General features: G+C 46.2%; 4 protein-coding genes and 1 pseudogene across 29 annotated transcripts; 2 read left to right on the top strand and 3 right to left on the bottom strand.

Annotated features, from left to right (window-relative positions):
- Nucleotides 1–293: 293 nt before the first annotated feature.
- Nucleotides 294–47,027, bottom strand: LOC149357376 (uncharacterized; annotated as a pseudogene).
- Nucleotides 47,028–60,237: 13,210 nt separating this feature from the next.
- On the top strand, nucleotides 60,238–67,837 carry LOC149357377 (uncharacterized). 2 transcript variants are annotated; one of them, XM_089584552.1, is made up of 5 exons: nucleotides 60,238–60,372; nucleotides 63,059–63,412; nucleotides 63,891–64,120; nucleotides 64,558–64,717; nucleotides 67,426–67,837. In XM_089584552.1, exons 1-5 carry the CDS (start codon nucleotides 60,336–60,338, stop codon nucleotides 67,605–67,607), a joined length of 963 nt encoding a protein of 320 aa, XP_089440678.1. In that variant the 5' UTR covers nucleotides 60,238–60,335; the 3' UTR covers nucleotides 67,608–67,837. The 2 variants fall into 2 exon arrangements, with proteins under 2 accessions (XP_089440678.1, XP_089440677.1); XM_089584551.1 differs by lacking the exon at nucleotides 60,238–60,372 and adding an exon at nucleotides 60,486–60,641.
- Nucleotides 67,838–72,397: 4,560 nt separating this feature from the next.
- LOC149357378 (uncharacterized) lies at nucleotides 72,398–74,361 on the top strand. Its single transcript, XM_089577917.1, has one exon. It carries the CDS (start codon nucleotides 72,421–72,423, stop codon nucleotides 74,359–74,361), a length of 1,941 nt encoding a protein of 646 aa, XP_089434043.1. The 5' UTR covers nucleotides 72,398–72,420.
- A 2,129-nt stretch (nucleotides 74,362–76,490) lies between these two features.
- Nucleotides 76,491–89,835, bottom strand: LOC149357379 (uncharacterized). 3 transcript variants are annotated; one of them, XM_089584578.1, is made up of 7 exons: nucleotides 89,742–89,835; nucleotides 87,862–87,931; nucleotides 82,840–82,923; nucleotides 81,767–81,904; nucleotides 78,615–78,688; nucleotides 77,814–77,891; nucleotides 76,491–76,708 (listed from the first exon to the last, which is right to left on the bottom strand). In XM_089584578.1, exons 1-7 carry the CDS (start codon nucleotides 89,818–89,820, stop codon nucleotides 76,680–76,682), a joined length of 552 nt encoding a protein of 183 aa, XP_089440704.1. In that variant the 5' UTR covers nucleotides 89,821–89,835; the 3' UTR covers nucleotides 76,491–76,679. The 3 variants fall into 3 exon arrangements, with proteins under 3 accessions (XP_089440704.1, XP_089440706.1, XP_089440705.1); XM_089584579.1 differs by lacking the exon at nucleotides 89,742–89,835 and adding an exon at nucleotides 85,779–85,903 and having other exon boundaries at nucleotides 76,500–76,708; nucleotides 87,862–87,934; XM_089584580.1 differs by lacking the exons at nucleotides 82,840–82,923; nucleotides 89,742–89,835 and adding an exon at nucleotides 85,779–85,903 and having other exon boundaries at nucleotides 76,495–76,708; nucleotides 87,862–87,934.
- Nucleotides 89,836–89,968: 133 nt separating this feature from the next.
- LOC149357380 (uncharacterized) lies at nucleotides 89,969–206,364 on the bottom strand. 23 transcript variants are annotated; one of them, XM_089584572.1, is made up of 22 exons: nucleotides 192,800–192,945; nucleotides 190,624–190,791; nucleotides 186,101–186,163; nucleotides 183,998–184,058; nucleotides 180,272–180,401; nucleotides 175,284–175,407; nucleotides 169,328–169,475; nucleotides 159,146–159,269; nucleotides 158,176–158,283; nucleotides 149,520–149,578; nucleotides 148,245–148,303; nucleotides 146,970–147,028; nucleotides 131,920–131,978; nucleotides 130,645–130,703; nucleotides 129,998–130,428; nucleotides 127,151–127,209; nucleotides 113,327–113,385; nucleotides 112,052–112,110; nucleotides 110,080–110,224; nucleotides 108,781–108,894; nucleotides 102,580–102,641; nucleotides 96,395–99,299 (listed from the first exon to the last, which is right to left on the bottom strand). In XM_089584572.1, exons 3-6 carry the CDS (start codon nucleotides 186,161–186,163, stop codon nucleotides 175,386–175,388), a joined length of 276 nt encoding a protein of 91 aa, XP_089440698.1. In that variant the 5' UTR covers nucleotides 190,624–190,791; nucleotides 192,800–192,945; the 3' UTR covers nucleotides 96,395–99,299; nucleotides 102,580–102,641; nucleotides 108,781–108,894; nucleotides 110,080–110,224; nucleotides 112,052–112,110; nucleotides 113,327–113,385; nucleotides 127,151–127,209; nucleotides 129,998–130,428; nucleotides 130,645–130,703; nucleotides 131,920–131,978; nucleotides 146,970–147,028; nucleotides 148,245–148,303; nucleotides 149,520–149,578; nucleotides 158,176–158,283; nucleotides 159,146–159,269; nucleotides 169,328–169,475; nucleotides 175,284–175,385. The 23 variants fall into 23 exon arrangements, with proteins under 23 accessions (XP_089440695.1, XP_089440703.1, XP_089440696.1 ...); XM_089584571.1 differs by lacking the exon at nucleotides 175,284–175,407 and having other exon boundaries at nucleotides 96,394–99,299; XM_089584566.1 differs by lacking the exons at nucleotides 96,395–99,299; nucleotides 102,580–102,641; nucleotides 108,781–108,894; ... (5 more) ...; nucleotides 130,645–130,703; nucleotides 131,920–131,978 and adding exons at nucleotides 143,531–143,597; nucleotides 144,999–145,143; nucleotides 197,150–197,224; ... (4 more) ...; nucleotides 204,956–205,294; nucleotides 206,213–206,364 and having other exon boundaries at nucleotides 192,800–192,950.
- Nucleotides 206,365–285,729: the final 79,365 nt, after the last annotated feature.

Below are 285,729 nucleotides of genomic sequence, written 5' to 3' on the forward strand. Positions count from 1 at the left end.
TGCATGTGCTGGATATGCTTGGTCACCATCCAGACATGCCTGCAAGGAAAAATTTATTATGGCAAACAATGCTGACCACTTCAAAGGTAACATATACTCCCTTGACAAAGGCAGATAATACACATCATGCAGCACTGGGCCACATTTTCCTCATTTGGGGCATGTGCAGCACAGGGAGCCTTGTATATATGCATATCAGAGTGGAGATGAGTGAGTGCATATGAGGCTACAGTTTTGGCATAACAGAGCAAATTTATTAAAAACACCAAAAAACACTTCACACAATGCCACTACATACTGAAGAAAAATACACATCACCTCGACTACACTTAATTACTAGGGCCCGGAACTTTAGGTATTTGCCTAAACATGCCTATAAATGCCTAAATGGGGGATTTTTGCACTTGCCTGCCTTTTTGGCATTTTTTAAGAAATCGTACCTATTTGACCGTACTTGTTGCCTATAAATGCCTAAATCCGGCATTTCAGTCCTAGGTGCCGTTCTCCAATTTTTTAGACATCTTTCTAAGTACAGTGAAAGGCACGCGCCGATGCACGCACAAAAGGCGCGGGTCTAGCCAAACCTTTTTCTCGAAGTGTAACTGGCGCAACTAAGCAGGTTGTATATCTGCTTGAGTGTAACCCGACACCCGAACCGGCGCCGTCCAGCCGGCAACCGTAGCCTCAGCGCGCGCAAGACTAGCACACTCGCACGCTCACTGCTTGCTCGTCACTCGGTCGACTCTCGACCGCCTACTCCTCCACAAGGAAGGGCCACTTCTCTGCCTACCACTTCCAAAACATGTGACATTGACTTGAGTGGCCTCACAAACTTTGCTTTGTCAGCGCTCTCCATTTCATTTCATATTGACATGCCGAAAGAAAAGGTATCGAGAGGCCCTCGTTGCAGGCACTGGGTTTCGCAGTTTGGAAATGCTTTTTCAACTGATGGAACTCTGCCATTCTGCAAAGGGTGAGAAGCTTCAGTACCAAGAGGGAAGCGATGCCATGTAGCGCAACACGTCGCTACCAACAAGCATATTGCAAACCTGAAGAGAACGACGGAGGGGACATCGCAGCTCCTACTGGCAGAGGCTTTCAGCAGTAGTTCGGCAGCAAAGGAATCGTCATTTGCCACAGAGTTGTGTCAAGCATTTTTGGAGGCAGATATCCTGTAATGGAAACTAACTAACAGTGGTTTTCGGATTTTTGTGGAAAAGTACACGAAGCAGCATGTTGCAGATGAATCAACACTTCGTAAGAGATACGTGAAAGAGTGCTACGAGGATACTCCCGCCAAAATCAGAGATGAAATTGGGTGTCAGTCGACGAAAACGCGGACGCTAGCGGACGGTATGTGGCCACCTTCATCGTCAGAACACTGAGCCCAGAGAAATCCAGACGAGCAATCCTGCTCAACTCAGATGTTCTTGAAAATTTCAGCCATTCGACGACAGCGCGTTTTTTCACTTCATGTCTGGAGCCTCTATGGCCAGGAAATATTCAGTATGAGATGATACTTTTGTTCGTTACGGATGGTGCATACTACATGTGCAAGGCAGGAATGGGACTGATGCTTTCATGCTGCAAGATGGTTCACCTGACCTGCGATGTCTATGAAATGCATCGTGTGGCCAAATGTGTCCGACTCTCTTTTCCCCAAGTAGACGAGTTAGTATCTAGCACAAAACAATTGCTGTTTTTAGCGCCACAGCACCTGACATTCCTCTGCCACCAAAGCCTGTTTTGACTCAATGGGGAACATGGACAGACGCAGCAGTATAATAGACACTGCACTCTTAAGTGGTCTGATCTGTCCTTTAGGAAATCAAGGATGACGCTGCGCGTGTGATTAAAACAACAGCTATGTTCCAGGAGGCGAGCATGGAACATGACCTCACATACAGCACTGCAAACTTCTAAACACTTACAGAAAGGATGACAACGTTGGAAAAGGCCGGATTCTCAGTAGATGAATCATTGAAGGCAGTCGAAGAAGTACAGGCAGCACTTCGAAAACTGGAAGGAAAAGGCGCTACTATTCTACGAAGATGCAACAACTGGTAGAAAAAAACAGAGACCTGGAAACAATTTCGCAAATCAGAGACCTTCTAGGTGGAGACGATACGGCCACATCACCTGAACGCCTGAGCCCCTGTGAACTCTTTATGTTTTAGGTTCACCCCACTAACTTCATGTCACGTCGAAAGTAGTTTTTTAAACAACAAAGCTATGCTTAGCGAAAACCGAAGGAGCTCCAAGTTGAAAATCTGAGAATGTGCTTTATTGTCGCGTGATTCAATTGAGGACAGCGTACGCTCCGTGCTTGACTGACAAATCCTGTACTAATAAATAAAAAAGTATTATTCAAAGCGCCTATTTTTGCTTTATAGCACCTATTGCAATATTTTTTAGAGCCTAGATGCCTGCCTATTTCGAGGATCTTTAATGCCTAAATTTCCAGGCCCTATTAATTAAACACTTTTTGCGACTTTATTGCGGAATTTCGTTGCCACCACCCTTGGTGTGCTCAGTGTGAGGCCAAGAAAAAGGCGCTCTAACACTACAAGCGTGTTGAACAACTTCCGGTCGTATTGAACATTAAAGAGCCAGTAGGCCGACAGAACAGCTGCCAGCCCCTCCTCTGCGTTTTTTAACCATAAACAGTTTTTCCCTATCCACCTTGATATGAAGAAATTCCGCCTCTTCAATATGCCGTCCGGTGAAAACTATGCAAGGCGTTGCAGGAACACTCAAGTCCTGTGATGGCAAGAAATATTTCATTGTTAGAAACAGGCCACAAGAGATTAATTCAATCCCATCTCTCCATGCTTAAGTCACCCCCTTCGTAAAGTTATCTGTACGTTATACATTTTTTCAGTACAATACAAAGAATGTTAAGCTTCTCTTACATTTACACATGCAATTTTGGTTTATGTGCAACATTAATTTTTGGACCCCAACCAGCAGCACTCACAATTATTAGATGACAACTTCATTACCTTTATTTATTTATAATACATTTGCTAACCAAAATTACACCATTTCACTGAAGTAACTACATTGATATTAAGCTTCCTCTGTTCATTGCATCACAGTAAAGCTCAGCAACGTCTTAAACCAATGCTTTCAGTAAAGCCCATTAGTTCTACACATGCATTATAGCAGCACAAAATCAAGAAACTTACCTCCTCTCGCACAAACAAAGCTGAGAGCCCGTTCACTTCTTTCACATTTGCAGACAGTATCCGCAAAACCGCAACTGTTAGGATGTCTATAAAAGCAAAACATTTATAGGGAACGCTTCAATGCATTTTTTTAGTATCTTCCTAAAGTTTCCTAATTATGTGACAACGGCTGTTTAGAAAGTGATTTGCTCTGTAACCTGTGCCCACAAGTAACGGAACATTGTTGCTGGGTTAACAGTATATTATTTATGTCTGCTGCATCATGAAGGCCATTCCAACGGGTCTTCAGATATTGTCTAGTACTTGACACAGTGCAAAACGTTCCTTATTTACACATGTAACTCTGCTATACTATTACAACAGTTTATTTCTGTTCCGTACACCAAGCAACATGCCATCAAATTCTTTCCATTCAGGACCAGACACGAGTTGCAAACATCGAAAGAACCAAACCTTTAAACATGGATGAACTCTACTGCTATGCCTATAAGATGAAACCCTGCAAAAATAATTTGCTAGAGAGTGTACGTATTAAATATACCAATAAAGCCTTTGTAACAATACTCACGTCGCGTTCGCAGCCTCTCTGGTGCCATTTCTCCAGCACTTCGGAGAGATTCCATGATGCTTGCTTCACAGGCAATCAGCTGCATATGTGCTAATTTTACAATTTTGTCGATCCCTTCTGCTATGGTTGCTGAAGGGTTGACCTTTGTCAGTTTGTGAAAGTCGCTGCAAAACTGAAAAAAAAAATATAAAAGTGCTTTACAACAAGATCCCAACACATACAAAGCAGTGATTTTACTTTATAATGGCATCAACTGAATATAAGGCAAGGAACTGACAAATGTGCAGTTAAAACAAGCACTCTGACCACAGAAAATACGAACACAACCTTATTTCTGGAGGTGCACTTGGGCCTGAAAACGTTGATTCACACACGAAAGAAAACCAAAAGTTATGGTGATGACAGTTTAATCTTGGCACAAGCACAGCCTTCGTGACACAGCAAATGAGTCTTCTGCCCAAATGCATTTGAGCACTAGCTTTTTCTCTACATCAATTTTTTGGAAGCAGTAGCTGACCGTTTTTTTGTACTACAAAAAACATGAGTTCGTAGAAGAGATGTCAAATCTCAAGAAATGTTGAAAGCTAGGAAAAAGGCAATTCTTTATTTTCTTCCCCAGAAGAATGCAACATTTGGAAAAAAAAGCGATAAAGCACATTTTCATTCAACAAACTTATCTTGCAAATCAGAAATAAGTAAAGAATTTTGTTGGCACCAGAGCAAAGCTACTGCAAATCCTTTTGAGGAAAACTTAGTGGCAATGCATAGAAACCAGTTAATGCAAAGCGCAGCATCAGTCTACCCAGCATGACATTTCAGTGACTAACGTTCGGCCGCCGATTCCAAGGTCGGCAGTTCGACCCCGGCCACTGTGATTGTATTTCAATGGAAGCGAAATGTAAAAACGTCCGTCTGCTATGGGATGTGAATGATGTTAAAGAATCCCAGATGACCTAAATTAATTCGGAGCCCTCCAATACCGTGTACTTCAAAGCCCTGACTTGCTTGAGAACATTCAATCTCATAATCAAAAGAGTATACCGGGGCCACTGAAGTCTGCTTTAGTGGAGAAATGCAAAAGCAATGTGCACTACTGCTGTTTCTGTTGGTGCGTTTGTGCAATTTAGTTCGCAGTGGCCACCAAACCGCCCACCATTCAGAGCTCCTCCATGGGCCAATCCCCATACTATATGCAGAATTAGACATTCTCTACTGAACGTTCACAGACACCAGTGAGAGCTCATGCCACTGCCAGTGCAGTGGTGCAGCAGTTAAGCGAAGCTCCAATGCATTGGCAAGTAGCTCTGCCTGCCACAAGCACCCATACGGATCATGCGACCCATGTTGCTCTCCTACTAGGAGTGCGCACTTTCTGTTCACACACTTGACGCACAGAACACCGCGTCATGAGCCAAGAAATGCTTTCGCATTAAAAATGGCAGTCATTTCCTCGGCTAGGCAAAGTCAAAGCAGCGTGGTAGTTCGAGCTGCTTTTACTGATATGCTTCGTTTTTTTCACTTGGTTTTGCATCTTAAAACGTTGCCACGCTGAGGAGTGTAGGGTGTGTCTTCCTTCATGGGCTACACCCCCCACCCCACCTGATACTGTCCAAGCTTACAACCTGATTACCACCTGCGTGGTGGTTCTTGCTTACTATGTTGTTAGTACCTGCCCGGTGATTACTACTTAGTCGCCTGAATGTGTGACATCAGCATAAATTACCCATAGTGCGTCCCCCACTGGAGGTAACGCAGTGAGCCCTGGCTTACGAAACACACAACAGCTAAATGCAGGAACTGCTAGTAGAAGTGTAGTAGAAGTGCTAGCAGAAGAGTAGCAGTAACAAAATTATTGCATCACTATGACGTCATCACTAGGGAAAAAAAATGTATGCTCATGCGCCTTTTCTTGCATTAAGGTTCGAGAGCATGTAGGTACACAACGCTTTGTATGCATTCCCCCCGTAGAGCAGCTCAGTGTGCACATTACCGAACTGTGACCAGTTTTTTTTTTTTCACAGCCCGCAATCTTGGGATCAGCAGCCAAGTGTCAAAGCCACTGAGCCACTGTGGCAGCACCACAACCAACCGCTGTACTCAACGACATTATACCACAAAACACACTGATCATGTTACTCCACCGCAACTTCATAGCCCCAAATCCACAGGTGCAACGTATGCACTCAATTACTCATGACTTTTTGTTTCCCTTATGTCTGTTGGCAAGTCTGCCTACTCATTTTTTTTTACTCTCCGTGATTACACGTGGACACACCTGCTCACATCGCAAGCCTGCCACGGCTGCAACTACAGTACCGTAGAAACGCGTGTAAGGGCCACACACTGTTTTCACGAAGGAAATATTGAAAAAAAAAAAAGACCCGTGTAAGGACCGCACCCAAACTTTCCATGACCCACACAATGCACGTGCCGTGGCCTCCGTGATCAGCTCCGGCTACGAGCAATGGTGGACTTGATCGCGGAGGCCACACACATGCACAGGAGCTGGCCAACCATGGATGGCACCCAAGGCCACGTCTCATCATCATCATCATCAACTTTTTCTTCCGCCGCGAGTCCTGCTATCCATATTGGCATCAGTATCACGAGCTCCAGCTTTCTGTGGCTGTCAAAGGCACGGGAGTTGTGGTAGTGTGTTAGTTCACTGCAGTTGTGGCTTTCGTGTGCTGCTGCCAAACATTGCAATTTTAGCATGATGGGCAAGCACCTTAATATCTACATGGCTGAGGGTTTGCTCTTGGCCACGACAAGTACGCGGCAGGCAGGGAATTTGACGTGGCTGAGAAGTGCGTCCGATGATAATGCAACCAAAAGGACGCATTGAAGAACACAAGCTGCAAAAAGTGCGCTTTCAGAGGCAAGCCGTGCAAGTTTCCTGAACTGGAAGAAGAGTTGCTCTGCTATGTGATGGAAGTGTGGAACAGTGGCTATGCATTGACAGCGGACATGATGCGCAACTTCTTGTGGGATGAGCATGCGCACAGCACCAGCTCGGAGTCTGAAGACTACGCGAGTGATGATTGAATGTATAATAAGTGCTGTTCATTCCCTGAATGGTGTGTTTTTACATACAATTTTTTTCTCGCACATTGTGTGTATGGGCCGCACCCCAAAAATTGGCCCATCTGAAAAAAAGCCTTTATATGGTATTATAAAGGCATTACCAAAGGCCCCGGCCAAGAGTTAAGGCACCAACCTGAGTCCACTGCACCTGCTGGCTGTCGTCCTCAGGCAGCAGCCGTGCCAAGGCAATGCACGACAGACAGGCCGCATCAGGTGTCAGCCCTTCCACTGCTGCCAGCAGGGTGTCCTCCAGGGCAGTGATGTTCCAGCTCTGGCCCTGGGCAAGGGAGGCAATGTGGCGCCAATGTCAGAGCACAGATCAATGGCTGAACCACTTTTTCCCACAACAGCATAGCTGCTGCTGCAAGTAAAGGTGGTGTCAACCTTTCACACACCGGCTGTCAGTAAACATGTCCTAGCTTTCAAAGTGCCAATGTCCATTCACATTTTCCCACTGCAGCTGTGAGACAGATGATGCACAGCAGGCAATGGTGCCTCCAAACACTAGAGAGAGAAACAAGCCTCATGAAAGTTTACCTTCCATACTGAAGGCCAGGCCCAGTATGAAGACATGGGAGATCTGGCAGGTGCAGTATGGAGACACAGGAAGGTAAACTTTGTACATTGTGTACCAACCCCCTGAAGTGCAGGACCGATTTCAACATGGTCTTTCCAGCCAGCAATTTGCTTCCTGTGAAGTTGTGCATAACAAACCATTGCCTTAAGTCTGGGGCCACTGTCAGTGTCTCCTTGTGTATTAGACCCATGTCAACCTGGCCAAAAGGGGAGAGGCACGAAGCAGCTCAGAGGTACAAGAAGGAAATCAAAAATCACTACGTCACCGGGCCAAGATATACAGGTGTCCACAAATGGTTTCGGAACATGACAAAAAACAAAAAAATGCTCAACTGCTTGGCTCTCTAGGCACGCAGCCTAGAACTAAAGGATGTGCTCTTCACTTTCCTGTGGTAGCTGCAGATTGTAACCCTATATAGTATCAGGCCATCCCTCCAGGCAGTGATTAAATTGAGCTTCTGTTATGGCATCCGTGTTCCAAAAACTTCTTTGGGCACCTGAACTTATAGGTCAGGAAGGCGTTCCCTGCCGGCAACATCAAAGAGCTATTAAGAAAGCATCTGCCAGATCAAGAAGTGGCATACTGTGGCAATCTAATACTTTCACTTGCAATCTAATCTAACGCAGCCAATCCAGAGAAAGCCCTTCCAAAAAGATGATCTGAAAGCACATAATACTTTAAGCTACAATAGTGTTCATCTTTTTTCCTTTTCCTCCTCCAGTTGTGTGTCCGGCAGAGCACACAGTGACATATGGCCCACCATGGCCACATCACTCTGCATACTTGTGTGTAGGAGTGTACAAATATTCGACAATTTTGAAGATTCAATCGAATAGCACAGTATTCGATATTCGCTTCAAACCAAATTTTCAGTATTCGAAGTATTCGTCTCGTGCGAATAGTGTTTCCGGGACGCTTGCCCACTTGCTTTATGTGGTTTTGGTTTTGAGTATTGCCGCATAGATGGCTTTTTTTTTATCATGCTTTCAATGCTCAGGGGTCAGTCAATATGCAAATCACAGCCAGGTCGGACTGCAAACCCAGCTACAAACTAAAGAAAAAAAGAGGTCCACGCGCTATTGCAGAAGATCCTGCGTGGCCGTCTTCGAGCCTCCGAACTAAGTTAGTTGCTGCCATAAGTCACGTCGCTGCCACCATGTCGAGGCAGACACACTGAAGGAAGAACACAGCAGACAATCGTCTAAGCTTCAAACCAAGAAACCACAATTTACTGCCAGCGAAGCCTTTATATACTCTGGCTGGTGGTGCCATTATCGACGAGCTAGGACACCATAGGTATTCGAACGCGGGCATCACTTGGCCACCTTCATCGGATCGCTAGTTCAGTCCGACGGAACTCCACAGCATATTTACTGCAGAGGCACGTGGCAAGTCAGTGCACCAAATGTGACTGCCTGGCTCAGTGTTCGACATTTGACCCATTCGACCACTGGTTCAATCGTTGGCACCATGGTCAATGCGTCTATGAAAGGCAATTCAATATGGAGCTACTTCATGAAAGCTGCCCCCGGCAATGAGGCTCGCTGCTTGAAATGCAAGGCCGTTTTGAAGACACCAACAGGGACGACGACAACATTCTAAACGCATTTGAAAAGGCACCCGAATTTCTTTAGGGCCTACTAGGACGACTGTCAAGCATGCAAATGCACTGCCACCTTGACAAAGGCGAGCTGGCCGAGTGTTCAACAACCATCAGTAGCTGAAAAATGAAGGCGGCTGTACCGAAAGCGCAACAGATGACAAAGACGGTCGGCTGATTCACTACACACGGTATGCACCTGCACTCCATCACTGAGGAGCCTGGCTTTCTTGACATGATGAAACTCGCCATGCCCAATTACACAGTGCCGTCACAAACAACTTTCTCGGGGGTCATCACCAAAAAAAGAAGAGGTGCGAACGAAGCTTACAGAGGTCTTTGGAAGCGGAGTGGAGTCCTTCTCGATCACTATGCATAGTTGGACATTGCAAGTGAATGACCGCTATGCAAGTTTCACTTGCCATGTGATGAATAAGGCGTTTGTGCAACATGTACATATACTGGCCTGCACTAAAATGGTGGACGCTTACAGCGCTGAGAGCTTGGCAAAGTTCATCGGAACTGTAATAGAGGAGTATGAACTTTTGTCTGAAGGAATGGTGTCAACCTTTGTAGTCACTGACAACGAGAGAAATTTTGTTTTGGCGGTTGCGCGATAGTCATGGCAGGGTGTGCTGTGCTTTGGCCACACGCTTCAGTTGTGCATCAGTGATGTCCAAAAAAATGTGGCAGGGCTTGCACAGCTTTGTGCAAAAGCAAGGGCAACAGTAGGTCGGTATAAGCGAAGTGCCATGGCTCAAGCACGCCTTAATGAAATTCAGAAAAGCATGCTTTTGGATTGTCTTGAAGTAGTGCAGGACGTGCAGACATGTTGGAACAGCGAACATGCCATGATGGCCAGACTTCGCACCCCTATTACTGTGGAACTCTCAGAATTTGATGAGGTTGGAAATCTCACCACACAAGAGTGGAAGCCACTAACAGCATCAGTAAAGGTCTTGCAACTGCTTGATCAGGCCACAAGTGAACTGTCTGGGGACAGCTACCAAACTAGAGTCTCAAGTTATCCTGCTGCCTGAATGCTCAAGCATCGTTCTTGCACAGCATTTGAATGATTATGATGCAGCATGAATTGCATCCAGCCTACTAAAGAGCACCAAGTCTAGATTTCCGGACAACAAGATGTCTCAGCTTCCAGCATTGGCCATGCTGGCTGACCCTAGGTACAAAGATGCACGCTACACTGTCGAAGCTGAAAAGAAATGGGCGCTTGGTCTCCTTGTGGAGGCAGCAGAAGAGACGGTGCTAGTGCATCAGCATGCTGAACTGCCAGGCAGAGGCTGCGCATCTCCAAGACCTTTGGGTGACTTTGTGTGGTGTGCCTTCAGCAAATTTAGTTCCGATGAGAGCTGCCGACCACGCCATACAGTGAAGAATGAAGTCGCAGAGTACTGGAAAAACCCCCTTCTTCCGCAGTGTGAAGACCCTTTGGCATGGTGGAGGACCAACGGCAGCCACCTGTACCCACCCATAGCACCACTTGCACGCAAATGCCTCTCAAGCCCAGCAACGCAGACTACCAGCGAAAGGCTGTTTTCAGCTGCAGGAAACATCGTGCGCTGTCAGAGAGAGAGCCTGCTCACCCGTCACGTAGACCAGCTTGTGTCCTTGAACAAGAACATTAAGATTGGAGCATGCTGGGCTGTTAATGGCAGCTGTCACCCGGAAGTGCAGAATGTTTTTTTTTTATAATTGTTCTTAGTGCTCTTGCTGCAGTGTAGTGCAGTTACTCCTGTGGTTTCAACTACTGGCTGTACTAATGGCACCGTTCTGTTATACTCTCATTTTTCGTATTTTATCTCTAATTTCTCATTAGAAAGCAGGTGGTATTTTTATGTGTTTAACTTTTGATTAACTAAGCAACTAAAAATTGTTCTTCACTCACTTTAGGTGCTTCCTTAAAATTTTGAAGAGCGGCTTTAAATAAAGCCTCAGTGCAATATGTACTAGCTTTGTGTGTTGGAAAAATAAATGGGTTTAGAAATGCGCGCTGTCATTCAGCCTCTTTTTAGTGCCAGAAGTACTATTCGAACTATTCGCTTCGAAATTATTCAAAGAAAATCCTATTCACTTTGAATTCGCTTCGAACCAAAAAACCACTCTTCGCACACCCCTACTTGTGTGTGTACTTGTGTTATTCCTCACGCTGGCATTTCCACATCAGCCCTGTCCTTCCTTCCACCTCTCTTGACTCACATGTTTGTTTTTGCCTGCTCTTTATTTTGCAAGGTTACAATGAAAGGGTGCCAATCACAGATAAAACTAGACAAATCTCAGATAGAAGACTACAAAAGGTGCAGATTTCAATGAAGAACGCGAACACTGCACGCACACAAATTCACATGCCCCTCACTTGACAGCTATACCACCAACAGTAGCCATTTTCTGCCCCATGGCAGCAGGTGGCACAGCTTCTGTGCCCAGCTAACTTGTGCTATTCTTATACGGATGAACAAGTGCAAGGGGCAGCCAGTGATGCCCGCACCTTTCCGAGGTCGAGGAAGCCCTTGCTCTGAAGCACCTGGTCAAACTCCCGAGACATGAGGCCAACGCAGTCCTGCAGCAGGCGGTTGGCCAGAGAGAGTGCCGACTCTGCCCATCGCACCCGGGGCAGGGTCACAGAGAGGCGCTCACAATTCAGAGCCATGTCAATGGCCGTCTCTGCTGTCTGCACATGGAGAAACAACGGCCAGCCCAAGTCATCACAGGGTCCACAACAACAGTAAGTGCACGCCTATTCTGTCCAATGCAGCAAGTAGGCATTTTTTCTCTTATCTAAACAAAAAAAAAATTCAACAACTGGTACAAGAAAGAATGCAACAAGCCAACAAGATAAAGAAAATCTGGCAACAATATGAAGCAACAACTTTGAAAAAGAAAAAAAAAAGTGAAGAATAAACAAGCAATGGCATGAAATTTCATGACAGTCACAACAGAAGCAAATGCTTTCTGAGAAATTAATTGTTTAAAGGAACTGACTCTGCAGCATGTATTACTAACCACATGGGCTGGCTATGTCAAACAAATACTACCTACAAGTCTTCATGAAGCTGTCAGCTCTCACTTGAAAAGGAGGAGAAAAAAATAAAATTTAAGCTTTCTACTTCACTGTTGGCTTATCAATTAGCAGAAATGAACCAGAGCAAGACTTGAGTTAGTCTGCCAAACTCAGCGTTTAAAAGCAAAGCAGAGGGCTAAAAAGAACGCCCAAATTAAACAATTGATTGGTGGTATTTAGGGTTTAATGTCCCAAAGCTGCACGTGGGCTAGGAGAAAGAGTAATGAAGAGGTCCAGGGGAGTTTTAACCACCTAAAGTTCTTTAACATGCAATGACATTGCACAATACACGGGCGCCTTGCATTCCACCTCCATCGAAAAGCCACCACCGAAGCTGTTGTTGTACCAGCATCCTCAGGCTCAGCAGCCAAGTGCATTAACCATTGAGACAGCATCTGGTCGGTCGACTGCTATCATCAGTATGTACTGGTGACGCACCGCCGGACACGACACCTTCAGCACGTGAATTATGCCTTTGTCAAGTGGCTGGTATTGCTCGTCGCTTTTGGCGGCAGAAGAGCGTGGTGTGCCACATAGTTGTCGAGCACGAGAAGGACCATTCTTTTTTTCGAAATGTCATCATAAAACTCAACAAGCCACTTGCACGCAAGTTGCCTGTCATCCTCATGCCTCCTCTAAACTTATGCCTAGTGACACTATTCAAAAAAAAAAAAGTCATGCACCATTCAGATTTTTCTGCTATGCATGTAGCGTATGAGAATGTAGCTTCCAAAGCACTGCGCCTTGCAAGTTTACCCAATGACAAATGGCGAGCACCGGTCGCTGCCTTGCATGCTCCTTCACAGAAAGCCGCTAATGCGAAGCTTGCTCCACTTTCCACCGGCGCTAAGTGTCTCCTTTCAAGGCGTGAGATTTTGCCGGCCGCATCCGATAAAATGTTTTGTCGGCATTTCATATGTTCTGTATTTCTCATCTGCTGATGATTTTACTGTTCACGCTTTTTTGTGTTGGTGCATTATTTTCATAGGCAGAGGAGCGCTGCCGGAGCTGATTGCGGAGGTCACGGTGGCAGGGAGAGAGTGACGTAGCGATTAGAATGCTCGTCACTCTCCGCTCCTGCAAGAAGTGCTGTTTTTCGACTGCCGGCAGAGTTTACACCGCCTAATCATTCGCTGTAACCGAGCTGTGCAGCCACAGGTGTTCATTGTATCTGAGATGCAATGCCATTGCTCTAATGCATATTTTGACGGTAGCACTGCCCTTGTTCGTAATAAGCGAGTGTTCGTTACAACTGTGTCCATTATAAGTGTTATAAATGGGCTGGAGTGTATTTAATTATTAACACAATATAAATTGTCTAAAGGATTAAGGGGGGACACTGGTCTTGAAAAAAAAAATTTTATTAATGAAGTCACAGTTACGAAATCTTCAGGGAATATGTATTTTTGTGTGCTGATTCTAAATGTGTCATTTAATTTCATGTAAAACATTTCCTTGAGCAATTATGCACTTTTTATGCTAGTATTTTGTGGAGAGTTTTGAAGAAAATTTGCTGCGGGAAACTCGCTGAAATGTCTGCCATTGGGTTCTCTTGACACCAAGGAATACAATAAGGGTGAAATTGTCTTCCTGCCTATCATAGAACTTGAGTTAGAGTTTTGAAGTTGTCGCTTCAGAAATGAGAAGGAAAGTGTGTACAGTAAAAGCTCGTTAATTCGACACTGACGGGACCGCGAAAAATTGTCGAATTATCCGAATGTCGAATTATCGAACGAACAACAAAAAACAATGTTTGCCGCAAGAGGACGTATACCTTTATTTGGCAAGGAAATCTGTAATCACCGTCCGCTTTTTCGAGCGAATTTGAGCGACTACGATAGCTCTAACAGCTGCCAGGTGCTCCGCGGCGCGTGTGGCACACGCGCAGTCAGGGATTTGTTCACAGAAGTCCTCCCGCACGCACCGACAAGGCTTCTGCGGCTTCTTTCACCGTGTACTTTGGCATTTGGGGCAACTGCTCACAATCGTAAATCGTCGTTGTTGTCAGCGCCTGTGTCAGCTGACAGGACACGAAGGCGAGGCGCCCAGGCCCTGCGCGGCGCTACCCACCGGAAAGCAGCGCGGGGAGGAGGTGAAGGGAGCGCCGCTCCCCGCTTATCTGTTTTTTCAACCAGCGTCCGGGGCGGGGGGGGGGGGGGGGGGGGGGGGGCGGTCTTATCTTTCCTCTCATCTTTTAACTCTCCTCTTATCTGCACGGGGACTGTGCACGGGTGTCTTATCTTTTCTCTATCTTTTTCTCTGATCTTTTAACTCTCCTCTATCTGCACATGGCAGCGGTGGTGGCTGAGCCAGTAGGCAATCCCTTGCGATTTCCTTTCACCCTTCTCTCAGTCGCAACAAAACAGCAACAACAAGTAGCGCAGTAAACACGCTGACAAAGCGCGCATTTACCAAAAAAGGCGCCGTAAATAACCGCGATAGCGACTGCTGCGACACAACAAAGCACAAAAAAAAAAGACGCCAGCCGCTTGGGCCGCCGCTAACTCGCTTCCTCGGATGGATGGACAGATGGATGGATGATATGACCATAGGGATGGCCTATCAGCTGTACAGTAGCGCCGCTCATGGCAGTGTTTTTTTCTTTTTGCTCTCGGCACACCGGCTTGGCGGGCTGCGGAGTGAAGTCGAATTAACCGACGCACGGCAGAATTTGTTCGAATTAACGAGAGTTTCGCCCCATAGACTCCTATGTATAATTGTAGGGACCTCGCGCGCGCGTCGAATTATCCGATTTGCCGAATTAACGGGGGTCGAATTAACGAGCTTTCACTGTATTCCTGTTTATGAAGTGGCAGCTTCAGTACCCTATTACTCAAGTTCTATGAGAGCCAGGATGATAATTTTACCCTTATTGTATTCCTTGGTGTCAAGAGAACCCAATGGCATATATTTCAGCGAATTTCCTGCAGCAAATTTTCTTCAAAACTCTCTGCAAAATACTTGCACAAAAAGTGCATAAGTGCTCAAGGAATTGTTTTACATGAAATTAAATGTCATATCTAGAATCAGTGCACAAAAATACATGTGCCCTGAAAATTTCATAACTATGACTAAATTAATAGAATTTTCTTTTCAAGACCAGTGTCCCCCCTTAATTGCCATCAAGGTGTACTCTTCTGGAATGGAACAAATTAAATCCACAAACATAATCACAAGTGCACAAACAATAACTTAAAAATACCTGAAGCTCTCTTCCATTTAGGTCTAACAATATCAGACAAACTGCTTTCACTGAATGGGAGCTCAACGCTCGAGTCGTCATGCATGTGTTTTATGTTCACGCTGTTCCAGTATCTTGCACTTGGTATCCAGACAAGCTGCATTCTACAGTGGACTCCTGAAGGAAAGGAAGAATCTGCTCTGCCAAAGCAGAAACACCCAAATCTGCCGCTACCGTGCACTGGGGCCCAAGCAGCAGCAACCCACCAGTGCCTGGAGGGTGGCTGCGTAGCACTGCTGCTGCCAGTGCTCGGGAACGGTGGCAAAGGCCCGGTGAGGCCACACCCGAACGTAGTGGCGTCCCGCCCACTGAACCGCCCGGGCTTGCAGCTCCCGCAGCCCACTGCAGCAAGGTGCCATCTGCAGGCACTCGGCCACACCAGCTATGCACTGGCTGCATGGCTGCCACAGGGAGAGCAAGGGACACAGGCACGGGAGTTAATTGAGGCTCTCAACGAGAGAGATAGAGAGAGAAAAACAAAACAGCACACAGTCTGACTGTCATTACTAGAGACTGCACCTTTAGGCACTAAATTTCAGGGTGGCAGAAGCAAGCGCGTGAATCCACGTTTTAGACACCAAATGGGTAAAAAATGCAGAAACTGAAAATTCCGCTGAAAATGCAACAGATTTTGAGAAAAGCGAGCATAAACTACCTCTGTGCCAAGAAAACTGACGATGCGCCTTTTTTGATGTGAAAAAAAAAAAAAAGTGAGCTGCTGGAGGCAACCATTCATGTGCTGTCCATCAGCATGATTGGGACATGAGGAATTGCAGCAAAGCCTGTGCATAGATTTCAGCTAGCCCACTGCTTGCATTACAATACTATCTTGAAAGTTGAAAGGAGCATGAGCAAAGAGACAACGTTTAATAACCACACTTTCTGGCTCACAATGTGACATGCAGTCAAAAAGGCATGAAAACTGTGGGTTTCTACGTGGACACAGGCCACCACCCACCGCGGGTTCGAGCTTCGCGCGAGCCAAGGGCCCCGATCAGCCGTCACCACACACACACTGGGACACCGTTGCAGCGCACTCAACCTCCGCTGGGAGGAGAGCGATTCGCCGCAAAGAAATAAGCCTCCAAGTTCACAAAGGAGACGTTTATTCACGTCGTCCTTCAGCAGGTACACACGCACTCAATAGTCACCCCGTCCCGGGGGGCGCGCGAGGAGCAAGGCTCCGCTGCGCGCACGAAGCGACTCGAGCAATGTGCGCCGCTAGCACGCCGCTGCAGGAGAATGTCCCCGCGGCAGTGCTGTGATCTCTCTCTCGTGTCGACCGTTGGGCCGGTTGCGAGAGAGAGTGGGCATTCAACGCAAGGTACGCCTGTCAGAGGTCGCTGGACCCCGCTGGACAGGCTCGAGCCGCTGCAGGTCAGAGGACACGTGCGGGCGAGCTCGAGTAAGCACTGGTCCGAGCGGCAAAGCCGGCACGGACAAACAGTAACGTACGCACCTTACGCTGTCTCGGAGGGATCCCTCTCTCTCGGCCCCGCTCGGACGGTCGCGGGATGCGTGGCCGCCCAAAACGGGTCCCGGATTCCCGCCAAAAGGCGCCAATGGCAAAGGCCCTTGGGGAGCCGGGGCGGAGCTGTGGCTAAATGACAGTGATTAGTCACCCAGCCGCCTCTCCACCGCCTGAGGCACAGGCCACCACCCACCGCGGGTTCGAGCTTCGCGCGAGCCAAGGGCCCCGATCAGCCGTCACCACACACACACTGGGACACCGTTGCAGCGCACTCAACCTCCGCTGGGAGGAGAGCGATTCGCCGCAAAGAAATAAGCCTCCAAGTTCACAAAGGAGACGTTTATTCACGTCGTCCTTCAGCAGGTACACACGCACTCAATAGTCACCCCGTCCCGGGGGGCGCGCGAGGAGCAAGGCTCCGCTGCGCGCACGAAGCGACTCGAGCAATGTGCGCCGCTAGCACGCCGCTGCAGGAGAATGTCCCCGCGGCAGTGCTGTGATCTCTCTCTCGTGTCGACCGTTGGGCCGGTTGCGAGAGAGAGTGGGCATTCAACGCAAGGTACGCCTGTCAGAGGTCGCTGGACCCCGCTGGACAGGCTCGAGCCGCTGCAGGTCAGAGGACACGTGCGGGCGAGCTCGAGTAAGCACTGGTCCGAGCGGCAAAGCCGGCACGGACAAACAGTAACGTACGCACCTTACGCTGTCTCGGAGGGATCCCTCTCTCTCGGCCCCGCTCGGACGGTCGCGGGATGCGCGGCCGCCCAAAACGGGTCCCGGATTCCCGCCAAAAGGCGCCAATGGCAAAGGCCCTTGGGGAGCCGGGGCGGAGCTGTGGCTAAATGACAGTGATTAGTCACCCAGCCGCCTCTCCACCGCCTGAGGCGGGAGCAAGGGAAAGAGGAGAAACAACGCGGGCGGCCGGCACAGCCGCGCAAAGGCGACGGCGGAAAGCCAGATTCCCACATCCCCCTCTCCTTAAATGCCCTCCTACCCATCGGCGAAGCACGCGGCCAAAAATAAAGAAATCAATACACAAAAAAAACTACACTTCAGTTCCAAAATAAAGAAATGAATACACAAAAAAAAACTAGCTACACTTCAGTTCCAGCCAGAACAATGTAAAAAAACAAAGGAAAAACAAGGCAAACAACACTTGCATACGCTTCAGTAAATCAAAACAGCTTGCAGATTATATACACGGTACACAAGAAGATGTGAATAAAACTGTACAGCTATGTGACAGGTGGATGTCAGCCTCAAAGTTCGATGGCGCGGCAAATTGGGCGGTCGGCGACTCACCGCTCGCAGACTTCAAGTTGAACGCGTTGGGAGGGCCGACGACTGATGGCGGTCTTCTTTCCGTTGATGTAGGGTGTGTTGATGACGACGGGGCCGCGGCAGAGCACTGACCTCGCGCCCTTGGACACGACATCACGTTCGGGCACAAGAGAGTTAGTGCACCCCTTTCACGCCGGCTGAAACGGGCGAGGACGTTCGGCGGCATCCAGATGTGTAACCTTGTCCACAGCGAGGGGTCCTTCTCCTCCTCGCGCTCACGCAGAAGGACACAACGGCACAACTCACAGGCGTCGCCTTGGCTCATGGTTACGCGCGCACACAGCCACAGCCGCAAACACGCATACACCGGCACGTGCGCGGACGCTGGTCGGCGACAACGATCCCCTCATCAGAAGCGTCCAGAGGCGCCGCGGCGAGGGTCAAAGGGTGCACTTTCCGCCCCCCCATCGCCCCAAACGCCCCGCCAACTTCCCCTCCATACGGGCCGCACAAAACTCGCACCGCGACACACGGCTCCTTAACGAGCCAACCACCCACAGTCCGGCCGGAAATGAGAAAAGGCGCCGTACAAACGACAGGCAAACTCTGCGCTTCAAAAGATAAGCGCAAGAGAGAGCGGCTGAAGTATACATATGTACAAGTCTGGTCAAAAAAACTGAACGCCAACGCAGACGCATGTTACCTATGTACATCTCGGTACGTTAGAACGAAAACCGACGAACAAGCTGGAAACGAAAGTGGCTAAAAACTGACTAAACAAAACAAATAAATAAACTGATAAACACACAAGGCTGGAACTGAGCATGCTGCAAAAACAACAACAAAAATAACACACCGTGCTTCACCTGGGTAGGGCCTGACGAGAAAGCTCGCCAGCTAGCTGAGGCTGCGTGCCTTCGGTTGCGGAAAAGTCCGCCGTCCGGCATAAATCACACTGGTGACCGTCGCCTCAGATTGTACCGGTGCTGCGTACGCTTGCGTTCCGCAGCACCAGTTGTGCCTTTGCGCTTGCCTTTGATACCAATGGGTACCGGCGCAAGCTCGTCAGACCGTGACGCGTAGGCCTTCAAGTCTATGAACCCCTGCTTGCTCCTGGGGAAAAGGCCCCATCAAATCGCAGGTGGCCATCTGCCACGGACGCACACTGTCAATCGGTTTCATCATTCCAGGCGGCTTGCCGCCCCGTGACTTCACCGCTTGACAGACATGGCAGGAACGGCAATAGCGGAAAATGTCACGCTTCATGCCGGGCCACGTCACCGAATGGCTCAGTTTTGCAAAAACTTTGGAGCCACTCAAATGACCGGCCAGTGGTTCGTCATGAGAGAATCTCAACAGTGCGCCTCTCAGACTTTTGGGGATAACCACCTAGAACGGGTCGATGGACTCGTCATCGGTGGCTATGTACTTCAGCACGAGCCCGTCATGGTCCAGCAAATATGAATCCCCGGGGTTCGCCGCGACACACGCTGGCTTCTGCCCCCCTGCGCCCGCTACAATACAAGTAGCGTCACGGCGCTCCGTCTCCCTGAGACCGTCGCTCACCTCGCGACAAAAGGGGTCATTTTGCTGGGCTTTCAGTAGCTCTTACGGCTGAAAACGATTCCAGTCATCCCAGAGGGGAGCATGGTCTCGTCCCCACTCAGGTTTGCAGCCAAAATTTCCGTTCGCGTCGGCAATTCCGAGGCGCTCACGAAGAGCTTTGCCTCTCGTCCGCTTTGCGAAGCGCTGCTTGCCTGGTTAGCGGAATGGGTTAACCCGTTTGCGGGTTCCCCCTCCTTGCCGCCCGGCGGCTCGTCCGCTGTTTCGCCCCCTCCGCCTACAGGCATCAAGGCGCCGCTGGCGAGTGGGGCACGGGATAGCGCGTCAGCTACCACGTTTGTGCTCCCCTTTCGACACTGCACGGAAAAGTCGTAATGCTGTATCAGGAGAGCCCAGCGCGCCAGCCGACCCGCAGGCTCGCGGAGCCGCATCAGCCAACTGAGCGCACTGCACCCCTGCCTCAGTGGAGGCTTGGGCGGGCTACACGAACGAGGGAGGCAAGGCTCCTAGTTCGATGAGCGGCGTGGTTTCCACAGGGAACCGGGCCAGCGCCTCGCCGTTCCTAGAGCAGAATTGACTGCTCGCGGGGCACGGCTGCTGCTGTTCGAAACTGCCGGTTGCGGCAGCGTGACACGAACTGCTTTCGCACTGGACGGAAAGCTTGCACAGCTGAGGCATGTGACCAGCGGATGCACCGCAGGGTGCTCCCGGTACAGCTCCAATGGGAGCCGCGTGGTCGACATTTTGGGTTGTGCCGCAGTAAACCCCGATGGGGGCCGCGGCCAACCACGGTGTCTAGCTATTCGAAGGAACAGCAGCCAGCGGATCAAACGACGCTACAACTCCGTAGGGAGCCGACATGTAGCTGCCGAGTGCCCCGCTGGGGGTAGACATGGTGCGCAAGCGTGATCGGCTAGGCGACCTGCTCGGCTAATGTGCCATCAAAGGCGTAAGCGCCAATGACTTAGCACGTTGGGCGCCAGTTGTGGGTTTCTACGTGGACACAGGCCACCACCCACCGCGGGTTCGAGCTTCGCGCGAGCCAAGGGCCCCGATCAGCCGTCACCACACACACACTGGGACACCGTTGCAGCGCACTCAACCTCCGCTGGGAGGAGAGCGATTCGCCGCAAAGAAATAAGCCTCCAAGTTCACAAAGGAGACGTTTATTCACGTCGTCCTTCAGCAGGTACACACGCACTCAATAGTCACCCCGTCCCGGGGGGCGCGCGAGGAGCAAGGCTCCGCTGCGCGCACGAAGCGACTCGAGCAATGTGCGCCGCTAGCACGCCGCTGCAGGAGAATGTCCCCGCGGCAGTGCTGTGATCTCTCTCTCGTGTCGACCGTTGGGCCGGTTGCGAGAGAGAGTGGGCATTCAACGCAAGGTACGCCTGTCAGAGGTCGCTGGACCCCGCTGGACAGGCTCGAGCCGCTGCAGGTCAGAGGACACGTGCGGGCGAGCTCGAGTAAGCACTGGTCCGAGCGGCAAAGCCGGCACGGACAAACAGTAACGTACGCACCTTACGCTGTCTCGGAGGGATCCCTCTCTCTCGGCCCCGCTCGGACGGTCGCGGGATGCGCGGCCGCCCAAAACGGGTCCCGGATTCCCGCCAAAAGGCGCCAATGGCAAAGGCCCTTGGGGAGCCGGGGCGGAGCTGTGGCTAAATGACAGTGATTAGTCACCCAGCCGCCTCTCCACCGCCTGAGGCGGGAGCAAGGGAAAGAGGAGAAACAACGCGGGCGGCCGGCACAGCCGCGCAAAGGCGACGGCGGAAAGCCAGATTCCCACAAAACACAAAATAAAACACATTCAGGGTTGAGCATTATGAAGTGTTTCGGGTGCACGGGCCCCGTCAGGCAGAGCACATCTGCCTTTTGCCCTCGTATCCTAGACCTTGTTGCCTGAATAGCATATCTATCTAAAAAAATATTAACCGAAGGCACTAACATCAGCAACAAGTGCACTCCATGAGAAACAGATTTAATTGGATGCTCAGACAGCAGCATCACAAAAAACTGGCAGTACCCACGAAGAACGTGTAACGGCGAGCTAAAATGCCCTCTATGTGGTGTGACAGCAAACTTTCAGGTTCCAATTTTAAGGACAGAACTCACAGTGGGAAAAAAAACAAGAAACTCGAAATTATCCAACTAGAAAAAATGTTCCACAAACACAGCTGCAATCAAACAAGAATTGAAAACCAGTTGATTCCTATCATATTTGTAAAACTTCCGATTTCGTGCGTTTCGGAAGCCTCAGCCTTTAAATTTTTTTTCCATACTGAAAGTAAGTAATAAAAGTGTACAAATATTTCCAACCTAAACAAAATGCTAAATTCATATTTTGCAAGCATTCAGCACTGTATCCAAGGAACAAACAAGTTATGAATGCCATAAAATTTTTACCATTAGCTGGCTAATTGAGAGAAAAAAGGATTAAAGACCACTTCTCCCCTAAACTTCCAACTGATGAGTTGTTCAGCGACAGTAATGACAATATGCAAGCAAAGATCATGCAAGCGTGCCCTATGGACTTCAACAGATATGTTTTGTCGAGAGCTACACTGTGGTATGGCAGAAGACAGATGTGCCGACAAATTAGCCCAGGTGATCACCGAAATAGACATGGGCTGCGCTTGAGAAGTGTCAGCCAGACAGCACAGAAAATCCCGCTTCACATACCGTCAGACAGCACTCTTACCCCCAGTAAGAATGTCATAGGACGGTACGGTCAGATTGGAACGCGAACACTCATATGCCGCACTTTTCTAGTTTGCAGCGAGATGTTGCTTTATACAACCAGTTTTAATATGTACTTCGGTAGATCCTATACCCAGAAACGTGAATAAGGCAAGTTGTACGCTGCAGCTTAAAGTACTCAATATATCCTTTTGTTTCGTTCAAAGGCGCTGTTCATGTTTCATTCTGGCCAGACTGTACATGCTCCATAAACACTGCTCTCTCCTTGGCACCCCCCCATCAAACCCCATCAACCCCCCCCCCCCCCCCCCCCCCCCCCCCCCCCCCCCACCAAAAAAAAAAAACCTTTCATTATGCATGCAGAAAGTACCCGAGACTCTGCATCTGCACAAATAAAGTTGTATGTGGCAGCCATGAAAAAAGTTGGGCCACATTTTGGCCACAAACAGTGCACAATCACTATGTCAAAACACATGGGCATGCACACTTATGTGGTTTCTATGGTCTATACCATTGAGCAAGTGGTACGATTTATGTTTCAGAAACAAATCGTACAAGCTGCCACACTAAACATCATGCCTAATACATGCTAGCAACTGCTTAAGATTTCACTGCCACAACACAGGCTTGAGTAATGGCGCATTAAGTGTGTGCCCGCTACATTATGTCAAATTATGCGTCGGTGCAGTGTGAAATGCTGTTATTTATACCATGCAATCAGTACACAGCTAGAGTGATCCGCAAGTGCACAGATAACTTGAGTTACAAATTATTACAGGTGGCAGTGAAGACTGGTATGTAAGCTACAAAAACTCATGACTGCTTATCTGCGACAGCAAACTGGTGACAGTCAGACCTAGCTTTTTAATCTTGTCCTGCCTTGCTCCTTGCACAAAGCTCACAAGAAACTATCTAAAGACAGTACAGGATGGCGTCAGTCCTGTCTTTTGTGTGCCTTCCGTGTCCTCATTTCTTGCACCATTACCAGTTTTTTCTTTCGAACTATCTCCGTAGACAGAATATTATTACAAGGAAAATAAGCATTTCATTTGATTTGAACTACTCCCACAGCTATCTGCAACAAGGGAGCGGAAAACACAGGCTGGGCAGCCAGGTCCCATGCACGCACACACCTTGTGGAAGAAGTGGCAGTAGTAAGTGCGCACATGGGAGAGCACCACTCGGCGCAAGCTGTCCACCCCGAGCACTTCAGCCAGGAGGGCCAGCTCCGAGACATGCACCTCCCGGGGAGGGCTGGCCGTGCCTCCGTACAGGTGGTGCAGAGCAAAGACCACTGCACCATGCGTGAACCTGCAGCACACAGAGAGCATTAACACTCAGCCAAGGGCTGTCCACCCATGAAGTGCTGTATTCCCCAAGTTAGAGCACACTGTTTAGAGTTGTTCTCATCACAAGAATAAGCACCATCATCACCACCCCCACAGTCCAAGTATGGTGGCCAGATGAGTAGGAGTGCCAACTGGCAAAGCAGAAAGTGCAACTCCCCATGTCTCCACTTCGTGACGGCAAAAATGGCACTGCTTCTCTCAGTACATTAAAGCCCCAGTGCTCATGTAAGGGTCATCTGCTACGTGTCACGATTACATCTGACCTTTTGCTAACCTTGATCTTGGCTCACAATGTTACTTATTGTGTTTACTATTACTAGACATTATGACTAAAATATATACGGACTGTCTGGCAATAAAACAGTAAAGGTACAAGTTGCATTATTTTTGTCTGTTTCAGACAGTTCTCGCACAGCGCTATTTGCAACAAGCCCCGGGCTTTATACTAAAAATGAAGACCAGAATCTGTAAGGCCAGCCTGAAATTGGCAAGAAAGATACCCAAATTTCTATTGCTTTGGTGCCACTGCATTAAGAATTGTTTAGAAGATGCAAATTTGCTCTCCATTGGCTGAGAAGGTACTGCACTCCGTGTGAATGCCACTTCGAGGAACAGCTCATCAAATGGTACAACACATTTGTCATTGAGGGTAATGCTTTTCACATGTCGAAACTATTTTTAAGTAGTTGGCTATGTAGAGCAACCAATATGGGCCGAGTGCTAGTGTTTAATTTTTTTTTGGTGGCAGCCAAAGCTCATTCCCCTGTGGACATGGGCACTGCCAGCCTGTGTGAACATGGGATACCTCCTACTCCCACCCGATTCTTTGGACAGCTTGGAGATACATTGCTCTAAGACCCCACCACTTGCTTGTTTACTATGGGGAGGCATAGGTAAGACAACTAACTTTCTGTGAAGAAAACTTAAATTCCCAGAACTGGTGATGATGAATGATAAATCATTTGCTGAAAACCAAAAAGGCTAGGGCTACGGGAAGACTGATCGAGAACAAAGAATCTGCAGTAGTCCGTGACAGATCAAATAACGGTTCAGAATGCACATCACGTTATATTCGGATCCAAGAGATGAGTATGGTGCAAATTTTTTTAATGCAATAGCATTTAGGCTACCGTCGTGCAGTTTCTAGTTTCTCCATATCAAAATTCCCTGATTGGTCAACTGGGGTCAAGTGCATCAGCTTCATATGGGCACAGCAGAGGAAGTGAACAGTCTTTTCACTCGCGGCGCCACCGCCATGCCGTGGAAAAAATGCTTGCACTCCCCCTGCCAGTTGGCACAGGCACTCAACCTGTACACCATAGTCCAAGTGAAATCGACTTCTGGACACAGCCCTCTTCAGTTGACCTCCAAAAACTCCTGTCTTGTCCGAGCACCAGCCACACTACCTAAGTAAATTTCCTAACCTCACCGCTCTACCCAATTTTCTGAGCCAGTTTTCTACCTGTCGTGTGGAATACATGCCCTGACATGTAATGACATTACAAGAAGTTCATTTTGTCATCATAATTTCAGCTAAACCATTTTCAACTTGCATTTCTTCTCTGCAAAAATAATTTCCTGCCCATTGCTGTATAACATTTTCTTTTCCATTGTTTGCTGGACTGTTTTCAGCTTCAAGCATTTTTGTCAGTCTCCACAACTGACCCTTACAGGTGAGTAATCATGAGATGCAACAGTTATATACCGTATTTGCTCACATGATGGGTAATGTTGGTTCGGGGAAGAAAACTTTGGGAACAACCCAAAAATTAAGAAAAATTTGGAGGATGCTTAAGCTACACCTTCAAGAGTGGAACGCGACAACGTCTTGCAGCGCTGCCAGGGAGTCCACGGAATGCTGTCGCCCGTTAGACAAATCGAAAACTGATTTTTTGAGGAAAGGAAATGATGCAATAACAGACTCACTTATCATGGTGGACACCTGAACTGTGCATGATACGCAGTCCCCAATTAAAGGTCACCGGTTCCCCCAATTATAGGTCGACGGTTCGAATCCCTGCCGCAAGCTAGGCTCTAACTTAACTAGTATGCTTATGTGGCATGAAACACTGAATCGTATTACACCATCTGGAACATTCTGTGGCAAACGGTTGGCATGATACGATTTTTTCCGAAGCGCGGTGCTGACACTACTATGACACCGAAGGCTTTTCGACCAAACGAGCTGTATACGCTGTCGCGTAAAATTGTAGATGCTGCAGAGGTTGAAAAACACAGGCTCCAATCCATCAGCATGTGGTTAAGGTGACTGGTACAGCACATCACATAGAATAGCAGCGGTGCTGTGAGAAACTCGTCGCTAGAGACAGCACCTCTGAGTGCCAAGTGCGATGATTCTTAGTGCTGAGGAGCGCACAAAAGAAGATGCAAGGAATAAGTGACTTCATTTCATTTACTCGCATAATGCACTCGCACTCGCTTAATGATCGCACCCTCGAATTTTGTTGGCTGCTAAACAGAGACTGTTGCAAGGGTTGTGCTGTCACTGGTTCTCAAACCAACACTGCACAGTCAAAGGCTTGTTACATGCTATTGCATGTCCTCAGGTATGTGAAGGGCAGAACTTCTTTTTCATGATTCCGGCGCCAAACATTATAATGAGTCAGTGCAATAATCCTATGCCTGATAGTAACACCAGCAACGTACTCTTCCTCCTTTCATCATCTTCTCTTACACTTAAAAGTTCAGAAAACATTCGAATATCAAACTTCATGTCAATTTTCCACTCTTTAAAACCTAGCCCAACTCGCTTGAAACATTTCAACATTATGATTTGCAAGAATGTGAAACTACTGTGTCATAATATGTACACAACAACACCTGTTTGTGCTATTCTCAACTCTGGTGAGATGTACCCTGCCATGCCTGACGCATTACATATGACATAGAAAGAAAATGAATGGTATTCTGCTGCCTATCGCACATATCTCATAGCCTTGGCATTCAATGGCTTGGATTCAGGCCCCTTGGTAGTTAAAGTACCACAGAAACCTAATATTAATTACATTTCTTCTTTCAAGTGATGCGTTAGACACTAGAATACATTGTTCCCCACGTGGTATTTGCCTACGACAACTAAAAAATTTATAATTGAATTTCTTCTCTTATGCTGTTTCGGTTTCATCAACCGAACAAAGACAGTGACATGGTTGCAGTTTAGGTCACGCGAGTCACTACGTAGTTTTAATTCACTACAACCCTTAAGCCAGCCTGCTTCAAGATTTGGAACGACAAAAACAACACATTGGCAACTACACAGCCGCTTTTCCATGGCTCACGTGTCCTAAACACCAACTATACGTCACTGCCATTGTTCGGCTGATGAAACCGAAAGCATCAAGAAGAAATTAAAATATAAATTATATAGCGGTTGTAGGCAATTACCACAGGATGATATATGTGTACTAACGTCTAACACATCATTTGAACGAAAACACACAAGCAAAAATATGGTGTCTATACTCCTTTAAATACCACAAGAGCAGTCTACACAATAAGCTAGTGCAGCATGTCAACTACGCATATTTGGTTCATATGTGCAATTTATCATCCCAAAGTGGCATACAGGCCCCGAGAGATGTCATAATGAAGGGTCATGGATTTACTTCAACCACCAAGGGGCTTCTAAAGTGATTGCACAGCACAGAAATTTTTCAATTTTGCTCCCATCAAAATGTGGCCAGAATTTATCTTACAACCTCATGTTTGCTCAGTAGCAGAATGCCTTAACCACTGCGCCACCACAGCGCATCAACTTATGTGGAAATGCTAATGGTCAACGAAACTGAACAGATCAAATGGACACTCGACAAAAATTTGACTACCAGAAGTTGTTAGACATGTGCCAGAGCTTCAGCAACAAGATAACAGGCCAATTTTACAAAGCCTACTGTGCATGCACGTGTTTAGTGGAAGCAGTCAAGTGCCATCTTGGTAGTAGTCCTTCGTGGCGGCGTCTGCATGACAGCACACCTTATTTGGTGCCTTGACTGGCATTAGACCCAGTCACAGCAGCTTTTCGCCATGCATTTATTTCGGTCGGTTAAAGGAAACAGAGGCGCCATGACAGAGTTTTCAGGGGCGCAGTCCTAATCGCAGCTGATGCAGTGCTGAGAGGGTGTGTAGTTGCTGCATACAGTGGGGTGAAAGCGACAGCGATGCTGCGCTTGTTACTCGAACCTTCATGCTTAAAACGTTGCAGGCGATGATGAAAACATGCTTGACAGTCACTTTTGCTCATTTTGCCAGCAGAACATTTCTATGCATAGCGATGCACGTGTTTGAGCGCCTTCATACAGTGCTTACACTTCCTGCCATCTCCTTTTGCCGTGTTAATTTTCGCACATCCATCTAGGCATCCACTAGCCATGCCATAGAATGTTTGTTGTCTATTTCTTTTTCATGCTTCTACCCTAAAAATGACCATCATCATCATCATTATCAGCCTGACTACGCCCACTGCAGGGCAAAGGCCCCTCCCATGTCTCTCCAATTAACCCTGTCCTTCACCAGTTGTGGCCACCGTATTCCCGCAAATTTCTTAATCTCATCTACCCACCTAACTTTCTGCCACCCCCTGCTACGCTTGCCTTCTCTTGGAATCCACACCGTTACTCTTAAGGACCAGCGGTTATCTTGCCTTCGCATTACATGCCCTGCCCAAGCCCACTTCTTCCTCTTGATTTCAACTAGGATGTCATTAACCCGCGTTTGTTTCCTCACCCACTCCGCCCGCCTCCGATCTCTCAACGTTACACCTATCATTTTTCTTTCCATAGCTCGCTGCGTTGTCCTTACCTTAAGCTGAACCCTCTTTGTTAGCTTCCACGTTTCTGCCCCATAGGTGAGTACCGGTAAGATACAGGTGTTGTATACTTTTCTCTTGAGGGATATTGGTCAACTGTCCATCATGATTTGAGAAAACCTGCCATATGTGCACCACCTCATTCTTATTCTTCTAGTTATTTCCTTCTCATGATCCGGATCAGCTGTCACTACCTGCCCGAAATAAACATATTCTCTTACTACTTCCAGCACCTCGCCACCAATTGCAAACTGCTGTTCTCTTGCTAGACTGCTGAATATTACTTGCTATGCATGCATATGCATGCTAATTTTTAGCCCCGCAGTTCTGCTCTATTCTGATATTTTCTAATTCCCTCAGGACCGAACACGCTAATTCACGGGTAAACACTAGATGGCCGTTTTTTATTTTTTAAAATACTGATTAAGCCAAGAGTGATGCTTCAGCATAAATGAAATGTTGCTAAGGTGTAATGGTCAAAGACCATTCTACAACAAAAAATAACGAATTATTTTACATTTCCAGTTTCATAGCCATGCTTTCTAATTCAACAAAATAGAGAAAGCACCATCGCTACTAGGGCAACTTGAGGGATTGGGAGAGAATACATGCATCAAGAACACACGCACTGTGGACTCCTGAATATAAGAACAAAACTTCACACAGTTCTTCACCCGCAACCTTACACTGGGCAGAAATTGCTGTAAAGATGGCTCGACGAAGCAGCTCAAAGGCGAATCTAACCACCTCCTTTTGTTGGCAGTTTAAGAGCCTCCCTCAAAGCTGAATGGCACATAGAAGGCTTTTCGGAGCTTCAGACCTTAAAAATTCACCATTTGCCAACGTACACTGATTACAAGGACATGACGGCTAAATATGCTGAATAAGGCTTCTTCAGCTGCCTCTCGTGACCAGCCCCTGCACTCTCTATTGGGGACCTTTTCATCTTTCCAAGATACAAAAAATCCAGCGCCCTCTGCTTTGCGCAGCTGTCGGAACACCTGGCACACCTCAGGTGAACCCACCTGTCCCAAAAATTCAGCATTCAGGCAGATAAACATCGCCTGGAGATGCAAACATGACTGCTTCTCGCACGTACGCCACACACCACGGCGACGCGGCCACTGGCTGGAGTACCAAATCTCTCAGAGTGCACAGTAGCAGCCAGCCTATCAGAGATGATAGGCTCACTTGTTGAAAGCCCAAGTTTCTCAAGTAAGAGAAACTTGCGCTAAAAGCTGCGTGAAAAAAGGATAAGAACACAAGCCTTTCTCACCCATCCATGCTGATGACCTCGGTCTCCTCGGCAGCAAAATCTTCCCTCAGAATGAGCAAGAAATAGTCAGACCGCAAGGCCAAAATGAACCTGCAAGGAAAAAAAACAATGCAATAGACTAATTAAACTGGTGGGCTTAATGAAGCCACATCAGCTTCACCTCTCTATTGCCAGAGGCACCTGCTACAGGAAAATGCCAGCACTATAAATCTATCTGTAGTGTATGCCTTCAAAGGCCACCCAATTGCTAGGACTCCATCTAATGGCTCAGGGCAGTGCAAAATGTACCAGCAAAATACTACATGAAAAGATCAATTTCCGTGGGCCACTTCAACATCCGCCGGATGAGTCTCCCCTGGTACACAGACTTGACACTCTTAATAACCCTTTGGTCGAGAGGCTGGATAACGGATGTGCATTTGGGGGGGAAAAAAAATCAAGTGGACAGTCATCAGGAAGTCTTCGATGTGGTGGGCACTGCAGTTATCCAAAAAAAGGCAGATGGATCTGCCCTGCTTTGGCATATCTGCATCAAAGGCTTCCAGCCAGCTGGAGAATACTGTGCGTGTCATCCAAGCTTTCTGATTAGCAGTGTACTCAACCAGAAGCCTTCGGTTACCTTTAAAGCACTGTGGCGTCGTGCTCTGGCTGATCACGAGGAGAAGACGCTTGTCGGATCCGTCCATGTTTGAATGCAAAAGAATGGTCACCCGCTTTTTGCTCAGCTTACCGCCATGACATTTTTGTCCCCTCAGGTCAAGCGTTTTTGATGGCAACATTTTGTAGAAAAAGCCAGTTTCATCCACATTATAAATTTCGGAGGACTTGCATTTGTCCATTATGCTTTCGCAACTTTCTTGCATCCAGGGTGATGCTGCTTCACCGTGACGCTCACAGGCTCCCCCGACAACACCTTGGTGAACGATGCAGTGCCATGCTTTGAATTGGCTTAGCCATCCAGTGCTCGCTTTAAAGTTGTTGTGCCCCAGAATGCACGCGATGTGAATAGCCTTCTGCTGCAGATGGCTTCCATACAAAGGCAGCGTGTTCTCTTTCGTGTCGAGGAACCACTGGAATACGGCCTTATCGACGTCTTCGCAGACCGGCGTTGCCACAGTCTTGTGCTGCACGCACACGCCGGCCTAAGTGCCTCTATGATGCTGCTTTTGGATTTCAGAATAGTAAAAAGTGAGCTGCACTGGATACTGAACTCCTCTGCAATATCAGACTTCTTTCTCCCTTTTGCAGCTTCGGTGATGACTGCAGACTTTTCCTGCAGCACCAAGAACTTGTGCTTTTTAACAGGAGGCAGAATCTTTCTGACACGCCGAACAAAACATTGGACGAAAGCAAGACACAGGCGATTTCAGCGTTTCAGCGTACACGCGGCACACGGCAAGATAGCGTGGTAGTGGGCAGTGTCAACGGCCAGCAAGGAGGAAAAAAACTGCCAGATGACCAGCGGTGTCGTCACATGAAGCGTCACGTGCCTGCATAGTTGCCATCAGACAGCCTAGCAAAAAGCTGCTTTAAGCTAAAAAAAAATAAGTAACCTAGTGTAAACAGCAATGACCGCGCTGATGCTTGCTGGCAGAAACGTATGTGCCTGACTTGTCGGATGAGTGTGCTGCTGCAGTTTTGGTACTTCTCCGTTCCCAACTGGCTGATGAGCCGAAAAAAATGTTGCAGATCACTACCTCAATCTTTTGTTATTGCGGGACTGCTTTTTAAAAACCCTTTGCTGCTGAGAGGGTGGAAATGCATTGAACTCTATGGAAGTTTGCTGGCGGCACAAAATTTTTTCGTTGCCGCGAGAATTTCGCTCTTGAGGGCTTTCGTTAATGAGCAGTTCAACTGTATCAAATTTCCTGCATACATCTTGAAGCTTTAAATTCTATACTCTACACTGTACTTATTCGTAAACTCTCTACTATTTCTGCCTGGTCTTCTGTGCTCACCACTCAGGCTATAAGCATTACGGTCTGAATGTGCATTATGAAGAAAACACTGCCTGGCACTTGCAGAAGTCCAAGAAGCTTAGGAATGACCTAAGCTCTTCATCTTCAGCTCTCAACAAAACAGCAAGGAAAGCAAGATGGAAAACAACAACAATAGCATCACTGATCCTGCTGAAAAAGCTTTCAGCTTAGACCACTTTCCACAAGCTCAGCCCTCAAGTTCATCTTGAAGAATTTAAGCAAGTCCCATTGCCATATGGGGATCCCATTTAACGAAAGCTGGCAGGTCCTATTGGGAAAGCCTGCTCGTTCTACAGGAAAGGCAAAATACAAGACAGTGCATGGTGCAATATGCCAGGCAGTGCATGATGCGAGACAATTTACCTCTCACCCCATTCATATTTTTATTACAATTTTTAAGCCTATGATAAGTGGTAAACTAGTGAGGCAAGCACACCTCCAGCCAAAGCTTGTCCAACAAATGCTGTGGCTAGGAGATCATGAGAACATACAATGCGAGTCACCCTTACAGCCCTTTCAACAGTCTTCACAGCATGTTTCAGATAATTTTAAGTACCCACTGAGGTCCACGTCGGCAAGGCACATGACCGTTCAAATTCCATCACTTCTGTAAATGAGAGCCAGTACATCCTTTTTTTAACCTCAAAAACTACTCCAACTTCTCACATTAAGCAGTGCATTGCCTGTGCAGTAGGTGACAGTTTGTCGATGAGTGTTCATACCTGTGTGCCCCGATGTCCTTGCCCTCTACGCGAATTGTGATGTCCGTCTCCACCTGGCCAATGAACATCCTGAGCAGGTCGTCCCCCAACTTGGAGCAGGCACCCAGCCTCTCTGGGCTGCAGCCTGACTCCTGCATCCTCTTGTCGATGCTTGACAGGCAGCTCACTTCAGAGACCTCCGAGTACACAGTCTCTGAATCATCATCCCCATCTCCAGGAGAGAAGGGAGGCTGCGGTAGGCATAGGCAGCACATAAGGAAAGAAGCAAGGATACCAGGGCACCCACAAAACACTCCGCAAATGGTTACACTAATTACATTACACTAAGATATGGATCAATTTTCTGTTAACCTATCACTGCAAGGATATCTGCAACTATTTAATAAATGCTAGCCCTTGATGTCACCCTTGGAAACACTCATAAAGCATATTTTACACCAGGACTTGATATCACGTAAAAGTGTCACCAGCATAGTGTTCACCACCTTGTGAGCTGCTCTCCGATGCCAATCCATCAATTAGAATGTCCCTGCTTCACTTCCCATCAAACACTGAAGAGCAGGAGGAGGTCAGAAGTATACCACACTGAAAATGCAGACAAGGTTAGGCATCCCCAGAATCAGCATCCCAGAAGTGGTATCAAACAAAATTTGAACTCTGTGTTCATTCTTTTAAACCTGACACTTTATGCAGTAATTTACAGAGAAAGAAGTGCTTTAGTTGGATTAGTCAGGTCTGAGCTCCTGTGCTTGGATAAGGTGGTGGACCCTTTGGTCACCAGCATCATGCCTCAGTCACCAGCATCATGCTAATGGCCTGTGTTGCAAAATGCACATTGTGCACCCATATAAGCTCCAAAGATTTTTTTTTTATTTATTTATTTATTCATACTGTTCACCCTCTGCATGAGGGTCATTACAGGGAGGGAAACATATACAGACACAAGTGCAATTCTCTTCGCTAAAAAAAGAAACACTCAAATGCACAGAATTACAGATTTGCACAGCAATCTTCCAGGAACGCGTTCACACCTATCACAAATTTGTCTACATCTGTTTGGTCCACAACGTCACTTGGTAGTTGATTCCAAATTTCTACAGCATCGGGAAAAAAGGAGTAGCGATAGACTTAGTACGTGTAATAATAGGTTGTAATACCTTACTGTGATTTTTCCGAGGGCAACGCTTCAGGGGAGGTGTAACATAGTGATGTTTATTAACTTTGACTTTATCATTCATTATCAGAAAAAAAAGTTTCAATTTCTGCTTTAGTCTTCTTTCTTCTAGTGATTCTAACTGACACTCTTTTAGCATTGCTGTGACTGAATCAGTGCGGCGGTATTTAGAGCATATAAAACGTGCTGACATCCTTTGCAATCTTTCCAGTTTCCGTTTTAAACCCTTTTGATGAGGACTCCACACTGCACTTGCGTACTCTATGATTGGCCGCACGAACGTCTTGTACGCAATCAATTTAATTTCTCTAGTCGCATTCGGCAACTTCCTCCTCAGGAAACAGACCTTCTGGTAGGCTTTTAAATAGACATTTTCAATATGGGTGCGCCAGTCAAGATTATTTGTTAATGTCACTCCCAAGTACTTGAGACACTTTACTTGATCTAAGGAATTTTCACCGATATTGTATCGAAACATCATAACATTCTGCTTCCTTGTTACTTGCATGTAATTAGATTTTTGGTAGTTTATTTCCATACCCCATTTCAGGCACCATGAGTTTAACGACTGAAGACATCTATTTATGTTCATCTGATCTGCCGGGGAAGCCACAGGAGAGTAAATTAAACAATCATCGGCAAAAAGTTTCATTCTGACAGGCGATTCGACGATAGCAGAAATATCATTTATATACAATAAAAACAAAAGCGGACCTAAAACGGAGCCCTGTGGCACCCCCGACAGAACTTCATGCCTATTCGATACTGCACTTTCTATTTTGACGACTTGACAGCGGTTACTTAGATAGGCCTGAATCCATAGTACTATATTTTCAGCGATTCCTAATCTGCGTAGTTTAAAAAGAAGCTTATGATGCGGAACTTTATCGAAAGCCTTCGAGAAGTCTACACAGACCACATCTACCTGCTGACGTTCATCTATAGCCTTGCAAAAGTCGTTCACTGTTTCAATTAAAACAATGAACAAAATAAAATGTGCACTCATCAAATCCAAACCAGAGCTATTAAAAAACGTGGGGGGTGGTTACCTTAAACACAACTTTTTAGTTAATGTTGCATGCCTGTCTTGAAATGGTTATACAGTAGAACCCCGTTCATACGTTTTTCACCGGACCGGGAAAAAAAAACGTAACAGCCGGGAAAACGCAACAGTGAGGAAAGCACCGAAAATTAATGAAAACAGTGCAGCTTTGACTTGAAACAATTAATTTCCGCAATTTGACCCTAGGACTTTAAAAAATCGAGAATGGTGGATTGCAGTTTCTTTCGCTCGCTGGAAAGAACAACGCGTTTCTCAATAGCAAAGGCCGCATTGCTGTCAGCGTCGCTTTGCGGTGCGGCCACACCGCACGCACGCAGCAGTGCTGTGCAGTTCACGCGCTCACTGCAGTCCACGCTGAAGCGATGTTGTGCACAGCGTCAAGCACTGAAATGTTTGTAGGCTGCTCGCTGCGCTGCTCCGCGTAAGCCGCCCTGGCTGCCTGTCAACTGCGTTTAGTACGTCCAGCTTTTCCTCAAGGGAAAGCCCCTTCCGCTTACTCAACGCTATCACGCCATCAAAGCACAATAAAGATGTTGCGACTGAGAAGGATGAAAAGGAAATTGCACGGGCCCTGCCGACTGGCTCCAGCCGAGCCACCACCGCTGTCACTTGCAGATAGAGGAGAGTTAAAAGATAAAAAGAGAGTGAAAGAAAAGACGCGCTGATAAGCGACCGCAGCCGCGCGCCTCCTCCTCACCACCTCCCACGATAAAGATCGCGGCGTTCGGCGTGCGAGGCAGATAGCCATCTAGTGGCGGCCTCTCCAACTCGCGTGCGGCTTCTTGCAGCCAGTTCGGTAGCCAAGCCGGGCCAAGACTCGTCAAAAATCAAAATGGCGGTTGGCGCGCATTGCCCGGGCGGGTTCGGGAAGCCCGGTTGCGACGTATCATGCGGGATCGTTTCCTCGGCTACGACGTAACAGCGGGGTTCCCAATACATTGGATACTATGGAAGCTGTGCCGGGACCCGAAGAAAACGACGTAACAGCCGGGAAAACGCAGCAGTGAGGAACGTAACAGCGGGGTTCTACTGTACTAAACATTTTACACATACAGTCTCAGCACTTTCTTTCAATGCACACACCAGCGGAGATTATGCCTTGTAGAGGAGGATCTGACAGTGCTCAGGTCACTTGTACAAATGCAAACACAGTGCATGAAGGGGCTATACTATCTGAGGCATGTACGCACCCTTGGTATACTTTCCCTGGGCACGACTGCAGGAGACTCTTGAACCACACTGGTATCAGCCTTAGTCACAAGGACTTCCAATTCTGGTTTCTTGGGCAGTACTGTTGATGACACTGGTCCTGCTGATGGCAACACCTCAGCTTTTGAAGACGCGTCCTTTTTAGGCACATCACCTTCCCGGTCACTCTCATGCTCTAGGGAATCACTGTCCTCGCCATCGCACACCTCAGACCTGTGGAATGTCATGGCATCCACATCCTGGGGCCGTGTTGACGACTTCACGGGCAATGCCCTGGGTGCTGGTTTCACAGGCTCTGGCTTTGCCTTGCGCCTGAGAATCGGGCTCATTGGCAGCAAGCAGACTTCAGGAGGCTGGAACCTTGATTGGCATGTCGACACCCTCTTTGGTGAGGAGACGTCCCCTTCAGCAGTGGGACAGGGTGCAATTCTAGTAGTAGGCTGTTCCGTAGCTGGGATCTCCTCCGACACAACCAATATCTCTTCACGCTCAAAGTGTTCCCACATGCGGTGTTCAACAATGCTTCACTGCCTCTCTACACTGTTTGCACCATCCTTTGCAGGCTTTCCCTGGTAGTTACTATACGCTTCGTGGGCACAGACAACACTTTCACTGTGGTCATCATTGATGTCAATGAACATCGACAGTGACAAGGTGCATGGCATTGTGCGAGAGGATGGCTTCTCATCAGGATGAGAGTCATCGTGGTGAACTGTATTGAAGTCAACGTACATGTAGCATGACTGAGGTCGTTTGGACGAATCACTATCTCCTTTGGGCTTGCTTGCTGGTGACCTTTTCTGGGCCTGGCCTGCACTAGCATCTCCACCAGCACCTATGTACATGTACAGAGACGAACCTTGGTTTGACGGCTCCTTGTGCTGCTGTGCCTGGGTTTCCTCTGGTTTTGTCTTGTTTATGTCGATGTAGAAGGGGAACAGCGCACCCGATGCGCGACGCTCCTGGTTTGACCCCAGTTCAGCTTGGTCAGCAGCACCCTGCGAGGGCACTTCCCCCACATCATTAAGGCTGTCGTACGCCACTGCCTCAGTAACAGATGTGTTCTGGGACATGAAGCCAGAATCATTCATCCCAAAAGCAACACAAGAGCCTCTCTTCTTCTCGCCAAGTTGCCCACCGACCTTAGGTGATCTCGGAAGGCATTGGTATGACACTGGCATGGGAGCAGGAGATTTCTCGTGCAGGAAGAATGCAGACATTGGTGCCAGAGACTTTCCATCCTGCTCTGTGGAGACTTTCAAGCCTGCTTTATTGCACTCCTCTACAATTGTGGATTTGTTGCTATGCTGTTGCTCCTCATGCTCCTGCACACCCATTATCGCTGCTGTCTCTTCCCCATTCCACTTTTCAATGGCTGCCTCGAGCGGCATCTGGCTCTGCAGATCAAATGTTCCACTCCGCACCATGCTGTTGCTCATGCTCACGGAGCACTCGTCCCGGTTGTCTGAGACGTCATCGCAGGCTTGGCTTTCCTCGTACACTTGGGTGCTATCGCATAGGCTGTCTAGAGGTTCTTCTACATTTCCAGCTGTTGCATCACGGTTCTCACTACAGTTGGCGTCATTGTCATTCACAAAGCATGAGCGGAAATTCTCTAGAGAGTCCTCAGCCCCCGTCTGCTCAAGTGACCCAGTAAACACGCCGCCATTGTCCCCACCTGGTTCATTGGCTGAGCCGCTCTCGATTACTTCCTGAGTTCCCTCCCTGGTGTCAGTCTCGCCAGTCATGTCCTGAAAATCATCATCGCCACCATCTTCATCATCTGTCGAGGCAGGATCATCCTGGGAGCGGAGGGCTCGAAGAATATCATGCTCCTTCTTTCGAATGTCATCATCGGAGTACACGCTCCTGGATGAAATGCCAGACAAGAGAAAAAATCAATCAATCACTGCACCAGCCCCCAACATGAACGGGATGTTAAGTGGTTGCTTCAGTAATCAGACATATTTGCACAAATAAGAACATCGGTAGACATTTCAGAAGAGATGAGGCTTGGGCATGTTGGTCAGACATACTTAAGGGAAAAAATAGCGCACACGAGAAGACGGGACAAGCGCTTGTCTGTGTCTCCTCGCTTGTCCCGTCTTCTCGTGTGCACTATTTTTTCCCCTTTAAATCGGTAGACAGGTCCTTAAGAACCAATTTTTTACTCCCTTCGTCACTTTGTGTCAGTTCAGTGGAAATGGAACAGCACACAAAGGGAACAGCATAATGGGACAAGCACAAGTACGGACAGACACTAGGACAAGCCCTTCCCTTTGTGTGCTTGTCTGTTAGAGCTGAATTCACATATAACCAACTATAAAAAAAAACAGTTTTCTTCCTTCCTTCTTCCTCATCCCAAAGGTGACACTACGTAGTCCTGGTATCTGTATTCTAAGCTCAACGCTCTTAAGGAATATTAGCCTGCAATGCACACCACACGAGTGAAGTAGCAAAAGCAGCTGTAGCAGATCTAGTGTGACAGAACACACAGGCAACCAGTGGTACCCACTCCCCCTGCTGCTTTGTACTGCATTTGCACAGATCACACGGTGTTAATTTTCACTGAGAACCAAAGTGCTACAATATCAGAAAGCATGTCATAAAGATTCTGTTCATGCCCACAACTTTAAGGGGAGACGCAGGTCTTGAAATGATAAAAAAATGTGAAAATTTCGATGTTGCAAAAATGGCAAAGCACCCGCACAAAAAGGTTTAAGGCAATTGCATATTCTCCGCCTACGAAGAGTGGAAATTGTGATTTCGGAGCGAAATGTGACAGAACTTCGCGCCTGTAGCTTCTCATGACCACGTTCCCGATGGCCACCATCTTAGTTTTGTTTAAAAACTGGGCCCCTCCCCCACATCCTGGTATTTCTCACTACTGCGAAATATTACTGGAGTGTCCCCATTCTGCTGTTTTTTCAGGCCTCTACAACGACCTCCAAATAGCTGGCACACGCACTTCAAATGAGATTTTCTCAGCTTCATGATTTTTGCCATCGTGACTAGCCTTACGGAAGTTTTTATGTTTTTAAGGCGCAATTTCAAATATTCTTATATCGTTGAAAGCAGAAAGAAGTAAACTGTGGAGCTATGCTTTTTTTTTTTGGCTGAGTCGAACATTATTATTTTGTGAACCATGTCACCTAACTATATTTCATAATTATGGTGCTTGGACATAACTGAACATTTTTATATGATGATGCACCTCAAAAACAGTATAATTAGCATAGCTCCAGATGGCAGGTCTTTGCCTACGGCTTCATTTCAATTGAAAGTGTCTTAATGACCCGTAAGAATTCAGGTAATTATGCTTCAATTATTTTCATATACTATGGGAACTACTGAGATACACTGAAACTAATTATATTTTTGAAAACAGGAAGAAACACATAAGCACACCCAATTTCATTATGATATCTTTTATAATTAAAATTTTCATTTCCAGTCCGTGTCTCTGGTTAACATAGTTACAATAGCCTTTATTGTTCCCACACTGCCCGCTTTTAGGCACTGCATTGAGAGTATGACTGCAAGGTATTGGCCTCACAAAGAATGAACTCAAAGTACAGGCAAAATATGTAACCTGGCAGCACACAACCAGGCAGCACACAACCTTGGATTTTGCAGCTGACATGATTCAGGAAAGCAAAGCCCATGAAATAAATCCCCACAAAGACTCACAGCACAGACAACACAGCAGCCACCATCATGCCCCTGAACTCAGTTTTCTTCACATCTCTTCTCCCATATAACATTTAAATGACTCTTAATCAATATAGCATGCCTCTCACATTCTGATATGGCCACACTGAATATGGAAATGAACAAAAATGGGCATTTGTCCGAATCCATGTAATTTAGCAATTAGTACACAAATTGCAGCCAAATAAAGCTGCATTATTTCTGCAGAACTTGCAACGAGATGTCACCCATGAACTGCCCAAGGAGACAAAGACGCAGTTCGTTTTGATTGCAAACTTTTGCCACAGGTTAACATTACAAGTAATGAGCTACTAGAAATAAAAATTACTACATCATGCATAGTTCCGTATGCACGAAAAGCATGCAGAACTAAGCGTTCACAAATAAAAAAATTCACCTCTCTCAAGAAAGCAAAAATGCCTCTGTGTACACACTCAGTACTCTCTTTTTTAGCCCGTGCCATCATACAGACAACTTGGCACAACCATTTCTTCTACTTTAAATTGAAAAGCTCATCCTGACCAAATCATGGAAAATGGCAGTGCGAAAGAAACGGGGATGAAGATGTAGAAACACAGGCGACAGGACAAGCGCTGAACTACCCGCTTAATTTTATTGAAAAACAATCCAGATCTTAAACGTTCGAGTGCATCACAAGTCAGGTTATTGATAAAACTATGAATGCGCATCTAGCAGCAACACAACATTCATTCTCATTATCACTGGAGGCTAGATACAGGCAACCACGTGAGGGCATACCTCTAAAAGCGGAAGAAACGACCAAAGCACGGGCAGAACGAGTCTTTACATCAGAGCAAAAGCAGAGACAGATTAACCACAAAAACAAACAAAAAAATCAACAACAAAAGAGCCAACAAGCAAAGGTCTAGTCATTTAGTTGCACAAAAGCAGTGTCAGGTGGAAAAGGAACTAAGTAAAACCACGAAAGAAATGTAATCATTGGATGGCGCCATCCTGAAAGGAGATTTGTCTTGGTGCTGGATGCACTTTCATGGTTGCATCGATAACCTGACTTGTGATGCACTCGAATGTTTAAAATGTGGCCCATTTTTTCAATAAAATTAAGCTGGTAGTTCAGCACTTGTCCTGTCGCCCATGTTTCTACATCTTCATCCCCATTTCTTTCGCACTGCCACTTTCACTGATTTGGTCAGGATGAGCTTTCAAATTTAAAGTAGAAGAAATGGTTGTGCCAAGTTGTCTGCATGATGACATGGGCTGAAACAGAGTTTATTGAGTGTGTACACATAGGCGTTCTCGCTTTGTTGAGGGAGGTGCATCATTTTACATTTGTTAACGTTTAGTTCTGCATTCTTTTTGTGCATACAAAACTATGCATGATAGAGATACTTACGAGTTTAGAGCTCGGCAATAAATGTATTTTGTTGACGTGGCCACATTTACATGCTGCAGTGTACACTCAAGCTCTCAAGTAACACACCCTTTCCACTCCTCTCAATCCCAAGAGTACCGGCTTCCAGGATCCTGGATCACATTAAAGGCCTACTTGACCAAAATTTTGCAAACCATAAAAACGTTTTTTTCGTAGTACATCCCCGGATTATGTTAACCACAAAACATTACGTTACAGTTTCAAGCAGTTAAGTTGCCAACGGTACACAAAATTCGGAGTTTTCAATAACGAAACAGGAAAAATGGGCGTCATTACCACCCGCTGGAAGCGATGCATGTTTAAGACAGGAGTCCATATAGGTTCAGAGCGTCTGCTCGATACAGCTCGTGCAAAGCACTGGTAGTGGTAGCGTGTACAGCACTTTGCTCAATAAATGGTAGTTATATATGGAAAAACATATATTAAATTACATAACTTGCATCATACATGGAATGAAACGCCCCAGAAAAAACTGGCAGTGGCTTAGCTCAGCTAGGCCAGGATATACACAGCAAAAGCAATTTCGTCTCCTGACATTTCAGTAGCAACACGCCACCGTCGTTAAGCAGCTTGGCGGCGTCTCTTAGCGAGACGTTCCTCTCGTTTTTTGGACGTCTCGGCCGATCGCTTAGCTTTTCTCGTTTCATTATCATGCTGTCGGCCTGCCTTGCACCATGCGATGACTTCTGGATCGGAAGACTCAATGTCACGCAGCCTGTACTGCTGCCGTGACGAGCACGGCCGCTCTCCTTCTTCTATGGTGCGTGTCTAAAGGTGGATTCACACGACGGACCGCTTCACGGACCAATCGGTCACGTGATGTCTGACGCGCGGTCCCCCCGTCCGCGGCGAGCATTCACACGACGGGAGGAAGCAGCAGACGACAGCGCGGACGAGCCAGTCGGATTATCGCATTGTCGGCGTAATCGTCTCTGTGCGTATCCCACAGAGCGGGAAAACTTTCCACAAGGGCAAGAAAAAAAAAGGTTGCGTCATCTGTGAACCTAGAACCGTACGAACAAGACGCGCTTTGGCTGTTAGAAAGTTCGCCAAGTGGTTCCATCTTCGCAGCTGTCAACAGGACTATGTAGTTTTTCGCGCTCGCATGTACTTTGGTTCGACCAGAGGCTTGTATTGGATTTTGTAAGCTTGCTCGTTGCCAGACTAAACAGTTTAACCGCTACTGCTTTGAGAGTCACGGCCAAGGATCTCAAGCAATCCGAAGTGTGAAAAGGTCTCTCGGCCATATCACGAATCGCTGCTCGCGAGTGAAGCGGAGCAGCAGGAATCAGTGACGTAGGGTCACGTGATGCCCATCCGCGAGGGCACTTCGCGATTTGGTCCGTCGTGTGAATCCAGCTTAAGGAGCGAGCGCATCGCTTCCAGCTTATATCCCAGCTGCGCGGCGCAACTCTGCGCATGTGCAGTGCGGCGCAGCGGCTGCGGCGCCATGGTTGCCATGGTACTGGTTGCCTTGGCAACAGCGCATGCGCAATAGCAGCCTTTGGCAGGCACCGCGAAATGCACTTCTGCTAGCCTAGCGTAGCTTTTGCTGCAAAAGTTTTAAATGTGTTCTATTTGCTGTGGTAGACTAGAAAACTCCTCGTTCAACCTCAGTGAAGATGATCGCGCCGCTATGCTAGTGAGCGTTGTTTGCCTGGTAGTATTCGATTACAGCTTGTGCAAAGTTTGGACACCGCGAAGGAAGGAGGCATGTTCAAATGGAGGCCAAGTAGAAAAAGTGCTTGTACTAATCAAGTCACTATTTTTGAGCGGGCCCGCATGCCAAAAGCACACATGCGCTATGCTATGTGTGCAATATGGTTATTGTCTTGATAAAAAAAAATGACCTGCCTTCTCCTTTCCCTTCTCATTTTTTATCCCCCGTAGAAAGGTATTTCTGCCTGTGCAAAAAAATTTGGAGCAGGTACAAGGTAAATCAATAAAAAACAGCTGGATATCCAAAAAGGGAGCTCTAGAGAATTAAGCATAGTGTAAAGTGAAAGAATCTACCAGAAGCAAAATTTGTGTTAACGAAATAAATATATATTTTTCTCTACGAGGACTGTGGTGTCAATGCGGTGCTGATGGTGGGCTTGTTCATCTTTGTGCGCCTCGGCCAGGCAAGCTGCTGCGCGTTGCAAAATGCATACCGGTTACAAATGAGCATAGACTTATGCGCTGTGTTCATTAATGTATTTACAGAGAGCCATTTAAAGCCTGTGTACTGCAGGGATGAAAAAGTTATAATCTTTTCAACCACACAGCTAGGCAGAACGACATGGTTGCCGGACCCCAGCTGACCATACGGCCACCACGCAAATTGCTGGTAGGCAGTGTATCTGCATCGACTGAGTAATAATGCAGAACATATAATCAAAATTATTTGTTGCTCTCGGTTGAAAATAATGTCATTTAAATAAATTATGCGCTTCAGGTCGCTGAGGTTTTGGAAACGTGCCAGATGATAACACTAAAGCTTCTTGTATTTGACCTCAAGTATGAATGGCGTGAGGCAGTCAGTAAGAAAATTGGGTGTTTTCAGTAACGCACGTGTAGCCTTCCAGGATTCTGAGCTCGGCCTGCGAGTCTTCGCGGAAGCAGATACACTCGATGCCCGACTGCATTATTACGTTTCAGGTACAGCTGCACCTGAATTAAATGTGTGAATGTTTATTCCTTTTCAGATGAAGCAGACCTCTACTTAGACATCTGCCTGGTGTAAATAACGTGACATCAAAAAGACACTGCTCGATGAGCAAAGCCGTCTACTTTAGCTTCTGAACCAGCTAAGCTAGCTTGTGACTCTGATTAGAGACTCCTCGCAGCCTTCCTTCTCCCAATTATAGCCCTCTTGGTACGTGGCATGCTTTGCCAATTGGACCAGAAACACGTATGTGCTTTGATGATGTAGACCAGGAGAGGTCTACTGACAAAGCCCTGCCCATAAATGGGGTTAGCGTGAGAGAGAAGAGTCAGTCGCCTACTGTTAAATTTTTTTTTTAAAAAGAAGGGAATACACGTTAAAACTGGAGCTCCAGACAGTTGACACCATCTTTCGAGATCGGGTGTGAAGGACAGTGGCCGAGAGGTATACATGGTGCTTTCTGCATTCCTCGTATTCCTTTCCGCGGCCACGCACTTCGTCGACATGATGCCAGAGGTTAATTTTTCCCGGAGACCATCGAGATTCGCGGTGAAAACCGCCAGAAATGCGCCAGAAGAAGGACTTACAAGGGGCACTCACTCACTTCGGAACGCCTGAAACTGGAGAGCCGACGATGCCCGTGTCTCAATTGTACGTCATTTCTGGTCAGATTTGTTAATTGTCCAACACACCGCTAGGGGACTGCGTCGTCTGCTACAGAAGTATCTGAACGCTTATGACTGAAATACTAGACGCTTCACAGCCCTAATATTAAACATAAATATTGTTCATAACATGCACACTATATCGAGCGCAAAATTAGACATAGTCAACTTTCGGTCAAGTAGGCCTTTAACACACATGGCAACCTCATCAGACAGCATCTTCACTGGTCAGACCAAAGACTTGGGTTACATTCTTTAGAGAGGTGTGACCAACACTGTGTTCTCGGTAGCAAAACACTTTCCCAACAGGAGGATTACAATAAAATACACCTATACTGACAACGTAATGCCTGAAGAATAGCCCTCACAAAACTACCCACGTCAAACCCATTTCAGGATCTCTGTAGTGCACACAACATACAAAAGTGTGAACAACGCTCCTTTTCTTAACTATGGCGGCTCACCTGAGGAAGTCCCGGAGCAAATCCTTGTCAAGAGGCACAGCAAACACATTTGCACCTTCCCCTGAAACAGCACACCTCTCAGTGAGAAGCTTCCAGAAGGCAGGCACCCTCACTAGAAGCACTGCCTTGTGGGCCTTCAGCACCAGGCCACCGGGAGAGTTGTCTGACAATGACTTGATGGTCACATCTGAGAAGAGGCCGTCTTCAAACAAGCTGCACAATAAGGCATCAACTATGTACTCAAAACCTCATAGGTAGCATTATTACAGCACTGAAAACAATGATAAAGATTAGTGGTTGGCAACTGAGACACAATGATGCCACAGTTGATGTAAGGAGCCATAGTAAACACTTCATAACACTAGATGTTTTCTAGCTTCCACAGAGAACTAACTGGATGGCCTAAATCAAACCTGACCACCACACTGACTGAGAAATGTTCTTATGTACTCAATATAAACAGACAACCAAAAGTTTACAGGTGTTCACACCCACTGCACATAATTAAGGTACCGTATTTTCCGGTGCACAAGACCCGGCTTTTTTTTCGAAAACCTTGCTGGTGCGTCCTATACAAGGGTGCGTCTTATATGCGAATTTTTCATTGTTTTTTGCGAGTTCAGAAATTACTCAGGTTCATTTTCAAGCTTTTCTTACCGAAAAAATATCACTAGCAATGATGCGGTTGTGGTTAATACTTCAATACGGGTACCACCGTGCGCAACTTTTTTTAGGTGAACTTTATCATGAAACGGCGGGGATGACAACTTCCGGGATCACAAACACACGACCGTTTCGGAGGCCCCAAGCAAAAGTAATGTGAAATGCCAAAAGATGACGACAATCACGCTTCTCGCCATTGTCAAGACAAGCCAAGACAAGCCGGCGTTCTTTTTTTAGCCACCCTTTGCAACTTTGTTTGCTCCGTGTACGTAGAGCGAAGAGAATGTTTCAGCCGCGTTGACTCCAGAAATGGGCGAACTTTTTGATAGCGCATCCGAAGGTGATGACTTCCAAGGTTTTAAGTAGAAATAAAATGTTCTTATGGACATATGGGAGAGTTTTTTAATTTTTCTTCCTTTTTTTTTCTAAAACATGGGCAGGAATGGCGTGAGTGTTGCCTTTTTTCACCACTTAGCGTTGCTTAAGAATTTCTCACAGGTACGGTGAATTTCGTGATGGTCGCGCAAGCGTGTTTAATTGATCCTCACTAGCCTAACTGGGTAAACTGGGGTGCGTCTTATATACGGGTGCGTCTTATATACCAACTTTTTCAATGACAGCCTGCATATATGGCGGGTGCGTCTTACACAAGGGTGCGTCTCATACGCCGGAAAATACGGTATGCCAAACAGCCTGCATTTGGGCTATTCAGTTTGAAAGGGACACTGATGGCAAATCGAAGTTGGTCTGTATCGATAGCTTATCATGTTTTAGTAATAATGATGCTGCTTTCACTGAAAACAGAGCTTTTATAAAACAGAAAAGGCCAATAAATGGTAAAGAAAGTGTGCTGCCGCCACAGGCTGCTTTCACAAACAAACTGTGATCAAACCAAGTGCTTTTCTTTTTCTGTTTGTGGATCTCCGAAGCTAGACCACATTGACATCAACTTTCAGCTGGCGATCACAGAGTTCCAAATGCACTCAACGACATCATCAACTTTGGGAGTGTGAATTAAGTGGTGGGAAAAAATGTTCCATTTTATAGCCCAAATTTCTCAGCAGTCAATACATCTTTTGCCACTTAATGAATGTCAATACAGCCACAAAGAGCCAAACCATCAAATTTTACAAATAAAAAATTGGACGGTGTTGGCCTCAGGGTCCCTTTTAGTAGGAGGCCACAGAGGAAGGAATGCAAAGGCTGACAACTGTGCAAATCTCGCCATTTCTGTACTCTCACTGGCCAATGCTGCCTGACAGAGACCAGCCATACATGTAATGCATACAAACCAAGCTGCCACTCAAACCATGACACAGTTAGCTGCAACATGCAGCAGCAAAGACTGCGCTACCTCAGCATGTGGCTCTGTAGCTGCGCACGGATGCGGAGCTTGAGTTTCTCGTGCTCCTTGCCTCACTTGAGCAGGAAGCCTGGGCTCGGATGCAACGGGCTCCAAGCTGGGCTTCCCGCCGCCATGGGCGCATCGCAGCAGGTGCTTCACCCACTGCAATGCTCAGCCATTGGCCTGCACACAGAAAGCGCACCCCTTAGCAGACTGCAGTCTCATACGAATGGTGTTGAAACAAAATGAGACTTCTGACAAATTTGTCCACAAATTTCAGACTGTTCCGCAATTAAATGTGCGCCGCAGAATGCTTCTCTCAGCTAAATTGGTGAATTATTCGAGCTCAAATTTCAAACAGAAATGGCTTTTGGTCAGCAGAATTGCTTTATGCCGGAGTTGTTTGGGGTACATGCCTGACTGAATTGATAACAAAAAGTCAAATAATCACATCGTCTGCAGCGACAACGAAACAAAACAAGCCGTTATCTGAGCGACTGCACCAGTGGCACCATCTTATTTGTTAGCCGTAGAGATTTGGCAAAAGTGGGGTGCGTTTTGCGAGAGATTTGAAGACGCTCTTTCAACTGCTTTATAAATGATCACAAACAACTTACTTAGGCCAAAACCACTAAATTCAGTCTTTCATAAAGAAGAGTCTTCAAACCTCCCGCAAGCCCCCCACCCCCCTTGCCGAATCTCCACAGCCAACAAAGGAGACTGCACCACCAGTGCAATTGCCCAGATATCGGCTTGTTTTATTTCGTCACCGCCACACACGGTACAAATATCCAAATTTTTTTATTGATTCAGGCAAGTACCTCGAACAGATGTAGCATAAAACAATTCTTCTGACCAAAATGCTCTTTCTGTACGCAGATTTGAGCTCAAACAATTCACCAGTTTAGCTGAGAAGAGCATTCTACAAGGCGCGTTTAATTGTAAAATGCAGGGACTGAATTACAGCCTTGGTGCCTGAACTAGCCATTTTCTGTTCATCTAAAACGCAATAAGAAAAAGAGAATCTCCAATGGGCAAGTGATAAGGTACGCATGTTAACAAATAGTACAGACTGGTTGGTTGGTTTATGGGGTTTAACGTCCCAAAGCAACTAAGGCTATGAGAGACGCCGTAGTGGAGGGCTCCGGAAATTTCGACCACCTGGGGTTCTTTAATGTGCACTGACATCGCACAGTACACGGTCCTTTAGAATTTCTCCCCCAAAGAAATTCAACCGCCACGGCCGGGATCGAACCCGAGTCTTTCTGGTTAGCAGCCGAGCACCATAACCACTGAGCCACCGCGGCGGCAAATAGTACAGACTATATTGGCTGTAGCAGCTAAGGCACATCAATACCTAAACAAACAAAAGGTGTTCTGTAGAAATGACAGCAGGTGAATATTTTCGGACAGTATGTGTGGTACTGTTCTCAAGAACAGAAAAGTGCACAAAGACTAAGGTGGAGACAGAACAGGTACTATGAACACATTTCTGTGTGCTTTCATGTTCTCAGAAATGCAACTCCAACTTGCCCAATCAATAAGGCAATGCCAGTTAACATGCAGAAAGCCTTCTCACTCGTAATCACACTGAAAACTAAAGGGCAAGGATGGTGGCGAGGGGGGAGACAAAGAATAAGTAAAGGCAAAAAAAAAATTATTTTTGCCTTAACTTATTCCTTGTCTCCCCTCTCGCCACCACTCCTGCCCTTTATTTTTCAGCGCAGTTGCGAAGGCTTTGCGTACACGTGAGTGCTCACTTAAGAAATGCGAGCTTCAATATAGTTGTTGAAAGTTAGAGCTCGTCCCGTCCACTTCTCTGCTGTGTCCTTGTGTTTTTGCACTTCCATACCTCGTAGTGAAAGCTGGCGTTGTGGCCCCTGAGAATACATGTAAACAAAAGTTTTTCAAAGCAGTTTTTCTGATTTCACAGGATGCCTATGATGTCATCCATTCATGAAGAAAAGCTGAGTACATCCTAGAACTTAATGCACAAGTATGAAATGTGATTTCAAAAGCAATATACCATTTCAAAACACTGCGATACGTGCATGTGGAAGTCATTCCCAGCTGGGGGTAGAGGGCAGCCCACAGACACACATGCAAATACTTCATGGAGTATTTTTCTCATTTCAGAGTACCCATGGAGACGGCTGTTCGTTAACAGTTGGCGAGTACTTTGAAGAAGAGAGTGACAAAGTATGCAATGTTAAGTCATTTCAAAGTAGTAATCTTTTTAAAACTCCACAATGAACATGAGCTGTAAAGCCATACACACCCACAAATGGCACTCTATCTGCTGGGTGTTTCTCCGAATGGCACAAGCTTCTCGTGGAGTCTGACATGCTGTCAACTGCGCTACATTGGCTCACAAATACAGTCGTTCAAACTAGCCAGCCTAGACAGCCCAGCACGAAGTTTTGCTATAGACAGCTCTACATGAAAAGTAGTTCTCAAACAGCAAGATAAGCGAACGCAAGCGATCCATGCACTGTAGCATGCGACAGCACAGATGACACCCCCAGCCACCTCCGCTAAACTCTAGCCTCCGCAGTTCATGAGCACCACTTACCTATAAGTTAGAAATTTATCATGATGTTAGTCTATAGAATTCTTTTGTTAACTCCACTTTCTCAGAAAATTGCTGCTTTCAAGCTTCCTTCATGCTTCAGCATTTATTCAAACTTCTCCATGGATGTCGTTCACCTGCTGCTTATTCATCAGTTTTGACAGTTTTGCTATAGCTCCATATCATCTTTAGGGTTCCGATGTACCATTGGCAGGAAAAGCAAGTGGACCAGACAAATGTCACTAAGGTTTTATTATAAGTCAGCTTAACACTGCACTCGACAAATTCTGAGCACAGTAAGCGTGGCCTGCTACACTTAGCATCTAATGACAGAGAGAACTCATACCATGATGACCAGTTTCGAGAAATAAAACTAACTCTGTGTCAATGGTCTATCCACTTTTTCTGTCTATTGTACAGTCAGGCCGGAATGAAATGCGAACAGAGCATGTCAAGAAAACAAAATATTTTACCTGCCTACTTTCAGCTGAAGTGTACAACTAGCCTGATTCATGTGTCTGGGTAAAGGGCCTACTGAAATGCATAATCGAAAATAGGTTGTAAAGGAATATCTCGCTGCAAAGCAGGAATGTATGTCATATGCGTGTTCGCGTTTCATTCCGGCCTGACTGTACATGCTATCACATTCCCCAATACGATCCTACATGTTCTGTGACAGTTTGCTTGTGCCCAGCCTACTTACCTTACCTTCTACTTTACTAAACAAACTGAAATTTGGCAAGGTTGGTTTTCAGGCTAGAACTTTATCAAGCAGTTATATAACCAGAAAATTTATCTGGGAAGGGAGGGGGGACCATTGCTAATGAAGGGGAAGGGGGGCCTTATTTAACTGATGGCACCTTTCATGGCAGCAGAGGGCTGCTTGTTTGAGACGGTGATACCTGCTCGCATCTAAGTAAGGATGAAAAATGAACTTCTAGGCTCGAAGACTCTGTTCACAGCCTTGCTAGCGTGAAATTTAATCCGAAAAACTACACAGATCCAAAGTATCTGCCGTGAATATGTACACATTCCTCTAAAGTGTCTGACAGTGCCTCAGTAAAGTCCAAAAAATCGTGCAAGTCCGAATTATTGGTCCGAAATATCGGTTGGCTACTATAATCAAATTAGATGAAAATGACATTTTCAAATACTAGCTCAAATATGAATAGGAGCACCCACCGTTGCAAGCTGGCAGTTCTGTGCGGGGAAGAACAGGCACTCAGTTTTTCGTGGCTTCAGGAATTGCCGCAATCACCTTCGAAAAGGCGCTGAAACTTGGGAAGAGGTCTCCCCTTTTCTCTAGTCACGGCCACCTGAGTTGCCGTCCCTTCAATTATTAAGCTGCGCTGCTCTTGCGTGCAGTTTTCGACAAAATTTTATGTCACGAATTTTGGCTATATTGAAACCATTTCACAATTTTTTAACCTGTTTGTGATGTTTATAAGCCAATGAAAAGATGAAGTCAGGATAGCGAGACAATAAGGAGGTTCTGTGAGGACATTAAAGCAGCAATTAAGTAAAAAAGCATCACACTATAATTTTGGGTGCTTGACTGCAGAAGCAGGGAAGAAGCATGGGTGACCAGGGATTTTGAAAATGTGGCATGGATTTCAGAAGTGAATAGTTAAGAAAAGGAAATGGGTACACATAAACAAAACCAACTTCACACTGTACACCAAATAGCATCGTTCAAAGAGCAGAGCTGTCAGGGAAATGAGTGACTGGACGACCGTGTGACAACGAAACTGAACTCATGTGAGTTGTACAACATGAACTAGTGGGCGAGTTGGTCTGACATATCTAGTGAAGCAGCGCAACGGCACAGGGCCAAAGGGGAGAAACACAGCGCTGTGTTTGTCCCTTTCTTCCCTTTGGCCTTGTGCCGTTGCGCTGCTTCACTAGACTAGTCATGTGAGTTACTAATCCTGCACAAAGTTTGCACCAAAATAATCAAAACTGTCCCCAAAAGCCTTCGCTAGTAGCAGAAAGGCATTCAGAAAAACGTTTGCAACACCACACAACAGCTCGCAGCAGATCCTAACCTGATGAAAAGGTGTGCACATGCTACTACACATGAATTTTTCAATACAGTCGTGGGATAAAATGACAATTGATGCACTTGCAATGAGTAAAAGCACGAAAAAGCAAAGAATAAGCCACACAGAAGTGAAGGCAACGCTAAGTGCTTTTTTTTTTATCAATGGTATGGTCACAGTAGAACAGGTACAGCTGGATCGGAAAAATGAACAGCAGTACAACCTCGAAAACTGCAGTGAAATTAAGTGTACAGGATAACCTGGAGGTTCTCATGAAGCTGACAGCACAAAAAGGAACTGCAGAGCTTGGATTCATCAGGACCATGCCTCAGGTCACAGTGTTCGGCCTGTAAAGCACTCTCTGGCTAACAAGGGAACCCCGGTAATAGGCACCCATTTTACTAACCAGATTTAGCTCCATAGAATTTTTGTCTACTTTGTAGGCCAAAATCTGTACTTACAAAAAAATTCTAAAACTCCAGATGAGGTAAAAAAAAAAAAAATAGTGCTCTCAAATGAGCCAACACATGATGACCTCAACCACTACTTCCAAAAGCAAAAAATTCGTACTCAACAGCGTACCAAAAAAAGAGCTGAGTATACTGCAGGTGAGAACAATTAAGTTACAAGACTGCAAAAAGGGGGGAAAGTTTTTATGCATAGCAAATTTTATAGTAATAGCTCCCTCTAAGGTAAACACACTTTGAATTGTAATCAATTTGAGCAAACTGTTGCGATTTTTATGTTGTATATGTCACGCAAATACACATCTGATTCCTGTTTTGCATTGTATATGTATTGAATTCATGCTACGCCATATTTTAATCCTCTGAAATTTTTCTAAGAATTTGGGTGACAAAATTCAGGCGATATTTTTTTAAATTCTGATATTCAAGTAGAAATAAGGTTATTCAGCAAAAAGTCACATAATAACAGTTTTTTGGGGTTTTGGGTAACTTTTCAGAGTAAAAGACAAATACTATACTTTTTGCTCTTACTTTCCTAAACATGGAAGGTGCATAAAGGAGTAAAGACACCTAATTTTGGCGGCATGTTTTATTCTCTACAATGATGGGGAAGACGCCACTATGCATGGATCAACTTGTGGTGTTCACCTATGACTACTAAATAATTTATAATCAAATTTTTCTGTGATGTTGTTTCAGTTTCAACAACTGAAAGATAGCTATGATGTCAAAGTGTGGTTATATGTGATGTCAGGCATGGAAAAACTGTGATATAATCACTGTGTCATTGTTTTAATTCACTACAGTACTGAAGCCAGCCTTCTTCAAGAACTGGAGTGGCAATGAATGTAGAAGCAGTGATTATATTGCAGTTTATTCATGCCTTACTTGACCTATAACCACATTTTGACGTCACAGTCATCGTTCAGGTGTTGAAACCTAAACCGAAAACAGCGTGAGAAATTTATTTGTACTCTAGGAGAATACCACATGGTAATTGATGTATAATAATGCCTTACATAATATTACAAAGAAGAAAACACGCACACAAAAGTAAGGTGTCTATACTGCTTTAAAATACAAGCCACTATAAGTGATAATTATTGCGTGGGACATAAAATGGTACATTTTTTGCTCATTACTTATATAAACGTGAAAGGTGCACTAAAACTGGTTGCCACATCAAATATTCCTTTTTATTTCCCCCATTTTTTACAATTTCCACTTCATTATGATGCCCTGAACAGCACTCTCGTGTCGGCACAAGACCTGCCTGCCTTTGTCGGTATACTGTGACAACATTCATTCAAGGTCACTTGAAGCACACAAGAGCCTTGCAATAGGATGTTGTTAGTGTGGGTATTGCTTGACGCAGTGACGACAACTGGACGTCTGGTCAGTGCCCGTGTCTTGGCCTCTCTTGCCAGTGTTCTATGAAGCAATTACTTTGGTGTTTTCTTTTATGAATTATTTTCAAAACTGCTACCCATTAGGCAAGGAAAATAAATTTGGAAAAGTATGCATTAAAGGCTCTCTAACACTGCATATGCCACATGAAGGAAAGTACAATTAGAGTAGCAGGAAAGAAACTGCTCATTAGTTTATGGTGTAGTAACCTCTGTCCTGTATTATTTCATGTGCACAAAGCAAATTACCCATATATGCTTAAGTTCACAATAATCAGTATCCTGGCAAATGCAAAAGACAGCACAATGACCAGGCCTAGTGAAAGGAAACTAACGTCAGTGATCACTAATAGCCTAATATTTGTCATTTCAGGCAGCAATGGCCTCACAGCCAGTAAAAAGAAAAAAAGAAATGAACACAATGAATACAGGAAAGTACTTAATTAAGAAGTACCTATGGTAAAAAAAAAAGATATTTTTTCACATATCAATGAAGACACATATGCAAAATTCCATATCTGTCCTCACTCATTATTGTAGAAAGCTTACAAATTAGTCATGCACACTCAGTTGAATGCCCCGGTACAACAGCATAGTATCTGAAGTGTAGCTTGCACCTGCACTGATGGCAATGCTGTCAAGTGACTATATTCTTGTCTATATATTACCTCACAACAAAACGAGATCCCCAAAGGTAAACGGAACATATCTTAGCACTCTTTTTCACGATGCCACTATGCACTTTTGCTCCTCCAATATTTGGCTACATGCTGTTATTACAGCCTCAAAACTGCAGCAAGGGCCACTCAGACAATGGACTACACCTGCACTTCGGGCAGTGACACGCTAAAATTTCCAATAGTATTGTGGTCGTGGACGCAATAGCAGTACATGCAGCGCAGCAATGAGAACTGAAGGAAACAACTTTCATTTCAACATTCATTTCAGCAATTGCTGAGCATTTAAACTGGAAAAAATTGCAGGATAATCACTGAGAATCGAATCATAGTCTTGTGCATGGCATCTATTGCAGTTCAAGGTAATATACGCAAGAAATCATTAGAGTAACTGAAGCCCATTACACCCAGCTTACCACGTTTGACTCAGAACCCAAAAATGCCAATAACTTTTGTTGTCTACACTGGCAAAAAAACTAGAATCAAATTTCGTCATTATTATGAAAACCACTTTTCAAAATATTTTTCTTAAAGCGAAGTGTCAGCTGCCAGAAATGGCAGAAGACATGCTATAAAGGGCAGTCCGTGTAAAGAATTAATATATTAGGTTAATTTTCTCTTATAAACTGGACATCAAAACAGCTGCTGTACATCGGGTGTGCATGGGCCAATGCCAAGCAGTAGTTAACACCTTTTTCGCCAGGCACCCATTCTAGAACCATCAAAAATATCTGGAAAAATGAAGTTCAAGTGAAAAAGTTAGCCCTCAGAGCGAAGCAACCTAAAAATTTAAAACCTAAATACTACTACATTAGCAGATGACAGAAAGGACTTGAATTTCTGTACTGATTTATAAGTGGTTTGGTTAGATGTGTGCAGCTTTTTCACTTTTAGAAATTTAGAAATTGAATTAATTCTAAATATATACGATAATATTCATAAATCTAGCATATTTTTACATTCTAGCACTGTAGGGGCCAGTAATGACGAAAGGCTGATAGTTTAACTATTCCATTTTATAACTGTGGTTTATGTGGTTGTGGTTTATGGGGTTTAACGTCCCAAAGCAACTGAGGCTATGAGAGACGCCGTAGTGAAGGGCTCCGGAAATTTCGACCACCAGGGGTTCTTTAACGTGCACTGACATCGCACAGTACACGGGCCTCTAGAATTTCTCCTCCAAAGAAATTCCAGCCGCCGCGGCCGGGATCGAACCCGCGTCTTTCGGGTCAGCAGCCGAGCACCATAGCCACTGAGCCACCGCGGCGGCCCATTTTATAACTATTCCATATTTCCATACGTAATACAGCCTTAATAAAGCCAGAGCACACATAAAGCAGCCATAACATATAAGTCTAGCACATTTCTTTGAATGTACGTTACTTCTACACAGAACATTCAACGTTCAGGCATTATTTTCCTGCTCCAGGGTCTAACTGAAAATTGGTTTTGGGGAAAGAAAAGGGTGCAATAACTGTCTAACTTCTCAGTGTATGCCTCCAATGCACCGTGAAGGCTAGAAGCTGAAAATGCCAGTATTATAAGGAAAGGCAAGTACAATTGCTGCGTCTTTCCAAACCATGCCACCCATCAAAAATAATAAAGGAAGGCCATTCAAAAAACAAAACAAATAGAGGCACCACAGGTGCAATGCAATAACTTTATTTCCCGCACAAGAAGTCATGCAATATGCCTCACTAAACTGCACTGCTTTACAAAAAAAAAATAAACAAGTGTTCGTGCTATGACAAAATATGATAAAATTTTGCAATATACTCAAACAAGTAAAACTATGCAGATATAAGATTTCATCACTGCTCAAGCAAGGTGAAAATCCTAATTGATCCATCTGGTTTAAGGAACAAGGTTTGGTTTGGTTTATGGGGTTTAATGTCCCAAAGCGACTAAGGCTATGAGAGACGCCGTAGTGAAGGGCTCCGGAAATTTCGACCACCTGGGGTTCTTTAACGTGCACTGACATCGCACAGTACACGGGCCTCTAGAATTTCTTCTCCAAAGAAATTCTAGCCGCCGCGGCCGGGATCGAACCCGCGTCTTTTGGGTCAGCAGCCGAGCACCATAACCGCTGAGCCACCGCGGCGGCTTAAGGAACAAGTTCACACTTTATATACTAACTGGAACCATTTAACAGGAATAAACTGGGAACTTCTTCCCTAGAACAGTTTTACCAGTCAGAATTCTCACCTAAGCAGGAGATTTTCAAAGCAACATCTTCTAGCAGCAGCAAAGAAAACAGCAGCGGAAAAAACACCAAACACAAAATCCACGCATAACTCCAAGAAAAGCGTGTTACGTGTTTATACACACCGCGCATACACGCCGCGGCAGGCAAAAGAGAGGGGCTTTGCTTTTCTTCTTTGGCTATTTGCTTACGTGTAATGAACCGCATTGAATAAATACATCCCTTTAAAAGGCGTACGAATTGCAAACTTGAAGCCCAAGGCTGCAAGTTTGCAAAGAAACCAGTAGCCTTCAACATAGTCAAGACGGACAGGCAAGGGAGCTTTTATCTACTCACGATAGGAAACGCAACCGAAACCGACATACATCACGACGTCGTATTAACTATTTCATAGATCGGAGCGTAATTATCGTGGTCGACGATCAGTGTACAAGATTTTCTTCTTTTTTAGCACACCTCTGTCTTCCAGAGTATTGGAGCGTATTCTACGCTGGCAGAACGCGCTCCAACAGATAACGCGCGCAAGAAATGCCACAACAAACCTAAGGGCCCAGCTGCAGTCGCGCGCCGGGCACTGCGCCGATTTTTGCTCTTTCCTTCACGCGGAGAGGGCGAAGCGGAACCGCACTGCCAAATCTGGCACCCTAGCGCCATGGCCTTGTTTGGAAATAGCTGCGAAAAAGGATGCGGAGGAGATTTCCTTCCTTGCCGGGGTGTGAGGGGCAAGGCGCGCCCGCCGGAGCACTGCAGCGAAGCCTACCCCATCTCGGGACAGCCACCCAACACATGCGGAGGAACCAACATGCCGCTAGTACGCGAGCGGACGTGTTAGCTCACACAAACGCTCGTGTACTAGTGCGCAGCGAGACTTTGGTCGCTCGCGTGTCAAACGCTCGACAAGCAACAGCTTTCACACCAGACGCGAACCCATGAGAGAAAGCCAGCGCTTAGCTCAATTGGAGGATGATGGTTTATCTCAGAGCCGTCAAAAGCTGGCACCAGCGCAACAGCAGCAGCAAGCGCGGCACAAACGGCGCGGCATTTTGAGTAGCGTCTCTCTACGCGCTGGCGTGCGCGCATTTTCACCAGCAGCGGGCCGTAATCAGTGGTACACAGTTAATGTAGCGGTACTTTACCTTTCTGGCGACTGCTGATGACAAACTCCACCACGGCTTACGACCGCCGAATTCACCCATTGTGAGCCCAGCGAGGCCCGAAGGGAGAGACTGAGAAGCAGAGAGCGAGAGAAGCGACGCGCGTTCTCTAGCGCCCTCTTTCGCATGTGGTAAAAAAATGCATGTAGTTTTTGTTTCGGTTTCGGGCCTCAAATGCTTCCTTAGTGTATGTGCGCGTTTGTCCTTCGTTCACGGTTTTAGGTTGAAATACACTCTTGCACAAAGCAGACGCATGCCAGGAAGAGACGAAGCTGGTAATTACCAAATGAGTACTGTGGCTCTTAGAGAGTAAATGAGTGAGTCTGTACTGCCGTAAGATTGCCCGAAGCCCAGAGGTCGCCGCAGGAATTGAAATTAAGGGGGAGTGTTGAGGATAGAGGAGAAGCGCATGTTAGTTTTAATTTTTAATCGTGGCGTTCCTGTGTCGTGTAGGAATAGCAACGTTTATTGCTCCAACACTCATATCAAATATGACAAAGGGAAATCACTGCTGCGGCCTATAAATGAGGATCGTTTCCAGTTCCCTTCCCTAACTCTTCCAGAAGAGTTACAGTACCCCGACCGGGAACAGAACAAAACGATGGGTTGACAAAATGAAAAATTTGTTTACAAAGGATGACATAAATCTCAAAAGAAAGTTTTCGATTATATGGGAAAGTATAGGCGAGATAGAGATAGGTCGATAGTTCTTCATATCATCTTTTTAGCTCATCTGGGAAAAGTGCAGTGTGTGGAAAACCATTTCACATGAAAATCAGAACATCAGACAGTGCCTCGAAGTTCCTTTAGAGCAAATTTGCTCACAAGAAGTCAATACCAGGAGGTTTATTTCGCTTAAAGCTAATGATTATATCATGCAGTTCTTGTTTTGTAATTATGGCTAAAAAGGCGGACACAGAGTTTGATTCTTTAAAGTGTATTGGTATCTCTGACTGGAAGATACTTTCTCGGAGGCCAGGGCAAAAAAAAAATCTACTAAACGTAACACCGACTTCGATGGAATCTCCCGGAAAGAAAGAAAGCGGGGAGGTGTTTCCATAAGTTTTGCCACGAAGAAGAAATTTATTCAATTCTCGCCGTGCGAAACCCGACATGGTTTATGGGGACATAACCTCCCAAAGTGGCTCAGGCTATGAGGAACACCGCAGTGAATGTCTCCTGAAATTTCGACCTCCTGGGGATCTTTAACGTACACAGACATCGTACAGTACACGGGCCTCTAGAACTTCGCCTCTATCGAAATTCGACCTCCGCGGCTGGGATTCAACCCGCGTCTTTCGGGTCAGCAGCCAAGCACCATAACCACTGAGCCATCGCGGCGGCGCGAAACACGCCAGTAAACTGCAAAACCTTGCCATAAAATTGGACTGCTTTAGAGGGAGAAAAAAAATTGAAATGAGCAATTCAACGTTCCAATAGAAAAATGAAAGGCGCAACAAATGGCCACAATGAACATTTTGCAGTGACACCAAAGGCAGCCCTTAATTAGTCGACATATAACTGCTTTAGGCTTTTACAAATACGCTTTAACGATACTATCGCGATCAAAAGTTTACGGGACGCGTGTTCACGGAAAAAAATCATTGTAGCTCTGCTTCGCGACGCAGTCGTGCGTTATTGTTACCAGCGGATAGAGCATCCAGTTCCCTTATACTTTACATATTTCAGGATACCGGATTACGTGACTGCGCCGCAATAATTTTGGAACGAAAAGCGCCCCTTCTAGCATGCAAAGCTGAAGGTCAAATTACGCTTGGATTTGACCTCTAGCTGGAGGCTCGCCGCAGATATGGCTGTAACGTCACACCACGTGGCTAGTCGCCACTCGTTCCGCCGCTGCGCCGACCGCCACTCAGACCGCTCGCTCTCGATAGTTGTGTCGCGTGTCTAACCACGTGATTCACTCTTGCTGAATTAAAGTCAACGCTCGCCGGTCACCGGGACGAGTTCCTCGAGGAGCCGGGTAGGTTCTAGTGATCCCTACGACAGAGAGCGTCACGAAACCGCGTTGGCTAGAGAAGTTGCGAAAGCGGGCTCGTGGATTTGATGAAACCGATGAAGAACGGGAGGTACGTTTGGAGAAGCAGCGGCACAGGCAACGCAACGGTCTCCCTGAGGCGCGCCAAGTACAGAAGCCGCGCTGGTCAGTAAGGAGAGCCGAACCTCGTTTATTGCCAAAGCTGGGTGCCTTTTTATAGGCATGCTTAACGTGAGGGAAGGGGGGAAGAGAGGGAGAGAGAGCGGCGATAACGGCTACCGCAAAGGAACGAAAGGGTGCGCGCCGGTGACGCGCGCGCAGCTAAATTCACTGAAGCATATGCCACAAATCGACACTTTTAATTGGGCTTGCAGCGAGTTGCGGGCGTACGCATGCTACAAACCGTAGCGTGCGCGCGCTACGGACACGTTGCGGGATGCGTTGACAAGATGGCGGCGCCCTGCTTGCCCGCTTCGGAATAAATGCATGTCGCCTGAGGATTCTTCGACACGATAGCTCGCTCAAATGGTAGCAGTTCGCGTTTGTTTCACACACTCTCGCCTTCGCTTAGTATATGCGATAACTAGCCCCTGTTTTTCAGATAATTTGGCGATTTTCAAGCTCTTAGGCCTAACATTGAAGGACTATGGCCTAACTAAATGCAGTGTTTATTCCTCGCAGGAACGACACCTGGCGCAGCAGTTCTCTAGCTTATAGTCACTTGTCACATTTTTTTCGATTTGCATAGTTTTTCACCTTGGAATAAAAAAGGCTCGCAACGCACCCACCCTCGTTATCAGTAATTACGGATGAAAATTTCTTCAACCCAGCGTTGATGTGCTTTGACTTCTTGTCACTAGATGGCAATACTGTTTACACGCGCCCCCTCTGCGCACCCCTGAGGGACGCTAGGGCACGGCCAACTAAAAGTGTCGTGAAGGCTGCCACTACACAGAAGGGCAGCGGATGTTGCCATCTCCGCGGGCGTCGACATCGGCCACTGGTTCGGTTACTTTTCGCTCCGGCTTAGCTCAGCCGAGTTGAGCCAAAGCCATATTTTTTTTTCGCACAGTCGCGTCCCGTAAGCGTTTGATCTAGAGCAGGGGTTCTCAAACTGGGTTCCGCGGAACACAGGGGTTCCGCGGGCTGTCTTCTTGTGTTCCGCGAGAACCGTCACCGGCTCTGACCCGGCAGCTGATATGAGACTGGCTCTGAGTGCTACTGAGCCACGCTTTGACTTGCTCTTAAAAGGGAAGCCTGAAATATTCTCAGGTAGGCTTCACAGAAATATACAATTTTAGTAATTCTGTGTGTACAGCTGCTGATCAGTGCAAATCTGTGTAGCATAGGCTGTAGTGTCACAATTCTGTAGCTTTTACATAGCTATGTGTGTCAATGTGTGTAGAATGAAAGAACCCCGCAGTCGGTGAGGCCAAGGAAAGCGCAGGTTTTTAAAAAAATTTTGGTTCTTGCTATAGATCAGAATTAGTGCTTTAATCATTTTGGAAAGAAAGGTATTAACTACAAAGTAGAAGGAAAAACAACACTCCTATAGGAGGTATTCACATGACGTCATCCGCAAGGGGCGCTAGCGGCCGGCGCGGCATTCGCCATGTTGGTGGTCGCGCGCGCGGCCGCCGCAGCCAGCGGCAGCGTTTGAATAGCTGGTGATGGGTGAAATGTGAGTGTATTTCGCGTCTCGCCGCACGTAATTTCTGTCCGACCCGTGCCGCCGCGTGACTGAGTGAATATTCCGTGAACTGTGCGAAGCAGAAAAGAGCGGGCACGCTCAGAAGGTTCTACTTTGTGAAAAGGTCGACCCCCCGTAGGAATGCGGAGGCACCGGCATGGTGTGCGACGTATACAAGACTGCTGCCGCGCGTTGAATTCACCGGTATCGAGGCCCACCTTGTGCACGGCTTAAGTTTGCTGGCAGGCCAAGGAATTAAAGGATATAAACCTATGAGAGGGTGCAATTACTTGACAAGCGGGTGAGTCCAAGAGTCGTGCTGTGGGTGCCGACGTCCGCGGTGCCGACGGCCGAAGTGCCGTTTTTGAAGAGGTGAGTAATTCGAAGGGTCTGTTCACTTAGCTGTAGCTTAACTTGTCATCTCTACCTGCTGAAAGTGGCGTGTTACAACTGAATCTAGCGGAATGGCTGCACACTGCGTAGCTGCGAAAACGGTCTTGTGCATACGAAGCAGCGCTATGTAGCTATACAATCAAAACTGCAAAACATTCTCGCTGTGTCTGCCGTTCGTGCTGCGAGCGCATGGCAGTATTTGTTTGGCCGTTCTGTCGGGTAAATAAGGCAGCTATGACGCTTTGCCTTTCTGCTGAAAGACCGTACGTCTGAGAAGCGTCAGCAGTTCGCGGACTACAGCTAGGCGCTTGAATTATCAATTTCTGCGGTGGCAGTTCTGGAATTTCGGTAATTAATCATGCTGTTTATCCACGATGTGCCCTGCATGACTAGCTGACAGTTATCAACTGATATTAAAAGCTGCAAGTCGTGTACGTTCTTGCGTGCAGCGCAGCCAGCCAGTTTTGCTGCCGAGTTGAGGCAGCTCGGTTATATTACGGCGCAGAAGAATTCTGCTGCAAACTTCATGCACAATACGCGCTCCACAAAGATAAGTGGTCGCTGACGTATTCAACAACGTACAAATATGTTACGGATCATTAACAGTTCAGGCCGGGTACCTCACGGCGCACCGTGACACTGCGCGAGCTGGCCTGAAACGACCGCAAACATGGCGCGCCTGCCGCGACGACGCTCGCGCCGTCTGGTAGCGCGGCCTCAGTGAATACCTCCTATAGTGGGAACCGAACCCACGACCTGTGAATATCGTGTCCGTTGCTTTTCCGAGAGCTACATCAACGACTGTCCAACCTGCTACTTGTTTGGGTATTAATGCTGCCTGTAAACAAACCTTAAGAGTGTTACCAGTGCCACCCTTCTCCTTAGCAGTGGACATGGAACGTCTTGTGTTACTGCCAGCTTCATGTAGAGCGTGATCGACAGAGAGGGCGGAAACTGCGAGAACCCTCTTATGCTGCCTATGGCTTCAAGACTGCCAGAATTGAGACCCTCGTTAGCTATTAGCAGGGAACTGAAAGAAGGGTGGTGCTGGTGAACACTCTCGAGGTTTGTTTACAGGCAACATTAATACCCTAAAGAGTAGCAAGAGCCGTTGATGTGGCTCAGTTGGAAGAGCACTCAACGTGATATTCGGAGGTCGTGGGTTTGGTTCCCACCACTGGCGTGTTGTTTTTCCTTCTACTTTGTGGTTAATTACCTTTGTTTCCAAAATGATTACAGCACTAATTCTGGTCAATAGCAAAAACCAAAATTTAAAAAGAAATCCCCTACGCTTTCCTTGGCCTTGCCAACTGTTGGTTTGTTTCATTCATGTTTCATAACGAGCCCCTCATTTCCCTTTCACTTCCCCGCTAAAAGCGTGTGTAGAACTGATTCTAGGTTACCTGCTTTTTTTTTCTATATTATGAGTTTTGGTATTTAGTCATTTAGCTTTCAGTTTATATTACTCTGAAAGTTGACAAGTAAAGGCTACTTACTGTACTGTCATTTAAGCCAGTATTTTTTAGTATCTAGGTTTTTTGTATTCCTTGCAAGATGACAAAGCATTTGGTGATATTTTGATTTTGCACTGTTTAATGTTTATTAGATAACTACGATCTGGCAAGAAAGAAGGAACTACAAGCTACGCTGACATCTGACCTGGGTTCTGAACCTGAAAATGTGCGGCAGAAAAGGAAGAGGAGGCCAGTGCAACGCCTGATTTCTTCAGATGAAAGTGACAGTGAAGGAAACACTTATGATGTGCCTTTTGCAGACTTGCCACATCCAAGCCCTATTTTTGTTCCGCAGCCACTGCCGCCGAAAATAGCCAAATCCAAGGAGCATGCCTTATCTCCACTAGCGACTACAGCTTCTTCAATCAGACGGTCTCCTGCGACCACCTTGCAGCAACCTACCGAAGACAGTCAAGCACCCCAGCAAGGCAAATCACATAGAAACTGTGAGTGCTGCAGTCATTATTCATAAATTATGTGATAATGTGCACATCATATGATCATAATACCATTGCAAATCTGATAACTTGCTTGCCTTAGCAGCAGGAGTGTTTATCACAATTGCATATATGCAGAATGATAGCATCATGGAGGTTCATTTCAAGGCAGTCTTGAGAGCACAGTAGATAAACAGATGTAACTTAATACATAATAAACTTACATCTGCAGTGGCATATTTTTGACGTAGTATGTGTCAGGGCATTGCTTTAAAGTTACAATGTGCTTCTCAACAAAGAATGTTTGCTTAATGATAATGATCAGGCAGCCCCTAATTTTCATGATTTGTCACTGCAGTGTTTGTGTTCCTTAACTCTTTACAGGCATTCTGAGCACTTTAGAAATTCGCTTAGCAAATATTAATGAGCTTCCAGTGATGGTAATGTTCTGTTTTTCTAATGGAGATTTGGTGTTCACATCTTTTAGCATTGCAGCTGAAGACCATCAGAATGCTGAAGGAAATGACAGTCTTGATGAATGAGCAGCTGAAAATACTTAAGAACCTACAGAACACCATCGTGCTGCATTTGCAGCCATCGACAGCAGCAGCAGAACCCGTGGATAGCACTGTTCTCGACTTGCTTCCTCTTTCAACGCACTCAAGACTTGAACAACTTGAGCAGCACCTCTGTGTTGCAAAAAAGAGATCTGACCTAGTGAGTGCAGCATTGAAATTATTGTAAATGATGTTCCTAACCATTTATAACTCAGATGAACAACTGTTAAGTATTGCAAAGTCACAGTGGCATTTGAACTTGAATGTGTAGTCAGTAGTTCTATACTGCAATAGTTTATTACAAGCTTCCTTGGTTTTAGAAGCATGGTCCATGATGAAAAAGGGGGGGCCGCAAACAAAACGGAGACAAGGAAAGGAGACAACAGGGCGCTCGTCCTCTTGTCTTCTTTCCTTGTCTCCGTTTTGTTTGCGGCCCCCGCCCCCCTTTTTCATCATAAGCAGCTTCCAACTCATCCAACCTTCCATTCCGTAGAAGCATAGTGCTAGAGTCATTAGCCTTTAGGTTTTTTTGCAATTATTAAGTACCCTTTCTTTTTGTTGTCACTATTTCACCATTGTGCACGTTTCTATTTTAAGGTGGCACACCTCTCACTCATAGGGGGATCATCACTTAAAGATGCCTTACGTCAGGTTATGAAAAAGTGCATTTGTGACAGCTTGGCACGAGACTTCTCGCTGACCGGAAGAAAAGGGAAGCGGTCATTTATTGGCCTTCAGCTGCTTCTTGTCATAACAGGTACTCTTTGCTCTACTTTTATTTATGTGCTCTGGGCAAATGTTTAATATTTCCCAGTCTGTCGGCTCAGAATTTTAACAACCACAGTCTACTCATGCATCTGTACACAAAACTATTTGGCATGTCAGTTATTACTGGCACAAAACCTTGTGAGTTGTTTACATAGCTCTGTTATCTAATCTGTGGCATCTTGTTGTGAAGAATGAGTCTGTACATTGCAGCTTGCTAGTATAAAAAGAGAAAACAAATGAAGTTAGAATGTGTTCTCATAGGGCTTACCTGCATTTAATGATAGCAGCCTTGGGGTCTAGGTCGTCTGGTCTTTCATGTATCCAAAAAAAATATAAGGAATCTTTTTTCGTGTGAAACAAACGTGCCTAGAGCATGTCTACATGCTGTTTATGTTGCTTTATTGCATCTGCCAAAAATCATGCTAGAAATGTGCAGGGCACTTCACATGAGGCATGCAAATTAGTTCTGTATGTAGGGATGTCACACTGCACACTGTCTTCCTTTTAGCAAATGCACTCGCCTCATGTTGGCTGCCACTGCTTTACCAGAATGATCACAAACTTTCTACCTAAGTGCATGTACAGTCATGGGCGTCCGGAGGGGGGGGGGCAAGGGGGGGCGGCTGCACCCCCCTGGAAAATCACTCACTCGAACCGTGAGTGATGTCCGCACGCCAGGGGCGGTGGTGCGCTCAGCCAAAAGGGTAAAAGCAGCCCCGCTTCCACGCTTTGGGTCACATCTGCGAAATGCCGCGTCCGGGCGGGCGTCGTTCCGCCGTTTTCAAACCACGCCATCGTTAGCTCTACTAAAAGACGACCTGTTGCAGACATACAGCGGCATCGGCGAGCATGTGTTTGAGCCTTCTTACGATCGGTGTCTGTTTCTTTGATCTCTAGAGAGATAGCGGCACGGAGGCAGACAGTGCACAGAGCATCTTGTTTTCGCCTTCGTCGCTCGCTATAATCAGGATACGTTCGTACGCCGGCCACCGATGAATTCTTCAAGGACAAATCAGCCGTATCCACCCCCGCTTTGTCGGGCTGCTCAGGGTCAAGCGGGCGGTGGGTTGGCGCCGCAGCCGCCGCTCGCTGTCTCCTCCGATCCACGGGAGAGCGCAGTTCGGTAGAAGCGCCGCTTTCAGAATCTTCGGCAAAGGGGATTAGCTGCTTTTGTTCACGGCGACGCAGTCTCCAGAGGCGCCCCCACACCAGCGTTTCTTGCGTCTTCTCCGAAAACCAGCGCCTTTGGTCAACGCAGACCGATGGCGCCTGCCTGGCTCGCCTGTAACCTCTGGCTGGGTCTCAAATCACAACAGCGCCCATGTACTGTGCGTGTCAGTGCACGGTAAAGAGACCCAGACCCAGGTGGTCGACATTATCCGGAACTCTGTACTACTCCGTCCCTCATAGCCTGATGCGTTTTGGGGCTCTGAACCCCATAAAAACACAACAACAAATTTTCCGACCGGAGTGGCGAGTGTTCCTTCCCCTCGGAAGTCGCGCGGCGTTCCTTTCACCCCCCAAAGTGCGCATTCGGGGATATTGCGGCAAGTAAGCCCTTGCACGTGTGCGCGCCTCTGTGTTTGTGCTTCAGTGTTTTTAGTGGCCGGTTGTCAACGAAGGTCAGAACAACCAAGACAGCGGACGAGAAAACGACGAGCGGCGAGCAGTGTGTGTGCGGTTGCTCGACTGTGCGGACGCGCGAGCAAAATGGAGCGAGGTGTATGAAGCGGCGAGCGTGCATTTATCTTGTAAAGAAGTTTTTGTTGTATATATAGTTGTCTTTTGTTTTCAACGTACGCGTTCAACCGTTTTTCCATTCAATGTGTATGATGAGTATGCACCGAGAGCGTGTAGTGAAGCACAGAAATGAATTTATCGCCCGTGTAATTACACAATTCGCCCAGAAAAATCCGAGGCGCCTACAGTTGCTGTTCAAGGAAGACTGACTGAGTGACTGTAGTTGCGTGTTTGTGAACATATTGTGCTGTGTGCTGGTCATCAATCCGGGTGAGTCGAGAACCCGTATGCAGCAAGACTGAGCACTTCTCCACGAAGTGATAGTATCTTTTTGTATTTTTTATTAATTTTAATTGTTTTTTCGTTGATAAACTTTAATGTATCTCTCCTAGCCGCGCTTTAATTTGCTGTTTGTAATTTTTCTTTCATGTGCGTATTTTACTTATTTTTTTATTCATATATAAATAAATAAAATTACTCCGCAAATAGTGCCTTTTTGCTACGAATATACGCCCCCCCCCCTCCGGCGCCAACAACCAATGGGGCCCCTCCCTGCAAAAAATTCTGCGGACGCCCTTGTGTACAGTTGCTGTTATATTTGCTACAAGCATGCAAAACCAGGTTCACCTTATAGTGTTCCAAAATAGGCGCGTTATTGATGAAAAATTTTCATGAAAAAAAATTGTACACAGTATGTTTTGCTGCCATTGAGCAGTATAGGCATATTGTGGACAGAAAACACCATTCTGAGCACTCAGTAAGTAGCTTTGATATTAGAGTAAAATAAATTGTTTGTTTCTGACTGTTTCTTAACGCTTAACATTTATGAATAGTATGTTTTCTTTTGAAAGTGGCCAAAATTGGACCATTGTAATACTCAACTGTGCAAGTATTTGTAATGGAGTGCAAGTACTCCAGAGGTCTCTGGAAGCAATTAAATTGTGCTATTTCTTGCAGAGACACTTCGAAGCTCATTTCCGAAAGCAACGGACTGCCAGATTCAAATGTGCGTAGCAGACTGGCTGCGGTATGCTCCTTCTAGATGCAAAAAGCGGTATGAAATTTTTTTCAGTTTTTTTCTTTTTCATAGCTCCTTACAGCAAATTAAGATAAATGCTGGCGTTTGCACATTTCTTTAGTGTTCTACCACACTGTATGGTTTCACAAATTCTGCCTCTCTGTCGTTGCTTTTTCTTAAGAATAGTTCTAGGGCTTATTGCCTTCACCTTATAATCATTTGTATGCAGTAAAGTTTAATAATTTAAACTTCAGAGGCTGGAAAAAAATATCTGAATTATTTGAAGTTTTAATTATCCAATAAGCTAAAAAAATTTACAAGAACTGCTTGCATCAAAATATATTTATTTGGTAAAAGACTTGGAATGGTCACCTGCTGGAGAACAGCATGACAATAGCAATTTTTTGCATTTGCATTTATGCTGTGTCGTGCGCACACTATGGAGAGCATGAGTGCAAAACTGCTCTAAAATGGTGCAAGTCTCCTTGGCATTGTTCCTATAGTGCAAGACGGTAGTGGTGGTTCCCTCTCACAAGGAGCTTCACCTAGTTTGAGGAGGCTTGACTGCACAGCATCTGGCTGGCACTTAAACACACAGTGTCGGTGTAATGAAAGAACCATGCGGGTGGAAGCAAGGGAAATAATCAATGCCACCAACACGGCTGTCGGTGAGCATCCAAAATGGCATGCAGCTAGGCTTGGTTGGCTTGCTGATGCGCAGCCAGCAGCCGAAGCTATTAAAAGTGAAGCCGAAATTAAGTGTTTGGCATACTTTGGGTCAGAATTAAGGCCATCCATTTGTCACTCTTGCTGTTGTGCATATGTCAGAGATGCATAGTCATCTCTGCAGAATGCAGTTCATGATTGAAAAAAGCCATTTTCACAAACAGTTCTGTGTGAATAATACCTAAATGCGCCCTGCTTTTGAAATCCCATTGGGATTAATCATTGCGAGACCTGTAATGCCTGAATTGGCAAGCATTCGAGACATAGTAGATGGGTGTTGGCTGTGGGGCAGTGCTGACAATTTGAATTACTCGGATATTTGAATTAATGGGGGTTGAAATAATGAGCTTTTACTGTAGTTGCATGTCTTGAAGGTCATGCGGAGCAGAGAGGAGGCAGCCGCCGCATTGCTTGTCATGGCACTGGCTAATTAATGAGCTTCCACTATATGCTGCTTACCCACTTGCCACACAGCATGAAGAAGTAATTGCTTGTGAATGGTCTGCATAAGTAAAAGAGAAGTCGAGAAGTCATGCTGTTTTATATTAAGACAAACTTTTCGCGAAGCAGACGTTTCATGACAGGCTGTTTAAAAGAATGACAGAGTGTATGTTGTTCTCGTTCAAACAACAAATAGAGGCTATTCGTGTTTTCTTTTCTCTTGCTGTCACCTCTTTGCGGCATTCATGTTGGACCAAAAGAACCCAAGCTGCAAGCTCATTTAAGCCATGCACCAGACTGAAGGGTGTGTGCATACTTCCTAAAGGCCGCAAATACACTGAGCATTTCTTGTATTTCTTTCTGTGGCATTACCAACAGTACATTCTGTCAATGGTATTTAACAGGGCATATTTAGTTGTAAAGAAAATGTAAACATGCTCTTGCTGTTTACACTTGAGTCCACGTTTTGCAGCATGGTCCGAAAAGTAAATTTATGGTGACTTTCAAAGGCTACGATATATATTGTGGTATATGTTGCACCTCAAGTGCTTAATGATAAAGCTATTTTTCTCTGGTTACCTTTCAGAGCTTAAAATGAGGTATACGTGTTAATTCTTGGTGTCACAGAAAGCATCATTTCTTTCAAGAAGCAGCTTGTTTCCTTTATGTTTCAGGGAGATCGCCAGATTGGTAAGGGCTGAAGCTGACATGGAACCAGTGGAATGAAGAGCAGTACATCAATGTTAAGGTTTATGCAGGCAATGTTGCTACCTCTATTCCTTAGCAGCACTATATAACTGGTGTGGTGAAACTGTTATTGCTGATAAGATTTGTCATTACTGTTCATGTACCGTTTATTGTTTCTGCTTCACTGTGCTTTCTGGAAGCAGGCTTGCATCTTTTTATTCATGAAACATTGATCACAAGTTTTCTAAGTGTGCTCACTGCCTCGAGTCCCTGGCAGCAATATTTACCTGGTGTGGTCAACTGGTATCATTACAGCATTTATTTGTTATTACCACTTCATGCTGTGCTGTCTGTATGCTGTTCATTGTTTAAGCCAGCTTTGTTTAGATTTTTTATCAATGTGCCTACTTGCTATCACTACCTTTAGTTCCTGCCAGCAATATTTCATTGTTGTGGTGAATCAGTGTTGTTGCAGCAAATGTTTACTGTTTTTATTCGCATACTAATCTGTTGCTTCTTTCTGCTGTGCCATGTGCAGGCAAGCTTGTATTCTTTTCATAAAAGAAGAATCTTAATTGTTCTCTGTGTATGTGCTGCTAGTCGCTGCCTCTAGTCTTTAGAAGCAATATTTAACCGGTGTAGTGAACTGGTATCATTGCAATATTTATTTATTATTACCCCTTTATACTATGCTGTTTGTGTGCTTTTTATTGCTTTTCTTTTAAACCAAGCTTGTATCTTTCTTTTTTTTTCACTTTTTTAGTAACCTGGGCAGTTAAAATAGTAATATTTTGTCTGATGACTTTGCACATTGAACATTTTAACATACTGTCAAGAACAAAAGTGGTGTATGCCACTCAGTGGCCGATAGAGCCTTACAAAGCTGCATTGCCAAGCCATCTGCCAGTAGCATCTGGAATGAGATAACTGTTGGGGAGCTCTTTGTGTAGGAAAGTGACATGCTGGCTGGCAGGTAAAAAAAGGGTCCTCATCATTTTTATTGGTCCGAAACACCGCCCGAGGACGGTGCGGTGATGTAGTTGTCTGGCTCTACTGGCCCCGTCCCCTGCACTCGTGCTTCCTACACTACATCACCATCAAACTCACTGTAGTAAAGCAGTCAGAATTTCATGCTTCAGCAATTTCATTGCTTTCTGTTTGAATTGATCATTGCTTATACTGTTCTTATCAGTATTTTGAAATGCCAGTAGCTTCTCGGACTCACACTTGGTGTTGAGAAATTTTGCCGTGCTTTGTTTCCTAGTGAATGTAGCATTGTGATTGGAGCTGTATTAGGCATATGTCTACAACATGGCAAATTGCTACCAAGCTTTATTTTGCCAGCTTCAATGCATGGTTTGTTTACCGTAACCTGTATTTGTAATGGTTCTGTCAGCCAGTGTCACCTTGAATTTTGTATTTCATTACTTGGTGTATGCATTGTTTTACCAGCACTTCTCATGCAACTAAATGAGAGCTTTAGTTTTACTGTGACGTCATCTTTTTCCTTGTGTTCTTCACCAGCTTTTAACTTTCATTGACACAGTTTGTTGGTATTGTTCTGATCTTTGTATTTGTTAAGTGCCAAACATTTTTTTTTTAGTAATAAATATTTTTGTTTGTATGTCAGTCTTTCTCTGCTACAGCCCCGCCGGGGTGATGCAGTGGTTAGGCGCTTGACTACTGTGCCCAAGGATGCGGGATCGAATCCTGGCTGCGGCGGCCGCTTTTCGATGGAGGCGAAATTCCAGAGGCCTGTGTGCTGTGCGGTGTCAGTGCGCGTTAAAGAACCCCAGGTGGTTGAAATTTCCGAAGCCCTTCACTACGGCCTCTCTCATAGCTCGAGATGCTTTGGGATGTTAAACCCCCACAAACCAAACCTTTCTCTGCTACAATTACACCTTGCTTGTCCCACTTTGTATGAAAGTGTGGTTGAGATCAGAAAAGCATTATTCATTCGTTTTATATTTCATAACTGACAGGAAAAACTTGTTCATGATAAATATATTTTTTTCCAGCAAAGTGTACTTTACATACCACCCTGCAGCTGTGGTTAGGGCACTTGGATGCTGATCCCGAAGATGTGGGCTTAATCCGAACTACAAGAGCCACATTCCGATGGAGGCAAAATGCAATATCCTATGTACTGCGCAATGTCAGTGCACATTAAAGAACTTCAGGTGGTTGAAATTATGCAGGGAACTCAACTATGGCGTCTCTTATAGCCCAAGCACCTTTTTAAACTAGCTATCATTTTACTGCTTCCTGCCATGTGTTCCGAGAACACTGCATTATGTAAAAAGAACTGCCCTAAATAAGAATACTAAACTGCAGCTACAATGTTTACATGCCCTCCTTTAGTCTTGTCTTTTAGTGCAGCATATTTTCATGGAACTTCGTCTAGTATGAACTGCATGTGTGCTGCACAAGCATGTCCCCTGAATGTTATGGCGACGTGACTAATGTTTGATTTTAATGTTTTGTGAATGTGGATGAAACTTTGCTGCAATGTTGTTGTACATATGCTAAATATGGATGCAATGTTGTAGACAACATCGCAGCAATGTTTCTGTATGTATGTTGTCTTGACATGGCCAAAGGAGGACGCTAGCCACGTTGGTGCAACCTAAAAAGGCAATATTGGTACAATGTTTCAGCAACAATTTGTGCTACTAGGGTGTGCGTACGCTTAGATACTTGTATATCTCACGTCTAAATACCTTCCAATTCTGATATTCTGATATATAATCATTGGTTTGGTTTGGTTTATTGGGGTTTAACGTCCCAAAGCGACTGAGGCTATGAGAGACGCCGTAGTGAAGGGCTCCGGAAATTTAGACCACCTGGGGTTCTTTAATGTGCAGTGACATCGCACAGCACACGGGTCTCTAGAATTTCGCCTTCATCGAAATTCAGCCGCCGCGGCCGGGATCGAACCCGCGTCTGCCGGGTCAGCAGCCGAGCGCCGGAACCACTGAGCCACCACTCCAGGTGGTCGAAATTATTCTGTGGATCTCCAGGTGGTCGAAATTATTCCGGAGACCTCCACTACAGCACCACTTTCTCTCTTTCTTCTTTCTATGAATGCCGTCCGCATGGCGAAGTTGGCAAAGCGCGTTGCCGGCGATTGCGGAGACGCTTCCTGCAGTGCTGCCTCTGCTACACCGCTAGAAGAAGTCTGCGTTGCCACTTCCAGCGCCGTACCTTCCGAGTCAGCAATGCAAGGAGACGGCGTTTCAAGTGTGCCTGCTGTCCCGACCGCATCAACCTCGGCGATCGCGGCACCCTCTCTCGCGTCTGTCGCCGTGAGCAATGACGCATCGTCGACCGTGCACGTGAAAACGCACTTTCTGACGCCGGAGGAGATAGAGGCGGCGGAGGCACAACGTAATGCTGTGAAAAACAAACTCGGTGCCACGCCCGCGACGCTACGAAAATTTCAAGCGATGTCGCCCGATGCCGCACCTGCCACTGCTACTACCGAAGATGAGGTTTTTTGCCTTGTGCAAATGTGTGTGTTCGGCCACCTGCTCTCCAAAACCTTGTGCGAGCGCTGCCTTTCAACTGGACTGGCAATTCAACAAGGTACCCAGTTCGGACTGGCTACAAAGCTTGAGTTGGTGTGCCCACATTGTGGGATTATTGCTAATTCTTGGAGTTCACCACGCCAGAACGCAGGAAACGCTTTTGAGGTGAACATCCGAGCCATTATGGCTATGAAGCAAATTGGAAAGGGGCAGACAGCTGTAAATGACTTTTGGGCTGCTATGAATGTATCTCACAGAGGACTTCATCACAAGACATACCAGGAACATCTGAAGAAGACATTCAGGGGCCCAGAGACTCAACGCATGGAGAGTTTCTATTCAGAATCAGCAGCTGCTGTGAAAAAGGTTTACCAGGGAATGGACCCAGGATTTACCAGAGACATTACTGTGGTCTATGATGGCACCTGGCACAAGCGCGGACACACATCCCACATTGGAGTTGGGGCAGTGATAGAGTATCACACTGGCCTCATCTTGGATGCAGTTGTCCTCTCAAACCAGTGCCTCGGGTGTCAAACAGGACCCAAACCTGAAGACTCCGAGTACTCAAGCTGGCGTGAGCAGCACATCTGCCAAAAAAACACCGATGCGAAGTCTGGAAGGATGGAGGTCGAGGCAGCCTCGATTCTTTTCGCCCGTTCACTGACAAAGCACAACCTCCGTTATACAACGATTGTGTCCGATGGAGACAGTGCCACCTACTCTGCCCTTGTGAAGGAGAATGTTTATGGGCTGGTCCCAGTTGTCAAAGAAGAATGCCTCAATCATGTGCAGAAAAGGATGGGGGCTGCACTGCGCAACCTAGTGCAAAAGAGTGATAAGGCGTTGGGAGGGAAAGGAAGGCTGACAAAGGCTCTTATCGACAAGCTGACGGATTACTATGGCTGGGCTTTGCGAAACAACTCGAATGACGCGGCAGCAATGCAGCGTGCAGTGATGGCGTCCTACCATCACATCACATCCACCGATGCGGAGCCTCACCACGACCTATGCCCAGAGGGCGCTGGCTCATGGTGCCGCCACAAGGCTGCTGAGGCAAATGGCTTACCACAACCAAGGCACAGGTACAATCTGCCAGGCTATGTCGCTGAGGCTATGCTGCCTGTTTATCAGCGCCTCTCCGAGCCTTCCCTTCTTCAGCGGTGCCTGGGAGCGAAGACTCAAAATGCATCGGAATCATTTCATTCTGTTCTGTGGTCACTGATGCCCAAGGAGCAGCATGCATCCCTGATTGCAGTGGAGACAGCACTGAATGATGCAGTGATGCGGTACAATGCTGGAAACCAAAGGGCCACCAAAGAAATTTCTCTGTCTGCGGGGCTCACACCTGGCCACCTAGCCATCCATCGAGCCGTGGAAAAAGATGCCCTGCGCATGGGAAAGGCTGAGAAGCGAGGTCAAGCGAAGACTGAGAGGCGGCAGAGAAAGAAAGCCTGCAAAGACACCGCTAACTATTCTGCGGGGACATTTTAGACCCAGATATGTTGTGTCAAAACTTCAAGGGCCGTTTTCTCAAAATGAATATTTTTCCTGGTGTGGCTGCTTATGCAAGCAGTATCTCTGGAACCGCTAATCAGATTCCCACCAGGTTTTTTTTATTGTGTGCCTGAATAAATTTCTGAGGGCAAGACAGGCCCACTTTTTCAAGTTCATGAGTCTGGAATTTATTATAAGCAATCAAAATTAGGCTAATGCAAGTCTAATTAGTAACACTAAATTCAATGATGTGCTAAAACTTTTCAGCAAGGAAATTAAAAAAAGGGCTCTGTCTTGCCCTGTGGTACCTATTCAGGAACCTTCATAATGAATTTGACAGTGCTAACACATTTTGCAAGTTCTCCAGGCATATCATAAGGAACCTATGTGAACCATTCTGATATACTCCTGTAACTTGAGTACCAGTGTATGTAGCTCCATGAAACTTTGTAGTTATTCATATGTCTATGCCATGAGTGTACCCTGAAAATTTCATTCAGTTATCTCAAGAAACAAAAACGTTGGTGTTCGAAGGTAGCCCCCCCCTTAACATGAGTTTAAACGTCAAGTGCTAGTCATATATTCAGTTTCCCACATCAATCAGTTCACTGGATTGCAGATTGCACCCAAAACATGATCTCTATCACACCTTCAGTTTCCCACATCAATCAGTTCACTGGATTGCAGATTGCACCCAAAACATGATCTCTATTACACCCAAAGAGAATAATCCGGCCTACCAGGCCTCCTCCTTGATGGCTTCCCTCACGGTCGGATGGCGGCCGGGCGTCAAAGAGCCACCTGCTACCACACTACGGCTGGTGGACTCAGCTGCATCCCAAATGGAGCTCTGAGAATCGATCGGCAGTGACCAAGGGAACGCAAGTCTCTGCTCCAAGGAAGAGGCAACTTCTGCAGCAACAAGACTCCTTGTATGGCAAAGGTGCCAAAGAGTGGCCAGATGTATTTTGTGCCACCTATGAATGCATGCAATACAAGGCAAAGCACGTCACCCGGACATCGCTGTTTTGCATGAGAGCAACGTGTGCAATGCAGGCCGCTTGTCTCAAGAGCCCACGCAAAAAATCGGGTGCTATTTTGCAAACAATGGATACCTGTTCAAGCGGCTCACTTTACGCAGCAGAAGTACTATCGCACTCAGTACGACTTACAACACGCATCAGGTGGTACAAGCTGATGTCACGAAGCAATGCGAGTGGGGCGCTCCTGCAAAGTTCTGTGTATAGCTGCCGAGCAGCGCACTCAATACAGTACTAAATGTCCAAACTGGCTCCACGCAACCACTTGCATATGATATAGTGAGCACAGGCTATGTACTATCGGGGACAAAAGCGGTATACTCCATGCGGCGGGAGCCGTAGCAACGAAAAACTGCATTGCAACACCATCTACAGGTGGCATCTGGGATCGAGACAGCCAATGCGTGACCTTTATTATCAGCAGGCATGTCGCTTGGCTCGTTTCAATGTTTCGGGCTTTAGCTCGCCAAAATGCCGCAGTTTTCCACTGTTCCGGCTCCCGCCGCCTGGAGCATACCACTTTTGTCCCCGATAGTACATTGTGAGCAATGCAGTAAAGAATTTTTATCTTTTGCGCGTAGCACTTCTAGCCGAAAACATGGATTTCGCCGATGGCAGTCCGAAGCCTGGGCCGGCCTGCACCTCTCAGTTTTGAGAAAAGGAAAGGTGCATGGCTAGTTCATTTTGTCAGTGCCGACTTCGAGCTCTTGAGGCGTCCACCGACAAAGTGAACTAGCTATGCGCCTGTCCTTTTCTCATAACTGAAAGAGGGTTTACACCGAAGATAAGACTGGAAATAAGACTGTCTTATTTGCTTCATGCAAGCCACGCCTTCACGCTCACTCTTTCGCAAGCTCTTTCTCCGTGAGCTTGAAGTGCAAAGGAGACTGGCGATGCCATGCCGCACATCTTAGCCGATGAGAAAGCGGAGTGGCCACATAGAACGCTGGTACACTTTGCGCCACTTATAAAAGTATAGCAGGGGTAAGCAAAGAAGGGAACGGGGATGAGGGGCTCGTTATAAATATGAGTGAAGCCAACTGCCACAGAAACCAAGGGACACAGGTTTTTTTTTTAATTAATTTATTTATTTAGTGCTGTTGTTTTCGATTTAGAATATTACTGAATATGTTATCACTTAAAGCCAATTGATTAGAAAAGCAGAAGAAAAAAAAACGGCCTTTGACCGACTCCAGATGCCTGGGACCGCAGGTTTTTGAAGTTGACGCATGGGTGGATCCAGCTTCATATTCTCCCCTAGAAGCCATGCCGCTTTCACCATTCCGTCCCGAAGACTCCTGTGGCTGCGGAGGAACAAAAAAATTACCGACGATTACGTTACTTCCTAATGCGAAATTTGAGCGCAGCAAATAAGCTGTTTCACCTTTTCGATAGATTGAGGCAAAGAAATCGAGCAACACATGTATGCGCTATCACAGAATTTTTTTTTTAGCAGACGGAGGACTTCCATCGGTCGTCTCGCTCATGGCTCAGAAAGAACTGGCAGATAATTTCGCAGTGGCGAACGGCAACGGCAATTTCGGCTCGGGCGGTGCACATATACAGATCCGCCGCCACCGATCTGGCTCTCTGATTGCCACCGCACAGGGGTTGCATTGGAGGAGGAGCGAAGAAAGGAATTAAGTTCGAGCCGGCGCTTTGACAACCGGAGACTCGCAGGAAGAGGGGGGAGGGGGGCGGCGTGTACACCCAGCGGCAAACGATGGGGGCAGAAGCGCGTGCAGCAAGCGGACAACACGATAAAGGGAGGAGGGAAGAGATAGCAGCGACTGACTGATGCCGCTGACGCCGATAGTGAGTCAACCCCAGCTGCGGATGAAAGGGGGGCGGAGCTGGTTACGAGGCCGACGACAACGCCGACGACGACGCCGACGCGAAACCCAGGAACGGACGCCAAAGAGCTGCGCTCTAAAAACAACCACGTGCCGCCGGTGGGATCCGAACCCACGTCCTCCGAATTACGTGTCCGGTGCTCATCACATCAGCGGTAAGTCAGGACGTGCTACGTCCGCCGCTTAAGAACGTCTGCACATGCCATCTGTTAAGTACGATCGTCGGCTAGACTTGGCACATAAATTGCAGCGGCAAGTTCGGGGTGCGATCATTGTGGGGAATAAAAAATTTAATTTTGCGAACAAAATTCAGGAGCGTGATCATTACGCGAGTAAACACAGTAGATATCTTGTTCTAACTGTAAGTTTCTTAATGCTTGTGCAAAAAAGTTTGTTTTCATTCCTGATTGGTGACCCCTTAGATTTGACTAAAAAAGAATCTGCAAACCAGCTCCACACTGAAGCTTGGTTACACATACTGCAGTAGTTCACAGTCCCAAATATAGATGCTACACAGTTGCAAAGTGAACGAAGGCATAAAAGCAAGAATACCTACCTGTCGTCAAAGTAGCCATGAAAGCCAGCGATGTGTTTGTGGCTGGGGCTTCAATGCGCTTCAGTCTCGGCCGTTGACCTGAAAGACGTAAAAATAATGTATGAGAACAGAACTGGACGATACACAATAGATTCAGCAAAGCAATGAACGGTGTAGCAAGCACACTACGTTTATCACGAAAGCAGTGCACCGCAATTTCATTGTGTTGTGTTAGGTATTAGAGTGTATAAGCAATTGAGGCCATCAAGCACCAACCAGAGCTAAGGTTCAGTGGTTTGTTTTTGTGTTGCAAACTAACACATCCTAATTAGATGATCCAGGGTGGCCGTGAGCTGTGGTGTAGGTCACAGATGCGCCTCGGATCTGTGTGGCTATGGCTGTGGGGTAGGCCAGAAGCTGCAGCTCCTGTTAGACCCCTATCCTGGGAACCTCCACATGCCACGGGTGTGGCCATAAAAATTTTAAAAACTATGAGGTAGAGTCAGGTCGCATGCCATATGTCTAATCCTTGCTCTCTCTCTCTGCTCTGCTGTGAAACGAAAAACCCAAGAGATGAAATCTGCAACCGACGGAGTTACATGTTCGGGAGGAATCACTCAAACTGCATACCACCTAGGTAAACTAAAATTCAACCCGCCTAGGACTTCCCACAGATATGTGCACAGAAGAGTATTCAAAAGTTCTATATCTAGAACACTGGTATCGCATCGTGTTCCAAGAAGTAAGATCAAGGTGATATGCGAAATTCGCGGTAATTCTCGCCAAGTCCGCCCCGGCATCGGTGGGGCCCGCTGGACTCACCTGCCACCAGAGCCACCGGAACCACCGGGCTGAAAGTGGCGTTGATTTTTACACCGTCTTGAGCTGGTCTGGAGCTGCATGGTGCATCCGTAATTATTGTCGATGTTCCTCATTAAGGGATCGCGCCACAAGCAAAGCGTGTCACACAGTACATGCAATGTCATCGAAACTGACTGCAACATCTTTCAGCAAATACACAGGTTGTTTTGTATTCAGTTGATTTTTTCGCACCATAAGATGCTTACACTTCCGCGCTCTAAACGCAGAGTTAAGAGCCTTTTGTACTAGAGCACTTCAAAGTTTGCAGCAGTTCCAATTCATGCAAAACGCTACGTTCTAACAACCTGTGACACAGGATGTGTGTCCTATTGCTTCATATTCGCTTTGAAGCAAGCCATTTGGTCTGCCGGTATCATCTACATGATTTTGGAGATAAGAACTACGCTATTAATTTCACTTTTATGTCCAACTTTTCTCTAATCCTATTTTTTCTCTGCTGTCATGCCTTTATCACCGCAGTGGAGGGGAGGATTTATCGTGTTCCTCTAGACTTCTGGCGCCCTCCTTGAAGCATGGTGCATTAGAAATGCAGTGACTGCAATGCCGCAGAGGATGATAACTTGTTTTTATCTACAAGCGTGCTACATGAAACTCTTAAACAGTGCCACCGCAACAGATGGCAAGTTTCACTTTTAGGTGACCTGCAGTTCGTCCTTTGTTGTCGACAGCTCACCGACTGCCTATCTTTACATCGCGAGCCCACCAACAGGCAAGGATCTATGAAGAAGGCGAATATAACCGTTTGCTGGCGAGGAAAAACAGCGATTCGATGCTGTCCTGTAGTCAATTCTTCTTTAAATAAGCTGTATTTACACGCAGCAAATACAGCCTCTAAACCTTCAACTAATAAAGGCCGTCCCTCTGTGACCGCGCACCGCTCATGTGTCCAGCCACAAGCACAAGATATTGGTGTTTTGCCATATTAATATGTTCTTGAGCTAAGAAGAGTAATTTTATGATAGTGGAATGGTATCCACTTCCTGCAGAAAGACAAGCCAGTTGTCACGTTTAGGAGCTTTATTTCACTCTTTTAAAAGACTGATATGAGAATCTGTTTAAAATAACTAACACGAATCCAGCCTCTTGTCAACCTGATATGATAAACACAATTTCACGAACGCGGAAACGCTGGTCAGAGAATTTCATGCCTCTGTCGTGCTAATATAAACGACTACAATATCGCTTCGAAACTCGAACATAATGTGATCATTTACAGACCAACTAAATATTTCCACACTATGATTGAAAATCCACTCAGAGATTCCGCAGATCTCCATCTGAAGATAGAGTTAGCATTGAATGGTCCTAAATGAAATAAAAACGACTATGACTTACCGGGCGCTCCAATGCCCGTCGATGGCCCTCTCTTGATCTAGTGAGTGTCGCATCGATAAGACAAAACCGAACAGTCTTCTTTTGGCTAAACAGCTCGTTTATTCGGGCTCAAATTTCGCACTGAGGTTAAATTTGGCTCCAAATTTTGTTTACAATGCGTTTAGTGTGGGTACTTGCTTGATTAATTATGAATTAATCTGAAATCTCTAATCAAAATAGCAATCTTTCGCAGCATTAGTACCGACAGCGCCACTTCACGCCCACGGGTCAGCGAGAACTGTATTGGGCACGGTGCTAGAATTTCTTGGGATGGCACGATGGCACCTCCGGAGGCAAGAGGCATGGGTAGGGACTTTCTTTGTCCACCTGGATGTGGCGTTACCTAGAGTTACGCCGTCTGCGCCTGTGATCAGCCCCATTACGCGTTGTCTCCTATGGGTGACGCTGTAAACTCTGAAGATGCGGCGAGCAGTAGCACGAGAAGGTACTCGTACAGCTTCCACCCTCACCTTTGATCACGTTCCACGAGACGGTCGCGGTAATGCCGGGCGTACAGTCGTCTACACACCTGTGTACACTGCTCGAATAGCGCGCCAGAGCCTACAAGTATGTCATTTACGAGTGGCTTAGAGCTCAAAACAAAACCTCATCGCACATGTAGATTCATATAGGTCATGCTTAAGTTTTCAACTCTTCAAAAATTGTAGGGCAGATTTCAGCTACGCGACGTGACAAACCGGATGCGTGTTCGCTCTGCGGGGATGCGAGTGGCTAACCCACTGGGCACTGCCGGGGGATGAGCGAAATTTCTCGGAAGGGCAGAACCGGGCAATGAGGCAAGCAACACTTGGAGCGCCGCCAGTGCTCGCCACTTGAAGCTGTCACTTGGTCCCTCGCGCAAAATTTCGCAATACACAGAACTAAGCCTTATATAAAATCCTGCGCGTCATAAGGTGGATAAGTCTGAGTGCCAATCTATGATGGTTAAGAAGACTGGTGTGGGGAAGAAATGCAGACTAAGCTTGCGACAGTAAAACCGGGTGTAACATCAAGGCATTGGAAAGCAAGCCAGATCCGAACATGCGCCTTCTCAATGCATGTGACAGTCTGCTCCCCGAAAATCGTTAAGAGATTCTTAGCCAAAGGATTCTTTGTTGGTTTATGGGGCTGAACGTCCCAAAGCAGCTCAGGTTGTGAGGGGTGCCGTAGTGAAGGGACTGGAAATTTCGACCACCTGGAGGTTTAACGTGCACTGACATCGCACTGAAATATTAACCAAGTTGAGGCAGAGGGATCCAATTAAATACCTCAAACGGGTACGGAAGACGCATTACAAGGCTAGATTAGTGTTGAGTTCATTTTATGGCTCATAAGCGACTAAGGTCTGTTTTGGTAAACTACTAAAAAGTTTCGTAAACTACTAAAAATTTTCGAGCTAAAGAAATCAACTCGCCAAGTATCAACTTCCATTTCACCTCCAGCAAAGCTGCAGCTATCGGCTAAAACAACACCACGCTTGCTTATCAGTTGTTTTTTGCAACATTACCGAACTCCAAGAGGGCCATAATTTGTTCACAGTTTGAATGTTTTGATGAAGCCCATGCATTTGTTCGCGTAAACCGGCAGTTCAAAATAAGCGAGTTTGCATTAACGAGATTCAGCTGCATTAATGTAAGTAGTGATTGCAGTTTAGGGGCGGTTTAGCACTATAGTGGGAACTAAGTCTATGGACCAATTACTACTGGACTAAGGCCTACCTGGACGAGTGACGGCGACACGGACAACGTGACCTGCTTGCATGTTGGGGCTTCCAGGGGTTCTGACGTAGCCGTGCGCCCCCCAGGCTGTTCTTTCTTTTCCGGCAGGAAACGCAAGTCTTTTCCCAAGCAAGGAGGCTGAAAAGGAATAAAAAGGATGCTAGCAGTAATAGTAAAAAGAAATCTCACAGGATGGTTACAACAGCATAACTCGAGCAACAGCTATTTGCGATGAATGCAATACTGGCTTTCCTTACTGGCATTTCTCGGAGTGTACGTGCCTTAGTCTCGTCAACGTGTTCTCACTCGCAATGCCACTGGGTTCCCACCCACAGTGCGGCGCGTTGCCCTGGCAAGTTGCAGAGACATTGTGCGTGACAACACGGCATGCTGACCAATCATTGTGACGCGCTATTGCACCCAAGTCACCACCGCATAACCGGGAAATGTGCCCTTAGTAAAGTTGTGGTTGGTTGATGGGGTTTAACGTCGCAAAATGACTCAGGCTATGAGAGACGCCGTAGTGAAGGGCTCCGGAAATTTCGACCACCTGGGGTTCTTTAACGTGCACTGACATCGCACAGTACATGGGCCTCTAGTAAAGTTGTAGTGGAGTTCATTTAGGGTTTAGCGCCTAATCATTGTTTGTAAATGTTGCTTCTAATGTAATCATTGTAAACACACCGTGAAGAAGGGTGCGGCTTGTTTTATTTAGAAGGTTAGTCACAACGCAGCAAGTAATTATTCGTCCAGACTACGTTATCTCCTGTTTTTACTATACGCAGATATTCCTGAACATTTCACTGAGCGCAAAAATGTTTTAAAACTAAAACAGAAATCGAAGACAGGCATGGAAAAGTGCCTGTCATCTCAAACACCTACCAAACAGCTATGATTTTCCAAAAGTGCTCTGGTGCAATCTTGCCTACCAAACACAGTGATAACCCTTATGCTACCGGCGATACACAAAGCGCCAAAGTCGAGGTCCGAAACGATAAGAACACTTCGCGAGAGTTTTCGATTCTGCCGCGAGTGCCTTAACACGAGCTTCAACGTGATCTGTGCGGACATACCATGAGTCGGGATCCTTCCTGATGTTCGGGGTGGTCAGAGGGTGCTCGCTCTCTTTGGTGGGCATGAATCGGGACCCTACAAGACTGAGAGGGAAACTCAACTGTGATGAAATATTGAAGCAATTTTTGGCAGTGGATATGAGGTGGCAACCAAATTGGCCGCACCCTTTTTGATTAGTCGGACGTACAGTTCGAACTTAATTTTTATGTACTCGGGAAAGGGATATAAAATAGAATGTCTCTGAGCATTGTCACCGTTTCACTCGAGAAAGAAACAACAAAAGAAAAGGAGTAGATGCGACTGATAGTTAATACGAATCAAGCTAAGGCAACAGTTTTCGTTTTGCTTAAAATTATCGTGAAAGCGAGTGCTGCTGTTCAAATTGCCAATACCGAGAAGGCACCGAAGAACAAAACGTCCGGCGCCACAGCCAAAAATGTGACCAGAAGAGAACAGAAAACTGAGGGCGGTGGGCGGACGGGCGGCCAGGAGCTTTTCATAAACAGGTCGAAGGGTGCCGGCACGTTCGACACTAGACTGTGCTCGTAGAACAGGAAAGAATTGAAAAGTAAGCTCCAGCACGCTTTACCCGGAGTCCAAAAAAAAATCGTCTTTTTTTTTTTGTGGTCATGAAAGGGCTCCTGTAATCGTCATGTAAGCAGAACTCCGTCACCGGCAATCTGAGTGGCTGGGGCTGCCTTGGCAAGTCAACACTGCGTGCAAGCTTGTGCTGCATGTGTGCAGCGCATGGTTCGCATTTGTGGCACCTAATCTTTGGCACTGGGCGAGTGAAATCGAAATGGGCTTGTGAAATGCGATTTTGTTTATTTTTCGTGTTTTCTGTACAGTAAGGAGATTAACTGCTGTTTGCACGCACCGATTTCAGCAAATCTACCCTCACTGATGTCTGGCTCATTCTCATGAAGAACCCTGCGCACGCCTATGGATGCTATTCAAAAACTTGTCTAAGCATCTTAGCTGCCGACGCTATACAGGCACTCATGATCTCGGCAGCAAGTGCGGGAGCACACGTGTGTAGAATTCGGTGCATGGAATATGCGTGATGAGTGACTACTTTCCTCGAGCATCAAAACTGTGAAAATTGGCCAAATAGCCCGACAAAGCCTGGGCGGCTCACTACCATATCTATGCGTCTCAGGCTATGCTAGGGGAGCCACGAGGCCAGTCGGCCACGACAATAAATCTCTCATCCGCTCCGTCGTCAGCAAACAAACAAACAGTTATTGAACGTGAATGAGAGTGAGCGAACGTGAATGAGAGTGAGAGTGAGTGGACATGAGGGTGGTTGAATGGTTGTGAGCACCAGTGAGTCATTGTGAGAGCAAGTGGTCATGACTATGAGTGAGTGGTTGTGAGTGTGAGTGGACATGAGTATAAGTGAGTGTGAGTGGTCATGAGTGTGAGTGAGTGGTTGTATGAGTAGAGAAGCGTGCAAGTGTGAGTGAGTGGTTGCGAGTGTGAGAGGACATGAGTGCATGTGTGAGTGAGTGGTTGTGAGTGTGAGCGGACTTGAGTGCGAGTGTGAGTGAGTGGTTGTGAGTGCGAGTGGTCATGAGTGTGAGTATGTGTGAGTGGTTGTGAGTGTGAGTGGTCATGAATGTGAGTGAGCCACCTCTCATGGTGCCGCGGTATGTATTCCAGACATGTCAGCATAACCAACATATAGAACCACAATGAACTGGAACCACAACAGATAAGGCTCCAGAAGCAAAGGCTCAAAGTTTTGCACTCAATATACACCGCCAGGATAGGCACTGATAAGGGAAAGTACCTCTAAGCACCCCACTATATTTCTAACAAGGCAGACCGCAGTTTTAAAATATGGGAAATTACTGCAAAACGAACTACAAAAAGTACTAATTTTTTCCCAATCGTTCCCCATGCCGCCGTGCTTTCAGCGTCCCACGCTGCCAAAACATAAGAACACAAAAACCAAGACGGTATTAAAGACGAGAAAAAGCAGTAAGAGAATAAAAAAGCAATTAGAACACTATTCGAACACACGTGCATGTGCACGTGTGCATTCAAACACACGTGCAAATTGGTTACCCAGCACACTACCCAAGACAATACATCAGCTTTCCGGTGCCCGCCAACAATGGTGACACTAGGCCGCAAAAGCCATACTTTACCCCTAAAAACAACTTTTGAGCCACCGCAGTGGCTCAGTGGTTACGGCGCTCAGCTGCTGACATGAAACATGCGGGTTCGATCCCGGCCGCGACGGTCGAATTTCGATAGAGGCGAAAATCTGCAGGGCCATGTCCTGTGCGATGTCAGTGCACATTAAGTGGGGACATGGGTCTTGAAACATTTCTTTTAATTACAGGTAGAATGCAATGAAACTGCACAGACTTATTCAGTTTTTCCTGCTGATTTCAAATATGCAATGTGTTTATTTCTAGGCCAATTATTTCCTGCGATATTAATATATATCATGCCATTGTCTGCTCAAACAATAGAAAAAAATGGGCCACCAGAAATTTAATTTTAATATGTGGGTAGGTACTACAATGTGTGAGGAATGCAATGCTGGAAGCAGTTTTCAGTTTTTTTCCGTGTGGACAAATGGGTTTAATAGTTAGTTTCATGTGTGTCATGTGTTTTCTGACACTGTATGTCTGGTTAACTCACTTGAAAACTAACTATTAAGCCCATTTGTGCTGAGGTTGTCCACGCGACTTCGCACCTGCTACTAACCACAAAAGGCCATCATGCAAATTTAGCTTGTCCAGTTATAGCCTTTATTCGTAGAGTGTCGGTCTGTGAGTGGGAGCTCAATACTTCACTTTAGCAGCGGTCAAGGAGCACTGAATTCGTCCTCCCTTACCCTTGAGACAAGCGGATTCAGTATATGCCGATGCGATGTGTCATCCCTTGACATGCACAAAAAAACTACATTTTATACTTTACTTACTGCATTTTCAGCCTTTCCCACTCGAGGAGCCGGCTGTAATAACGCTGCCGTTCTTTTGGTCGCGACGAGACTTTGAAAATACGGCGTCACAGAAGGGACATAACCAGGGCAGCCAGGGGTGATTTCTGCATAGAAACCACAAAAAGTGCTCTTTGCAGCGCCAAAAAGCGAAACCTTACGCACATTTAAAAGGTGCCATTCTGACTTAAGCGGTGATTTTTTTGCACCAAAAATTAAGTGCTTATGTGCAAAGTGTTGGAAATTCAAATTTTCTTTGGATTAACTTATGGAGTTCTGACGACATTCTGGCTGCCTTTTTTTTTTCGCGGCAGTGAATATTTTTGAAGTGTGCTCTATACTTTCCCAAGTCCTAATGAATTCTGGTCGAGAGGACAGCGACATGTTGGATCAAGATTGTTGCCCAGGTCTGGGTTTTCTTGACATTCCCAAACTGTGTGAAATAGTGTGCCAGGTGCTCCACAGAAGGGGCAGAATGAATTGCGTATGTCTTGATACCATTAGCTCATAAAGTAGGGATTGGACAGTTTGCAGCCGCCGGATGATGTGTTCTTCAAATTTGCTACGGCTTTTGTGAGCTAGAAAATATTTCCTTGTAACAATCTTATCGTAATCTTTAGTTTCAGCGTAGCTTAGTAAGGGTGAGGCATCGTTAATGGTGTCAGAGAGAGGCTGCGTGCCAGATGCTTGGAGGAGGGCAGCTCGAGCAGCTGTGTTGGCCACCCCATTGGCCGTCGTTGAGAGGTACCCTAGTGTCCAGACCATCTGGACATTCTGGGGATTGGACGTTTCGAAAATGTTCCAACATGGAACGCCCACGCGGCCCCTAATATAACTAAGTACCGCTACGTGTGAGTCGGACATAATCGTTTCCTTGCTATTCTTGGATATTGTTAGTGCGATAGCTGCTTCTTCAGCCGATGTGGTATCCTATACAAACTATTTCTCACCGGAACAAGCTGCCAATTGGAGCTGCGAGTGCTCATCGTGATGTATTTTTATGGCTAATCAATGATTGGTGATTTAACTGTTCTTTCAAATATTAGTTGAACAAATGCACTGCTGCTTCTTCGGTTGTATATTATTTGTTTAATTTATCTGTATACATTGCTTCTTTGTCAACCCTCACTCCCCCTTTGCTCTTTCTCTCATGTGGTTTTATTCAACTGCTCATCACTTTAACGTTGTACCCACTCCCCTGCTATAAAGCTTCGGAGCTGCAGGGTGTACTGAAAATAAATAATAAAATAAACTGCATGCTTGCTATGCAAAAGCTCAAAGGATAAACTTCCGAGTAACAGACTAAAAGGTGCACGAACCCCAGCATAGCAGCACATGAAATAAATGCGCTCACTGAGTGCCCTTTCAATCGTCCGCAGAAAACATGGCAGAGATAGGCAAGTTGTCTACTAGCGCTGCTTCATGGAACCCCTGAGAGAGAGCCCATGTAGCTGTCGCTCCTTTTAAAAAGCAGAAGAGCCTTAGTCATGCCGCCAAACTTCAGTTTGGTTGCCTGATCCTCCCAGCAGTGCAGCCTGTATAGAGATCCAGCAGCCTATAAGCTAGAATGTCTAATAAGTTGCCGTAATTGTCGAGCAGTCATGTCTGAATACGTTGCTGAGTAAAGACTAAGATGAAAAAGAATGCCAATTTCATTGAAGTGGAAAGTTTCCATACGTTTACTATTCACTGGCTTGTAACCGTACACAGGAAATGTACCAGGTGTTTCAGGGAACACATTAAAAATTAAAAAAGGCTTTTTGGAGAAAAAAAATGGCATTTGAGGCACAGTATTACTAGTGTTGGCAAACCAAGAAAACTGGTCAACTGTCTTCAGTAGTAAGCTGGTTAACGCATTTTTAACTTTTTACTTGTAGAGTTAGGCACCTAGCTGCAAATAGAGATTTGTACCCGGTCGCTAGTAATAGCCATATCAGTTCTTAGCATTTCGAAAGCTACCCTTGGCGCTCTGGCTTGACAAAGTTTGGCTTTTTTCACTAGCCACATGGACTGGAGGGGTTACTTGACATGCACAAAAAAACTAGTTATTTTATACTTTACTTACTGCAATTTCAGCCTTTCACGCTCGAGCTGCTGTCTGTAATAACGCTGCCTTTCTTGTGGTCCCGACGAGACTGAAAATACGGCATCACAGAAGGGACATAATCAGGGCAGCCAGGGGTAATTTCTGCATAGAAACCACTAAAAGTGCTTATTGCAGCGCCAAAAACCGAAACCATAAGCACATTTAAAAGGTGTCATTCTGACTTTAAGCGGCAATTTTTTGCGCCCCAAATGAAGTGCTTATCTGCAAAGTGTTGGAACTTCAAAATTTATTTGGATTAACTTATGGAGTTCCGACGTCATTTTGGCTGCCTTTTTTTTGTGGCAGTGAATATTTCTGATGTGTGCTCTAAACTGTCCCAAGTCCACTCTCCCCGAGTTTCCTAACTTTTGTCTTTTTAAAATTTAGCGAGGGGCTAGATTCTTCTCCCCCAAGTAGTGAAGCTACAACAAGGTTTAGACACCTGAAATGAATTGTACCTCACTGTTGTCCCCACTCTGGCTCAGATGCTTTCCACACCAAGTGATCCTGGTCACTTTGCATGCTTCCGAAAATCCACCCCCTCCCCCCCCCATTCTTATCCAACCCTTATTCCTTTCCCTACTCGTACTGCAACTGGCGCCTGGAGCAAACTTGCACTTCCCTCTGCTAAATAACAAGCACAGGATGTCTGCCGGATCTTAGCTACTAACATCTGCCAACGATGTGCCCAGAACCACTCCATGTTTTAAGAATGCTCGAATCAATTACCGTGTATTGTACCCGGGAGCACCCTTTCATTCTTGAGAGGGCATTTCTCATAATATTTTCATTAATTTTTCTGGCCGGCGTCACAGTCAGTTACCCCACGATTTGTGCGTATGCTTAGATACTTGTATATCTCACGTCTAAATACCTTCCAATCCCGATGTATAATCATTGGGGCCACCACTAAAAACTGTATGAAATGATGTCTGCAAGCATGGTTAGAGTCCTAAAACCTCCGCCTTCATTGAACGCATCTTCGCCAGTCACCTCTTTTCCCCCTTATGCTTCCTGCCACCCTTAGAGAGTGTGGAGATAGCGGTCTCAGTCTCAATGGAGATGTCCTCAACTGACCGTCCAAGCTCCCATTCCATGGGTTTCATAGCTTAAGCCCTAAGCTGGCACTAGCAGGCTATGGCTTCAAAGCTGAAAGCATTTTCATCTTCCTGTATTAAAATCATTTGCTTCTCTCTCTTCCATTCTCATATCACATACCATTGCAAACCATGGCCTTGCACATTTAAAACCTATTTGGACACAACTGTTTCACTCGAAAAATTAGCGGTGTGAATAATGCCCTCTTCAGGTCTATTGTATTCGAGCAGTGATTTAGTTTTCAGGATGAAAATACTTCTCTTCACAAAATCCTCTTAACTGATTGTCTCCATTTCAAACGATAAGGCAATATGTAATAATCACTCATTATGGTTAGCCGTCGTTAATTCACCAGTTAACGAAAACACGTATGGCCAATCACTGTTTCAGTATCATGGTTCAAAATAAGGAAAACTTTGCCAATAGAAGCCTGCTTTCAACGTGGTGTCCTCCATAAAGAGGTTCCATCTTTCAAAGGTCAGTTAAATAACTTGAGATGCCTACATGGAGCCAATGCTTTGTAATAAAATTATATCATTCCTGCATTGACGTGGTGTGTTTTCTGTCATTCCAACTGATTACACTATTGTTCAATCCTCTTTTGTAAGCTGCTGCACTTATGCATGCATACTGTATGTGCCAATGCATGCTTTCGCTATTGACCCAACAGTTGTTTGCTGGTGTTTCCTGTGCAGTTTCATGATGAAATAAATTGAATGGGCATTTCTGGTGCTTCTCTGGAAATGAGCTTGCGACCTCACCTGGCGTACTTCCTGTGTTGTCGACAGGAAGATGACCAACAAGACACCCACGCGACGACAGCACTCTAGATGGAAACATGGAGAAAGAAATATATATATGGAATACGAAAAGATGGAAGTTCTCAAATATAAATTCATACAAATGATTTTCAACCATGCTACACACGTACTGCATACGCACTTGAAATTCCGAATATTAGTTCACCCCACACCAAAGTTCTGTCATTAAAAAATGTAGTGAAAATGGAGGGCCACATCTAGCTGCAATCCATTTCGATATGTCAAAAGATTATCATATTATGCACGAAAGTAGTGCTTACCTTGAATATTTATTAAAGGATGCTGTAACAGGGCATTTATGCAGCCAAAAAAAACTTTTACTCACGTATATTGAGCTCTGGACACACCTACCCAAAATTAAGTACACCATTAAATGTTTTCGGGTTACACTAGACAGATAATTTGACTCCAAGCCACACGGTGATAACTTAAGCCCTGAGCTGGCACTAGCAGGCTATGGTCTCAAAGCTAAAAACATTTTTATCTTCCTGTATTAAAATCATTTGCTTCTCTCTCTTTCATTCTCATATCGCATACCATTGCAAACCATGGCTTTGCACATTTAAAACCTATTTGGACCCAACTGTTCGACTGGAAAAATTACCATTGTGAATAATGCCCTCTTCAGGTCTACTGCATTCGAGCAGTGATTTATTTTTCAGGGTGAAAATATTTCTCTTCACGTAATCCTCTTAACTGATTGTCTCCATTTCAAACGATAAGGCAATATGTAATTTATCACTTATTATGGTTAGGCATGCTTGTGATTTTAATATGACAAGAAAAAAATGTTAATTTACCAGTTAACGGAAAAACATGTGGTGAATCACTGTTTCAGTACCATGGTTCAAAATAAAAAAAACCTTGCCGATAGAATTCTGCTTTCAACATGGTTTTCTCCACAAAGAGGTTCCATCTTTCAAAGGTCACTTAAATAAGTTGAGGTGCCTACATGGAGCCACTTCTGTGCATAAATAGGACCTACCATATAGACATGCACCATTCTAGTTGAGTAGCTTTAGAGCTCTCTGTAGATGAATCTGGGAAAGAATAAAAACCTGGTACCCTTTCTTTTTATAATACTGGGTCCAATGCATCAAGAAATGAGATTTTGAAATGTTTAATGTGAAACACGACAAACCTATTTACTTCAATATTTTACCAGAAAAACAAAGTAAACCTTCTTTATGCTAGCCAATTCCTCTGCTATGTCACATCTCCACTTTTTTGCTTGCCAGTTTGCTTCTGGAGCCTCTTTCATCTGCTCTGCACCTCCCTAAGTGCCTTCGGCTACTGTCCTTGTCACGCAACCATGTCATGATGTAACGCCACGGTTGTATGCCAAATGCTTTAGCAAGCTGCCGGAAATATCACAGGGCAGAAACTGGGGCCATGCTCTCATCACCGAATGCGTGAACTGCATCTAAAATCATAATTAGGAGATGTGTATTCAAAAACGTCCTTTCTTTCCTGTGCACAGTCGGACTAGTTGGGTAAACCACTCAGTGGACTTTTGCCTTCGCTTCTGGGGTCTTTCGAGCACAGGGTGTGAAATGCATCCTTATCGCTACCTAACATATCGACATACGTGGCCCAATCTGCAGCATGCATCTTTTCCAAGTCTCTTCAACAAAAAAGAAAGAAACATCATTGAAATAGCTACCTAGATCTCATAAAATCACGCACGTCACCTTAGGTAAGGAAAGCGCAAAGCAAAACATGGCCGCATTCAATTAAACATACAATGTACCTTATTTGCTTTGTCTGCCAGGTGTTAAAAAATCAGCAGAGGTAAACGGAATTCCCAGTTTTGCTTCAGAATCATCTTTAACCGCAGAATTGCGAGCGGGTGTGAACTCCGGTGAATTTGGGTGCCCTTCCTCGCCAGTTCAAAAACCAGGCTGTTCAGAGAGAAATTAATAGAACATTTGGAATGGGCTGCTGGGAAAGAGCGCAGGAACAGGGACAAGAGAAAAGAAGTTGTTTGTTTATGTTTGTTTATTAGGGTTTAACGTCCCGAAGCAACTCAGGCTATGAGGGACGCCGTAGTGAAGGGCTTCGGAAATTTCGACCACCTGGGGTTCTTTAATGTGCACTGACATCGCACAACACACGGGCCTCTAGAAGAGGAAAGAAGACGACGGGACGGGCAGCGCCTGTCCCGTCGTCTTCTTTTCTCTTGTCCCTGTTCCTGCGGTGTTTCCCAGCAGTATGTACCACCTTGCTCAACACGCCGTTTTACTGAAATTTGGAATGGGCCTAGGTGGCAGATGACGTTTTAGCTGCAAATTGTACGACAAATTAGCATTCCACTCAAATGTCAGTTATTCACTCTTTAAGACTCTTTACAACTGCACAGAAATAGATGCTACAGGAATACTCGGGATGCACTACATCACCCATACCTGCCCATGTGCAACGACATAAACATTGCATGAAGAAACAAAATGACCCCGCCCTGCGAGTGCTGCACGATGGTATTGTTCCAGCGCCTAATGCACATCTTTATTTAAAGCAGCAGGTTACCTCGCGCACCTGTTATACTAACCCAAGTGTTTTCGAGCTCTCTAATTACACAAAACACTGCAGGAACCAAAAAATAAAAAAATCTTTTTCAGTACTCAAAAACGGAGAGGGAAGCCAGACATAGTCTATCATGAACTTTTTCTCGTGCTCTGTGAAATAAAATGAGACAAGCAAGCATATTGAGAACAGAATATATAAATTTTTTCCCATTTCGACGCGACAAAAAAAAACAGCACAAAGAAAGGCATTGAGGTAATAATATAGAAAAATTCTTATAGTAGTTAGTTTTTGTTTGCTTGGTTCTAAAATCTCTGCACCGATTTGACATACGAACTGCAAAAGAATGTTGCTTTGCATCCGAAGCTGGACTGAAACTGCACCGCGTGAACACACACCTTACACTCAGAAATGCTGGCTCGACACCCAGTGCGTTAACTCCCTTGTTTCTTCCTATGCATCCAAGACAACTTCCGTCGACTCACTCTGAAAGGCCTTGTGCACCCTGGGTGTACCCACGTGCCTGACCTTCGTCTGGATGCGATGCAGGTATTCTATACGAGCTCTGCAAAAATTAGCACACACAACGAAGAATCCTCTTGAAGCAGCACATATATCTCATGGCTGGAGATCTACCCTGCAACACACACACATCGAAAGTATCTAATAATGAAGCCAAAGTAGGGTGTCAATTTAGGACTGTGAATTCCTTATGCTTGCAGACTGGGTAATTCTGTGTATGTGAGACCTATTATTCAAACGAGCTTCACGTTCTCGAATAATAGATGTAAGAATTTTATAAATATAATTACACCCTCTCATCGCGAAAACCACCATTTGACACTTTCACTACACATACATCAGGATGATGTAAGAAGCATTTCTGATCTTCGTTCTCTGACCGATGTCCGAAGTCTACGTCATCCCCGCTAGGAGCTCCCTGTGTAAGAAGCACGTCTTCCGCTCTACCACGTCCCGGCAGGTTACTCTTCCTGGTCCTGACACTGTGCTGAGTTAAAGCTCTATTAACACAGAAACAATGAAGATAGAATGCAGAGAGAATAGTTGACTGAAAGTAGTTTTATGCCAAAGCAAGTCATAGAGAGCCCGGTACGAATTCTCTTGAAGGAGAAGAAACCTGTAAGCGAATTAGTGATGCTGCTGTGTGTGATAGTGTTTTGTGCAGACTATGTACAGATAATAAAGTGGAATGACTTTCGCCAAAATCTGGAATAGTGCCTCTTTTAATTAAAAAGAAGCCGTGCTTTCCATGCTGAAAAAGACTCCACATGTGGCAACCGTGCACAGTCCAGTCTTCTACCTGTGCCCCTGTCTTTCTTAGATTTGTTCAATTTGGGCACAGGCCCAATGGACACTGATGCATTGGAAGCACGAACACTTTACGCAGCGTCAGCCATCGCAATGAAGGCCGGTTGCCTCAGGCTCAAGCCGGTGGGCAAATGGCAGCGGCGTCGTTATTGAGAATAGTCGAGAAACGGACCAGTGCCATCCTGAACTCTCAGTAACATTCTACAGCTTGGAAATCAAAGCTTTCAAAATATTACAACAAACTGCAAAAAAGTTACAAGAATACGAGTAGGCAGAATCAGTGTTTTGAACATTGAGCTTTAAAGTTAAGGTAATCCAGGTACGTATTTGCAAATGACTTCAAAGTGACTGCCAAAAGCCAACCTAAAAGCATTTCACACAAGTTCGTAGAAATAAAACAAAAAATTTTTGCATGATCTGATACTATTAACACCGTGAATCTAATTTAAAGGAGTTCTAGAATACATTCAGAGGAGAGCACAACACGCTTAATCCCTACAGTGTGTTGCCATAAAAACCTGAGCCAAATAATACACTTCTGAATGCAGCAGAGAACCCACAATCACGTGCGACAACCAAATTTCACATGCTTAGCGCTCCAAATTTTCCACAAGTGCAAACAATGCCTAACAACAGAATCCTTACCTTTATACATTGGCAGGGGCAATGCTTGAACACTGTCGTGTGGAACTGTGCACCTTTAAAGAGAAAATAGGCGTCACTGCCAGAGCCTTTAATAAATCTTTCTTTAAACAGGCCAAGATGACAAAATTTCCAGTTTCAGAACAAGGCCTACTTTGCTTCTGCCAAACGCTCTGCTTAAAAGCTAGGAACCACAACTTAACACATTTCAAGCTCAAAACTAAACACGCAACTTTACACATCGCCTGGCACGGTCAGCCCAGAGCCAGGCCTCTCACAAACCAGGAAAAGTTAAAAGCGCCACATCTTTGCAGGCTACTAGGAGAGCCTACAGATAGGCATCAGTAATTTATAGATCACAGGTCTCCATTTCTACACTTCACAGTATGCAACACCATGCAATTTCTGGACTACCTAAGTGCTCACAGACTCACATTTTCCCCAGCTTTTCGATGAAGACAGTGATTGGCCCATCGTTGGACTCGAAAGTAGGCGAGCCGGCAGAAGAGCGGCAACCTTCCAGCGTGCAAAAAGTGACAAGAGGAGAGGGAAAAGCGTGAAGACACTGAAAATAACAATTTCACTAACGATAACTCAACTTCTATGTAGCGCATTATAAAGTTCTTGCTGGACAATATTCGTGGAGCGGTGTGATTTAACATCTCAGGCATACCGCAACTTTATTAGATACCATTTAAGAAGTCTTTTATAGCCGTAACAGAGCCCACTTGATCGAGACATTTTCAAGTCTGGATTTTCTACAAACAACACAGCCTATGCAGATAGATCGCACAAACAGCCTCCCGAGCCTTCTGGCCTCTCCCTCACAATCTGTTCGTACCAAGGTTACTACTCCCACTAAGGTGTCCGGTTTCTGAAGTCAAGAACGGTACGTGACTGCCTCGCACCACTGACATCAGCAGTCATTGCCACCAAGGTGGCAGCCAGTGAATGAACGTCGTGCGGTATGAACGGCTTTCAGACTTAGTTTCTCGTGGGCGGACGCTTTGTACCGCAGCACTTTGCGGGCTGTGTACAATTGCGCAGATAATCAAAAGAGCGGGTGCATACTCTGCAATATTAGCCGGAAGCGTGAGGCAACACTACTACTGCACGACTGTGACTATACGTAAAAACGCCAGTTTGCCCAGCTATTATATTTCAGCGAGGTAAACCCCTGTCACTATATATTTCATCTCAGGGCAAAAAGCCAGCCGCCGAACCCCTTGACAAACTTATATGCGAAGATATTGTGCGTATGTCGGACGTGTAATCACCATCTTAATGGTCAGCTGTACACGAAATGTAACGAATATGTGACACTTGATTAGCAGATACCCTCGGTCCTTCCTGTGAAGACCATTCGCACAGGCAATGTAGATGGCAACATACTAATTCGGTTCTGATAAAAAGGAAGCCTTCCAGATTGTGCCAGTGGCATTCCGAGCCTTTCCAAAGTGTGGTTCACGGCTTAAGCATAGGACTACTGCCAGAATCGTGGATACACTCTGTAGCCAAAATACTGTGTTCGTCGCCAAGAGTGTAGCTCCACACCCTGTGAAAACTTACTTTTTCAGAGAAGCATGCCACTTATAACTAAAAAATACCTCTTTGAGGTAGTAAAATGGCTTCTGCAATATAGTACTAACAATTTTGGCGGATGCCAGAAAACAGATGAATGCTGGTAACTAGTAAGCTGGTCAACTTAATTTGAATAGTTAATTTTTTAACGATTAGAGAAAGGCACTTGATTGCAAATGGAGATTTTGTAGCTGGCCATCAGCAATAGGCAAATCAGTTTTTAGAATTTCGAAAGCGCGATCACTGTGGGCACTGTGATTCAAAAAATTTCAAAAACTTCACGCGAGATTCGAAAATTGCCTTCTGGCAAAGCACACATAGCGACATCTGCTTTTGTACATCACTCCAAGGGGGCAAGACCATAACCACTGAGCCACTGCGACGGCCAGGTTTGAACCATTACGACACCAAGCAGTACAAGCGCTTGGTGTCGTAATGGTTCAAACCTGCCACAGTACAAGCGCTTGGCAGGTTTGAACCATTACGACACCAAGCGCTTGTACCGTCCTCTCTTTTGTCAGGAAAGCAGCGTGGGCATGTTGGTTACTCATTTGCGATGGAACAGCAAAAAACACCAGGGGCAACATACATGTGCTGACTTACAACTCATTTTAATTTCGAAGAAACAGGGCTTCTTTTAACTTCTTCACACCTTGAAAACACATGGGTCACAACTATATTGTTAACGATATCATTTCTGATGGATGAGCTTCCTGCTCAAGGGTCTCAGAGTTTAAGACCTGCGACTTGAGTTCAGTAGAGGGCATGCCTGCGGGGCCTATGAGCACGTGATTTTTGAATATGTGAAATTCTCGAAAATCTGCTGAGCCACAATGCAGATAGAAATTGTGTCATCAAAAATTTAGATACTATAATATTGATGTTACGACTCGCCAGCTACAAATAACTAGTTCTCTCTCTTCTGAAGTACCCCAAACTGCTATCACTATACCACAGAAGTTGTCTTTATACATCAGAAAGCATACTGTCAAAAATTAGTGGCGGGCTTCCCTGAAACACCCGGTATATACATTGAGTCTGGCTGTCATCACTTCCCTATATCACAAACATATTTAATCTTCGCCGTAGGTCAGCGGTAGATAGGGTGAATTTTTTATATATGGCTGCGATGTTGATGAATCAGCCACAAGCAGTGACTCTCATGGATGTGGAATGAGAAGAAGCGCAGCAGGCACTTGGTACCCCAACTCCGATGGCCACAGAACCCCAGGCCATGACCTTCGCCGCTGCAGTACGCACTCTTGAGCCCCCAATGACACCCCATACGTCCTCTCCACCATGAACCACTTGTTCCAAAACGCTGTCTGCCTGTTTCTGCCTGACCAGCCTACAGGCAACTCTCAAACGCCACGAAATGCCACGCCTAGAACTCTTACGACAACTGTCCGCTACGCTTCCAATGCGCTGAGGCCGCATATTCTTCGTCACTGCACCTATAGAAGAATCGGCCTGCACAGCAACTTAATTGATGCCCCGTGACCAAAACGCAGCCAATGGCCCCAGACCTGCGCAGAGAGGATTACGGGTCATTGACCTGCCTGTCCCGCTCACCATCACTGTCCACACCACGTTTCGCATTGCTGGGCCGCAGCTACGCAGCGGCTGTTCGCGGAAGGTGCTAAAGTTCCGCAGAGGAAACCAAAGAATGCAACTTTTGGAGGTGAGGTTGCTCACCAGCGAAACAACGAAGATCCTCCACCGAACATGAAGATGTTGGATCTGCCATGCCGACGCCGCACACAAACACGAGAATGATGAAGGCGCGATTGGGCTTCAGAATGACCACATCAACCAGAAAAGCCCTGACGACGCGAGCTACCCACCATCCACATACCCGACAAAGCCGTGACCCGACGCACACAGGAGGCCATCGTATTACGTGAACAGGGTGATGCAATGCGCGAGTGGCCATCAAGGGACACACCTTTCCTGAGGCCTTCGTAGTACTACAGCATGGTCTCGCGATGTGATACTGGGAACAGATTTCCTTAATGAGCATCAGGTGATCATCAACCAGCGTTCCAAGCTCATCACACATTGAAGAAACGAAGCTTTCCCTTCGATGACAAGCACAAAGAAGCATGTTGGCCTGAGTGTCTGGGTGAACAAGGGAGCATCCCAAGCCGGTCAAGCGTCATGGTCACCGTAGGTGCCACAGATGCCAAGAACATGAAAGCTCTCAACGAGGGGAACACAGAATTGGTTCTAGAGCACGGAATCGGCTTCGCAAGAGGCATACTACACATCCGCAATGGCCAAACTGAAGTAATGCAGACGAACTTCAGCGAAGAATTCCGGCACGTTAACAAAGGAACAAGGATTCCTTTCATCGACGAACTATCCGACATTCTCGACGCCTTCACCCTTTCCCGTCCAGACGATTTACCTAAGGAAGATCACAAGCACGTCTTAGACATAAACCAAGTCCTGCCCCAGAACAAGCAATACCAGGTCCGCTGTCTGCTTTGAAGCTGCAGTGAGTGCCTCTCGTCATTGCCGAAGGCTCGACAAATGCAGTTTGCCAAGCATCGTATTGTAACCGACCAGCACGCCAGACCTCTCCTCCAGAGCCCCTACCGTGTGTTGCCCCGATATGCTTTGCGACGACGTCATTCAGCCATGAAAGAGCCCCGGGCGGCACCGGTTGTTCTAGTGAGGAAGAAAGGCGGTGCACTTTGACTCTGCGGTGATTACCGACACCTGAGCAACATAACAAAGGACGTCTACCCTCTTCCTCGCATTGACGCCACACTGGACTGGCTGTGCATGTGCTACATGTGTATGCATGTGCTGTGTAAAAATTGTGAACTCATAAAATCAATATTAAAAATGCTATTTATGGATTGAGTAACTCACTGATTGATTGATTGAATGATTGAGCCTTGTACACGGGAAATTCTCTTTCCAGCACATAGGATAGCTCTTGCTCCCGAGTCCCATTAGTGGAGCATGCCACGACCACTCGAAGATGTCCGCCCAATAGTGGTTTCCAGCTTCAGCAGGCATAGCAATACTTAATTGCAAATCTGCGCGTCAGCGTCTAGCATCTAAGCTCGGACAAGGCATCAGTATCGAACTGGCCGCAAATTTTATCGGAATCTAGACAGGCGTGTCGCAACATTCTAATGTGGAATAGCAGCCTAACATTCACACGACCTCGGTTATATACAACGCGGATGACAATCACGGCGCTCTCGTTACTCCTTTTCCATGAGCGTCCTTAACAGCTCTCGGCAACTGACGTTGAATGCAGCGGTGCCATCACTGTGCACCTTGCCTTGGGCTCACCCTCATAAACATTCTTTCTTTTTCCTGCAGGCCTCATTTCTGGCACTCCCACTGTGAAGGACGCTGTTGCTTCGGCTTCGCTCTGAACCGCCGATATCCAAAGTGCCGAAGCGCCTGCCAGAGTCCATGCACAGCGAAAGAGGAAGCAAACAATGACACCAAAGAAAAACGGCGCGGCCGCAGGCGTCGACACAGAAGCGCAGCTTCAAGTACGCCCACCCAAGCCCTGCCGCAGATGCGCAGTGTTTGCACTTGCCTTTTCGTGGCCCATCAGGCTCGCGAACGACCCTGAGGATGCCTCGCCCCGTGGAGAGGTACACGCGTGACCCCATCACTACCGAAGGTGGGGGAGGAGTCGCTCGCGTGATAATGTAGTTCGTGCCCAATTAACTCCGCTTAAGAACGGAATTCCTCTCGCCCGGACTTCCTCACGGGAATAATTAATTATTTCATAGACGTTATTTATGACCAAGCCTACTTATACAGCATCTGTAGGTTTAGATCGTGACAGACGCCTTGGGCTTAAGTGTAGGTTAGCTCCTAAGGTATTCAGTGACAGAACTGAACAGAAAGCAAAGTAGCGGAAGCATCAACCGCATTTCTCTGTCTGGAAGTGACAGGAAGAACTTACAGTATGCTGAAGCTTACCGGAAGCCGTCCAACTTTGGAATACGCGTGCTGTTTTTAAGTGCATAGATGCTCAGAAATAATTTAGTTATGGCACACTAGAGAGGCTCTGTAGATTATCATTAATGATAATTATGGCTCACCTACATGATGTGAAGGGTGCCAGTTTGCGGTAAAGCTCATGGCTTCAGTAGCGCAAGCCTTAGACAGAGTGATAAGAACATCATGTTAGCGTGCCGCCTATCGGCGTGCTCAATGCACTACAAAATGGCGGTCACCAAAGTCTGAGTTCATGCCGCAATAAGGACAATCATTTCATCCATCTCAACGATTGAAAAATGAAAATGCCTGTATTTCTTAGTGAGCAGGGCTTCGTTACAGCTGAGTCATATAATGTTTCCGCATTAATACTTAAATTACGAGCAATGGGCGTCTAACAAGATTAAGTGATGCGATTAACGCTGCATATGTGATCGTCCTCACTTTGTGTAAACAAGCGTCCTCTTATTTTGTTGCGTTCTGTTGTTTTCTTTTGGGGCTTCTCTTATTTGGGCTTCATGCGTAAGAATGAAGGTAGCGTTCAGCTCTGAAAGCAGCAAAGCACACATCTCTGCAGAGCACGCATTCCGCATTCAGGCTGTAGGTTTCGAGCACTGTGGTTTCAGGTTGCAACTTCATCAGCGATCCAGCTGCCATTCTAAACGTTCAAGCAGAACAGTGTGCACAAGTACATGTTTTTTTTTCGTGCGCTTTTGGAAGGAAAAGAATCGGGAATAACCCAGCCAGCGGACTGTGCGACATAGAGCGAAGTGCGCATTGATGAGGAAATATGTGCTAACACGCGCGCGGCAGTTATTGAAATGTCGTGATAATAAACATTGCCATGTCTGCCCGGACTGACGTGCTTAGCATGGAAGTTTATGACTGGATGGCTGTCGCAAGTTTGGCCCATCGCGGCGTGGATGGAATGTCTCGTGTTTTAATCTTGTTTGCGCCATAGTGGTACTGCCACTCGTTATGCAACACTTCCCGTTTTTTTGTCTCCTAAATGGGAGTTATGTGTGCTGTGGCTACAAAGTTTGTATCACGTTAGCGCAAGCAGCTCTCTTTGAGAAAAATTCGCCGTAACAAGGAGTCAGGGGAGATGATACAACAATGTTGCTGTTCTTCATTGATGTTTCCGTTTGTTTGCTGATCCGGCGACACGCTGCGACAGGCAGACAGTACAACGTTTTCTTCCACTATGCCCGTTTATCTTCAGCTATATTGCAAAGTGGTTGGCAGGTACTCCCAGTAAAATCTACAACTTCGAACTCTTAAGCAGGCCGAGTCCACACCAAGCGGGATCCTCGTCAGCCTCCTACTATTAAAGAGTCTAGCACCCAAACTACAAGTTTCAGAGCCAGGCCAGAACCCACAACCAAGTGAAATATCTGCCTCCAGCTCTCAAAGAGTCCGGAGCCTGCAACAAGCCGGATATCCGTCAGCCTCTGAGTCATGACCGTATAGGACCGTTTCGTAAGGTTTAAAGCGGGTTGCTTCATACACTTTCCTTAGGCGAACAATCATTTGGCACAAATCTTAATCTTAACACCCTGCCCGTTCAAACTTTCAGGCTGTCGAGCTGGGCTTGCAATGTCGTCGCCTGCAGCACTATCAGCGTTCATGCGGGCTAAACTACCAGTCTCCAAGGATGTGGATTGAAAACGTGGTCTTCTTCATCTTCCATTTCTGCACGTGAAAGCGCCATCAGAAGACCATGCAGCAAGCCACACGAAATGACGGGAGATTAGAAGCAGTCAAATTCAGCTATAAGGCCCACTGATATCGCTATGTAATTAAGCAACCTACAATATTCCTTGCCCTGAGTCTATGTCAGTGCACGTCAAAGAACCCCAGGTGGGAGAAATTTCTGAGCCCTTCACTGCGGCATCCCTCATAGCTTGAATCGCTTTGGGACATTAAACCATCATAAACTATTTTTGAAAATTTGATAGCCTTCCCTGGAACACCTGGTATATATCTAGGGAGCACTAGCCTTTATGCACTTCGGCTAAGGAGTACTGAAGAGCACTAATAAAGTCCATGAGCTGTAGCTGCCCATTTTAATCCAATAGAAATGCCTTCTGGAGGCATCTGCATTGCAGTCCTTTAAATAAACATCATCCGCATGCTTCTGAAAAAAAAAATAATTGATTTGATGGATACTAACTCCTCAAGTTCAGGAAAAGTAAGGCGACAAATTTTCAATTTCAGGGGAACTGAAAAGAAATAAACCCAGAAGTGCACGTTTATACGCAGCTTTCAATGTATCTCGCCATCTGAGGATTTGCAGAAAAGGCTTAAAAGTGTTTAGAATACAAGAAATCTAGAAAAAGAATCTACCCTACAATGAACTCAAGTAAGTCTGCTCGGCTACTGACTTCATCAAGAGTGAAACAGTAAAGAGCCATTACGTCCTCGAGAAGGGCCGCATTTGAAATTGTGAAGTAGCAAATTCAAAATTACACTGAGAGGCCAGCTGAAAATAACTTCTATGCATACTCAAGCCGAAAAAAGCAATTTCTTTGAGACTGGAGAGTTAAAAAGACATTGCTGAATAAGTCAGGCACGGATATCCTTCCAAAGTTTTAACAAATGAAGGGCATAGCCTCTCCTTGACATTTTTGGCTGTTTTCATTGTTAGAACTGGCAGTGACCTTAAATAATAGCGGTGCAACTTCCCATGTCTTCCTCTTCACATCTAAGATCACTCGTAGACACTCACACCAGTGGGCGCTGTGCCTCTTCGGCCCCCCCTATACGCGATGCAAGTGTTTCAGACGACATCTGCAAAAAATTTAGAACACAAGACCCTTAAATTTGTGGCATTGGGTATGTGAAACACGCTTTCGTCTCATCTTATTTTAAATTTTCAAACCGGAAAAACCTTCGTTTGCAAGCCCAGATCTCAATAATTCTTTGACGCCGAAGGAAATGCTAAGTCAGGCTACACTGATACGTGGTAGGCTTCTCTGAAAGTATAATTTTCAACGAAAGCAGTGCCTTTTGCAGAGGTGCGATCGTTGTATGGGGTAAATTTCGTCCTAAAATTTTTCAGCACCGAAAATGCCAACAAGTTGCAAGTCAGACCCTTGTCACACGGGTGCGCTTAACCACAGTTTTCGCTACCTGTGGTTACTACTATCCACACAGCAATCAAACTGCGGTTATCGCAAACCGTGCTTGGCAACCTCAGTTTAGGTCATTAACCAAGAAGGTGGCGGCATCTATAGACAGAAAGTGCACGTAGGTGTCAGAGCGAGAAGTGCACGAGGTGGCCCGCTTCAAGAACATACTTTCCTTTGCACAAAATTATGTTTCAAGAGCAACAAATCAAAATAGGCAGTGTGTATAGTATCGTGCGATGACACTTTTATGCAGAGTTCGATCTCGTCCGAAGGTGCAGTAACAGTGCATTGCAGCAACGTCCCACAGCATTCAAGCTAATCATTTTACCACATTTAAACTGAAAAATCTGCGGTCCCTGCTGCAGCGTTTAAGTAGGTGACACGTTCGCAACGCTCGCTGCAAGCGCCACCGTCAATGGCGCTCTGGCGTGCTACTCCAAAGTCATCGCTAGGCCTAACTTGTTTCATATCGAAGCCACAGAGGACGGAGCCTTTGAATTGAGCAAAGCTATGCTACATTGTCTACTTATGGCACTGCCTCACTGACAACCTCATGGTTTCATATTAAATGAAAGATATATGATTGATTTAAGCGACACCTTAGCAGTGGCACTGGCGTGCAAGCAGATCGGGCCAGTTGCACTGAAATGGCGGCACCTGCTACGGGGCTGGGAGCATAAAACTACCTTGTATTGCAATTATTACTCCTACCAGCAACTCGGTACAGATCAGCAGTAGAGCTGTGCATGGGCCGCAAATTTCAGCCCGCGCCCGGCCCGAGCCCTACACTACTGATGGAGGCCCGGCCCGGCCCGACACCGAAGAAACCTAAGCCCGCCCGGGCCCGGCCCGAGTTAAGGCCCGGCCCGGGCCCGGCCCGACCTGCAAAACTGAAATTGAAGTGACGATGAAACAGAAAGAGACAATCTAAGGAAAATCAGTTTATTTTAATGTTTTTAAAATGCTCGGTTCTCATGCTCTAGATGAAAATTAGTGAGTATATGCAAACATGGCGCATGTAGAGAGTTATCGCCTACGCCTACTCAGGTAACCATGGCGAGCAAGAAGATAATGGTCACAACACATCGTTGTTGCCACACGAGCGAGAATCCTGTTGTCCCGTACATGTGATAATGACCCCCCCCCCTCCCACCCGGCCCCCCGTCAACGCGTGGCGGAGGGTACTTTTGCGAGTGCCTTCGGTTTGACACGCCTCACCTTCCTTTGTGCAGTGTCATTTGGGCTCGTGAGACCACTCATGTGGAGATTAGTTTCGAACCTTGCAACAGTAGGGCGGCTGGAGCCACACAGGAGCAATCGCGATCGCGAAGCCCGGCCGGCCCGTCCGAGATAAATATACCGTGGCCCGAGCCCGGCCCGGGCCCGGGTGAATAACTTCCGCAAGGCCCGAGCCCGGCCCGCGGGCCGGGCCGGGTACGGGCTTTCGGGCCGGCCCGAGCCCGTGCACAGCTCTAATCAGCAGTCCTCAAGGAGGACTGATTTATTTTTGGCATTCCCGTAACCCAGGGCTTATCACTGTCTTCGTTGCAGCGCAACTCAGAACGGTGGCGAGCCTTGTGACGACAACGAATCATGATTCGAGATAACCGCAGTCAAGTTTGGTATTTGTGTTTAGACTGCCTGAGTGACTGCAGGTCAACCAACACCAACGTTTCAGCATCAGCAAAATTTCAACAAACATAAAAAAAATGGTGGCTAACAGAGCAAGATGCTCATCTGCACGTGCCATCTGTGAAGTACGATCGTTGGCTAGACTTGGCACATAAAATGCAGCGGCAAGTTCAAAGTCCATCATTAAGAGGGGAATAAATTGAATTTTGCCACCAAAATTCAGGTGTGATCATTACACGGTTGCAATCATTATGAGATTAACACTGTAAGTGGCCCGCACAAATCTCAGCATAATAGTGCAATGCACTTCAAAAAAGTATGATATGATTGTGACTCTACCACTACAGTCAAATGCTGAAGGCAACATACAGCAGGTAATGTCGAAATTTATAAGCGCGATTGGTAGTTGTCTGAGCCAGGCCTAAATGACATTAAAAAGGGTAGACAAAATAGAACTGTTGGTCGACTTCATTCTGTTGTAATACTGAAAACATCTCAGTACCCATGTCCAACATTCTTGAGAAACAATTATGAAAGGAAAAAGATTTTAATATACTATTCTGGAAACATTAAAGAGCGCTTGCAGAAGAATGCAAAGGCATCACGTTGGGCCCGACGTCACTGCATTATGAACTCCATTTTTGGCCCCAGTCTTCCTCAGCCAGGAGGCACAGCTGCAGTGATGAGTAATTGAAGGAGTCCTCCAAATACCGAATGCAGAAAAAGCAAACACTGTTCCTAAATATGCTTGCATGAAAGAACATTTCATCAACCTCCTTAGTACGAAAACCTGCTTGAATTAGTTGCGTTGTCATTGCCACGTGCCACTTACAGGGGTACATATTTTAAAAAATACTACCACTATTATTATATAGGTTTTAACATGGGCAATAAAAAAGGTTTTAGCGGAGGGCTCCGGATTAATTTAGACCACCTGGGAATCTTTACCGTGCAATGACATTTCACACCGCAGGCCGTCTTTGGGTTTCACCTCTATGGAAATGTAGCCACTGCGGCCTTGATTGCCTGCCACCTCCATGCACTCAGAAGCAGAGCACCACAACCATAGCCACCATGGTTTTTGTTTGTGGCAGTTTAGAGTGCCAAAGCAAAGCGGGCTATGAAGGACACCATAGTGAAGGGCTCAGGAAATTTTGACTACCTGGGGTTCTTTAACATGCACTGACATTGCACGGTACACAGGCCTCTAAAATTTCGCCTTCATTGAAATTCGACTGTTGTGGCCAGGATTGAACCCCCGTCATTTGGGTCAACACCCAAGCGCCCTATCCAGTGACAACCGTGGCGGCCGTACCTAAGGCAACGAACGTACTGAGCACTGCTTTCTCGAAGGCAAAACGTTTAAGATTGCAGTACTACTGCAAGAACGTAGCTTCAATGCCGCCTTTGCACACAGCCTAGAATAAAGATAGTATGCATGACTACGCATATGCAAATTAAACAATGCGACACTAAATCTCAAGTAATTTTTACTTCATAAAGGCCAATGAAATTTTACGACCAATGGCATTCTTGATAAACTGTTCAAGGTGGCAATCAACCATGGACACTACCAGTACTATAGCTGCATTTAAAAAATCAGAAAGGACCAGCAAACAACGCAGCAGAGAAGAGTGATTTCCTCTCCATCATCGGCAGAAGATCAGAAAGCGCACATTCAACACACATTTAAACTATACCACCATCAGGGGTACACGTCTTTAAGGGTCCCAATCTTACATCTTGCTTAACGAACGGCTGGTTATGAAGCACGTTTTCAGCTACCTGTTCACCCACTAAATTTCCAGAAAGGAAAAATACAAAATTATTATTTCACGATTGCCATTGCTCTCTTCCCTGAAAATGCTATGTATGAAAACTCCCACGCATTTCAGCAATTTCAAACAATCCACCACCGGTTGGAAAATAGAGTGTCAGTGAATGGCATCATGCAGATTGCTGGCTCCACTGTAGAAGCCAATGCTGCAAGCTTTAAACTGATTGCTCCGGGACGATTTACTGAAACTAAGGTGTTGCTGAGATCCTGGCATGGTAACAGCTCATGTTTAATCCTACGAGATACATGTGGCCTAGCACGAATCCAGAAGAATTGATGTGATAAACAAGGCCGTTAATCCAAGAACATTTTTGGAATTTTGCTAAAATATCATAGTTCCCTTGCGGAATAGAAAATGCAGAGTTCAACTGCGATTCTTCTTTCCTTTTCCACTTGCGGCTATAAAGCATCAAACAGATGGGCACAACTGCAAGAGGGCGATTTTGCAGGAAAAACAAAGGCAGTGAAGCTTTCGTGCACTGCAAAACAACAAATGCACGGCGTCAGCTTTGGAAGATAGTAATACCCCCTAAAAGAAACAAACCATAATTAAAAAGCCTGTGGTTATACTGGCCTGCAGTCCCTTGTGACAAAAACGTCTGCTGCAAGCACTGTATCCTGTGGAATTTTGCGTACTACAAGTTCCATTCTTTCGTTACCGCGCCTCACACCCTTGTACGGCCATCATTTATGAACCGCTGTGAAATGTCTTCAAAATAAAAGGTCATCGCGCATGTGGAATGACCAGACTAATCCACATCCTGTCATGTTACACAGGGCAGTTATCTTTACAATGGTATGCACAATGTACATTTGAAGAGCTAACAACAAAGCAATGCACTCCTAAGATTCATAAGGTTCAACATTAATTAGAAGAACCTTTAAAGTAGCCAGCGTGGAGTTCTGCCAAAGTAAGTTGCTCCGCTGTGGATGGCAGGTGAAGCGTAGTGCCTTCATCCTAACTCTCCTAACCACCGCTAGGTGTACATAACCCCTAACGCATTAGGACGCAAGCGCACAGTCTTGCCCAATCACACTGACCATCATGCTATGGCAATTGAGTTCCTTCAGGTGAAACATTAAGCATTCATGTCAATCATGGTGCGACTTGTGTCGCGCATTCTCTGGCTATGAAGGAAACGCGAAGGAAATAGATCCTGAAGTGCATCTTTCCGCAGAAACGTATGCGTTCAGATTTAGTTTGAGAAGCCACTGCATCAGCGTCCGCACCAGCGTCCACACCAAGGCGAAAGCCTTTAATGGCTCATGTTCGCGGTGTCTATCTATGCTCGTGGTGTCTGTCCATGCTCACCGTGTCCATTCGTGCGCTGGGATCGTGCCAACTGTGGCCTCTCCTCTGCTCAGCGGCGCGACCTCCTCCGTAATTTCTTTTCCTCAATTTCATTTTCTTCATTACGGCCCCTGTTTCTGTTTCTTCTTTCACTCCCACTTCCTCCCTTACTCTACAACTGAACAACGGGTGTCCACCGAGGATCCAACATAATCATCACGAGCACGCCATCCGAAGAGACGGCAAGACAAATCAAGCAAATAAGACAACTCAGCATCCAGGGGGTCAACTACGAAGTCAACACGTACATAGCGCGCCGGATGATGTGATCCGGGGAGTCATCCATAGAGTTGGGCCAGGCCTCAAGACCAAAGAACTACTGGCAGAACTTAACCCGAAATTGTCGAAATTGTCGGGGCGAGACTGTTGGGTAAATCCTCCTCAGCAATGCTCCTCTTCGACGGCAAATTCCTTCCCAAGCAAGTAATTTTTGCAGAGGCTAAGTACTAACGCTACCTGAAAGACCCTGAAAAATATCCATGCTACGATTGAAACGTAGGGTCAAAATTGAAATCTTGATACAACGAAGTTTGTGGGGTCGTGAATAATCGTTCGTTATTTTGAAATATCGTAACGACGGAATACTCGCAAAAAAAGATAGTATTACTGGACAATGAAAACACTGTACCTTCACGAAGGGCACACAACAAGCTACGTAATTCTCAAACAGGAATGCACCCCAGCACCTCGAGGATAGCGCAAAAAGCAATGCGAAAGGCCAGTGATCAGAACCAAGCGTCAGCCAGTTAAATAGACTTAAACATCTTCCCATACTGAGCACAAATTCAGGCATTCGAACCTCTGATCTTGACGAGTCATTTAAGAGAAGACATAAGAAAGAGCTTGTTTTTCCATCAGAACAGTTGCTCAACCGAATTCGCCAGATTTAAACACTATAAAAGCGTTCAAGTCTGTGGCGCGATTACCCTACGGGAAGAGCCTCAGTACCCTCTGCTACAACGACAATGACTGTAGTACCTGCTCCGCCAATCCTGAGGTGTTGGTTGGATGGCGCTGACCATCTTCATGCTGGAAAGCCTGTACTGAGGCCCGAGCAGCAAAGGCCGCAGAGTAGGTCCCCTCCACTGAGGCCTGAAAGAGATACAGATCATTAGGATCATTAGACCAAAACACGTTGTCGGAAAACTCATCCCAGACCTCTCCTGCATCCAACAGCACTTTTCACTTTCGCTATAACTGCACCAATCCGATTTAATTCCAGGCGGTCTTCTCTGGCCCTTTCAGATTAAGTGGTTTTCCTTTAATGAAATTCCGTTTAATGTGGTTGTCGTTCACAGCAGAGTGAAATTTTGTTTGGCCTTCCGGGCAGCCGTTCAGTTTTCATTAAAATTGATTATGGCACGTAGCCTATATCATTTTGTCAACATGAGGACGGAACAAAAGGGAAGTGTTGCCATAAGATAGATATACTTACAGAAAGGTATTGTAATGTGGAGATAATGACGTCATGGAAAAGAGACGACCACACTGAAGTGGCACTAGAACTAACTCTTGAATGAGATGACCCTGCTGAAAAAAGTTATGATGCAAAAACCCGATATACCTCTACGATCCTTTCCATACATTGGTACGTTGTCCTCAATTAAACCTAAACTCTTAAAGGCTTCAGCCTCAATACAAAACAAGTTTTTAAGACCCTCCTCCCCCGTTAAGGAACGGCTAGTGGTGCGCGAGGATGCACGATTGCACTGAAAGCGGTAAAGAAGTGACATCCACCTCTGCTCAGGCACCACTCTCAGGCACTCTGCTCAGGCATCAGGTGAAGTGGCAAATTCAAAACCCTGTAACTCAACTTCTATGATAGGCAGGATAATAATTTTGCCCTTATTGCATAGTTTGATGTCAAGACAGACCAATGGCGTGCGTCCTAGCAAGTTTCCTGCTGCAAAATTTATTGAAAGCTGTCGGCAAAAAGTTGCGTAACATATTATATAAGCTCCCCCCTCAAGTGAGCTGAGGGATCAGAAAAAAAAAAAAAAAACTCATGCTGAATTATCAGTCTTTTTTAAAACTTCAAATTTACTGTTCTATTATAGTGAATTACATGGCGCATTGAACTCGAAGGCATTTTTCTATTGCCTTCTTTTTTTTCTTTCTTTTCTTTTCAGAAGCTGAACACTCTTTCAGCCCCTGGCCCACCTACTGCATCTGGTTTCTCAATTAGTCCCATTCGATCCTTTGGCCTTCGTTTGCGAAAATTAACTACAAGCGGAAATTTAAATTCCTTCCACCCCACTGGGGTAGAGCACAACTAACCTGACAGGGACTCCACGTTTATGTCGATGGAGCCCTCGGGGGTGCTGGACGACTGTGAATTCTGGATGGAGTGCAGGCTCACAAACCCGTCCGTCTTGAGACGTGACAGCTGCCGGAGGGTGCGGCCACCATTCATGTGGGCAGCCTGCATAAGGACCACAAGACACCCGCCTGTGGCCACTGCCCAGTTTGCATGCAATCATTCCGTTACGTGGCAAGTATGAGGGCTAGCTTCTTGTACGAAATGCATGCCTGGAGGTTTTCACGCACCTCATGCCGTTCACCACTTCACAGGTGTAGCTTTCGAGGTCCTGCTGACACTCAAGTGTCTTATCGTCACTGTGTTATTGCCCTGCCCGACACTTTGAGACTGGCAAGGAAGGCTCTTCCTCCCGGAATCAGGAAGCAGCTGGTTTGTATCAGCTGTATTGTTAGCACAGATTTCTGCAAGGCACCGTACCACCTAGCCCATAGCACTGCTCGAGCCACAGCTGGCCTGCGCGTCCCGATTCTACGCTCCGCTGCTCTCAATGATGCACCGTAATGCCTCAACTCATATGCATCGTATGGTGTACTATGACATCTCACTGTGTTGCTCCTTCTCTCCTGCGCACACTCCGCTTTTCCCCTCAAACCACCGCGGTGGGTCAGTGGTTACGGTTGTCATCTGCCGACCTGAAAGATGCAGGTTCGATTCCAGCCATGGTGGTTACATTTCGATGCAGGCGAAATGCTAGAGGCCCATGTACTGTGCGACGTCAGTGCACTTCAAAGAGCCTCAGGTGGTCGAAACTATCTGAAGCCCTCCATTACTGCGTCCCTCATAGCCTGAGTCACTTTGGGGTGTCAAATTCCATTAACCCTTTGAAGGTTTTTGCCGTATATGTACGGCGGCGGTTTTCTGTCCCGCAAGGTCTTTGCCGTACGGGTACGGTTTCGATCTTCCGTTTGAAATTTTGCGCCAAAAGAACAATGCGTGCTCACTGGGGGGTGCTGCCACCTCTTTGGACTTACAACAAGTGTTTGAATTTTGTGCTGCCTTCTTACGGAGATAAGCAGAACTTATGTCTAGCTTTAGCGCAGCGGCACAGACTGCGGCAACACCCCTTTTGTAGTTTTGGTTTCGCCGCGTGATCGCAACGGAGTCGCGCGAAATTTGAGTTTTCTTTTTGGCAGCACTATCTTGCAGTGGCTGCCGAAGTTGATCTCTATCTTTATTGGCGCTGCTCTTAGCTTGCTTACCACCGTTGCTCGCGAGGTATTCTCGCCCTCTGTGGCAACGCGCCTATGCGGTTTCGATTCCGCCGCGGGATCGCAACGGAGTCGTGCGAGGTGTGTGAATAATGAGGTGTGAATAACGGAGGTGTGAATAATGCCCTCTTCAGGTCTATTGTTTTCGAACAGTGATTTATTTTTCAGGGTAAAAATACTTTTCTTCACGTAATCCTCTTAACTGATTGTCGCCATTTCAAACGATCCGGAAATTTGTAATAATCACTCATTATGGTTCGGCGTGCTTGTGATTTCTAACCACAACACTAAATATGACACAAAAAAAAAGGTCAATTTAGCAGTTAACGGAAACACGCATGGCCAATCACTCTTACAGTACCATGGTTCAAAATAAGGAAAACCTTGCCGACAGAAGTCTGATTTCAACATGTTATCCATAAAGAGGTTCCATCTTTCAAAGATTAGTTAAATAAGTTGAGGTGCCTCCCTGGAGCCAACGCGTTGTAATCAAATTATATCATTCCTGCATTGACACAAGTTTTCTATCATTCCGACTGATTACACCATTGTTCAATCCTGTTTTGGATGCTGCTGCAATTATGCATGCATACGTTATGTGCCAACGCATGCTTTCACTATAGACCTAACAGTTGTTTGGTGGTGTTTTATGTGCAGTTTCATGATGAAATAAATTGAAAAAGCATTTCTAGTGCTTCTACAAATGAACTTGTGACCTCACCAGCAACTCTTCCAGTGTCGTCGGCCGGAACACCACTTTACACCCACGTGACGAAAGCGCTATAGATAGAAATATGGAGATGGAAATATCAATATGGAATATGGAAAGATGTAGGTTCTCAAATATAAATTCATTCAAATGAGTTTCAACCATGCAACACACATATTTTATATGCACTTGAAATTCCAAATATTAGTTCACCCCACACCAAAGTTCTATCATTAAAAAATGTAGTGAAAATGGAGGGCCACATCCAGCTGCAATTCATTACGATACCAATCAAAAGATTATCGTATTATGCACAAAAGTGGTGCTCACCTTGAACATTCATTAAAGTAAGCTGTATGAGGGCATTTATGCAGCCAACAAAAGACTTTTACTCATATATTTTGAGCTCCGAACACACCTCCCCAAAATTAAGTACACCATTAAATGTTTTTGCGTTACACTAGACAGAAATTTTCACTCCGAATCACACGCTGATAACTTAAGCCCTAAGCTGGCACTAGCAGGCTATGGTCTCAAAGCTGAAGGCGTTTTCATCTTCCTGTATTAAAAACGATTTGCTTCTCTCTCTTTCATTCCCATACCGCATACCATTGCAAACCATGGCTTTGCACATCTAAAACCAATTAGGACCCAACTGCTCGACTGGAAAAATTAGAGGTGTGAATAATGCCCTCATCAGGTCTATTGCTTTCGAACAGTGATTTATTTTTCAGGGTAAAAATACTTTTCTTCACGTAATCCTCTTAACTGATTGTCGCCATTTCAAACGATCCGGAAATTTGTAATAATCACTCATTATGGTTCGGCGTGCTTGTGATTTCTAACCACAACACTAAATATGACACAAAAAAAAAGGTCAATTTAGCAGTTAACGGAAACACGCATGGCCAATCACTCTTACAGTACCATGGTTCAAAATAAGGAAAACCTTGCCGACAGAAGTCTGATTTCAACATGTTATCCATAAAGAGGTTCCATCTTTCAAAGATTAGTTAAATAAGTTGAGGTGCCTCCCTGGAGCCAACGCGTTGTAATCAAATTATATCATTCCTGCATTGACACAAGTTTTCTATCATTCCGACTGATTACACCATTGTTCAATCCTGTTTTGGATGCTGCTGCAATTATGCATGCATACGTTATGTGCCAACGCATGCTTTCACTATAGACCTAACAGTTGTTTGGTGGTGTTTTATGTGCAGTTTCATGATGAAATAAATTGAAAAAGCATTTCTAGTGCTTCTACAAATGAACTTGTGACCTCACCAGCAACTCTTCCAGTGTCGTCGGCCGGAACACCACTTTACACCCACGTGACGAAAGCGCTATAGATAGAAATATGGAGATGGAAATATCAATATGGAATATGGAAAGATGTAGGTTCTCAAATATAAATTCATTCAAATGAGTTTCAACCATGCAACACACATATTTTATATGCACTTGAAATTCCAAATATTAGTTCACCCCACACCAAAGTTCTATCATTAAAAAATGTAGTGAAAATGGAGGGCCACATCCAGCTGCAATTCATTACGATACCAATCAAAAGATTATCGTATTATGCACAAAAGTGGTGCTCACCTTGAACATTCATTAAAGTTAGCTGTATGAGGGCATATATGCAGCCAACAAAAGACTTTTACTCATATATCTTGAGCTCCGAACACACCTCCCCAAAATTAAGTACACTATTAAATGTTTTCGCGTTACACTAGACAGAAATTTCAACTCCAAGCCACACGCTGATAACTTAAAGCACGAGTAAGGTGTCCACTGTCCCGGGAGTCCAGTTATGTGCCTCTCCCAAAAATGAGGGTCATTTTCTATATCTATCTGTGTTGCGGCGCTATACAATTTTAGAGTCTGAGAAATGGGCAAAATGCGGCCCCCACTGCTAGGCAGCATCGTACAGTATTCAAACGCACTGGGAACCTCGTGTATTAACAGCACAGAACAGCACTTTGACACATTCCGCATCTAATTGTATACTACACAAATCCCTGGGTCATTTCTTGTAGGTGCTTTTTTTCAAGTTTTACGATTTTTTTGTACCCCTTCCCATTCAGTTATGCGCCGTGTCGCCACCACTGCCGACAGATGGCGCAAGTAGTACATGTCCAGGAAAGCTGGGCATGGGAGGGCTAAAACCTTCCCCGATTCCAGAACAGTGTTTCAATCTTACCATAGAAAGCATGCGTAGTGCTTGCAATACCTCCAGGAGTCCAGGAATGCGAAACATTTTCATAGCGACTCTACCGCAAATTGCCGCAAATGCACCCCACTTCTAATGCATAACACAGCTTTGGCCACCATCAGAGTGGTGCCTAAACGGAGAATTTGTACCGAAAAAGTTTTCACGAAATTATAGCAAAGCATAGGCACTGGGCATTCTACACGCAAAGTATCAAATCGCTGTCTTCGCTGTGCTCAGGCCTTTCACTAGACAGAATTTATGTTAATTTTCATGAGGGTAGATTATTTTGTTTAAATTGAGCGTTGCGGCGGACAACAAGGAAACGGACGCGGCCCCTCATCTCATAGGTAGTAGAAACATGATGCTAAACTTAAAACAGAAGCTGCGCTCGGCTGGAGCGATTATTGGCGGAGAGCATTTGCAGCGAAACCGCAGTCGCCACGCTGCAAGCGAAGCGTGTCGCCCGTCCCAGCCGCATCGCTAGTGTGCCGCCTGGAGAGACCTCACAACCGTGCATATTGCGGCCTGTTGCCGAAGTGGACAGACAGAACCACAGAAACAGATTCCTGGCGGTGCTACGCTGCATCTTCGCACGCACTCCCCTGGTGTCTTTTATACGGTGTGATGTCTGACATTTAACAAAGAACTGAGGCGGTAAAAACAGGCCGGCAAAAACTTCCTTACGATCAAGTAAAACCTGGCGAGGTTTAGATGTTTAAACAACACGAAACAATCATCAACAGTACCAAGCCGAGGATGAGAAACGCAGAACGATACGCGTGGAGCTGCGCAGTCCTTTCGTTTTGCGCTGCCATTTTGTCATTCTGCATTCCTTGTTGTCCTCGCGTTTTTCGCATCTCTTGAAATTCCCAAAAGAACTCCTCCACTGCTTGCTATAACCAGAAAAGCGCCAGTAATCAAGACTACTCAATCCTGTGCAAGCGCACTTTGTTACATTCAGCAATGCCTGCGATACCAGAGAATCACAAAGCACCGCATCAACACCATATCGTCCCCAGCGCTTAAAGGAGCTCTGAAATGGCGCCCTAATAAAGCGGCGGTATGCATGGCATGCCAAAGCACGCCGCGTTAGGAATATTGTCCAGTAAGATTTTTTTTTAATGCACTTTGTGGAAGCTCAGTTATCTGTCGTCAGAATTTGAATTTCAGCGTGTTCGCGCCTTTACCTCTCATTTTCTCACTTTTTTGCACGCCGCCTAGCGGTGCGGAGCTTCCCGAGCCGCCGGAGCTATGCGGCTTATTGGCCGCGGCCATGGTAGCTGCCTAAGGTCTGAAAGAATGTAACCAATAGCCACCTATCAACTTGTATACGCAGGTGTGGGTGACGGAGTAGGATGCAAGCATGAAAGATTCGCCGAGAAGGGCTCGCCAAATTAAGAGGGAAGGTGTTTCAGAGTCTTTCAACTCCCCCTCCCCCACTGCCGCTGCATATGATCGGCGGGTCTAAGTGTCAGTTGCATATGTCACTTACTCATCACGTGGCCGGCTGGCCTATTTTCACTGTTCTCTCATTGTTTTACGTCATCTGTGTTCAAATTTTGGCGCCATTAGGCGATGAGAGATCAGCTATGAAAATTAAGACACGTGCGCAGAATAGATGCCACAAGTATTTCGCTCAATGATGCGGGAAGATCCGCATCCGGGAGATGGCTCTAATAGCTGTTCGTTATATCTAACCTACGCTCCGTACGTAGACGCCGTCCACAGACCCTCTGAATTTTAAATGGGAGCAGTGGGGAAGAAAGAAGGTTTTCCAACACCTCCTACATAAGAAACAAACGGAGTAAGACCACGAAACTAGGAAAATAAGTTATGACACAAATTTAGAGCAAATAATGCGTCGGTAAACTTGATCCGGCTTTCACTGAGAAATGAGTGACTTTCCTCCACTTTTCCTCTCGACATGAAAGCTTCATTTCATTTTTCCAAAGAATAATTCCGACGTACTCTAGATTTGCCCTGCATGGAGATATTATATCTATAAGTATCGTGTGCTGAGGTTGTCGACGCGACTTCGCACCTACTGCTAACCACAAAAGGCCATCATGCAAATTTAGCGTGTCCAGTTATAGCCTTTATTCGTAGAGTGTCGGTCTGTGAGTGGGAGCTCAATACACCACTTTAGCAGCGGTCAAGGAGCACTGAATTCGTCCTCCCTTACCCTTGAGACAGGCGGATTCAGTACATGCCGATGCGATGTGTCATCCCTTGACATGCACAAAAAAACTAGTTATTTTATACTTTACTTACTGCTTTTCAGCCTTTCCCGCTCAAGGAGCTGGCTGTAATAGCGCTGTCTTTCTTGTTGTCCCGATGGGACTTTGAAAATACGGCATCACAGAAGGGACATAACCAGGGCAGCCAGGGGTGATTTCTGCATAGAAACCACAAAAAGTGCTCTTTGCAGCGCCAAAAAGCGAAACCTTACGCACATTTAAAAGGTGCCATTCTGACTTAAGCGGCGATTTTTTTGCACCAAAAATTAAGTGCTTATGTGCAAAGTGTTGGAAATTCAAATTTTCTTTGGATTAACTTATGGAGTTCTGACGACATTCAGGCTGCCTTTTTTTTTTCGCGGCAGTGAATATTTTTGAAGTGTGCTCTATACTCTCCCAAGTCCTAATGAATTCTGGTCGAGAGGACAGCGGCATGTTGGATCAAGATTGTTGCCCAGGTCTGGGTTTTCTTGACATTCCCAAACTGTGTGAAATAGTGTGCCAGGTGCTCCACAGAAGGGGCAGAATGAATTGCGTATGTCTTGATACCATTAGCTCATAAAGTAGGGATTGGACAGTTTGCAGCCGCCGGATGATGTGTTCTTCAAATTTGCTACGGCTTTTGTGAGCTAGAAAATATTTCCTTGTAACAATCTTATCGTAATCTTTAGTTTCAGCGTAGCTTAGTAAGGGTGAGGCATCGTTAATGGTGTCAGAGAGAGGCTGCGTGCCAGATGCTTGGAGGAGGGCAGCTCGAGCAGCTGTGTTGGCCACCCCATTGGCCGTCATTGAGAGGTGCCCTAGTGTCCAGACCATCTGGACATTCTGGGGATTGGACGTTTCGAAAATGTTCCAACATGGAACGCCCAGCGGCCCCTAATATAACTAAGTACCACTACGTGTGAGTCGGACATAATCGTTTCCTTGCTATTCTTGGATATCGTTAGTGCGATACCTGCTTCTTCAGCCGATGTGGTATCCTATACATACTATTTCTCACCGGAACAAGCTGCCAATTGGAGCTGCGAGTGCTCCTCGTGATGTATTTTTATGGCTATCAATGATTGGTGATTTAACTGTTCTTTCAAATATTAGTTGAACAAATGTACTGCTGCTTCTTCGGTTGTATATTATTTGTTTAATTTATCTCTATACATTGCTTCTTTGTCAACCCTCACTCCCCCTTTGTTCTTTCTCTCATGTGATTTTATTCAACTGCTGGTCACTTTAACGTTGTACCCACTCCCCTGCTATAAAGCTTCGGAGCTGCAGGGTGTACTGAAAATAAATAATAAAGTAAACCGCATGCTTGCCGTGCAAAAGCTCAAAGGATAAACTTCTGAGTAAGAGACTAAAAGGTGCACGAACCCCAGCATAGCAGCACATGAAATAAATGCGCTCACTGAGTGCCCTTCCAATCGTCCGCAGAAAACATGGCAGAGATAGGCAAGTTGTCTACTAGCGCTGCTTCATGGAACCCCTGAGAGAGAGCCCATGTAGCTGTCGCTCCTTTTAAAAAGCAGAAGAGCCTTAGTCATGCCGCCAAACTTCAGTTTGGTTGCCTGATCCTCCCAGCAGTGCAGCCTGCATAGAGATCCAGCAGCCTATAAGCTAGAATTTCTAATAAGTTGCCGTAATTGTCAAGCAGTCATGTCTGAATACGTTGCTGAGTAAAGACTAAGATGAAAAAGAATGCCAATTTCATTGAAGTGGAAAGTTTCCATACATTTACTATTCACTACATAAACAAACTCTGCCTTGTAACCATACACACGAAATGTACCGGGTGTTTCAGGGAACACCTTAAAAATTAAAAAAGGCTTTTTGGAGTAAAAATATGGCATTTGAGGCACAGTATTACTAGTGTTGGCAAACCAAGAAAACTGGTCAACTGTCTTCAGTAGTAAGCTGGCTAACGCATTTTTAACTTTTTACTTGCAGAGTTAGGCACCTAGCTGCAAATAGAGATTTGTACCCGGTCGCTAGTAATAGCCATATCAGTTCTTAGCATTTCGAAAGCTACCCTTGGCGCTCTGGCTTGACAAAGTTTGGCTTTTTTCACTAGCCACATGGACTGGAGGGGTTACTTGACATGCACAAAAAAACTAGTTATTTTATACTTTACTTACTGCTTTTTCAGCCTTTCGCGCTCGAGCTGCTGTCTGTAATAACGCTGCCTTTCTTGTGGTCCCGACGAGACTGAAAATACGGCATCACAGAAGGGACATAATCAGGGCAGCCAGGGGTAATTTCTGCATAGAAACCACTAAAAGTGCTTATTGCAGCGCCAAAAAGCGAAACCATAAGCACATTTCAAAGGTGTCATTCTGACTTTAAGCGGCAATTTTTTGCACCCCAAATGAAGTGCTTATCTGCAAAGTGTTGGAACTTCAAAATTTATTTGGATTAACTTATGGAGTTCCGACGTCATTTTGGCTGCCTTTTTTTTTTGTGGCAGTGAATATTTCTGATGTGTGCTCTAAACTCTCCCAAGTCCACTCTCTCCGAGTTTCCTAACTTTTGTCTTCTTAAAATTTAGCGAGGGGCTAGATTCTTCTCCCCCAAGTAGTGAAGCTACAACAAGGTTTAGACACCTGAAATGAATTGTACCTCACTGTTGTCCCCACTCTGGCTCAGATGCTTTCCACACCAAGTGATCCTAGTCACTTTGCATGCTTCTGAAAATCCACCCCCTCCCCCCCGCATTCTTATCCAACCCTTATTCCTTTCCCTACTCGTACTGCAACTGGTGCCTGGAGCAACCTTGCACTTCCCTCTGCTAAATAACAAGCACAGGATGTCTGCCGGATCTTAGCTACTAACATCTGCCAACGACGTGCCCAGAACCACTGCATGTTTTAAGAATGCTCGAATCAATTACCGTGTATTGTATCCGGGAGCACCCTTTCATTCATGAGAGGGCATTTCTCATAATATTTTCATTAATTTTTCTGGCCGGCATCACAGTCAGTTACACCACGATTTGTACGTATGCTTAGATACTTGTATATCTCACGTCTAAATACCTTCCAATCCCGATGTATAATCATTGGGGCCACCACTAAAAACTGTATGAAATGATGTCTGCAAGAATGGTTAGAGTCCTAAAACCTCCGCCTTCATTGAACGCATCTTCGCCAATGTCACCTCTTTTCACCCTTATGCTTCCTCCCACCATTAGAGAGTGCGGAGATAGCGGTCTCAGTCTCAATGGAGATGTCCTCGACTGACCGTGACAAGCACAGCCAGACTCCTTTGTTGTCCAAGCTCCCATTCCATGGGTTTCGTAGCTTAAGCCCTAAGCTGGCACTAGCAGGCTATGGCTTCAAAGCTGAAAGCATTTTCATCTTCCTGTATTAAAATCATTTGCTTCCCTCTCTTTCATTCTCATATCGCATACCATTGCAAACCATGGCCTTGCACATTTAAAACCTATTTGGACACAACTGTTTCACTCGAAAAATTAGCGGTGTGAATAATGCCCTCTTCAGGTCTACTGCATTCGAGCAGTGATTTATTTTTTAGGGTGAAAATATTTCTCTTCACGTAATCCTCTTAACTGATTGTCTTCATTTCAAACGATAAGGCAATATGTAATAATCACTGATTATGGTTAGGTGTGCTTGTGATTTTAATATGACATGAAAAAAATGTTAATTTACCAGTTAACGGAAACACATGTGGCCAATCACTGTTTCAGTACCATGGTTCAAAATAAGAAAAACCTTGCCGATAGAATTCTGCTTTCAACATGGTGTTCTCCACAAAGAGGTTCCATCTTTCAAAGGTCAGTTAAATAAGTTGAGGTGCCTACATGGAGCCACTTCTGTGCATAAATAGGACCTACCATATAGACATGCACCATTCTAGTTGAGTAGCTTTGGAGCTCTCTGTAGATGAATCTGGGAAAGAATAAAAACCTGGTGCCCTTTCTTTTTCTAATAATGGGTCCAATGCATCAAGAAATGAGATTTTGAAATGTTCAATGTGAAACACGACAAACCTATTTACTTCAATATTTTACCAGAAAAACAATGTCAACCTTCTTTATGCTAGCCAATTCCTCTGCTATGTCACATCTCCACTTTTTTGCTTGCCAGTTTGCTTCTGGAGCCTCTTTCATCTGCTCTGCACCTCCCTAAGTGCCTTCGGCGACTGTTTTTGTCACGCAACCATGTCATGATGTAACGCCACGGTTGTATGCCAAACGCTTTAGCAAGCTGCCGGAAATATCACAGGGCGGAAACTGGGGCCATGCTGTCATCACCGAATGCGTGAACTGCATCTAAAATGATAATTAGGAGATGTGCATTCAAAAACGTCCATTCTTTCCTGTGCACAGTCGGACTAGTTGGGTAAACCACTCAGTGGACTTTTGCCTTCGCTTCTGGGGTCTTTCGAGCACAGGGTGTGACATGCATCCTTATCGCTAGCTAACATATCGACATATGTGGCCCAATCTGCCGCATGAATCTTTTCCAAGTCTCTTCAACAAAAAAGAAAGAAACATCATTGAAATAACTACCTAGATCTCATGAAATCATGCACGTCACCTTAAGTAAAGAAAGTGCAAAGCAAAACATGGCCGCATTCAATCAAACATACAATGTAGCTTATTTGCTTTGTCTGCCAGGTGTTAAAAAATCAGCAGAGGTAAACGGAATTCCCAGTTTTGCTTCGGAATCATCTTTAACCGCAGAATTGTGAGCGGGTGTGAACTCCGGAGAATTTGGGTGCCCTTCCTCGCCAGTTCAAAACCCAGGCTGTTCAGAGAGAAATTAATAGAACATTTGGAATGGGCTGCTAAAAAAGAGCGCTGGAACAGGGACAAGATAAAAGAAGACGACGGGACAGGTGCTGCCTGTCCTGTCATCTTTTCTCTTGTCCCTGTTCCTGTGCTGTTTCCCAGCAGTATGTACCAACTCGCTCAACTCGCTGTTTTACTGAAATTTGGAATGGGCCTTGGTGGCAGATGACGTTTTAGCTGCAAATTGTACGACAAATTAGCATTCTACTCAAATGTCAGTTATTCGCTCTTTAAGACTCTTTACAACTGCACAGAAATAGATGCTACAGGAAAACTCAGGATGCACTACATCACCCATACCCGCCCATGTGCAACGACATAAACATTGCATGAAGAAACAAAATGACCCCGCCCCGCGAGTGCTGCACGATGGTATTGTTCCAGGGCCTAATTCACATCTTTATTTAAAGCAGCAGGTTACCTCGCGCACTTTTTATACTAACCCAAGTGTTTTCGAGCTCTCTAATTACACGAAACACTGCAGGAACCAAAAAATAAAAAAAATCTTATCTAATTTTTCAGTATGCAAAAATGGAGAGGGAAGCCAAACATAGTCTATCATGAACTTTTTCCCGTCCTCTGTGAAATAAAGTGAGACAAGCAAGCATATTGAGAACAGAATATATAAATTTTTTCCCATTCCGAAGCGACAAAAAAAAAAACAGAACAAAGAAAGGAACAAAAAAAGGCATTGAGGTAATAATATAGAGAAATTCTTATAGTAGTTAGTTTTTGTTTGCTTGGTTCTAAAATCTCTGCACAGATTTGACATACGAACTGCAAAAGAATGTTGCTTTGCATCCGAAGCTGGACTGAAACTGCACCGCGTGAACACACACCTTACACTCAGAAATGCTGGCTCGACACCCAGTGCGTTAACTCCCTTGTTTCTTTCTATGCATCCAAGACAACTTCTATCGACTCACTCTGAAAGGCCTTGTGCACCCTGGGTGAACCCACGTGCCTGACCTTCGTCTGGATGCGATGCAGGTATTCTACACGAGCTCTGCAAAAATTAGCACACACAACGAAGAATCCTCTTGAAGCAGCACATATATCTCATGGCTGGAGATCTACCCTGCAACACACACACATCGAAAGTATCTAATAATGAAGCCAAAGTAGGGTGTGAATTTAAGACTGTGAATTCCTTATGCTTGCAGACTGGGTAATTCAGTGTATGTGAGACCTATTATTCAAATGAGCTTCACGTTCTCGAATAATAGATGTAAGAATTTTATAAATATAATTACACCCTCTCATCGCCAAAACCACCATTTGACACTTTCACTACACATACATCAGGATGATGTAAGAAGCATTTCTGATCTTCGTTCTCTGACCGATGTCCGAAGTCTATGTCATCCCCGCTAGGAGCTCCCTGTGTAAGCAGCACGTCTTCCGCTCTACCACGTCCCGGCAGGTTACTCTTCCTGGTCCTGACACTGTGCTGAGTTAAAGCTCGATGAACAAAGAAACAATGAAGATAGAATACAGAGAGAAGTACGAATAGTTGACTGAAAGTAGTTTTATGCCACAGCGAGTCATAGAGAGCCCGGTACGAATTCTCTTGAAGGAGAAGAAACCTGTAAGCGAATTAGTGATGCTGCTGTGTGTGACAGTATTTTGTGCAGACTATGTACAGAGAATAAAGTGGAATGACTTTCGCCAAAATCTGGAATAGCACCTCTTTCAAGTAAAGAGCAGCCGTGCTTTCCATGCTGACAAAGACTTTGCATACGGCAACCGTGCACAGTCCAGTCTTCTACCTGTGCCCCTGTTGTTCTTAGATTTGTTCAATTTGGGCACAGGCCCAATGGACACTTTCATGCATTGGGAGCACGAACACTTCATGCAGTGTCAGCCATCGCAATGAAGGCCGGTTGCCTCAGGCTCAAGCCGGTGGGCAAATGGCAGCGGCGTCGTTATTGAGAATAGTCGAGAAACGGACCAGTGCCATCCTGAACTCGCAGTAACATTCTACAGCTTGGAAATCACAGCTTTCAAAATATTACAACAAACTGCAAAAAAGTCACAAGAATACGAGTAGGCAGAATCAGTGTTTTGAACATTGAGCTTTAAAGTTAAGGTAATCCAGGTACGTATTTGCAAATGACTTCAAAGTGACTGCCAAAGGCCAACCTAAAAGCATTTCACACAAGTTCGTAGAAATATACAAAAAAGTTTTGCATGATCTGATACTATTAACACCGTGAATCTAATTTAACGGAGTTCTAGAACACATTCAGAGGAGAGCACAACACGCTTAATCCCTGCAGTGTGTTGCCATAAAAACCTGAGCCAAATAATGCACTTCTGAATGCTGCAGAGAACCCACAATCACGTGCGACAACCAAATTTCACATGCTAAGCGCTCCAAATTTTCCACAAGTGCAAACAATGCCTAACAACAGAATCCTTACCTTTATACATTGGCAGGGGCAATGCTTGAACACTGTCGTGTGGAACTGTGCACCTTTAAAGAGAAAATAGGTGTCACTGCCAGAGCCTTTCATAAATCTTTCTTTAAACAGGCCAAGATGACAAAATTTCCAGTTTCAGAACAAGGTCTACTTTGCTTCTGCCAAACGCTCTCCTTAAAAGCTAGGAACCACAACTTAACACATTTCAAGCTCAAAACTAAATACGCAACTTTACACATCGCCTGGCACGGTCAGGCCAGAGCCAGGCCTCTCACAAACCAGGAAAAGTTAAAAGAGCCACATCTTTGCAGGCTACTAGGAGAGCCTACAGATAGGCATCAGTAATTTATAGATCACAGGTCTCCATTTCTACACTTCACAGTATGCAACACCATGCAATTTCTTGACTACCTAAGTGCTCACGCACTAACATTTTCCCTAGCTTTTCAATGAAGACTGTGATTGGCCCTTCGTTGGGCTCGAAAGTTGGCGAGCCGGCAGAAGAGCGGCAACCTTCCAGCGTGCAAAAAGTGACAAGAGGAGAGGGAAAAGCGTGAAGACACTGAAAATAACAATTTCACTAAAGATAACTCAACTTCTATGTAGCGCATTATAATTTGCTAGGTGGTGAAACTGCATTCACTGCTTAACAAGAGGGTCTTAGAAATAAATTTTTATTAATGAAGTCACAACTATGAAATCTTCAGAGAACATGCATTTTTGCGTGTTGATTCCAAATATGTAATTTAATTTAATAGACAACAAGTCCTTGTGCACTTACGCAATATGTTAGGTAACTTTTGCAGAGAGTTTGAAAGAAATTCTGCTGTAAGGAACTCGTTAGACTACATGCCACTGGTTTCTCTTGACATAAAGCTATGCAAAAGGGTAAAATTATCATCCTGCCTCTTATAGAAGGTGAGTAATAGGATTTTGAAATCATCAGTTTCTTCCAGCTTGTGAAGTGGCAAATTCAAAACCCTGTAACTCAACTTCTATGATAGGCAGGATAATAATTTTGCCCTTATTGCATAGTTTGATGTCAAGACAGACCAATGGCGTGCGTCCTAGCAAGTTTCCTGCTGCAAAATTTATTGAAAGCTGTCGGCAAAAAGTTGCATAACATATTATATAAGCTCCCCCCTCAAGTGAGCTGAGGGATCAGAAAAAAAAAAAAACTCATGCTGAATTATCAGTCTTTTTTAAAACTTCAAATTTACTGTTCTATTATAGTGAATTACATGGCGCATTGAACTCGAAGGCATTTTTCTATTGCCTTCTTTTTTTTTTCTTTCTTTTCTTTTCAGAAGCTGAACACTCTTTCAGCCCCTGGCCCACCTACTGCATCTGGTTTCTCAATTAGTCCCATTCGATCCTTTGGCCTTCGTTTGCGAAAATTAACTACAAGCGGAAATTTAAATTCCTTCCACCCCACTGGGGTAGAGCACAACTAACCTGACAGGGACTCCACGTTTATGTCGATGGAGCCCTCGGGGGTGCTGGACGACTGTGAATTCTGGATGGAGTGCAGGCTCACAAACCCGTCCGTCTTGAGACGTGACAGCTGCCGGAGGGTGTGGCCACCATTCATGTGGGCAGCCTGCATAAGGACCACAAGACACCCGCCTGTGGCCACTGCCCAGTTTGCATGCAATCATTCCGTTACGTGGCAAGTATGAGGGCTAGCTTCTTGTACGAAATGCATGCCTGGAGGTTTTCACGCACCTCATGCCGTTCACCACTTCACAGGTGTAGCTTTCGAGGTCCTGCTGACACTCAAGCGTCTTATCGTCACTGTGTTATTGCCCTGCCCGCAACTTTGAGACTGGCAAGGAAGGCTCTTCCTCCCGGAATCAGGAAGCAGCTGGTTTGTATCAGCTGCATTGTTAGCACAGATTTCTGCAAGGCACCGTACCACCTAGCCCATAGCACTGCTTGAGCCACAGCTGGCCTGCGCGTCCCGATTCTACGCTCCGCTGCTCTCAATGATGCACCGTAATGCCTCAACTCATATGCATCGTATGGTGTACTATGACATCTCACTGTGTTGCTCCTTCTCTCTTGCGCACACTCCGCTTTTCCCCTCAAACCACCGCGGTGGGTCAGTGGTTACGGTTGTCATCTGCCGACCTGAAAGATGCAGGTTCGATTCCAGCCATGGTGGTTACATTTCGATGCAGGCGAAATGCTAGAGGCCCATGTACTGTGCGACGTCAGTGCACTTCAAAGAGCCTCAGGTGGTCGAAACTATCTGAAGCCCTCCATTACTGCGTCCCTCATAGCCTGAGTCACTTTGGGGTGTCAAATTCCATTAACCCTTTGAAGGTTTTTGCCGTATATGTACGGCGGCGGTTTTCTGTCCCGCAAGGTCTTTGCCGTACGGGTACGGTTTCGATCTTCCGTTTGAAATTTTGCGCCAAAAGAACAATGCGTGCTCACTGGGGGGTGCTGCCACCTCTTTGGACTTACAACAAGTGTTTGAATTTTGTGCTGCCTTCTTACGGAGATAAGCAGAACTTATGTCTAGCTTTAGCGCAGTGGCACAGACTGCGGCAACACCCCTTTTGTAGTTTTGGTTTCGCCGCGTGATCGCAACGGAGTCGCGCGAAATTTGAGTTTTCTTTTTGGCAGCACTATCTTGCAGTGGCTGCCGAAGTTGATCTCTATCTTTATTGGCGCTGCTCTTAGCTTGCTTACCACCGTTGCTCGCGAGGTATTCTCGCCCTCTGTGGCAACGCGCCTATGCGGTTTCGATTCCGCCGCGGGATCGCAACGGAGTCGTGCGAGGTGTGTGAATAATGAGGTGTGAATAACGGAGGTGTGAATAATGCCCTCTTCAGGTCTATTGCTTTCGAACAGTGATTTATTTTTCAGGGTAAAAATACTTTTCTTCACGTAATCCTCTTAACTGATTGTCTCCATTTCAAACGATCCGGAAATTTGTAATAATCACTCATTATGGTTCGGCGTGCTTGTGATTTCTAACCACAACACTAAATATGACACAAAAAAAAGGTCAATTTAGCAGTTAACGGAAACACGCATGGCCAATCACTCTTACAGTACCATGGTTCAAAATAAGGAAAACCTTGCCGACAGAAGTCTGATTTCAACATGTTCTCCATAAAGAGGTTCCTTCTTTCAAAGATTAGTTAAATAAGTTGAGGTGCCTCCCTGGAGCCAAAGCGTTGTAATCAAATCATATCATTCCTGCATTGACACAAGTTTTCTATCATTCCGACTGATTACACCATTGTTCAATCCTGTTTTGGATGCTGCTGCAATTATGCATGCATACGTTATGTGCCAACGCATGCTTTCACTATTGACCTAACAGTTGTTTGGTGGTGTTTTATGTGCAGTTTCATGATGAAATAAATTGAAAAAGCATTTCTAGTGCTTCTACAAATGAACTTGTGACCTCACCAGCAACTCTTCCAGTGTCGTCGGCCGGAACACCACTTTACACCCACGTGACGAAAGCGCTATAGATAGAAATATGGAGATGGAAATATCAATATGGAATATGGAAAGATGTAAGTTCTCAAATATAAATTCATTCAAATGATTTCCAACCATGCAACACACATATTTTATATGCACTTGAAATTCCAAATATTAGTTCACCCCACACCAAAGTTCTATCATTAAAAAATGTAGTGAAAATGGAGGGCCACATCCAGCTGCAATTCATTACGATACCAATCAAAAGATTATCGTATTATGCACAAAAGTGGTGCTCACCTTGAACATTCATTAAAGTAAGCTGTATGAGGGCATTTATGCAGCCAACAAAAGACTTTTACTCATATATTTTGAGCTCCGAACACACCTCCCCAAAATTAAGTACACCATTAAATGTTTTTGCGTTACACTAGACAGAAATTTTCACTCCGAATCACACGCTGATAACTTAAGCCCTAAGCTGGCACTAGCAGGCTATGGTCTCAAAGCTGAAGGCGTTTTCATCTTCCTGTATTAAAAACGATTTGCTTCTCTCTCTTTCATTCCCATACCGCATACCATTGCAAACCATGGCTTTGCACATCTAAAACCAATTAGGACCCAACTGCTCGACTGGAAAAATTAGAGGTGTGAATAATGCCCTCATCAGGTCTATTGCTTTCGAACAGTGATTTATTTTTCAGGGTAAAAATACTTTTCTTCACGTAATCCTCTTAACTGATTGTCTCCATTTCAAACGATCCGGAAATTTGTAATAATCATTCATTATGGTTCGGCGTGCTTGTGATTTCTAACCACAACACTAAATATGACACAAAAAAAAAGGTCAATTTAGCAGTTAACGGAAACACGCATGGCCAATCACTCTTACAGTACCATGGTTCAAAATAAGGAAAACCTTGCCGACAGAAGTCTGATTTCAACATGTTATCCATAAAGAGGTTCCATCTTTCAAAGATTAGTTAAATAAGTTGAGGTGCCTCCCTGGAGCCAACGCGTTGTAATCAAATTATAGGCTGCAGGAGCTGATGCATGGGTAGTGTCCAATGGGGCAACTTGGCAGGAGCCAATAGGTGAGAACGTTGCCACGCATATGCCAGGTGGAAGGACTTGCGCTGAATAGCTGAAATTGATTAACGGAAGTGACACACTGTTTCCCCTGATTGTAGCGACAGTATGGGGCAGTGCAACGTTGCGGTGCAGCAAGACATCTGAAATAGGGGCGACTAAGTAGTCACCATCGGCGACTGATGAGGTAGGACGTAGGGTAACGAATAAGGCGGCTAGGGAGGGCAGAGAAACTTGGTCGGGCGAATACAGTCTGGGAGAAGGCAAGGGTTCAGGATCGATGGCTGGGAGATCGAGGTGGAGGATGCCGTGCGAGCAGTCTATCAGGGCGGAGTGTTCTGATAGGAAATCGAGGCCGAGGATGAGGTCATGAGAACAAGGGGTCAAAACATTGAACTGCACCGGAAGGTCATGGCCAGCAACACTAACGCGTGCAGTGCAGAGTCCGTCAACACTAACTGTTCCGCCGTCCGCGACACGCACTCGAGACCGAGCTGGCGTGAGAACTTTACGTAAACGACGACGAAGTTGTGCACTCATGACAGAGATATGCGCTCCAGTGTCGACAAGCGCACGCACGGGAACACCATCAACACAAACGTCTAGTTGGTTCAAGTGGGAGGTCTGTAGAGGATTTGTGGGCCTGGTCGTGGATGCAGCGTCACCTCCGGGAGCTGCATCAGCTAGTTTTCCAAGTCAGAGCGGTCGTATGAGGCTGCAGCCGATGATCGAAGGGACTGCGGGGATCGGAAGCGACGGCCTCGTGGAGATGGAGAGCGGGAAGAACGACGGGGTCGGGAGCTGTTGAGATCGTTGGCCGAATCTGATTGGTCATGAGGTGGTCGGGGCGGAAAACGGCGGGGAATATCTGAACGGTTGTCGTAGGAGAGCTCGGTGCGAGGAGTCGGAAACCATCTATTGCGGCAGTGCCGGGAAATGTGACCGACACAGGAACAGTTGAAACATATGGGGCGATCATCAGGCGTGCGCCACTCTGCTGGATTTCGGTAGCGACGAAAGTTCGGAGCCCTGGGACGGTAAGCATTCCTGGTTGGTGGCCGGACGCTAGAGTTCCCGATGGAACAGATGGCAGGTGAGAGATTCAAATTTGCGAGTTCCTCTCGTACGACGGCTTGAATAAGGGACACATCGGGCAAGGGGTGACTGGGGATGGTAGGTTGGAGGGCCGCAGGTGCACAGGCCTCCATTTCGCGGCGAACGATCCGGGTGACTGTGTCGTTGATGTTGAGAGGCGAAGTGGGAGGTGGGCTAGTTGGCGGCTGCTGCAAAACACACGAAGATGTGGCGGCCGTATGGGGAAGTCTTTGAAATTGTGGAAAAATGCGCCGGCTCTTTACTTGCTCGAAGAGACGGCACTCCTTAATAAGGGCATCCACGGTATCACTGCCTTTGCAGAGAAGTAAATGAAAAGCGTCGTCCGCGATCCCTTTTAGGATGTGGCCCACCTTTTTCGATTCCGACATGGAGTTGTCAACCTGGTGACATAAGGCAAGGACGTCTTGAATATACGTGATGTAACTTTCAGAGGTGGACTGAGCACGCGAGTCGAGATGTTTTTGGGCTGCGAGCTTCGAAGCATCCGGAGGTCCGAAGAGAGCGCGAAGCTTTTCTTTAAAGGTGTCCCAACTCGTTAATTCGTCTTCATGGGTTTCGTACCATTGCCTCGCTGTGCCAGACAAATAGAAAATGACGTTGGCCAGCATGACGGTGGGGTCCCACCTGTTATGGGCGCTGACGCGTTCATACATCAAGATCCATCTGTCGACGTTTTCAGTTGAGGCACCGGAGAAGATGTCGGGGTCACGGGGATGAGCCATGACCATGAATGTAGTGGCAGTGGGACTTGGCGAGTCACCGGGCTGCGTCATTGTAGCGGTCCCGGTGTAGCGACCGCTGCGAAGCTCCGTGATGGAATAGGCCAGAACGAGAGGAAGGGGAAAGTCCTCACCTCCACCAAGATGTTACGTGGCAGGAGACGTTCACACCCCGCAGAACACTGGTGCAGTCACACTGAACACAACACAAGCACAGGGCGCACCGGACGCCAAGACACAAGCCACCGCGCAGGATTCAGAGCCCGAGCACGCGCCAAGCGCCCTCTCACTTCGTCTGCCTCATCGTCTCTGCGTCGACCCGTAGCAATATCATTCCTGCATTGACACAAGTTTTCTATCATTCCGACTGATTACACCATTGTTCAATCCTGTTTTGGATGCTGCTGCAATTATGCATGCATACGTTATGTGCCAACGCATGCTTTCACTATAGACCTAACAGTTGTTTGGTGGTGTTTTATGTGCAGTTTCATGATGAAATAAATTGAAAAAGCATTTCTAGTGCTTCTACAAATGAACTTGTGACCTCACCAGCAACTCTTCCAGTGTCGTCGGCCGGAACACCACTTTACACCCACGTGACGAAAGCGCTATAGATAGAAATATGGAGATGGAAATATCAATATGGAATATGGAAAGATGTAAGTTCTCAAATATAAATTCATTCAAATGATTTCCAACCATGCAACACACATATTTTATATGCACTTGAAATTCCAAATATTAGTTCACCCCACACCAAAGTTCTATCATTAAAAAATGTAGTGAAAATGGAGGGCCACATCCAGCTGCAATTCATTACGATACCAATCAAAAGATTATCGTATTATGCACAAAAGTGGTGCTCACCTTGAACATTCATTAAAGTAAGCTGTATGAGGGCATTTATGCAGCCAACAAAAGACTTTTACTCATATATTTTGAGCTCCGAACACACCTCCCCAAAATTAAGTACACCATTAAATGTTTTTGCGTTACACTAGACAGAAATTTTCACTCCGAATCACACGCTGATAACTTAAGCCCTAAGCTGGCACTAGCAGGCTATGGTCTCAAAGCTGAAGGCGTTTTCATCTTCCTGTATTAAAAACGATTTGCTTCTCTCTCTTTCATTCCCATACCGCATACCATTGCAAACCATGGCTTTGCACATCTAAAACCAATTAGGACCCAACTGCTCGACTGGAAAAATTAGAGGTGTGAATAATGCCCTCATCAGGTCTATTGCTTTCGAACAGTGATTTATTTTTCAGGGTAAAAATACTTTTCTTCACGTAATCCTCTTAACTGATTGTCTCCATTTCAAACGATCCGGAAATTTGTAATAATCATTCATTATGGTTCGGCGTGCTTGTGATTTCTAACCACAACACTAAATATGACACAAAAAAAAAGGTCAATTTAGCAGTTAACGGAAACACGCATGGCCAATCACTCTTACAGTACCATGGTTCAAAATAAGGAAAACCTTGCCGACAGAAGTCTGATTTCAACATGTTATCCATAAAGAGGTTCCATCTTTCAAAGATTAGTTAAATAAGTTGAGGTGCCTCCCTGGAGCCAACGCGTTGTAATCAAATTATATCATTCCTGCATTGACACAAGTTTTCTATCATTCCGACTGATTACACCATTGTTCAATCCTGTTTTGGATGCTGCTGCAATTATGCATGCATACGTTATGTGCCAACGCATGCTTTCACTATAGACCTAACAGTTGTTTGGTGGTGTTTTATGTGCAGTTTCATGATGAAATAAATTGAAAAAGCATTTCTAGTGCTTCTACAAATGAACTTGTGACCTCACCAGCAACTCTTCCAGTGTCGTCGGCCGGAACACCACTTTACACCCACGTGACGAAAGCGCTATAGATAGAAATATGGAGATGGAAATATCAATATGGAATATGGAAAGATGTAGGTTCTCAAATATAAATTCATTCAAATGAGTTTCAACCATGCAACACACATATTTTATATGCACTTGAAATTCCAAATATTAGTTCACCCCACACCAAAGTTCTATCATTAAAAAATGTAGTGAAAATGGAGGGCCACATCCAGCTGCAATTCATTACGATACCAATCAAAAGATTATCGTATTATGCACAAAAGTGGTGCTCACCTTGAACATTCATTAAAGTTAGCTGTATGAGGGCATATATGCAGCCAACAAAAGACTTTTACTCATATATTTTGAGCTCCGAACACACCTCCCCAAAATTAAGTACACTATTAAATGTTTTCGCGTTACACACGACAGAAATTTCGACTCCAAGCCACACGCTGATAACTTAAAGCACGAGTAAGGTGTCCACTGTCCCGGGAGTCCAGTTATGTGCCTCTCCCAAAAATGAGGGTCATTTTCTATATCTATCTGTGTTGCGGCGCTATACAATTTTAGAGTCTGAGAAATGGGCAAAATGCGGCCCCCACCGCTAGGCAGCATCGTACAGTATTCAAACGCACTGGGAACCTCGTGTATTAACAGCACAGAACAGCACTTTGACACATTCCGCATCTAATTGTATACTACACAAATCCCTGGGTCATTTCTTGTAGGTGCTTTTTTTCAAGTTTTACGATTTTTTTGTACCCCTTCCCATTCAGTTATGCGCCGTGTCGCCACCACTGCCGACAGATGGCGCAAGTAGTACATGTCCAGGAAAGCTGGGCATGGGAGGGCTAAAACCTTCCCCGATTCCAGAACAGTGTTTCAATCTTACCATAGAAAGCATGCGTAGTGCTTGCAATACCTCCAGGAGTCCAGGAATGCGAAACATTTTCATAGCGACTCTACCGCAAATTGCCGCAAATGCACCCCACTTCTAATGCATAACACAGCTTTGGCCACCATCAGAGTGGTGCCTAAACGGAGAATTTGTACCGAAAAAGTTTTCACGAAATTATAGCAAAGCATAGGCACTGGGCATTCTACACGCAAAGTATCAAATCGCTGTCTTCGCTGTGCTCAGGCCTTTCACTAGACAGAATTTATGTTAATTTTCATGAGGGTAGATTATTTTGTTTAAATTGAGCGTTGCGGCGGACAACAAGGAAACGGACGCGGCCCCTCATCTCATAGGTAGTAGAAACATGATGCTAAACTTAAAACAGAAGCTGCGCTCGGCTGGAGCGATTATTGGCGGAGAGCATTTGCAGCGAAACCGCAGTCGCCACGCTGCAAGCGAAGCGTGTCGCCCGTCCCAGCCGCATCGCTAGTGTGCCGCCTGGAGAGACCTCACAACCGTGCATATTGCGGCCTGTTGCCGAAGTGGACAGACAGAACCACAGAAACAGATTCCTGGCGGTGCTACGCTGCATCTTCGCACGCACTCCCCTGGTGTCTTTTATACGGTGTGATGTCTGACATTTAACAAAGAACTGAGGCGGTAAAAACAGGCCGGCAAAAACTTCCTTACGATCAAGTAAAACCTGGCGAGGTTTAGATGCTTAAACAACACGAAACAATCATCAACAGTACCAAGCCGAGGATGAGAAACGCAGAACGATACGCGTGGAGCTGCGCAGTCCTTTCGTTTTGCGCTGCCATTTTGTCATTCTGCATTCCTTGTTGTCCTCGCGTTTTTCGCATCTCTTGAAATTCCCAAAAGAACTCCTCCACTGCTTGCTATAACCAGAAAAGCGCCAGTAATCAAGACTACTCAATCCTGTGCAAGCGCACTTTGTTACATTCAGCAATGCCTGCGATACCAGAGAATCACAAAGCACCGCATCAACACCATATCGTCCCCAGCGCTTAAAGGAGCTCTGAAATGGCGCCCTAATAAAGCGGCGGTATGCATGGCATGCCAAAGCACGCCGCGTTAGGAATATTGTCCAGTAAGATTTTTTTTTAATGCACTTTGTGGAAGCTCAGTTATCTGTCGTCAGAATTTGAATTTCAGCGTGTTCGCGCCTTTACCTCTCATTTTCTCACTTTTTTGCACGCCGCCTAGCGGTGCGGAGCTTCCCGAGCCGCCGGAGCTATGCGGCTTATTGGCCGCGGCCATGGTAGCTGCCTAAGGTCTGAAAGAATGTAACCAATAGCCACCTATCAACTTGTATACGCAGGTGTGGGTGACGGAGTAGGATGCAAGCATGAAAGATTCGCCGAGAAGGGCTCGCCAAATTAAGAGGGAAGGTGTTTCAGAGTCTTTCAACTCCCCCTCCCCCACTGCCGCTGCATATGATCGGCGGGTCTAAGTGTCAGTTGCATATGTCACTTACTCATCACGTGGCCGGCTGGCCTATTTTCACTGTTCTCTCATTGTTTTACGTCATCTGTGTTCAAATTTTGGCGCCATTAGGCGATGAGAGATCAGCTATGAAAATTAAGACACGTGCGCAGAATAGATGCCACAAGTATTTCGCTCAATGATGCGGGAAGATCCGCATCCGGGAGATGGCTCTAATAGCTGTTCGTTATATCTAACCTACGCTCCGTACGTAGACGCCGTCCACAGACCCTCTGAATTTTAAATGGGAGCAGTGGGGAAGAAAGAAGGTTTTCCAACACCTCCTACATAAGAAACAAACGGAGTAAGACCACGAAACTAGGAAAATAAGTTATGACACAAATTTAGAGCAAATAATGCGTCGGTAAACTTGATCCGGCTTTCACTGAGAAATGAGTGACTTTCCTCCACTTTTCCTCTCGACATGAAAGCTTCATTTCATTTTTCCAAAGAATAATTCCGACGTACTCTAGATTTGCCCTGCATGGAGATATTATATCTATAAGTATCGTGTGCTGAGGTTGTCGACGCGACTTCGCACCTACTGCTAACCACAAAAGGCCATCATGCAAATTTAGCGTGTCCAGTTATAGCCTTTATTCGTAGAGTGTCGGTCTGTGAGTGGGAGCTCAATACTCCACTTTAGCAGCGGTCAAGGAGCACTGAATTCGTCCTCCCTTACCCTTGAGACAGGCGGATTCAGTACATGCCGATGCGATGTGTCATCCCTTGACATGCACAAAAAAACTAGTTATTTTATACTTTACTTACTGCTTTTCAGCCTTTCCCGCTCAAGGAGCTGGCTGTAATAGCGCTGTCTTTCTTGTTGTCCCGATGGGACTTTGAAAATACGGCATCACAGAAGGGACATAACCAGGGCAGCCAGGGGTGATTTCTGCATAGAAACCACAAAAAGTGCTCTTTGCAGCGCCAAAAAGCGAAACCTTACGCACATTTAAAAGGTGCCATTCTGACTTAAGCGGCGATTTTTTTGCACCAAAAATTAAGTGCTTATGTGCAAAGTGTTGGAAATTCAAATTTTCTTTGGATTAACTTATGGAGTTCTGACGACATTCTGGCTGCCTTTTTTTTTTCGCGGCAGTGAATATTTTTGAAGTGTGCTCTATACTCTCCCAAGTCCTAATGAATTCTGGTCGAGAGGACAGGGGCATGTTGGATCAAGATTGTTGCCCAGGTCTGGGTTTTCTTGACATTCCCAAACTGTGTGAAATAGTGTGCCAGGTGCTCCACAGAAGGGGCAGAATGAATCGCATATGTCTTGATACCATTAGCTCATAAAGTAGGGATTGGACAGTTTGTAGCCACCGGATGATGTGTTCTTCAAATTCGCTACGGCTTTTGTGAGCTAGAAAATATTTCCTTGTAATAATCTTATCGTAATCTTTAGTTTCAGCGTAGCTTAGTAAGGGTGAGGCATCGTTAATGGTGTCAGAGAGAGGCTGCGTGCCAGATGCTTGGAGGAGGGCAGCTCGAGCAGCTGTGTTGGCCACCCCATTGGCCGTCATTGAGAGGTGCCCTAGTGTCCAGACCATCTGGACATTCTGGGGATTGGACGTTTCGAAAATGTTCCAACATGGAACGCCCACGCGGCCCCTAATATAACTACGTACCGCTACGTATGAGTCGGACATAATCGTTTCCTTGCTATTCTTGGATATTGTTAGTGCGATAGCTGCTTCTTCAGCCGATGTGGTATCCTATACAAACTATTTCTCACCGGAACAAGCTGCCAATTGGAGCTGTGAGTGCTCATCGTGATGTATTTTTATGGCTAATCAATGATTGGTGATTTAACTGTTCTTTCAAATATTAGTTGAACAAATGCACTGCTGCTTCTTCGGTTGTATATTATTTGTTTAATTTATCTGTATACATTGCTTCTTTGTCAACCCTCACTCCCCCTTTGCTCTTTCTCTCATGTGATTTTATTCAACTGCTCATCACTTTAACGTTGTACCCACTCCCCTGCTATAAAGCTTCGGAGCTGCAGGGTGTACTGAAAATAAATAATAAAGTAAACTGCATGCTTGCCGTGCAAAAGCTCAAAGGATAAACTTCTGAGTAAGAGACTAAAAGGTGCACGAACCCCAGCATAGCAGCACATGAAATAAATGCGCTCACTGAGTGCCCTTCCAATCGTCCGCAGAAAACATGGCAGAGATAGGCAAGTTGTCTACTAGCGCTGCTTCATGGAACCCCTGAGAGAGAGCCCATGTAGCTGTCGCTCCTTTTAAAAAGCAGAAGAGCCTTAGTCATGCCGCCAAACTTCAGTTTGGTTGCCTGATCCTCCCAGCAGTGCAGCCTGCATAGAGATCCAGCAGCCTATAAGCTAGAATTTCTAATAAGTTGCCGTAATTGTCAAGCAGTCATGTCTGAACACGTTGCTGAGTAAAGACTAAGATGAAAAAGAATGCCAATTTCATTGAAGTGGAAAGTTTCCATACATTTACTATTCACTACATAAACAAACTCTGCCTTGTAACCATACACACGAAATGTACCGGGTGTTTCAGGGGACACCTTAAAAATTAAAAAAGGCTTTTTGGAGTAAAAATATGGCATTTGAGGCACAGTATTACTAGTGTTGGCAAACCAAGAAAACTGGTCAACTGTCTTCAGTAGTAAGCTGGCTAACGCATTTTTAACTTTTTACTTGCAGAGTTAGGCACCTAGCTGCAAATAGAGATTTGTACCCGGTCGCTAGTAATAGCCATATCAGTTCTTAGCATTTCGAAAGCTACCCTTGGCGCTCTGGCTTGACAAAGTTTGGCTTTTTTCACTAGCCACATGGACTGGAGGGGTTACTTGACATGCACAAAAAAACTAGTTATTTTATACTTTACTTACTGCTTTTTCAGCCTTTCGCGCTCGAGCTGCAGTCTGTAATAACGCTGCCTTTCTTGTGGTCCCGACGAGACTGAAAATACGGCATCACAGAAGGGACATAATCAGGGCAGCCAGGGGTAATTTCTGCATAGAAACCACTAAAAGTGCTTATTGCAGCGCCAAAAAGCGAAACCATAAGCACATTTCAAAGGTGTCATTCTGACTTTAAGCGGCAATTTTTTGCACCCCAAATGAAGTGCTTATCTGCAAAGTGTTGGAACTTCAAAATTTATTTGGATTAACTTATGGAGTTCCGACGTCATTTTGGCTGCCTTTTTTTTTTGTGGCAGTGAATATTTCTGATGTGTGCTCTAAACTCTCCCAAGTCCACTCTCTCCGAGTTTCCTAACTTTTGTCTTCTTAAAATTTAGCGAGGGGCTAGATTCTTCTCCCCCAAGTAGTGAAGCTACAACAAGGTTTAGACACCTGAAATGAATTGTACCTCACTGTTGTCCCCACTCTGGCTCAGATGCTTTCCACACCAAGTGATCCTAGTCACTTTGCATGCTTCTGAAAATCCACCCCCTCCCCCCGCATTCTTATCCAACCCTTATTCCTTTCCCTACTCGTACTGCAACTGGTGCCTGGAGCAACCTTGCACTTCCCTCTGCTAAATAACAAGCACAGGATGTCTGCCGGATCTTAGCTACTAACATCTGCCAACGACGTGCCCAGAACCACTGCATGTTTTAAGAATGCTCGAATCAATTACCGTGTATTGTATCCGGGAGCACCCTTTCATTCATGAGAGGGCATTTCTCATAATATTTTCATTAATTTTTCTGGCCGGCGTCACAGTCAGTTACCCCACGATTTGTACGTATGCTTAGATACTTGTATATCTCACGTCTAAATACCTTCCAATCCCGATGTATAATCATTGGGGCCACCACTAAAAACTGTATGAAATGATGTCTGCAAGAATGGTTAGAGTCCTAAAACCTCCGCCTTCATTGAACGCATCTTCGCCAATGTCACCTCTTTTCACCCTTATGCTTCCTCCCACCATTAGAGAGTGCGGAGATAGCGGTCTCAGTCTCAATGGAGATGTCCTCGACTGACCGTGACAAGCACAGCCAGACTCCTTTGTTGTCCAAGCTCCCATTCCATGGGTTTCGTAGCTTAAGCCCTAAGCTGGCACTAGCAGGCTATGGCTTCAAAGCTGAAAGCATTTTCATCTTCCTGTATTAAAATCATTTGCTTCCCTCTCTTTCATTCTCATATCGCATACCATTGCAAACCATGGCCTTGCACATTTAAAACCTATTTGGACACAACTGTTTCACTCGAAAAATTAGCGGTGTGAATAATGCCCTCTTCAGGTCTATTGCATTCGAGCAGTGATTTAGTTTTCAGGATGGAAATACTTCTCTTCACAAAATCCTCTTAACTGATTGTCTCCATTTCAAACGATCAGGCAATATGTAATAATCACTCATTGTGGTTAGCCGTCGTTAATTCACCAGTTAACGAAAACACGTATGGCCAATCACTGTTTCAGTATCATGGTTCAAAATAAGGAAAACATTGCCAATAGAAGCCTGCTTTCAACGTGGTGTCCTCCATAAAGAGGTTCCATCTTTCAAAGGTCAGTTAAATAACTTGAGATGCCTACATGGAGCCAATGCTTTGTAATAAAATTATATCATTCCTGCATTGACGTGTGTTTTCTGTCATTCCAACTGATTACACTATTGTTCAATGCTGTTTTGTAAGCTGCTGCACTTATGCATGCATACTGTATGTGCCAATGCATGCTTTCGCTATTGACCCAACAGTTGTTTTCTGGTGTTTCCTGTGCAGTTTCATGATGAAATAAATTGAATGAGCATTCCTGGTGCATCTCTGGAAATGAGCTTGCGACCTCACCTGGCGTACTTCCTGTGTTGTCGACAGGAAGATGACCAACAAGACACCCACGCGACGACAGCGCTCTAGATGGAAACATGGAGAAAGAAGTATAAATATGGAATACGAAAAGATGGAAGTTCTCAAATATAAATTCATACAAATGATTTTCAACAATGCTACACACGTACTGCATATGCACTTGAAATTACGAATATTAGTTCACCCCACACCAAAGTTCTGTGATTAAAAAATGTAGTGAAAATGGAGGGCCACATCCAGCTGCAATCCATTTCGATATCTGTCAAAAGATTATGATATAATGCACGAAAGTAGTGCTTACCTTGAATATTCATTAAAGGATGCTGTAATAGGGCATTTAGGCAGCCAAAAAAAAAACTTTTACTCATGTATATTCAGCTCCGGACATACCTACCCAAAATTAAGTACACCATTAAATGTTTTCGGGTTACACTAGACAGATAATTTGACTCCAAGCCACACGGTGATGACTAAAGCCCTGAGCTGGCACTAGCAGGCTATGGTCTCAAAGCTAAAGGCATTTTTATCTTCCTGTATTAAAATCATTTGCTTCTCTCTCTTTCATTCTCATATCGCATACCATTGCAAACCATGGCTTTGCACATTTAAAACCTATTTGGACCCAACTGTTTGACTGAAAAAATTACCATGGTGAATAATGCCCTCTTCAGGTCTACTGCATTCGAGCAGTGATTTATTTTTTAGGGTGAAAATATTTCTCTTCACGTAATCCTCTTAACTGATTGTCTCCATTTCAAACGATAAGGCAATATGTAATAATCACTGATTATGGTTAGGTGTGCTTGTGATTTTAATATGACATGAAAAAAATGTTAATTTACCAGTTAACGGAAACACATGTGGCCAATCACTGTTTCAGTACCATGGTTCAAAATAAGAAAAACCTTGCCGATAGAATTCTGCTTTCAACATGGTGTTCTCCACAAAGAGGTTCCATCTTTCAAAGGTCAGTTAAATAAGTTGAGGTGCCTACATGGAGCCACTTCTGTGCATAAATAGGACCTACCATATAGACATGCACCATTCTAGTTGAGTAGCTTTGGAGCTCTCTGTAGATGAATCTGGGAAAGAATAAAAACCTGGTACCCTTTCTTTTTCTAATAATGGGTCCAATGCATCAAGAAATGAGATTTTGAAATGTTCAATGTGAAACACGACAAACCTATTTACTTCAATATTTTACCAGAAAAACAATGTCAACCTTGTTTATGCTAGCCAATTCCTCTGCTATGTCACATCTCCACTTTTTTGCTTGCCAGTTTGCTTCTGGAGCCTCTTTCATCTGCTCTGCACCTCCCTAAGTGCCTTCGGCGACTGTTTTTGTCACGCAACCATGTCATGATGTAACGCCACGGTTGTATGCCAAACGCTTTAGCAAGCTGCCGGAAATATCACAGGGCGGAAACTGGGGCCATGCTGTCATCACCGAATGCGTGAACTGCATCTAAAATGATAATTAGGAGATGTGCATTCAAAAACGTCCATTCTTTCCTGTGCACAGTCGGACTAGTTGGGTAAACCACTCAGTGGACTTTTGCCTTCGCTTCTGGGGTCTTTCGAGCACAGGGTGTGACATGCATCCTTATCGCTAGCTAACATATCGACATATGTGGCCCAATCTGCCGCATGAATCTTTTCCAAGTCTCTTCAACAAAAAAGAAAGAAACATCATTGAAATAACTACCTAGATCTCATGAAATCATGCACGTCACCTTAAGTAAAGAAAGCGCAAAGCAAAACATGGCCGCATTCAATCAAACATACAATGTACCTTATTTGCTTTGTCTGCCAGGTGTTAAAAAATCAGCAGAGGTAAACGGAATTCCCAGTTTTGCTTCGGAATCATCTTTAACCGCAGAATTGTGAGCGGGTGTGAACTCCGGAGAATTTGGGTGCCCTTCCTCGCCAGTTCAAAACCCAGGCTGTTCAGAGAGAAATTAATAGAACATTTGGAATGGGCTGCTAAAAAAGAGCGCTGGAACAGGGACAAGATAAAAGAAGACGACGGGACAGGTGCTGCCTGTCCTGTCATCTTTTCTCTTGTCCCTGTTCCTGTGCTGTTTCCCAGCAGTATGTACCAACTCGCTCAACTCGCTGTTTTACTGAAATTTGGAATGGGCCTTGGTGGCAGATGACGTTTTAGCTGCAAATTGTACGACAAATTAGCATTCTACTCAAATGTCAGTTATTCGCTCTTTAAGACTCTTTACAACTGCACAGAAATAGATGCTACAGGAAAACTCAGGATGCACTACATCACCCATACCCGCCCATGTGCAACGACATAAACATTGCATGAAGAAACAAAATGACCCCGCCCCGCGAGTGCTGCACGATGGTATTGTTCCAGGGCCTAATGCACATCTTTATTTAAAGCAGCAGGTTACCTCGCGCACTATTTATACTAACCCAAGTGTTTTCGAGCTCTCTAATTACACGAAACACTGCAGGAACCAAAAAATAAAAAAAATCTTATCTAATTTTTCAGTATGCAAAAATGGAGAGGGAAGCCAAACATAGTCTATCATGAACTTTTTCCCGTCCTCTGTGAAATAAAGTGAGACAAGCAAGCATATTGAGAACAGAATATATAAATTTTTTCCCATTCCGAAGCGACAAAAAAAAAACAGAACAAAGAAAGGCATTGAGGTAATAATATAGAAAAATTCTTATAGTAGTTAGTTTTTGTTTGCTTGGTTCTAAAATCTCTGCACAGATTTGACATACGAACTGCAAAAGAATGTTGCTTTGCATCCGAAGCTGGACTGAAACTGCACCGCGTGAACACACACCTTACACTCAGAAATGCTGGCTCGACACCCAGTGCGTCAACTCCCTTGTTTCTTTCTATGCATCCAAGACAACTTCTATCGACTCACTCTGAAAGGCCTTGTGCACCCTGGGTGAACCCACGTGCCTGACCTTCGTCTGGATGCGATGCAGGTATTCTACACGAGCTCTGCAAAAATTAGCACACACAACGAAGAATCCTCTTGAAGCAGCACATATATCTCATGGCTGGAGATCTACCCTGCAACACACACACATCGAAAGTATCTAATAATGAAGCCAAAGTAGGGTGGGAATTTAAGACTGTGAATTCCTTATGCTTGCAGACTGGGTAATTCAGTGTATGTGAGACCTATTATTCAAATGAGCTTCACGTTCTCGAATAATAGATGTAAGAATTTTATAAATATAATTACACCCTCTCATCGCCAAAACCACCATTTGACACTTTCACTACACATACATCAGGATGATGTAAGAAGCATTTCTGATCTTCGTTCTCTGACCGATGTCCGAAGTCTATGTCATCCCCGCTAGGAGCTCCCTGTGTAAGCAGCACGTCTTCCGCTCTACCACGTCCCGGCAGGTTACTCTTCCTGGTCCTGACACTGTGCTGAGTTAAAGCTCGATGAACAAAGAAACAATGAAGATAGAATACAGAGAGAAGTACGAATAGTTGACTGAAAGTAGTTTTATGCCACAGCGAGTCATAGAGAGCCCGGTACGAATTCTCTTGAAGGAGAAGAAACCTGTAAGCGAATTAGTGATGCTGCTGTGTGTGACAGTATTTTGTGCAGACTATGTACAGAGAATAAAGTGGAATGACTTTCGCCAAAATCTGGAATAGCACCTCTTTCAAGTAAAGAGCAGCCGTGCTTTCCATGCTGACAAAGACTTTGCATACGGCAACCGTGCACAGTCCAGTCTTCTACCTGTGCCCCTGTTGTTCTTAGATTTGTTCAATTTGGGCACAGGCCCAATGGACACTTTCATGCATTGGGAGCACGAACAGTTCATGCAGTGTCAGCCATCGCAATGAAGGCCGGTTGCCTCAGGCTCAAGCCGGTGGGCAAATGGCAGCGGCGTCGTTATTGAGAATAGTCGAGAAACGGACCAGTGCCATCCTGAACTCGCAGTAACATTCTACAGCTTGGAAATCACAGCTTTCAAAATATTACAACAAACTGCAAAAAAGTTACAAGAATACGAGTAGGCAGAATCAGTGTTTTGAACATTGAGCTTTAAAGTTAAGGTAATCCAGGTACGTATTTGCAAATGACTTCAAAGTGACTGCCAAAGGCCAACCTAAAAGCATTTCACACAAGTTCGTAGAAATATACAAAAAAGTTTTGCATGATCTGATACTATTAACACCGTGAATCTAATTTAACGGAGTTCTAGAACACATTCAGAGGAGAGCACAACACGCTTAATCCCTGCAGTGTGTTGCCATAAAAACCTGAGCCAAATAATGCACTTCTGAATGCTGCAGAGAACCCACAATCACGTGCGACAACCAAATTTCACATGCTAAGCGCTCCAAATTTTCCACAAGTGCAAACAATGCCTAACAACAGAATCCTTACCTTTATACATTGGCAGGGGCAATGCTTGAACACTGTCGTGTGGAACTGTGCACCTTTAAAGAGAAAATAGGTGTCACTGCCAGAGCCTTTCATAAATCTTTCTTTAAACAGGCCAAGATGACAAAATTTCCAGTTTCAGAACAAGGTCTACTTTGCTTCTGCCAAACGCTCTCCTTAAAAGCTAGGAACCACAACTTAACACATTTCAAGCTCAAAACTAAATACGCAACTTTACACATCGCCTGGCACGGTCAGGCCAGAGCCAGGCCTCTCACAAACCAGGAAAAGTTAAAAGAGCCACATCTTTGCAGGCTACTAGGAGAGCCTACAGATAGGCATCAGTAATTTATAGATCACAGGTCTCCATTTCTACACTTCACAGTATGCAACACCATGCAATTTCTTGACTACCTAAGTGCTCACGCACTAACATTTTCCCTAGCTTTTCAATGAAGACTGTGATTGGCCCTTCGTTGGGCTCGAAAGTTGGCGAGCCGGCAGAAGAGCGGCAACCTTCCAGCGTGCAAAAAGTGACAAGAGGAGAGGGAAAAGCGTGAAGACACTGAAAATAACAATTTCACTAAAGATAACTCAACTTCTATGTAGCGCATTATAATTTGCTAGGTGGTGAAACTGCATTCACTGCTTAACAAGAGGGTCTTAGAAATAAATTTTTATTAATGAAGTCACAACTATGAAATCTTCAGAGAACATGCATTTTTGCGTGTTGATTCCAAATATGTAATTTAATTTAATAGACAACAAGTCCTTGTGCACTTACGCAATATGTTAGGTAACTTTTGCAGAGAGTTTGAAAGAAATTCTGCTGTAAGGAACTCGTTAGACTACATGCCACTGGTTTCTCTTGACATAAAGCTATGCAAAAGGGTAAAATTATCATCCTGCCTCTTATAGAAGGTGAGTAATAGGATTTTGAAATCATCAGTTTCTTCCAGCTTGTGAAGTGGCAAATTCAAAACCCTGTAACTCAACTTCTATGATAGGCAGGATAATAATTTTGCCCTTATTGCATAGTTTGATGTCAAGACAGACCAATGGCGTGCGTCCTAGCAAGTTTCCTGCTGCAAAATTTATTGAAAGCTGTCGGCAAAAAGTTGCATAACATATTATATAAGCTCCCCCCTCAAGTGAGCTGAGGGATCAGAAAAAAAAAAAAACTCATGCTGAATTATCAGTCTTTTTTAAAACTTCAAATTTACTGTTCTATTATAGTGAATTACATGGCGCATTGAACTCGAAGGCATTTTTCTATTGCCTACTTTTTTTTTCTTTCTTTTCTTTTCAGAAGCTGAACACTCTTTCAGCCCCTGGCCCACCTACTGCATCTGGTTTCTCAATTAGTCCCATTCGATCCTTTGGCCTTCGTTTGCGAAAATTAACTACAAGCGGAAATTTAAATTCCTTCCACCCCACTGGGGTAGAGCACAACTAACCTGACAGGGACTCCACGTTTATGTCGATGGAGCCCTCGGGGGTGCTGGACGACTGTGAATTCTGGATGGAGTGCAGGCTCACAAACCCGTCCGTCTTGAGACGTGACAGCTGCCGGAGGGTGCGGCCACCATTCATGTGGGCAGCCTGCATAAGGACCACAAGACACCCGCCTGTGGCCACTGCCCAGTTTGCATGCAATCATTCCGTTACGTGGCAAGTATGAGGGCTAGCTTCTTGTACGAAATGCATGCCTGGAGGTTTTCACGCACCTCATGCCGTTCACCACTTCACAGGTGTAGCTTTCGAGGTCCTGCTGACACTCAAGCGTCTTATCGTCACTGTGTTATTGCCCTGCCCGCAACTTTGAGACTGGCAAGGAAGGCTCTTCCTCCCGGAATCAGGAAGCAGCTGGTTTGTATCAGCTGCATTGTTAGCACAGATTTCTGCAAGGCACCGTACCACCTAGCCCATAGCACTGCTTGAGCCACAGCTGGCCTGCGCGTCCCGATTCTACGCTCCGCTGCTCTCAATGATGCACCGTAATGCCTCAACTTATATGCATCGTATGGTGTACTATGACATCTCACTGTGTTGCACCTTCTCTCCTGCGCACACTCCGCTTTTCCCCTCAAACCACCGCGGTGGGTCAGTGGTTACGGTTGTCATCTGCCGACCTGAAAGATGCAGGTTCGATTCCAGCCATGGTGGTTACATTTCGATGCAGGCGAAATGCTAGAGGCCCATGTACTGTGCGACGTCAGTGCACTTCAAAGAGCCTCAGGTGGTCGAAACTATCTGAAGCCCTCCATTACTGCGTCCCTCATAGCCTGAGTCACTTTGGGGTGTCAAATTCCATTAACCCTTTGAAGGTTTTTGCCGTATATGTACGGCGGCGGTTTTCTGTCCCGCAAGGTCTTTGCCGTACGGGTACGGTTTCGATCTTCCGTTTGAAATTTTGCGCCAAAAGAACAATGCGTGCTCACTGGGGGGTGCTGCCACCTCTTTGGACTTACAACAAGTGTTTGAATTTTGTGCTGCCTTCTTACGGAGATAAGCAGAACTTATGTCTAGCTTTAGCGCAGCGGCACAGACTGCGGCAACACCCCTTTTGTAGTTTTGGTTTCGCTGCGTGATCGCAACGGAGTCGCGCGAAATTTGAGTTTTCTTTTTGGCAGCACTATCTTGCAGTGGCTGCCGAAGTTGATCTCTATCTTTATTGGCGCTGCTCTTAGCTTGCTTACCACCGTTGCTCGCGAGGTATTCTCGCCCTCTGTGGCAACGCGCCTATGCGGTTTCGATTCCGCCGCGGGATCGCAACGGAGTCGTGCGAGGTGTGTGAATAATGAGGTGTGAATAACGGAGGTGTGAATAATGCCCTCTTCAGGTCTATTGCTTTCGAACAGTGATTTATTTTTCAGGGTAAAAATACTTTTCTTCACGTAATCCTCTTAACTGATTGTCTCCATTTCAAACGATCCGGAAATTTGTAATAATCACTCATTATGGTTCGGCGTGCTTGTGATTTCTAACCACAACACTAAATATGACACAAAAAAAAGGTCAATTTAGCAGTTAACGGAAACACGCATGGCCAATCACTCTTACAGTACCATGGTTCAAAATAAGGAAAACCTTGCCGACCGAAGTCTGATTTCAACATGTTCTCCATAAAGAGGTTCCTTCTTTCAAAGATTAGTTAAATAAGTTGAGGTGCCTCCCTGGAGCCAAAGCGTTGTAATCAAATCATATCATTCCTGCATTGACACAAGTTTTCTATCATTCCGACTGATTACACCATTGTTCAATCCTGTTTTGGATGCTGCTGCAATTATGCATGCATACGTTATGTGCCAACGCATGCTTTCACTATAGACCTAACAGTTGTTTGGTGGTGTTTTATGTGCAGTTTCATGATGAAATAAATTGAAAAAGCATTTCTAGTGCTTCTACAAATGAACTTGTGACCTCACCAGCAACTCTTCCAGTGTCGTCGGCCGGAACACCACTTTACACCCACGTGACGAAAGCGCTATAGATAGAAATATGGAGATGGAAATATCAATATGGAATATGGAAAGATGTAAGTTCTCAAATATAAATTCATTCAAATGATTTCCAATCATGCAACACACATATTTTATATGCACTTGAAATTCCAAATATTAGTTCACCCCACACCAAAGTTCTATCATTAAAAAATGTAGTGAAAATGGAGGGCCACATCCAGCTGCAATTCATTACGATACCAATCAAAAGATTATCGTATTATGCACAAAAGTGGTGCTCACCTTGAACATTCATTAAAGTAAGCTGTATGAGGGCATTTATGCAGCCAACAAAAGACTTTTACTCATATATTTTGAGCTCCGAACACACCTCCCCAAAATTAAGTACACCATTAAATGTTTTTGCGTTACACTAGACAGAAATTTTCACTCCGAATCACACGCTGATAACTTAAGCCCTAAGCTGGCACTAGCAGGCTATGGTCTCAAAGCTGAAGGCGTTTTCATCTTCCTGTATTAAAAACGATTTGCTTCTCTCTCTTTCATTCCCATACCGCATACCATTGCAAACCATGGCTTTGCACATCTAAAACCAATTAGGACCCAACTGCTCGACTGGAAAAATTAGAGGTGTGAATAATGCCCTCATCAGGTCTATTGCTTTCGAACAGTGATTTATTTTTCAGGGTAAAAATACTTTTCTTCACGTAATCCTCTTAACTGATTGTCGCCATTTCAAACGATCCGGAAATTTGTAATAATCACTCATTATGGTTCGGCGTGCTTGTGATTTCTAACCACAACACTAAATATGACACAAAAAAAAAGGTCAATTTAGCAGTTAACGGAAACACGCATGGCCAATCACTCTTACAGTACCATGGTTCAAAATAAGGAAAACCTTGCCGACAGAAGTCTGATTTCAACATGTTATCCATAAAGAGGTTCCATCTTTCAAAGATTAGTTAAATAAGTTGAGGTGCCTCCCTGGAGCCAACGCGTTGTAATCAAATTATATCATTCCTGCATTGACACAAGTTTTCTATCATTCCGACTGATTACACCATTGTTCAATCCTGTTTTGGATGCTGCTGCAATTATGCATGCATACGTTATGTGCCAACGCATGCTTTCACTATAGACCTAACAGTTGTTTGGTGGTGTTTTATGTGCAGTTTCATGATGAAATAAATTGAAAAAGCATTTCTAGTGCTTCTACAAATGAACTTGTGACCTCACCAGCAACTCTTCCAGTGTCGTCGGCCGGAACACCACTTTACACCCACGTGACGAAAGCGCTATAGATAGAAATATGGAGATGGAAATATCAATATGGAATATGGAAAGATGTAGGTTCTCAAATATAAATTCATTCAAATGAGTTTCAACCATGCAACACACATATTTTATATGCACTTGAAATTCCAAATATTAGTTCACCCCACACCAAAGTTCTATCATTAAAAAATGTAGTGAAAATGGAGGGCCACATCCAGCTGCAATTCATTACGATACCAATCAAAAGATTATCGTATTATGCACAAAAGTGGTGCTCACCTTGAACATTCATTAAAGTAAGCTGTATGAGGGCATTTATGCAGCCAACAAAAGACTTTTACTCATATATTTTGAGCTCCGAACACACCTCCCCAAAATTAAGTACACCATTAAATGTTTTTGCGTTACACTAGACAGAAATTTTCACTCCGAATCACACGCTGATAACTTAAGCCCTAAGCTGGCACTAGCAGGCTATGGTCTCAAAGCTGAAGGCGTTTTCATCTTCCTGTATTAAAAACGATTTGCTTCTCTCTCTTTCATTCCCATACCGCATACCATTGCAAACCATGGCTTTGCACATCTAAAACCAATTAGGACCCAACTGCTCGACTGGAAAAATTAGAGGTGTGAATAATGCCCTCATCAGGTCTATTGCTTTCGAACAGTGATTTATTTTTCAGGGTAAAAATACTTTTCTTCACGTAATCCTCTTAACTGATTGTCGCCATTTCAAACGATCCGGAAATTTGTAATAATCACTCATTATGGTTCGGCGTGCTTGTGATTTCTAACCACAACACTAAATATGACACAAAAAAAAAGGTCAATTTAGCAGTTAACGGAAACACGCATGGCCAATCACTCTTACAGTACCATGGTTCAAAATAAGGAAAACCTTGCCGACAGAAGTCTGATTTCAACATGTTATCCATAAAGAGGTTCCATCTTTCAAAGATTAGTTAAATAAGTTGAGGTGCCTCCCTGGAGCCAACGCGTTGTAATCAAATTATATCATTCCTGCATTGACACAAGTTTTCTATCATTCCGACTGATTACACCATTGTTCAATCCTGTTTTGGATGCTGCTGCAATTATGCATGCATACGTTATGTGCCAACGCATGCTTTCACTATAGACCTAACAGTTGTTTGGTGGTGTTTTATGTGCAGTTTCATGATGAAATAAATTGAAAAAGCATTTCTAGTGCTTCTACAAATGAACTTGTGACCTCACCAGCAACTCTTCCAGTGTCGTCGGCCGGAACACCACTTTACACCCACGTGACGAAAGCGCTATAGATAGAAATATGGAGATGGAAATATCAATATGGAATATGGAAAGATGTAGGTTCTCAAATATAAATTCATTCAAATGAGTTTCAACCATGCAACACACATATTTTATATGCACTTGAAATTCCAAATATTAGTTCACCCCACACCAAAGTTCTATCATTAAAAAATGTAGTGAAAATGGAGGGCCACATCCAGCTGCAATTCATTACGATACCAATCAAAAGATTATCGTATTATGCACAAAAGTGGTGCTCACCTTGAACATTCATTAAAGTTAGCTGTATGAGGGCATTTATGCAGCCAACAAAAGACTTTTACTCATATATTTTGAGCTCCGAACACACCTCCCCAAAATTAAGTACACTATTAAATGTTTTCGCGTTACACTAGACAGAAATTTCGACTCCAAGCCACACGCTGATAACTTAAAGCACGAGTAAGGTGTCCACTGTCCCGGGAGTCCAGTTATGCGCCTCTCCCAAAAATGAGGGTCATTTTCTATATCTATCTGTGTTGCGGCGCTATACAATTTTAGAGTCTGAGAAATGGGCAAAATGCGGCCCCCACCGCTAGGCAGCATCGTACAGTATTCAAACGGACTGGGAACCTCGTGTATTAACAGCACAGAACAGCACTTTGACACATTCCGCATCTAATTGTATACTACACAAATCCCTGGGTCATTTCTTGTAGGTGCTTTTTTTCAAGTTTTACGATTTTTTTGTACCCCTTCCCATTCAGTTATGCGCCGTGTCGCCACCACTGCCGACAGATGGCGCAAGTAGTACATGTCCAGGAAAGCTGGGCATGGGAGGGCTAAAACCTTCCCCGATTTCAGAACAGTGTTTCAATCTTACCATAGAAAGCATGCGTAGTGCTTGCAATACCTCCAGGAGTCCAGGAATGCGAAACATTTTCATAGCGACTCTACCGCAAATTGCCGCAAATGCACCCCACTTCTAATGCATAACACAGCTTTGGCCACCATCAGAGTGGTGCCTAAACGGAGAATTTGTACCGAAAAAGTTTTCACGAAATTATAGCAAAGCATAGGCACTGGGCATTCTACACGCAAAGTATCAAATCGCTGTCTTCGCTGTGCTCAGGCCTTTCACTAGACAGAATTTATGTTAATTTTCATGAGGGTAGATTATTTTGTTTAAATTGAGCGTTGCGGCGGACAACAAGGAAACGGACGCGGCCCCTCATCTCATAGGTAGTAGAAACATGATGCTAAACTTAAAACAGAAGCTGCGCTCGGCTGGAGCGATTATTGGCGGAGAGCATTTGCAGCGAAACCGCAGTCGCCACGCTGCAAGCGAAGCGTGTCGCCCGTCCCAGCCGCATCGCTAGTGTGCCGCCTGGAGAGACCTCACAACCGTGCATATTGCGGCCTGTTGCCGAAGTGGACAGACAGAACCACAAAAACAGATTCCTGGCGGTGCTACGCTGCATCTTCGCACGCACTCCCCTGGTGTCTTTTATACGGTGTGATGTCTGACATTTAACAAAGAACTGAGGCGGTAAAAACAGGCCGGCAAAAACTTCCTTACGATCAAGTAAAACCTGGCGAGGTTTAGATGCTTAAACAACACGAAACAATCATCAACAGTACCAAGCCGAGGATGAGAAACGCAGAACGATACGCGTGGAGCTGCGCAGTCCTTTCGTTTTGCGCTGCCATTTTGTCATTCTGCATTCCTTGTTGTCCTCGCGTTTTTCGCATCTCTTGAAATTCCCAAAAGAACTCCTCCACTGCTTGCTATAACCAGAAAAGCGCCAGTAATCAAGACTACTCAATCCTGTGCAAGCGTACTTTGTTACGTTCAGCAATGCCTGCGATACCAGAGAATCACAAGGCACCGCATCAACGCCATATCGTCCCCAGCGCTTAAAGGAGCTCTGAAATGGCGCTCTAATAAAGCGACTGTATGCCTGGGATGTTAAAGCACGCCGCGTTAGGAATATTGTCCAGCAAGATTTTTTTTAATGCGTTTTGTGGAAGCTCAGTTATCTGTAGTCAGAATTTGAATTTCAGCGTGTTCGCGCCTTTCCCTCTCATTTTCTCACTGTTTTGCACGCCGCCTAGCGGTGCGGAGCTTCCCGATCCGCCGGAGCTATGCGGCTTACTGGCCGCGGCCATGGTAGCTGCCTAAGGTCTGAAAGAATGTAACCAATAGCCACCTATCAACTTGTATACGCAGGTGTGGGTGACGGAGTAGGATGTGAGCATGAAAGATTCGCCGGGAAGGGCTCGCCAAATTAAGAGGGAAGGTGTTTCAGAGCCTTTCAACTGCCCCCTCCCCCACTGCCGCTGCATCTGATTGGCGGGCCTAAGTGTCAGTCGCATATGTCACTTACTCATCACGTGGCCGGCTGGCCTATTTTCACTGTTCTCTCATTGTTTTACGTCATCTGTGTTCAAATTTTGGCGCCATTAGGCGATGAGAGATCAGATGCCAGAAGTATTTCGCTCAATGATGCGGGAAGATCTGCATCCGGGAGATGGCTCCAATAGCTGTTCGTTATATCTAACCTACGCTCCGTACGTAGACGCCGTCCACAGACCCTCTGAATTTTAAATGGGAGCTGTGGGGAAGAAAAAAGGTTTTCCAACACCTCCTACATAAGAAACAAACGGAGTAAAACCACGAAACTAGGAAAATAAGTTATGACACAAATTTAGAGCAAATAATGCGTCGGTAAACTTGATCCGGCTTTCACTGACAAATGAGTGACTTCCCTCCACTTTTCCTCTCGACAAGAAAGCTTCATTTCATTTCCCCAAAGAATAATTCAGACGTACTCTACATTTGCCCTGCATGGAGATATTATATATATAAGTATCATGTGCTGAGGTTTTCCACGCGACTTCGCACCTACTACTAACCACAAAAGGGCATCATGCAAATTTAGCGTGTCCAGTTATAGCCTTTATTCGTAGAGTGTCGGTCTGTGAGTGGGAGCTCAATACACCACTTTAGCAGTGGTCAAGGAGCACTGAATTGATCCTCCCTTACCCTTGAGACAAGCGGATTCAGTACATGCCGATGCGATGTGTCATCCCTTGACATGCACAAAGAACTCATTATTTTATACTTTACTTACTGCCTTTTCAGCCTTTCCCGCTCGAGGAGCTGGCTGTAGTAACGCCGTCTTTCTTCCAGTCCCGACGAGGTGTCATTCTGACTTTAAGCGGCGATTTTTTGCGCCCCAAATGAAGTGCTTATCTGCAAAGTGGTGGAAATTCAAATTTTATTTGGATTAACTTATGGAGTTCCGACGTCATTCTGGCTGCCTTTTTTTTTCGCGGCAGTGAATATTTCTGAAGTGCGCTCCATGCTCTCCCAAGTCCACTCTCCCTGCATTTCCTAACTTTTTTCTTTTTAAAATTTAGCGAGGGGCTAGATTCTTCTCCTCCAAGTAGTCAAGCTATAACAGAGGTTAGGCACCTGAAATGAATTGTACCTCACTATTGTCCCCACTCTGGTTCAGATGCTTTCCACACCAAGTGATCCTGGTCACTTTGCATGCTTCCGAAAATCCACCCCCTCCCGCCCCGCATTCTTGTCCAACCCTTATTCCTTTCACTACTCGTACTGCAACTGGCGCCTGGAGCAACCTTGCACTTCACTCTGCTAAATAACAAGCACAGGATGTCTGCCGGATCTTAGCTACTAACATCTGCCAACGACGTGCCCAGAACCACTGCATTTTTTAAGAACGCTCGAATCAATTACTGTGTATTGTATCCGGGAGCACCCTTTCATTCATGAGAGAGCATTTCTCATAACATTTTCATTAATTTCTGTGGCCGGCGTCACAGTCAGTTACCCCACGATTTGTGCGTACACTTAGATACTTGTATATCTCGCGTCTAAATACCTTCCAATCCCGATGTATAATCATTGGGGCCACCACTAAAAACTGTATGAAATGATGTCTGCAAGCATGGTTAGAGTCCTAAAACCTCCGCCTTCATTGAACGCATCTTCGCCAATGTCACCTCTTTTCACCCTTATGCTTCCTCCCACCCTTAGAGAGTGTGGAGATAGTGGTCTCAGTCTCAACGGCATACCTGCCAACCTGACCATGTGGAAATTCGTAAAACCGTCGCGGCAGCGGCGGCGGAGGGGGGGGGGTGCAGGACGTTTTTTTTTTTTGAAGTTTCTACGATTTAGCTTTTGGGGCAAGCTTACTCACATTTCACATCCGCAAGTGAAATCAGTGTTTTGGAGAGAGAGTAATGAGCGAAAACTCCATCGGCCCATTGGATTACAATTTATTTTTGCAATGATTTTGCTGTTGCAGACTTTGCCTGCTTGAGAAACTTCTCTGTGTAAGTTTGCTCAAAGCATGTTCCACTCTGGTGCCCTTTCACCATCAGCAGGCTTTCGAGTGTTTTCTCACAGACAGATGAGCGAAACTCCGTTGGAGTTTTGTTGACAGTGCTGAATATCCTCTCGCATTCAGCATTGCTGTGGGGAATGGAGAGGATGCCCAGCATAACCACTGAAATTCTGCTAAATCTGAGCGATCCGTCGATATCTTTAACATTTCCCAATTGTGACCACTGCACGTCGCACCTTGGCTCATTCAATATGTCTGCTGGAACCTTGTATGCCTGCAAGTTGGCAAACTCCACTTCAAGTCCGTCGACTGCCTCTTCTCTTGATTCGCCACTCCGCTGGGGCAGAATAGCAGGGAACGTCATAATAAAATGACGTACGCTGCTGAATGAAGCAGTTTCTAGACTCTGCACTTGAGCAACTTCAACCATTTTGAGGTTGGCGTCTTCTAGAGGAAACTTGTGGCGAATATAATCACATGCTACTGTGAAGTAGAGACGTACGGCAGAGAAGAACTGCTCTCTCTCATTTGTGCTCAGCGTCTCAACTACAGAGTAGGTTGTGCTGCCAATGACTATGTCTTCATCATCTTTTTGGTTCTCCTCAGCTCCATAGGCAACTGCCAGCAATGAATGACATCCCTTGAGAACACCTGGGCGCACAAATCTAGTCAGGAGGTCCTCGAAAAGGTGGTTTAAGAGGGCCCTCAGTACATGAATCTGACGAGCCTGTGCCTGAAGAAGGCAGTTTGTCTTCTCAAAAAGTGGTATTACAGTTTGGAGAAAAAGACTGTATGCCCTGCTTAGCTCCGATGACAAAAAAAGAAACAGGCGCTCTTCACGGGTCACGTGGGTGGCTTCTCCAGATTCCTCGGCATGAAGTTTCAGTTTCTTTGCTTGAGGTCCAGAGTGAGCTCCTTTTCTCTTTAGAGAGAGTCCATCACCGTCGGCGTGTTTCTTTCCGAGGTCTGCAGCAGTCTTGGGAAGGTGTGCAGCAGACTTTGGTGTTGGTGCAGAGTTCTTGGGGGTTTGTGAAAAAGTCTTTGGAATCTGGTAAGGCTCTAAAAACAAGCTCTGCTTGTTGCACTGCTTTGTTTCTGATAAAAAAAAAGCTAAGAAGTGGTTTCCACTGGTCGAGCAGCCTTTTCAAACACTTCCCCAAAGACAGCCAACGTGTCTGCAAATGCTTCAAAACTAGGGGTGTGCGAATATCAAATTTTTTGAATACGAATCGAACACGAATACTTGGTTCCGAATATCAAATCGAATATCGAATAATCAAGGACAGATGCATTTAACCACTACAAAACATTTGAGCACCCAAGAACATCACAGTTCAACTATCAGTGATGAAATGAACACAAAAGATGTGTGTGGCTGCACAAAAAGTATCAAAGTCTGGAACATTATTCATAGAAGAGTGGAAATATCAGAGAAGATGGCTAGTACACAGCATTGATTAAGGCTAGCTTGCCATAAGTACAAAAGCGCGTTGCTGGGATGAACATAAAAGGTTGTCGTGAAGGAAAACCGGCTGCTCCACACGGTCAGGCAGAAGTAGCTAGTTCCCTTCTAGCTGAAGAGACTTCTCCAGCCACAAAAATGCCCTCTCACTTGGCACTGAACTGGCACGTATTGAGAGGTATTTCGTGCAGAGCTCTGACTATACTAGCTTCGCAGGCATAGCCACAAAGAAGCTCACCAGCATAGTCAGCAACTGCATGGCCCAACGTTACGCATTCCTCTGAGCGCCGCTATATTGCTGTCTCTTTTGATAGGACTTGCGGACCGAAATGAACGCCGGTGCTCGCAATAGAATATTCGGCTGGGTAGGAATATTCGCGGCGGATCGAATATTCGAAACACGAATACTTACATTTCGAATCAAATACGAATACTATAAATATATTCGAATTATATTCAAAAATTTCGAATATTCGCACACCCCTATTCAAAACCTTCCTGACCTAGACATCATGCATCTTTTGGAACTCTTTAAGTCGATCTTTCCTTTTCAAGCTTTTCTCCAGATAAAAAAAAATATCACTCAAAGCCTCATCAACCTTTACAGGAAGACATGAAGCTCCTTTTTGGGCGGCCAAGTTGATGAGATGGCACGGGCAACCAACCCCAATCAAAGCTGGTTGAGCCTCTCTCAATACTGTAGAGACGCTGTTTTTTTGCCGACCATGACATTGGCACTCTCCGAAGACAGAGCCAGTAGGTTTTCAAGAGGCAAATTCCGGGACTTGATCTCGGCCAGAATCAGCTTTCCAATCTTGTGGCCGCTCGCTTCCCCTTGGATTGTCCAGAGGCAAAAAGGCGGCTTTCAATTCTCCTAGTCTCTTTAACGAAATATATCGCAACAATAGGGTAAAGCTGTGTATCTCTATTGTTACTGCCATCCACAGCGATCAAAAATAACTGTTCTTTTAAGGCATCCAGCAAAGGAGTCTCCGTGCTGGCGGCCATTTCCCGAAAAATTGCAGTTGTCTTTGTTCGTCCACAGGCGTAGCGTTTGGCTTCTTCGCACCTCGGGAACATCTTCCCGAAAACCGGTCCAGCATGATCGCTGACACTCAGCGGGATGTTGTGCTCTACTAAAAACGCCGTGAAGAGGCATTCTGCGCGAATCACACTGAGGTCGCTGTCGCTGCGTACAAAACTTGTCAGGCTTGGCTGGCTGTCCGCGGCTCGCACGTATCCCTGGTGCTTTTTCGAAGCGATGTGGACCTTAATGTCAGACTTGCCACCATGTGAAATGTTCACGTCACACGCACACGTGGTGCAAAATCCAAACTTCTCACCTTTCTTCGACGGCACGAAGCACGGAAATTCCAATGTGAACCACTTCAAAAACACTTGAAAGTACTCTCGCGGCTTTGAGCCCGCCATTGTAATGCTACGCCGCTACAGAAAACACGGGAGTCGCACTGTCGGACGCGGTAGCTGATGGCACGAAAGGCGAGGCCAACACAAGAAGTCCAAACAGCACTGCCCGCGCGCACAAAGGCAACAGGTTGGCAAAGGCTTAGCGGAGGTGCTACCGAGTTTTGGATATGGATTCGCGGCCCCAATAGTAGACGATAAAAGTCACTACAACGTTCCAGCTGCTGATGGTGATGATGATCGCGCGAGGGCAAACAAACACGTATTGCCTCTCGTGGCACCGCACGGTACCAGAGTGTAGTTTTAATACATTGTCACATTTTTTTTCACAAATAATATATTTTTCGTAAAAGTTCAAGTAATATTCGGAAAATCGTAAGACTGGTCGAAATTCGTACATTTCACGGGAAATTCGGAAGAGTTGGCAGGTATGCATATAACGCTCCGAAGCAACACGTGGGCAATGAAGCCGTGGTGGAGGAATCTGGATTAATATAGGTTATGTGGGGGATATTTATTGCGCTGGCAACGCACGCAACAGGATATTTTTGCACTTCACCTCTATCAAAACACAGCCGCAGCAGCCGGAATTCGATTCTGTGATCCTGGGATTAACAGCCAAATGTCACAGCAACCTAGCCACCAAAATGGGCAACTACGAGTAGTCTAGGTGTGACCACACCAGTGCTGAATAGCACTTGACTAGTATACTGACCGGAAAGCAAGACAGGCTGGCTTCAAGCCAAGCAGTACACTATATGCAAGCCAACAGGCCCCTATTAGCTTCCACGAACTGATAAAAGAAGTATGAAAGCCGCAAAGGCACACAGAACACTGCAAGCTTTCGTTTACGCTGTATATTATGTATCTTTTTCGCCTTCAGATACACAATCCACAGAGCCCAGGCAGCACCAAAAAAAGAAATCACTTCCTGTACTGATATCAACAGCCTGCCACAATGAACCACTGCATGACCGAGACTAAACTCGCCCTATCTGCCAACTGCAGATAAGCAAGCAAAGAGGAAATAAAATGAAAAAAAAAAAACTCCCCGAAAAGGTTTTGACAAATAAGATATGTCGTATGCAGTACGTGAAAACTTGACATTGGCCGCAGTCAGAAGGACCGTACGCGAGCGCGTCTCAAGTCGGCGTCTTTTGCGCCGTCATTCAACGACGCATTCAATTCAGAACTTTCAAGCCTCTGCAAGAGCGCACGCCAGCGTGTCAAGTAAGCTGAACAAAATTTTCGAAATCACCGCGACGCCACGAATCGAACGGTCCCCGACAGCGACTGCTCAGAAAGACACAAACGGCTCAATTTTACTTCAGTGCAAAAACCTCGTGTGGACGCTTACCGTCGAGCCGGCGCAAAAGAATTCCCAACTTCTCGCTTGTAAGAATGGACCGGAGAATGGTCCCCACTTCTTCATTCAGGGAACGATTCCCCATGGCCGTGTCCCACACTGCCAAGACATAAGAACACAAAAACCAAGACGGTATTAAAGACGAGAAAAAGCAATAAGAGAATGAAAAAGCAATTAGAACACTATTCGAACACACGTGCACGTGTGTATTCGAACACACGTGCAAATTAGTTACCCAGCACACTACCCAAGACAATACATCAGCTTTCTAGTGTCTGCCAACAATGGTGACACTAGACCACAAAAGCCATACTTTACCCCTAAAAAACAACTTTTGAACCACCGCAGTGGCTCAGTGGTTACGGCGCTCAGCTGCTGACATGAAACATGCGGGTTCGATCCCGGCCGCGACGGTTGAATTTCGATGGAGGCGAAATTCTGCAGGGCCGTTTACTGTGCGATGTCAGTGCACATTAAGGGGGGACATGGGTCTTGAAACATTTTTTTATTTACAGACCAAATGCAATGAAACTGCACAAACTTATTCAGTTTTTTCTGCTGATTTCAAATATGCAATGTGTTCATTTCTAGGCCAATTAGTTCCTGAGATATTAATATATATCATGCCATTGTCTGCTCAAAGAATAGAAAAAAAATCGGCCACCAGAAATTTAATTTTAATATGGGATCTATATGTATCGTGTGCTGAGGTTGTCCACGCGACTTTGCACCTACTACTAATCACAAAAGGCCATCATGCAAATTTAGCGTGTCCAGTTATAGCCTTTATTTGTCGAATGTCGGTCTGTGAGTGGGAGCTCAATACACCACTTTAGCAGCGGTCAAGGAGCACTGAATGTCTCCTCCCTTACCCTTGAGACAAGCGGATTCAGTACATGCCGATGCGATGTGTCATCCCTTGACATGCACAAAAAAACTAGTTATTTTATACTTTACTTACTGCTTTTTCAGCCTTTCCCACTCGAGGAGCCGGCTGTAATAATGCAGTCTTTCTTCCAGTCCCGACGAGACTTGAAGATACGGCGTCGCAGAAGGGACATAATCAGGGCAGCCAGGGGTGATTTCTGCATAGAAACCACAAAAAGTGCCCTTTGCAACGCCAAAAAGCGAAACCTTATGCACATTTAAAAGGTGCCATTCTGACTTAAGCGGTGATTTTTTTTGCGCCAAAAATTAAGTGCTTATGTGCAAAGTGTTGGAAATTCAAATTTTCTTTTGAACTTATGGAGTTCTGACGACATTCTGGCTGCCTTTTTTTTTTCGCGGCAGAGAATATTTTTGAAGTGTGCTCTATACTCTCCCAAGTCCTAATGAATTCTGGTCGAGAGGACAGCGACATGTTGGATCAAGATTGCTGCCCAGCTCTGGGTTTTCTTGACATTCCCAAACTGTGTGAAATAGTGTGCCAGGTGCTCCACAGAAGGGGCAGAATGAATCGCATATGTCTTGATACCATTAGCTCATAAAGTAGGGATTGGACAGTTTGTAGCCGCCGGATGATGTGTTCTTCAAATTCACTACGGCTTTTGTGAGCTAGAAAATATTTCCTTGTAATAATCTTATCGTAATCTTTAGTTTCAGCGTAGCTTAGTAAAGGTGAGGCATCGTTAATGGTGTCAGAGAGAGGCTGCGTGCCAGATGCTTGGAGGAGGGCAGCTTGAGCAGCTGTGTTGGCCACCCCATTGGCCGTCGTTGAGAGGTGCCCTAGTGTCCAGACCATCGGGACATTCTGGGGATTGGACGTTTCGAAAATGTTCCAACATGGAACGCCCACACGGCCCCTAATATAACTACGTACCGCTACGTATGAGTCGGACATAATCGTTTCCTTGCTATTCTTGGATATCAGTGCGATAGCTGCTTCTTCAGCCGATGTGGTATCCTATACATACTATTTCTCACCGAAACAAGCTGCCAATTGGAGCTGCGAGTGCTCATCGTGATGTATTTTTATGGCTATTCAATGATTTGTGATTTAACTGTTCTTTCAAATATTAGTTGAACAAATGCACTGCTGCTTCTTTGGTTGTATATTATTTGTTTAATTTATCTGTCTACATTGCTCCTTTGTCAACCCTCACTCCCCCTTTGTTCTTTATCTCATATGATTTTATTCAACTGCTCGTCACTTTAACATTGTACCCACTCCCCTGCTATAAAGCTTTGGTGCTGCAGGGTGTACTGAAAATAAATAATAAAATAAACTGCATGCTTGCCGTGCAAAAGCTCGAAGGATAAACTTCTGAGTAAGAGACTAAAAGGTGCACGAACCCCAGCATAGCAGCACATGAAATGAGCTCACTGAGTGCCCTTTCAATCGTCCGCAGAAAACATGGCAGAGATAGGCAAGTTGTCTACTAGCGCTGCTTCATGGAACCCCCGAGAGAGAGCCCATCTAGCTGTCGCTCCTTTTAAAAAGCAGAAGAGCCTTAGTCATGCCGCCAAACTTCAGTTTGGTTTCCTGATCGTCCCAGCAGTGCAGCCTGCATAGAGATCCAGCAGCCTATAAGCTAGAATTTCTAATAAGTTGCTGTAATTATCGAGTAGTCATGTCTGAACACGTTGAAGACTAAGCTGGAAAAGGATGCCAATTTCATTGAAGTGGAAAGATTCCATACATTCACTATCCGGGGTGGAAGCAGGCTCCAGTTTTTTCGAGCAGGCACGGGAGCACCAAAAGTGTTATTTTGGAGCAGCTTTGGAGCAGCAAAATCCCTACTTTGGATCAGGTTTGGAGCACTTTTTAGGCTATTTCGGAGCACTTTTGGAGCAGACTGGCGACATTTAAATGCAACTGAGAGCAATTTTGTTTGCAACTAGTCCAAAAACTACATAGAAAATGATCACGGATCCCACAGGCCCGAATTAATTAAAAGGACAGCAATTGGTCTGAAGATATTAAGGCGGAAGCCTTTAATGTCCCATCGTTGTAAGCAGCAGTTGTCGACAGAAATGTCACGCTTTTCAGTTGGTCGAAATGGTCGTGACGTCACAGTGCGCGAATTTCAAACGGGGCCAATTATACTTTGGCTAGTAACCATGCAACCAATTGAAGGGATCGAATAGTGATGCTCCAAGTAAGTGGGACTGAGCTTAGTTAATTGCTTAATTACCCAATTAGCCTAATTAACATTTCTAGTCAGGCCATATAAATAAATAAAACCGAGTAGGAAATTGGTCGAGCTTGGGAATCGAACCCCGGTCTTCGGAGTGCGAGACGAGCATGCTATCCACTCCGCCACGCCAGCTCGATGGTTTGGAATGAACAAAGGCGCGTCTAGTGAATACGGTGTCTTCGCTCACTGCCATCCTCCTCCCTTCCCTTCCGGCGGGGTTTAGGTGTCCACCGAGATATGAGACACAGATACATTTCCTTTCCTCAAAAATCAATTTACCGACGAGCGAGGCGTAGAACCGAATGGGCGATGGCGTTCTATGGACTCCCCGGCAGCGTTGAAAGACGCTGTCTCATTCCACTCTTAGAGGCGAAGCTTAACATCTTAACCACACATCAGTGACCACATTTTAGGTCAAAAAAGTGCCTCCCTGAATTTTGTGAAGTGCCTCCCTGAAGTGCCTCCCTGCCTCCCGAGATATGTGAGACAGTTACTGTGTAATTTCCTTTCCTCAAATACAATTTTCATTTTCTTCATTACGGCCCTCTTTCTCTTTCTTCTTTCACTCCCACTTCCTCCCTTCCTCTACGGTGCGGTTCAGGTGTCCACCGAGATGACAGAGAATTCCTTTCCTCAAAAAGCGTTGCGTTGAAAGGGCAAGGCATCGGTAGCATTCCATCGACTCCCTGGCAGCGCTGTTCCACTCCTAATGGCAAAGCTTAAGCGTCATTAATTAGCAGTTAATTAGTATTCCAGCATTAATCAGTAATTAACCATTAATTAAATGGTTTCTCATCACTTAGTAATTAGTACTCAATTATATGTGACCCCATCAGTGCCACAGAAGCAGTCAAAGTGGTGCAGAAAACGCTTCCGCCTCTACGTACTTTAGACAGTCAAAGTGCCCCCTGAATTTTTGCTAGGGTTCATAAAAAAAAAAGAGATGTGGCAGCTATTACGAACAGTAGTTGCAGTACATTGGCTATTAATAATTTCAGTTCAGAAAAACAAAACATAATGGGGATAGTTTTATTTGTATTAAACAAACCCAGAGCACTTCACTCCAAAAACACCACATATGTGACTATGACACTAGTGGTAAAGCATTAGCCAAGACAATTACGGTAAACTGTTTCAGACTGGTTTACTACTGGATGTATCAGAGAAAACAAGTGAAAAATGGATCACAGATGGCAATTGGCTTGCAGTAAATATAATGACTAGAAGCAAAGTGGACTAGAACTAGCTACTGCCATATAGAATACAAAGATATTGCCGTTAAACCTTAAAAACAAAACCAGCAACAAGTGTCAGCTCGCTCACCACAGAAACAAGTGTACAAATAGGTTTGATACCAAAATTTGTGCCCCTCAATCCACTTAATTGTATCATGCCAGTGAGAGCTATAAGGAAAAAAGACCTGCACTGTTCGCCTGATTCTGTCACGAACAATGTGCTGAGAGGGGGCGCGGCGAAAGTGCTGCAAGCAAGGTGCTCAAAATGCTACGTCTTTTCCTGGTACAGGTCCTGCTGCTGTCAAGTACGCATGCACCTTCGCAGACTATCGCCAAGCTTCATCAAGCCACAACAGAAGAATTGGTCATCAAAGATAACACATCGGGCAGCACCGTCGCCGTGGGGACGCCACAGGTGCATGGATATCGGACGTTGTCGACCGTGACGTCATCGACCCTTGGCCCTATAAATTCGGCACCACACCCGTCCGTCTTCAGTGGGCGCGGCGAAAGCGCTGCAAGCAAGGTGCTCAAAATGCTACGTCTTTTCCTGGTACAGGTTAGTTATGTTTGCACCATACGATCTGACGATTGGTTTCTTGTTCTCTTGATGTGCCCACGCACGTGTCTGAACTGTGCCTATAGCTGCTATTGCTCATGTATGCTGCTTATTTGTGGAGATATAGAGATGAATCCAGGTCCAACAGTTGATGAAATGTTTCAGACACTCATTGAGGGGCAGAAAGACATTAGGCTTCATTTAGAGGCTACAGAAAGAGCACTGGGCAACTTTGGTGATCGCTTAAGTAACATAGAGGCAAACGTAAAAGAGCTGCGGATGAAAACAGATGACATTGAAAATATAAGCACAGCTTTGAATGGTGTGCAGGATGCACTTACACGGCATCAAGCCAGGCTTGAAGATCTAGAAGATAGAAGTCGGAGATCAAATTTGATTGTTTTTGGCATACAGGATGATCCTATTGAATCAGAGTCGGATTTGCGCAGGAAAGTTATCGATGATGTTGTTTTTGGTTGGTTTTGTGGGGTTTAACGTCCCAAAGTGACTAAGGCTATGAGAGACGCCGTAGTGAAGGGCTCCAGAAATTTCGACCACCTGGGGTTCTTTAACGTGCACTGACATCGCACAGCACACGGGCCTCTAGAATTTCTCCTCCAAAGAAATTCTAGCCGCCGCGGCCGGGATCGAACCCGCGTCTTTTGGGCCAGCAGCCGAGCACCATAGCCACTGAGCCACCGCGGCGGCTCTTATCGATGATGTTTTCTCCGCTAAACAAGGGAGTGCAGTGTTCATCTGTAGCTCGAATTCATAGAATGGGGAAAAGTTCTTCTAATCGCCCTGTCATAATGTACTTTCAGGACTATAGGGAAAAGCAAGCAGTCTGGAGCAATGTGTCTAAACTAAAAGGAGAAAACATTAGAATCGATAATGACTACTGCGTGGAAACGTTGTGCAAACGCAAGCATCTTTGGCAAAGTGCAAAACTTGAAAAAAAGGCTGGAAGTAAGGTTTCCTTGATTTATGACAAGTTTGAAGGTTGATGGGCGGTTCTATGAATGGGATGCTGTTCTAAACTCTAGGACATTGATAGAACGCAACACCACATCTTTATCTGAAAGTTAATGGACAGATACGTCCGATGTGCGGTTAGTTTCTCTCAATGCAAGAAGCGTTGTAAACAAAACAGAAAAACTGGAAGAATGTTTGCTCTCTTTGGATCCGCACGTGTGCGTCATAACTGAAACCTGGCTACACGAGCAAATCAGTGACGATGACATCGTCCCACCAGGTTATCGGTTATATCGGCGGGACCGAGGATCTAGAGGGGGTGGTGTTGCTGTTGTTAAATCCTGTGTCGATGTTGACGTCGAAACCCAGATTGCTGAGCATGAAAGCCTTTTTTTAAAAATCAAAGTGAAGGAAACAGCGTTTCATTTGTGTGCGGTTTATTGTGCTCCAGATGCTGATGAAAGCTTCTTGAGTAAATTGTATGATCGATTGTTGTTGTTACGAAACAAGAATGTGATTGTAACGGGTGACTTTAATTTGCCTTTACTAAATTGGAACAATTTGTCTTTTGGATTATCGCAAACGAGCGATATTATCCTTGATGTTATGCTTGCTCTTGGTCTTGATCAAATAGTTACTGAATGCACTCGCGAAACATCAATTCTTGACCTGCTGTTCATTAGCGAAAGATTTAGAGAAGGAACGGTTACAATTAAACCCGGTATATCTGATCATAAGTTAGTTTTTTTTTCCTAAAAAGTTGAAAAGTCAAAAACACACGCGCTCGATATTGCTACAGTTAAGGAATTTAGTCGAGCTGACGATGTGGCGATTATTGACTATATTGAAGAAAATCTTGTGATTACATGTGATGTGGAAAGCTCTTGGCAACGGTTCGCTAATGTGCTTAGGCATTGTATTAAAGATTACGTTCCAGACAGAAAAACATTTAAAAAGCGGAAACATCCATGGATTACTCGTGAAATTATACATATTAAGCGTAGACTTAAGAGATATCGTAAAAAGCATGGGACGTCAACGCCGCTGTTTAAAGACATCAAACATGACCTGTTATTAAAAGTGAGCAGCGCCAGGACTAAATATTTTCGCACACTTTAGCAGAGTTTCTCAAGTCTGATCCACAGAAATTTTGGCGGCACTTGAGTAAACCCAAAGATGCACTTACCAAAATAAAAGTTAGCGACACGATTATCACGGACGCTGCCGAAATAGCTGAGAATTTTAATCAGTATTTCTACGAGGTGTTTTCAGAATTAGATGAATATGAAATAAAAACAGCGGCTGCACCAGAGGAGGGCATTGAAGTGGCTCGTGAGGGTGTCCTGGCGATGCTCTTGAAACTGGACACTAAAAAATCCGCTGGACCCGATGGTCTTCCGAATGTATTTTTGAGGCGATACGCAGAACAAATATCAGGTTGCCTAACAGACATTTTTAAACTATCATTAGCATGCGGAAAACTTCCTTCAGATTGGAAAATAGCACGTGTGGTTCCTGTGTATAAAAAAGGTGATCGACTGTCAGTTTCAAATTATCGGCCCGTTTCCATAACATGCAGTGTAAGGTGTTGGAGCACATTGTAGCCGGCTACCTGCGAAAGTTCCTGATCGATCATAATCTTCTGTCCGATTGTCAACACGGGTTTAGGCAGGGTTTATCTACAGTTACTCAGACTGTTCTGGCTGTGCACGACTTTGCGCGTGTGCTTGATATGTCCGGGCAAACGGACGTGGTTTTCTTTGATTTTAGCAAGGCCTTTGATAAGGTGCCACATGGCAAACTTCTCTATAAGATGGAATGTATGGGTGTGCCTTTTTTTATCATTCGGTGGGTTCAAGCATACCTTACAGACAGACGGCAATATGTGGAAATTAATAAGATCGCTTCAAGTGTTGTTAGTGTTCAATCAGGAGTCCCCCAGGGAAGTGTGCTTGGGCCATTGTTGTTTTTAATATATGTCAATGATTTAGTTGCGGTTGTACCTGAAGATGTTTCTGTTAAGTTATTCGCAGACGACTGTGTTGTGTTTAAACAAATTTCATCCGAATATGACCGCAGCTCTGTACAAAAAGCAGTTTCTGCCATTGAAGAATGGTGTCTTAAATGGGCTATGGAATTTAATAGTGAAAAAACTGTTGTCTTACGTATAACTAGAAAAAAAGTCTCCAAGTTTGCTGCCTTACCTTTTTCGCGGTAATAGGATTTTGGAAGTTGAGAAATATAAATATTTAGGTGTAACACTCGACAATAAGTTAAAATGGTCGTCACACATTACTAATATTTCTACAGCCGCATTAAGAAAGCTATGGGTTTTACGAAGAAAGCTAAAAACTGCCCCAGCACACCTGAAAAAATTGGCCTACGAAACTTGTGTGCGGTCTTTACTTGAATATGCTTCAGTCGTTTGGGACCCGTACACGAAAAAGGACATAATGGTCCTTGAAAAAGTAAATAGGAAAGCGGTTAGGTTTATATACAGAAAATACAAAAGGGAAGACTCTCCATCGCAGTTAATGATGTCAAATAACATTCCTACACTAGAAGTCCGCCGAAAGATTAATAGATTGGTATTCTTGTTTAATAGTTTAACAGGTAAAAATAAACTGAAGCTTCCGGAGTGCATTAAGCGTCCTCTAGTAAGAAGGACTCGAAACGTTCGTGAACATTCACTTACTCCCCTTTTCGGCAAAACTAACAGTTTTAAATACAGTTTTTTCCCTAGAACAGTGCAAGATTGGAATTCGTTACCGGAATCTGTTTTTTCCTCGCAAAATTTTTCTGATGCGTTAAATTGTCTACTTACCTGCTAATAATGATAATATGTATGTTTTGTATCCGTGTGCTGCTGATATTGTATAAGTTTATTCGTTTGGTTTTATTCTTTTGGTATCCGTGCGCTGCTAACATTGTATAAGTTTATTCTTTTCGTTTTATTCTTTTGGTTTCCGTGTGCTGCTAATATTGAATAACTTTATTCTTTTGGTTATGTAACATTGTATGTTCACTCCTGCTTGGGCCAAGCAGTGGCCTGCAGTATTATGAAATAAATAAATAAATAAATAAGTTAGAGCGACAGGACTTGCTTAGGAAACTAAAGCCTTTCAGTTCGTTCTGCATAACTTTTTAATAGCCACAACCAAACCGTCAAAACAGTGCAGCAGAATCTCGAATATACTATGTCAGAACCAAAAACAAAATGAATCAATACCCGCCAACCGATGGATTTTAAAATTCGAAAAATTGCGCAGCCAAACCAACGAGGGGGCCAACTTATCCTATTTACTCGCATAACTTGCGCCCTCGCTTAATTGCGCACCCACAATTTATTACCCAAACATATATGAAAAAAATGCACCAGCGTACACACGGGCGCACGCAAGGCAGGCTGTGGAAGAACGGCGCGAACGCGTTGCCGTGTATGGCTGTGAAAGGTGCGAGCAGCGAGGGGACGCCAGCCGCACCACTGTTAGCCAGTACACTCTACCACTGTGAAGACGTTGTAGCGCCCGGCGGCGCTGGCGCTGAGATCGGCGTTCCCGCGCTAGAGGAAAATAAAGATGAACAGCGCGTGCTGGGCGCGCACGCCCGGCACGGGCAGTCCGGAACTAGAAGCCTGCCACGCTGGTCGTCTCTCTCTTGTGCTCCGCTGCGACCCCGCACATCCTCAACAACGTAACCACGTAACTGGCCAGGCCAAGTCAAAGCAATTTCATAACTGCTGCGTGCGAGGTGCGAGCACGACAGGTAGAAAGCCCGCTGCCCATTCCCTCACAGCTCCACGTGTAAGGAGTTCGTAATTCGTTTGTTAAATTAGCTCCGGTAAACGAAATTATATTCGCGCGCCGTTTACCCGGCCCACTCGCGCCGGCGGTTGCATTCCAGGGCAAGGTGTCCAAAATTCTAAACAACTGAACCGCTGGCGGTTCGGTTTGCCGCTAGTCAGCCGGGCCTATCGCGAAGACGCAGTTTTAGCGCCGTTTATCTTCACTGGCTCTGCGATTTTATCGCTGCGTGTTTATTGCTTAGAGCTGAGCACGCGGCGTCATACCATCGCGCGGTGATGGGGGTTGCGTCGACCTGTATATGGAATTTTTTTTTTGACCAGCGAGAGGTGCGAGTGGGAGTCGACGTATGCGCGACAATGTAGGACATATATGTGCATTATGACGTTCATGAAGTTTTTTTAAGGACGTGTTCGCAAAATCTCCGCATCTCTTTTTGGAGCCCTTAATTACTGAAAAAAGTGCACAAAACATGCGAGTGAACCTGGTATCTCGTTTTCTGCACAATCAATACAGCTTGCTATTGAGGTAAGTTCACAATACCGGCCGCGATGAAGTTATATTACCAGATAATAGTTAAAAGTACTTATTTTTGCTCATTCTTGTACAAGCCATTTGTGACAGCCGCGCCGACAAGCACAAGCTAACGAAACTGTCGATGCGAATGCGGTTGCGTCCGTTTCGTAGCGAGCGCCCAGTATTGCCCAGCCGACAATAACACTCAGCTAAATTTGGCTCTGTATACTTGCAATGGGCATAAATTGCCGTTTAGGCGCAGCTTGGCGCAGGAGATCAAATTGGCACAGCACGGCACAATTGGCGCAGCACTTCCACCCCTGCACTATTCACTACATAAACAAACTCTGCCTTGTAACCATACACACGAAATGTACCCACAAAGGACTGAATGAGTCTGCGGTGGCGTAGCAACAGGTGTGCTCCGCAGTCGTCGAACAGAATGCCCGGCGCTCTCGGCAGCGCTCAATTTAAAGCTGATAGCAAACTTTTGGAATAAAGCGTGCAAAGTTACTAGAACGTTCTAGAACAACGTAGAATCGGCTCCGCATGGATGCGATCAATCGTGATAAATCAGGTCGCGTCTTGCATCGCAAATAAAGGAATAAATCGACGTCCCGGCAGCTTTGAAGAATGAACAAACACTACAAAGACTAGCGGCCATATCCTTACAAAAAGTTTTAGAGTCTATAGAGTGTCTATAGACCTCTCTATAAAGTACAAATGTCATAGACGGTCTATAGATTTATGGCCATACACTTTTAGTAGATTTGAGTCTATAGACTATGAATAGACAAAAAGCAGTATCTATAGGAAGTCAATAGCGTCAATAAGAAGTCTATAGACTGTCTGTAGACCATTTTTATAAGGGTATTGCACCCTCCCTTGGCGCGAAGCGGCCACCATGTGTAGTTGACTCACCGTATGGTTGAGGAGTGTGTAGAGCAGCCTTCCCCTGAGCAAGTCCAAGACACGTGTGACACCGTCGTCGGCTCCGGTCACCAGGTACTCGCCCGACGGGTGGAAGTAAGTGCATGGCGTTCACGGCACCCTGTCGTGCGATGTACTTCTGCAGAATGAAGGGAACAGAAATACCATAAAAATGAATAGTATGGCAAATGATTTAATAGTGCAACAATTTTGTTTGCAGGCACAAGACATGGCAGGATGTGACTGATCTAGTGGGGGAATACATTGTGGGTAGAACACAGAGAAGGCAGAGCCTGCATAGCATAATCCATGGAGCAAAGTGGACGTGCACTGCAATGATGAACTGGATGGTGTAGTAATGGCTAGCAGGGACCATTTAGAGCCAAAGGTGCCAAAACCAGTAACATAGCATGCACTACTATACTTGGGGACAACTTTCTGGCAGTTCAGCAGAAACTAGACAGGAAAGGAAAGGAACTTTGTTCCCGTGCTGTGGGGAGTTGGCCCCTGAGCCGTAGTGACCCTGCACAGTCTCTCCAGCTCCCCCTTTTCACCCCTCCGAACCTCTCTCCCAACACACAAATACCCACCCTCCACAGCACAGGGACAGAGGCCCGTCTCTACCTCTTTCCTACCTAGCCTCTGCTGTTTGGCCTCTCCAGAGAACCACTGAGCAGTGAGACGTGAACTGATTTTCTTTTCTGCTCCTCCAGCAAGCTCCAGCCGCTGACCTAACGCCAAAACATCTCACAAGTCACAGCTCGATGCCCATCAAACACATCATGAACAAAACAATGATACAGAATCTTATGCGAAATCTTCAAAGATACAACTGCAGAACGAAGCAGCGAATGGCCGTCTGTGGAGGCCCCTTCCAACAAATGACATTGACCTATTGTCATGACATCATGGCCAACTACCTAGCACATGCTAATATAGTTGAGAGAAAAACTGACGCCAACCAATATTTTAATTTAGCCCAACGTTTCGGGACCAACTCGGTCCCTTCTTCAGGGGTGACTAAAGTGTGCCAGCAGCAGCGGGGTGTTGCCTTCGCTTTCCCTTTGTTAGCACGTGGCGGAGTCCACTAACGTACGCAGAGGGGAGCGTTCCTGGAGTTCTGTTCATCGCCGCCTTTGTGAGCCGGATGTGCCATGACTCCACATGTCGCCTCTTAAACAGGTTTGGCTCCACAGCCAAGACGCTCACTTCCTCGAAGGCTATTGGGTGGTCGGCGCACTCGCAGTGTTCGGCGAGGGGGTTGGCTTCTGAATTCATTAGCCAGACGTCATTCTTGTGTTGCCTTATTCTTTGGGGGAGGTTTTTTGTTTCGTCGACGTATGAAGCCTGGCACTTGGAGCACGGGATTTCGTAAATGACACCCGGTTGTTTTTCTCTGGGGACGCGGTCTTTCGGTCGGGGCAAGACGCGGCTTATTGTGTAAACAGGTTTGTGAGCAACGTAGGTTCCATATTTTCCCAGAATGCGAGCAAGTGCCTCGCTGGTTCCCCTCACGTATCGAAGCACCACGCGCGCGCGTTTCGTTGTTACATTGTTGGCTGTTCCCTCTGTCCTCTGAGCCTGACGGCGACCCACACGTTGAATGAAGCCACGTGTGTAGCCATTCTTCTGTAGGTCGGCGAGAATGGTGGCCTCTTCTGCTCTTTTCTCTGCTTCCGAGGAGCAGATTGCCTTTGATCTTCTCAGAAGAGAGGAGACAACGGATTCCTTGTGACTTGTAGGGTGGTTAGAATTAAAATTTAGATAGCGGCCGGTGTGGGTTGGTTTCCTATAGACACTGAACTTTGGATCTGCCCTTTCTCTTCTTATGAAGACGTCCAGGAATGGCAATGTGTTGTTTACTTCTCGTTCCATTGTAAACTGAATTGAAGGTTCGACTGAGTTGAGGTGTGCCAGAAAATATTCGACCTGCGATGTCTTCAGAATGCAGAAGCAGTCGTTGGGCAAACTTAAAATATTGGTTGGCGTCAGTTTTTCTCTCAACTATCAAAAACCCAACCAGACGGACCTCTGTCGAAGATGTTTTCATTCAGATCACATGCTAATATAGCACTGCAGGTGGGTTGCAGGCACAAAGTATTTGACCACAGTGTCAAAACAATAAGCTAACATCTCTGGTTGGAGAGCCTCCACTGAGGACCAATTGCTACTTCGTTCTCGAGATGCAGCCTACTATATTCCGAGTGCAGATTGCAGGTTAAGCTCGAGAGGAGTAGATGATTATTACAGATCAGATGTTTTACAAGCTTGCATACCTGTTGTCCTCCGGCAACATCGTTGATCGGTAGTTAGTACACCAACCACAGCTTCCACTGAGGCAGGAGTTCCGACGTCATTTTGGCTGCCTTTTTTTTTGTGGCAGTGAATATTTCTGAAGTGTGCTCTAAACTCTCCCAAGTCCACTCTCCCTGAGTTTCCTAACTTTTGTCTTTTTAAAGTTTAGCGAGGGGCTAGATTCTTCTCCCCCAAGTAGTCAAGCTACAACAAGGTTTAGAAACCTGAAATGAATTGTACCTCACTGTTGTCATCACTCTGGTTCAGATGCTTTCCACACCAAGTGATCCTGGTCACTTTGCATGCTTCCGAAAATCCACCCCCTCCCGCCCCGCATTCTTATCCAACCCTTATTCCTTTCACTACTCCTACTGCAACTGGCGCCTGAAGCAACCTTGCACTTCCCTCTGCTAAATAACAAGCACAGGATGTCTGCCGGATCTTAGCTACTAACACCTGCCAACACCGTGCCCAAAACAACTCCATGTTTTAAGAATGCTCGAATCAATTACTGTTTATTATATCCGGGAGCACCTTTCATTCATGAGAAGGCATTTCTCATATTTTCATTAATTTTTCTCGCCGGCATCACAGTCAGTTACCCGGCATCACAGTCAGTTACCCCATGATTTGTGCGTACGCTTAGATACTTGCATACCTCACGTCTAAATACCTTTCATTCCTGATATATAATGATTGGGGCCACCATTAAAAACTGTATGAAATGATGTCTGCAAGCATGGTTAGAGTCCTAAAATCTCCGCCTTCATTGAACGCATCTTTGCCAATGTCACCTCTTTTCACCCTTATGCTTCCCCCCCACCCTTAGAGAGTGTGGAGATAGTGGTCTCAGTCTCAATGGAGATGTCCTCGACTGACCGTGACAAGTGCAGCAAGACTCCTTTGCTGTCCAAGCTCCCATTCCATGGGTTTCGTAGCTTAAAGCACGAGTAAGGTGTCCACTGTCCCAGGGGTCCAGTTATGCGCCTCTCCTAAAACCGAGGGTGATTTTCGATATCTATCTGTGTTGCGGCGCTATACAATATTAAAGTCTGAGAAATGGGCAAAATGCGGCCCCCACCGCTAGGCAGCATCGTACAGTATTCAAACGCACTGGGAAGCTCGTGTATTAACAGCACAGAACTGAAACTTTGACACATTCCTCATCTAAGTATACACTACACAAATCCCTGGGTCATTTTTTGTAGGTGCTTTTGTTCACGTTTTACTATTTTTTTGTACCCCTTCCCATTCAGTTACGCGCCGTGTCGCCGCCACTGCCGACAGATGGTGCAAGTAGTACATGTCCAGGAAAGCTGGGCATGGGAGGGCTAAAAACCTTCCCCGATTCCAGAACAGTGTTTCAATCTTACAATAGAAAGCATGCGTAGTGCTTGCAATACCTTCAGGAGTCCAGGAATGCGAAACATTTTCATAGCGACTCTACTGCAAATTGCCGCAAATGCACCCCACTTCTAATGCCTAACACAGCTTTGGCCACCATCAGTCGTGCCAAAACGGAGAATTTGTACCGAAAAAGTTTTCACGAAATTATAGCAAAGCATAGGCACTGGGCATTCTACACGCAAAGTATCAAATCACTGTCTTCGCTGTGCTCAGGCCTTTTACTAGACAGAATTTATGTTAATTTTCATCAGGGTAGATTATTTTGTTTAAAATGAGCGTTGTGGCGGACAACAAGGAAACGGACGCGGCCCCTCATCTCTTAGGTTCACGGGGAGTAGAAACATGATGCTAAACTTAAAACAGAAGCTGCGCTCGGCTGGAGCGATTGTTGGCAGAGAGCATTTGCAGCGAAACCGCAGTCGCCATGCTGCAAGTGAAGCATGTCGCCCGTCCCAGCCGCATCGCTAGTGCGCCGCCTGGAGAGACCTCACACCGATGCATATTGCGGCCTGTTGCCGAAGTGGACAGACAGAACCACGAAAACAGATTCCTGGCGGTGCTACGCTGCATCTTCGCATGCACTCCCCTGGTGTCTTTTATACGGTGCGGATGTCGGACATTTAACAAAGAACTGAGGCGGTAAAAACAGGCCGGCGAAAACTTCCTTACGATCAAGTAAAACCTGGTGAGGTTTAGATGCTTAAACAACATGAAACAATCGTCAACAGTACCAAGCCGAGGATGAGAAACGCAGAACGATACGCGTGGAGCTGCACAGTCCTTTCGTTTTGCGCTGCCATTTTGTCATTCCGCATTCCTTGTTGACCTCACATTTTTCGCATCGCTTGAAATTCCTAAAGAAACTCCTCCAGTGCTTGCTATAACCAGAAAAGCGCCAGTAATCAAGACTACTCAATCCTGTCCAAGCACACTTTGTTACGTTCAGCAATGCCTGCGATACCAGAGAATCACAAGGCACCGCATCAACGCCATATTGTCCCCAGCGCTTAAAGGAGCTCTGAAATGGCGCTCTAATAAAGCGGCGGTATGCATGGGATGTTAAAGCACGCCGCGTTAGGAATATTGTCCAGCAAGATTTTTTTTAATGCGCTTTGTGGAAGCTCAGTTATCTGTAGTCAGAATTTGAATTTCAGCATGTTCGCGCCTTTCCCTCTCCTTTTCTCACTTTTTTGCACGCCGCTTAGCGGTGCGGAGCTTCCTGATCCGCCGGAGCTATGCGGCTTATTGGCCACAGCCATGGTAGCTGCCTAAGGTCTGAAAGAATGTAACCAATAGCCACCTCTCAACTTGTATACGCAGGTGTGGGTGACGGAGTAGGATGCGAGCATGAAAGATTCGCTGAGAAGGGCTCGCCAAATTAAGAGGGAAGGTGTTTCAGAGCCTTTCAACTGCCCCCTCCTCCACTGCCGCTGCATCCGATTGGCGGGTCTAAGTGTCAGTTGCATATGTCACTTACTCATCACGTGGCCGGCTGGCCTATTTTCACTGTTCTCTCATTGTTTTACGTCATCTGTGTTCAAATTTTGGCACCATTAGGCGATGAGAGATCAGCTATGAAAATTAACACACGTGCGCAGAATAGATGCCAGAAGTATTTCGCTCAATGAGGTGGGAAGATCTGCATCCGGGAGATGGCTCTAATAGCTGTTCGTTATATCTAACCTACGCTCCGTACGTAGACGCCGTCCACAGACCCTCTGAATTTTAAATGGGAGCAGTGGGGAAGAAAGAAGGTTTTCCAACACCTCCTACATAAGAAACAAACGGAGTAAGACCACGAAACTAGGAAAATAAGTTATGACGGAAATTTAGAGCAAATAATGCGTCGGTAAACTTGATCCGGCTTTCACTGAGAAATGAGTGACTGTCTTCCACTTTTCCTCTCGACAAGAAAGCTTCATTTCATTTCCCCAAAGAATAATTAAGACGTACTCTAGATTTGCCCTGCATGGAGATATTATATCTATAAGTATCGTGTGCTGAGGCTTTCCATGCGACTTCGCACCTACTACTAACCACAAAAGGCCATCATGCAAATTTAGCGTGTCCAGTTACAGCCTTTATTCGTAGAGTGTCGGTCTGTGAGTGGGAGCTCAATACACCACTTTAGCAGCGGTCAAGGAGCACTGAATTGATCCTCCCTTACTCTTGAGACACGCGGATTCAGTACATGCCGATGCGATGTGTCATCCCTTGACATGCACAAAAAAACTACTTTACTTACTGCAGTTTCAGCCTTTCCTGCTCGAGGAGCTGGCTGTAATAACACAGTCTTTCTTCCAGTCCCGACGAGACTTGAAAATACGGCGTCACAGAAGGCACATAATCAGGGCAGCCAGGGGTGATTTCTGCATAGAAACCACAAAAAGTGCTCTTTGCAGCGCCAAAAAGCGAAACCTTACGCACATTTAAAAGGTGCCATTCTGACTTAAGCGGTGATTTTTTTGCGCCAAAAATTAAGTGCTTATGTGCAAAGTGTTGGAAATTCAAATTTTCTTTTGATTAACTTATGGAGTTCTGACGACATTTTGGCTGCCTTTTTTTTTCGCGGCAGTTAATATTTCTGAAGTGTGCTCTATACTCTCCCAAGTCCTAATGAATTCTGGTCGAGAGGACAGCGACATGTTGGATCAAGATTGTTGCCCAGCTCTTGGTTTTTTTTGACATTCCCAAACTGTGTGAAATAGTGTGCCAGGTGCTCCACAGAAGGGGCAGAATGAATCACATATGTCTTGATACCATTAGCTCATAAAGTAGGGATCGGACAGTATGTAGCCGCCGGATGATGTGTTCTTCAAATTTGCTACGGCTTTTGTGAGTTAGAAAATATTTCCTTGTAATAATCTTATCGTAATTTTTAGTTTCAGCGTAGCTTAGTAAGGGTGAGGCATCGTTAATGGTGTCAGAGAGAGGCTGCGTGCCAGATGCTTGGAGGAGGGCAGCTTGAGCAGCTGTGTTGGCCACCCCATTGGCCGTCGTTGAGAGGTGCCCTAGCGTCCAGACCATCTGGACATTCTGGGGATTGACGTTTCGAAAATGTTCCAACATGGAACGCCCACACGGCCCCTAATATAACTACGTACCGCTACATGTGAGTCGGACATAATCGTTTCCTTGCTATTGTTGGATATCAGTGCGATAGCTGCTTCTTCAGCCGATGTGGTATCCTATACATACTATTTCTCACCGGAACAAGCTGCCAATTGGAGCTGCGAGTGCTCCTCGTGATGTATTTTTATGGCTAATCAATGATTCGTGATTTAACTGTTCTTTCAAATATTAGTTGAACAAATGCACTACTGCTTCTTTGGTTGTATATTATATGTTTAATTTATCTGTCTACATTGCTCCTTTGTCAACCCTCACTCCCCCTTTGTTCTTTCTCTCATGTGATTTTATTCAGCTGCTCGTCACTTTAACGTTGTACCCACTCCCCTGCTGTAAAGCTTCGGAGCTGCAGGGTGTACTGAAAATAAATAATAAAATAAACTGCATGCTTGCCGTGCAAAAGCTCAAAGGATAAACTTCTGAGTAAGAGACTAAAAGGTGCACAAACCATAGCACAGCAGCACATGAATTGCGCTCACTGAGTGCTCTTTCAATCGTCCGCAGAAAACATGGCAGAGATAGGCAAGTTGTCTGCTAGCGCTGCTTCATGGAACCCCCGAGAGAGAGCCCATGTAGCTGTCGCTGATTTTAAAAAGCAGAAGAGCCTTAGTCATGCCGCCAAACTTCAGTTTGGTTTCCTGATCGTCCCGGCAGTGCAGCCTGCATAGAGATCCAGCAGCCTATAAGCTAGAATTTCTAATAAGTTGCCGTAATTGTCGAGCAGTCATGTCTGAATACGTTGCTGAGTAAAGACTAAGATGAAAAAGAATGCCAATTTCATTGAAGTGGAAAGTTTCCATACATTTACTATTCACTACATAAACAAACTCTGCCTTGCAACCATACACACGAAATGTACCGGGTGTTTCAGGGAACACCTTAAAAATTAAAAAAGACTTTTTGGAGTAAAAATATGGCATTTGAGGCACAGTATTACTAGTGTTCGCAAACCAAGAAAACTGGTCAACTGTCTTAAGTAGTAAGCTGGTTAACGCATTTTTAACTTTTTACTTGTAGAGTTAGGCACCCAGCTGCAAATAGAGATTTGTACCCGGTCGCTAGTAATAGCCATATCAGTTCTTAGCATTTCGAAAGCTACCCTTGGCGCTTTGGCTTGACAAAGTTTGGCTTTTTCCACTAGCCACGTGGACTGGAGGGGTTACTTGACATGCACAAAAAAACTCGATATTTTATACTTTACTTACTGCTTTTTCAGCCTTTCGCGCTCGAGCTGTTGTCTGTAATAAGGCTGCCTTTCTTATGGTCCCGAGACTTTGAAAATACGGCATCACAGAAGAGACATAATCAGGGCAGCCAGGGGTAATTTCTGTATAGAAACCACTAAAAGTGCTTATTGCAGAGCCAAAAAGCGAAACCATAAGCACATTTAAAAGGTGTCATTCTGACTTTAAGCGGCAATTTTTTGCGCCCCAAATGAAGTGCTTATCTGCAAAGTGTTGGAACTTCAAAATTTATTTGGATTAACTTACGGAGTTCCGACGCCATTTTGGCTGCCTTTTTTTTTGTGGCAGTGAATATTTCTGAAGTGTGCTGTAAACTCTCCCAAGTCCACTCTCCCCGAGTTTCCTAGCTTTTGTCCTTTTAAAATTTAGCGAGGGGCTAGATTCTTCTCCCCCAAGTAGTGAAGCTACAACAAGGTTTAGACACCTGAAATGAATTGTACCTCACTGTTGTCATCACTCTGGCTCAGATGCTTTCCACACCAAGTGATCCTGGTCACTTTGCATGCTTCCGAAAATCCACCCCCTCCCGCCCCGCATTCTTATCCAACCCTTATTCCTTTCACTACTCCTACTGCAACTGGCGCCTGGAGCAACCTTGCACTTCACTCTGCTAAATAACAAGCACAGGATGTCTGCCGGAACTTAGCTACTAACACCTGCCAACACCGTGCTCAGAACCACTCCATGTTTTAAGAATGCTCGAATCAATTACTGTTTATTGTATCCGGGAGCACCTTTCATTCATGAGAAGGCATTTCTGATATTTTCATTAATTTTTCTTGCCGGCATCACAGTCAGTTACCCCATGATTTGTGCGTACGCTTAGATACTTGCATACCTCACGTCTAAATACCTTCCAATCCCGATATATAATCATTGGGGCCACCATTAAAAACTGTATGAAATGATGTCTGCAAGCATGGTTAGAGTCCTAAAATCTCCGCCTTCATTGAACGCATCTCCGCCAATGTCACCTCTTTTCACCCTTATGCTTCCTCCCACCCTTAGAGAGTGCGGAGATAGCGGTCTCAGTCTCAATGCAGATGTCCTCGACTGACCGTGACAAGCGCAGCCAGACTCCTCTGCTGTCCAAGCTCCCATTCCATGGGTTTCGTAGCTTAAGCCCTAAGCTGGCACTAGCAGGCTAGGGCTTCAAAGCTGTAAGCATTTTCATCTTCCTGTACTAAAATCATTTGCTTCTCTCTCTTTCATTCTCATATCGCTTACCATTGCAAACCATGGCCTTGCACATTTAAAACCTGTTTGGACACAACTGTTTCACAAGAAAAATTAGCGGTGTGAATAATGCCCTCTTCAGATCTATTGCAATCGAGCAGTGATTTATTTTTTAGGGTGAAAATACTTCTCTTCACAAAATCCTCTTAACTGATTGTCTCCATTTCAAACAATAAGGCAATATGTAATAATCACTCATTATGGTTAGGCGTGCTTGTGATTCCTACCCATTACATTAAATATGACACAAAAAGATTTTAATTCACCAGTTAACGGAAACACGTATGGCCAATCACTGTTTCATTATCATGGTTCAAAATAAGGAAAACTTTGCCAATGAAGCCTGCTTTCAACGTGGTGTTCTCCATAAAGAGGTTCCATCTTTCAAAGGTCAGTTAAATAACCAAGTCCTTAATACTTTAAACTCGATCTTCAGATGAGTTGCAAAGGTATTGGGCGTTGGCAAGGTCAGATTTATGAAAGTCTGCGTGGTATTTGAACACGACTCAATACTAGGAAGTTCTCAAATATCAATTTATCCAAATGATTTTCAACCATGCAACACACATATTGTATACGCACTTGAAATTCGGAATATTATTTCTCCACACACCAATGTTCTGTCATTAAAAAATGTAGTGAAAATAGAGGGCCACATTCAGCTACAATCCATTACGATATCTGTCAAAAGTTTATCATATTATGCATAAAAGTGGTGCTTACCTTGAATATTCATTAAAGGATGCTGTATCAGGGCATTTATGCAGCCAAAAAAAAACTTTTACTCACATAATTTGAGCTCTGAACACACCTACCCAAAATTAAGTACACTATTAAATGTTTTTGCGTTAGACTAGACAGAAATTTCGACTCCAAGCCACACGCTGCTAACTTAAGCCCTAAGCTGGCAATAACAGGCTATGGTCTCAAAGCTGAAAGGGTTTCATCTTCCTGTATTAGAAATCATTTGCTTCTCTCTCTTTCATAACACATACACACAGCCCCATGGGGGGCTAGAAGCATTAAAGTCGACAACTACAATTAGGGGAGTTTTTGGCCTTCTCAGTGTAGTTGGCCACTTTAATGTTTCTAGCCCCCTATGGGGCTACCCGAGGGAAGACGCGAAAGCAGAAAACTAGCATCCGCTATCGCTGACATGACCCTGACACTACTCAAGGACCTGCAGCACCCGAAGCGAGTCGGCATCAGCATAACGCGGGACACTTTCCCCGACCTTACGCTCGACCGCAAAGCCCGTGACTATGAGTGGCTCAATACGGGAGAAACCCTGGGCAGCGATCACTACGTGCTGCAGACCATCTTCGAAAGCAACAAGCACAGCAAACCGCGAGGGCGAGCCAGAATTACAGACTGAGAGACATTCAGGAAGGACACCAAACTAGCTACATCGGAAAAAATAACCGGTTACGAAGTTTGGGCGGCCTCCATTCTCGACCTTAAAGAAAAGCTCACAAAATCTCTCGCCACCCCGGAGGACCACGTAGCTGTTGACAACCACCTCCTATATCTATGGGAACATCGAGCAAGACGAAGCGGTAGAGGAAGGATTATGTCCGGCACCGTGGGCATGCAGAAGCGTACACTTGCCTCAGCGTTTACTTACTGCGTCTGCCAGCGATGGCGCTCCAGCAGCGAGCGGTAGTACCGCTGGGGCTGGAATTTAGTTGTGCCCTCCAAGGTTTTGAAGTACGGGTTGGTGGCTAGGATATACCCGGGTTGTCCCGGGGTAGTCTCTGCGCATAAGTACAAAGAAGCTCTAACTGCAGTAGTTAACGCACAAAACACAACCTTAACTCAGAGCCTATAACATCCTTCATTGCATTATGGGCAGCAGAGGATAAGGCGATGAAGTACGGAGGCAATTAGTTAAAGAAGGCGATTTGGAGCACCGGCAGAAGATTCTCAAGGGCGCACTCAGTAGGTCAGCGAATATAAACAAAGCTCAGCGTATACCTTCAAGATTCATTCCACGAAAATGTTAAAAAGTTAGTTACGATTCCCGCAAAGTCCGTCTGAGGGGATAAAATCTTTTACTCTCTGTTCAGAGGTCACCACGCTGATGTTCGGAGAGCGCTGTTCAAGTCTCTTACCGTATCATCCACACCGCCCACCACTTCGGGCTGTGTATTTATTTGTTTGTTTGTTTGCCTATTTATCCTTTACCTACAGCGCCAATTCGGCATTAAAGTGAGGGGGGGGTGATATATATATCGTTAGTACTGGCAATGACCTTAAATAATTGCGGCACAACTTCCCATGTCTTCCTCTTCACATCTAAGATCACTCGTAGACACAATGATGGGCATTGTGCCTCTTCCGGCCACCCCTGGACGTGATGTAGGCATTGTACACGACTTCTGCAAAAAATTTAGAACAGCGACGTGTGCTGTTGTGCGTCTGTGTGCGCGCCCCGCCAACACATGATTTTTGAATTATATGTAAACTTCTCGAAATATGCTGAGACACAATGTGGATAGAAATTATGTCCTCGAAGTTTTAGATACTATAATATTGATATTACGACTGACCAGCAACAAATAACTACTTCCCTCTTTTCTGGTGTACCCCAAACTCCTATCACTATACCACAGAAGTTGTCTTTTTACATAGGAAAGCATACTTGCAAAAATTAGTGGTGGGTTTCCCGCAACGCCTGGTATATACCATGAGTCGGGCTGTCATCACTTCCCTATATCACAAACATATTTATTCTTAGCCGTAGGTCAGCGGCACAAAAGGCCGGCTTTTTTATATATGGCTGCGATGTCGATGAGTCAGTCACAAACAGCGACGCTCATTGATGTGGACCTAGAAGAAGTGCAGCAGGCACTTGATACCCCGACTCCGATGGCCACAGAACCCCAGGCCATGACCTACGCCGCTGCAGGACACACTCTGACAAAGACGCGATCGGGCTTCAGAATGACTACATCAACCAGAAAAGCCCTGAGGACGCAAACTACCTACCATCCACATACCCAATGAAGCCGTGAACCGACGCACTGCCGGAGGCCATCTTATTACCCCCACAGGGTGATGCAAAGCGCAAGTGGCCGTCAAGGGACGCACCTTTGCTGTGACCTTCGTAGTACAGCAGCATGTTCTCGCGACGTGATACTGGGCATAGATTTCCTTAATGAGCATCAGGCGATCATCAACCTGCGTTCCAAGCTCATCACAATTTCGACGAATGAAAAACTCCTTTCGATGAAAAGCAGGAAGAAGCATGTTGCCCTGACTGTCCTTGATGAACGAGGAAGCATCCCACACCGGTCAACCGTCATGGTCACCGCAGGCGGCACGGATGCCAAGAACATGAAAGCTCTCATCGAGGGGAACACGGAATTGGTTCTAGAGTGCGGAATCAGCATCGCAAGAGGCATACCTAGTACACTTCCGCAATGGCCAAACTGAAGTGCTGCAGACGAACTTCAGCGAAGAATACAGGCGCGTTAACAAAGGAACAAGGATTCCTTTCATCGACGAACTATCCGACATTCTCGACGCCTTCACCCTTTCCCGTCCAGACGATTCACCTAAGGAAGATGACAAGCACGTCTTAGACATAAACCAAGTCCTGCCCCAGAACAACCAAGACCAGGCCCGCTATCTGCTTTGAAGCTAGAGAGAGTGCTTCTAGTCACTGCCGAACGTTCGACAAATGCAGTTTGCCAAGCATCGTATTGTAACCGACCAGCACGCCCGACCTCTCCTCCAGAGCCCCTACCGTGTGTTGCCCCGAAAAGCTTTGCGACGACATCATTCAGCCATCAAAGATCCCCGGGCGGCACCGGTTGTTCTAGTGAGGAAGAAAGGTGGCGCACTTTGATTCTGCGGTGATTACCGACACCTGAGCAACATAACAAAGGACGTCTATCCTGTTCCCCGCATCGTCGCCACACTGGACCGGCTGTGCAATGCCAATCATTTCTCACTGATGACCTCAAGAGCAGCTACTGGAAATTGAGGTCCATAAAAGAGATCGCGAGAAGACCGCATTCATTAATCCAGATGGTCACGTCAAGGCCAAGGTGATGCCATTTGGTCCCTGTTCTGCACCAGCAATGTTTCAGCAAGTAATGGATAATGCCGTCAGGCCTGAAGTTGCAGATTTGTCTGGTATATTTACATGATGTAGTTTTCTTTGTCTTGAACTTAGAAGAGCACCTAAAAAGGCTTTGAACAGTACTGGAGGTAATCATGTCATCCACTCTCACATTGAAAGCAGAGAAGTGCCTCTTTGACTATGAAGAGTTGCGTTTCTAGGCCACATTGATTCCAAAGAGGATGTACGTCCAGACCCCTTGAAAACAGCTGCAATCGCACAGTTTCCACTGCCAGGTGATAAAGCTCCACGCAGATTCCTTGTACTGTGCGTGTATTACCGATGATTTTTCAAGAACTTTTCGCACATCGCCGAACCTCTGACCCAAATCACGCAGACGAGCCATTTAAGTGGGGAGTGCTGCAAGCAGAAACCTTCAAGGAACTTCGGCGTCATTTACAGTCCGCAACCGATCGTCATGCACTTTGATAAAAATGCCGAAATTGAAATTCAAACCTACACAACCATCGTGAGCTTAGGCACCATCTTCGTTCAGAAAACCAATGGGCTAGAGAAAGTAATTGCACCCTCCACAGCATTTAAGACAGGTATTACGCCCCACAGATCTAGGCAATGATGGCGCAAATTTACCAATACCGGAGTAAGCATACAATAGCCCTAAAATCAAAGACATAGATAATAATAGTGGCAAAGAGGGTGATTACACAAAGAACTGAAGCAATGCAAAACATATTCACAAAAACTCCTGCAAGACTACCCCACCAAGCAGGGCAAAATCCTACAATACCAAATCATCACTTTTCAGGTATGCTGCTTTTCCCAACCATCAAGGCATATCAATATATTATGTGAGTAACAGTGGCATTTGCGTGGCTGCCACTACCACCCTGCTTTTCTTTCAAGGTAAAGAGTAAATGTTTTCTTCAGAAAGGTTCCCTAAGCTTTTAACAAATGCAAGTGGAATTTTTTACAGTCATCGAACCCAGCCACGGAGGCCACGTTTCAATGGAGGTTGAAAGCAAAGGCGCTCCTCCTGTGCTGTACGATGTAAGAGCATGTTAAAGATCCCCAAGCGGTTGAAATTATTGTGGAGCACTCCTGTTTCGGAAGCTGCTGCACTTATCAATGCATACCTTATGTGCCAACGCAAGCTTTCGCTATTGACCAAACAGTTATTTGCTGGTGTTTCCTGTGCAGTTTTATGACGAAATAAACTGAATGAGCAGTTCTGGTGCTTCTCTGGAAATGAGCTTGCGGCCTCACCTGGAGAACTTCCTGCGCCATCAGCAGGAACACGACCAGGCACCCACGTGATGAAAACGTTCTAGATGGAAGTATGAAGAAGGAAATATGAATATGGAATACGAAAAGATGGAAGTTCTCAAATATAAATTCACCCAAATTATTTTCAACCACGCAACACACATATTGTATACACACTTGAAATTCCGAATATTAGTTCACCCCACGCAAAAGTTCTGTCATTAAAACATGTAGTGAAAATGGAGGGACACCTCCAGCTGCAATCCATTACGATATCTGTGAAAAGATTATCATATTATGCACAAAAGTGGTGCTTACCTTGAATATTCATTAAAGGATGCTGTATCTGGGCATTTATGCAGCCAAAAAAACTTTTACTCATGTATTTTCAGCTCCGAACACGCCAACCCAAAATTAAGTGCACCATAATGTTTTCGCATTACACTAGACAGCAATTTTGACTCCAAGCCACACGATGATAACTTAAGCCCTGAGCTGGCACTAGCAGGCTATGGTCTCAAAACTAAAGGCATTTTTATCTTCCTGTATTAAAATCATTTGCTTCTCTCTCTTTCATTCTCCTATCGCATACCACTGCAAACCATGGCTTTGCACATTTAAAACCTATTTGTAAACAACTGTGCGACTGGAAGAATTAGCTGTCTGAATAATGCCCTCTTCAGGTCTATTGCATTCGAGCAGTGATTTATTTTTCAGGCTGAAAATACTTCTCTTCACGTAATCCTCTTAACTGATTGTCTCCATTTCAAACGATAAGGCAATATGTAATATTCACTCATTATGGTTAGGCGTGCTTGTGATTCCTACCCATTACATTAAATATGACACAAAAAAATGTTAGTTCACCAGTTAATGGAAACACGTATAGCCAATCACTGTTTCAGTATCATGGTTCAAAATAAGAAAAACCTTGCCGAAAGAACTCTGCTTTCAACGTGGCGTTGTCCACAAAGAGGTTCCATCTTTCAAAGGTTAGTTAAATAAGTTGAGGTGCCTAAGCGGAGCCAATGCTTTGTATTCAAATTATATCATGCCTGCATTGATGTACGTTTTCTATCATTCCAACTGATTACACCATTGTTCAATCCTGTTTCGGAAGGTGCTGCACTTATGAATGCATACCGTATGTGCCAACGCATGCTTTCGCTATTGACGAAAGAGTTGTTTGCTGGTGTTTCCTGTGCAGTTTCATGATGAAATAAATTGAATGAGCATTTCTGGTGCATCTCTGGAAATGAGCTTGCGGCCTCACCTGGCGTACGACCGGAAGACAACCAAGCACCCACGTGCTTGGTGACATAGCGATATCAGTGGGCCTTATAGCTTAATTTCACTGCTTCTAATCTCCCGTCATTTCGTGCGGCTTGCTGCATGGTCTTCTGATGGCGCTTTCACGCGCAGAAATAAACCCAGATATATACCAGTTATTTCAGGGAAGGCTATCAAAAATTTTCAAAAATAGTTTGTGGTGGTTTAATGTCCCAAAGCGATTCAGGCTATGGGGGATGCCGCAGTGAAGGGCTCAGAAATTTCTCCCACCTGGGGTTCTTTTACATGCACTGACATAAATAGACTCAGGGCAAGGAATAAACCCAGAAGTGCACATTTATACGCAGCTTTCAATGCATCTCATCATCTGAGGATTTGCAGAAAAGGCTTAAAAGTGTTTGGAATACAAGAAATCTAGAAAAAGAATCTACCCCACAATCAACTCAAGTAAGTCTACTCGGCTACTGACTTCATCAAGAGTGAAACAGTAAAGAGCCATTACTTCCTTGAAAAGGGCCGCATTCGAAATTGTGAAGTAGCAGATTCAACGCTACACTGAGAGGCCAGCTGAAAATAACTTCTATGCGTACTCAAGCCGAAAAAAGCAATTTCTTTGAGACTGGAGTGTTAAAAAGAATCTGCTGAACAAGTCAGGCACAGATATCCTACCAAAGTTTTAACAAATGAAGGGCATAGCCTTTCCTTGACATTTTTGGCTGTTTTCATCGTTAGAACTGGCAGTGACCTTAAATAATTGCAGCCCAACTTCCCATGTCTCCCTCTTCACATCTAAGATCACTCGTAGACACTCACAGCAGTGGGCGTTGTGCCTCTTCGGGCCTCCCCTGTACGCGACGAAAGAATTCCAGACGACATCTGCAAAAAATTAAGAAAACAAGACCCTAAAATTTCTGGCACTGGGTAAGTGAAACGCGCTTTCGTCTCATCTTATTTTAAATTTTCAAACCGGAAAAACCTTCGTTTGCAAGCCCAGATCTCAATAATTCTTTTCGCACTTGTCTCTGGAACGCGTGATGATATCTAATGATATTAATCGGTACCCAGGAAAGCATCGCAGCGCACCTTTAAAGAGACGCCGAAGGAAATGCTAAGTCAGGCTACACTGATACGTGGTAGGCTTCTCTGAAAGTATAATTTTCAACGAAAGCAGTGCCTTTTGCAGAGGTGCGATCGTTGTATGGGGTAAATTTTGCCCAAAAATTTTTGAGCACCGAAAATGCCAACAAGTTGCAAGTCAGACCCTTGTCACACGGGTGTGCTTAACCGCAGTTTTCGCTACCTGTGGTTACTACTATCCACACAGCAATCAAACTGCGGTTATCGCGAACCGTGCTTGGCAACCTCGGTTTAGGTCATTAACCGAGAAGGTGGCGGCATCTATAGACAGAAAGTGCCCGTAGGTGTCAGAGCGAGAAGTGCACGAGGTGGCCCTCTTCACGAACATACTTTCCTTTGCACAAAATCATGTTTCAAGAGCAACAAATCAAAATAGGCAGTGTGTATAGTATCGTGCGATGACACTTTTATGCAGAGTTCGATCTCGTCCGAAGGTGCAGTAACAGCGCAATGCAGCAACGTCCCACGGCACTCAAGCTAATCATTTTACCACATTTAAGCTGAAAAATCTGCAGTCCCTGCTGCAGCGTTTAAGTAGGTGACACATTCGCAACGCTCGCTGCAAGCGCCACCGTCAATGGCGCTCTGGCGTGCTCCTCCAAAGTCATCACTAGGCCTAACTTGTTTCGTATCGAAGCCACAGAGGACGGCGCCTTTGAATTGACCAAAGCTATGCTACATTGTCTACTTATGGCACTGCCTCACTGACAACCTCATGGTTTCATATTAAAAGAAACATATATGATTGATTTAAGCGACACCTTAGCAGTGGCGCTGGCGTGCAAGCAGATCGGGCCAGTTGCACTGAAATGGCGGCAGCTGCTACGGGGCTGGGAGCATAAAACTACCTTGTATTGCAATTATTACTCCTACCAGCAACTCGGTACAGGTCAGCAGTCCTCAAGGAGGACTGATTCATTTCTGGCATTCCCGTAACCCAGAGCTTATCACTGTGTTCATTGCAGCGCAACTCAGAACGGTGGCGAGCCTTGTGACGACAACGAATCATGATTCGAGATAACCGCAGTCAAGTTTGGTATCTGTGTTTAGACTGCCTGTGTGACTGTAGGTCAACCAACACCAACATTTCAGCATCAGCAAAATTCAAACGAACATAAAAAAAATGGTGGCTAACAGAGCAAGATGGTCATCTGCACGCGCCATCTGTGAAGTGCTATCGTTGGAAAATTCAGAGGTGTGATCATTACACGATTCCAATCATGAGAGTAAACACTGTAAATGGCCCGCACAAATCTCAGCAGAACAGTGCAATGCACATCAAAAAAGTATGATATGATTGTGACTGTACCACCATAGTCGAATGCTGAAGGCAACATGCAGCAGGTAATGTCGAAATTTATAAGCACGATTGGTAGTTGTCTGAGCCAGGCCTAAATGGCATTAAAAAGGGTAGACAAAATAGAACTGTTGGTCGACTTAATTCTGCTGTAATACTGTAAACATCTCAGTACCCATGTCCAACATTCTTGGGAAACAATTACGAAAAAGTGCGCTTGCAGAAGAATGCAAAGGCATCACGTTGGGCCCGATGTCACTGCATTATGAACTCCATTTTTGCCCCCAGTCTTCTTCAGCCAGGAGGCACAGCTGCAGTGATGAGTAATTGAAGGATTCCTCCAAATACTGTACGCAGAAAAAGCAAACACTGTTCCTAAATATGCTTGCATGAAAGTACATTTCATCAACCGTCTTAGTTCGAAAACCTGCTTGAATTAGTTGCGTTGTCATTGCCACGTGCCACTTACAGGGGTACATATTTTAAAAAATACTACCACTATTATTATATAGGTTTTTACATGGGCAATGAAAAATGTTTTAGCGGAAGGCTACGGATTAATTTAGACCACCTGGGAATCTTTACCGTGCAATGACATTTCACACCGCAGGCCGTCTTTGGGTTTCATCACTATGGAAATGTAGCCACTGCGGCCTTGATTGCCTGCCCCCTCCATGCACTCAGAAGCAGAGCACCACAACCATAGCCACCATGGTTTTTGTTTGTGGCAGTTTAGAGTGCCAAAGCAATGTGGGCTATGAAGGACACCATAGTGAAGGGCTCAGGAAATTTTGACTACCTGGGGTTCTTTAACATGCACTGACATTGCACAGTACACAGGCCTCTAGAATTTCGCCTTCATTGAAATTCGACTGTTGTGGCCAGGATTGAACCCCCGTCATTTGGGTCAACACCCAAGTGCCCTATCCAGTGACAACCGTGGCGGCCGTACCTAAGGCAACGAATGTACTGAGCACTGCATTCTCGAAGAAAAACGTTTAAGAATGTAGTACTACTGCAAGAACGTAGCTTCAATGCCGCCTTTGCACACAGCCTAGAATAAACATAGTATGCATGACTACGCATATGCAAATTAAACACTGCGACACTAAATCTCAAGTAATTTTTACTTCATAAAGACCAATGAAATTTTACGACCAATGGCGTTCTTGATAAACTCTTCAAGGTGACAATCAACCATGGACACTACCAGTACTATAGCTGCATTTAAAAAATCAAAGCACCAGCAAACAATGCAGCAGAGAAGAGTGATTTAATCTCCATCATCGGCAGAAGATCAGAAAGGGCACATTCAACACACATTTAATCTATACCACCATCATGGGTACACCTCTTTAAGGGTCCCAATCTTACATCTTGCTTAACGAATGGCTGGTTATGAAGCACGTTTTCAGCTACATGTTCACCCACTAAATTTCCAGAAAGGAAAAATACAAAATTATTATTCCACGATTGCCAATGCTCTCTTCCGTGAGCATGCTATGTAAGATATCTCCCACGCATTTCAGCAATTTCAAACAATCCACCACCGGTTGGAAAATGGAGTGCCAATGAGTGGCATCATGCAGATTGCTGGCTCCACTGAAGAAGCCAATGCTGCAAGCTTTAAACTGATTGCTGTGGGACGATTTACTGAAACTAAGGTGTTGCTTAGATCCTGACATGGTAACGGATCATGTTTAATCCCACGAGATACATGTGGCCTAGCACGAATCCAGAAGAACTGATATGATGAACAATGCTGTTAATCCAAGAACGTTTTTGGAATTTTGCTAAAATATCATAGCTCCCTTGCGGAATAGAAAATGCAGAGTTCAACTGCGATTCTTTCCTTGTCCACTTGCGGCTATAAAGCATCAAACAGATGGGCACAACTGCATTATGCGTAAAAGAGGACGACTTTGGAGGAAAAACAAAGGCAGTAAAGCTTTCGTGCGCTGCAAAACAACAAATGCAGGGTGTCAGCTTAGGCAGATACTAATACCCTCTAAAAGAAACAAACCATAATTAAAAAGCCTATGGTTATACTGGCCTGCAGTCCCTCGTGACAAAATCGTCTGCTGAAAGCACTGTATCCTGTGGAATTTTGCGTACTACAAGTTCCATTGTTTCGTTACTGCGCCTCACACCCTTTTACGGCCGTCGTTTATGAACCGCTGTGAAATCTCTTCAAAATAAAAGGTCATCGCGCATCTGGAATGACCAGACTAATCCACATCCTGTCGTATTACACACGGCAATTTTCTTTACAATAGTATCCGCAATGCACATTTGAAGAGCTAACAACAAAGCAATGCGCTCCTAAGATTCATAAGGTTCAACATTAATTAGAAGAACCTTTAAAGTAGCCAGCGTGGAGTTCTGCCAAAGTCAGTTGCTCCACAGTGGATGGCAGGTGAAGCGTAGTGCCTTCATCCTAACTCTTCTACCCACCACTACATGTACATAACCCTTAACGCTTTAGGACGCAAGCGCACAGTCTTGCCCAATCACACTGTCCATCATGCTATGGCAATTGAGTTTCTTCAGGTGAAACATTAAGCATTCATGTCAATCACGGTGTGACTTGTGTCGCGCATTCTCTGGCTATGAAGGAAACGCAAAGGAAATAGATCCTGAAGTGCATCTTTCCGCAGAAACGTATGCGTTCAGATTTAGTTTAAGGAGCCACTGCATCAACGTCCACACCACGTGCCCCTAACAGAGCCCTTCAGCTTGCTCGTCATATTTCAATTCTCAGAAACCCAAGAAACGGACCGGTGAACTTGCATTTTGTTTCCAGTAAGAAAAACGCGTAAACAGAGTAAGAGTGGACACCACGCACATCGGAATGCTGCTGCTTTGCCTTGCTGCTGAGGTGGGGATAAACACGTGATCTCACCTGGAAGGCCTTCCAGCACGCTTGGCAGAAAGACGAGCTGCCTCTACGTGACGACGGCAAGCCAGACAAAATGCTCCATTTTCGGGACGTGGCGACAACTCTTCAGATTAGAAAACGTGAGATGACCATCAAGCCGCCCTCTGTACTGGCCGCCACCACGTGTCCTTCCTGCACCACGAGTCGCATCCAGATCTCAGCTGCAGCATACACACCAAGGCACACACATACTGCAGAAAATCTATTCTTACGGACCATATACTCCGCAGCCAGATTTCGAGTACGTGAAAGACAGCCCTTTTGGAAGAAGTTATTTCAAGCGCCTCTTGGAGCCCCCAGGCATGAGACAAAAACCTGACAGCAGAAGCAGCTGAAGCAGCCTAAGAAGGTTACTGCTACCATGCTATGGGGATTTCTTGTCCAGATGGCAGTAATAACCGTGTGACAGCTTCACTGAACAAAGCGATAAGCTAATTCATATCATTTTCTCCGATTTTGGTTTTTCATACAAGCACTATCTGCCAGCCTCCAGACCAGCGGCCTAGCTCAAACACACAGGCAGCTGGCTGCAAGTAGGCCGCAGAGCTGTGGCCTGCTTCAGCCAGCCCTCCAAGTTTCACTTTTATTCACAAAGCTCGTTCACCATCACACTTCTTTTCCAACTAAAATCTGCCAATAAGTTACGTCCACAGACAATACTGATCCTTTGTTGACAGAAATATGTGGAGGTCCCTTAATTTATGTTACCTTCAGATAGATGTCAGGTGCCTTCAAAAGTGCACAAGGAGCGAGGAACATGGCAACTGTCTATCTCTCCTCACACCAAACAATGAATCAACCCACCAAGACATGAGAACAGAGGGAGAAAAGCCCACCTCCTTCCCGTTCCTGTGTAGCCTTCGCTGCAGATCCACTCAAGTGCAGCAACTTCCTACTTTTCTATTTATTCCATACCATCAGGCACTAACTTCAATATTGCAAAGGGCGAAAGCATTGAGCTGGTAATAAAAGGCATGGAGAATGCACATAGCAGTGGCCATGGCACAGGTAATCTATAAACTGACCCATTACGTACCTTCCCCAACGCGAAACGGTAAAACGGTGGCTAGAAATACCAGCAAAACCAAGGTGAGAAAGGCTACAAGCAAGAAGGGTTGCACGTTCAGCTGGTGATTATTTTATACCAGCTTTAACAACTGGATATCAAGGAATTCCAGGGGAGTGTTAAGGCATGTTGAGTGAAGACAAAATTAAGCTGGCCACCGCCTTTGCTTGTTTCCTTCAGTGCTTTCAGTGTGTGCAGATAATCGCAACGCCATACAAGAGTACAAGTGTGGGTGCTATGTATTTTTACTTCTAGGTTGCAACTAAGATGACCTACTGCCATTTTTATATTATGAACCATCAGTGTACCGAACTAATCCACAATTGCCCTGAGGTTCAATATATCCAGATTTGACTACTGTTAGTTCACTATAAAATACAAAATTGATGCAAAAGGCATTGCGAGCAGTGGCGATTGCTACCTAACATGAGCAACCGAGCTGCGGCAGACAGGAACCAATGGACATGAATAAGGATGCAAGGACAATTAGAAAGGGCAGCGATAGTGAGAAAGCACATGAGAGAGCTCTGAGGACTGTTTGATATTTAGAAAAAAATAAAGGTGAATATCTTTTCACCGAACACACGCGCATGTCTAGGCACTCTCCTAATGACAACCGCACACAAACGACTACTGCACATATCTACAACACCAAAGAAGCACTGTATACACAAAGCTGCGTGCATGTTGCGTCCTTTCCCTAACTGACCATGCATGCGGCTCAACAAAAAGGATTTCTGCCTTTGCAAGGAAAAACAATGGAGCTTGCGGTATCAGACAAGGACTGCATCTGGTTCCAGTTCTAGTTCAGTTACAAGTTAGCAGAAGAAATTATCTTCGTTTCCGTTCCGGTTGAGATACGGCTTTGCTTCTGGTTTTCAGTTCAGTTCCGGCTTCGGTTGGAGTTCCTCCTTGCTGGTACCAAATAGAAAAAAAATAAATAAATCTCTTGACCTGCACCTTCTTCGACACTTATTGCTTAGTAAACGTTAGGGAGGCATGCAGCAGCAGTAAAAGCTCCAAAGTTACTCAATTCCGAATCCAAGAGAAAGCTGGACTGCAGCTGGGACATACCATTCGATGGCTCAAGCGAACCCTACATTCCGATGAGTAGCTTCATTGCCCTTGAAGCACAGCATGCCTCTAGTGGAATAGGTTGGAGACTGCCGCAATCCACGCTGGTTCTGCGTATTGTTTCCCATCAACTTCGATGTCGGAGGGCATCCTGCAGCAAGAAGAAACCAATGTAAATGAAGGCATGCAAAGGATTTCGTGTGAAGATCATGCACCATAATAAATTTAGATTTCAAAATCATCTTACACCGACTTGAGAATGAAATTCACATCCTAAAGAATAACGCAACCTGTGTAAACGCAAGAGAGCTGCACTGATCGACGTATACATGTAATAAGACATTTATTCAAAATAATATTATTGCTAAAATTTGGATGCACACTGGAATAGATTTAATTTAGTGATTTTGAGCATGCAAATTGCATGGAGCAACCTTAAATATCAACAAGCCCAGCCTAACTTCCAATACATTTTCATCGCCAAATGATAGCTCCACAACTTTCACAAACTTTCACAACTTTCACAATTTTCACAAACGGAAGTAGAAACAACTCACTGTAGAAGAGTTATCGTCCCCATCATCGGTTGAATGAACATCAAAAAAAAAATTGGAGAAAACACTTAAGCTTTGCTCTAAGCATACGACACGATAGAGCTAATGAGTTAATGCCCATATATAAGGAATTGGTCATTCTGAACTTTACATTCATAGGTCTCTGGGAGTCCTCACACCACTCCTTGTGCCATGATGCAGTGGTTAATGGATGCACCACTGCCCTGCAATGGCAGGTGCTGCCATCGGTGAATCTTTTGCGACCCAAGTTGCTCTTCCTGTGTTATCTTTCACGATTAACCATTAACTTAGCCGCCACTTGCCAGGGCAATTAGTTTGCTCACAATTCGGTGGGCAGCTTGTGATGACACCACAAGGTCACGTGACCCAGGTAGCCCACCTAGGCTGCTTTTGTGAGGCTGGCTGCCTATTTACCACACCACCCTATTTATCGATCCACGCCGACGACACCCGAATTTCTGCACAGCAGAAGCCTTAATGCTATCGCGTTTTATCAAATCTGGACATGGCTCCGAATCTCGACTGTAATCAGCTGCACATCCTTATTTATGCCACTGTGAAATAGGCAACACTGTCGCTGGAGGACTCCTCTTTAGACAACCAACGGCCTGACAATCCAATTGAAAACTAGCTGCGCTGAAGAAGCCTGAACATTATGCAATTACAAAACAATCCTTGAAGGAAGCCTCATTAAAGCAGAACTCGGTGGAGACCAACACTCGCTTACAGAGGTTCACATAGTATGAGAAGCACCGTATTTACTCGCACAATGATCGCACTTTTTTTTTAAATTGACGCAAATTCAGGGATGCGATCATTATGTGGGGGAAAATTTTCTACAAAAAATTTTTGAGCACCGAAAACGCAAACAAGTTGCAGGTCAGACTCTTGTCACACGAGCATGCTTAACTGTGATTTTTGCTAAATACTGTATATGCTACCAAAGGTAGCAGAGTTGCACGTAGGTCCACCATCTTGCCTGTCAAGCAACCGAAGTTATTCGGTGAAGCTGCACTCCGTTTCTGCAGGCGACATGCATAGTGCATCACCGATCAACTGCGGGTGCTTTTCCAAGGTTTGTAGGCCACTTTTTCGCTTAATCACAAACAGAGCATCGAAACAACTGACAGCGCAACACATTCAAGTAATATAGGAAATAAAAAAAAGAGCTGCTCTTTCTAGTGCTGTGCGTGAGCTGCAGCAGCAGGCGATTTACACAGCTGCCTTCCCCGAACTCTTTACTTGTAACTTAACAACAGACTCAGTATTTTAGATACACCGTACAAATGCAGCATTCATCTTTGCGGCAACATTTATTCACCGGAACTGCGTCAAAAAACCAGTTTATACCCCCTTTATTGAATCCGAAACTCCTACAAAAAGTTACAAGCCAGAACTATAAAAATACAGTATAAAATTCAGAATACAGTTTACTCAAAACTGGATGAATGTTAACATCTGAAACAAACAATCAGATGCCTAAACATGTTTTCCATCGCTTGAAAGTTGTTTTTCATTGAGGTTTTATGCCAACAAGGATAAATACACACTGCAGAGCTCTATTTTAGTGCTTAAACAGTGTAAACGAAAAAGTGCACAGCCACAAGTCTAGCCTGTTTTCAGTAAAGAAATCTCAAACTTTTAGCAAAAAAAATGTTAATAAAGTGCCTGTACTTGAAAAAAACATGCTCACTGTGCAACATAACCAGATTTTTTATCTAGTAAGCTGTACCTAGTTCATGCTCTGTTTCAGATAGAAAACTGCACTAAATATGAGGTCTACACCAAATTATGTGTAGCAGCTCTCAATATCCAGGTTCTCCGAGATCATATCGCTTATGAATCAGCGATCAACTGCCAATGGTATTGAAACTCGGGAACACCTTTAGATTTCCTCCGGACCCGTACCATCGACCTTCCAGAAGGCACAGGGTATCACAGCCACACTTTCAGGAAAGCTGTTTCGTTGGGTGCCTTTACACTCTGGTGACTCGAAATGTAACCTTTAAGAGTGGCGAACTGCGGTTCATTTCTCAAAAAGGAGTTATAGGTGTACTATGTAATAAAGCAAGAAACCAGTTAAATCCTTATATTTTACATGACAGCACATTCACTCTCTTCTGTATGCTTTAACCTAGTGGTGATCTACAATGTTGGTTTGTTGGTTTATGGCGTTTAACGTCCCGAAGCAACTCACGCTAGGACAGATGCCGTAGTGAAGGGCTCCAGAAATTTTCACCACCTGGGGTTCTTTAACGTGCACCGACATCACCCAGTACATGGGCCTCTAGAATTTAGCCTCCATCGAAATTCGACCGCCGCGGCCAGGATCGAACACACGTGTTTCGGGTCAGCAGCCGAGCACCATAACTACTGAGCCATCGCAGCCGGTGTGTCGACATCCCGAGCCGTGCATTATTAGGAAAAGAATATGAACTATCTTTTCTATAAAAGTTTGTGAAAAGGCAGTGGCGTGCATTCCATGCAAAAAACTGGCAATTCCAGCGACGTTTGCATAAATCTAACAGCTCACACACATCTGCGAAAATTCAGGAGGCTTGCAGCAGCCTTTTAACTTCCCCCCATGGATGCACAGCCAACAAAAGCACCTTGCTGTGAGTCAAGCAATTCCACCTGAACAATACTTGATGTAAATGGCACTTGAGTGAAAATTGATGTCTCTTAAGGCATCCTTGCCTACAAACCTGTCAGTAATGGTACCAAGATCAACAGCTGCTGCTGTGAGGTGTTGCTCTTTAAAAACTGTATAGTTTAATTCCAAAATAACACACAAACCTTGTAGGTGAATGAGAACACCACAGCATTTCATTTCAGGAGAGCAAGCTGCTGGGCTAGTTGCTGAAGCATGTTAAATAGAATTCAGTGCAAAAAAAATGGACAAGGGACAAAGTAAGAGACACAGAGCGCTCGTGAACGTCTCTGTGTCTCTTACTTCGTCCCTTGTCTGTTTTTTTTTGCGCCGAATTCTATTTAACAGCACTTCATGACTGCAGACACAGACAATTCACAAAACAAACACTGTGGAAGTATGCTTAGATTTATTTATCACATTATGCCGCGTGGCAACCAAGCATTCAGAAAAGAGAAAAAAAAACATTCGTAGCAACCACTGAAGTCAGCGGCGAATGACGGAGCGGAGAATGACGGTATAGAGTAAAACGCTTTGCCACTTTCCGAACGATTGGTGCAGCTGGGAGCTGAGCACCCAGTCATTCTGATGGAACTGTGATGGAATAGCTGCAGCGCGAGAGCTACGGATGTGAACAGCATCGAACATAGACAGCGGCTGGACAGTGGAAAGACTTCTAACTTGGCAGGCTGTCAATCCAGTTAGTTGCAGCGGTGGCGTTGGGAATTGCAAAAAAGCGTCCCGAAAACGCAAACAAGTTGCAGGCAAGTTGGTTAGCAGGTTCAACCAACCTCAGAACAAAAATGCCGGCTGGCAGAGCAAGATAGTCATCTGCACATGCCATCTGTGAAGTACGATCATCGGCTAAACTTGGCACATAAATTTCAGCGGCAAGTTCGGGGTGCGATCACTATGCGAGTAAATACAGTATACATATCTAGGGAGCACTTGGCTTTACGCCATTCGGATTAGGAGTGCTGAAGTTGAGTAATGAGGTTTTAGGCTGTAGCTGCCCCTTCTAATCTAACTGATGCACCTCCCAGAGGCATGTGCACTGCAGTGTTTTAATAAAATATCACATGCATGCTTCTGAAAGAAAAAACAAATGATTTCATGGATACTCACCCCTGTAGTTCATGATGGAAAAGACATTGGAGATAGGCCTTCACACCAGTTGAGGGTTTTTCAGTTGCAGGGGAGCTGAAAAGGAAAAAACGAAGAAGTGCATGTTCGAACACAGCCATTAAACTTATCTTGTAGTTGAGGAGCTGCCCACCAAGCTTAAAAGCACTCAATTTAAAAATCTGAGAAAAAGAATCTACCACGTAAATAAGTCAAGCAAGTTCACTCAGCTACTGACCTGGTCAAGAGTGAATGCATAAGCAGCCATTACACACGTGAAAAGAACCACTTTTGAAATTGTACAGTTGTAGCAAATTCATTGATAATCATTTGCACACTGAAATGCCAGCTGAAAATGACCTCAATTACCTTCTATTTGGTCTAAAGCTGAAAATGCAACTTGGTGTTTGTGGGGTTTCTAGTTGTGGTTTTGTTGCGATTGTGGCTTGTTAAGAAAAGTCAGGTACTGATATCCTACCAAAGTTTTAATAAATGAAGGGCATGGCCTTTCCTTTAGTTCTTGGAAGTTTTTATCGTTAGTGCTGGCAAAGAGACCTTAAATGATTTCGGTGCAACTTTTCATGTCTTCCTCTTCACATCAAAGATCACTCGTAGACACTCACACCGATGGGCGTTGTGCCTCTTCTGGTCTCCCCTTGACGCGACGTAGGTATTCTAGACGACGTCTGCAAAATATTTAGAACACAAAATCCTTAAATTCCTGGCCCGACAGAAAGTGACACACAGATGCACGAAAGACATGTTCCTACAATGAAACTGTTCTGTTGGACAAAAAAAAAACATCCAAAAATAATATATATAATGCTGATCCCGAGCGCCCTATCATTAATGTAACTGGTGCCTGCCACGGTGGGCAGTTTGCTCTATCTGATAGGCAGGTTGTGATGACACCGCAATGTCACATGACTCAACTGCCTTTCAGGTTCCTCTCCGGGCGCCACCTGTCAGAGTCATGCTCGTTAATTTTTTGCTCACAATGCTGATGCCACTTTAATGTTATTAGTTGAAAATATCATAAATGACAGGATCCATTATACAATAACTGATATGAAATTTAAAGCAAGGTGCTCACATTGGTAGGACTGCACCAATGTGCCGTTCCCAAGCATAGGATAGCAAGCTCATGGAAGCGCCATACATGTCACTTCCACTATCAACTGAGGAGGACATCCTCTTCTCTATGGGCATGTGCAGCTCCATAGCAGTGAAAGTTAGCGCAGTGTACATTACGTGGTAGTCCAGCGTTGAGGACACGGGACTGTGCGACCTGGTTCTGGAAAACCTGCGACAGGCCGAGCATCGGTCCAGGAGAATGCCGCAATGTTTCTCGTGGGAAGCAAGGACTTCATGGCTTGTGCACAGACTGGATCTAGGAAGATGGCACCGTTCTGGCTTCCAACTCTGCACATGGAAAAGCAACAATCCTTTGAGAAACCATTCGTGCTAACCGGGGCAGACTCCCCAGGCCGTCTTTGTGTCTGGTTACTAAACAAAACCAGCACATTACAAATCAAAGCAAATGATAAGTAGCACCCCTACTCAAGAATGTCCTAATAAAGCCTATACTAAGCCCTAAGCCACCGCATGCTCTTTGATCATGGTAGTTGTCATGCCTAGGTAATGAAACCTGCCTTGCTCCCTCCCCACAGCAAAGAAGTTTCCATAAGCAATCAAATTTTGTTCTTTATTCATTTGCGCCACAGACTTGATGCTTACCTCTACAATTTGACTGGCTGATGACAAAATAGATGCACCACTGAATTTGGAAAAATGGAAATAAGGTAAAGCTAGATCCGCATGCAGACCAAAGTGCGTATTCCAGGTCAAGCTCGGCACATGGAGGACAGTTCGTGTTAAGCTCGAATTTCTCTTACGCAATGAACTGCTCAAGCCCAGCTGAAGGTCGACAAAAGCCACCAAAATCAAGGATCATGGGAATGTTTTTTTTATTATTGTTCACCTGTGGTGTTGATATCGCACACGGTGCTCTGCCACTAGGTGACTGCTGTCCATTCTTCTGCTTTCGGGGCTATTTATGTGTAGTGTAAACTAACCTTCAGGGTGTTCACCAGTGCCACCTCCTTTCATAGCGGCGGACGTAGTCCATTCTGTATTATCGCGAGCTCCACATGGAACGTGATCAAACGGTGGCATCAAGAATACCAAAGGCTACCTATTGCATAGAAAAGAAAAGCATCACTTATGTTCCTTTCTTTTGGTGATTGTTGGCTTCCTTCATGTATGTCATAACGAGCCTTTTTTTTTCCTTTCCCGTATCTGCTCAATTGCAGTAGCATGGCTCACAAGTGGAGGAAGGTACGGGCTACCAAAACGCACAGCACAAGCTCAAGCAACTGCGTGCACTCGGTAGAAACAAAACTGTCTGAGTGCCAAGGGAGCGTCAGGGTCAGTTCGTATATGCCTTCGGTATAGCACAATAGAATGCACAAGAAATTCATATTGAAAGCCATCGTGCTGGCTGAGGCTCAGAAATAAGCCATTAGAGGATATTCCTACAATGTAAATATATATCAGCCTGAACAGGAGCATAAATGGCTGTCTGCTATAACTTCATCATGAAAGAGTCCCATAAGCAGGAGGAAGGAAAAATGAGATCCCATTTTTTTGCTGTCACGAACCAAGGGGCAAACCATAGCATTCACAATTACTGCTTTTCCAAACAGGAGTACATCGGTTTGGATATTTCTTCAGACCCTGATGGATTTTAGAAACTCCTTTCTTAGCGTCTGCCCACCACCTAGTGGCAGCTGCAGGTTTGCCACACATGCAAGTTGCAGGTGATGACACTGGCTTCCTCGTCGCTGCATGTCCACTTATCGCCTCTGTTCTTGCTGCTTCAGGCAAGTTTGTCATGATACAAGACATCGGGTCGCCTCGCGTACCATTCTGCTGCATAGACTCTACCTCTAAAGCCACCAAAGTGTTCGCGGACCACTTGGTGTTGCTTTGCCTGTGCCGCCAATCCGTGAGAGGCCTAGCTCCCTCGGACCAACACAGCTGCGTATGACACGTCGGCCTCGACGCAGCTGCTACCTTACCACCCACTTCTCCATGCATGCTTGCCGTGATACAAGAGATTCGACACGATCGACCTGGGCACTAGCATACCGCATTGAAAATGCATCGTCTATGCAGCACACAAATAAATGCTGGCAGCTGCCGTCTCCCTATGTTGGCATGGCAGTGTGTGCATGTCGCATCAGTTTCATGTGAACCTCCTGGGATATAAAAGACCATATTATTCATCGTTCTGTATAGGCGTAAGCAGTACTGAACTTTCCTTTGATGTCACTGATCCCCACGCACTAAATGCCACTCCCTCTCGAGTGTGCAGCGACATGCTGTGAACCCCGTAAGGAATTTGGGTGTAACGAGACAAAATGCTTCATCATAGAGACTCGAGGAGACAATTCACATAGCAGTATCAAAATATTTATTCTTGCATGCAGCTGAATAATGTGTATGGCAGTAGTCATGGCTGTTTACGTTAACTACAGCTGGTAGTAAAATCAGTTTCTCATCCAAACGCTAGATTTTTGAATTTAGTTAATACGCAAATTAATTACCTTGATTCACCTGTATTCTGACGTTCACCAAAACTACTATTATCATACTGCATAAGCTATTTTTACATAAAAAAAGCCTATTTTAAAAAATTAGTGGCGGGCTTCCCGCAATACCTTGTATATAGACTCAGTCTGGCAGCCCCCCGCTTTCCAGCATCCAAAAGGTATTTAAATTCGCAGCAGGTTAGTGTTAGAACGGGTGGCTTTTTTTTATATGGCTTCGATGCCTATGAATACATGACAAGATATACAATTAAAATGCGAACTGCATAGCCTGCTGTGTCCATAAATTTATGCCAACTGGAAACATCCCTAGCTGATCGCAATGAGCAACAGTAATGATTAAACGGTGGGGGAAAATGTTCACAACCTAACCTCATGTTCCAAGCTGTCACCTGTAGCAACATCGCTGCTTCCAGATAATTAAACGTATTTGTGCAGATGTGTTATTCTACGCTCTCATGCAGAAGTCCAATATTATGCACAGGGTGACAAGGCGCATACTAGAACACCCTGCAGGGAAGTGGTATACAAAGAATTCTGTTCATCTGTGCTCCGTGAGCACTGCATGCATGCGTCTGAAAAACTGCGTCCAGTGGACGCGCTGTGCATCTACCTTTTTTGTTCTCTGGATGGAGAGTCTGCTGGTCAACGTGGTTACGCGATGCAGGTATTCCACACAGACTGGCAAGTCTTCATTCCCGGTGCACCAAGAGACACAGCCAGGAAGCCTGCAGTGGTAATTACAGACCGCAATTTTTCCCAGTACTGACGAGCGAAGTGTCCGGGAACCAATTTTGGCATGCTAACTAGAAAGTGTCAATTAGGACTGAGGATGTCACAAGCCTCGCTGACAGCAGCTAAAACCTAACTCACTTAACTAGACACGTTAAATGATTGCTATACATTAACGTTCACCCGAAGCTTAGCTTTAGTGCATTCTCTATTCCCTAAAGCATAAATTGCTTCGTTTCGTTAAGCCGACAATAGTAACCGAAAAATGATAAAATCGTAGCTTCATTGTGCAGGCCTTCCAAACCTACAGAACTGTCTTCTGCCCCCCCCCCCCCCCCAGTTCCTGTGGCGTTTTGCAGCTAAGCCCACAGTCGCGTGGAGACAAAATGAAAAACACCGTGTGTTTTGCGATGGCAGTGCAAGTTAAAGGACCCTAATTGGTCGAAATAAATTCCTAGTCGTTCACTACAGCATCTCTCAAAGGCCACCAGCAGCTGCAGCACATTACATCCCCCATAACACTACATGCACTGTCATTCTGCACACCAAAAACCTAAACTATTAGGATATTCACTGCGTGCATGTTCAGCGGTATGCTCATTATTTCCCAGTAAAGTTAACACATACATCATATGAGGAAAAAGCCACAGCTCATTCTAGAATAACTTGTAGTTACATTTACACCCCAATGGTAACTGTATTGCGACTTTATGGCACTTTTACAGCAGTATGCAAACAATCAAAATGCTGAATGAGTGCACACGCCTGCTTTTGGCTGAGTCATGAACATTGCTGCCATCCATGGTCACACCCCAGCTTAGTGTTCAACCTGCCTTTTAATGTTGCTCTTGATGTTGAATATTACAATCTGAATATTGCATTGCATATTTTTGGGCAGCTGGCTGTGTCAACAGTACCGTCTGCTGAAGCAGTGAAGGCAAGAAAAATACTACAGTACTTTGTTTTTGGTCTTGGATACTGTTTGATCTTAATGGTGTGTTTTGGTGCGGCTGGCCATGCCAGGAATGCTTTCCCATACAGCAGTAAAGATGGGCAAATACATATACTAAAAAGTTTGAGTTCTTGACCCTGAATGCAAAATTCACTATCAAAACGTGTTCATAATGATGACCACACTAACAATGTCTTTTGAATCACAACTCGAAGAGCCATTCATAAAGGTGACAGAAACAGAGAGGGTGCCTATAGTAGCATGGCAGGGGAGGATTTCCTATGCAAAGCATGAAAGCCTTAAAAAAATGTCCAAGAAATCATAACGAAAACAGCGCAAACTTCACGAAGGATGCAGAAAGGGGAGACGAGAGACAGGCAAGAAATACATGTTTCAAATGGGACCGCCCTTTTAAGAATGACCCATAAATCCACCCTTGTAGCACTGCAACACACCATGTTTCACATCCACATATCTAGTTCGGTGCATACTAATTAATACACATGACTGTACCTTTTCGGACTATTGCTAGAAGGGTAGGAGTACCTATAGCGGCTGCATTATAGGTTTCAGTGTTGTTCATTATTTCAATGCTGTTTGTCATGTTTAACGTGCAGAGCTGCTGTTTAACATGTAGAGCTGCTGCTGTACACTACAATTTCCTGTACCTGGTGAAATACTAGCTTGCAGTGTCATTCACTTCACTTTATTCACCTTAAAGACCACCTTTAGGGGGTATTACATAAGGTGTGGAATAATATATGCAGTAACAAGTACAAGTCATTATCTTTGAATTATAAGTATATTTCATGAGAAATGGCATTAGGCAGGCAGAATTCTTTTACCTTAATTTCTTTGGGGTACTTGCCTGAATCGATAAAAAGAAAGTCGGATATGGGCATAGTCAGCGGTGACGATGAAACAAAACTAGCGATTGCACCGGTGGCGCCATCTCGTTTGTCGACCGTAGAGATTCGGCAAAGGAAGGGGGTGCTTTGCAGAGGATTTGAAGACGCTGCTTCAACTGCTTTATCAATGACCACAAGAAACAGTTTGGCCAAAACTCCCCTCAATCTTTCATGAAAAAGTGTCTTCAAACTTTCCGCAAAAGCAACCCTCACCGTTCTCCTTTGACGATTCTCCATGGCTCACAAGCGAGATGGCACCACCGGTGCAATCGCTGAGAAAACACCTAGTTTTGTTTCGTCGTCGCCACACACGATGCGAATATCCAACTTTTTTTTTATCAATTCAGGCAAGTAGCCAAAGCAAATGTAGCATAAGACAATTCTTTTGACCTAATGCCATTTCTGTGCGAAATTTGAGCTCGAAGAACTCGCCACTGTAGCTGAGAAAAGCATTCTACGGAAGCGGCACGGATAAAATTCTAATAAAAGAATCTTTAGGAAGCATTTAATATTTAAGCAAAAGAGCACATCGATCGATGCAAAGCATGACGAGTTAATTTTTTTCACTGCCCACCAGTTATGCTCTGCCGCTGTGCCAGCTGTCATCAGTTTTCAAGGCGCATGGACTGGAATCCTCAGAACGAGTCGACAACTGTTCGATGTGCAGCTGTTGCTTTCATGTCATTTTTGATGCACAGTAAATGGCTCAATGGCAACGAAGCCTGGTGCTGTTGTCCAGATGAAATGGTCCAAAAAATGTGTCATCAGCACAGCTGCCATAGTAATCATATATCCCGAATTGCCTTTAGGACAAAGGCCTACAGAGGCTAAGGAGGTCACAGACCTTTAAGCCGAATGCCTTGTAAAGGATTTTTGGTCAACGACCTTTAGGGTAAACGCATTTGACAAAGGCCTGCACCCTAAATGCTTTCGACATAAAGGCCCTTACCATAAGCACCTTCAACCTAATGCCTGCAACCTAAACACATGCACTCTAAAGATCATCAACCTAAAGGCCTCTAATCTAAATGCATGCACTATGAAGGTCGTCAACCTGAATACCTAACTGTCTTCAGAGACATCTGAGACATCAAAACTACTTACTAACAAATATGGTTAACTAGCAGCCCACGATGAGAGAATGCTTTTGAATTCACAGCATGTAGTCTTTAGTGCCCTTATTAATTTGCACTTTAAATTCTAGTTATTAAAGTGATGCTTTGTTAAAATCTACCTGTGGCTTCCAGTGACTGCACTAGTGTAAATTCATTCATTCTGGCACTGAACCCATTACTGCAAAAAGCTTGAAAACTGGAAGCTGTATCAGTGTGTTTAGCACTGAAGAATACTCAAAGCATAGAAGGCTCGAAAGAAAAAAGCAGCCCCTTCTCACCATCGAACGCCCTCCTGCAGCTGGTAGTCCCTGCGCCGATCAGCCGCTGTCCTGATGCCGAGGCAGGAATGCCCCATCTTGCGAAGGGGACCTCCATCCAGAGTGTACGTAGTTTCTGAAGGGTGATTTAAGAATGTGCATTAACATCACCGAAAATGCTACACATGACTATTTTCATGCTGCAGAAATCCAAGTAAAAAATGGAGTTCCTACCATTTACGAAGGCAAAGCTGTCGGCGCGGCCGCCACGGCTGAGCACGTTAGGGCACGCCAGGACGGCGGCCTGAAGACATACTATACTGCCAGTGGCAGTATTTGTGGCAAGCACAACCCGGAAAATTCGCTGAGTGCTCCGGCGAGAGACAGCGAAATCAACAGCAGCCGGGTCGAGCCGACGGCCCGGAGGCGGCCGGTTGCATCCCTTCCTGACGGGGGGAGGCCGACCTCCTCGCTCTCGGCGTCGCCATCGCTACCCGGTCGGGGGTGGGGGGGAACGCCAGTCCGTTGGCTGCCATCTTGACGCCGGGCGGGGAAGGAGACCGCCATCTTGAACTGGAACAGGACAGAAAAGACCGCCATCTTGCAATGAAGCCGGGCAGGGAAGGAGACCGCCATCTTGAACTGTAACAGGAAAGGAAAGACCGCCATTTTGAAATTATCGCAGAGGACGAGACCCATCTTGTGTCTGACGACGCTGTGAAACGGCGTCTACTTCTAGAACGCATAGCTGCTGCATTATTTTATCGGTGTGTTCCTCTTCCTGAGCAATCTTCATTGCCTTTTGATCGTAACATTCTCGACGAGTTAAATGAACCGGCGACGAAGTTATGCGACTGCAAGCTGCAAAGGATTTGATCTTGCACCATGATGTCGGTAGCGGCCAAACTTGCACGATTTGGAGAGCCGTTGGACATCGCGAATGTATTCGACGTTTCGCTCAGCAGGACTCTGCACTCTGCGTGTGAAATGAACGCGGCTGAAATATTCACTTTGTTCTTCTTGAAAGTGCATGTCTAGCATTTGAAGGGCCGCTTTGTATACGTCCGGTGCCTCAGAGTCACCTGTCCCTATGTCGGTTCTATCCTGCGTCTCTTCCTCGATGAAGCTCTAGTAGACATTGATGCCTTCTTCCCACAGCGCGTTGAGCAGAAGCGCTTTCTTGTGGTCCGGCGTTGCGGTCTTGGCGGCGGCGTCGTAGGGCCTGGAAAACACGTCGCCATTTGAGCCAAGGAATAGCCGGGGCATGCCCAGAAGGGTGCCGGAGGTATTGCCAAGTTCATCTTGCAGAAGGAGCAAGCGGAACGAGGGGATCAGGACAGCCGTGCAGAAGGCGCCGCAGTAGCGTCGATAGGTCACGCAGACGACGTTGAATTCACGTCAAAAAACAGCCAAGTGCAAAAATGCTGCGTGAAAGTAGGTCAGCAGAAGTAGTAGACGTAGCAGAGAAGTAAGTAAAATTTTCTCACTCACGTATAGGCATGATGCATGTGGATGGATCCTCGTCGTCAAAATGTGTCGGGCGCGGCCGCCATGCCAGAACACGTTAGGGCACGCCGGGACGGCAGCCTGTATAAAGACATCGACGCTAACGCTGAACGACGTTGAGAGAGTCACCGTTTATTCAGAGCGCGGCGCGTTAAATAGACTGAGCGACGCCAATACAGCGCCCCTATGGGGTGAGAATCTGTGGTCCCGAAAGCGAAACCAAGTTAAAACACTAATAGCTTTTGGAGCGAGAAACGGGCGTCGAGTTAGATGAACAGCAAATTTTAAGGCGGAAGCCTTTAATGCCTGATCGTTGTAAGCAAGAGTTGTCGACAGAAATATCACGCTTTTCAATTGGTCGAAGTGGTCGTGACGTCACAATGCGCGAATTTCGAATGGAGCCAATTGAACTTTGGTTAGTAACCATGCAACCAATTACAGGGATGGTGTAGTGATGTTCCAAGTAAAATAAATAAATAAATAAAAGCGAGTAGGAAATTGGTCGAGTTGGGGAATCGACCCAGGCACTCCGGAGTGCGAGATGAGCACGCTAACCTATCCGCCGTGGCAACTCGATGGTTTTGAATGAACAAAAAAGGCGCGTCTAGTGAATACTGTGTTTTCGATCACTCCCATCTTTCTCCCTTCCCTGGCAGAAAAATTAAAAAGAAAGAAAACAGAACAACAAGAAATTGAAAAGGAAAAATTAAAGGAATAAAAACTAAGAAAAATAAAAATGTTGAAAAATAAATAAATATTTATAAAGCACAAAATTAAAGAAATGAATGCAAACCAGTGCGCAAGGAAAGGCTCTCGCCTTGCAGCACTTCAGAGAGCAAAAGTGCCCTCTGAATTTTTTGTCTCGTGCTTCAAAGTTTTGCTATAGGTGCCAAAGTTCAGCCACAGCTTTTCGCCTCTCCTTCCCCGCTGTGCTTTCCAAGCCTTCGACAGGCAAATAAATGTGGCCACGGTGTCCTGACTTTGCACGCACAGAATTGATGCCGCCTGACTGGCGACCTCAATACCACGCGTCCAAAGAACGATATGTTAAACAGCAGCACACTTATTCAAGTTCACTATAACACATATGCACGTCACTAAACTGGTTGCGTTCTAGTTATCTGTCCCTGCCAGTCTAGCTGGGGTGAAATTTCCGACCTACATCTTGACACCTACACGCAAGCTGCAGCGTTCGCCAGCGGCGTTCGCAGGCCCCGAGGCACCGCTTGCGACGCATAGCGCACTCACCGAAGCTGGGGCTGGTCGAATGCAGCCATGGAACGAACACGTGGAAACAGAGCCGAGCGGCGACCTTCACGGCAGCTGGTTGTCGTCCCCAAGGAACGAGCGGAGACCCTTCCAGGGCGTAGCTGTTGGCTGGCCGACAGATCCAATGTGCCACACCGACGCAGTTACGTCCACGTCACTGTTCGATCAGCGCCTTTCTACACTGCTGCGCTGTTTGCACGTGGCGGCGTTCTTCGCAGTCGCCTTTTCTTTCTGCTTTTAGTTGTGGACTTACCCGAATCCGAATCCAGTGCGCCTGCTTCTCGATATTCACTATTCTAGTTGACTATAATATTCACATTTGGCTGGTGGCGCCAAGTTGCCTCACTGATCACCGTCAGTGAGACCAGCGCCTCCTTGATTTTTTACAACTCGAACCGCATCACCCGCTTCGTAATGTGAGCCGTCGGTACGCCTCATTTCAGTTAGTTGCCGCGCTGCGGCGCTCCCCACTGCTTGCGTCATGCTTGCGAATTAGATACAAGCCATCGGGTCGCCCCGCGCAGCACTCTGCTGCACAGACTGCTTCTGAAGCCACCAACGTGTTCGCGGACCACTTGATGTTGCTTTGCCTGTGCCGCCAGTGCGCGAGAGGCCTAGATCCCTCGGACCAACACAGCGGTGTGTTCGGCCTCGACGCAGCTGCCACCTTACCGCCTACTTCTCTATGCATGCTTGCTGTGATACAAGAGGTTCGACACGATCGACCTGGAGCATACTGCATTGAACATGCATCATCTGCGCAGCACACAAATGCTCCCAGCTTCCGTCTACCCATGTCGACATGGCAGTGTGTGTAAGACACATCGGTTTCACGTGAACCTGCTGGGATATAAAAGACAGTATTAATCATCGTTCTGTATAGGGGTAAGCCGTACTGAACTTTCCTTGCACTAAATGCCCATCCCCATGCACTAAATCCCCATGCACTAAATCCCCTCCCTCTCCAGTGTGCAGCGACATGCTATGAAACCTGTAAAGAATTTGGGTGCAACGAGACGAAATGCTTCATCATCGACTCGAGGAGCCAATTCACATAGCAGTATCAAAAAATTTATTCTTGCGTGCGACTGGAAAATGTGCATGGCAGTACAGTCGTGGCTGCTTACAGTAATATGTACAGCTGGTAGTATGAACATTCTTGACGGTATTGGTGAGAGCCACCAAAACAAGGATAAGCGACGAGCACACAGGACGAAGCGCTTCGTCCTGTGTGTTCGTCCCTCTTCCGCACAATGATAGCGCTCACCAATACCTTCAAAAATGTATTTCCAACTAGCCCCGGTAGCAGATCTTTTGTCTTTAATTTCCAGTATAAACAGTTTTTGATCCAAACGCTAGCTTTCTGAATTTAGTGAATACGCAAATTAGTTACCTTGATTCACCTGTTCTCTGACGTTCACCAAAACTGCTATTATCATACTGCATAAGCTTTTTTTACATAAAAAAGCCTATTTTAAAAATTAGTGGCGGGCTTCCCCGCAATACCTTGTATATAGATATCTTCAGCCGGGCACTGAAGATAGCGGGTAAGACCCATTAAAGGGGCCCAGAAACACAATCTTAGTTAACTGTTTTGCCTGTTGATTGCATACAGTGAGTTATAATGGTGCTATTAGCGTCGGTAATACTGCGTACATTCCGTTTTTTAACATTTTAATCTCCTCCCAAAAACAACTTCATGGCTCTGATGGTGTCGCCACACAGTGGCGGGAGTTTAGCAGCGGATATGACATCACCTGGCGCGAGCTTGATGACCTGACAAACAGTAAATATACCGCAAATTGTGTGAATAAATATAGACACATTTTGTCACCTGTCTGCGTTTTATATTAGATCAACAAAAACAACTTGCTTGTCTTAGATAAAAGCCCTGCAAAGCAAGTAAAATAAAAATACACCACCAGGGGCGCTCTGGCATGGAAACAACGCTGCCAGTCTCAGCAAGAACGAGTTACAGAGAGCAGGCAACCATGGAGTACAAACTTCCGCGACGTGCTCTGGCTGGCTGTTTTGATTGGTTGCGCCAGGTGCCGTCATTGGGAGAGCGAAATAGCAGTGGGAAGCCCCGCCAAAATCGAGTTGAGGGCAGCGTTTTGTTTGCTTGTATTTTGAAATTTCTTCACTGAATAACTCCCGTTCCTGTGCATGGATTCCTGTAATTCTTTTTAAGTCAGCATCTGTGTGACATAAAGAACCCACCTGAAGTATAGCCGGTATTCCACCAGGCAGTGTTTCGCAGCCCCTTTAATGAATGTGGGCGATTTCAATGCTCCCAGCCAATTATGGGGCTACAAGAAGGGGGAGGCGCGAGGTAGAAAGCTAGCGCAGCTTACCTCTACGCTATGCATCACCCTCCGGACCAACCCATCGCATCCCACAAGAATTGGAAACTCTGTGACTCGGGACACGTGTCCTGATCTCACACTTTCCAAACACATCCAACACGTGGAATGGAACACAGAAGACACACTAGACACCACTGCATCATTAACTCACTAATTCACACGCGGCCCCTCAAAAGCCGCTCAAACAAGCTCGACTTCCAGATTGGCAGGCCTTCAGAAAGTCCCTGCCCTAAGCCAGCCTGATTGAAGATGGATACAAGCGGTGGGCCCAAATACTGATGACAACACTCAAGAAACACGAAACGCAGATACAGACCAACTAGGACTGTCCGGCGGTGGACAACCATCTACTCCACATCCGGGAAGCCCGCCGCAGTCACACCAAATGTTGGAAAAGACAGAAACATAACAGAACACTCAAGAACAAGGCCAGGTTAAGAAAAATAGTGGCCCTGGGCTAATGCGCATGACACGCCCCCTCTCCCTTTACCTCCACTGGCCCCCCTGCACCCTGCTACACTACTGGATTATATCCCATGTTTCATTCTAATTCCACCTAATTAAAAAGAGCGAAGTGCAATCGATAAAGGATTCATGCAATAGTAACGCAGTAGCATTAGTTTTACAGCGCACGCAGATACAGACCAACTAGGACTGTCCAGCGGTGGACAACCATCTACTCCACATCTGGGAAGCCCGCCGCAGTCACACCAAACGTTGGAAAAGACAGAAACATAACAGAACACTCAAGAACAGGGCCAGGTTAAGAAAAATAGTGGCCCTGGGCTAATGCGCACGACACGCCCCCTCTCCCTTTACCTCCACTGGCCCCCCCTGCAACCTGCTACACTACTGGATTATATCCCATGTTTCATTCTAATTCCACCTAATTAAAAAGAGCGAAGTGCAATCGATAAAGGATTCATGCAATAGTAACGCAGTAGCATTAGTTTTACAGCGCACAAAACACAACGCGACTCTTGGAACGCGCGACACGTGTCCGTCTGTGGCCGAAAATATCAGTCCTGGATAAGTGGTGAGCGTGCTCGGCGCTGAGCCGAGTACCCGGGCTCAAACCCAGCCGTGCGGCGGTCATGCTTTGATGGAGGCGAAATGCGAAAAGGGGCCCTTGTGCTGCTCGATTTCAGAGCACGTTAAAGATACCCAGGTGGCCTAAATTATTCCTGAGTGCTCCGCAACGGCACCACTTTTTTTTGGCTGCTGCGGTGGCTCAGTGCTTATGGTGCTCGGCTGCTGACCCCAAAGACGCGGGTTCGATCCGAGCCGCGGCGGTCGAATTTCGATGGAGGTGAAATTCTAGAAGCCCATGTACTGTGCGATGTCATTGCACGTTAAAGAACCCCAGGTGGTCGAAATTTCCGGAGACCTTCATTGAGGCGTCTCTCATAGCCCGAGTTGCTTTGGGACGTTAAACCCCCTTAAACCAACAAACCAACAGCACCTCTTTCTCTCCTTTCATTCACGCCATCCTCCCTCCCCTCAAGACAGGTTGAGGTGTCCACCTAGAAATCAGGCAGTTACTGTGCCTTTTATTTCCTCAAAAATTAAATTTCATTTGGCTCTACAAAACCAGTCCCCAAAAAAAGAACGAACAAAAGAAATTGCCCCGGCCACGGCGGTCACATTTCGCTGCAGGCGAAATGCTAGAGGCCCGTGCACGATGCGATATCAATGCACTTCGAAGAACTCGAGGGGGTCGAAATTATCCATAGCCTTCCACGACGGCGGGCGTCCCGTACAGCCGCATTTGATATATGGGACGTTAAAGCCCATAAACCTAAACATAAACCCATTAACGAGTGTTTCGCTTCCTTAGTGGCCGCCAGAGCACAAAGTGAAACTGTGGGACTTCCAAGTAGCTAGCACAGCCTGATTTGTTTTTCAATTTGGTAAAGCTAAAGAAAAGCCGGAGTTGTGTAAAATAATTCTGACGACCAAATGTCATATCTGTGCGAAATTCGAACTCGAAGTGTAGCTGAGAGAAGCATTCTACTCGCATTCTTCGCCGAATACAGTTTAATCTCCTACGTACACCAGGCAAACTTTATCTGTACCGGCACACTTCCACACCTCAGCGCCCAACTGTCCACACACATATGCAGCCATAGAACACTGCCTTACACAATGCCACGTAGCCTTCCAGTCCCCCGCCTATCCTTTCCCGCCACCCCCACCGTGGCCCATCTGGCTTGCCTCCTGGGACCTGAACCTGCAACGCGCCCTCGTCACCTTGGCCCAGGACCTATTTAATTAAACGTCTAACATAAAGGCTGTTAATAAAAAGTGCCACACCACACCACCACTGTGCGCGTTTATTTTCTCAACAGTCTGTATATGATACTTGCACAAGTAGGCGTCGCTTCAAACACCACTGCGCATTTTAGTTTCGTTTTTGCCTACCCTGCTGTAATCATACTTGTGACACTAAAGTGTTGCATTTCCTTATATTTGTAAGCCATGCAGAGGGCGCAAAGCAAGTATCTTTTACATCTAGCACCGCATTGCATATTAGCGGATATATGTGTTGTTTTAAAAATTAATTAGTAGATTTTTAGCGGGTTATGAAGCAGTTCCAGCAGAATTCTTGGCGGCGAGGCGGAAGTCCAGCCTGTTATGCCGACGCCAGGATTCTCAAACACACTACACCTTCAGACGCCACTGGACGGGGAGGATTGACAGAAAACCACGAAAACGTTTCCTCAATCCGTAAGCAAACGCATATGTCGCTTCGTAAGAACGGGGGCCCCCTTGGGGTGGCGGGGGATTCCTGCTTTTGCAGCTCGACAAGCTCCCTCAAACTGATTAGGCTAAACGAAGTTACATGAGGTCGGGGCCCATCTCATCGTTCTGGTTTTCTCGCTTCATACGTGTCGCTCAAAGTTGCATTGCCCGTGGTTCCATATAGTAAGCAAGTTAGAATGAATGGGCCCGTTCTCGTGTTGTCGGAGGTAAGGCCCTGGGCTGCAGCCCCTTTAGACCCCCCCTTAATCCAGCGCTGCTCAAGAAGCGCATCCTCGATCTCAATCACAAAGCAGCTCAGTATGCCTCCCAGCTTGCTGACGCCAACTGATAGATCACTGTAACACGGCTGCCGTGACAGAACACTTCTAGGCTTTCCCGCAACCTTATAGACCCCGCGGAGACCCGGGGCGAAACACAGCGCCACTTACAACGATCTCTTCGTAATTTCAAGGGCAGCACAACACAACTCGCACAGACACTCCGGGACAAGTATCTCTGCTGCAAACAGGAGCGCGTGGTTATGAGTATCTTTACGCAGGCAAAGATAATCCTGAGTTGTACCAACCATTCCAACTCTTTGATCTCAAGGCAGCCCTGGCTAAAATGAGAAGAGGCACAACGCCTGGGCGGGACAAGGTCACAGTCAAGCTGCTGGCCATCTCTCTGACTTGGCGTATGAGGCGCTTCTGGAATACATGAACACTATATGGAAGGGCGAAACCCCGCTCCCCTTTGACTTGAAAACAGCTCTAGTAACTTTCATACAGAAGGCGGGAAAGGAAACGAACACAGACAACTTGAGGCCTATCTCGCTCACCTCATGTGTGGGCAAGCTGATGGAGACCATGGTGCGGGATAGGCTCTCCAAATACTTGGAGCAACGAAACACATTTCCAACATTATGTTCGGCTTTCGCCCACATAAGTCGGCACAGGACATATTGCTACAACTCAACAGAGACATAATACAGCCAGTTGAACACCCACATAATGACAAGGTCGTCCTGGCGTTTGACTTAAAAGGAGCCTTCGACAACATCAAACACAGCGTCATTCTGACACACCCCAATGAGATCCACTATGGCCGAAACACTTTCAACTATACAAAAGACTTTCTCACCGATCGAGCCGCACTAATCAGAATCCAAGAGGCAGAATATGGTGCGTATCAAATGGGTACGCGGGGGACACCACAAGGTGCGGTGCTATCCACCCTCCTACTCTTTAATTTGGCGATGCTCCATCGCTCGGACCAGTTGAAGGGTATCGAAGGCATACGGGATGCGCTGCATGCCGATGATATCACGACATGGACCACAGAGGGAAACTTATGGCAGATGGAGGAATGCCTGCAAACAGCCGCTGACGTAGTGGATCGCTATACGCAGGGCACTGGGGTCTCCAGTGCGCACCCAACAAGTCTGAATTTGTGCACCTATAGGGACTCCTAAGGACATTACCCAAATACATCTCTCCATAACAATTGGCCCCATACATGAGGCCAGAGAGATTCGAATACTCGGACTATTTATTCATAACAAAAGAAGAGCAGACACAACATTGCACAAACTCCGCAAAATTGGAGACCAGGTGGGCGGTATGGCCTCCGCGTCTCCAATAAGATAAGAGGTTTGCGAAGCAGGGATGCCGTGCGGGTGGCCCGTGCTTTCGTAATCGGCTGAACTCTCTATTCGGTCCTTTATCTACTCTTGCGGAAGCACGACGAAGACAAAGTTGAGGTAATCTTCCACAAATTGATGAAAAGGGCACTTGACCTTCCGGTCGCCACCTCCAATGCGAGACTTGCATTGGGAGTGATGAACACCTTTCGGGAGCTCAAGGAAGCCGATCTCACCAATCAATACACTAGGCTAGACCAAACGAAGTCGTGTCGGCACAGGCTAGCCCGGCTTCACATCCAACACGATTTTCACATTCAGGAGCGGGTGCGAGCGCCCAAACTGTCGTCAAAGTTCGACCCCTCCCCACTAAGATGGATAAGGAAGATCATAGTGGTCATCGCCAGCGGGCGGAAGCCTTAGCGCGCCACTGTGGCAACAAGCATGGTGTCTATTACGTAGATGTAGCCGGGCCGAACCACGGGGGGCGGTACACGGCCGCGGTCATACATAAAGAAATACAGGTGTATGGGCTCTCCTATCGAGCCCCAGGCACAACTCAAGCCGAAGAGGTTGCCATCGCACTTGCTGCTTCTGATTCAAAATCCAAACACACCATAACAGACTCGCGTTCGGCGTGTCGCAATTATGGGGCTGGCTGGATAACTGCACTAGCTGATCTGATACTAAGGAACTGCAGCCGAGGTACCGATCCTACTCCCCGCTGCATAGTTTGGACTCCGGGCCATAAGGGCCTAGCAGGAAACGAAGCTTCAGACACGGCGGCCCGAGCACTCATTCACCGGGCATTCCCTTTCACTCCTGGGCACCTGGAACCTGAAGGCGGCTGCTTACAATCCTTCAGATATCACATCCTATTATAAAGATAGGCATCACCTGGGGAAAGCAAACGAACGCGTTCCGCCTTTTTCACGACGCGACTGCGCATGCGCCCATACCCTGGCGGCGGTGTCGCGAAACATACTGGGAGTGTAAACAAACCGGCTTCCTACGCGGCGGGGTGCTTTGCTGCAGCCTTCGGGCGCTCAGCACGAAGCGTTTTGCGATGCCTACGACATGTGTTGCATACGGCTACAATGCCCACTATGTAAAGGGAAACAAAGTCGACTTTTTCCGCTCTCTGAACGCTTCCCGGGACGGCCTTCGGCGCGAAGCGTGGATAAAAGCAGTTCGGCGCCTCGACTATCGTGGCCGCTTTTGAGCACCGTCAAGAACGTCAAGACTGAGCGGGAATCACTTTGTGACAGGTACGAACGAGGTACCGCGGTTAAATGCGTGTGCAGTCTATCACGAAATCTTTTATTCGTGGGCAGGAAGGCCTCGGCACCGCGGCACCCACATTTCCGGTCGCTGATCTCAAGATCGCGGTTTCGATGCACACCACGACAGCCGCATTTCAGTGGAGGCGAAATACAAAAACCAGTGTGCTACACTCGTTTTTGTACATACAAAAACACAGTATACACAGCACACATACACAGTGTGCTGTGTATGTCAGTGCACGTGAAATAAGTCCAAGTCGCATATATCAATACGGAGCCCTCCACTGAAGCGTTCCGCACAGCCCATGTGTCAGACGTTCAAATCCACGTATAATACCATGGCGTGCGCTCATCGCAGGCAACTGTTTTTCAAGAAACAAACAAAGGTGCACTGCGGCGGTAGCCTCACACGCTCCCAGTTCGTCGCCAAAAATGGGTTCAGGTTTGTATCCCGGTAGGGCAGAAAGTGAATCGGTATATTTAAGTTCTCCCTAAAGTTTTGCAGCACGGACATCCGTACGAATCCTTACGGGCGGGCGGATGGTGGAATGGAAGAAAAAATAGAGGACACTCGAGGCAGAAATGTGGCCATTTCATCTGTTCCTAGATTAAAACACTGCAAACTGGAATCGCACACCAGCAAGCCCATACGAGTTTGCACATTCAATATCGCGACTGTATGCAGATCAGCCTCCATGCAACTAAGCTGCTGCACGTTTTGATAAAGCTAAACAGCACTACCACCAATAAATAGGAAATGATCGGGGATATTTCATCGAACATTGCGTTCCGAATGTAGCCTTCATCTTTGAAGCGGCGGCCCTTGCTTAGCTGGTGATCGCATCGCATGCCGGATGATCGGAGATACTGAAGAATTTGCTCTTCGGTGGGCACAGCAGCCTGCCCCGGACTTCGCACCAGCCATCAGTCAGCCGTAGAAATTCTCCAGACACCAGGTGCTGCCCAGGACACGCCATCGTCGACAGATTCCAACAAAACGTGCTCCGCAGCGGCACTCAGTCCGGCTGGGTTGGGCGCGCAGTACCCTTCCAGTGAGCTTCCAGCGTTGTACGCGAGGTGGCAGCACAGGAAAATGAAAAAGGCACAATGCTGTGCCCGGCAGTAAAACCACTTCGGTCCCGCGTTCACTGGCAGGTGCAAACACTGTGGCGAAGTGGCTGACACCTACAACATGGTTTGGGCTTGCCAGCGCAACTCAGCTCTCTCCTCCCACCCAACCCTACCAGACAGCAATGGGAGGCGGCCCTGCTTGGCTGCTCGGACCTTCAGGCCCAAAAGGCTTTGGCCAAGAGGGCTAAGCTGGCGGCTTCGAATATTGGAGTCCCGGAATAAGGACTCCACCCATTGCGGGGCTCTTTTAAGAGCCTCACCTCTTTTTAAATAAAGACTTTTCAACACCGCGTATCACTTGAGGATCCCGGCTGGCATACTTGAGGCGCTGCTTGAGGTGTTTGCGCCGCTGATTGCTATTTCTTGCCAGAAGAATAAAGCGCTGTATGCTGTTACCTTCGTTCGTTTCGTGGCACCATGGTTAACGAAAATTGTTCTGGCCGGCTAAATGGCGTGGTCCGCGAGCTGCCGAGGTGTGCTCGCAGCAGCTCTGAAATGGCACCGGTTATGCGCAGGACGGCTGCTGCTTTCAGTTTTGTGTGACATCTGGGAGATTTGAAGCTCATTTATGTGGAGCTGAGGAACTTCGCTGCACAGGCTGTAGAAAAGAAGGAGACATTTGCGTGCATTTATTTACATATATTTACACTTATATACAAGAATAGTATATATACGATACTTTGCATGTATCTGCGGCTATATACACTACAACTCTGTGTTTGTAGCCATTTAACTTTATAAAATTTGTTTCTATTTATTTGCATTTACATGTAAATTTACAGTCCTAAGATATTTGCATTGTAGCGCCACTTTTGCACGCGCGAGGAGAACGAAGCATCTCGTGTGCGAGCTGAACACAACAACAAAGCAAACAAAACTCACCTAACGCTCGAGTGGAGACGCCAGTTCGTACGCCCTGATGTGTTTGATCGCCCTCTCCTGCGGCGGCGAGTGACAACGCCGGGAGAAGACGCGCTGACGAAGCGCCGAAAAATCGCTGCCTTGTGGTTCGGCCGTTAGGGTGACTGACCCTGAACACGTGCTGAAGCGAACTTGATTTCTGTTTTATCTTGCCTGGTTTCCTTCACACTCATTTTTTTAGTTTTTCATCATTTTATTAGTGCCTGGTTTTGCACGGCGCAGCAGCTGATGCTGCTGCGCCGTGCATTTGCAAATGGAGCTCACTTTTCGTTCCTACCAGAATCGTAGCTGCAGGCTGCCACGGACAGAGAAAAATCCTCACCTAGTTGTAAAGATGACAGCTTATCCTGCAAAAAGTAGAGTTATGACTTGAAAGCTATTGCTACCTGGTAGTTTCAAAAAATGCTCTCTCGGGAAGGCTTACCATGCATTCTTTATATCATTCTCCCATTCCGCTTACTGAACATGAGTGAATCGCTAGCCAAAATAGCATAACTTATTATCGACTACATTTGCCACCTTATTTCATATTTCCGCCAAGCGGTTTCAGCCTGTCCCGGAACTTTTCAGCATTGTAGCTAAAATACCAACATGATTCGAACAAGCCGCGAAAGCATTTCGTCGCAATGCCAACGTTAGCTAAAAGGCCAACATGATTCGAACCAGCCGCTACAGCATTTCGTCGCAATGCCAACACCGCTGCACCGCACTCTCTGTGGCTCATTTTAAAACCAGCGCCTGCACCGGTTTCACGATGAGCAACGACACGGTGGGCGCATTTGTTTTTCCAGTCCCGGACTACTTGCTGACAGGTCTCGGCTTCCGCTCCGATAGGAAACAGCGTCATGGTCACATGACCTACATACCAGAGGCTGCTTGCGGACTCACCGCCAGAGTCGGGCTTCTCGAAGTACCAGTATAGTGCCTAGAATACTGACTAGTGTGGTAAGGGCGGGCTTGGCGAGGGTTCCGATGTTTATGATTTCCGGCGGCACCCGCTTGGTGCGCTGTTGTTCGGGTGGGTGCATCTGCGTTCAATACGCGCGCGCGGAGCAGCGCGAAGCAAACTATTCTTTTTTGTATTTGAAGCGTTCTTGAAAAAAAATGTTCCGTTATATAAGAACTATGCGAGCTCGCTGACAGTGCGCACATTTTGCAATACCAGTTATAGATCAATTTGTTGACGTATTCTTGCAGTTTGCCTTCGCCCGCAAAAAACTCGATACTGACCATGCAACCGATTCTTTTTTATTCACTAAGCTCTCGAGGGCAAAATTATTTTAGAAAGTCCAAAGCCCCTTACCACATAGCCTTCATTCGACCATACTTGAAGTGGAAATAAAGATTCACAATAAGGTTCAGCAATAAACTGCCACACTAAAGGAACGTGCGAGATGTTCCTTGCACTGGAAATCGAAACGCTGAAATAGAGAACTTTATGGCAGTGAAATTTAAAGCGCCGCATCTTTAGATCGTTGCAGATATTTTTGCAAGCATTTTCGTTCAGGCAGAATCATAATGCTCTGCTTCCGAAGGTGCTCGTAGAGCTTTGGGCTCCGCATCCTCATTAGCAAACATTCCACAATCCAGACATCTTCATAAGGCATGCCTCTCAGAGACTTTCGTCTCGCGGCCAGGAAACAAGCTCTCGCAGCTAAGTGCTGCTTCTTCGGGAGTGACTGTATTTTTGCCTCGAGTGATTCTTCGCTCAGTGCATTGTTTTGCTCCTTCATTTGAGTCATATGCTGCTGAGCATTAGCCACGCTTTTCTTTGTCTTTCTCAAAGGACGAGAAAAATTCTTGAATTTTTTTGGTCACTGCAAGGATCTTTCGTCTTTTTACTTCTGCATATGTTGTTCTACGAGAGCTTACGTAAATATCTGCAGTGCAAGCATGAATCTCTTCATCGGTGGTCAGCAAGAATTTCTCTGCAAAGTACATCCTTCTATATGAAGTATGCTTGCCTGCAACAGGAATTATGCCTCCCGCCGCAGTGGCTCAGTGGTATACGGCGCACGGCTGCTGACCCGAAAGGCGCGGGTTCGATCCCGGCCGCGGCGGCTGATTTTCGATGAAGGCGAAATTATAGGGGTCCGTGTGCTGTGTGGTGTCAGTGCACGTTAAAGAACACCAGGTGGTCGAAATTTCTAGGGCCCTTCACTACGGCGCCCCTCATAGCCTTAGTTGCTCAGGGACGTTAAACCCCAATAGACCAAACCGAACCAGGAATCATGCCACATCCATTACAGAGGCCACGCAGAGGCATTTCTTTGATAATTGTCTCTGCCTCATGGCGGGCTGTAAGCACACGCTTTTCCTTTTCTCTTCCTCGGAAGTAAATTGTGGCAATTACAGAACCGTGCTCACGCAAAGGTTTTCCAAAAGTCGCCAGCTTCGGTCTCGCTACAGGCATAAGTTAAAGCGCCATTTGACGCAGAAGGCAATTTCATCCATGTCACCAGAATCAGAATTTCATCGAACGGGTGCCGAACATCACTTGGGCACGGACACTGCAGTATCGCTTCGCTATGACACACCGGTCCTGTAGCAATGTCTGTCTGCTCGGAATCGGAATGCTTCTGGAGTTCCTCTGATGCGCCTCCACGAGCGACGCAATGAGAGTCAACCCGCGTATCATCACCGTCGACTGCAGAGCACAACTCGGGATCCACCAGCTCGACATTTCGCTTCCGTTGTTTAGGTGCCGGTCCTTGGTCGCAAATGTTTCGCACCTTCCTTTTCACCGTCTTTTGAGGCACAAGACGAGGTGGATAATTTTCGAATGCTGTAGGGACAGCATCGGTCTTCAGGCGTGGCTTCACTCGGGCGAGTTTGTTCACGACGCCGTTTACCGTAATCTTAAATGATCTTTCGATGCATTCGTTCTCGAAATGTTATTCGCATACGACAGCCTTCGGTGTCAGCCTTCTGTTTGGCCTCCTGATCTTATTTTCCCATTCAGCAAGCCGCGCTGGGTCCACCGGTGCGGTGAACAAAGACACCTTTTCTTCGTTAGACCGATAACCGCTTCGACACAACGGAACAAAACACGTCCTCTATTTGCATTGCCGCTTAGCCTTTAACATTTCAGGATGTTTTTGCTCACGTTTAGCGTCTTCCAGCTTCACAATTAAAGAGATGATGCCTGCCAAACATTGATTTCACACGAGCAATCGCGCGAGGCTGCGGTATCGGCGCGACAGCAGACGACAGGAGTTCGGCGGCTTTCGCGCACCCACCCGACCGGCAGCGCCCCTTGCGTCCTCTCCGCGCAGTCATCGCGGCGGGGGCCTCGCCCTCCCGTACGAAACGCGCGCGCTGCGCACACTAGCCAGTCTGCAAGCAGACGACGCAAGCCATGGCCACCACGACGCCAGAGCAACGCCGTGCGCGCCATCATGATACTGAGTCGATGTGAAAACCGTACCGTCAGCTTAGCGTAGGTGCATTACAGAACTCAGCTTCGGGGGTATGGTTGCCGCTACTGCTCGCGGCGAAGTTCACACAAAGCAGCCAAACTCGTTGCGGATAGGCAGATAGACGAAAGCCTTCGCAAAAATGTTGACAACAAGTGCTTTAGCTGCTCCAGTATACGAGTGCTTCACCTGCGATGCTTTCAGGTAAGCGCGCAGACAGCATGGGAGCGCCTCTAGCGGCCGGAACTCGCAATTAAAAACACTCATAACCGATAGGAAGACGATGAAGATGGCCTCTGGTGGTCGAAGACGATAAAGATAAGCTAGAAGTATCTCTGACGAGGTTGCGCTGCCGCATCCTTCCTCTAAATTTCTATCTGCACAGATCTGGTTTGGCGTTATCTCCCCTCTGTGCATTTTGCCGTGAGCCTGAATCTATCGATCATTTTTGGCTCCATTGCCGTCGTTTCACCTCTTTGAGAAGAAGGCTGCTGGAGTTGCCCTTACAGCAACTTGGCCTTAGTTTGAGCAGCCCATACTTGCTATCATTTGGTGCCACCACGCTTGGGTTCAGCCACAGGTCTGTTTGTGACGCTGTTCAAAATTTCTTGCTGGAATCTCATCGACTGCCTTGCTAAAGCTTTCAGTATTTTCTTTTTATGCTTCATTATTTTTGGAAGTAATCCCTCTCTTTTCTCTCTCTCTCTCCAATCCAAACTCCTATCTATATATATATATATATATATATATATATATATATATATATATATATATATTATGATTATTATTATTACTTATAAGTATTATTCATTTTTATTTTTGTTTATTTTATTTATTTTTTTTCATCTTCTCCCTGCCCTTCTTGTGGTAGACTCCCCCGGTGTTCCTCTCCCGTGTGCTTTCCTTTTGCCTTTACTACGCACAGGTGAATACCAACCTTTACCTCCCGATTCTTGGCCGATCCCCCAGTGTGGGTATGTGCCATTCTGTCAAAGGCTACAACAACAACATTATCGCTCAAATGTCATGGTTCAGCGGGAATGCCCGTTGGGACAACGTCAGCCCAGCTGAGCAGTGAAATGCAAGTCTCGCCTGCGAGCCCCGCAACCACAAAACTCTACCTCCGGGAACTACCGGCAAAAACAAAAATGCAGCTCCGACATGCGAGTTCAGCGCCTCCCAGCACCTTACGAAAACGATGCGCGCGCTCTAACCACTAGGTCACCACTGCTATGTCATGTTATTATGTTATATTACATCGCACAGCACAAGAGCCTCATGAATTTTGCCTCCATCGAAATTCGACCGCCGCGGCAGGGTTAGAACCTGCATTTTTCGGGTCAGCAGCCTATCGAGCGCCTTAACCACTCAGCCACGTCGACGACTTTAATAAATCTGCTCTAGTTCCTTATACACTTGCTTAGGGCCGCACCCCTAGCATGGGAGCCGATAACCTGGAACCAAAAGTACCCGCAAAGAGCAAAAGGCTCTCACTTGAGCGTAAAATTTACTTGCATGGCACGCTCACCGGGAGGGTTCCACAAGACGCCTGCCTGCTGCGATTAACATCTTATTAATGCCATCATTACTCTCATTATCATCGTCTTCCAGCATACAATGTTGTCCAGCTGCCTTCCATTTGAGCGAGAATTCAGACGCCTGTATTCCGTATAGATGGTAACGGCTGACCACGAAGTTACGTCCTACAGGACGGCTATGAAGAACTCCACTTCAGCTCGCCTGCTCTTATGAATTCCTGACGCGCGGTGTCCCTGGACATTACTGCTAAAAGGTTTGCAGTTAAGAGAATTTCGAATGCAGTGGATGGAGCCGAGGATTATTTCATTTCCGAGGGTGATGAGGAGGCGGGCTCGAGCAGCAGCGACCGTGACAGCAATGAAGAATCTTAACCTATCTACAATCAAGCGCCAGATATAGCGTCAAACTGTGCGGAACTTCGTCGAAGTAGAGCAAAGGATGAGGACACAAGAAAGGTGACAAGACACGAGATACAATGAAGAAGGCTATCCGCAGGACAGATGGAAAGCTGAAATGAAAAATGCCACTTTCGTGTAAGGGCGAAGAAAAAGTGCTGGCACTTAGGCGACTCTAGATGCTGTCTCCTTCACTTGGCCAACACGATCCAGCTAACGCTGCGTCATTCACGTTACAAACAATTTTACATTTTAGATTTATGCTTCGAGAGGTCCTCAGATGCACACCAGGGGCCATATTCTATATGCTCTCCATTTTTCATTGTCCATTTAGCATCCATCCGGTCCTCTGTCAGTGGTCACTCAGATATACCCGCGGCTTGCAAGCCTCTGTGGCAAGCGACCCGGCCATTGCGTTTTCAGCGAGCGGACCTTACCATTGGCTGAAACTGGATGCCATATGCAGTCCAGGCGGCCGAAATTTCCGGAGCCCTTCACTACCGCGTCCCTCATAGCGTGAGTTGCTTTCGGACGTTAAACCCAATAAACCAAACCAAACCAGTATACAGTCAATGGTGAGGTGCATTGCGGTGCTCTGTCAACAGCAGGAGAACGGCCCTGACCACTGGCTACCATTGCCTGCGATATGCAGCCAAGGGTGAGGTCCTGTCGCCAACCAGCCAGTGGCCGGGCCGCCGGCCCGGGACGCTTGCAAATCGCGCGCATATGTGAGCGACCACTGATAGAGGACCGAATGGACGCGAAAAAGACGACGGAAAATGGACAGCTTATATAATGCGGCCCCAGGACGTTTGAGCAAGAGATCTCTGCCACAATTTCACCGCATTAAATAAAACTTCGGCAGAGACACTTCAGTTTACTTACCAGTGGTAATACGAAACCATTACGGTTCCTGGACGCATTGCTTACGCGTTATGTTTGTACGTGCATTAAAGTTATTTTCCAAGAGTGTAGGCGTTTGCATATTAAATGACCACCAGACCGCAAATGTCCGGCCTCTGTCGCTGCACGGCGTTGAGGTTGGCCGAGTTTGCATGTTGAGGACGCAAGACGTACAGGCTTAGCTGCTTGGGACGCCCACGTACACACGCTCGTATGACACCACCTGGAACGCATACGACGAACGGTTGCATCACAGTTTTGATACAAAAATCTGTGAAGCCATTCAAATGGACGTGCATATGTCGACGGTTCGAATCACTGTTGCAACCTAGCCTCAAACCTGACTAGCACTTGTAAGCAATACGAAACCAGAAATCGTATGGCGCCAACCGGTACGCTATACGACAAATGGTTTTTTCATAGTTTTTGTACCAATATTGGGAAAACTGGCGCTACGTGTTGGTCTGCTAGTGGGGGGGGGGGGGGGGGTGTAGACGAACGACGCATACAGCTTTGGCTGAAGTGGCGGTTCTTGGCTTGCTGTGTGCGTCATACGCCCACATGATGACGCAACCCTATTTTTCTTGCCATCACTGGGATCTTCTGCACCACCTGCTATCCCGCTATCACATGCTATACCCGCCACGCATACGGTTAATGAACAAACTAGCGGACGTATAAGCATTAGTGAGAACATGGCATTGCGGATTTGTTTTCACTTTTTTTTTCTTTTTGCTCAAAGAGGCTGAAGTCATATGGGTCCGTCAGTATAGGCTGACGTCGTATAGTGACCAGATACGTGCAGGAGGGCATGCGGCGAATTTGGGGTTTCTCACATCTACGTATAACCTCAGTTACCATGTTCGTTTGATTTTTCCGAAACGGACAAACAATAAGCATCGCGCCACTTACCAACGGCAGTTTAATGGTGTACCTGTTACCCAGCTTACTAGCACACAGCATGCGTTTCCTACATCCATGCAGAATTATGGCGATAGCTCTATTGAAACGTGTATCCATTTTCATGAGATTTGCCGCCGCATACATGACATAGTTTGATGCGCTTACATAGGAATAGCGCTTGCATTCACGCAACTTTTTTGTTGACACTCTTCGCTGCCTTTTGTGTGGGTGCGTGCGTGCGACCGCGCGCGCGCGCGCGCCCCTAACCGCTCATATAGGCCTAACCGCTAGACCACTGGCAGGCCTCCAACCGATTGCCACCCTTCACATATCCCTCGCTGCCACTTCGGAGGAGGCCGAAGAGGCCGCCATTGCCCTGGCCATCACACGCACGGAGGCACGATATATAGCTATCTAATTCTAAAACTGCCATACTAAATTTTGCTCGCGGGAGAGTTCACGTCCCTGCATTTCGCATACTGAACTCCCTCGCCGCACACCCGCCCCGCCACGTGGAACTGATATGGGTGCCTGCCCACTCCGGGAATCCCGGAAACGAGGCCGCCAACGCTTTAGCCCGAGGTTCTCTCAACCATGTACCAGCGGCCTCTGATCTGGGGTTTTTGCGGGAGCGCATACACTCATTCAGTGGAATGACGCAGGCCTGCAAAGCCGAGCGTCGACTCTATCCCCCACCCCATTCCTCCCTCGACAATTACCATCATACACTTTGGAGGCGACTCCAAACACGCACTTTACCTTCCCCTTATATACGCTCTCGCTATCGCCAAGTCCACACAAACCCCTCCTGTACCCTCTGCCACCACCCCAAAGCCGCTCTCCACCATACCCTTTTCAACTGCTCGGCAGATCTTCGCCCGCGGGGCCTGGAGCACCTTACCGCTTGGGAGGCATGGAAGACCCTACTGCGCTCCGAGGATCCGGCCAAGCAAGCCACTGCCGTAAACCGGGCTGCCAGCGTCATGAGCCTCCGGGTCATGAACGTTTGAGTGCAGTGGGGCCGTGCGGGGGCCCAAGGCCCTACGTGTCCCAAACTACCCAGTTTCAAAATAAAGTTTTCACCGCCACCACCACCTACACTGCTGCTGGAGGCACCACTGATGGAGGCTTACCGACGGTTAGAAGGGGTTGGATCGGCACAGAACGTGATGCTTTGCAAGTGTAGGCGTCTGTCTTGTGATAATGTAAATAATAAATTAATATAATGTAAATAATAAATAAATGCGCTCGGGTGGATGTCAATGGAGACCTTGCTCCATACAACTGGTTTCTTGACACACAGGCTAAGGACACATGATTTTCGAAGCTTTCACCAATTACGTAGCCGCAGAAAGGTCTCGCCTGCTCACAGTGGTTGTGTGAATGCACCGTTTACGAAGTATAAAGGCTCTGAGGTAGAACCTTTTCTTGTGCCGCCTTATTCATTAAGACAGCAGACGACACCCACGGCCGCAAGATGATGCGTTTCCATCGAGCGGCCGGAATGCACCTAGCCGTTTCCCCCGCATGGTGGTGGAACAACAGTGACCTGATGCGATCGCATTTTTTTTATCCGGCACTGAGGCTTTCAACCTTACGGTGTATTCCAATCGCAGGCCCGGAGCGGTCTGCACGCCCTGTGACAGAGCGCCTGAATCCGGCGGAGAGCCCGCGACTTGAAATTGCGATTGGAGTACACTTGCTCTGGCCAGAGCATGTAGGTGGCACTCGCGAATTGCTTGAGGAAGTACCCGTCATTCCTTGCGCTTGCCCGCGCTTTTTGCGAGCTCGTCGTTTGCTTTTCGAGCGTAGCTGCAAGAGGTGAAGATTATTCCCGCTGCCTTTTGAGATGGAGGTGACGCCTGAAGTTTATGCTGTGCGGTCAGCCATGTTCGCACATGTTCACTTTTGAGTCCATACCGGCGGGAGATGCTACGCAGCGCGGAGCCGGCGCGGCGGACGCGACAAGCCGCCGAAAATTGGAGGGCGCTGCTTACAAAGAACGTCACGCAATCTTCCGGTCGACTCCGATGATTTCGGCGGAGCAGGCCCGACTGCTCCACGGAGCGATCTCGGCTCGGCAACCGCTCCCTGTCTACGATTGGAAGACGCGATCCGTGGCTCAGATCAGCGTTTGGAATACAGTTTCTCCGAAAAGAGCAGAAAACGTTGCTCCCGAAGTGCTCCAACTCTGCGTTTGGAAGTCACCATGAGATTTCGCCGAGGTCCGTCTGTATGTCTGGAGTCTGTTTGACCTGAAATAAAATGAACTAAACGAAAATACTTTACGGCAGCGAGTGGGTTTCGAATCCGGACGGCGCAATTAGATCAGTTTTGCTTACCACTGCATTAGACCACTACATCATCGACTTTTGTTCTATATACATGAACAACGTGCAAACCATGAGGAAAACTGGCAGATCGACGTGATACATAATACGACACATCTCAGCAGCCCAGCACCCGCTCTTACATCATCGCCGCAGCCGAACATCCCGTGTCCTAAATTACCAGTCTCTCGCACAGTGCTTCGGGTATCTTCTGCATCAACTTCAAGCCGTGCGCAATGGATCCGAACACCGCAACCGCAGTGAAAACCGAAATGCTAACGCACCTAATTCGCATTTGGCGCAACCGCGCCAAATCGACCAAAATTTGTTTTTATGCCACTCTTTCTGCCTTGCACTGCGCTCTTCTCAAAGCTGGTGGAAGTCCTGCGGAACGAGGGCGTCGAAGAATGCCACTGATTCCCTTCAAAAACTCTGATCTGATGTTTGGGAAATGTCTGTCCGCTTGAGGACTGACCCTTCGCCAGGAGTGACACATTAGTAGTTGCATGTTTTTCTTCTTTTCACGAGAGTCTGGCGGCAAGGATGCGTTCATGTATCAGACCTTTCAGGACCGGTTTGGCAGAGGCACCAAATTTGTCGTTCTACAGCGTCGGAAGTAGAAAAAACAGTCCACTTGAGAAGCAACCTCGGTCTGCGGCCCACGGCTCTCGGAAAACTAAAAGGGGAAAAAGAGAAAGGCGCAGCAAGGTACAGCAGGAGAGGACGCCCTCTCCCTACTGCCCTTTGCTCTCTCCTATCCCATAGCCCCGCAACCGGTCGCTCGCGTACTTCTTGAAAATAGCGCCCTTTTCTCCATATATGCACCCGCTCACATCCTTTTTCGCGCTTCACACTATCGCCCCTCCTCAATCGTCATCCATTCTGTGAATTTTGTGTCTCGTTGTCATAGCCTGCCTGCGAGGAACATTGTCAGAGTTGTGTCGGAAGGGCACGGTGAAATTCAAGGAAGTTTAGGTTGTAGGCGATTCCCAATACTTGCGTATTTATTTTAAAATCAGCGACAGCAGCGCTTTGCGCATGCGGTTCGCGGGTGGTTCGGGGTGCGATCCCCAGTGCCGCCGGGCACCCACCGGTTTACAATGCGTACAAATGTTCTCGTGGCCTGCTGCTCGATTTCTGTGACGTGGAGTACTTCGAAAAACGTCTTTCACCTAGGCTTGTGTAGAAGAAAACAGTGTTCCATGGCGCTCTTTGGTACAAGGCTGCCCTTGCACCATTAAAACTCATCAACAAAAGAAAACATCCCTACGAAATAGATATTCAAAATTGAAAAAAACGCAACGAAAACAATTATACGCCCAGGCTAAGCACACACCAGGAGCAAAAACGCGTATGAAATCCGTACGTAAAAGCGAAATCTTGACCAGTATTCTCGGAAAGCAAGTGGTGGACACTGGGTACAAGCCGGACACGATTATCAGGCGCCTCCTCCACCGTCCCAAAGGCCTGTCATCCTACAGAAAAGATGCTAGGCGTGGTATGCAAAACCCCTGCTTCGAGTGCCTCGTTTACATGAGTCCGACTGGGGTGGATCGAGTCAGGGGGTAGATTCTAAAAGGCCAGCCCGACTCGACGACTGCGTGTTTACATGAACTTGGTTTTAGCGAGTCGAGACCGGTTCAACTGCAGTGACACCAAGCGTCGAGCAGCGCAGCGAGTGAGGGCAGTGGTAGGTGGCAACCTCAAAAATTGCGCCACGGCACCGCTGTCTCGCAGGCGCGACGGCGCAGGCTAAAAAGAGGTTCGCATTTACCATCTCCCCTCCCGCTAACCCGACTCTTCGACTCGATCCGGTTTACATGCTATCTGCCTTTGGGGTCGAGCGAGTCAACCCACCCTCTGCAGCGGAGTTGACTGGACTCCCTCCGTCGACTCCCGGAACCGACTTTGCGGTGTTTACATTTATTGAAGCGAACAGCTTCACTAGGCTAGTCAACTCCGAGCCTCGCGTGTGCTCCGTCGTTAGAAAAAGCCACAGCTGCGCATGCGCGAAACCGATCGACGTCACGCGGAGCGCAGGTGGCTGCTGCTGGCGCAGCCGTCGTCGCCGCCGCGCGCTGACTCCGTCATCTGAGCGCCGCCGCTTCTCCTCCTCGCCACCGTTCTACCCTTCGCCGCTGCCGCGCGGTCGCCGCCGCCGTCCCAAGAGGAGAAGGTTCTTCGCAAGGCATTGCGAGAACGCGTGAGCGGCGGCGGCGGCGGCCATAGAAGAGCCGGCCATGCTCGCCACCGTTTGACCTTTCGCCGCAGCCGTGCGCAGTGCACATTTGAAAGGAGGGGTATACAAGGCGCGCTGACCCACAGAAAAGGCGCAGACACTCACCATTGAAGGAGAAGAAGAAGCAACAGTCGGACGGCGCAAAAACACCGATCCAGAAGTGGTAGGTTGGGAGCTGGCTGAAAAGCAGCGAGAGCTTTTCGCTTATACAGGCTTAACCTTAGCTAAGCCACATCGAATTTTTTATTTATTTCCGACAACAACACATGGTGTCCACGGGAAGAGGCTAAAGGAGACTAAGATGTCTCCTGACGAGGCCTAACACCTGCATTAGACGTCGGGGCAGATGGTACAGAGTAGCATATCAGTGAGCAGTGGTACATCAAACACATAAGCAATTACGCAAGCACTGGTCAAGTAGAAAATAATACTGAAGAAGTCATGGGCGACGGACGCCAGCGTCGAGGGATGTGGACGAATCCTATGTGCGCTCCGCAAATTTTCGATGTTTTCGTCGGTTTTGTCGTTTGTGCTTGCAAACTACTGAGCTATTTCAACGCCGGAAGTCTTCGCGACCACCGGGATACCACTTTTTCGGCAAGTGAAGCCCTCTTTTGCAATTTCTACAGACTTTTGGACTCACGCCACCCGGCCGGGCTGCTAAGCCTAACATGGTGAGCGGCTCTTCGAGCCGCCCGCCGAGCGGACGCACAGGCTGGCTTGTCGCGGTGTAACTCAGCTGCGCCATGTCTCGCATGGAAGTAACTGTGGAAGGAGAGAGTATTGTAGTGCCGGCGCCCACATTTCGCTGGCTGGCCTCATCTGGAAACAAGCGCTGCGCGCCCGCTGTCGCTCAAAGCAGGCCCAGACTCTCTCGGAGATGTCGCGACGTGCAGCGTGACTCATCCTGCCAGGCCTGCGCCGACACGGACCCTTCCTCCTCCCCTCCTCTCCGTCGGTGCGGGCTCCTCCGGCGCGTCGCCGGCCGTCGCCTCTCGACCATTGGTCTAATTTGAACGGTGGCCAGTTCCGTGACCTGATTGGAGGATTTGAACTGCTGCCTGCCGCAACCGACAACGGCGGCTTTAAAAACGGAGCCGCGCTGAGCCCGAGCAGCAGACGGGCAGCAGAAGAGCCATCACGCCGGAGCTACGCTCGCCGCCGGGGACGCCCTTCTTCTTTGTGCTAGCCCGTGGTGCTCTTGGCCCTTGTATCATGTAAAAGCCCTTGTACATACTGTACATAAAAGCCATTTTACTCACCGTCGCCACGACCGTTTCCTGGCTCGGACTCCCAGTCCCAACAGTGGTGGCAGCGGTGGGATGCCCAAATCCCAACAGTGGTGGCAGCGGTGGGATGCCCAAATCCCAACAGTGGATGGCAGCTGCGGGTTCGACCGGCGTCAGCTACCTCGGAGCGGTGAGTGCCTGATGTTTTCCCCTCAATTCGCCAGACTGCTCTAGCACACGTGATTGTAGTCTAGAGTAGGGCTGTGTGTGTAGCACTGTAGAGAGCTTTGCTGTTTCGAGCCAAGTCGGAGCGCTTTGAAACGAAAGCTGGTGCAGAGGGAGTAAACGAGGCGTTTTGGAAAGAATTACTTGCGCGTGTCATGCTAGTAGCGCTATAGTAGTGAACGGCAAGGGAATTCTAAAAAAAGGGCAAACTACAAGAGGCTATTGTGCGCGATGGAGAACTTCAAAGTGAAGGAACTCATCGAAATTTGTGAAGAGTTGGGCATTGATTTGGGCCCCACAAAACGAAAGCATGCGATTCTTGAGATCATGCGAAAGGAGAATGTAACGGCTGAGGAAGCCAATGAGGCCTGGGAAGAGATCACAGAACGCCGTGAGCGCGAGGAGGCCGAAAGACGCCGTGAGCGCGAGGCGGCCGAAAGACGCCGTGAGCACGAAGAGGCTGAAAAACAGAAGCACCTTGAGCGCGAACAGGCAGAAAAACGGAGGCAGCTTGAGAAAAAACGGCATGCCCGCGCTAAGAAACTGATGGACCTGGAGCTTGAAGCGCATGAGATCGATTTCGAGAGATATAAAACATTGTCCGCTCTGCATGAGAATAACGGTCAGCAGCTGAGAGACAGGCCGCAGCCCTTCGTGATCGCCGAAGATATGGCGAAATATTTGGCGGAGTTCGAGCGCGTCTGCGAGAGAAAGAGCGTTCAGCGGAATGGTTGGGCACAGAAGTTGGTAGCCCTGCTTTCCAGCGAAGCGTATGACGTTGTCAAGCACCTGTTGGACGGCGGCTTGGCAGACTACGATGAGCTGAAAAGCTTCTTACTGGCGAAATATAACGTGTCACCGCTGGACCTTCGCCAAAGGTACCTGCGAGAGAATAGCACTCCATCGTTTAACGATTTTCCCTACCAGTTTAAAGCCGACATTTTAGAGTGGCTCGAAAATGCTGAAGGGTCGGAAGATCGTGACAAAGAGGCAGAGTGCGTCGCTGTAGAGCAGCCCTGCCAGTGCGGCACAGAGGAAGGTAGTCCGTACGTGGCAGATGTAACCGCTGCTGTAACATTGGGAATTGCCCCACATTCGCCAACCGAGGAAACCTCTCTACCATCGGATAAGGTAGTCACAGCATCGGACGATGCACTTACAGAGGTCTCGCCCATTGAAATTGTGGCGGTGTTAGCAGAAAGCGGATCTCCTAGCGTGTCGAAAGCAGGAGAAGTTGCCGAACAGGGCAGAGAGGATGTCCGTCTGGACCTTAATGAAAGCGCCAGTGCCAACGCTAGCGAAGTAAACGAGGATGACACACCGCGTTGTGCATCGCATTCAACAGAAATGCAGAAACCCGACGCTTACGATCAACGGAAGCGGGTGCATGTAGAGTTTGCGGACGATGAGTTGTGCGTTAGTGTTTCTGGCGAGCGATGCAAAACGAGTCCCGTGATTTCGCACTGCTGTGAGCTTTGCGACATTCCAGAAAGCAGCTGCAGTAGCGGGAACATCGCGACTGAGTGCAGTGCCGACCCTCATCCGAAATTGGCTGAAACGCGTCAGGAGCATGACGAGAGCTGCGTGTCAGCAGCAATGTCAGTAGAAAACACTGGTTCGTCTGCGCCTGAAGAAACTAAGGTGTTGGACGACAGTGGAGAACAGAACGTTCCAGACGACATAGGGGCGGTAGACGTCAACCCGTCCGAGAAAGAGGAGGACGATTGCGCAATCAGAGACGCTGAGCAGGAAGAGCGCAGCTTTGAAGAACTTAGTAAAGGCGCCAAAGACAGGCCTGATCTAGGTAGCGCACGTGAATTGCCCGACAATCAAAGCGACGTTGTCAGAGAGCAGAAACCTAGGCGACGGAAGCAGAATGTGCTTCCTCAGGAAAAAATGAAAGGAAAGCTCACGATAGAAAGCTGCAACCGCAAGAAAAGGAACCGGCAGTTCAGGAATGTGAGCTATCGCCACAAGGTGATAGCCAAACGAGAGAAACAGTGCTGCCGTCGAAAGGAGAGGAAATGCAAGCTCAAGAGAGAAAGCTGTCACCGAAAGACGATGGAAGGCAGGCAAAAGAAAGAGTGGTGCCGCCGAAAGATGAAAGGCAGGCATAAGAAAGACGGGCGCTGCCGAAAAGAGAGAGGGGGCAAGCGCGCGGAAACGGGTTGCCACCATCGGAAGCGCCAACGTCGCTGGCAAAATGACTTCAATAAAGTCATTCACGTTGTTAGCCCTGAAACTAGAGTCAGAATCAGAGCTAAAGAAGTGTTCGAGGCGTCGCTATCGCGCAAAGCGAAGCGCATCGGTGTGTCGAGGCACATAGATCTGAGCAGTCGAATAAACTGCAAAAAGAAATCGTACAAGTATTCGCGCGGGAAAGAGTATCTTGGGAGGAAACCGAGATACAAGAGAGCGCTGCCCGTGAGGCGAAAAATTAAGGAGCGGGTCAAGCGTGAATCTTGCCGCCAGCACAGAGAGAGCGAGACGCGCAAAGGCGCGTGCTCTCAGCACGGCTCTCGCTTTCCACTGCAGTCACGGGACAAACCGCGCTCCCACAGAAAGCGGCACGCACGCACAGGGAAAACGCGAGGACGGCTCAAAAAGCGAAAGATTGTACGAGGCCGCAGTGACAGGGGCAAGAAAATTTGCAAGACCGTCTAAGCGCTCGGCCAAGCACAGTGATCGCGATGAAAAGCCGCGTGTCAGGATAACGCTATTTGGTAGGCGTGAAATCAAAAGGCCGTGTAGATGCGATCCTCACATTCAGCGGAGAGGCATAAGGGTGGGCGAGAAATTGAAGACTCGTGGGTCTCACTTGCCACCACGAACAAAGAGAAAGAAAGAACGGACTGGCGCGCGAAGCGCAAAGAAAGGGATAAGTCAGTAAGAGAAAGCAAATCATTCTCGTACTGTACCACCCGTAGAAACTGGAAAGACAAGTACAGAGAGAAAGAAAAGCGCGCCTACCGCGAAAGAGGTAGAGATGTTAGCTACCACGGTAGTAGAGAGAGAGAGAGAGAAAAGCACAGCTACAGCGAAAGAGTCATTAGCTTCCGCGGTAGCGGGTGTCGTTTAGCCGAGTTAAACGCTGAAGTGGACACACTAAGCCGTGTGTTCTAAGCAAGACTGCCTTCTCCTCCTCGTGACCTACATTTTGTCTCTTCGCGAACGGTTGTCAAGTTCGCTCGTAGATCGGGGAAAAATTGATGTCCTCATTTGTGGCCTCAGCTGAGTGTTTTCCGGGCCGAGTGATCTCAAGAGAGCGAATTTATTTTGAATTCATTTTATTCCGTGTGTTACATGTGTTTGACACTCTGAGTTTATTGCTTTGGAGTTCTCGTCTCCCACATGCGTCTCTGGTAGAATAGGGAACAAAAAGGGGACAGAAATATAGCCAGCAGAGTTTTTTTTTTTGACTTTTAAGTCTGGTGTATTGACGGGTGACAGAAGGCACTTGCTCGTGTTGGGTGTTGCCTGTTGTCGGTCGGTTCTTGGCAACATGCAGAACGATCAACGACCGATGCTGAGAAGCAAGCTCTTCCGAAGGACCGAGCGAAGCTGATACAGTCACCTGGGCGACAAGGCGGCGGAGCAGTGATCCTGTCCTGACGAGCGGGACCCGTTCTCGGAAAGGAGCCTGGAGCTACCTGCGGCTGAACACCGGACGAGAACTTGGAGGAGCCTGGCGTACGAGCGCGCCCCGCATCCGAGCCAGGCGGAAGTAGCTCGTCTTCGCGGCGCATTGTCTGGCGGCGGTGGTGCTGTAGTGCCAGAGCCCACATTTCGATGGCTGGCCTCTGGAAACAAGCGCTGCGCGCCCGCCGTCGCTCAAAGCAGGCCCAGACTCTCGCGGGCATGTCGCGGCGTGCAGCGTGACTCATGCCGTCTCGCCGGCGCCGACGCGGACCCTTCCTCCTCCCCTCCTCTCCGTCGGTGCGAACTCCTCCGACGCGTCGCCGGCCAGCGCCTCTCGACCATTGGTCTAATTTGAACGGTGGCCAGTGCTGTGACCTGATTGGAGGATTTGAACGGCTGGCTGCCGTAACCGTTACCAGCGGCTTTAAAAGCGGAGCTGCGCTGAACCCGCGCAGCAGACGGGCAGCAGAAGAGCCATCACGCCGGAGCTACGCTCGCCGCCGGGGCCGCTCTTCTTCTTTGTGCTAGCCCGCGGTGCTCTTGGCCCTTGTATCATGTAAAAGCCCTTGCCAGCCTGAAGAGCTCCACTCTCAAGTAGGTTGGTTTAAGGTTAATTATTCCAAAGTCAAGGCCCTCTCGCAGACAGGGGAGGGAGAGCAAGCTGGCGACCCGACCCGAGATGGGAGGCAAGACAAAGCTTCAGCGCAAATAATGGCGATAAAGAGAGAGGGAAGGAAGCTGGCAAGGCAATCTGTTGGCACGCAGCAGACGCGCCTCTCCCCCGAGCTTCATAAAATAGTGCTCAGACCGAAAGAGGGTCTCAAACTGATCATGGAACGCACTGACGCAACAGTGGCGGACGCGGTGAAGATAGCGCCAGGTTATAAACCGGCGGAAGTTAAGGAAGATATCGTACTCGTCAACCACAAGCAAAACTCTATTCTCATAGGCACTGACAGCCAGGAGAGGATGCAAAAGTACCTGAAAATCGGCTCCATTCCAATGCCAGAGGGACGCGTTGAAGCGTTCGTCTACCTGGCTACTCCGGACGGCTGTGGGAAAGGAGTTATACATGGAATTCCGGTCTCGCACACCGTAGAATTAATTCAAGATACGTTGAAGTGCTCGCGTAACCCGGAGGTGATGGGAGTCAGGCGACTTGGCCGTGAGTCGCGCACCGTGTTGTTACTCTTTGAAGATGAGACAGTGCCGCACTGGATTTATTATGGAGGCATGCCGCTACGCTGCCATCTCTACAAGAAAAAATATGAGGTCTGTGTGACATGTGGCCAACTCGGACATCGAGCCGACGTATGCCCGAACGCAGACAACATTAAGTGTCGAGGATGTGGTATGAGCAACCCCCCTCGGGAACATACTTGTGACCCAAAGTGTGCCCTATGTGGGAAAGGGCACATACTCGGAGATAAGAAGTGCCGGGAACTGTACAGAACCCCGCACATAATTAAGAAGCGACAGTGGAAAGAACGAACGCAAGACAGTGAGAGCAAGGCAACAACAGACAGCGAGAACAACGCATCTGGACGACAGAGCAGACCAAGAACCAGGGCAGAAGGGGGATTTCACATACGACTGGACTCCTTCCCGCGCCTGGAGTCGGGGACAGGCTCTGGTGGTCACGGCCAGGCCAGTCCACGGGACGCTCCAACTCCCGAGGTCGCTCGGGTTCCCGGGACCGCCTCAGCTGCAATGGTCCTTCCAGCTCCCAGGGTCGTTCCAGCTCCCGGGGTCGTTCCGGCTCCCGGGGTCATTCCAGCTCCAGGGGCCATTCCAGCTCTCGCAAGCGCTCCGCTTCCAGGGGGCGGGACAACACTGGCAACAAATGGAACATCGGAGCCCGGTCCAAAATCGAGGGACGCTCTGAGTGTCATCAGCAAGGGTCAACGCCGCCCACGGACAAGACCAACGTGCCGGATGACCACAAGAGGGTGAGCTTCGTAGATAAGGTCTCCCATACTCACCCACCCGGTGGGTCTGAGGACATCTTACAACTTAAACGCATGGTGGAAAAATTAACCGGGGCGGTTACGGCCCTTCAAAATGAAAACGCGGAACTTAGGAAGCAGCTGCAGCTTAAGATCCAGATAGATAAGAAACGACAGGAAGCCGAAAAACCTCCAAATGATACCCAGGAGAGTGCGATGGTGGTGGAGAAATCCCTACCATGACCCAGCAAGAGAAAATCGTTAGAGGGCGCACAACCCGAACTTACGCTGGAGGAAGTCTGCCATAAACTGGAGACCAACATTCAGACCCAGATTCAGGCCCTGGATACCAAAATGCAAGCGCAATTTCAGGCATTGGAAACTAACATGCAAAACCTAATTCAGTCGATTCTCTCCGCAATACAGGGACTCACAGACGCAATACAAGGACGCAGGAATGAGCTCTTAGCCATCAATATATGGCAGCAAACTGTGGAACATACCATTCAGCAAATTCAACATGGCCATATACACAAAGAATAACAACTACTTGCTGTGGCAATGGAACTGCCGGGGGTATCGGCGGAAAAGGCCGATCCTCCAGCAGCTCCTTGCATCTCTGAAGGTCCAACCAGAGGTTATCGCCCTCCAGGAGACTGGAGGCGCGTCAGAATTAATTGGTTATCAAGCGTTTAACGCCGCAGGCGACAAACCTAATGTTACCACATTCGTTACAAGGAACATTACGGCCATTGAACATGACACTGGCATCCGCCACATAGAGCACGTCCTCGTCGAACTTATTCCGGCCAAAAAGACTCAACGCAGTCTTTTCATTCTGAATATTTATATCACTCCAAGTCAAAAGAAAGTGAAATTCGACTCCCTCTTCAGGAAAGTGATGCGTATCGGCAACAAGCACGCACTGGTTATTCTAGGTGACTTCAATGCCCACCACCCTGCGTGGGGCTACCCGCGGCCCTGTACGAAGGGGAGAGAGCTATGGCTAGACATACAGAAGATGGGCTTCACCCTGCTCACGGATCCTCTCACCCCCACAAGAATGGGTAACAGCGTGTGCGCTGACACGTCCCCAGACCTCACCCTGGTGAAGAATGCGGGTACAGCTAATTGGTCCAACTCCTTGCTAAACCTAGGCAGTGACCATTACACACTTGTCATGGAAACTGACGTTGGCCCTGCCAAGCGTCAAACGCGCTCCCCGTATATTATCGAAGGGGACGCTTTCCGCGACGCTCGTAACCAGGACGGGAGAAAGGCAGAAATCACAAACATAGAACATTGGGCGGAGGAACTCCGCAGGGATGCTAAGAATGCGACTAAAACGCTCGACGACAACGACAACGTGGAACTTGAAGTACTATACAGCCGCCTTCTTCATATGTGGGAGGCCCAAGCTAGTATGGAAAAGCGATCAAAGAGACAAAGGTGGAATCGCAATCTCAGAAGACGCCTAGCGCGCCGCAACAAAGAGATTGAGGCATATGCACTTAGACTCTGCGATCAGAACTGGGAAACAATGTGCGACCAGCTTGAGGGCAATATCGGCCTCGCCAGAACATGGAATCTCCTTCGGCACCTCCTCAATCCAGAAGGTAGTAAATTAACACACCGACAAAATTTACAGAAATTAGGTTATAAATTTGAAGGTTCGGAGCAGGAGCTCCTCGATGCAATTCGTTGTCGATATATAGACTCCGCCACCAAAACTTCCTTACCGCGCTATGAGGGTAAATCCAACAGCGAACTAGACGCCCCTATTCACGAATTCGAGGTTCGAGCAGAAATACTAAAACTGAAAGCCAAATCATCCCCCGGACCCGATGGTGTAACCAACAAAATGCTTAGAAACCTAGATGACAAATCTATAACGGCGATGACCAATTCCATGCAAGAATGCTGGGAGAAGGGTGAGATTCCCAAACAATGGAAAACCCCTAAGGTAATTTTCAGACCTAAGCCAGGGAAACCACTCAATCTAGAAATTCTAAGGCCTATATCCCTCACATCTTGCGTAGGAAAACTGATGGAACATGTCATACAAACGCGACTAAACAATTTCATGGGAGACAACGACTTACACCCCCATTCGATGATAGGTTTTAGATCGCATTTGTCCACGCAAGATGTCATGATACAGCTCAAACATGACATATTAGACACTAAGTCGCTGGATGCGAAAGTAATCGTGGGACTTGATCTCACTAAAGCTTTCGATAATGTAAAACACGAGGCGATACTAGAAAACCTGGCTCTTTTAAACGTCGGGGAGCGCACATACAACTACATTGTCAATTTCCTTTCGGGCAGGATAGCGCGCATCCACTTTGGTGAAAGTCAGTTTCAAGACATACACTTGGGCAGCATAGGCACCCTTCACAGGGTTCGGTACTTTCCCCTCTTCTCTTCAACGTGGCCATGATACGGCTCCCGAAGAGACTGGAGAGGATAGATGGCTTGAATTTCTGCATGTATGCGGACGATATCACCATGTGGATGACCCGTGGACACAACGCGCACATCGAAAGTACGCTACAGAAGGCCATAAATGAGGTCGAAAACTATGTCAGCCGTAGGGGCTTGCAATGCTCGCCGCAGAAGTCTGAACTTTTTTATCGACCTCTGCATCAAAGACAAACTAGAACCATCCCTAACATCAAATTACAAACTCAAGGGGCGGAGATTCCTCATGTTGAAAAAATCTGAATTTTAGGAATGATTATACAAAGCAACGGGTATAACGGTGATGCAATAACTAAGATGGAAAACTGCGCGCAACAAACTATGCGGCTCTAACAGCGGATTGCCAACAGAGGACACGGCATGAAAGAGCAGAATCTCCTACGGCTGGTACAGGCGTTCGTAGTAAGCCGTATCTCGTATGCTGCCCCCTTCCTTGATCTTAAAGTTTCAGAAAAGGAAAAGATAAATGGAATTATCAAGCGATGCACGAAACAAGCTCTCGGATTGCCCATCCGTACATTCACTCACCGCCTCCTATAGCTAGGAATGCATAATACCCTGGAAGAAATTACGGAAGCAGTGAGAACGTCCCAAATCGAACGCTTAGCTGGGACCACAACCGGCAGGGCCATTCTAGAAAAACTCAACCTGAGCCGAGATAACAGAACAACCGCCAAAGTTGACATGCTCGGAAAGATTCGAGACAATATAGTTGTACCCGTATTACCCAGGAATATGCATCCTATTCATCATTCAGTGCGCCGGGCCAAGCGGGCAGAGGCGCTAGAGAAACGCTTCCGCTCCTACAAAGACGAGGACGTGGTCTACGTGGATGCCGCTGAGTATGGTAAGAACATGATGACCGTCGCGGTCGTCAATAATAAACAACTCCTCAAAATAAGTGCCTCCATACTCTCGGGTAACCCAGAGACTGCAGAGGAAGCTGCTATAGCACTGGCTTGTGTAGGCACAAAAGCGAGATACATCATCAGTGACTCCAAAGTTGCCGCACTAAATTTCAGCAGGGGCCGGGTCTCCCCTCTAACGAATACAATTCTATGCCGTCATGTAATAGACCGGAAAATTACACTAGTCTGGACACCAGCACATGCATCCCTGCCTGGTAATGAGACGGCCCACGAGTTCGCCCGAGGCTTTTCTTTCCGGGCGGACCCGAGCGAGGTGGTCTTTACAGATAGGGATCGCATGGTGACCTGCACAGAAATTACACAACACTATCGTTTGCAACGAGCTAGACTTCCTCCAGCGGATAGATCCTTGTCCAGATACCAAGCCATCAACTGGCGCCGGTTACAAACTTACACCTTTCCAAACCCGGCCCTCTGGAGTCTTATGTACCCAGGGCAATTTTCAGAAAAATGCGCAAACTGCGAACCTATAGGGCCACCTTGGACCATATACTGTGGGAATGTCCTCATGCTCCCCGGGAGGGACGAGGTATAAACACAAAATATCAATGGGGGACCTTACTACTGAGCTCCGACCCGGCGACTCAGTTACAACTCGTCCGACTGGCCGAAGCCGCCGCCGAGAGTCAAGACCTTTCGGCCGTCGTCTAGGCGGGTAGCCCTCTGGCTACCCTCTTTCTGTTGGACATTAAAAGTTTTCCTATCCTATCCTAAGAAGTCATCAAAAACGGGCGATAGCAAGTGGCGTAGAAAAGGAAAACACATTCGCACAGAACAAAATAAACAGTAGAGAGCAGTAGGAGTAACAATGAATGCAGCAGGTATGTATAACAAAATTTCACACGGGGGTCTTCAAAAGATGGCCCATTTTCTTCTTGAATTGGTGAATGGTCACATTCTCCTGGGCACAAGCAATTAATGTTGGATATGTGTTGCATAAAACTGTTATTTGGTGATCTGTAGTCTGGGTGCCGTACTTAGTGCGAGGCCTGGAACCAATCAAAGAAATTGTGCGCAAGTTATGCATGATTTCTCTATTAAAATAAGAATGAGAGAAAGATTTAAAGTCATGTTTTATTTTTTGGTACATTAGGAGTGCTATGTAGTTGCATGAACCGGTTACATGAACCCATTAACCGGTTTTCAACCCAACTCCTCAACTCAACCCCGTCATGTAAACGTCGCTTAGGTTGGGGACACCAACAGTATGACGGAGAGGGTGAAGCAGCACAGAGTTTATGTCAGAAAAATGACCAGAAAGCGAAGCGCAGTGGCCGAGCACTTCCAGGCATGTCACGAGAAGATTGACTTCGATGCAACCATTGTGCTGGAGATAAAACTAAACTGCTACTTGAGTCGTGACACAGGAGAGGGGTAATTGTTGTCTGGGTTCCGTGACCCTGCGGTCGACCTTATGTGGGCTTTTATTAAAAAGCCTCTGCAACGCGCCCGCAGTCACACCTTGAAGAAGTAGAAGTAATGGTTTACTGAAAAAAAATACAAAAAGGAAGCACCAGGGCTGCAGACAACGGAAATAAAGTCACAGGGAGAGGATAGAGAGGAGAAGTACGGAGGAAAGTGACCGAGAGAAAAGACGAGGAAGCTTTATACACCATTTACAAAATACAAAGTAACAAGTTCGCGCCGCTCGTGAGCTAGTGCCTACGCATTGTTGTACACATTTTCAACATGTGTAAATTCACTGCATATTCAAGGCCGCGTGCACGTAGCGTCCTGTCGCTAATGAATCGCGCGCGCGGCACATTGCACAAGTGGCCGGGATGCAGCGCCCAGCTGCCGCCTTAAAGCAGAAACAGAGCCAGTTTTGAAACGTCGTGTTATCCTATAAGAACTTATTTGTTTGGCGTTCATTTCTCACTTAAATGACAAAATCAAACATTTAACTAGGATTTGCCCCTGGATTGCTGCTTTGGGAATAGGCATAGCTTCTGCAGAGCAGACGGCAAATTTGTCAGCAGAATAGTTCAATATATGCCGTTCTATGAACTCTGCTTTATTTCTTCGTAGTTTACATACACCTTTGACATGACAGGCAAATGGCAAACTGGCAATGGCAATGACCGGCAATGGCAATGACCGGCAATGGCAATGACCGGCAATGGCAATGACCGGCAATGGCAATGACCGGCAATGGCAAAGCCCTTAGCGAAGGCGAACCATCGAATAATTGGAGGCACTTTAACAACCTAGAAAAAATGCTGTGAATTACCACACTACGAACTGTTACACTGGACAAATTACCTAATGCGAATAATGAGTTAGCGAATTAAGCACGAAACGGAGTACCAGGTTTGCTACATAGAATCCTGCAGTACTTGAAACATTCGATTCAAGTTTATTGACATCTATATACGTAGAGATGACAGGAGTGCAACTAGAAACCAAACGAATTCGGCTTGATTGGGCCTGTACGCCTGACAGAAATGGCGTTATATTCAATTATGAGACTACAGAGGTACAGTGACTTCAGTGCATTCGTGCTGCATTTGAAATGAAATGAAATGAAATTTATTTCAGCAGAATCGGGGTACATATACTTGGGAATTTTTTGCTTTTATATCTGCTGAGGTTCACGAGGCAAAAGGCGTCCATATGGCGCCTGACGGGGCCTCGTGACCTTCACGCACGCTGTGCGGCGAACAGTGCCAGTATTTGCTGAAGGAGACCTTGTACATTAGAGAAATCACATCACATTCAAGCGCAGTCTTTTTCAATTCAAGACAAAAAGAAATAAACATAAGTAATAAAAGCAAAAACAGAGCATCGACAAGAAAAAGCCAACAAGACAATCAAAACAAAAGAAAGAAATATACATAAGTAATAAAAGCAAAAACAGAGTATCGACAAGAAAAAGCTAACAGCACAAAACAGTTTCACACATTCTTTGGTGATGTCTCAGGTAACATCAGGTTGAAAACGTTATCAGGGTATAACTCGCCAACAACCACGATTGAAGGCTAGTCCTGGTTCTGAGTTAACATTCGATATGAGCCAGCTCGTATTAGCTGCCTTTTTTGTTTTTTATTTCAGGTTTTTCTTTTGAGGTCACGATAAAATGAAAATAATATCGCGACATTTGATAAAAATCTGCAACCTTTAGCAGTAGTGCTTCTTTCACTTGTTTTTTAAAAGAATAGCGTGTTTTAGAATCATTTGCGATGGAATGCAGTTCTGGAAACGTGTTTAGTAATAACGGTAGCTGATAATCTATTGACTCCTCACCGTAGGTTGTTCTAGCGCGTTGTTTCACGTATTTTTCCTCTCCTAACATATGACCACAGTCTGGTCGTCTATATCTCGTAACGAAATTTTGTCCGTGTGATTTGATTTTTAAATACAGGTAGTTTGCCAGGCTCTGTTGGAACACATAAGTAATTGGTAATACTTTATATTTTAAAAACAAAGGGAATTGTTCATATCGCGATTTATTTGCTATAAATCTAATACACTTCTTTTGCAGGCCGTACATTTTTTCTAAGTTATCCTTACCAGTGCTGCCCCAAACTAGTATGCAGTAGTATAGGAGGTATTCACATGACGTCATACGCAAGGGGCGCTAGCGACCGGCGCGGCATTCGCCATGTTGGTGGTCGCGCGCGCGTCCGCCGCAGCCAGCCGCAGCCTTTAAGTAGCTGGTGATGGGTGAAATGTGAGTGTATTTCGCGTCTCGCCGCAGGTAATTTCCGCCCGACCCGTACCGCCGCGTGACTGAGTGAATATTCCGTGAACTGTGCGAAGCGGAAAAGAGCGGGCACGCTTCTTTCTACTTTGTGAAAAGGTCGACCCCCCGTAGGAATGCGGAGGCGCCGGCATGGTGTGCGACGTACAGGACTGCTTCCGCGCGTTGAATTCACCGGTATCGAGGCCCACCTTGTGCACGGCTTAAGTTTGCTGACAGGCCAAGGAATTAAAGCATACAAACCTATGAGAGGGTGCAATTACTTGACAAGCGGGTGAGTCCAAGAGCCGTGCTTAGGGTGCCGAAGGCCGAGGTGCCGAAAGCCGAAGTGCTGTTTTTGGAGAGGTGAGTAATTCGAAGGGTCTGTTCGCTTAGCTGTAGCTTAACTTGTCACCTCTATCTGCTGAAAGTGACGTGTTGCTACGGCTCGAAGCAGCGCTACGTAGCTACAATCAAAACTGCAAAATTTTCTCGCTGGGTCTGACGTTCGTGCTGCGAGCATTTGTTTGACCGTTCTGCCGCTGGAATTATCAGTTTATGCGGCGCCAGTTTTGGAATTTCGGTAGTTAATCGTGCTGTTTATCCACGATGTGCCTTGAATGACTAGCTGACAGTTATCAACTGATATTAAAAGCAGCAAGTCGTGTACATTTTTACGTGCAGTGCAGCCAGCCAGTTTTGCTGCCGAGTTGGGGCAGCTCTGTTTTATCACGGCACAGAGGAATTCTGCTGCAAACTTCATGCACAATAAGCGTACGCGGTCGCTGATGCATGTAACCACGTGCAAATATGTTACGGATCACTGCCGGGTACCTCACGGCGTACCGTGATCACTGCGCGAGCTGGCGTGAAACGACCGCAAACATGGCGCGTTTGCCGCGGCGACGCTCGCGCCGTCTGGTAGCGCGGCCTCAGTGAATACCTCCTATAGGCGGGAGAAAATCATTGTGTAATAGACTTTCTGTTTAAACCAAGCTCGCAAAATAAACCTTAACCTCTTGAGGAGGCCAAGCGTTTTTGAAACGTTTATCCGCAGTTTTGATACGTGATGTGTCCAGCTCAGATGTTCATGGAAGTACACGCCTAGGAACTTATGTACACCCACTCTATTAATTTGATGGCCCTGAAATGTTAACTTTATATTATTGTGAATTAACTTATTCCTTGCTCGGAATATTATATAATTGGTTTTTTCTACATTACGCGCTAGTTTGTTTGATTGGTTTGGTTTGGTTTACTTGGGTTTAACGTCCCAAAGCAACTCAGGCTATGAGGGACGCCTTAGTAAAGGGCTCCGGAAATTTCGACCACCTGGGGTTCTTTAACGTGCACTCACAGCGTACAGTACGCGGGGCTAGTTTGTTTGAGGATAACCATGTCGACAGAATACAAAGCCACTCATTTGCCGTATCCATTACTTCCACAAGATCGGGACCACTGGAAAATACATTTGTGTCATCTGCGTACAAGATAATGTTAGGTGTCTGCGGTATCATTACAATATCGTTTTATATTTATTTTATTTATTTATACAGAATACCCCTAGAGGCCCTCGAGAGGGTACTACATAGGGGGGGGGGGGGGCACAGGCAATTGAACAGAATAAAACAAAACCACAAATATAAAACAAACAACAAAAGCACAAATAAGATACTTTGCATGACATAAGTAAGCGAAAGAATCAAAAGAATGGCAGCGCAGCAAAGAACGAAGATTACTGCAGTATTAAAATTATACAAACAGAACACTAATGCAATTAATCATTGTAGTAACATACCCTGCAAAAAAGGAAGCCATGAACAAATAAAATAACAATGTATGCGAAGAGTTAAGCAGTAGTTATTGAAGATATAAGTTTAAAATATTTATCAGGATCAGTGGTGGTTGCGATATGTGAAGGCAGAGTGTTCCAGTCAGATATTGTGCGTGGTAAGAATGAATGCGCATAGTTAAATGTTCTGGACGTGAAACGCCTAACTTTAAAGGGATGATCGCGGCGGTCAAAAATCGAAGGAGGGAAAGAAAAAAAGTCGTTATGAAGTGATGGATGATGATAAAGTTTATGAAAAAGTGATAGTCGTGCAATTTTGCGGCGGAGACATAAATCCTGGAGACCTGCGCGTTTCTTTAAGGGTGTGATGCTGGTGTTACGTGAATAATCGGAGTAATGAAAACGAACGGCGCGGTTCTGCAATGGTTTGGTTTGGTTTATGTGGTTTTAACGTCCCAAAGCGACTGAGGCTATGAGAGACGCCGTAGTGGAGGGCTCCGGAGATTTCGACCACCTGGGGTTCTTTAACGTGCACTGACATCGCACAGTACACGGGCCTCTAGAATTTCTCCTCCAAAGAAATTCTAGCCGCCGCGACCGGGATCGAACCCGCGTCTTTTGGGTCAGCAGCCGAGCACCATAACCGCTGAGCCACCGCGGCGGCTGGTTCTGCAATGATTCAATGTTATTTCTTAGGTAAGATTGGTAAGGGTCCCAAATAGCCGAGGCATATTCAATTTTAGGTCGAATTAGAGTGGTATAGGCATGGGCACGGAGGTGAGGAGGAGCATGCTTTAGGTTATGTTTTAAGAGACCTAATGACCGATTAGCAGATGCAAGCATAAGGTTAATATGGTGGTTCCATGCTAAGTCTGAATGAAGGTGAAGTCCTAAGTACTTATACGTGGTGTCTAGCTCGAGTGAGCTATTATTTAAGGAGTATGCTGTTTGAATTCGAGACATTCGGTTAGTAAAAGAGATCAATTTAGTTTTTGAATGATTAAGTTGCATAAGCCAGGTTGAGCACCATGCTGTTACTGAATCCAGGTCAGATTGAAGGGATTGGCAATCGGTGTTAGAATAAATTTTGCGATAAATTACACAATCATCAGCAAAAAGTCTGATATGGGAAGAAATGGAATCCGGTAAATCGTTGATAAATATTAGGAAATGAAAGGGGCCAAGCACACTTCCTTGTGGGTCGCCAGAGTGTACTTCGCTGAAAGACGAATTGTGGTTATTGACAGTTGTAAATTGCGACCTCGAAAAGAGAAAATCTTTAACCCATGCAATGACAAGAGGGTGAATATTAAGCAGTGCTAGTTTCATTAGTAACCGGTTGTGAGGTACTCTGTCGAAAGCTTTAGAAAAATCAAGAAATATGGAGTCTACTTGAATGCCAGCATCAATCGATGAATATATGTCTTGAATGAATCCGGCAAGTTGCGTTTCGCATGAGTAGCCTTTACGGAACCCATGTTGATATTTAAAGATAATGTTATGTTCTTCAAGATAGTTAATTACCTGCGAGTGAATTACGTGTTCAAGAAGTTTGCAAACAGTGCTAGTTAATGAAATGGGTCGGTAATTTAGGGGTGAGGAACGATCGCCAGACTTGAAAATTGGCACAACTTTAGCTAGGCGCGCCAAATCCAGCGGAATCACGCCTGATGATAGAGATTGTGAAAAAATAGCGGACAAGATGCGATGAATACCATCAGATTAATTTTTGAGTACTTTGTTATTAAAGCCAAGGCGATCTGATGCTGATGTTGTTTTAAGCTTCCCTAGTAAGGATAAGATACCGGTCTCAGTGATACATATTTCGGACATTGACGTATTAGAAGTGCTGACAGAAATAGGAGGTAGAGGGAGATCTTCACGGGTAAAAACGGATGTGAATGCGTTAGTGAAAAGTTCGGCGCATTAGGCCACTGGAACACTGCTGCCTTCCGCGTTGGTAAGAGTAATGTCAGGATGATTAGCGGGGTTTATTTGCCAGAACTTCCGTGGGTTGTTTGTTAGCATTGCCCGTAGATCGTGTGTGAAGAAGTGCCTACGTGCAGCTATCAACTCAGACTGATATTCCTTATCACATAGTTTGTACCGTTGCCAAGATTCGGAGTGTCTGTTCTTGTCGGCTTGTCTTTAAAGGCGCTTTTTCTTGTTATTAAGGCGACGTAGGTGCCTATTAAACCAAGGCGCTGTGTTAGTGCATGGGATACTGATGACGGGTATGAATCTGTCAATGAGAGTAGCAAGTTTCACGCTGAACAGGTTCCAATTCGTTTCCACGGAGCGTGACGAAAAATCGTGAAGAAAATGATCAGCGAAGACTGACAACTGAGCGTTTATTTCACCGAAGTTTGCTCGGTTGTAGCACCTTATTTGTTTAGTACGAGTTACATTTTTATGGGGCACCAAATTCAGGTTACCCGTGATTATGGAATGGTCGGAAAGCTCTTCTAAGAGCGCAATGTTGGAGCAAAGGTAAGGATCACTTGTCAAGATAAGATCGAGAATATTGGCTGTAGTGGCGGAACGAGGCGTAGGTTCAGAAATAAGTTGTTGCAAAGAGAAGTCGAGACGGGACTGGAGGAAAGCCTGAGCTTCAGGATCATTGGCAGGAGCTGTTAATGACGACCAGTTAATAGCCGGAAAGTTAGTCACCAAGTAAAAGTAAGCTTGAATTCGGGAAACGACAAGTAAGATCGCTTAGTAAATTAGAAAACTGACTTGCGAATGAGAATTCATGTCCGGAGGGCGGTAAATGACGCCAATGATGGCGACCGTGGGACCACAACTCAACCGAACCCATACCGATTCTAGGTACGACGTGACCTCGATAGGCACAGCAGTGAGCACTTATCAGAAGGACACCGCCACCTCTACGGCCCGTGCGGTCACAACGAAATATGTTGAATTCGGAGTCACAGGCGAAAACGACATCATCAGGAACCATGTCATTTAACCAAGTCTCGGTAAGCGCGATGACCGAGGAGCAGCATGAATCAATTAAAGAAGAAAGAGCTACGTTTTTAGAAAGAACACTCCTTATGTTAGTGTACAGAAAACTGACATCGTAATTGGAGCAACGCTGCGCGTTTGGCCGCACGGTTGGTTTGACAGCCACTTTAGGAGAACTGGAAGGGATGCGTCAGGCAAGGGACACGCGTACTGCGCTACTGGTTTGATCATCCCAGAAATACGAGACACCATTGATAAGCAGTTTATAAAAAGACAAACGGACCTTGTCACCTTCTTTTTTTACTGATTTGGCATACTTCCACAGTTGGCTGCGTTTCGCACGAACCGTTTTCGAGTAATCTCGCGAAATGCTGAAATCGGTATTTTTGAGTTCATAGCCCTTACTCATAGAGAAGGAACAGTAATGGTCCTAAAATCGAACCCTGTGGCACACCATATTTTATAACTTGCAAACTTGATTTAACGTTACCAAACCCAACGTACTGGAGTCGATTCTGCAAATAACTCTTGATTAAACGTAGCGAAGTTCCACGAACACCGTATCTTTCCAGTTTATATAAAAGAATGTCATGTTTTATGAAGTCGAAGGCCTTCTTGAAATCTAAGAATATGCCTACAGTGTAAAGTTTATTTTCAATGTTCGAAATTATTTTTTCTTTTATGTTTAACAAAGCAGACTCTACTGATTACATTTCTGGAACCCGTACTGCTGCGGTTTGATGACGCCCTTGCTGTATAAGAAGCTACCCAATTTACTGTTGATTACGTGCTCCGCTGTCTTTGAAAACACCGGAAGCACGGAAATAGGACGGTAGTTCCCGAAAACGTTCTTGTTGCCTCCCTTGTGTACCGCGCAGACGCGGGGAATTTTCATTTTTTCAGGAAACAAACCATCACGCAAGATACAGTTACAGATGTGTGAAAGAAGTAAGCTTAGCAGGTTAGCCACCGCTTTCACTGCACGAGCTGCTATTTCATCGTACCCGATAGCACAGTTGTCCTTGAGACCTTTCAGCACGGATTCAACTTCATACGGCGTAGTTGGAGATAAAAATATTGTATCTGCCAACCGATCATCAAAATACAATTCCGAGTGGGCGCTATCGCAAATATGCGTAATGCCCGACGTTAGAAAATGAGTATTGAATTTTTCAGCCAATGTGGAGCCTGAATAAGCAATGCCATCAATTATGAGTTCTTGTGGGGCAGTATGCGCATTTTGCGACAGAAGGGATTTCATTAGAGGCCAAGCTTTTTCAGGGCAGCCGTAAACCGTCGTAAACTTGTTAACATAATACTCTGTACTGGCTTTCTTCAGGTCGGTATTAAGCTTGTTTCTAATCTTCTGATATTGCAAAAATTTACTTATATCTTTAGTCCTGATAAATTCCTGAAGTAACCTGACTCGATTATTTATTCTTTCCAAAAGTTCCCTTGTAATCCATGGCTTTCTTGCTTTGCGACATTTAACGATTTTCTCAACAGGAAATGCTGCTTCATAGAATTTAATTACTTTGTCAACAAAAGCATTGTACGCATCATTGGCATTCTGAATGCTTAAGACTTCACTCCAATCTGTATTTGATAGCATGCTACCGAAAATAATCATTCCATTTTCGCTAATGCGTCGTCGATGAAGCAGAGTTCGAGGCGTCTGATTCTCAATAGGGTGGAAACAGAAAAAAGACAAATGCGCAGCTATTTGTCGATGGCCTGCCAGCTGATCATGCGTGCACGTGGTAAGAAGTCCGCAAAAGCAAGACGAGGGATTAAACGATGGAAGGAACTGCCGCCACTGCTGCGTGCTATGTGGCCGCGCCGGAGGCAGAGCTGTCTTCTTACAGTCTTGTCCGGTGATGACGTAGCGCTTGCTTCCCTTGTAGCGCAGCTATTTGTCGATGGCCTGCCATCTGATCATGCGTGCACGTGGTAAGAAGTCTGTAACAGAAAGACGAGGGATTAAACGATGGAAGGAACTGCCGCCACTGCTGCGTGCTATGTGGCCGCGCCGGGGGCAGAGCTGTCTTCTTATAGTCTTGTCCGGTGATGACGTAGCGCTTGCTTCCCTTGTAGCGCAGCTATTTGTCGATGGCCTGCCAGCTGATCATGCGTGCACGTGGTAAGAAGTCTGCAAAAGCAGGACGAGGGATTAAACGATGGAAGGAACTGCCGCCACTGCTGCGTGCTATGTGGCCGCGCCGGGGGCGAAGCTGTCTTCTTATAGTCTTGTCCGGTGATGACGTAGCGCTTGCTTCCCTTGTAGCGCAGCTATTTGTCGATGGCCTGCCAGCTGATCATGCGTGCACGTAGTAAGAAGTCTGTAACAGCAAGACGAGGGATTAAACGATGGAAGGAACTGCCGCCACTGCTGCGTGTTATCAATTTTGACCACATCGCCGAAAATTTAGAAGAGCTGACTGCTATTGAGCGTTAACCTGAAGCGAATAATGCGAGATTTCAATTACTTCTACGCACGGTGCAAGTAAGGAAAAGTAGCAAGTATGTTCACCTGTTACAAGCATCGTTGAATGAGCTGTAAGTACGCGCGTCCTAGAATTGCGCGTTACACTACTTCAACAGAAATGCCTAAGTTTCATTGCTTTATATTCTTAATGCACACGCAATTCCACTATCACTCATCTTCCTGTAGTCTCTGTATGCGCTTGCAGTAATAAATGTACCTGTCAAGTACAAGAATTTCCTTATAATTCTCTCTATATACACATACAGGGCGCGCGCTTTCTTGTAGCAGCCCATGTTTGTGTGCATCCTTCCGACAGGGATACTTTCATAAAAGCGCGCATTCATACAGCATGACTCACCCTCCCTAAAGCAATCAACCAAAGCGTAGACGTGCGCCTAGCCAAACACGCAGAGAGAGGGCGCCACGCGTTTCTTGCGGATGCTGAGGATGCATGATCAATAGAAAAATAGCCAAGGAAAAATTTTGCCTGTTTCGAATGTCAAATACTTTATATCTATTAAAAGATGGGATATTTAGCTGGCTAAAACTCCGCGTGCAATCCGATATATTGTAAATTAGGGCAGCGGTGAGTGATCAAGTGAGGACAACTGTTTTTTTTTCACGACCTGGTCATAGGCTTTATGCGACCATACCTCATCGCGCAGGGTAAACGCAATATTCGAGCCAAACTGATGAAACTTTATTAAAAGAAACTTTAGCAGGTATTTGACACCTCAGCGCGAGAGCTCGCTTGTAACAGCTATGCGTGACGAGATATTGATTTTTATTTTTCATTGCCATTCAGTTACGCGCCACCGCGCCGCCGGCTGTCACGAGATGGCGCGACCGGTTTTCCGAGGCGCATGGGCCGGAATCCTGGGGACGAAGATGAAAAGGTCTTGAAAAGTGAGGACAAGGGTTCACTTTACCTTAGAAAGAGTTACAGCTTGAGGGATAGCTAAAGTGCTCCTCTATACGACTGAGGGCCAAACCGTGCAGCTTGGTTACCTTTGTCAAACGCGCTACCTGAGACTTAAGCGGCTTTGATACCGATCATAACGCTATTAATGCCTGGTGTAAGACATGGTACATGAAATTTAAGAATTGGAAATATATGCGCTTATCAAGAACACTTCGCGAGCCACCTAATTACTACCCGAATAAACTTATTTCAAAATAAGTGGCTCATTACAAACATCTCGGTGTCCACATCTAAACTAACCTGTTTGGGCTGCTCACATCTCGCCTGTTATTACCAATGTTCAGTTTCCCTCGGGACACTTTCATCATAACTTGTTGGAAGTGCCTCCAACAATCAAATCAGTGCTTGAAAAGTCGCTTATTCCATCGTAGACAGAATATGCTGTCTCAGTGTGGGAGCCGAGTCAAGTGCGTCTAATATGTATAGTCGTTAAAAATGAAGCAGAATAACTCCGTTCCGTTCACGGCCTCTAAAAACATAACCTACCTTACAGCATGAATACTTCCAAAAGCCACCCTTGACTTGCTAGCTTTTACATATCATAGTAAACTAACTCCCTTCACCATTTTTCACTCTACATTACATCATCCTCACTATCGAAATGCACTCCTTCAATTCTACTCGACTTGACTAGATCATGTCCACAACATCGCAATTTATTTCTGCCCAATTAGTTGTTCATGCAGCAACTTTGGTAAGGACATTCCCACATTGGAATCGCCTTCCTGTATAAATCGCTGTAATCAAAGTTCATAGCCAGTCCAAGAGCGTTTGGCCTAACATTAAATAATGCCCATTAGGATTTACATTAATTAACGCGTTGCTTCCGTTCTCTTGCAGTTGTATGTGAGCAATTGTTAATACAGGTGTTCTGAAATGCGCTTGTTGGTTACCGATCACATTTGAAACAGCGCAAGCACTGGACATAGTAAAGAGAGCACTCGTGGTGTCTCCTAACTATGTGCCGTCCTTGCGCTGTCTCAAATATGATTCGGTTATAGTTACTGTTATACATGCCGGCCCTGATAGTAAGTTAAAAATTAAATCAACAAAAATGGCGCCTCACGCTCGCGACTGGAGTTTCGTTTTATATTTACTTTTTCAGCTGTACGCCACCCTTTGTAATAGAATACAACTTAAGATCGAGCAGAAAGCGTTTCATAGCACGGCGTACAAAGCTGTTTGATGCCCCTTGTTGTTTAATATAAAGCAATGATGCAATTATGAATGCTCCAGTCATGTCCTAACGGAATAAAACAGTGCACGCGCGCTGAGAGGTGCATGGGCTAGTGCTGGTTGATCCTTCGTAAATTACAGAGACAAATGAAATGGCCGCAGCTGGCTGCTGGCCTCTTAGGCCTGCACTGTACGGAGCGTTTTTTTGCCGCCGAACTTGCACCATTAGGGGGGGGGGGGGGGGTAGTAGCGGGCTCGAAAAGCGACCACGTTAATTGCGCAAGTTGGGCAGCTGGGCCGCGTGCATTTCATATGCGGCGCGTTTTCTCCTGCGAGAAACGCTCCATGCGGGCCTGGCTTTATACTCTGCACGTGCACGCGTTTCGTGTGTTATTTCAGACGAGGATGCCGCCGAAAATTATCTCTCCTGAAGCTGCCTTATTTTTTACAACGACAGCTGTTAAGCACCAGTTGCTGGGCTTCGCGTCGTCATCGTCGTAGTAATCGCAGCAGCAGTGTGTCGTAGTCATCGCCATAACCGGTTGCCATGCGAAACACTCGTGGGGTGGTTACCGCAGAAGGAGGAAGGTTATGAGTAGATCGAGCGCAGGCATCCGTAATCGGTGGGTAGTTACCGCTGGATTTATCCTGACGGCAGTTACCCTCGAAGGAGGGGGATGGTACCGTGGAATTAGAGGGTACAGCGAAAATGGAAGAAGACGCAAACGGTAGGTGGTTGCAACGGCAGCAGCCGGAGGGTAGTTAAGCTGGAAGAAAGAAGTTAGTTACCATAGGAAGAGCAGGGAAAGAGGCGCTACCGGCTTACAACTTCTTCTTGGGCTAGATGGTGCATGTTGTAACAAAAGAACTATATCGCAACCAAGACGAACACAAGAAAGGACCACACAGACACTACTGGTGCGTGGTTGGCCCGAGATCCACCAAGAGGGTAGTTACCCTGTAGAAGGAAGTGGGTCACCATGTAAGAAGGAGATTATGGCGAGAGCGTAAGAAGGCGCGACCGGTTGATGGTTGGCAAGCGAACCACCCGAATTGTAGTTACCCTGGAAGGAAGACAATGATTACCTAAGAAGGAGAGCACGCCGAGAGCGTAAGAAGGCGCGACCGGTTGATGGTTGGCAAGAGAACCACCCGAATGGTAGTTACCCTAGAAGGAAGACGATGATTACCATAGAAGGAGAGTACGCCGAGAGCGTAAGAAGGCGCAACAGGTAGATGGTTGGCAAGAGAACCACCCGAATGGTAGTTACCCTGGATGGAAGACGATGATTACCATAGAAGGAGAGTACGCCGAGAGCGTAAGAAGGCGCAATCGGTAGGTGGTTGGCAAGAGAACCACCCGAATGGTAGTTACCCTGGATGGAAGACGATGATTACCATAGAAGGAGAGTACGCCGAGAGCGTAAGAAGGCGCAACAGGTAGATGGTTGGCAAGAGAACCACCCGAATGGTAGTTACCCTGGATGGAAGACGATGATTACCATAGAAGGAGAGTACGCCGAGAGCGTAAGAAGGCGCAACAGGTAGATGGTTGGCAAGAGAACCACCCGAATGGTAGTTACCCTGGATGGAAGACGATGATTACCATAGAAGGAGAGTACGCCGAGAGCGTAAGAAGGCGCAATCGGTAGGTGGTTGCAACGGGAGTAACCGGACGTTAGTTATCCTCCAGATCCGGAGAGGGGAAGAACTAGAAGAATAAGAATAGCGTGGAGCGCATCTGGCGGGTTGTCTGAGGTCATGAATGGAAGTTTACGAATATCCCTCAAAAGAAAAGTATACAACAGCTGTATCTTACCGGCACTCACCTATATGGGGCAGAAGCATGAAAGCTGACGAAAAGGATTCAGCTTAAGTGAAGGGCAACGCAGCAAGCTATGGAAAGAAAACTCATAGGTGTAACGTTAAGAGAGTGGAAGCACTGGAAGCGGGCAGAGTGGGTGAGGGAACAAGCGCGATTTAATGACATCCTAGTTGAAATCAAGAGCAAGAAATGGCTTTGGGCAGGGCATGTAATTCCAAGAGAAGGCAAGAGTAGCAGGGGGTGGCAGAAAATTAGGAGGGTGGATGAGATTAAGCAGTTTGCGGGGATACGGAGGCCGCGGCCGGCAAAGGACAGGGTTAATTGTTGAGACATGGGAGAGGCCTTTGTCCTTCAGTGGGCGTAGTCAGGCTACTGATGATGATGGTGATGTGTGACCGTAGAGGTAGGAAGTGTGTTGCCGTAGAAGGAGGAGGGTAGGGCGACATCAGAAGGAAACGCAACGGAGGGTGGTTATCATGGAAAGAGAACGATGTTACTGTGGAAGGAGTAGATGGGAAGGCGTGAAAGGAAGGCAGCCACGGTGGCAGGAGGAGGGTACGGCGAGAACACCAGGAGGCTGGTGGCTACCACAGGATCCACTTCGAGGGCAGTCATCGTGGAAGGGTTACGTGGAAGCAGTAGCGAGAACGCAGGAAGGCGCAACCGAAGGGTGGGAGAAACGGAAACCGTCCGGTAGGCGACTGAGGAGGGTCTGGCGACAGCGGAGGAATCCCCATCTGGAGAATGGCTACCGTGAAAGAGGGAGGGCATGGCGAGGGCATATGAAAGTTTCACCGGAGGGCGGTTACCGTGGACGGAGGGAGCTATGGCGAGACTGTAAACCGCAAGCGGAGAGTGGATGTCACTGGAACCATCCGGGTGGTGGCTACCTTGCAAGAAGGAGGCAGAGTATGGAACCGAGCCCACGACCTCCGGAGGTCGTGGGTTCGGTTGACACCGGCGTCATATGTTTTTTTTTTTCACAATTCTCATACATTCTGACAGCCGGATTTTCCCTTGCTCCGTCGCCTCCGCCGCGCCCGCAGCTAATGGAGAGAGCTGGCTCTGGACCGGTTTCTGCCCGAAAACGGGCGGCCGGTGCCGCTGGTGGTTGATTTAAAAAAAAAATAAAAAAGGTGAAGCAAAAGAGTGTTGCCGGACGCGGCAATTGCTATTTAATATTTTAAACACCCGAGCTGCAGCCGGCATAAATGAAAGGGAAAGGGAGAGTATAGTGAGGAGAGTATAGAGGGGAGCGATAGCAAGAAAGGACAGGGGAGAGCTTTGTACACGATTTACAAAATACAAAAGTAATCAAATTCGCGCCACTCGCGCGCTGATGTCCAAGCATTGTGCGAAAATAAGTACCCGCGAGCGGCCACTGCGCACAATCACTTACAAAAAAAAAAAAATTGGCTGGGGCTTAGCTCGGTTAAGCCCGGATATCAGAAGCGAAAAGCTTCGGCGATGCCATGGCTTAAAACTGGTGGTAGTTGTTGATGATGATGATGAAAAGCTTTATTAACAAAGAAGGGAAAAAAAGGAAAAAAGTACAGATACGGGTGGAATCTTTAGTTCAGGATCCCAGTGGCCACCGCTGTGGCTCTAACCTAGTGCGCGCTGCGTCGCCAGTTCTGAGCTGAGCAGGGTGCAAAGTGCAAAAAAAGAGCGTTTCCTTTCGTGGTAATGCTTTCTGCTGTGGTGCGGCGTCTTGCAGGCGGGCGCATAAGGCCGAGTCACACTGCGGAAACAGTCGGCCAACCCGTCCGACAAAACAGCGTTTTCGTCGGGTTGGCGATCCTGTCACACCGCGTCAACACGAACAGTGGGTAAACGTGTCGCTGTCTCCCGCCAGCCTGTGTTGGCCACATGTGCGCCACTTGTTCAGAAACTCTCTGTCACAACGGAAAAACCACTTCAATCGTGTTCCCCGGCGCTTCTCTACTGTTGCTCGCGCGCTCTCCTCCGTGCGTATGCACAGCCGCGGAAACTGGAGAAACGTTGCGCTGCCGTAGCTACTGGCGGTTTTGCAGAATATCGGAAGAATTATGACCGTGCGCGGCGGCTGAGGTGCAGCCTTGCTCGATTCTGACTCGGACGGCGAGCTGCCACCGCAGAGAAACCACGCTGGATGATCGACAGGCTGGGAAAGGCGCCTGAGCGAGGCATTTTCGAAACCTTCATGCGAGAGAATTAAACACGGGCTACACGCGTCTATTTTCTGTGCCCTGCGTCTACTTCTACGCATTTCGTATTTTGCGCTGCTGTTCCACAATGCATTGTCAACCCAGCCGGACACTCCAAATCCGCCGCAATCTCTGCTGAGTCATCGAGTTTGTTGCAGGCTCTCAGAGTACTAAAAAAAGGTATAATTATACGCGTCATTCGTGCAATCAAATGGGTACTCACTAAAGTCATTCCGATTGCTATAGCAAAGAAAAATGTGCTGCACTGCTTTCTTGTTCATCTCAAGTTCAAAAATAGCACGAAAGGTAACTCGCGCTCACCTGCGAAATACGGTCCCAAATATCGATCTCTTGAAACACAGATTCCTTCAGGTCACGCCGTTGATATTTTGGGTCTGTTATATCCCATGGAAAGCGCCTCTCTACAATCATCGCGATCAGGTCACTTTCCTGGCGGCACGAGTACGACGGCGGCATGTTCACGCGAGCAACTGGCACACTCGTATGCCGGCTCCTGCTCGGGTGGTTCTCGCGCACAAACCCGTCAAGAAACTTCTGCAGCTCGCGGCCGAGGCAGTCCCTAGAACAAGGCATTCCTTTTGGCTCCCTACAGAGCCGCGTTCGTCAGAAGTGTACGCTTATTCACAAGAATGCGACGGGGATCGTAGGAAACGTGTTTCTCCATGGCGGCCGCATCCGCCAGCCGACGGTGGCCACGGCAGCCTTCCCGTCTCTATGCGCCCGCCTGCAACACGCCGTACCACAGCAGACTGCGTTACGACGAAAGCAAACGGTCTTTTTTGCACTTTGCAAACGACGTTTCCAAGCACGAAAGACACAAAAGCGTTGAATCACCACAAAGGGCTTGGTTTGGTTGGTGCGGTGTCTCCGGGAAATTCGCCCGCCCGGCGAACAGCGCCAACTGGGCCCACGAACGCTGTTTTTTTATTGTTCCGGTTCCCGGAAGCTGTCATACCGAGGCAACACCCCAGCAACCTGTCTCGTTTCCCTGCCGTTCGCGCAGTGTGACAAGAAGTTGTGGGACGAGTTGGTTAGACGACTTGTTGACGGCTCGCTTGCAAACGTGTTTGGTTCATGTCGTTGTTGTGTTTCCGCACTGTGACTCGGGCTTAAATCTGGGGGTTTGTCGCCAGAGCATCCCCATGTTACGTGGTATGTGGTGGGAGTCTCGCCACACCATGGGCAAACCCCGTCATATTGGTCCGGAAAGATAATATGAAATTTATCTAGGTTTGGGGAAGTGTTCGTCTGTAATCTACGCCAATCCCTGGCCTCTTCCGCGTTGAGCTTGCGGTGCGGGGGAGGGTACACTTGTTTCTGCGTTCGTGGGATGTGTAGTCTTTCCCCATATGTAGGGGGGAGAGGAGAGAGGTCAGGGAGGTTAGACGAACGATGGAATGAGAGGCGTCGAGACAAACGAGCAGTGGAGACCCCTGAACAAAGAGCTTTTTCTGACGACGGGGCCCACGCTAGACTTGGTGTTGACTAGCCTAGTGAAGCTTTTCGCTTCAAAAGGACTCACGTGGAGTCACGTGGGAGCAGCGAGCGCCCACCCGAACAGGTTTGCCGGTGTCCGGCGCCTCTTTCGATTCGACCACCACTCCGTTCCGTTGTGGCCGTTGTTTCCACCTCCGTCACCGCCGCGCCGTAGAGGAGGCCGGCTGTGAGAATGAGGCATTACACGTAATACCATAGCCTCCTTTATACTCTCTGTGCCTGTCAACGCGCCGCGCAAACTATGGAGCGGCGCCGTCGGGAAAGTTGCGCGGCGCCGCCGCTCCCGCCTCTGAGGGCGCCACTGACGTAGGTGTCGAGGCGCACTGGTGCGAATGCCGGCGCGAGGATGGGAGCGCTGGTATTCCCTCGCGGGATAACTGCTACTAAGCATGAATCGTACATATTCGTTATATTTACTTGCGAGGCCGACATCCTCTAACGATAACAAGTTATCGCGTTAGTTGTTAGCCAGTAACAGCAATGCTATGACATGGTATTTGATGCAGTTTCAAGATATGTGGGCATGGCTCGAAAAACTGCATGACTGCTCCGCTAGCGTCGGTGGTAATAGAACAGTTACAATGCTAGTTTACGCTGCGCTAAAACAAAATTTAAGAAGAAAGGCACCAGCATTTATTTACACATTTCACAACAGCAGTTGTGCTACAAGAGTGACTACTTTTACAGTTCATGACTTTTCGTGAGAGTGGCTTCTGCCGAAACAGCGGCTTATACGCATCATTCTTGTCTGTTATCGAAGAGGCGTAGTTCACCAGCAGTGGTCTGATGAATCTAGTTGCCACAAGTAGAGAAAAATTTTCACGGTGACTGCTGTCACTGACAGGGCACTTCAGCAACCTTGATTTACAGATGGCTGTAAAAGCTGCATCAGTCAGATTTTTCAATTGATTTTCAAGTCGTGGGTTTTCTTTTAAGCTTGTCTCCACAAACAGCCGCAGCCTAAGACATAGAGTAATTCGTCAGATGGGTAAAGCAGCCCACCACGGTCCTTCTCGGGTGAACTGCTCGAATGGGTATTGTAGGTGGCTTGGTAGTGAGTAAACAGCATTGCTCACATTCCATATGTTCACTTATCACACGAGCGATGTAGCCACGTAAGTAGAACGTGGCCGACAGCTGCGATGTAGGTAGAGAAGCAGGGACATGCTGCACGTGTAAGCGTCCCAAGGCTTCCAAAGCAGCCTCTGAAAGCTCATCGCTGCTCCCAAGTGCACATTGCCCTGTAGTCCTAAGTTCAGTGCTGTGGTGACTCTCATGATATAGTACGTTGCTGTGTTCAGATGTCGCGGCAATTCCCGTGTTCAAGACTTTATAGTCCTGAGAGTACCGACCGCACGTCAAGTTGGTCGTTGCATCCCAGTGACCGCCTAAGGGTTCCAAACAGCGCTTCAATTGGGTCACTGCTGAATTTCCGCGTTAGTACAAAACAGAACTTCTCCTCAGCTACCAGATAGCGAATGCACAAGCCGTCGAGTAAGTTGTGAGCAGAAGTGCCTCGTACGTTTGGGCAGTGAAAAAGGCACGAGGATAAGTTGAACTTCCAGCCATTCCAGCCTAGAATCATTTTTTGTCGTCAAAGTGCCTGACGTCAGGAAAATTTTGCTCGATATGTTGGCACTTGTTGCTGGTGTCGTGCAGTAGTAAACATTGATGGATACTATTCATAAACAGTATTGTTGGTTCCGCATAGGCAAATGATGTATGGCAGCTCTGTCCTGCGTGCTCTTTCAAAAACTCCAGAGCAGATGATAACGTCTGGAGAAAAAACTTGGACAGCTCGTTAGCCGTTCATTTTTTCAATATTGTTAGGAAAAACATGTTTTCTGGTTAGACTCATCACAGGTTTTACAATCCTATCTTTCTTACATCACGTAGAGTTTCTTCAAGTGAGATGATGAAAACCTCACCTTTCTTTCCAAGGTCGCGTGCAAGGAACTGAGAGCGGATGTTTTTCAAGACGTGGCAATAATCAAAGCTTAAATAAAGCCCTCTAATACTGCAAACACTGCAAAACAGCCCACATAACAACGACAGATCAACAGCACGTGGCTATCCGGGCTGCTCTCATCACAGCGCACCCGGCACTCGCCTCGCGAGGGTGCCCCAACGTCACTGTCGCCATCTCTCGGCAGCCAGCGGCGTAACTTCTCAAGGGAGGAGGAGAGGCGACGACGGCCGCGGAGCGCGGGGTTGCCAGGCACAGAAAGTATAAAGGAGGCTATGGTAATACATATGCCTACCCTAAGCGATCTCGATATCTCGCATTTCACGTTCGATTCATCGCATGCACCATTGTCAAAATGCTCCAAGACCATTAGCGACTATAACAAAGCTAATTTTGTAGCGCTTAATGACTAGCCCCCTTTTTAGATGTTTTCTTACCAGGTTATCTGGAGCGCTGAGCATAAATGATTCCTGAGCATAAATGAGCTTAAATGATTCCTCGTCTTGTCTTTTCTTCGGCGCGCGTACTCCAATAGCCATGCTCCATGGTATAACATATAATTAAAACAATTAAGAAAAACTTTTCGAACTGCTAAGCATTCATTAAAACGTGCCAATTGGACAGCATACAAGACAGCTGCTTAAGTATATTAGTGATCACTGAAATCTACTAAAGTAACCCTCCTGAACATTCTGCAGACTATTCAAAAACGCCTCTGGAACATAATAAAACCTGGAAAAACCAATAAAGTGTTGTTATTGCACCCACTGGCCAACCTGCTCCCGACCACCTCCGTGCTACTGTACTAAATGATCTTTCGTTAAATCGTTTCCTTCTTCATTCAATGTTATTCAACGTCCCGATCTGCAACTGTGCGATCATTTCGCGATGGATCCTAGCATGTTCGACTTGCAAGGCACCATAACGATTACCGATTTGAAACTAACATCTTCTAGTGGAACTGATTGGTATAAATGGCAAATTTTTAGGAAATTCTAAAGAGCAGTTCTATCTTCATGAAAATGAATATTCTCACAATCGTATCATCATGGTGTACTAGTGAAGACTGGAAGACTGCTGCGGTCATACTAGTACATAAAGCCGGAGGTAGACAGAATCCATCCGACCGTTGACCCATATCTTTGAGGTCAATAGAATGCAAAATAATGGTACATATATTTACACATCTTGTTAATTTCCTGGGGATATAAATTTCTTCGCTCTAACAAAGTATGGCTTCCGAAATTTTTTTCTCCTGTGACATTCAGCTACTTTCCTTAACTCAGGACTTGCACATTGTATTTTGGGCTCCGCGTTTTCATCTGACTGCACATTTCTTGACTTTGCTACTTTGCTAAAGCATTCGATAAAGTTAATAACTCGCTACTATTACACAAACTAAGTGTGCCGAACATAGGCCCTGCAGTTCTTCACTGGATCCGTGGATTTCCTTCTTCTCGTGTTGAATTTGTCAACATTAATGACGCTGATTCCTCTACTGTACCACTTGGGTCTGGGGTTCCTCAAGGATCAGTGGTTGGCCCCCTTACCTTTTTGTTATCTTCTATATTGCTGTGAATTGCCGCTCTCGTCCTTAATGTACTTTGTATTCTGAGAGTAAAATAAATAAATAAATATCTCTTACCAAGGAGCATGCCCGGCGGAGGGGGGAAGGCGAATTAAAAAGAGAGGGGGTGCTTTTCTGAAGTAGCACTATGTCTTTTCCGGCGTAGTATTACCTGTATTGGCGAACAGGAGAAAATAGGTGAATCGCTTTTACTAGTACGCTGGTTAAGTAAATTTTAATAGTTAACATTTCAACTATTAGAGTTCGGCGCCTGGCTGTCTCTACAGATTTGTAGTTCGCTGTTAGTAATAGCCATGCCAGTTTTTATAATTTGAAGGAAGAAATTTCCGACGGTGCTGTGGTACAACAAACTTTTCGCAATCTCCGGTGCAATTCACTCCACCGTCCCAGCGACTTCGCAAATACCGGGACGTTGTAGTACAACATGACGGAGCTCTCCTTATGTATTAACATTGCATTTAGTGCTGAATAAAGAAGTATTTTTTTCTGTCCACCCTGCACATCATTAGTCATTCAAACATACTCAATCGTTGCTTTTCTCAATATGCGACCAGCCGCATCGACCTAGCTGAATATAAATGCGTGCGATAGAAAGTGCTAAAGATCGTGCGGGCGATTGTTTGGAGAAATTGAGGTTGTATATCTTGTAATCAGCGCGATGAAGCCGAGACACATGACAAAAAGAAAAACATTTACGATAATTGAGCATATTAATTCGGGTGAAAATGTTGGACTACGTCACGCCAGTCAAGCACTGTCCACTTTATAAGTCGTGCAGCTCGCTTAATCTCGCCTCGAACTTCCGGCTAAACATCAGTGCCGGGTTCATTAAATATAATCTCTCTCCACCTGAAATGTTATGCGGTAATAAATTTCCCCGGAGGTGTTCTTTTCTATCATATTAAACTTTAAATCTAGCAGGACACTTTCTAATAATTCCTACGCACAGTCTTTGCCAAAAGTAACCAAGCAATGGGTTCTTGCTTCTCGAACGTATAACGGAACATTTACAGCAGCCTTAAAGACCGAACGGTGCCATTATGTAAGGACAAGGTCTCACCTTTCTTTACACAGAATCAGAGCTTAAGGGCTGCCATGAGTGCTTCGCTACGCGGCTGATTAACAACCCACCTGTGCCGGGTTACTTTTGTCAAAGACTGTATATCCGATGATTTTGGTGTGCCATACTGCCGCTACCGTTATTCCAATCACACTAATACCCTAATTTTTCGCTACGTTTCACTGTGCTCAGCAAGAATTAGCGGCATTTAACACCCCTACGTCCACGTGGTCGAGGTCGATCCAGGCAAGTAAAAGAGATTAGCGCAAGCGACCGATCCCCGGAGCGACGGAATGCCAACGAGCGGCTCTGTGGTTCACGAACCAGAGTGCCAGGCTGTTCCTATGCTCATAAGAGCAGTTTAGCAGACAGGCACTGCCTGGAAAAATATTTTTTTTCTCTTCTTTTATGAAAGGCGCGCTTCCTACGGAGACCGGTCAAGCTCGAAAGATGACATCATTTTTTTCGCTTGGCGTTTATTTCAGTAAAAAATGCGCTTGAGCCGCGCGACCGACGATTACGGTGGAAGAGACATCACTCGTCTAAGACGGGTGCTTTTGTTTGAATGCAGCCAAAGGTAATCGCCCCGGTGAATAAAACCGGCGGTTTGGTTCACCGAGTCTCCGTATGGCGACAAAGGGGTTATAAATGAGATGTAATTCTTACGAATTAAAATATCGCTGCTCACAACAACGCCGCCGCCAAAAACAAAGGCCACGTTCGCAGCCACACAGGTAGGCCTACACCGAAGTGAGCACAGCAGCACTGGGACACTTGGGAAGCGGCGCACTTGAGAGAGGCTGCTTCTTTCCGGCCTCCCCTCCGCTGCAAACATGGGAACGGCTCTGCACTGCCCCTGTCGTCGTGTTCACAAACCGACAACTTTTTTTACTCGCTCTTGCTCCTCATAGCTCACACAGCAGCTTTGGCGCTTTAAAATGCATTATTTTAAGAGCGCACTAAAACGATTGTCCCGTCCCAAACTACGATCACCACCATGACTGCAGTGCAAGACGCCACCCCATGACACGGTTATCTAATTACAGCTGACGACCGAAGAAAGTAGAGCAGACTGCAACGTTCTCGTTCCACTCATGCAGGAATAGGAATAAGATGTGTGCGCCCGCTACTTGATCTGACATCGTGGCGCGCGAACTCATTAGGACCATTGAATTATTTTCCATACGACAAGCTTGCATTCCGTTGGAAAAGCCTACCGGACCTGAACTGGACGCAACGTCATCGGGTCCTGAAAAGGACCAAGTACAAAGCGAGACTGATTAGGGATCTTCGTGCAGTTCTGAAGATCATATACGGAGTTCGGAAAAAGAATCGCGAGCGAGCAATCAGGGGCAGCGCTAACTTCTCGCTTGCCTTTTACTTTCTCTTCGTGAGTGGGTCCATTACAGACTGCAAGCACTTTTTTGCATGGTTTGGCGATCCTGCTTGCAATTACGACAAGAATCATCACAGAGAAAACGCGTGAACGGCTAAAAAAAAACCGAAAACCTGCGTATGCCGGGAATCAAAGCAAGGCCACCCGCGTGGCAGGCGAGTATTCTTAGCTGAGAAGGGTTGTTTTGTAGGCCAGTTGGTCATACATATTTCAAGAAATGCTTCGGCGCGGCAGACAAGGAGTATTCTTACACTGAACCACCGAAGCCGACGTAACGGCACTGCGTGCAAAGCCAACGGATGCATTGCGCAAGCACCCCAGATGTGGGTCACAGACTCCTTCCTCCATCTTGCCCAAGTCGTCGCTCCTCACTTGCGTTACGCCGGCCACGCAGACGCCGCCCCCGGGCCCCAGAAAAAGCGACTATGCCTTTGTCGCCATCTCGATGTATACTGCAACAGTTTAAAAATAATGTTGAATTGTTCCAACAGATTTACCACATACAGCACATGTCTCATAATCCTGGTGAAATTTTTTCCTGTACCTTCGCGTTCTAAGACGCCCTGATCTCGCTGCAAAAAGCGGGACGTTGCTTCTTCAATTACCACAGAACAACTGATTCCTGATTTCACGTTTCCATTCTCTGCACAGGTCCAGAGCCCGATTTATTCCATTAAATTTATCCATTATTTTTAACCCTGTCCCTTCTTTATCAGGCGTTCTGAGCTGTTTATTTCCTCGCTATGGCTACCTGCATAATTACTAGTTGTTTTTTTAGTCCTTTTCTTCCCCTCTGAGCCAATGCTTTTTCTGTACAAGTACTCAAATACTTTGACTGGCCATATCTTTTCGTCCACTTTCCTCAGGCCTTCTTCATACAATATTTTACATTTTGCTTCCCGCTCTTGAAATGGTGCCCAAGTACCCTTTGCGTTATTAGTCGTTTTGCAATGGGCACCAAAGGTTGATGTTACGCCCAAGTACCCTTTGCGTTATTAGTCGTTTTGCAATGGGCACCTAATGCTGATGTTAATCTGTCGTCACCTTTCGCTTTATTTACAGGCCGGTCCTGCAAAGGTGCGTTCGTTCTGAACATCTATAGCAGACCGCAACAACGCAAAGCCACGTTAGACTAAATCTTTCACAAAGCGAAGCGAATAGCGAGCGCATCGCCTTTAGTGGTGGTAGGGAGTTTTAACGCGTACAGCTACCAATGGGGATATCATACAGAGGACGTAAAAGGCAGGAAGTTAGCCGCAGCCATAGACGACGCAGCACTAACTACCCTCACGGACCAGCTGTACTTGACTAGAGGTGGAAATAGCCTCTCTCGAGACACGTGTCCAGACCTCTCGCTAGTCTGGAACGCTAGAAATTACGAATGGCACAATACACAAGGAACTCTCGGCAGTGACCACTGCATCCTACAAATCGCATTAGAATCAAATAAATTACGGAAAAGGAGGGGAGAGGCTTGCCTGACCGATCGGACGAAGTTCAGGGAATTGGAAACCCCGGCCCTGGGTGTCGACGCGGCTGGCTATGAGGATGGGACCAAAACGCTAATTGAAACCAAAAATCGCTTCACGCTCAAATTTCAGACCACCGACGGCACCCCGGCAGTAGAGAACCACCTCTTGCACTTGTGGGAAGCCAGGAGATCTCTAACTAAGAGATGGCAAAAACAAAAACATAACCGTCAGCTTAAAATTAGAAATGCCCAGCTAACCAAACAAGCGGAAGAGTACGCATGGTCTCTAGCCAAAACCAACTGGAGGAAATGCGATTCCCTACAAGGCGCCCTCAGCACGAAAGATTCCCCAGCACATGGAGCTTGCTCAGGTGTCTCATTGAGCCTAACAAAACAAAAAGCCAACAGAGCAAGAATTTAAGGAAGGCACTCCACGACTTTCAAGGAACAGACGAAAAACTCGCCGACAAACTCAGAACAAGGTACTTATGTACGACTGCAGACGATGATGAGGAGATAAGGACATACACTGGAGAGGAAAATTCAAAGTTGGACGCAAAATTTACCGTCGAAGAAAACAAAGCCGCACTGATGAAGATGAGGCGAGGGACGGCACCGGGAGATGGCAAGATAACGGTCGGCCTTCTGGCCAGCCTCAACGATCCAGCTCTAGAAGATTTTACGCACTACATCAACGAATGATGGGACTTGGGGCAGTTACCAAACGACTGGAAAACATCTGTAGTGACGTTCATCACCAAGCCCGGTAACAAGATAAACATAGACAATTTGAGACCAATATCTCCCACGTCCTGCGCCGGTAAGCTCATGGAGGTGGCAGTGAGGCAGCAAAGGCTTTCCAATTATTCGGAACAGCACGAGCTGCTGCCGCCCCCAATGTTCGGCTTCCGGACATTTATAAGCGCAGGATGTGCTGCTCCAAATCAATAGGGAAGTCATTGACCCCCCCTTCGGGAATTCGGCGGACAGGGCTATTTTGGCCCTGGACCTGAAGGCGGCTTTTGACAACGTTAAACATAGCAAAATTCTTCAGAATTTGAACGCCACCAATTGCGGCGAGAAAACATTCCCATATGTACAAAACTTTTTAGAAAATAGGAAAGCTTATATCAGAGTTGGCAATGATGATGATGATGAAAACATTTATTGAAAGCCACACTGCCTTAGTTGAAGGGAAGGCTGATCGGGTCTCTAGTCCGGGACGCCGTTGGTAAAAGCCGCTGCCCGTGCTCAGGCGACGAGGGCTCGTTGTTCCTCGAGGTCCGAGCTGGACAGGGCCGCCTCCCAGCCCTCCCGCATTGGCTGATGTATGATGTCTATGCTGTCATTTTTCTGACAAGCCCATACCATATGGTATAGGTTTGCCTTCTGGCCAAAAAAATTGCACTTGCCGAAAAGGACTCGGGCTCAATGGCGTGAAGCGTAGCTGGATTATTGGAAGACATAGTTTGTAGACTGCGAAGGTGACATTCCTCTGATTTACTGAGACCCTTAGCGGGCCTTAGGAGTGTCTCTTTCAAGGCGCAAATGTTGTAATATTTCTGAATATGTTGTTAACGTCCTCCATTAATGATTCAGACTTGGCAATGAAAAATTCGGGCCCATCGAGATGGGATCCCGAGGGACGCCTCAAGGAGCAGTTACCTCTGCGCTGCTTTTTAACGTTGCCCTCATGGGCCTCCCCGAGGGGCGCAATGCCGTGGATGGCGTACGCCGCGCCATCTACGCAGACGACATTACTATCTGGTCGTCCAGGAGCAGCGTGGGCAGATGGAGGGGCCCCTCAAAGAGGCCGCCTCGGTAGTGCAAGATTACGCTCGGGAGTGGGGCCTGGGATGCGCTCCAAACAAATCAGAACTTCTACACATTAAAACGGATAAAAATTCAGGTGATAACATGCAAATTTACGTTAACAACACCCAGATACCAGTAGTGGAGATGCTTTGGGTATTGGGATTACAAATTAATAACCGGGGTAACAATGAGACGGCCTTGCTAAAAATAAAGTCCACCTGCGAACAAATTAGTAGGATGATTGGCAGGATATCCAGCAAGCATGGTGGACTTCTAGAAAAAGAAACCGTTCGCCTGGCTCAGGCGTTTATCGTCAGTCACGTGGTTTATGCGGCGCAATACCTCAAGCTGAGCAAGAGCGACCGCGGGAACCTCAACGCGATGATTCGGGCGACGGTTAAAAAAGCGCTAGGACTCCCTGCCAAAGCGTCCACTGAGCGCCTGCTCCAACTTGGTGTCCACAACTCGGTGGAGGGGCTGACTGAGGCCCACAGAACAAGCTAAATTGTCAGGCTGTCGGTGTCCAGCGCCGGCAGACAAGTCCTTCGGGACCTCAATCTCGCGCTGCTCCCCACCACCGAACGCAGAGTCGACATCCCCGAGGCATGGAAAAGCACTTTGTCTGTTAAGCTGCTCCCCAAGAATATGAATTGGGAGTATAATCAGGGAAGGCGTGAAGCCAGGGCAAAATTTATCCCAAATTACTACGCGAATAAGACAGGCATATACTACGTGGATGCAGCGGGTCCAACCGAGGAGGACATCTGCACCATTGCGGTGGTGCACGAGGGAAAGCAGGTGAACGGGCTCTCGGTAAAACGTAGCGACACGCTAATGTTGGAGGAAGTGGCGATTGCACTGGCCGCCACCTACTCCGACGCGGCGTACATAATCTCGGACTCGCAGCCGGCGTGCCGAAATTACGTGCGGGGTAGGATAGCGCCACTCGTCCGCAGAATACTATTGGCATCTGAGAGCAATTCGAATTCCGCTATGAGTAAAAAACAGATAGTATGGGTACCCGGTCACCAGGGGGTTGAGGGAAACGAGGCCGCTTACACGGCTGCCCGAGCGTTCCTTCCCCCGGGTTCCACTCAATTCCCCGGTTCTGCCGCGCCAATCACACCGATTCCGCTAATCTCTTAGGCGGGCTTGGAATATCCTTTGTCAGCAAAAAGAATATAAAGCTAAAATCTCCGCCAACAGACAAAATGAAATCCTCGGAACGATGCGTATCAGACAGGCGAAGATCGGCGTGGTGGTGGCGCTTTCTGGTACAGTTCGAGCATGCTGTCCTTCAACGTGCACAGAAATCCCTGCACGCAGGCGCTTTCGCCTTTCGCCTCCATCAAACCAACGAGCTCGCGCTGACGCAGCTCTCAGCAGAAAGAAGCTCACGGCACACAGCGGCAAAAAATGCTATGCCGCATGCAAACTGCTTTTTGATTTTCGGTGGCCGTGGTGAACTGGGACAATATTTTGCATGGCAGACTATGAGAAACGTACACGCTGAGCTACTAATTAATATTACGTTCTATAGAGCCATTTTCTTCAAGTGCTTCTCCAAGCAGTCATGTAATTTCTTGTTGACCTATTCGCCCAACAGCAATTACTTGAAAAACGTACTTGTATATAAGTATTGAAATTACATTACTATATATTATGCCACGGACAAAACACATATATCTCACTTCTAACAAATGTATTAAAAGACTCGAATATAATTACACAGCAGTGTGCGTGTTTCCCCACTATACAAAACCAATCCTAAGGTGCTGCTGTATCGCTCGCAATCACCATAAAATTGCTCGCTTTACTTTTTGCCGATATGAGAGATGTTTTGCGCCTCCCTCTAATCGGTCTGCACTAGGTACCAGACTACTTTGCTCATGTCATCATATTGAGAGCTTAAACTTCCTATCACCTTAAGTAATGCTCCAGAATTTCAATCTATTAAGTAGAATTTAAAATTTTCGCAGCCAGCATCAAGTAGCGCAACTAAATATACCAGTTTCTAACCCTCCTATGTGTTTAAATTTACCTTTTGAACGCAGCATGCAACTTTGAAACTTTCCTTATGTCACTAATCGCGCTCTGTATAGGAGCAAAATGTTAGAGGCTGCTGATTTTAATTCACTGACATGTTTAATTCGTGTGTTCTTGTATCATAAACGCATATTTTAACCTGCCAGTTATGACATGTTTATTCTTTTGCTTCTCCCGTCCCCTCCTGCCATTGCCTCATGTCAGGCTTCAGTATGTCAGAATAAAATAAAGACGCTACAAATACGACCACCACTAAAGCGTCGCCTTTTTCATTCCGTAATCAAAATACAGACCAACCCGCAGTCGCCATAAAGCTAATATACGTGACGCCAACGCGCCCTGCTCGACTCGACTCTGTACTGGACTTCCATTAGTGGCGCCATCTGGGTTGCGAAGGAATGGATACAAGCATCCTGTGGTGTTTTTAAGCTCTGGCAGATGAAGCCACATAGTCTACAAATGTCCTACAAACCATTACATCGGTATAACATCGGTGTGTCGTAGGAACTATAACGCTCCTATGACATCTAAGCGTGTTAACGCGCGACTTTGAAGCGGACAGCAGGAATTCTGTGCATCTGTGCTAATATTTAGGCGCCCTAATATGCGCGGACGTACTGTCTCCGAGTTTTTACTACACCAAACAAGGCGCGATTAGAAGCAGAACCGCGCATGTGATCACTTTCGACGCGCATCGCGCATCTCTCCAAGCAGAGTAATCCGAGATAAATTTGTTGCGGGTTAGGTGCGACACTGATAACGCCAAGCCGTTGTGTGATGACATGTTCCGGTTGGCGATCATGCCGTGAAGCATGCGGCTTTTTTCCCGGACATATCCGCAGTACTGATCGTGGTGTTCAGCATCGAGGCGAGAAACTGGAACACCGGACAGGTCAAAGACGAATGCGGACAAGCTTGCCTCCTTGCACTGCCGCCGCGTTTTCTCTGGTGTTGTTTGCCCAGTGATATCTCCAAGACAACAATTTAAAGGAAATGCGGTTGAGCTTCGGCTTATGGGGTTTAACGTTCCAAAGCGACTCAGGCTATCAGGGACGCCGTAGTGAAAGGCTCCGGAAATTTCGACCACCTGGGGTTCTTTAACGAGCACTGACATCGCACAGTACACGGGCCTCTAGAATTTCTCCTGCAAAGAAATTCTAGCCGCCGCGGCCGGGATCGCCACCGCGGTGGCTACGCGGTTGAGCTTCACTCACCTGGATGCCTTAGACGTGACTTCACTGCTCCACCCTGCTTCAAGTGCGCGGCTGCTGCCTTGTCACATCCGGAATGCACGCTGGGTTCCTCTTAACGCTCGCTGCCTGAGCCGAGTTGCTAGTAGCTACTACAAGCCGCTCGTGGCTACATTTCCAATGTATTCGCGTTATGAGGGAAAGACGCCTTCTCTGGAGACCTGCGTGATCGGCGCAGCGATTGCAGTGGGTGCTCGCTCAGTGCACTGATTTTTGGGCTGCCGAAGCAGCTTTGTCGCAAAAAAGGACAACAAGACCAATACACTCACCGTCCGAGTTCACCGGCGGCTTGCTTGACCGGACCTGTTGCGCTCAGCTTTTTGCTTGTACACGATACGGATCATGGCTGCAAAGTCCCTCCTCAAACAAAGCTGGTTGCGGTGGTGGCGCCATCTGCTGCACTTGCCTCGAGTCACTGAAAATGCATCAACAACGACAAAAAAAACGGCCTCTCAATAAACAGCATTCCTCGGTAAAAAACTCTCTGCGCACCGCACGAAAAGAAATCCAGCTTAAGGTCAAAAACTCCGCCTAATTGGAAAGGCTTTTGGCGACAATCCAGTTACAAGTGTTGCCAGATCTTATCTGCGCGAAGTGAATGCTTTGGAGTCATGTTCATTACGTATCAATAATCAGCACCGGGGCGACGGAGCGCTTGCCGTGCCCGACGTGGTGGCCGCTCCGCTCGCACGCTCCTCCGATGGGCAAACAGCAGCTGTTTTGCGCGCAACGGGCGGTGTTTTAGCAGACGACGCACCGAGTCGGGATGCCTTCGTAGTCGCCTTTTCAAGCAAAGGTTGCCAAGACGGAAACGCTTTGAATTTCATGTGAGCTTCGTTATCACAGTTTATCGGCCCATAGCCTACGTCAATAACATTATTTGAACGCTGACGAAATGAAAATATGCAGTTCTTGCGCCCGGACCGTTACGCGCGCACGGCTGATGGAACAGGCAGGCGAAAGTTTGGTTCCACGTGACCCCGGCGGACTTGCAGCCTCTACAAGGTGTTTCAGGGAAGACTAAATGATTCCCTAAAATTGGTTTCTTGAGGTAAATACGGCTTTTTCAGCAAAGTATTACCAGCGCTGGCGGACACGAGAAAACCGGTTAATCTTTTTAAGTAGTACGCTGGTTAACTAATTCTTAACTTTATATTATTAACTTTATAACGATTAGTGTTAGGCGCCTAGTTCCAATCACAAATTCGTAGCCCGTAGTTAGTAATAGCCGCATGAGTTCTCATAACATGCTCTGGACAAAAACATTTTTGTGCGGGGAACCGTTTATGAACGAAGTTTTTTCGCATAATGCAAGATTCTACTATGACAAACAATATATCCGCAAATCGTCCGCCGCGGTGGCTCAGTGGTTATGGTGCTCGGCTGCTCACCCGAAAGACGCGGGTTCGATCCCGGCCGCGGGGTTGAATTTCTATGGAGGCGAAATTTTAGAGCCCCGTGCACTGTGCGTTGTCAGTGCCCCAGGTGGTCGAAATTTCCGGAGCCCTTCACTACGGCGTCTCTCGTAGCCTTAGTCGCTTTGGGACGTTAAACCCCATAAATCAAACCAATATCCGCAGATCACCCAATGGCACTCCAATATTTTTTTTTCGGTTAACGTTTTTGCTCTCGTCAAAAGCGTTCCCAATTGGTTTTCTATGGCAGCCTTCACTGTTCGATGCGATCGATGGAAGAACTTTGACGAAAAAATTTTGCTATATGTCAGAAGAACGGACCATTACGTTCAGTATTTCCATAGCAGTGTTTTACAATTTTCCAGTTTTCGAAATTTCTGTCTCAGAATGCTGGATATGTCGAAAACCCGATTATCCTTGGCGCTTTGGAGCGTTAAAATCTGACTTTTTTGACTAGTTACGTGCACTGGACAGGCTGCTTTGCCTGTATGCTTTTCGAAAGCGCATATATTTTGGCACCATATAGCCTAACCATAGCCATAGCGCTGAGGATAATCGCGTTTTCGAAATTCTATACACTGATATCGCTATTACTGACAGCCGGCTACAAATCTCTAATTGCAACCATCTGCTTAGCTGTGATTGTTAAGAAGTTAATAATAAGAAATTAGTCAACCAGCTTACGACTTAACACGCCAGCTTTCCGGTGTCCGCCAAAATGGTAATAATATACCGCAAAAGCTACATTTTCCTCCAAAAAAGGCTATTTTTGGAAATTAATTCCCAGAAAACCAAACTCGGCTACAAGACGACTTGACTCTTCTTGACTGTTCTTGACTGTTCTTGAGTATAGGCTAGTGCTACTCTAAGCACCTGCATCGACAAGCCGTCTTGGAGTTGAAGTCTTCTAGACATGCTCCGTTAGGCAGTCTGCAAATCTGCCATACTGGATTATTTCAAGAACCATATGCCGGCATTTGTGCCAAGAATGTCGAGACATATGCTTCTTAAGCCAGTATAGCACATCTACAGACTGGTTAAAAGGGCATGTCTAGAAGACTTCAACACGCGTTGTTGAGATCGAACCAGCCAGCACGCCTGCTTCTACTCTGTATGGCTGCGAGCAACTTGAGTGTGATTACTTTCGGGCCTGCCGCCATGGACCGCACGCACGGAGAGGACCCAGGTGCCAGCTGACTTCAGTTACGGAGTTTGCCCGGTTGGAGTGCAGGACCAAAACAGATCCCCTTTCAGAAAGGTCTGCACGTGTAGAACGTCGCCGCCGCCGCCTCGGGGAGACGAACGTTATCTTCCCCATTTGCCGTGACCGTGCCAGGGAACAAAGGGCCTCATTTCCCGTTGCTCTTTGGCGTGCCAAGCACCGCGACAAGCTGGCGGGCATCATCTCCGACCCTCGCGAACATCTCCAAGCACGAGGAACCACTTTCGGCCTTTTCGTGACCTCGCGTTCCGGCCTCGAACGGCGGGTGTCATTTGATGATCAACAGATGTCGGTGACCCGCAGACACCTTCGGCTGGCCGGAGGCCATCACCTACCGCAGTCGACGCTACCTCGATGACAACCTTTTTTCCCTCAGACTCCACATGTGAAGGGGGCGTGACCATGAGTGCAGCGGTGTGTTTCTGCGCACAAGTTTGTGCTCTAGGCCCCTCCCACCCCGACGTGGGCGTCCTCAACCTAGGGAATTTAGGGAACGAGAAGCGTATAAAACTCGACAACGAATGCGGCAGAATCGTCTCACTTCTAACCAACATGTCGAAAAATGTAAATAAACCCTCTTGTAATCTTCCTCCCATCACCCAACTTATTGACTAGACGGCACTCTTGTCCTGGTGGTGGTGGGAACGGGCGTTGGCTTGACCACGGTTCCGACAAGCAGCGAGCAGCAGCAGCAGCGAGCTAGCAACGGCTCCCGAACCGACCCCTTCTGTCAACAGCGTTCTGAACTCGGGAATTAGAGCCCATGCATGCGTTTCAGCAATCACAATGAAGGGCTTCATTGCAGTAATTTAGTCGCAGAAATATAGTAAAAATGCTTCGATACGAAGTGCGTCTCATTGTTTCCGGCTGAAGTGGGCTCCGTGTGCTGTTGAGCAAATAAATTTATAAGTATTTTTGCAATGTTGCAATCAACAAAACTCACTGCAGCTAGAGCTGCATGCCCTGATTGCAAACTATCCGCCAGAAGCCGATACTGCGAGCTTTCGACGTCAGATGACGCTAAAAGATTAAGGAAAAAAACAACTCTTACGTTTTGCCCCACCACTAGTAAATACAATGAATTCTCTTTTTTAAAAGATTTGGACAATTTTACTCGAATGTTGCGGCTTTTGTGAAAGACCCCAACCTACTGCGGGTAGAGAATTTACCGTTATAAACCAACACTGGACTCCTAGCTTGGAAAGAGACAAACACTTGGAAATGTATATTAATGCGGTCCAGAACGACATAATTCCCGCCGACAAAAGCCACACTGCAGGGAGACCGAACTTGTCCAAAAAAGAACGGGATGCGTTGAAGGCTCCCAGCAGACGGACAGATGTAATCAAAAAAGCCAACAGTTGAAAGTCCTCTCTTAAGATCTCGTAGAGGGAAAATTGGTTGATGATAATTGTTGTAGGATGCTTGACGTCTTGCAGATTCGAATTGCTCAATCACATTGCAAGAGGACACTTCTGGAGAGGTTAACTTTTTATAACAATCACATTGCAAGAGGACACTTCTGGAGCGGTTAACTTTTTATAACAATTAAAATCACAAAGGAAGATACAGGCAAGGAGAAAACATATTTACACTTGACTGACTCGACGTGACGAAACCAGTCCTCGGTCCTGCCGAAACAGCTGGTTTTAAACCCTATGTCCCCGCCCTCGGTGGGGAGAATAACCAATCAGGTACTGCACAAACATCCACCCAATAACCTATTGGGGAAAGAAAAAACATCACCAATCAGAAATTTGGAAAGGACAGCACAACCAATCAATGATTGGAGAAAGAAGGTAACTCATCGCGACAAACACTGTACACATATGCACACTTTCCACCATCACGATTTTGGAGAGTTATGCTTTCCTGCTGCGAGCTTCGCGAACATTCATTTTCCTAACGTTCGGTTGACCCAAGTTCAAGGAAAGTCAATCCAACCGATCTGTTAAGCATCGTCGCTCCTCATGCTTGTAGCTAGCGTGGCAATATCCTGTTAACCGCGCTTCAAGCTGTCAACGCACGCCGCTGCAGACATGAGACAAAAGCCACGCACTGTGACGCGGGTCCGCCTCGCCGCAAGCATGTGCACACAGGATGCGACCTAATGAAACCGTCCCTGAACGGAGTTTGACCTTTGCCGTAATCCTCCGCTACCCGGCGCCCCCCTTATCCCGCTGGGTCGAGTGACTCGCCCCCTTCTCTCTGCGGTTGTGCGGAGGGCCCAAGAGAAAGAACGTAATGGGCATTCCACTAACGCGAACCGGAGGCGGCAAAACAAAGTAGAGCACCGCGAACTTCACTCCTCCCAGCCAACAATGTCACACGGACACTTGTTGTCAGTGGAACATTAAAGTTCAGCCACGGTGTCCGACAACAAAACTACATACACATACACACACACGTACGCGTGCACATACGCGCATATAGCGGTTAGTTCAATCCGCTCACACAAGGCTGGAAACCAATCTGCACATTCCAGAATCCACCATGTCAGATCGATGCCCCAAACTGGCAGAAACAACTTCTAGCCGCCTACATCTCGAAACAAAACTTGTTTCTTTTGGGCTTTGTCCAGAAGACTGGACCAAAATTCCGTATAATACGGCACAGCGCTGGTTGTAAAGGCTGCCGCCGCTATTCGGTCTACCTTGTCACTTTCCTCAAGATTGACAGAGGTCACCTGCTTCGCGTTTGCGATCGCCCCTTTGGAATTCACATTAGGGTTACGCCTGTCACCAGCTACCTCACATGCTGTTTTACATCGCGTTTCCAGCAGCTGCTCCCTATCTGGCCGTTCTATCAGCGAGTGCGTTTCGTGGGTCACCAACTTTCCTACACCTTCAGCCAGGTCTGCCATTACTGCGCACAATGTCGGCACCGGCTGCCCAACCATCTCATCTTTGGCCGCCGGCTTACCCTCCTTGCATAGAGTGTTCCCGCTAACAGATCCTGCTTCTCGTCCTCGAACCTTACTGCTACCTCAGAGTTAGCGCACACGAGCTGTGGCACGGAGCTGAGCTCTTGTTCACGAGCAGTATATTCATGTGCCTCACGGGTCTGCTCTATGCCAGTTTGCTGTGACAGGCAGTGTTTCACAGGCGTGACTAACGCACCTATGCCTTCAGACATCTCTTCTGACACGGTACACAGCGTTGAACCCTGCTGACTAACCGCTGCAGCTTTCACAGCTATAGCCATTGGCACACACGTCAGATCAGCTTCTGCTACCTGGAGAGACGCACCTTCCGATTTTATTCGATCGGAGCTCTCGCCCCTCGAAAGTGACTGAATTGTTTCTCCTGTTAGCATTATTTTGGCCCCTGAATCCACAGAGGCTTCAGAACTTTGAACTTCGGTATACATGTCGCCGCATGCCTGGTCCTCCGCCTTAACTGATTGACTGATATTATCAACAACCATCTTCGATTGGGAACACAACCTGTCAGGAACCAGCATTTCCACATGGGCAACTAGTTTGCACACCTCTCTCCTCACAGCCGGAACACTTTGTTCTCGCTTCGAGTTCGGACAGTCAATCATTAAATGTCCAAATTTCATGCAATCAAAACATTGAACAGCAGCAAATTGGATCTAGTTGTCAGCTTTCGCTCCCTGGTTTAATTTCATCTGCATCTGTGCAAGCTTTGTCTTTTCCCGTTCGATTACGAGTTTCAACTTGTCAGTTTCAAGCAGCTGCTCTGCCTTCTGCTCAACCTCCACGCGTCGCATAATGCCCTCCCGATTATACCGTACGGCAGCCATCTCCCTTTTCCGTGCTATCATTTATAGCATGAAAACACTACACCGACGTGGTGAATCCGGAGAAAGCAGAAAGGTCTCCTACCTCGCTGGTTGCTTTCATCTGCCACGGTAATCTCGTCGCCCTGAGTGACGACAGCGGGCTCCTCGACGCGGATGAGTTGAGCCCCGGCTCTCACGGCAGCTCGCTGACTTGAACCTCCCTGATGATGTCGCTTTGCAGCTTGAAATTTCTCCATGCGACAGCCAGGTTCATTCAGCAGCTTGCTGGCCTCGTTTGACTCACTCGTAGCCTGGTTCTTGTCTTGAACCTCAACGTGGACGCCTAGTTCCTTCCGCAGCTCACGGACTTGGCACCTCCACGACACATCGGTCACCTGGCTCCTTCAGCTCCTTGCTGACTTGAGCCTCCTACGTCCCGTTGACACTGATTGACCAGCAGTCTCCGAAGCTTCCAATGTCACTCTATGACGCTGACTTACGTTCCTCCTTTAGGACATACCGCTCTGCAGCTTGTCCACCGACTTGATCTTCCGCCCCTCCGTCAGATACCTCGAGCAGAAAGACGTAGCAAATCCTGTCTCGACTGCGCCAGTTGACAGTCCGCTCTCTCAGATACCTCGACTGGAGAGGTTATTACACAAAGGAAGATACAAGCAAGGAGAAAAAATACGTACACTTCACTGGTTCGTAGTTCTAAGTGACGAAACCAGTCCTCGGTCCTGCCGAAACAGCTGGTTTTAAACCCTATGTCCCCGCCCTCGGTGGGGAGAATAACCAATCAGGTACTGCACAAACATCCACCCAATAACTTACTGGGGAAAGGAAAACATCACCAATCAGCTATTTGGAAAGGACAACACAACCAATCAATGACTGGGGAAAGAAGGTAACTCATCCCGACAAACACTGTACCAATATGTACACTTTCCACCATCACGATTTTGGAGAGTTATGCTTTCCTGCTGCGAGCTTCGCGAACACTCTCACTTTCCCAACGTCCGGTTGACCCAAGTTCAAGGAAAGTCAATCTGTTAAGCATCGTCGCTCCTCATGCTTGTAGCTAGCGTGGCAATATCCTGTTGACCGCGCTTCAAGCTGTCAACGCACGCCGCTGCAGACATGGGACAAAAGCCACGCACTGTGACGCGGGTCCGCCTCGCCGTAAGCATGTGCATACAGGATGCGACCTAATGAAACCGTCCCTGAAGGGGGTTTGACCTTTCCCGTAATCCTCCGCTATCCGGCGCCCCCCTTATCCCGCTATGTCGAGTGACTCGCCCCCTTTTCTCTGCGGTTGTGCGGAGGGCCCTAGAGAAAGAACGATTTTTATTGGGGTTTAACGCCCCAAAGCGACTCATGCTATGAGGGACGCCGTAGTGAAGGGCTCCGGAAATTTCGACCACCTGGGGTTCTTTAACGCGCACTGACATCGCATAATACACGGGACTCTAGAATTTCGCCTCCATCGAAATTCGGCCGCCGCGGCCGGGATTGAACCCGCGTCTTTCGGGCCAGCAGTCGAGCGCCGTAACCACTGAGCCACCTCGGCGGGCTGAGAAAGAACGCAATGGGCATTCCACTAACGCGAACCGGATGCGGAAACACAAAGTACAGCACCGCGAACTTCACTCCAGCGGATAAAGGAGGCAGTACAGTAGTCATGAATAACGAAACATACATTGAGGAAGGCATATTACAACTCTCTAACACTCGCTTCTATCAGCGTCTTGAAGGAGACCCAACTCCACAATACCAACAGTATACAGCAGAGGCTCTGGATCAGCTTGCGAAAAATGGGGACATAACCCTGCGGTTAACTAAAGCCCTCACCGCACCACACCCGTCGCCAGGTCGATTTTACTTGCCACCGAAAATCCACAAAATCTTGGCCCTGCATTCGTACGATTACGGAACCAAATTCCAATTGCATTGACACATTAATCAGACATATTCCAACAACACACGTACCCAACCTAGAAACGCGACACCAACCATTTCTTTCGCGAAATAGCAGGTTTTAAACTCCCGGAAGAAGCCTTTCTGGTAACATCAGGCCAACCTCTCTGCCCTTCCTGTCAATAAATCCTCTCTGCCTCTCTACGCTAACATTCCTGATTCCGATTGTATCACATCTCTGACCGAAGCGTACAAGCAGGATAGAAAGGAGGAGTCCCCTGCTCCACGTGTTCTAGAAATACTTGCAAAAATCTTACTCGAATACAACAACTTTAATTCAACAATCAACACTATTTACAAATTAATGGCACAGCCATGGGTACAGGTATGGCGCCCACCTACGCCAACATGACCATGCATAGTACTGAATCTAGATTTTTGCAAGATTCTCTCATTAAGCCCATCCTATAGAAACGCTATTTGGATGACATTTGTCTTTAATTTGGTCGGACACAGAGCAGGAACTCCTACATTTTATTGAACAAGTCAGCCTTGTCCACCCCAACATATCGTTCACTCACGCGTACTCCCACAGTACAATTAACTTCCTAGATGTATAGATTTAGGTAAAGGAAGGCCCACTTACCACCAACGTATATAGAAAACCGACGGCCCGTCAACAATACTTACACTTTAAAAGTTGTCATCCTCGTCACTCTAAAGCGAGTATATCATGCTCTCAGGCACATCTATTTACAAGAATCTGTTCCCAAGATTAAGACTTCATAAGGAATTCCAACCGCATGCGAGAAGTCCTCACCAAGCAACGATATCACCCGTCATTGTCGACGATGCCATTCAAAGGGCATCTAAACTCAACCGAAAGGAAATACTAGAGGGACGCTGTCGTGTCTTGCTAAGGGAAACGACACTGTAGCCGAGGTACAACAAGAACTCGGGTTTATTGTCAGCCGGCCGTCAGACCGCGCGTCCCGCTGGTCGACGACTCCCCGCGAAAACCAACACGCATGTGCTTATATCGAGATACAGACAGGCAAGGGGGCGGTGCCCAAATACCGGCACGTGGCCGTGAGTTGGCCGTTTGCTTATCGTGATACAAACACTACAGACGCCAACGCAGCGAAGAAACAGATCGCTGGGCAAACTTGGTACTTACCTTCACAAGTAACCCTCCCCAACGTAAACAAAATACTTAAAAAAACATTTCGACATGCTCGAACAAAGCGAGCGCCTGGCTAAAATTTTCACTACTCCCCGTCACGTAGCGTATACAGCCGACCGAAAAAGATTCAGAACATTCTAGTACACCAAGAAACGTATAACCATCTGGGATTGGGGTGTCGACCATGAGCAAAAAGTAAATGCCAGGTCTGTAAACATATACAAACAATAAGCTGTGCAATAACCACAGCCTCAGGCTTTAAATCAGGCTTTATTCTACCTCCTAGAATGCAGTTTGTGCAGTATACAGTACATTGAGAAGACGGTTAACCCTCTACGAATTCCCTTTAATAACCACCGCTCTCAAGCCATACCTCTACCTAACCTCCTCTTGTCAAAACACATTAATGAGAAAAAACACCCATTTGACGCATTTGATTTAACAGTCTTACAGAGTGGGTTCAAAAACACCCGGGAACGGAGCAACGCGAGTCGTACTTCATTTATAAGTTTGGAACAATTGCCCGCGACATTAACGAAAGCCTGGGGGTTTTGTCTTATATCCGCCTCTTGCAAAGCCAGTGCTGACCTGCCGAGTCCCGGCTTGACATACTTCGGCAGTTCCTCCCTTTTCTAATCCTTTTTAAGCTTCTCCCCATACGCTTACACAGATGTCTTCATCCCACACCGCACTCTTTCCTTCCCCAGTTCGACCATCGCGATGAGCGCGGCGCAAAAGAACCGTCGCTTAACCCTTTCGGCCCTGGTGTCCTATAAAAAGGACACGAAGCAAAACGGCTATAAGTCATGATTAAAATGCCCAATAATCTAAAACAAGAACTGAGCCGACTCCCAAGGCATCCCTATAAGCATAGACAGCACTTTCTCCTTCGTCTTCCTCATCGTAGCGCCGAGAGTAAACAAACAAAATGGCGGAAGATGGGAACGGCGGCTGCAATGGTAAGTGCTATTTTGCCATTTTTTTACTCCATACCTAAGAGCGTGTTCGCGATTAGAATTTTGCAGGTTGTTTTAAAGACTCTAAAGGCTTTAACAGTTGCAGAACGTTTTCTGTGCGGTTAGTACATTTGTCGCAGCACGCCGCGATATGTCTGTCCTATATATATAGGACACCAGGCTTCAGTGGGTGTAAACCACCGGCGCGTGTTGCATGCAGTGCGGAATATTTTTTTTTGGTAATGCCTAATTTTTGTTTTTGTTTTATTGCAGAGGCAAAGACTGTGACCTTACTCAACGGCAAAGCGGCCTCGATTAAGACATCTGCGTCTCGAGGATCCAATGTCATTTTTGCTGCACTGAAGGATGGTTACGTGTCGGAGGTTGAAGACGCTGAGGACGACGTGGATTTGAGCTCTCGGCTGCCTCCACCGGTGATGAAGTTGACAAAGCAACACCGGAAGACAGGTCGTGGTGCAGGAGAGCTTTCAATAAGCTAGCAGCCACGTGTCACCCTCAATAATCTGGTGACGAGAATGAGAATGATCTTGATGGTCTACCGACCCCGTTCTCGTATCCGTATTTTTCTCGGTACGTGCCGAAGAGTGTTTTTTGCTGTTCTTGCCGAGGAAACAAACATGTATTCTATTTATCAAGAAGGAAAATCCGTTGAGATGAGGAAGAAGAAATCAGAAAGCTGATTTCACAGCATTTAGCGATGGGTGTCTTTCGCTAGCCACGGCTAGAATCTGCTTGCACATTGCAGACGTGAACGGAGACCTGTTGTGAACGCCCTGCCTTCACTACGGCGAACGCTATGTCTTCACTACTGCGAACGCTATGCCTCACAACGGCGAACGCCAAGCGCATGCTCCTCACGCTTTCCCTCGTCCCTTCCTCCCCTTACCCTCGCCCGGTCACGCTATGTAAGCTGGCTGATCGGGATAAATAAACGCTCTTTCTATCCCGAGCGTCCGTTTGTGTTCCATGGAAGCACGGCGCGCGCAATGCGCGTACAAGCTTTGTAATAAGACCACACCACCAATTATCCTTTCTGGAAGGTCACAACAGATATGGACACATTTCATGAAAGATGCCTGCCTAAACCTCTCTTTCGAGGAGCATCTCTGCAACGATGAGCAAATCATTCCGTTTAAAGGGGTTGTGAAAAGAAAATGAAGCTGCCCGATTTTAATTTTTACTGCTTCCATACACATTAGACATGCTAATTCCGAAATATTTCGACTCAATATTGAGTCTGCATTTAATAAAGCCCATTCGAAATCGCTGCCTTTTCGAGCTCATGAAACGACCATGCGCCGCCGTCGGCTGACACACGCACTACTCGACTACGTCATTTTAAGATCTTCAGAAACGTAGAGATATCTTCAACTTTCGTTTGCCCTAAAATAATAGCTTTTTGATAAATTCAGAAAGTGAAACAAGGTTTTCCAATTATTTGCACACGTAATTGCACTCTGTTAAACTGCAGCGCGTGGTCATACATCAATCACTGACCTGGGACCAGTTTCGGTTTCGGTTCTGCTTCTCCATCCTCATTGGCTTCAGTATCAGCGGCTCGACATAGCCTTGCTTACGTGAACCTATCTAGGTGGTGTTCCTTGACAGCGGTGGTTTGAGTCAGAGAATCGAGCTGAGAGAGGCCAGCCCATCTCGACGACTCTCTCTTTACATGAACTCGATACGAACGAGTCAGCTATCGCGGCGCGCATCGGCTCCGCGCTTCTGTTCTTTGCTGCAGAAAAATATATTCCAGAAGCGTGAAGAGGGTTAGGCATAATTTGCAGATGGGGCTGCGAGTCAACCCACCCCTTGCGATAGAGATGAAGGCTCGAGTCCACGACCGGGTTCGGAGGTTCACGGTCGGGGCTCCCGCAGGCAGAGGTGTCGCGGTCTCTCGGCATGACTGCTACTTGCCGGGCGCGCGACGTGCCGTTGCGAGCGGCGTAACAACGACTGACAGCAGCTCGCCGCCTGCGCCCAACCGATGTCAATGACAGGCCGCACGCGGCGCGTCGCACTGACAAGGGGCAGAATGCGAGTGCGCAGAGCGCCAGCGTCATAATGACATGGGGACGCGTTTCTCGGGGCCGGCCTGTCAGCCTGGATGCCGGCCGCCGGCGTCAGAAAAACACGCTAGTATTATTTTTTCACGCTCATAACAAGCACTGGAGTAGATGAATGCCAAAAATGAATCATTTTTGAGGATCGTTGGCTGATGCCGAGTTGCTGGCAGTATTCAATTCGGCGATACAAGCAAATTTCATCAAATGACCGCTTTATTTACTGCCTGGTCGCCGCTCGCATAGCTGGCATTTGCTAGCTCCGCTGGCGTCGCGGAAATCGAGCATATCTTAATTTTATTATGGGACAGGTTCACAGTTAAAGGGGTGACGAGAGTAGTACCTTTTACAGCGCTGACCAGTTCCGAAGCTCCCTCAGCTGCGGTATCGATAGTATCGATGCAAAACCAGGTAGGCTTAGCGACGACCAGGGCCGCCGGCAAGCCTCGATCGCAGCTTCATCGCCCGGCGCGTCCGCAGGCGGCGTCGTTGCCGAAAGCTCGGCATGCGCTCGAATATAACAGGCAGCCTTTCTGATAGCATGGCGCTGTTTTGTCTTTTCTGGTGCGAATGTGAAATACAGCGAGGCTGCAGGCCGGCCGGCAAACCTGGATCCCGTCCGCTGGCGTCATAAAAATGAGCTAAATATTTTTTTTTTCATGTAAATAATAAACTTTGGGAGCAAGAAGTGTGGAAAATAGATCATTTTTGAGGATCGTTGTACAATGCCGAGTTGCTGGTAGAAGCAGCAACTGTAATACGAGCAAATTTCTTGCCACAACCGCAGCTCAGCTGCCGCTGCCCGCGGCCGTTGCGGTCCGGCTTGCGCGCCTGGCGTCCGCTATAGCTCCGCTGCCGAGCGCACCGCAACAATGACCATATGTTTTGTTGTGAGACGATGCTGTTGACAGTAAAGCGATGCCAAAAACAGGCATTTTATCATAACCCAGGCTACTTCCGAAGCGCTGTCCACCGCGGCTTCGGTGCGAAACAGGCCTAGCGACGACCAGGGCAGCCAGAGAGCAGTGCAGTTCGTCGCCCGGCGCGCCCGCGTCTAGCGCCGTTGCCGAAAGCGCGCTACGTGGGCAGGCATGCTTTGTGGCCGCCCGAGTACAGCCGGCAGTCTTTCTGATAACATAGCTCTTTTGTCTTTTCTGGTGCGAACTTCAGTAGCCAAGCAGCGCGCAGGCGCTGGTGTGCAGTGGCAAAGTGTTACACAGGATGTGGGCCGGGCATGAGTCAAGTGGCGCAAAGATGCTTGCCGCTCCGTGTCCCTGCTTGCTGTAGGCGACAGTTCGCAAGCGGCGACTGGTGCGGCGCGCCGTCCAAGTTTTCGCACATGTGTCAGCTTGGGAGCTAGCAGACTCCATTCTGAGCAGACGACGGTGCCACATTCGAGTCAATATGCGTGCTGTAACCTCGGTCAACTATGGCTAAACAGGCCTCGCTAAGCCGCCATGTTGTGTTGACGACAGAAACCTCTGATTGGCTTCTTAAAATGACGTTTTCTGTGAGTTGAAGGGGACACGCGCTGGGAAACCGAAATTTAGTTTTTTTCGCTATTCACTCAACCCAGACGATGAAACGAACCAAAGTATACTATAGAATGAAGGGTCACAATTCCAAATACACACGTCGTTCAAAATTTTCGGAAAACGTTTCACGACCCCTTTAAAGGGGTAGAGACATCAAATTCCAAGGTTGTACAAAAGACTGCCATACGTTTCCTTTGTATGTGAGGACCATAAGAGCGAAATATTAAATTTAAGGGAGGTCTAGAACATATTTTAATTTCATTTTAAAGTTTGTGAAAATGCTCACTCTTGAAGTCTGAGCCATCGCTAGTGCATCAATGTGACGTAGGAACAGAGAAGAAAACACAAGCAAGTATTGCCTACGTCATTGCACAGTTTTCTGACGTACGGGACCAAGTTTTGCGGTTTCGCGGCCTAGCAACCTTGGTTACGAGTGCTCACGAGTCTTTTTTTTTCTGCACGCTCGCGAGTGCGATGGTGCTTTACGCCCGGCGTTGCCGCAGGCGATGTCGTTGCCGAAACATCCACTTTTGTAGAGGCATATTGCCCGTGCTCTAATGTAGGAAGCATTCTCTAGTATCATGGATGTTATGTATTTTCTTGTGCGAACGTGAAGTACGCCGAGCATGCCGGCCGGCCAGCCTGGATCCCGTCCGCCGGCGTCATAAAAAGGAGCTAAAGTGTTTTCTTGACGTAAATATATAAACCCTGGG

This window comes from Amblyomma mixtum, chromosome 3 (assembly GCF_055824585.1).
Source record: "Amblyomma mixtum isolate Tamu chromosome 3, ASM5582458v1, whole genome shotgun sequence".
NCBI lineage: Eukaryota > Metazoa > Arthropoda > Arachnida > Ixodida > Ixodidae > Amblyomma > Amblyomma mixtum.

Bases quoted from the DNA above. Each gene is read 5' to 3' on its own strand.
- LOC149357377 (XM_089584551.1), top strand. From the start codon at position 60,569: ATGAGACTGGCTCTGAGTGCTACTGAGCCACGCTTTGACTTGCTCTTA. The intron at 63,413-63,890 runs GTGAGTGCTGCA...CACATCTTTTAG, and splicing joins AGGCAAATCACATAGAAACT to CATTGCAGCTGAAGACCATC. The intron at 64,718-67,425 runs GTACTCTTTGCT...TATTTCTTGCAG, and splicing joins GCTGCTTCTTGTCATAACAG to AGACACTTCGAAGCTCATTT.
- LOC149357378 (XM_089577917.1), top strand. From the start codon at position 72,421: ATGAATGCCGTCCGCATGGCGAAGTTGGCAAAGCGCGTTGCCGGCGAT.
- LOC149357379 (XM_089584578.1), bottom strand. From the start codon at position 89,820: ATGTTTCCATCTAGAGTGCTGTCGTCGCGTGGGTGTCTTGTTGGTCAT. The intron at 87,932-89,741 runs GTGAGGTCGCAA...CCGTATTTTCAG, and splicing joins CAACACAGGAAGTACGCCAG to TCTCGTCGGGACCACAAGAA. The intron at 77,892-78,614 runs GTGAGTCCAGCG...TACGTCTTTCAG, and splicing joins TCCGGTGGCTCTGGTGGCAG to GTCAACGGCCGAGACTGAAG.
- LOC149357380 (XM_089584561.1), bottom strand. From the start codon at position 130,146: ATGACGCAGCCCGGTGACTCGCCAAGTCCCACTGCCACTACATTCATG.